Source organism: Colias eurytheme, chromosome 1 (genome assembly GCF_061535395.1).
Source record: "Colias eurytheme isolate Ceu_HAF_F1 chromosome 1, ilColEury1 Martin Lab GWU primary, whole genome shotgun sequence".
NCBI lineage: Eukaryota > Metazoa > Arthropoda > Insecta > Lepidoptera > Pieridae > Colias > Colias eurytheme.
Genome location: NC_142980.1, coordinates 8233987 through 8479009, shown reverse-complemented (window position 1 = coordinate 8479009; position 245023 = coordinate 8233987). Strand labels below are relative to the sequence as shown.

At 33.8% G+C, this 245023-nt stretch overlaps 2 protein-coding genes across 4 annotated transcripts; one reads left to right on the top strand and one right to left on the bottom strand.

The window, feature by feature from the left end:
* Nucleotides 1–5034: 5034 nt before the first annotated feature.
* On the top strand, nucleotides 5035–23331 carry ago (F-box and WD-40 domain protein 7). 2 transcript variants are annotated; one of them, XM_090103167.1, is made up of 13 exons: nucleotides 5035–5200; nucleotides 6560–6649; nucleotides 6905–6947; nucleotides 7020–7745; nucleotides 8589–8672; nucleotides 8885–8929; nucleotides 9370–9530; nucleotides 11988–12203; nucleotides 13862–14150; nucleotides 14676–14857; nucleotides 18760–18985; nucleotides 19678–19888; nucleotides 20492–23331. In XM_090103167.1, the coding sequence occupies exons 4-13, from the start codon at nucleotides 7032–7034 to the stop codon at nucleotides 20776–20778; spliced, it is 2415 nt and encodes an 804-aa protein (XP_089959293.1). In that variant the 5' UTR covers nucleotides 5035–5200; nucleotides 6560–6649; nucleotides 6905–6947; nucleotides 7020–7031; the 3' UTR covers nucleotides 20779–23331. The 2 variants fall into 2 exon arrangements, with proteins under 2 accessions (XP_089959293.1, XP_089959301.1); XM_090103175.1 differs by lacking the exon at nucleotides 6560–6649.
* A 3339-nt stretch (nucleotides 23332–26670) lies between these two features.
* Nucleotides 26671–226795, bottom strand: LOC149911131 (protein bric-a-brac 1-like). 2 transcript variants are annotated; one of them, XM_090103187.1, is made up of 5 exons: nucleotides 226014–226795; nucleotides 34647–34704; nucleotides 33931–34197; nucleotides 31532–31698; nucleotides 26671–31078 (listed from the first exon to the last, which is right to left on the bottom strand). In XM_090103187.1, exons 1-5 carry the CDS (start codon nucleotides 226680–226682, stop codon nucleotides 30587–30589), a joined length of 1653 nt encoding a protein of 550 aa, XP_089959313.1. In that variant the 5' UTR covers nucleotides 226683–226795; the 3' UTR covers nucleotides 26671–30586. The 2 variants fall into 2 exon arrangements, with proteins under 2 accessions (XP_089959313.1, XP_089959322.1); XM_090103196.1 differs by having other exon boundaries at nucleotides 33931–34194.
* Nucleotides 226796–245023: the final 18228 nt, after the last annotated feature.

The following is a 245023-nucleotide window of genomic DNA, read 5'->3' as shown; positions in this document are numbered from 1 at the left end:
TGTTCACGGGAAGTATACCTTGTAGGTTTTGATTGATGATTCCCTTGCAAGTATAGTTGCGAATTACAGAATATGCGGCTCTAATTGCTTTTTCTTCAGATTGCGTTGACTTAGAATTTGAATTAAATAACAGATTTAAGTTATTATAGACCTGAGTTCTGATGTGAATATCAATTAAATACATGTATATTTTTATTTAATTTAATTAAATAATTAGGGTTTTCGCAGTTATTACAACATCTGTGCTATAACACGATACTTTTTACTCAATTTCACGACTTTGTTTACGGGACAGGGTATTGATTCCCTTGCTAATGTCGAAATCCTACGGTCTACGGTCCCTTGATGCTGTGAAAAATTCAAACGCTGAAATTTTTCGCAAAATTCGACACTCCCTAAGAAATCAAAACCTACAGGGTAGTTCCCGAGTACACAGAGTCATGAAATTTAGTACAATCAAACGTCTTATAATGCAGACTAGCTTACCACCCGCGGCTTCGCCCGCTTACTCTAAATCCTTATAAATTATATAACAACTATTCCCCTTGAATCACTCATCTTTAAAAAAAACTGCATCGAAATTCGTTGCGTAGTTTTAAAGATTTAATCATACATAGGGACATAGGCACAGAGACAACGACTTTGTTTACTAATTGCGAAAAGCATGAATCTTTCCTTAGATTATAATATAAAAAAATATTTTTAAATTTTTTTAACTATAGTACAGATACAGGAATTATTTCAAAAAATATATTTTTTTCAAGTTTGTCCGCCTGTCAAGACCCTTTTTCTCAGGAACGCGTGGAGGTATCAATCTGAAATTCATACCGAATACTCAAATCTACGGTTAAAGCTGTGAAAAAATCAAACTTATAAGCCAACGCAATCAAAAGGTACAGACGTTTATGCTGTAAATTATCGCAAATTTCGACATTATCGCAAGGAAATCAAAATCTATAGGTATTGTACTACTTCCCGTGAACACAGAGTTCTGAAATTTGGTTAAAAGCAATGTCAGCACAGATGGAGGAAAAATTGCTAAAACATACATTTCATGCTTATCAACATTCGCAAGTGTTGCTAGGAATCAAAACCTAGAGGGTACTTCCCTTGAACACAGAATCTTGATATTTAATCTTTATTTAATAGAAACTTACGTCTTATAGCACAGATAAAGAAAAAATTGCAAAGAGCATAAATTTAATATTAAAATATATAAAAATGTTTGTACGGAACTCTTGGTTCGCGAATCCGACTCGCACTTGACCAATTTTTTTTAAATCTACGTATCAATTAAATTACCAAAATATAGCTTTTGAAAATTGCCCACGCCTATGTGACCCCCCCCTGGCACTAAGGCTGGATCCGCCCTTGGGCTAAACACCTAAAAGATTTTGTGCCAGATGCAGATTGCAGAGTCATGGAAATATGACTTAAAACGTGTAAAGTAATGAAAGGGACTTTTTGGCCAAGATTATAGGTATAAGTTATTGCAATAAGACGTATATAATAATTAATAATATTGACTGCAAGGAAAATATTATGCAATCCAATCAATACCTTAGGTATACAGGGTGTAATCGTTAAGTGTGCACAAGCGATTATTCCGTAACTATTGCAGATATCAAAAAACTTTAAACTGATATCGAAAGTACTTAACCTAATGAGTAAAATGGCCATAATAAATTTTTAAAAATAAAACGAGAAATAACCAAAAATGTTACATTAAACGCTCCCATACAATTTATTTCCCATGCATTTTGTATTCATAGTAGATTTTCGAAGTGACGTCCTTATTGTGCAATACAATGAGGAGGTCTATTTACAGTTTCTAAATGAACTTCCCTCCAAATTTGCGAAGTAATTAAAGCAGAAAACCAAAAAAACAAAAAAAAAGCTAAAATCTTTCATATTAAATGTATAGGTTGATCCAAAAGTAATGATAATTGGGTATTTCCTGTGCACATAAAAATATAAAATAAATGTTTTATGCTTGCTCATGTAATCACTAAGTTATCACAAAAAAATTATATCTACAGGCCACGTTTCCAAGTATTAACATTAATTTTAATGTGAACAGTGCGAGCCAGAATGTTTCCCGACGAAAAGAAGAAACAACGATTCGACATTTAGAGGGTGAATTTCTAAATTTTTAATGAGATCAGGATAATTTTTTGTCACGATTTGTGACCATGGGCGTTACCTGGGTTCACCATGTTTATGCTGAAACCAAGAAACAATCAATGGCCTGGATGCGAGCTTCCAAAGTGACGGTGAAGATTTTCAAAGTGAAAATTAGTGGGATAGATTAAAGCCGTAGTTTTTTGGGACGCTGAAGAAATGTGGAATATTTTAAGAAGGTAGCCACTACTACACAGGGCTCTTACTACACAGACCAAATTAAAAGATTGCGGGTAGGTTAGTAAGAAAAAGAGACATGGCAAACTTCGGTCTTGAATGTTGGTTCACCAAGACAACGCACCAGATCACAAAGCGTCAGTTGCGATGGCTGCCAATCAAAAATCGGCATTGAAAATGCTTGAACACCCACCCTGTTTGTAAGATCTAGCTCCTAGTTAATTCTATCTCTTACCTCGGCACAAGAAACACCGTCGATACAAGAAATTTTAAGACGACAGCGAAGTGATGGCCGATTTTGAGGGGTTTTTGTAGATGAAGTCGAAGTTATTTTTTCTAAGTTAAGGAAAAAAAATATCGAAGTATATTATCTAGTTAGAAGACTATCTAGAGAAATACATAATTATTTTAACTGTAATGACCTTGTTTAATATTGATTATCATTACTTTTGGATCAACCCATGTACATGGGATATTCATATCTCATACTAAATGTATGGGAGGGTTTAAAGTTAATTTTTTAGATATTTCTCGTATTATTTTTAAAAATTTATTATGGCCATTTTACTCATTAGGTTAAGTACTTTCGATATCAGTTTAAAGTTTTTTGATATCTGTAATAGTTACGGAATAATCGCCTGTGCACACTTAACGATTACACCCTGTATAGCGCAGACATAATATAAAATGCAGATTGCAGAACGACCCAGTTTGCATCAAATATAAAGTCGTTGTTCGCTCTAAAATCAATGACACACTTGGGTAGGTTAAAAAGTGTAAAAAAATAACTATCTATCATAATAAAAATGTTTTTTACGCCCGAAACATTATTTTATCTTCATTAATTATTCCTTTCCCTTCATCAAAAATTACTTACAAGTTACAAAAACCTTAAGCAAAAACCTTATGAAAAAATCGTATAGGTAACTAGTCCTCTATGATCTATCTAAAATTTAGTGTGGTTTACAAATTGAAATTACGGCACTTTATGTCGATATAAAGCTGGTACCTACTTACCTACTCCATTATCACATCCTACGCAACATCACATTATAATGAAATATATAAAGCACTTCCATTATTTATTATTTAACTTAAATAAAATGTTAACACCTACCTTACATATTACATTTATTGAAATTTCAAACTTTGCGCACTCCACTTAGTAAACGGTTAACAACGCTGCTACATTCATTTTGAATTCATTTTGGCAAATAAATAAATTTGAATTTGAATTTTTGAATTTGAAAAACTTGGCTTCTCTAACTCTTTCTGGGACCTTGTTATTCCTATAATAATCTTATATATAAAAATGAATCGCAAAATGTGTTGGTAAGCGCATAACTCGAGAACGGCTGAACCGATTTCGATAATTCTTTTTTTATTATATTTCTTGAAGTACGAGGATGGTTTTTATGTAGAGAAAACGTAAATATGTACCACGGGCGAAGCCGGGGCGGACCGCTAGTAAAATATATAAAAGCCAAATGGAAATGGCAAGGCAAGACGAGATACTTCATACTACACTATAAAATAAATAATAATTTAACCAAGCGTTTCATGGTATGGGGCGCCAAAATGCACAATACTGAAGATTAATATCCATGTTTATTGAACTACATATAACTATAGCTATGGTCAACACTGAATGAAGCTGAAGGTCATAAAATTAATTAAAAAAACTAATATTATAATATTTTTTTGTAAGTAAAGAATATTACCTATGAATGTGATAAGACGTGCGGGAAAAGAATTCTTTTTTTTTAGGTCCATGGTCATTAGGTCTCTAACGGCATTCAAATATAGAAACTAGAAAGTCTTTTGCCTAACGTTACCTAACTTGGCAAGTAGGTGTGAAAGGGATAAAAAAACATACAGGCGTCATTCCATGTCATATTTTCTTGTTTCATACTGAAATCTCCAGTGTATTAGATATAAGCAAGATATTATTATAAGCTTCTTGCTGCCGTAGATCTGTGCCATGCACATTCGAATTTCGAACACGTCACTGGACATTGTGGGCTCACCAAACCCTGGCCCGCACAAATTTTTTTTTAGTTTTAAATTATTATTATGCCATATCGTTAGTTTATGGTTGGTTTGTAATTGTTTGCTATAAACAATTGTTTGTTCGTTAATTGTTTATTAACGTTAAATAAAATAAAAATATACTGTTTGGTTGGCCCCCCCATTCAAAATTATTAATATTTTTTTCCAATATTAAGTAGTTTATAAACATTTAGTATAGTTTGTTCTTCAATAAATAACGTTTGTTCGAACATTTAATTGCGTTTTATTGTTTAATTTGCAATTTTTAAATAATGTGAATGTACATTTCAAAAAGGGTGTAAAAAATTTGCGGGGGCCAAGTTTGGTGAGCTGTCGTTGTGCTGGTCGTGTTATTATAGTATTATGTATATTATCTGTGTCGCCGGTATACAATCTACTTTTTTAGAGAATTTTTTAGTTTATTTCCCTTCTATAAAAATTGTATATATTATATATATTATGTGGAATCGGTCTTCATTCAATAAAATTTTTGGTATCGTCCATGTATCGTCAGACAAACAATGTGTTTATGGTAAAAAAGTTGCCCTCTCAGAAAATAATAGACAATATCGCAACCGGGCAATTTTAGGTTATGGCAATTAATTCACATGCTTCTATTTATTATGGCTGATGGCCGACCACGGGTGTTTGTCGTAAAAGTAGCTGATAGGTATACTACCTATAATGCTGCACACTGCACCTATTTTATAGGTTTTATTTAACAAGAAAAATGTTGCAATAACAAACACGGTATCCTCCAAATGAAGTAAACTTTGGTCTAAGTTGAGAACAGGTGAGTGATAAGGAAGTATTTGTAGCGGACGTGGTGTTAGTTTCTCATTACACTTTTTATGTTTTTACAATATATTCTTTAATATCCTTGTTATGAGCTTCTACGGTGGAAATGCTTTTCTGCGCATGCAATGAACCCTAGATTATATAGGCTCAATCGAACGGCTGCACATAAAGGCATAACTTATAACATTTCGCCACGGACTGTTTGTCTATACGACCATACGTTTTTTTTTTGTTAGCACGGATGCATGTGAATTTTGTGTTCAGTTAAAAAAAATATTCTCACGGTCGGAGTCCTTTATCACGCACTCATTTTTTTTCTCAAATAAGGACACATGGTTAGACTTCCTGTATTGGCGATGGGCAAAATACGCTTTTAAGAAATTGTAGAATGGAACGAAGCCGTTTAAGCATTGCTTTAGTTATAAGTGCTTTATTATAAAATAAGTTTGTGTTATAAACAGGGCAGGAATAGTGAACATATGATTAAATTGGCCTTGATTGTGACAGTGGTAGACTATGCATTGAGTGGTGGCCTTGTGGGACTCTTGATTGCGAAGCAATTACGTCGTCGTGATGATTTGTTGTTTATAGTGGTACCCATTTGCACCTTGCTAATAATCATTTTTACTTTTGGCTTTTCATAACTAACTTGTAGGTTATTCCTACAAATTAATTACAAATATTATCATTTTATATTTTCTATCACATCATTCATTGTATGATGTGATTGATAGCATTAAATAGTATTTTTTGCATAAAATATAAATTATCATCTACAAGACTAATTCTCTGAGTAGAAATAATTAAAAATTGTGAATATGATGTAAATACTTTTTGTAATTGTTTGGCTCTAGTTAGTATGTATCTACTAGTTGACTTTCCATATTCCTTTCATAGAAAATGTTTCAAGATAAGGTTTTACTCGCTTCATAAAAATTATATTGTAATAATTATATTTTTAGCAGTGATTTACATTGTAGTCAATTCAAAAAGAATAATTAAAGAAATTATTGCTTTAATGGTATTATGTTTATATATCTCTTTAATTTATATGTAAAGACTATTAAAAATTATTTATATAATGTGATAAATTAGTATATTATAGCATTTCGTAATTGATAATTTAACTATTTGGTTCTTGATCGAAAATGATTTGATGATGAATTATTATAAATTGTGCAGAAAGCATGCGATATAGGCTTGCTTTTATCATTTTTATGTATTGTATACTGCTTAATTTTGGCTTATTTATATCAAAATATCAAATACCATAATATGATTCAGTTTCAAAATACTATCTATGATACATATTTATATTTAACTCTATATCATTATATTTCTTTTGTTTGAATAGGTGGACATAATAATATAACAACACTCACATGATTGAGAAGTTAGTGTAGTCTCAAATTTTGTAAAAGTTGGACCAATTTGTACTTTATAGGTAACTTTTTTAATCTTTATTAAATTACTTCATGCTTTAAATAATGTTTCATGGCATAAATTTTCATATTATCATTCATTTCCTACATTTAAATTAATAACATAAAACCAGTAAACTTGTGCACATGAGTATTATTAAAGCGTGAGGTTTTGTCTACTATAATCTGTCAGTCAAATAGCAAAATATTTTGAGCGACTTGTTTTAATTATCTATGCCTCATACAGTATGCTGATATACCTGTTTGATTGTCTTTAGGTGTCATCTTATACATGCAGGGCTAATTGCAGAATCAGCAAATGTAAGTAAACTCAAATATCTGTAAAGTATTTATAATACCATTTTTAGGTACTGATAAATGAATTCTTTACAGAAAACCTCTAGAATGGAACCATCATGTTCACATTCCAAATGTGACATCTTTGAGAAAAGTTCTTTTGAAAATAATGTAGAGAATAAGACTGATACTGAAGCCAGCGTTGTAGAAAAGTCAAACAACTGTAATGGAAGACAAAAAATTGATGACATTGAGAGAGAAGATTTTGAAGAAGAAAATAGACTATTAAAGCACTGCTCTAGCATGATTGTGGATGAAGAAATGGCAGCCACAGCCCACTATTCTGGGACCCTATCCAGTGCAAACTCAAGCCTAGCGTCTAGTTCTGAAACAATTTCAACTCTCTCAAATCTTATGGCCAATGACTTCAGCTTACCTGGATGTAGTAAAGATGATTGTGAGGGTAGTAATGCAACAATAAAAAATATGATTCATTCTAGGACAACATTATATACTGCAACAAAAGAGACATCGCCAAAAGAAGACTTTATGCAAAAGTTATTGAATAGCGGGACACAAGAAAAAAAAGAATTCCCAAAAGGGAAACTGTATAAAGGTGATTTAGATGCTAATAGTACTGAAACTACAATGGAAATTGATGCCATAAGTGGTCCATCTGGAAGAACTAATTCGAACGCCTCAAGTATTGCAAGTACTAGCCCAGACAGTAAAGAGTTCACAGTGCCTTCAACGTCAAATGCTGAAAAACTATTAGGACTGGATGATAGTAGTAAAAACGGAGAACAGAGTTCCAAATCCTCAGTAAGTTAATCAATTATTGTTTTTTAAATTGACAATTTCCACATTCCACATCAAATGATTACAGCGATTGAACAAACAGCAATGCAAAGTATTTATGCCTTACGTGTTAATTTTTACAATTAAAGGTTAAATATCATATTTTGCATACATATCACCCATTATTCTAAAGTTATGATTCACTAGCAAACCGGGCGAACTCCGTTTCGCCACCAGAGACACCTTTTCTTTGCTATAAACCTCACAGAGCCCGAGACCCTTCCAATGAATGCAAAACCATGAAAAATCGCTTTGTGCATTCTGGAGTTATAGAATCAGGATGGAAAATCCGACTTATTTTTATATAGTAGATAAAAATAAGCTAAGATTTTATCTAGTTGTATTATTATATTATGATTCTTTAAATTATCTGATTAATCATATTATGAAGGTCTATAACTTAATTAAATATTGTTAATATACAATTCATATACATAACTATCATTTGCTGAACTTGTGTTGCAGATAACATTTTATTTATATAATAATGTGTATTGTCAATTGTTTATCATACATATTCAGAGATTAATCTACACAACTATTTTTCTAAATAATACTGCAAAATGGTACGATATAATGAGTTGTGATGTGGTTCAATTGCTTCAATAATGAAGAGTTAATAAAACATTGAATTAATATGATCGATCATACATTGCCTTCATGGGTTAATGTTTCGAGATAAAATGTACTCGTTCACGTTCACATTTCATTTTTATGAAATTGTTTATGTAATATATATGTTAAATGCAAGGTAAAGGCGGAATTGTTTTCATATGAATGAATACTATTTTACTGTGTTAATTTTAGAGCTATCAGTACTGCGATCCAGATGATGATTCTGAAGAGGAAATCAACGAGGAGTCGTGGTGCACTTGCCTGAGCTCCCATGAGGTAACCGCCTTTTTTTACAAACAACTGTTTATTTCCAAACCTTCAATAGTATCATCATTACTGTGTAACCCTTCTGTACAAAATTATACTTCTCACATGTTTTATTTGCAAGTTTTGTGTATTATATTTTTTTATTATTTAAATTAACTTCGCTTTTCATTTACTCATCATTTAGTGTCTTTTGTGAATGTTCTAATGTGGATTATTTTTAGGATGATGAGGATGATGATGAACCGGAGCCCGATGACAGACTATGGGTAAGTGATACATACAATAAATTGCATCTCATATTTTAATGTTTTCTTTAGCTTCGTGTTCTATGTGTAAACCGAATCTGTGTCGTATTAGTGATCTTATGACTAAGCTATTTGGAATTATATTCAAGTACCACGGTGGGCTTTAGTATGTTTATTATTATTTTCTTTAGCAAATTCGTTCCACACTGTTCTGGGTGCAACGTTATTAAACGACTGTAAATTATATTCACGCATTCATCGAGTTTAGTACTGATAATATATGTAAAGATTTGTATTGAAATCGCCTTAATAGAATTGATAACATGTCGCTTCCTTCACGCGATACTGTACCAATGAGACGGGTTCAAACCACATTCGATGTATGTGTATCTATTAAAATTGCCATGGCGTTCGATGTAATGATGTATCATGGTGTGCATTAGTTGTATTTGTTTTTGCAGAGGAAAAGACGTCTCGAGCCTCCGCCGCCGCAGTCAGCTAAGAAGTTCTGTCCCGACGGCAGCATGCTGCCCTGTACGGGGGAGTGGAGCCCGGGCCTGCAGGCTCTGCAGCAGAACAGTATGCTCCAAGGACCGCCGGAACTTAAACAGTGGCTCAATCGGTAAGAAACCGCATTATAGGTACAGACATACAGACATTTTAACAAGATAGAGCGAGTGATAAATTACACATTTTTATATAAATATTTTAAATATCTATTACGTTTCAATGTACTTAGATTGTTCTTTTCAGCGCGTATGCAAATGTTTTCCGTGAAAATGTATACATAGTGATAAGCGTAGGCTGTTTTCCCGTCATAATATGCGAATCTAGATTCATTCGTTTTATTCACGTATAACGTATGTATAAACATAGTAGTTGCGGGTCCAGTCTTCACTCCAGGTAGTTTGCCAAATTTGCTTAAGTATTTTCCCCAGGGTTTATTTAATCGGTTCACAGCATTTTTTCTTAATCGAGAACCAATTAATTTCAATACATTTCAATTAATTTCTATGAGAAGTACATTACAATGACGGAAATAATCAATCATGTATTACGCTCCTTTTAATTATCTTGTTACGAATAGTTGGAATTCCAATAAAAGTTGGCAGATACGGAGACATAGTCGCGGGGGGTCGCGAGTCGAGTTACAAAACGTAAATGTCAGGTGTGCAAATTGTTTAATGTTTGCATATTTAACACCGCATTAAGACGCCTCCGAGCTTTGTTTATTTTTAGTTAATACTCGTGTTTACTCATAGCGAGATACTAATTAATCCCTTGAAATTTTATTTCGCTAAAGAAGATAAAAATACTCTTAATACCTACAGCTTATAATACTCCTACATGTACAGTAACAATGTTTTTGTTTCAAACTCTGATAAGTTAAAATAGCTTTATTGTTTTATGAAAGACGTATTTCTATTATATAACACTTGGGCAGCAAACATGGAAAAGTTTGTGGCAAATCCCTGTTACGATGTTTATTATAAATTTAAATGGAACGCAAACTTCCCAGAAGCATTTGTTATTTAAATCGATCTGTTTAAATTTCGCATTTGGTATTCGAATACATTTGATACGCCGTGCAAATATATGACTCGTCACAAATGAATTGCAAATAATTTTTCTGGTATGGGATCGGACGTATCAATATCTCACAACTATCTCTATACGTATAAACATTATATTGAACACGACTGAAAAACGTATCTATTATTTCGAATTTATCCAAGACATTGTGTTTCTTGCAGTTGTATTCTATCGGGCCACCTTTGGACGTATATAATTGTATAATTTATTGCGCCTCCATTCAAAATCTTGAACGTTCAGCAGTTAAATGTGCAGACACAATGGCTTTGGATCTCTTTGTATTATACATAAAAGAGGACCGTTTTCCACATTTCGACTATAGAATGGAATTTAGGTTTAAATAATGATTTTAAGGCCGCGATTTTTATTTTTATTGCTTAAAAGTGTACATATTCACATGAATTATATGATACGACTTCACGTATTTAACCTTCATTAATGTGAAATAAATTCTGCATTTAAGATGAAACATGTTATTTGTGCTCATTATTTTTCTGTGCAGTCATCTTATATAAAATGACTTTCTGTGACATGCTATTAAAGCATTGCATCATTTTTTTATTATATACGTCAGTCTGATCGTATATTCGTATGATCGTTATTACGCATGATTCGCTGAAGGAATACATTTAAAAAAGATGAATGGACTTTTTTATATGATTCCTTTGTGCGTAGAATGAAGCTGTGATATCATAAAATACATATAGATATTTATTCGTATTCGGATCTATATCTATCATTCCAAAATGTAAAATTAGCATAGCAACAGACAATCTATATTGTTGACTAGGTACTCCAGTTGTTATATTGTTATACTATCCATGTCCATATAAAGCGTACTGTGACACCATGTGTAATTTTGCAACTAATAATAACGCTTAATGTCCCTAAGATTCTATTACCACCTATTACTGCGCACAGCTAAAAGTCGTTGGTATGATATGCGCAGTAATCATCTAATCTCGTGTTACATTTCTGCTAATATGATAAAGCTATCATCAACCGCAGGGTACAGCTCGTTTTGAATATAAGCATATTAAAAACTAGCTGTGCCCTGCGGTTTTACCCACAGTGCTCTGCTCCTGTTGGTCTTGGCGTGATGATATATAGCCTATAGCCTTCGTCGATAAATGGGCTATCTAACACCGAAAGACTTTTTCAAATCGGACCAGTAGTTCCTGAGATAACCGCGTTCAAACAAACAAAGATACAAACAAACAAACAAACTCTTCAGCTTAATAATATTAGTATAGATAAAAACCGAGCGAATAGTGCGCGGTATATTACACAGAATAGAGAATAGACAATAATGTAAATCCTGATGGAAAAACGATACGATCTTTATATCTACATATTGTTTGCATCTTATCAACATTGTTTTTATCCTCAATAGTTTGTATGGATGAGCTATCTTAGAATGTAGTTTTAGGTTAGTTTCAGGAATAGGATATTTTAAGGCCTTTTTTCATTTCTAATATTTTCTCAGATTCCAGTCTTGGTCGAACAGCGAAAAGATCCAAGCGATAGATGCTTTGATTAGCCGCTGCGCAGCTGGCCACGTGCGTCACATGATGAAGGCGATCGAGCCGCTGTTCCAAAGGGACTTTATATCGCTGCTGCCCAAGGAGCTGGCCCTCACGGTGCTAGGGTACTTGTCTCCGAAGGACCTGCTGAGGGCCGCGCAGACTTGCCGGTATTGGAGGTAAGTCATGTCGGTGACATTGAGATAATATTACTGACACCACGAGCAAAATCTGTGCGCCATTTTTTTGTTCTAAGTTTTAAAAATTATTATCTAGTTAGGTACTTACCGATAAAAGTTATTCCTTTGCACTTTTCCGTATTATTTGTGCAATATCGTAACACACACGAAAGCATATTTGATGCGTTTCACTTTAAAACAAATAAAAAATGAGCGTGCAGTTACGCCATATGGCGTATGTTGAGCGGAACATAAGTGATGTAGTCGGTGTCGTCTCCATATGTATATCTCAATGGTCGGTGAAATGGTATTGGATTTTGGACGATATGAATGGGGAATCCCGTTTTGATTAGAATATGCAATAAAAAAATCTTGCTTTATGCGTTGTTATTAAAGTTGTTGTGATAAGACCATTTTAGATATCAGCTACCTACTATGCTGAAAAGCAAAAAACACATAATACATAATTGTATTATATATTTGAGTAGCATTCAAAAGTAGATTTACGCAAGATTACATTTTTATTCCGGGAAGAAATATGGATTGTGAAAATGAGTAGTGGGTTGGTGTTGTGAAAGTTGGTGAAAAATGAGTATATACTAGACAATGCGTATTTTAGTACATATTTTCATTAAATACTCTTAAAACAAATGTATATGTTACGGTTCTTTAGCAGTCGTTAATTATGTATTTCTATAAACGTGTTGAATTATTTTATTTAAATAAGTCAAAGTAAATATCATGAGAGACAATACGTGACTTTGAAATTTGTACTAATTGTACTTTCCACAATATGTATTTATTTACTTGTTACCTACTTTCCACTATCTGTGTGAAACAACAAGCAGAATGATGTCTTATTTTTTCTTATTTAAAAGTTTTGCTTGCTTTACATTTATATTAAAGTGATTGTAACAATGTAACCATATCTATTTCCATTTTTAACCAACCCAACCAAAATCCTTTGTTGTGCAAATAAAAGAATTCACAAAGAACACCGATTGTGTATCTCAACAGTCAAAAGTACAATTTCAAAACAAGTATACACTTTAACCTTAAATTTGTTTATCGCAAATTGTGTTCATTCATCGATGAGTCACCATTAAAATCAATGATATTTTATGTATAGATACGTTATATACTCACAATATACCCAAAAAAAATGCTTCACATAAATACAAGTTTCATTTTACTTAATTTATTACATTGACAGACTGTATAAGAGAGATGGCTATTGGCTACAATAAAATGATATAAACAAAAAAGACAAGATAGTTTGTCACTTCCGCGCAGATATAAACATAAATAAATAGTTAACATGGCAATTGGCATAGACTAATGTCACAGAAGGTTCATGTATACATGTTTACGTTTCCTGCACTCAAAGTAACCACAACCCAAACTTGATAGTCGCTGGTCGTTCTTATATAGGAGACATGAACAGAGAAACTTTCAACTTTTCTAAAATAAGGAATGTCTGGCTGTCGTGGGCTCTCGGGTTATAAACAAATATGTGACAATTTCATTTACTATTTAATTATTATTATGAATTTATATTAAAATGATAAAAACTTTTTTGGGAATATGACTGTATTAGGTATTTATTACTAGCTGTGGTGTTCGTTTTTGGTCAGTCGATTAAAATGGTCAAATTACAGATTCCTCGCTGACGATAACCTACTATGGAAGGAGCAGTGTCGGCGCATAGGTCTCACGACCCTCAAGAAGATGCCGCGATCTTTGCCCAGATGTGCCAGCCCTTGGAAGGCGGCGTACATGCGACAGTCACTGATACAAGACAATTGGCTCCACAAACCCGTGAACAATCCCATAGTGATGAGAGGGCACGATGACCACGTGATCACATGCTTGCAGTTCTATGGAAATCGCATATTAAGCGGCAGTGACGATACCACGCTGAAGGTGTGGTCGGCTATTACGGGGAAGGTTAGTATTAAAGGCATTGTAGGAAAAAACGAAACAAAAGTTGGTTTTACGCCTTTAAAATACACATACAGATGAAATTAAACAATATATTTTAATAATTGTTCATTGTTATTAAATGTGTAAAAAATTGTATGACTTTCAAAACTTTCTCACTAGCAAAACATCTCTTATCATTTCTTATATTTTCCTTATTCATCATTACCTATATAAGTATTTCTGTCTGACGAACACCAAAACCGTTTAGACCATATTATACACCTCGATTTAATTATATTTTGTATGACCACATAATATAACTCGATTTTATTATATATTAACGTGATAACGTTTTTAAAATCGTTTTAGTCGGGTGACATGTTCAGAAACTTGTGTCACACCAAAACCTCACGAGCGCGATCGCAGGTATAACGAGAGAGAGACGGACCGATCTCCCGTCTCATCTCGAGCGCTGCCATTGCATTATGTTATCACGTAAACATCTCGATTGTAGACCTACTTTACAAACAAACTTTTTTTTATTTGTAGTGCCTCCGCACGCTGGTCGGTCACTCTGGCGGCGTGTGGTCGTCCCAAATGATCGGCGACCTCGTGATCAGTGGGTCAACGGACCGCACCCTGCGCGTTTGGAACGCGAAGACCGGCCAGTGCCTGAAGGTGCTGGCCGGGCACACGTCCACCGTGCGGTGTATGCACTTGCACCAGAATAGGTATGAATTTATTGATGAACTAGGCTTCGCCCGCGTTTTCAAAGGAAAACCCGCATAGTTCCCGTTCCCGTGGGATTTCCGGGATAAAAACTATCCTATGTGTTAATCCAAGTTACCCTCTATATGTGTGCTAAATTTCATTGTAATCGGTTCAGTGGTTTTTACGTGCAAGAGTAACAAACATCCATACATCCATACATCCTTACATCCTTACAAACTTTCGCCTTTATAATATATATTAGAATATTATATTAAGATGAGTGAAAGTATATTATTTACCAGTAACAAAATAATACCCACGCACAATACAAATGGCGTATCGCTGATACAGCGATGTAGGAATGTTATACCGAAGGCATCAGTTGCGAAATGTACCCTATGAAGGTTCCCGGAATAAGGAGGTTTGTTTTAGAAATATTCCAGAATAGGGAGGTATTGTTTGGTGGAGGGCAGATATAGATAAAATTTGGTTGACGTAGTGCAGTTCTTGCAGAGAAGTTTCGCCAGAATAAATAAACTTTGAGAATATAATGGATACTCCAGACTAGACTAGAATGGGAATAAAGGAGCTTTTTGTGTGATCTGTGGATTGTATGTATAATATTGCTGAGCGGTTTTTTTGTATGAATACAGATTTTGAATGTGTTTTTGAAAATATTGCATAAAGGCGAGATTATTAGAAAATAATTTTATATGTAGAATATAGAATATATTTGATCATAGAATGTATATTTTTAAACTGCTGTGCGATGTTAATATGCGATTTTATATATTTAGCTCTGCTGTTTTCAATGTAGCATTGCCAATTTAAAACATTATGTAATTTTACATTTTATTAACTTGTAAATAATTCTATGCTATTTTGCTGTGTATTTTTATTATTTAATATATGCAATATCTGCAATTTTCTCCGGATGCAATATCACGCAAACTGATAACCTTTTCTATGAACCAAACATTCTGATTATAACATCACATCATTGAGACATATCGGTCAATTAGGGAAAGCTGGCATGTTCACAGTACTCACACTTATGCAATTTCACTTACAGTATGTTCAAAAATAAAATAATGCGACTCTAGTTTCATTTTAGACTTGAATTGTAAAATGGGTGCGTTGTAGATATGTATATGCAAATATAATTACTTATGAAAGCTCTCATAATTTACCTGTAAAATTATAATTTAAAAGTAAATCAATTGATGAAGTTAATTATTTATTTTAATAATAATCAATTGGATAAAAGTATTAATAATCATTCAATTATCAAATAATAATTAAATTCCTGACTTTGGTCGAGTAAAGATATCTAAGAAATATTATATTTGTAGTAAGTACGTAATACCTACCAATACGCGCTAACAAATATGTGTTACATGTTTATTGCATGTTTATTGTATAATTTTCACACTATTGGTTTTAAACTCAAACTCAAACATTTATACAATTAGACTTCTTTTAGAAGCACTTTTGAATCGTCATAACAGTTTAACAGATTTAACATTTACCACCAATTCAGAAAGCAGTATCTATAGAGAAGAAAAAGAATCTATTTAATCATAATCGTAATCTTCTACTTCACTGTAACTTTCATCGCTCGAAGAACTCGATGTTTCGTTGTCGGAATTTCTTAATGTTATTATAAATGAGTAAGTGTAATTACATATCTACTTTTGGTTCTAATTGAATATATTTTTCCTCATGTTCTCGCGTCTTTCTCCAAACGTCACTAAACATATCCAGACTAATAGCATTTGCTTCCTTTCTAAATAATTCTTACACAGTTTTCAAGTTAAAGTTCACATTTTGTGATGCTACTTTCCCTTTAATTATGCCCCATAGTAACTCTATTGGGTTGAGTTCTGGATGGTATGGTGGAAGGCGCAATACACTATGTCCATGATCTTTGAGGATTGCATCAAGTAGGTAAAAATTGTGTATAGTTTGGCTTATTTTTTTTAATAATGTGATAACTCTGATTATTAATTAGTTATTTGATTTTTGAAAAAAAAAAAATGCCGATTTTAGTCAAAATTTATATTTTTCTAACAAGATCCTTATCATCCAAATTTCCACCTTGGTGAGAAAAATTGACATTTCTAATGAAAATGAACAAAAAATTAAATGATTTTATTAAATACTGTAAAATAGTCTATAATTCTTCCATTTACTGTATCACAAAATTCTTCATAGATTTTTAGATATTCGTACTACACCAATTACATCACCCTGTATTTATAAACAATTGCAAAAAATGACACATACATAGGCCGGGAGATACTGACACAAAATTTCGGGTCATTTGTAACAGAATGGCGGTTCTACAGAGGTCTTATTACGCAATGACTAAAAGAAAAATGATGGTCAGAACTCAGAACGCTGGTACCGGCGGACTAGTCGCGTGGGCGTTAGTCGAACTCGTCGGATAAATAGCGAAAGTCAAACGATTTACAAATCGTTTGACTTTTCCGCGGTATGGCTACCATTTGGAATCGTCCGAAAAGTATGGCATGGCGGTTTTAGTAAATGGCTGCACGACGATGGTTACCTGTGCAAAAGTGAGCCCGGTACAAATGGTTGAATTGTTTTTTTTAAATCAACGCATTCACGTCGGTATGGCGGACTGTAAGTCACATCGTAACTGTATGGCATGACACTACCGCCTACATCTTTTTTAAGGGCTATCGGTAAATTCTAAAATTTTTGTGTTACAAATCGTTGGACTTTCGCTTTTTATCCGACGAGTGTGACTAACGCCCACGCGACTAGTCCGCCGGTACCAGCGTTCTGACCATCATTTTTATTTTTTTCATTGCGTACTAAGACCCCTCTAGACCGCCATCCTGTTACAAATGGCCCGAAATTTTGTGTCAGTATCTCCCGGCCTAACATGTGCAATGTGTAAATGTGTTGACGTTCCAGCTCTTCTTAATATACCTATATCAAGATTCAAGGTTCTTTAGTTGTGCATTATTTCTGTTGTATATAATATTTTTATGTATTGTTAGGTCATAATAATATCAAATCAACTGTGTTTTGTTATGCATTTTATTGTTATCCTCTTTGTTATGTGTCTTTTAGTAATTTAAATAAACAGGATAGTACCAAAACGGTTATTCTGAAAAAACATCATAAAAATAATGAAGATCCTTATTGTATTGTGCAAAAATAAATATATAAATAATCAATTGCTTTTCGTTTGTCTCGGTAAATTAAATTTTGATTTTGAAATGTTTGTGGTAGTCCAGGGAAGGTTTAAGCGATGAAAAACATAAAAAGTAACGGGTGATACAAAGTTCACCCGGACCTCTAGTAATTAATAAATGTTATCTCTCTTCTATTGTATAGTTATAGAACCGAGGGATTCTGAGTTTGAACCCCGGTGGTGACAAACATAAATGAATATCGCAATGTGGCAGGAGACCTATCAGTGAAATGGATGCACAACGCATCTGCCCCATATCAAAACTGGGACACTTTATATTTTTTGATCGTATAAATTGAATAAAGTACTCCTAGACATGTAGGAGTATAGTAAAACAGGAGAAATATATAAAATTTTAAAGCGTACCCTTGGATGCCTTCACTTAAACATTTTAAGTCCTATAATTTATTCTACACTTGATTCAGTTTGAAAACATTGCTTAAAGAATATAGTTTGCTATAGTTTGCCTTTTAAATAAGACAATGAAAACATTAAGTAGGTATTTCCACATGTTTATTGTGTTCTCCGTGTGTATTTAATTTACAAATTTAAACATAATACATACATATATCTGCATGAAAGATGTACAATTCAGTTGCAGCAAAATTTTCACAAAATCGAAGCAGTTACAGCTGAGTAGTTCTAAGTTTCAGTAGTTGGCAGTTTCCTCTACATAATATAATGTTTTGTCACCAGGGTGGTATCTGGTTCACGGGACGCTACACTCCGCGTCTGGTCCATACCGGACGGGCGCTGTTTACGCGTACTTGTCGGCCACTTGGCGGCAGTGCGGTGCGTGCAGTACGACGGCAAGGTCGTGGTCTCCGGCGCGTACGATTACTTCGTGAAAGTGTGGAATCCCGAGACCGGGGAGTGCCTGCACACCCTAGCCGGACATACGAATAGGGTGTACAGCTTGCAGGTGAGATTTGGGAATGTTATCCCGTCCGACTAGGGCCCTTTCGGCCTGCTCCACTCAAGCGACAGCCCAAGCCGAGGTTCGAGATCCCCGTTAAGGGGGGATGCCCTTGCGCATGTCGCTACTAGAGTGAATCTTCAGTACACCCACGGGTCCGCGTTAAGATGTAGAAGCCCTTCTGGCTAACATCGAGAGACACCACACACAAAAAGGGACTGTTTCATACGATTTTGCGGGTGTTATCTACTATATAAAAATTAGTCGAGTTTTCCTTCCTGACGCTATAAGGCTGCGTTTCCATCTGCAAGATATGTCCGACAGTCTGTCTGACAGCAGCTTTCAAGTCTACTTGCAGGTGGAAACGGCGGCCTTAGACTTGCAAGCTGCTGTCAGACAGACTGTCGGACATTTCGGCCTAACTCCAGAACGCACTAACCGATTTCCACGGTTTTGCATTCGTTGGAAAGGTCTCTGGCTCCGTGAGGTTTGTAGCAAAGAAAATTCAGGAAACATTTTAACGGAACAGCAGGAAAACCGGGAATATCATTTTTCACATACAGCGCCCTATGTAACATTTCGTTTGGTATTTAAACTGTTGGGTACTTTTAAAGATATAATCACATGCATACACACACGAGACGCGACTTTTTATACTATGTACAGTGATAACTATACATAAATGCTCTAAATTTCAGTTTGACGGTATCCACGTGGTAAGCGGTTCGCTGGACACCTCGATACGCGTATGGGACGTGGAGTCTGGGCAGCTGAAGCACACGCTCACGGGCCACCAGTCGCTCACGTCGGGCATGGAGCTGCACTCGAACATACTCGTCTCCGGGAACGCTGATTCGACGGTCAAGGTCTGGGATATCACCACGGGCCACTGCTTGCATACGCTGTCTGGTAAGTGATAAATGCAAGCCGTACATTTAGAGCGGCCGTACACGGGCGGCTCGAGCAGTTAACGGCTGAGCGACGTACACAGACTGCTCCAGTGGTCGGTCGTTGACTGCTCGAGTTATCGCTACAAACCGCGCAGTTGACGGCTTAAGCGGTCGCGATGGCTCGAGCTGTCCGTATACGGCAGTGAATGTCCATAGTTCACCGCGCGGTCGCGGCTTCAAGCCGTCGGTCTCAACTGCGTGAAGCGGTCCGTGTAGGGCCGCCGTTATATTGCTAGTTACTTATGGCTAGTATTAAAACTGCAGATTTAGGATTGATAATTTGTTGTACATAGCTTCATTACTTAAATGTGTCAGGACAAGAAAGCAATCATAAGTTCAACGCATTCGAAAAAATCTTCATCTTCATTGCACGTCATTACGGGTATGACTGATATTGTAACCTAGCTAATTAATTACTATTACTTAGTATGGTACTGATTCAGTGTCTATATCAATATATTTAAAATTACTATCTATTTCATTGCTTCTTAGAGCACTAATTGTGTTTGTATGTGTGTTAAATTTGTATATGTTTAGTTAGTGATGTATTACAATCCCGTAGGTCCAAACAAGCACCAGTCGGCGGTGACGTGCCTGCAGTCGAGCAACCGGTTCGTGATCACGTCGTCGGACGACGGCACGGTGAAGCTGTGGGACGTGCGCACGGGCGAGTTCATCCGCAACCTCGTGGAGCTGAGCTCGGGCGGGTCGGGCGGCGTCGTGTGGCGCATCCGGGCCTCCGCCACCAAGCTCATCTGCGCCGTCGGCTCGCGCAACGGCACCGAGGAGACCAAGCTGCTCGTGCTCGACTTCGACGTGCCCGGCGCCTGCCGCAAGTGCGACGAATAGCATAGACTCAACCGGCGCCTCATGCGCCGATACGCCAACCTGTACGCGCCCTGGCACTGCTAGTAGCCGACTCGCGCGGGAGTGGACGCGCCCCTACGGTCCCGCGGCATACCGAGAATACTCACCGTTTTGTATCGTACCCTATATACGTGACCATAGTTTTCATTCGTCCACTCCCGTCTTCCAATGAAACGTACTGACAAAACTGCTATTGTCGATAAAAAAAGCGTCGATTGAGTGATTAATTAGGCCACTATATGAAAGTATCAAACGGGCGAAATGACATATTTAAAATTTTAATCTTATAATGTATCAATCTGACCACGCAATTAATTTATTTTTGTAATTTATAATTATTATCATGTTTAATTTTAACTGTAACATTTGATATATTGTTCTAAGTAATCACTAGGTCCATATCAAAGCTAGATGTAGTCGGCGAAGTGCCTCTCGGGCCGTGCAGGGCTCGACGTGCTCTGCACGATAATTCACACTATCTGATTACCTGCATACATTCAATACCAATATGATACCATTACATATTATACTTAGTTCTAAGAATTGAATTTCAGTTGGTTTAAAATGATGGCTGCCATCGTGCATTACCAAATTTAGGTTCTGAGTGGTATGCTTCATTGTTCCAAAGAGTACGAGGATATCGGATTTTAGCTTTAGTTTAGAATAATGATGTTCGCACTGGTCAGTGTAGCTGATCGACATTTTATTTTACATTGGTTTTTCATTCCGTATGCATAGCATTATTCATATCATGTGAACTTTAACAATCGGAGATATAGAAATTTCAATGTGTGCGTTTATTTAAGATTTTAATTTAATTTTTGAATTTTAAAAGTCTTGTTTTAAATTTGGATACATTTTTGTTCATCTGGAAATTTGTCCAGTGAATACATAATATTATTGTGTCATTTAATTGTAAAAAATTTTACGTAATTTAATTTTAAATTTTGTATGACCGGTTATATATTATAATTGTGAGTGTTATTTTATATGCATAATAATTTACCTTGACATGTCAATTAATTTGTTTAAGCAATATGTAACCGTATTTACCAGTGAATATAATATTATATATAATATTAGTGAGTCCAATGTAATGTCACATTTATCATATGTTAGCGAGTTGATGCAATACTGTCTCACTGGCCATGTGGTTGAATTTTAGGTTAGAATTAGTTTAAACGAATTTGTTAACTTTTAATGATTTAGTCTCATTAGTTTAGTGTTTCCATTGTGTATTGTTATTTTTTATGTTTTTTGTTTCCGTGCAATTACTTAATTGATCAATAATCTTAATAGCTGCATAATAATTCAATTGCAATATTATAATATGTTATATATAGCTGCATAATAATTCGATTGCAACATATGATTATATTCGATAATATTCGACATTTTAATTATTTTCTACTGATCAATTGATTTTTTATTCCTTGAGATCTCTCCAAATGCAAAATATTTATTGTAGTTTTATCGCTTTTAATTTGTCTGACATTATATTTTTTTATGTTAATACCCTATTTAATCTAATTTGAATCAATTTTAATTCTTGGTTACGATTTTAATTAATTATATGAATGAATGTGTAATTTATTATAAATCCACATTGTGATGTCCCTTTATATTATGTAGTAATCGATATCGTTCAAAGGCCAGCAAGTTATCTATAATATTCACTATAGTGTAAGTTTTCATTAATGCCTAATCAATATTTTATAAATATTTCAGACTTTTAATAATGAATAATACCGAATTAAATTTAACGTATTTGGTGTTTAGCGTAAACCGAATGTAACGAATAACTGTAGTGTAAGTGGCTATATATCGAGACGTGCACATAGCAATATAGCTAATAATTTCTAATAATTATGTATATAACAATATGATAACGTAAAGTTAGGGATTCAGTGCAGAGATGTGAGCCGAGGCGCGTCATCTGTTATGATATTTTGGCTGCAAGTCAAGCGACGCGGCCGATAGTGTTACTCATTTCTATGGCTGAATATTTTAAACGAAGACTGAGGTATAGGTATAGTGTAATAATTATAGTATTTAGTAATGTCGGCTGTTAAAATGTATCCAACGAGTATTTTTGGCGAACGACACGTTGTAACAGTCGGCCTCGTTCACTCCACGCTACCCACCACCACTCCTGTCTTTGTTTAATTGTAACCATTTCTTTCTTGACTTTTAAATGGTTTGCAACGCGATTGTCGTTACTAAGTTTCGTTGTAAGTGATGTTTAGGTGGTAAGAGTGGCCCAGTGTGGCCACGGCGAATAATTGGATTATCTTATCGTGTTCATTAGGTGCGTATCTACGACGATGGCGAGTCCCGCATGTGACTGCCGTATAAACTGAAGTGTCATTATATGTAATTCGTTTAATTTTATTCGTCACGGGGTTTAGTTTATGTTTGGATGATTATGTAAATATCGACGCGCGGCGATACTTCCTGTTGAAACTTTTCCTAAACTGTATTTCCTTTGCGCTTTTTATGTAATAATTACCTTTGAATAAAATCAGTTGTTTTTAAGGTTTTGTTTTATTACATCGATAGTTGGATCCTAAGTAGATACCTTTTTTTTTTTCTTTTTTTTTTCAAGTGGGGAAATCTTGCCTAAGGTACCCACGGCTCCCGGGGAAGGAGCCGTGGGTTATGTCGGATTCCTACCGACTAAAACCCCACCGTGTACCAACGCGCTGCTTTAAGTAGATACCTGAATTGATGCATTTCTATTCAGGACATGTATAAGAACATTTTAAAAATATTTTACTTTGGCCACAGAATACAAAATAGCCTAAACGCTTTGGCCACACAAGGCTGAAACCTCATACTTATCTAAAAAATTACCTAGTTATGTTATCTATGAAAGTCAGGTGTATTATGATTAACAGTTTCTGTAGTAAAAGTTCTAAGACTAGTATGTTATCTGTGCTAATATATAGAAAAAAAAAGATCTATAGTTTACTCTTAGAAGTTTACATTACGATTTTCCTGTAAAACACGACCCATTTTGGAAATCAGAATATTATGTACTGTTAGAAAAAACACCTTTACTTACATATTTATTGATATACTCAATGATATTTTATGTATAATATGTATAATATCATTGGATATACTATAATATTTATTAGATGGATTTTTCATCTATATTATCCTACAGAATAGTCAAATTATTATCTTATCGTCGCCGAGAGCATTTCTATGGGAATTTGGAAAGCGCCCCTGCCGTGAGCAATTTGAACTAATTAGTGGATACGATACAACTTTGACGATAGTTTTCACTTTTCGTGCTTGCGCTGCGCTAGCTTAAATTTTTGCAAGAGTAGGTACACAGTAGGTACTTATTGGTGGTGGTCGCGGAAAAATTCTAACAAATACCCGCGGCCCCATCATTAAAGCGGCTCGACGGAACACAGTGGGGTTTTAGTCGGTAAGAATCCGACATAACCCACGGCTCCTTCCCCGGGGCCGTGGGTATCTTTGGAAGATTTCCCCACTATAAAAAAAAGGTACTTATTGGCATTGAGATAATATTACTACGTATGGAGGAGACACCACGAACAAAATCTGTGCGCCATTTTTTTGCTCTAACTAAGTTTTAAAAATTACATATTATTTAGTTAGGTACTTAACGATGAAAGTTATTCCTTTGCACTTTTCCGTATTATTTGTATTATTTGTGCAATATCGTAACACACACGAAGGCATGTTTGATGCGTTTCACTTTAAAACCATTAAAAAATACCGCTCAACATACGTCACATGACGTATGTTGAGTGGAACACCGAACATAAGTGATGTAGGCGGTGTCGTCTCCTATTAATATTATCTCAATGCTTATTGGTGACAAAACGTAGCAATAGATGGCGCTTATAAAAAAATTATATAAGCTTGAGATATTCTAATAAAATAAATCTAAAAGAGCAGAACCAGAACAAAAGACCACACCACAGCTAGAAAAATCTCATCTTATTTTAATTCACCATTTATTTATCAACTGCTATCTTTTTTTTATTATTCATTTATTGCTGCTTTGAGCTTTCGGAATAAATTTTTAAACATTGTCCATGTTTAGTTAAACGTCTGTGGTTAAACTAATGCTAATGCGATAGTTATCGCATTAGCTTAACAACTACCGATAAATAAAATCACTTCCCTTTGCTAAACATAAATAATAATAACCTAAAAAAGAGCTCAAAAATTCAGTCACTTATAATTATTTTAAAACAGCACCATCTATGATTAAGAATACTTAAACGAACTCATGAAACTTACAGGTTACTGATAGATGGTTCTGTGGTTTCACAACAGATCGACATGATTCTTTTGAAGTGTCTGATTTCTTGCGACTTTTTTGTGGATTATCATAAACTTTCAATAAGATTATCTCAGAGAAGAGGGAGAAAAGAATATCCATGTAAGTAGTTTTTTTAGGATTAAGTAATATAATTTATAAAAAAGTTTTCAAGTAGTGAGGCTTATGCATCGACACCTTTTGTTTTTTTAATTTTTAACAGTAATATTTTAGTGACGTTATAAATAAAAAAGTCTCAAAATGTAAGTTCTAACTATTCCTTTAGTTTGTAAGAAATAAATAGCAACTAATTAAAAAATGTAAGGGTGTATAAATATAGTGATATTAAGCGTAGCTTTTTTAGTTCTTTCTCTTTAGTCTTGTATCTAAATAAATAAATATGTATATATATATAGAAAATAAATATAGGACAACCTTAGGACAACAATCGATGATCGGCTAAATAATTTATCACTTCTTTACATTAATTGTGATCTAACAAAAGACTTGCAATGTGATGACCAAATAAAAGAATTTGCAGCACAAAAATGCAGAAAGTTTGATTTCTAAATTACTTAGCTAAATTATTATTTAAATAACATAACTGTCTCATACATAATCTGTCAGATTCTTTTACTAATTTATAATCAATTAAATAACATTATTTTATTATATTTTTATTATCTCTATATTATGTATAAAAAAATACGTGTCACTTTGTTTGTCCGCGATAGACTCCTGAATTAATGAAACGATTTAAAATAAAATTTGATTATGTTAAAATAACTATGATTATGTTATAATAATACTTATGTATAATATACTTATGTACTTATGGCATGTGAAAATATGGATGTAATGATAATGCAGATCAAAACTTATTTACTATATTAAAGGATTGTTAATATTTTTTTATAAAATAAAACAATAATAAAATAAAATCATGTTTATTTTCGTAAGTATTAACACATTATAAAATTGACTTGTACACCTTGAACTTGACAAATAGCCGAATTGGAAACTCCTGTAATAAGTTTTCATAAAATTATATTTTAATCAACAAACAATATTATAGTTACCTATTTATAATATTTTTAATTTAAAGTATCAAAACGGGTAAGTCCAATTTAGCAATAAAATCTTTCACGCGCTTTAAAATTGAAAATTGTGATGTGTTTGACCCTTCTTCATCGAATATTTTTCTATGCACATTGTAAACAACACCTCTTGCTTGTGATCGTAGCGGTTTTATCGACATTTCGAAGATTTTGAAGACAAAATCCTAAAAATTAATCATCAACACAAATAATTTGACAATCAATTTGATAGTTGTCAAATAAAGTTGCCAGATGAAATCTTTTATTTTTTAAATATAAATATGCCATCAGATTCTGGTAGACCCACGGTACACCTATATATGATAAAGGTATTATTGTGTAAATCAGTAGGTAATTTTACTTCATGTGCAAGTAGAGGATCCAGTGTGATTCAATGTTTAATAAAAAACATATAATTAGGTACAACTCATCTATAATAAAGGGAATGGACTGAAGGACTCAAATAAAACGACATTATGCTCTATTTTATATATTTATTCAGACAACGGTACACTGTGACAATAACGAACTTAAATTTACTGAACCGTTATACAATACTACATAATAATAATAATAATTTATCAGGTGAACTGTTTCTAAACGAAATATTTATTTGGGTACTGTCAACTACTGGTGTCACATTAAAATTAAAAACATTCAAGAATTACATCAAATTTCAAATTGTACTTGATGACAGACGAATGTATAAGTTAATACAGGTTAAATACAATATTATTGTCCGAAAAGAAACTGATTAATTATAATCATGGATGTAAAAATATTAAAATTAATTTAAAGTTACACAATTATAATAAATCATAAATATATTGTGACTGAAGTTGTAGATTATTATTATATTGAAGTAAAGAATACATTTAATTTTATTCGGACATTGATTACAACATCTAAACATCCATATATCAGCGTACCTACTTATAGTAACTTAATATCTTTGATCTCGAAAATATGTCACATTTAGTTAGATTTAGACAAGTATGCACATTAAAATAAAAAAATAATAACAACAATAGTTGAATAAGTATAACATAATTGTTATGACTAATACGCTACACGATGATTTTAACGTATATCTAGTTACATTTATATTATATCTGATTGATGTCTTTGCCTCCTGTTCTGTTGCGTCTCCTAAAAGCACACGTACGCGAATGTAATGCAATATCAACAGTGATAAACGTCATAAACATGCATTATGACTACGAAAATGATAATAAAATAACAACACTTAGTTGAAAATGAAGAACATTAATGCTTCCTTAAAACATGCATATCAAATGGACACAACAAACAGGAGCGACACATTAAATAATATTGACATTTAAAGAATATGATAAGGAAACAAAAAATAATATATAAATATCGTTAGTTGACATCGATTGACACATTGCGCATCACTACTTACAACTAAACAGTCACATTAAATAGGTACAATACATCGACTGAAATAATATTAAAGATTTTTTGGTGAAACTATATGTAAGGTCAATCAATAAAATACTTTGAGCCCATAACGGCGGTAGGAATAATCTTTTAACTAAAAATAAATAACATCATTAAACAGGTATAGCAGTAGGTACAATAAATTGTGTAAGATTTTGTTCTTTACAATTCATCTATTTTTAATAGTAAGTATCACAAAATAATGAAATAATATTTTTAATAAGAATGTTGTCATGCTACAAGCACACCGTTCGTGTGTCAAACATTATCTACTTTAAACTCATAAATAAAATGCAGATACGAGTTCTCGGTACCGGCGGCCACAGGGCCTCAGTACACACAAATACAAGTAATCTTTCACTTAACTATCACGAAAGTTAACACATTTCACTTAGGTATATCGTATGCAATCGAATCGTATTTTTTTCACCCAGAACAATAAATAAGTTTAATTTTTATTAAATATAACTACAAAACACCGAATGTGATGTTAAACGAACAATTCAAGTTCAAACGAATGGCACTTTGCATGTCTGCATTGTAAGACTGATTTAAAATAAACATAGAATTAATTTTGATGCCGAATAGTGATCTAACGCTTGCCAGTCAGGGTATAACCACATCGGCCAAATATATAATTTTTTGTATATTTTTTACTATATAATAGTCATATGTATTTAATTTTATATAATAATTTTGAATTTTCATTATTCTAAAATTTTATAGTAACGTTCAGTACGGTCGAATGGCAGTGAGACGAGCCGCATCTACGAGATTCTTATAAAATCTTCATTTGGATCGTTGCAGATGGGCAGATGGAGGTGATTACCGCAGCGCACTCTGAGCGCACGCACTGCGCGCTCGGCAAGGCGAGTGCGCCCGTTGGCCACCGCGCTCCGCGCTCCGCGCACCGGAGACCCGCGGCCCGGCCCACTGCCACGGGCCGCTCCCTTCCGATCATCGCCGCACCCGTTCCAACACTAACTGTGGTCAAAAAATTTGGAAGGCACTTTCTACTTTTTTCAAAAATTTTAATTTAGTTTTTGAACACATTAGCCTAGACTTATACAATAGAAAATATGCGTAGTAACATTTACCAAAATTTACGCAATACACCTGAAACGTATAGGCCATTTATATAACATTTTTTAATTTAATTTTTTCCCTAGGTTAACCATTTCCAAAAGATAGCCAAAAGTTTCAACACTAAATTTGATTGTGAATGAATTCTTTTCATAATTTGGTCTTTTTTTATACCTACAAAATTTTCAAACTTAAACCGAATGAGTTACTCCAAATTCCAAACAATAGTGAGATATCAAGGCCACTTAGAGACTTACTTATACACCGTTTCGAACATTCTGCGACGAGACTCGCGCGGCCGAAGCGCCGAAGCCCGTGAGCGCCGGCGCTTCGCCCCCCCCTCCTTTCTTTATATATATTGTGTAAACGCCAACGAATACCCGCCAACAATATCTAAATCATGGTATACCCTTGCGGCAAGAAGGTCCGTATACTAATATTTTTTTCCCGCCGAAACTATTAATAAAAATAAATTTGTATCTGTGTATGAAAGGTGCTGATAAAATAAATTTGTACATATACACCTTATTATATGTTTTTAATTTATTTTCACGCTAGCAACACTGAAGGGAATGTGGGAGCCCCGAGCGGTGGACGCCATGCGCCGCGGAGGGCGCGCAGTGTCGCCGGCGCGATGCTACACCTAGTTACACAGCTATTCTAAGGAAATTGAAAATGTATATTCTAGCTACGAGATAGATTAACAGCCGTTCGAGAGATGACATTCAAACGCTCGGCGAGTGTTTAGTGCTTCTAAACCTAACGTGGGCAAGCCGATTTTCCTCCTTACATTAACGAATTATACAACGAATACAATTTTTTTTTGTATTTTTTGTAATATAATATTTTGTGATCTTTCGACATAATGTTAAACGTGTAGATAGACACAAATCCGCAGAGTCTTCTAATACGGACAAATTGGAATGGCAATTTTATTGAATAGGGAACATGCAAAGCTGTACGACACACCGAGCTAAAGTTAATGCAGAGAGGTCGGTCGAGCCCCACACATCTAATTTAGCCTAACATTTGGAACAATCACTACTGGCTAAAGATACATCTATAATACATTTGGCGATCACTAATTCTACAAATATGTATGGGTGATTGGCTGCACGACGAGTGACGAGAAGTTGGCTCGGGGGAAGCCGCAAGCAACACTCACTACTACTATAGACATCGACATCCACCTGACGACGGGCGACGACTGACGACGACATGTAAGTGATATACATTTAATTACGGGTTATATCTAGAACTAATTTATAATTTTGTCTTAGACATATGCATGCATTCTGCTGAAATATAGGTAATGATTAGGTATACCAAACAGTCTTTTGAATCGGGCCAAATGTTTAAAATTTTGATATCCTTACGTTTATAGATGGATCTAGGTTATATTCTTAAGCTTACACGTACACGATAGGTATATTCAATATAAGGGCGACGGGCGGGTCGCGAGCGGGCCACCCGTCGCCCGCGTTGTCTAACAAATAATAATAATATGATCATCCCACTGGGATACTTACATAAATGTCTATGTATAGTAAAATAATAATTATATATTATAATTAAACTAAAAATAAAGTTCCGTAGTTATACAAAATTTGTAACTAAACAACGAGCAATTTATTGCACAGTGAGTCCACTTTAAACAATTAAATATGAAAGTAATGCTGACAAATTAACGTTAAACATGGAGATAGCGTTCGTACGCTCTAGCGGTACGAGAAGCCATTTAGAAGAAACCGATGGAGTTGCGGTTCGGAACGAAATAAGGGTAAGCGGGCATCGGTGGGGGCAGGCCGACCGGCGTCTGCGATACCACCGGGCCCGCGGCCTGGCTTCAGATGTTCTCCGCGCGAGCTTCCGCTTGCGCCGCCTCCATCTTCACGGGCAGCGGCGACGACATGTCCTTGCCGTTCTTGCCGAGCGATACTGGCGTCTTGGGCGGGCCCATCTCGGTGATCTCGGCGACCACGTCGCGCTCGCCGTAGCGGCTGTCCGGGCGCGGCGAGACGAAGGGGCGGAACGGGTCGGTGGGCTTCGGCGGCTCCAGGGCGTGGCCGGGCGGCGGCGGCGAGCACAGTGGCGACTCCAGGCCGGTGGACAGAGGCGACGGCAGGCGCGGCGACTGCAGCGGCAGCGGCGGCAGGCCCAGGTGCGGCGGGTGGTCGGGCGGCCGCTGGGCGGCCACCACCATGTTGCACATCTGGCGGCGCAGGCCATGCGCCACGGCGGCCACGGCGGCGGCGGCGGCCGCGTTGGGCGATACGCCGCCCTCACGCCCGTTGCCGCAGGGGACCGGATATGGACTTTGCCCCACCGTCATTACGTCCTGAAAACGCACACGCCGACCGTATTATACACTTTTATGTACAAGATGCAGTACAAAAAAGCAATTCCTTACCGAAACCCTTGTATAATACAGTAAGAAACTACTCGACATTCATCCGTTGGGCTCATCGACATTTACATTCAGTCGGTGTAGATACAATGTATTATTATATTAAACAATAAAAAACAATAACAAAATAATTTCATGCAAACGGTTGAGAGCCGAACGGAATTCCAAGAAATCTTAATTAAATCTAACGCGATGGTAATCGCCAGCCAATTACAATAATTGAAGTTCGCAAAGGCATATTCGCATTAGCAGAGCAAAGGGAGGGTCATTGTGAGCAATGAATCAAACGCATGAACAATAAAAGGTGCAATTCTGTTTCTTTCGGACGTGTGGGTTTTATCGATGAAGAGAAATTGCCCTCATTAGTTGAGTGTGTATACTGACCGTGATCTGTGGATAGACCGGGAGCACCTCCTCCTTGATGTGGTGGGCGGTGTGCGAGGCCTGCGAGTCGCGGAACACGACCGCGCGGATCACGCCACGGATGTGGTCGTCCGGCCACACTCCTAGCAAGATGCGCTGTGGCCGGCCTCGACCTTTCGGCCTCAAATCTGCAACGACACAGAACAGTAAAGCGTGAACAGGCAACGCACAATTACTGTTTCCCTGGGTGGCGGACGACACAACAAATGATATTATGGAAATATCTTTTGTTGATTCGGTCGAAGTTTTCTTGAAAACGTCTGTGCGCTTTTCCATGAGCGACCGCGAACATCTGTCGCGGGAGTGAGATGTGGACCGCCTCTGTCATCGAGGCGATTAGACTTTATAGCAACATTTGCCCGACACATTGAGTAGCATTCGACCACAATTTTTCTATATACATTGTGCAACATTTAGCGACCCATACCTCAACATGTTGCGGAACAAATGTTGCGGCCACAACCACCTAAATTACGGTGAGTTTCGCTCTTGGGTGCAAGTGCAGAGAAAGTTTCCAGAAGAAAACTTACATACACCTTAAAATAATACGTAACTAATATAACATGCTTTTAATGAATAAAAAATATTACAGTCGCATTGGTTCGCTCACATTGATCATTTAAATAAATAGTATTACTGTCGTTCTGAGTCTTACACAACTAGACAATAAAATTGACATGAGAAAAATTCGCAACAAAACAATTCGCAACGCATAACAAATATAGTGTATACGTAATATTGTGCAACTTACAACATCTCATTAGAGCATATTGCGGTTTTATAACGTATAAATAATACTTGGAAAACTAAAAAAACGATATCCACTATGATAGTAACAAATAATAAAGAAGATAATATAGTAGTGGCAAATAAAAAGTATTCTTCGTTAAAAGCAAAGATGCAGCCTTTCATAATTATTATTAAACTAGTTTTTACGTGAAAGAGTAACAAACATCCATACATCCATACATCCATACATCCATACATCCTTACAAACTTTCGCCTTTTTTAATATATATTAGATATTAGATGAAGTTCCCTGTCCCCTAGTGGGGACATATACATCTGTATGTGATCAGCCTTCTATGTCCTGCCAGACCGTATTTTAAAAACGAAGAACCATTATGAATTTTGCTAATAGTATCTACGTATTTATGTATATGTTACCGGAAATGTATGTAATCCGTCATTGTATACAATTCCTAGGAAATGTATACAATTCCTAAAATCACACGGAAATGTGTGAAATAAATTATTTTATACACATTTCCTAGGAAATCTATACATTTCCTTAACAGCTATCGGAAATGTAAAACATTTAAGGTATTGATATGTCGCAGGCTAATTGTATATAATCTGGCCGTTTACGGCATTTTGTAGTAACTATGCCGATAATTCGTAATCAGAAATTTTTGGTTTGGATAAGTGGGTGGGTTAGGTTAGGTTCGTGTTTTTTAAAACTACACAGAAATAGGAGCCCCACGAAGTGGGGCTCCGTCGGCTCGCGACCGTCTTTTTGTAGAATTTTGGAAAAAGACGAATTTTCGGCATATTAAAACAGCTAGCCGTAGGTAATGTAATATGGCGGATTATACAATCCGACTGCGCCAAATATACGCGGGGACAGCGGGACGAGGGGACTGATTACTTGCCAAATGAAAATTTGATTTTATAAGAATAAATATAAGTTGATTTTGTGATATTTACGTTAAAAGTTAGATAGTTGATTTTTAAAATGTTAATTAGTAAGATAATAATATGAACATAATATTATTACAATTTTACGGTATGACTGTTACCCGATTGTATCAATAAGAGCTATAATAAAAAAATAACAACGTGTTTTATTACAGAAAGCATTTACTTTACACATTTCCTAATACGATATTGGAATTGTATACAATTCCTAGGAAGATTATACATTTCCTAGAATATGCATGCATTAAATAGTTTTTTAAACAATATTTTATAGATTTCCTAAATGGTATCGGAATTGTACACATTTCCTAGGAATTGTATACAATTCCTTGATTTCATACATTTCCGATAACATATATACAGAATAAACAGTTTTCTATTGGTCATTATAGTGTGTTCCGTCCACGTATCGCGTTGGTTCATAATTTCATGATGCGATATATGTAGATATAGTACATATGTCACAACATACTACGTGTGATAGAACTCAAATGAGATTCGCTAGATGGGAAGGTCGATGTTTGTGTATATTGTATTTTTATTATACAAGTAATGATTCAACTACGTTAAGTCAATTTCAACCGGGAAGTTATGACACAATAGTAGTAACTTTTGATTTGCCACTCTCATGGAAGTAAGATTAGCGGAGGTTCGTCACATACCTGTACCACCGTCGGCGCTGGGCCCGAGCATGTTGTGGACACGGTTGGCATAGAGAACAAACGTCGGGTATGGTATGTCGTATTTCCGTGCAGCTTGCGACAGAGACAGGCCCTCCTTGAGCACGGAGAATATAGCCTCTGCCATGGTCTCTGGGCGCCAGGACTTGAGCGGTCCACGCTCGCGGAACCGCAGGTTGTGTACCAGGCTCTGGTTGGTGTTCCAGCATTTCTGCCACATGGATTGCAGCTGGTACTGGTAGCTATCTACTGAAATTGAAAAATTGTTGTATTAATGCATTGGCTTCTTCGGTTGCGTTAAAGAAATGAAAAACGTAAATAACCTAAAGATTGTATTTTCTTAATATATCAGTAAACTAAGATTTGTTGGATATATAAGATTTAACAATAAACTTTTCTCTTCTAATAATTGTTACAAAACATTGCCAATATCCATTAAAAAACGGACAGGTGGCAACAGAAGCTTTATTGTTCCAATAGTTATAGCTAATTATTTGTTTTAGAGTCAATGTCAGGATGGCGGAATGCCATTATATTAAAGAAAACTATAAAGCTTTTTAATGTGTTTTTCTAGTCTAGACGTTCTAAATACATTCATGTTTTATCAGAATTCTTATTGTTCTTATGAATGCGTTTCAAATCAAAATGTCAGAATACATAGTCACTCCTTAGTACTCATGTTAAAAGCATCGACTGACCTGCCAAAGACGATGTGGATGCTCCAAGCCAGGCGTGGGAGTTTTCAAGTATCTTAGCCTGTGAACAATAGAGCAAAGTTGGTTACGTCGTTTTTAATGCTTATAAGGACTTCATGTCTATTCTATAACAACAAAATGTAATCATAAATATTGTAATGTGGCTCAATATGTTAAAGTCGTTGGTCAAATTACGTCGCGCAATTGCGCTTGCACATGTTTTCAATAATGCGCAGGTACTACTTAAATAACCACAAATGACATTTATTTGTAAAGGTAACTTTTAACTTTTACCGGAAGCTCTTATTATTTCAAATATTGCATTTTTACCATGTTAACGATACATACTTTACGGTTATCTATAGAGGTTAATCAAATATTCATACAGGAAATATAATTACAATATTTATAATTTATGCAAATTGTATGGGTGCTGAACGAAATTGTAGTCTCAAATTACAATAAGTTATAGCAGTATGTTTATAATATTCGCTGCTGAGATTTAGTCTAATAAAAGTGCATTTAGCAAACGACGAAACAAAAAAGATTCACAGCACGGCAATAATCCAGAACAATAATCCCATGAGCGGTAAACGGAAAATAAGTTATTTTATTCACATAGGTGAGGATAAAAAATGACGTAACCACTTTTAAAATACGTAATAAACAATAGCAAACGCTCCGAGCGTTCCGCGTCAGACACGTCCACAACAAAACCCGTGGACTTTTTTGAATCAAAGTATTTCACCGTGATTTTCAACGTGTAAAATACCGCAATGTTTTTTTGTTTGACATATTCGGCATGACGTGGGGTGGGTCTATAAACAGTTGTGCTCTAGGCGTCGCATTTATTGCAGATGCATGTCACTTCTGCATGTGACTTCGGCTATCTCTTTGTGATATTAAATATTAATGTGTATCTTATAGACCGGACTCTCAGTGGAGTTTCTATTTTTCTATTTTTGCAAACGAACATCTCCTTGGAGCCTGCTCTATTAATTGAATATTTACAAAATGGAGCAACCTCTTTTGATATAAAATTAGACAAATAAAGTAGCCAGCACTGCATGATATATTTTTTATAGTTATCTATTTTGCTTAATTAATAGTATCGATACTTGCTTTATTTATGAAAGGAGTGGGTACCGAGGTGAAAAGAGTTGATGAAGAAATTAATAAGCATAGATAACACTTTGTTTTTAGGCAGTCTTTACCCATTCATTAGAATTAATAATTTAGGTACCAGGCTGCTGGTTGCAGTTTGAATGGAAACATTTTTCAATAAAACAAACCGAGCACTGAAATCTATCAAATGTACACTTTCATTCACTTATGTCGTGTATATTTTCGATTTGGAACAAACACGTGTTCTACGTATACATAATATGTATAAATTGTTTTTCCGAGTGAACCTAATAATATTATGGGCAAGTCGCTCGCGCGGCGCATTCATAAATCTATTTTATCGTACGCGAGCAATAAATTTTATTTCGGGATCTTTAATTCTTTGTTATTGAATTGGATTTTAGTGTTTTATTTGGGTAAACAAACAATACATCGGAACCTTTGAAACGGTACTTAGGGCACGTGCGCGCAACGTAAATACGACTAGTGAAGCGGTGCGGCATCGCGCGCTTCATAAAATTTTTATTTGTAAAAACCTTTCTTACTAATTTACAGCTGAACATTACACGGCGCTTTTGTCTGCGTTCACAATTAAAAGTTCGATAAAGTTTTGTAGTTCGCTACAAAGAATGCCGCTCTTTGCCCGAGCGATTACTGGCCCAATGTAAATAAAGTGCAGTGTACGCGCACGGGGCGACTCCGTAGCGACCGCTCGTAAACTTCCTGCTCGAGATCGGTAGGTGTAAATTAAAACATGAATCGATTTTTTCATCTGACCGTTACAATTGCTATCGTGAATTAAAATGAAAAACAGTAGGAGCTACAACAAAAGCGAAGAGATTCCTTTGAACTGGACTAACTGTTAAATGTAACAATATATTTTGGACGTTCGGATACGTCAGCCGGATGTGAGAACCTACTAGAAGTAAACTGAATGTAAAAATGAAGGTTTGATCGCGTGGAAAGTTTAGAAGAACGGCTTAATTCTTGTGGTTGTTAGCGGCGATATGAATAGATTGCAGGACATTGACGCGCGCAGTGAAATAAAAGCTATTGACTAAGGTTAGTGCCGAAGGTTCCGGAGCTTGAAAACTGACCGGTCTTGAACTGCTTTCAACGATCTCTTGCTTGGTGGAGCGCGATCTATTGCTTCGCTTGTCTCTGTAAGCCTCACTGGTACATTTACCTATTAAGTATTTATAAAACGAGGAACATGATTATGTAATTAGTTACAAAAGAAAGCTCAGGAATATCGTGCAAGATTTTATAGAAAATAGCCTTAGGCGATGTAGAGCGCGATAGTTTTATTTTATACGAGAATAATACATTTTTAATATCGTAGTTTACAAGTCGGTTATTTAATAAAAATATAATAAGATCGCTTGGGATCGCATTATAGATTCCTGTTAATTTTCAGAATAAAAACATTCATTAAAATTATTTTTTATTTAATTTATAATAATACAACATTAAGATGGCACAGATCTATGCACAGCCTGGAAGATCGGTCTCTTTATACTTTTTATTAGGGTCAAGGGTGAGACGAGTTAGTTCAATTGATCTCAATTAGAATTATTAATATACCTTGATTACCATTAAATTGTGCGTACACTCGACCGACATTTAAATGTTCAATGACTCCTTTTGTATTTTAGGTTGTTCAAATAAATATAACTACATACTTGCCAAGGTTATTATAATTATTTTTTATGAACTCTTTCAATCAATTAGAATATTTAATAACGTTAAGCTCCAAAACTTTCTATAGTTAAATTTATCATTTAGATATCATTGAAATATTGAAATGAAACTAAAACGTTTTCATAAAATAATCATTCTCTATCAAAGTTTGTAATTTTGTTATAAACTTTTTCACTGTCAATCAACAATGAATATGTAATATGTATATCAATGTTAATGATACAATTTTAAAACAGTTATTTTCTGTATGCATATTGCATAAGCATGCATGCACTCAAAATTTTCATAAAAGTTTTTATGGTTAACTCCAGAATCCGATCCTGCAGTGGTGAAATGCTTCAAAATGAACTTCAATAACTTCAAAATAAGTCATTATTTCATCGTTATTCGGTCATAGTGGTTTATAGCTCAAGAACACTATAATGAGCTTCCGTATTACGCAATTACGCTGCACATCATGGAGAATGTGCATAATAAGTTACGCCAGCTAAATTACGCTTACATTATTCTATTAAAATAATATTCATATACGAATAGGTACAATACTGTTTCCCACATCCGCGATTGTATGGGAAAAACTCAACGGCTCCGTAGCGCATAAAATTGTATAACAAGAATTTAATACAATTTCATTATTTTTTCAAATGTATTTTAATATGGAAACATCGCGTACTGTAATGAAAAAATCAGACCTGCTTGTAACGAACATACGACGTGTTTTAAAACTTTGTTCGACATTAAGATATAATTTCCATAAACGCCGGTAACAAAGCCGGTCTGTGTAAAAAAATGTCGCATTTTAAATTCTTATTTTATACTATAACACTCGAAAGCCACACGTTGGTATAATAAGGAGCCATGAATTTGCTTTTATGAATTCAGAACTTTGTTACGTAGTTTTAATACATTGCATTTTTCTATTTAACTTTAAAAGCGAGTTTACGCTCAACTCAAAATTATATGTTTCGAAACTACGAGATGTAAAAAATTAATTAAAACTTTTCTACAATTTGTTAATGAGCGAGTACAAAATGGATCGAAAAAGTTTTCCGAATTCTATAATATCGGTTAGCGGGAAGCAGTTATGTGATAAAATAAGGAGCTGTTATTGGAGGTCGGATCGTTTGAATCTGAGTGAATTTGTGCGGCTTTTGAGCTTTGACGGATAATGCTTGGGATCGAGACAGGACGAGCGAGGCTCGTCGCGATTGAAGAGGCGCGCACGTGTGCGCCTCGTTACGACAATAATATTGGTTCCTGCTCCATACCGCCTGTCAGATGGATGGGCTGCACATCCGCCATCCGCCGGTCACGCCTGTATGGAATCTTGATAACGTCATTCAGTGGCGTCAGAAACAACGGTCGCCCAATGGCGCCGGTTACATGCTTTCACAGGTTTGTCATGTCAATCTAGCCGTGACGATAGCTTCGGCGTTTAAGATAGGTATGCTTTGTTTGGTTTACTACAATATCGTAATATTGTACACGATTACACGATCCTCGTCTTGCTTAATTGAACACAGTGACATAATTTTTATAATTAGAAGAATCCTGCCTAATACATCAGTTTATTTTCCTTTAAATTTTAATGAAATATAATACATATTTCAATAGCACCTAAACGTATTTATATCCAGCTCTATCAAAATACCTTACACTTAACCTGAACGAAGTCCTCCGCTGAAAAGAAAAAGGCTTCTAAAAATATTCTGCTCGAACGCCCTACTACAGTCGCGAGATTCCCGTGTGTGAGTTAGGTTTCAGTAAATAGGTACGTATGATTCATTTGTGATAGGAGAGTTAGCGAAGAATGGGGATGGAATCCGCCGAGAGGCGAAGGATAACTAATCACACATCCTCTCCACGGCGGTACGGGTGCGGTTACATTACTGCCAATAATATATTAACAAAAAAAAAAACCTTCTCAAAATTCTATTTTGAATCGCTCATTACAAAGCAATGAAACTGTGTTTCTATTTAATATCTCGTATGAATACAGTCAATACACGCGACTAGAAAAGAATAGGAAGAAAACTTGTCAATTTAATTAATAAATATGTAGGCTGCGACATAGATGATCGTGGCATTGTCTCTGTGGGCATTGTTCGCGAGGCAGCGAGGCCCTGACCAGGCGGGCAGCGCCGACGAACGCTCGCCCGCTGCCGCGCCGTGCGCGCTTCTCTCAGGCCGAACCATTATCCATTTTCACATTAATGTCTTTTTGTTCCCCGTTTGATTGTTTAAGCGTGCGTCGATGTGGTATCCAATGGTTATTTTTTTCTATAGAGCTTTCACTTGAAATGGCTTCAGTCAATTGTGGAATATGTTGGTCTTATTGTTTCAGAAGAACAATAACCTTCATTTTATATGTTTACAGCGTCTGAAGGCTTAATAGGCACTTTGCGTCTATTGCACGCATCTGCCGTTGTTGGTATTGTGTCTAGATCTATTCGTGTATTCGAGTTTGTCTCTATTTCATTTTTTATTGTTCTATTTTCTATTGCGGACTAGTCGAGTGATTAGACAACGGGGATTGATCATCCCATGGGAATAGTATACTACTTCACCATACAATGCAGTAATTTAACAGCTCCGCGATATTAAAATATCATGTCGGCAACCGAGTTGCAATGTTGCGATTAATTGTGATTTGCTTCGTATTATTAGTCTTGTTATTGTTTTCAAGCATCCAATGAAATGTAGCAGTAAATTTATAAGTTCGTTTCAGTTTGATGATCGGTAATTAAATTGTTACTTACGTTATTCCGTATAGCTGGTTTTATTGAATAAATATTTATGGTAGAAATAATCAAAGTAAATATTTAAGCTGCCATTATCAGAATCCTTTAAAGTTCCAACCACAATTAAACGACAAATTGGAAGTATCATGAAAGCTTTTTGATAATGTACATCTTTGCCTTTTCCCCTTTGACCGCAGTGTAAATTAAAATAAAATATAATACACAAACGCATCTGACGATGATGGCAAAGCGAAAGAGAATTTAAATGAAATACAAGTGGAACTGTCTAATCAAATAAAACGCTTGATGGACAGACATGAACTAAAACTATATTAAAAAAACCGAACATATCAAAACCTAACACACATCTTGCTACATGTCGCTACTAAATAGTTCGTATATGAGTGATATTGTCGATATAAAATAACACCCCTACTTATCACAATATTCACTAAACAATCATATACAAAATTATTCTATACAAACTATGCCAAGAAGCAACATAAATTTATAATGTTTTGCTGAACATAAACTTTTAGTAAGAATATCAGCTGGCATATCAGCTGTTGGCAAATACAGCACCTTAACAATTTTATCTCTTACTAGATCACAACAAAAATGATATTTAATATCGATATGCTTTGTACGTTTATGAAATGCTGGATTTGCACACAGCTTCTGCGCACCTTGGTTATCATTAAATATGCAAATAGTGTACATCTTATTGGTTATTTCATATTGTAATTCCTTAATAGAGCAGGCTCCAAGGAGATGTTCGTTTGCAAAAATCGCGGACCTAAATCTGACTTCTGATATATATTGTATAGATCCCAGACATCCTATAGACAGATGTTGCCAACCAGTTTTGTGGTCCCCCTGCCCGCACCCCGGTAATTAAATATGGCATACAAAGAAAAAAATAAAAATATCCAAAACATGCCGTGTGGGGTATCAAATGAAAGAGCTTATTGAGTAGATCACGAATATATAGCATACTATATACATTTCTTACACTTTCTCTAAGATTTTTTAGAAAATTTACTAAAATGGTCCATTTTTGAGTTAACTTTAAACCACTATAGATTGAAAACTCATGAATATATTTTTTAAATTATTATTTTAAATAATTAACAATAGTCCATTGTTTATGATTCAATAGTTCGTAATATAATATAAGTGAGCTATGTGGTGGATTTGATGAAAATAACTATATACTATATGAACTTGAAAATATACTCGCCATCTTTCAATGCTCCCCCCACTCCCCCATGCAACTATTTCACTGTACGAAATATTGAATCGTAAACAATGGACTATTGTTAATTATATAAAATAATAATTTAAAAAATATATTCATGAGTTTTCAATCTATAGTGGTTTAAAGTTAACTCAAAAATGGACCATTTTCGTAAATTTTCTAAAAAATCTTAGAGAATGTGTAAGAAATGTTATAGTATGCTATATATTCGTGATCTACTCAATAAGCTCTTTCATTTGATACCCCACACGGCATGTTTTGGAAATTTTTATTTTTTTCTTTGTATGCCATATTTAATTACCGGGGTGCGGGCAGGGGGACCACAAAACTGGTTGGCAACATCTGTCTATAGGATGTCTGGGATCTATACAATATATATCAGAAGTCAGATTTAGGTCCGCGATTTTTGCAAACGAAACTCCACTGAGAGTCCGGTCTATAAGATATAATGCTTCTCTACATGCTTCAGATAGACCAATATACTCTGATTCAGTGCTAGAGAGGGCTACACATTTCTGTTTTCTACACTCCCATGATATTACACCATCAGATAACAAAAAACACATTCCAGTATATGATCTCCTATCTTCAGAGTTAGAAGCCCAATCAGCATCTACATAGCCTGTTATTTCTGAATTACCTTCTTTACAATATTTTATTCCATAACATTTAGTTCGTTTTAAATACCTTAATACTCTTTTTGCATATTCCCAATGCTCTTTTGTGTGACAATTATTAAACTGACTTAAAAAACTTATAGAGTAACTAATATCTGGCCTAGTTAAGACTGACAAGTACATCAAACTACCAATTAGTTGTTGATAGGGCACATGACTATTTGCCCCTACTGGACCTTTATTTACATTTAATTTGACCTCCATCGGAGTATCAACAATCTTACAATCACTTAAATTAAATCTGCTTAAAAGTTGATCAATATAAGCTTCCTGACTCAAAGTTACATATCCTTTATCTTTATTGAAGGTTACATTCATTCCAAGACATAATTTAGCTTCACCTAAGTCCTTAATGCTGAAATTATTAGATAAAATCTGTTTCAAGTTATTAGTTTCAATTATATCATTGGAAAATATAAAGAAATCGTCGACATAGACTGTCACAATGGTCTTACAATTATTAATATTCTTTGTATACATACATGGTTCTATTTTTGACCTTTTGTAACCATTACTGATCAAACAATTATCAACCTTTTTATTCCAAGCTCTAGAGGCTTGCTTAAGTCCATAAATGGCCTTTTTAAGTTTCAATACTTTATGATCTGAACTACTACTATTATAACAATCTGGCATTTTCATGTAAATGGTTTCCTCTAAATCACCATTCAAGAAAGCAGTCTTGACATCTAAATGGTGAACATCCATACCTAACTTTACAGACAATGCAAATAATAGTCGAAGGGTTGTATGTCTCACTACAGGCGAAAATGTTTCTGTGTAATCTACACCATATTTTTGGGTGAAGCCCTTTGCGACCAAACGAGCACGATAACGCACATTGTTTTCACTGTCGTACTTTTTTCGTAACACCCACTTGCACTGCACTATAGTACCATCTTTTGGTACATCTACGAGTTCCCATGCACTATGATTCTCGAATGACTGTAGCTCATCCTGTACTGCCGCTAACCAATGTTCTTTCTCTGGACCTTCCAAAGCTTCCTGCAAGGATATCTCATCCATGAACATGTTGTCATCTTTTATACAAGCACTTGCAAATCCATATCTGTCTGGCTGCTGCCTACGCCGGGTACCAGATATTATGTTGACATTGTTCAATATAATGGAGTCTTCACTGTCTGTTGTACCAGTCTCAGAGCTATCTAATGTGTCTTCTTCACAAGGTACATATAGTTCACTGCTGTCATCTGTGTTCGAGCTCTCTGATTGTTCAAGTGAATCTTCCTGAGGTGTCAAGTCTTTTTCCTCCACTGGAACCATATTCACTTCATCTGAACAATTTTCCTGTACCTTCAGATCACTCTCTGTCTCCATCTTGACATGACCTAGACGTCGATGCCAAACTTCACTGGACACCATCACTGCAGCCGATGAACAACACTCAGGCATGTTTAGTTTATACACACCATTCAACAGACTCGCTGTAGCCACTAATACTCCTGCTTGGTTGAAAATCTGACATCCATTATTGTTGAATGAAACTATGTTTTCTTTTGATATAAGTTGACTAACAGACAACAGATTTGTAGTCAACTTCGGCACGCATAATACATCTTCCACTGTAATATCGTATTCACAGGCATGCGTCTTTGTCGTAATCTGCACATCTCCAGTACATACTACTGGTATTTTATCTTTATTTGCCACGACAATTTCTTTGATCATAACATCTCGCGACACATTTGACAACCATTCTTCGTTCGCGGTAAGATGAACACTCGCCCCGGAGTCAATATACCAGTCACTTTTACAAAATTCACCATTCAGGAACACGGCGCTAAACGCGTTACTTCTTGTGCGTTCATTTTTATTTGTATTCGACGCATTTTTGTCCGAAAATGTACACTGATTGCGATAATGTCCTGTTTGTTTACATTTGTAGCATCTAATGACTTTTGGTTTTGACTTTGACAAGTTTGACGTCTGTTCAGTGTTACCAACATTCCGTTTCATCTTATAACTCGCAAATGCTCCACTGGAATTGGAAGCGCTACTGTCTTTGCCATTTCCACTTTCTTCCATGTCCAATAATTTTGTTTTAATGGCGTCTGATGTCAATGGTATGCCGCAATGCTCAATCGCCATTATCATAGGGGAATATTTTTCTGTTAATCCCGCTAACAAAAGCGATGCGACCCACTCATCATTGATATTAAAGCCCGTACCGCTTAATTTTTGGCTTGTTTCAATGATTTGTGTCACGTACGAAGTCATTGAAGCACTATTTTCGAGTCGTATTGAAATCAAACTCCTCAGCAAACTGATTCTTCTCGTGAATCCTGAGTCATCAAATAGGTTCTTCAATTTCTTCCACAGCTCATGTGTCGTTTGTACACTTTTTATATGCACATAAAGCGACGAATCTATTGTCATGATCAGCTTAGCTCTGGTTTTCGCGTCACCTGCTGCTCCTATTTCTGCTGGTACAGTCTCCGACTTGATGCAATCAGACAATCCCTCCAGCACCAGAAAATTCTCAGCCGCAAAAGCCCATTCGCTGTAGTTTTCACGTCCTTTCAATTTAGGCACACTAACAAGATAATTCGTCGTCATTTTCAACTAAAAAATCTGGGCCCATAACCTCTAATCAAATAAAACGCTTGATGGACAGACATGAACTAAAACTATATTAAAAAAACCGAACATATCAAAACCTAACACACATCTTGCTACATGTCGCTACTAAATAGTTCGTATATGAGTGATATTGTCGATATAAAATAACAAACTGTTTAAGTCGGAAGATCACACTCGATTCACAACGTACCGTTTATGACGTTAGTACCGTTTACAAGCTTTTATTCGTTGTTACTTCAATTACACTGTCTCATTTGTGTATACAATTTTCTGCCATTCGCATTGTCCGAGACCTATTATTTCATGGATATATTATTAAATAATTTCGACACAGCGTGTGTGTTTTCGAAGTTTACGTTTAAATACGTTGTTTTACCCATTATGAGGTAGAGTAAATAACGTGACAGTAATGATATGGTGAACTAGTGTACTGTATGGAATCGTGTCGTACCTACATTATAATATTGTTAGAACCCTAATAATATCTTCGTTAGAACAGTAGTGGGTTTACCCAAGTATTGTTACCTAATACAAAATATTTATTTATAAATTCTTAAAAAGTTGTCAGAAATTTCTGACTGTTTTAAATTTATCATCCTAAAGCGATTTTAATATTGAGTTAAAATTATTAACGTGGCATGAGTCCTCATATTTAGAGTTACCAACGTATTTAAAGCCGACCGAATGAAAGCTGTCAGGTCGTGAAAATGCTGCAGAATATATTAATTTTCTTCTGTTTACTCTCTTATTTACTTTTCTTCAATTTACAGACACTTCAAATATTAAAGCGGCAGTAAAGTCGCACACGATTCATGTGAATTAAGAAGTATGCAAACGTCCTCATAACTGTAGTTCAACGCACACATTCGGAAGTTTTAATACATCGCATTAATTACAGGCACTGTCGTATCTGTAAAGTTAAATATTAGTGAGTCGGCACTTATGCAAAACGAGTAAGATTTTATTTGACTTCGGCGTAGTTTCGGCGCTGGCGACGATGTAAGCAAGACAAACATGTTAATTATCACCCCATCCCCACCCCCCGTCACCTCGCGCCCGCCTCACCCCTCTGGCTCCCAATTACGACGGCGAGCGGGAAGGCGCGATGCCTGAATTATTTAGGGCGAACTTTGACGAACATTTGTTTTTAATTTAAAACGACCTATACATCCGCTGGAATTATAACACTTATATATAATTCAGCGCCGGACGAAACAGGTAACTGGTGTAGATGGTCCTCAGTGAATAAAATACGAGTATAGTTTCGTATTACGTATCGGTTAAAATATTTAATGCGTCCGTGCTTATTTCATCGCGCTTACGAACAAACTCCGGTTAATTTATTATTTACGTCGAGAACCTTCAGTTTGGTGTTTAATTTATTTATATTTATTCATAGTGTAACAGAAGTTTTCCATGTTTCCTGCGTACTTCGTCCTGTGAATATATACAACTAAATTATAATAACGCTTTCACTAAACTTGGAAACTTAGTAAATCCATTGTTATTTAGACAATAAAGTTAAATTCAGTTCGGTATGTGCTAATCTTAATATACCTATATAAATCTCGTGTCACAATGTTTGTCCTCAATGGACTCCTAGGTAAACCACTTAACCGATTATAATAAAATTCGCACACCATGTGTAGTTCGATCCAACTTGAGGGACAGGATAGTTTAAACATGTAGGTACCACGGGCCAAGCCGGGGCGGACCGCTAGTTAATTATAAATATATAAACAAAATAGCTTGCGACATGGAAATTATATCACCAACTTCCTAAAAATAGCTATAAATGGATATGGATGGATATTGCCTAATTTAATGGATTTTTAGCTATAAATGGAATTTATAGTTTTAGAATATTTTATGTATATATTTTTATTTTTAATATCTATGCTATACAATTGTGAATTTTACTACTCGTACCTTTTTATAACTATTATTTACAGAAAAAAATATTTAAAGCAGCTCATTAAAGCACAACTTTGTGGAATTTAAACTTAGCAGGAAATCTAACAGATTATTCTTATTCGAGCTTTACGAGGAAAAGTCGAGCCGATAAAAATAAAGCTTTTTTATATTTTAATTGGCACTTTTCGTGGAAAATTATTATATTTTCATGAAAAATTATTATATTTAGATTGATTTAAATCAACAGTGAATTGAAGTTTGAATTTCTTTCTTTCTTTCTGAATTAACTAAATCTAAACTAATTGTAATCAATTACTAATTCATTTCATTCTACTGAATACCCATAACATTATCTTATACATAATATATTTATTTATATTTACTTCAGTATTTAAACAAATCTATACACTGCCATAACAAGCTTCATAGCTAACCCGTGCGTAACATTATTAAACGTCAAACGTAAGAGTAAATCTATCTTCTTTCTTATATATAAAAATGAATCGCAAAATGTGTTGGTAAGCGCATAACTCGAGAACGGCTGAACCGATTTCGATAATTCTTTTTTTATTATATTCCTTGAAGTACGAGGATGGTTCTTATGTAGAGAAAACGTAAAAATGTACCACGGGCGAAGCCGGGGCGGACCGCTAGTATAATATAAAAATGAATCGCAAAATGTGTTGGTAAGCGCATAACTCGAGAACGGCTGAACCGATTTCGATAATTCTTTTTTTATTATATTCCTTGAAGTACGAGGATGGTTTTTATGTAGAGAAAACGTAAAGATGTACCACGGGCGAAGCCGGGGCGGACCGCTAGTACTGTATAAAATTTCTTCTCCACAGTGCAGTATTGCAGTCCGTACTCCGTACGGCAACATTAACTCATAATGCATTAGATAGGGTTGTACCAAATCGCACCACCGGTTATACACGATCCCCCTGGGACCTCGGCATTAGTGATTTATGAAAACGGTCAAGTGGATTTATCTCTCTGTATGAGTTTATATATAATTCATAGGGAGAATTGATATTTTTTATGACATTAGTCAAAAGTTGTGAGCTTTGACTAAACTTATACCGGTATAGATATTTATTATAGTTGAATGTATTACGTCTTTGTATTATTAAATGAGGCAAATAATTTATTAAAAAAAAAAAAAAATATTGGTTGTCTGTAAAGTTGGTTTACTGACGATAGTTGAACGTGACAACGTCCGATTGTGATTCTTTGTCGCTAGTTCCGCGCTCTCGCTTGCACTTCAAGGATTACATGGAACGCCTCAGAGTGAGGTAACGCCGCATGAGTCATGTTTTTTCGTGCGTGCAACCGGCTCTATCGAATTATAAGACGTTGTCACGTCAAAAGAACGGCAATACTTCAATTAATAAACTCAATAAGATACGTTATGTGTTAAATCGAAACCAATAAAGGCATTTCGAGACAATTTATAAATATTATGAATATTATTTGTTTATTCTAAGAGTTTATTTTATAGAATACAACATTAGGGCCCCGGGCCTCACCATTGCTCATTATGTATCTGGTCTCCATTCACACAGACAAGGAAATTTTCGCCCGCATCTGTTTATAATTAATTTAGAACATTAATTCTGTATTGTACAAATGGATGTCTATTGTTATGTTTTCATACAAAGCGCTCGCGTCTCGCTGTGTTATGTTGTTTTAATCTAAAATCGGCGTACATCTCTTGTTTTTCTTAAGAAATGATGATGAAGTGAATATAACACAAACCTAATTAAATATTTAAGTCCAATCATAGAATGTATATTTAATCAAATTGCCAAATATTATTTTATTTGTTTAACGCAATTGTTTTTAATTAGCATGGTGGGAAATGTTATTAAAATTTATTTAAATAGGTCTCGAATTATAAGTCAAATAAAAGCCACGTACCTATATTCCAATAATAATAATTGTTTAAAAAAACTAAAAAACACGCTTTTAGTTCGGTTTTCTATAAAACGCGTGTTTTTTATTTTTTTAAACTATTATTTATTTTATCAAATTAGTGTATTGTCCTCGGTCCTAAATAAATCTACAAAGTTTGAACGAAATCTGGCCGTTTAAAGTGGTAAAAAATCGCGGAAAGAAGTCGGTTACAAACAAACATACAGGTGAAGCTAATAATATAAAGCGTGTAAAAAGAAAAATATAAATTCACTCTAGAATAAAATCGTTAAAACTTTTAATGCAGTTAACACTTAATTGAATTTTCAATTGCAGTTCAAAATGTGAGCACCTGGAATGTTTTAAAAACATTTTACAAATAGTAAAATATAATTTTTATTGCAAGCTCACTCGGGGCTTATCGGAAAAGTTCGGGAATACTTCTCAAAGTTTTCGAATGCGGATACGGCACGGATTATTTCGATGCAGTGCACGTAACATGTTCGTTTTTATATTTATATTTTAAAAAGTCACAACGGGATAGAATATTTAATTAAACACTTATCAAATTGTTTTCTAACTTCGCGTCGTCAGCTTATAACGCGAGCTGTCCTTCAGAACGTAATTGAAAGGGGTTAAAAATAAAAATAGGATTTAAAAGTGAACAACGGAACGCGAAAAAGTTTAAGCGGCAACTAATTAAAAACAAAATGAAAAAAAGAGGCTCACTTGAGCGCGCGGAAACTGGCTTTCCCGAATTAACTCGTTCTTTTTCGCGCGCTTTCCCTTTCGTCCAGCTAATGAGGGTTAAGGACCTTCGTGTGTACCCGCTGACGCCATATTGTTCTATTTACAAATTTGTCCCCGTAATGTCGCTTTTAAAGGACGTTAAGTCGACGCGAAAAATAACAACACGACACTTGCTCTTTGTAAATTTTTTATTTATGTATATTATAATGAGGTACATTGTATTTGATACGTCTATACGTTATGTATACTGATGGCCAGAGTGAGAGAATAGATTCAGATTATTATATCAAAAGTTATGAAATTTTGAATTTAAGATCTGTGGTAGAATTGTACATTTACATATGAAAAACTATATTTTGTGAAAGCTTCAAATATTTTCTAACAGCAGGTGGAAATAAATATGTATATCACAATTTTCTATAAAAAAACAGTACCACTTAAGGTCTCGAGATCGGAACGTTTTTATATTCTCAGAAGACTACCATTTCTTAGCGCGCTTTAAATTAATGTTTTAGTTATAAAAAATGTAGAATGCACATTTGCTTTTTGTCCGTTACTTTATTTTCAAAGTACACAATCGCGCCTCTCGCGTCTCAGCCGACCTAAGGGCTCATTCTCATGGACGCATTAAAATTCTTAAGATCGCGCTTAATTATTATAAAATTGAAATAATTGAAATTTCTTTGAGAAATAACAAAGTAAATATGTATAACAAATAAAAAGTTTGCAATTAAAACAATAGAAGTAAAATAACATTGTAATAATTTTTTTCATCGATACCCGTAGTTAATTGATCATAATTTTAGCAGCTGGCAGTTTTTATGAGCATATCTTGACTCTTGAGTTATGTGAACCTATTATTCCTTTTATTTTTTTATTTTTATACTATTCATATGTAAGTTTAAGAGTTACGACTAAATACACCTATGATAAACAATAATCATTATATAAGAGCATTAATTGAGCAAAAATGTGCTCTGTATGTCTCAAATATAAATAAAATTATAGAGGGTTAAATGAGAGATAATATTTTACTCCGGGTCAAAATGAAAATTATTCTTTAAAATGAAATATTCCCAACAACTCTCAATTGTATTTTAATTATTCAATAAACAATTAACCGCAGCCAAACATAATTTAAAATTAAATTAGATGTCCTTGTAGAAAAAGCATGAGCTTTGAGAGAGCTTTCCTTAAGTACAGCTCGCAATCGACATTCCTTTACCATAGATCAAAAGAGTTGATTTAATTGAATAAATAAAATAAATAGATAGCAAAAGGAAAGCAGAGTCCCGTATGAAAGCAGCCGTAGTGTCGGCACAGCACTGCGACCGTCTCGACAATACCCTCTTGTTTATAGTCCGGCCTACTTCCTTTGAACGCGCATGTGGGCCCGAGGAAACGTGCAGTAAACAGAACTTTCTCGTAATGTTTAATTAAATTAATCAGTTGGTTGATTAGTCGATGGTCCACGAGCGATAAACACGTCTCGCTTTGATCTCGCACTCTCGATTGTACCCGCGGCGCCGGCGCGCAACGCCGGACTTGTCAATTGTATTATCTTTTTATTGTTTACATTTAAACTTATTTCATTACCGTTTGAGCGGCGTGGAATGTAGACGTTTAGAGATATTTACTTAAACATTTCGCTTCTACGCTGGAAATGTGTAAAATACAGGTATAGTTGTGAATAATTTTGATTAGATTGATGTACTATGATAAAAGCTCTCCCAATGATGGTTCAATGTCAGTTTGGACGTATGGTATAAAGTAAATTTTAAATATATAAACATTTCTTAGCTTGGTTTTATTTAAAGATTCAATTTTTACTGTATTGTGCGAGTATATAATGCAGCAATGTAATCGCATCAGAAGGAGACCGTTACGATTACCTATATTTAGATTTTAGGAGCTTACACCGCAAGAATGTGTAATGAACAGGCCTGACCTGACATAAACATATTGTGCAGCTGAAATTAAAGCAATTATATTTAAAACAACGTTCGAGATAAATCTGAAACATCAACTGAGTGCTGAATAAAATATAATCAGAAGTTTTTGGTTCAGAAAGAACTTTTTACTGTGAACCTTTATGTGTGACACATATGAATATTTTTTGTTCTTACTTTTATTAATTTTCAATTATCTATATCCAGAAGAAAGTAAGACCACATCAAAGACAATCATTTAAGTAATTATTTGGCATAATTGAAAAAACATAAACTTATCAAAGCTTCTTGTAACAAAATTCTTTTAGGTCTAAAAGCTCTAAACGATCAGGTAATTTAAAACACACGTGAAACTCACAACAACGTAACGAGATAGTCCCATTTATTCCTGTTTGCTACATTTTTGCCAATCTGACAAAGGCGTAAGCGGCTTAAAGCTTATGAACTACTTTGGATGCTCACTTCATTTGCCCTCTGCTTTTAAAATGGACATCGAACAAACTCAATTTTTGTAAATAACGTTGCAATGATGCAGGTAAAGGAATTCCTGACGTATATTTCCTAGAAAATAAGGTAATTCTTAATTAATGACGCTTTCGATAGCCTAAATAAACTCGCTGTAATTTCTTTCATCGTACCTTATTAACGAAAATTCAGTTAGTTTACACTTTGACGTGAAACACAACTTTACATTTCAACTAAACTTTTAAACAGATGTATATATAGGTATATATATAAGGATTTCATTTCGTTTCATATGAAAAAGCTACAGCTAACCAAGTTGGTCAAACAACGTGGGAGGTTTATCCTTGAATGGTCAGTTTTTAAAGAGACAACAGTGTAAAGTGTTACTTAACGTCCACGGGAGCACTCACAAAGTGCAATCCATTTTCTAAGAAAATCCTTTGAAATACGTTGTCACTGGGACTTTTATGCCGTTGTGTGTTGCCACAGCGAACAATAGAATAATGTAATATACGTATAGCGTGATGCGTCGGCGGCCGTCAGACGTGGCGCCTCGGATCTTTAATGTCCGCTAATAATAAATTTTGTTTAACATATTACTGTTAGGCGGCGCAATGAAAATGTGAACACACGGGAAAATTAATTTGAGAACGTCCCACTTGGACGAATCCTTTTAACGTCATATAAACAAGATTTTATTTTTATATTGCTTTCTAATTATAATATAGAATGTTCAGCTTGTAAAATTCTAATCACATTTTGATGAATCAGTTGATTAGTGCGGTCGATGTTGCGGAGATTATGTGGTAAGTTTTATTGGAAATTTTAAACATGAAAAATGAAAATATGTGATGGAGGATTTAAAGTTCGGAAACCGTTCTGAACGCAAGCGATGGAAACAATATAATTAACCTTGACCCATTTCATAAAATACATTATTATTTATTCTGTACGCTCTAGAAACATCATGGTAATTATATTGTAGGTATAACCATGTTTGTAACATTTTTACATTTTTACATTTCCGTGTAAACAATATCGAAGGTTTAACTGCTTAGCATAATAGGTGATTACGTTCACTTATTCGTTGTATTAGCCTGTCAATTTGTCTATGAAATTGAAAAATCGATGTGTGGTATCAAGAAAATTCACCGCCTGTAATCGTAGCGGTGTTCTTTATGTACGATTCGTTTAACCGAACATAAACTAATTTAAATAAATGCATATCTTATTGTCGGCCGGTAGATATAATTCTATGATAAAATACTTGGCTCTATTGAAAAGGGAACACTAAACGACTTATGATAACATAGCAACATTAGCATTAGGTTATTACTTTTTTATTAAAAAATGTTGAAACAAAGGCAGGAAGCGCAGAATGAGAACACCAGTTGTTTCCATAGTTTGAAATTCCGCAACGCTCGTATGGGACTGTTGAATGTTAGTTATTGCAGCTGACTTGATTCGCGATATAAGATTTGTAAAAGTATCAAGTACTGGACTTTTTATGCACGAAGGTATTATTGCGGACGTTGTTTTTTGAAAACTTTAGATAAAAATGTCAACATAATCTATGTTTTGTTTAATGGAATATCACAAATTAATAGATTTTATGAATGCTGATTTGATAGACGAATTATTGATAAACGGACAATTCCAAATCGTGTATTTTATATCGTTTCTATACACGTGGCCACGCAAATAAAACAATAGAACAACGTTAGAATCATAGACCGGAGTTAGATGCGTATGAAAATAAAATTGCAGTTAGAAAAGCACTTACACCCAGCTACTAGAGTCGACCGTTCCGTTTAACAACTGCAAAATCCTCTTAAATCCCCAATTAAAACAAGTAGAGACGAGATAACATAAAATATCGACGTCGGAATCTTTTGTCATAACCACGCTGAAGCTTTCGAGCATGGCCTTAGAGGTACGTAGGTATAGCTAAAAATTCCTCGTTTATTCATACCGTTTGAATGGAGCTGCCATCCGTGGTGGTGAACACCATTATATCGTGTCTGTTAGTCTGCGTGTGAAATTGCCGTGAACGATCTCAGGGATTATGCATTTCCCCACGGGCTATCGAAAATTATACCATTTCACAATATGAACTACTACTGTCATTTCTAAAACAAAAGGTTCAAAGAAAACAAATGCGTTTGTTACGGTTAGAAAATATTTAAAAGTATTGTTTACTTCTTCCCGTTTTAATTTATTAGATACACAATGGCACTTTTATAATAATAATGCTGTTTTTGGTGTATAATGGTATAATATACATATTTTAGGTTACATATTTAACTTTTGCTTAGTATTTTTGATTAAAATCTCATTCATGTAATATTACCTACGTGTTACGTTAATATATACACAACATTTAAATCAATTTTGTTAAATATAAACCTATAGTCATATTATACATTTTTGTACATATGGGTAGTGTATTCCAACAATATTTGAAGTTTCAAAAGCCTACTACACTATAATAGAGGATAATTACCACCACCTCTAATCCTTCTTAGTCTCCCTAAGCGTGCACATGAATTACCCCTTCACACTTTTCGCGCCGCAATTAGCGCAATATAACAGCATAAAGGCACAGTAATAAAGTAAATGTAGCATAGATGCGCTTAGAGGCAGAAGTCCCACTTGAGCGTCTTTAGCGGACCTCGTCAAAGGCGGGCGCCGGTCCAAGAGAGTCGAGCCCGTGAGCTAGACGCATCGAGCATTCTCCACAACAATGACGAGCTTGTAAAATACAGATTAGCTTTTCACTTATAATAATACTTCAGTGTGGCGCCTAACGACGCGCATGTTTGGATCCACTGCTTTGAATCTCGAGTTAAAAGAAACTATATGTTCTATTTTTATATCGTCGCCGCTTAGATGCGATAGTTTCTTTGTCTTTGGCTATTTTTATATGCTTTACGTTTTACCGGCAAGTCAATTGTTTGTTCCATTTGCATGTTAAGGTGATACTGAAAAAAAATTACTTATTCAATATAATAAGTAAGTCAAGAGAAAATGGTACTAGGATAATTTATGCGTAAAATATGCATCAATAGGAAATCATGTATGCACTCAGCAAATATTGTGTTTAAGTAAATAATACTATTCCAAGTAATATATTTTATGTTGTAAATCATAGTAAAGTGTGACGAATTTTCCAATTGAGCATACTACGTAAAAGCCTACGTACTTTTGATCACAATCTGATCAATCAAAAACTTTGTAATTCGACTGGACATTAATGCACTTCAGAAAGTTTTCGGGCCATTGCAATGAGTGTTTTATTTAGACCCCGAGTTTTTATTCCTACCTTCAATTAACTATAGAGCGTTTGATTTTTATCTTTTAGTTTTACCGTCGCTGCCATCAACTTCGCACGCGCATATTTTTGCTTTTATTCAAGAATAGCATTCTAAATTCACAGAAAATGTGAGCTGTAGTTTTAAAAGTTCTGAATAAGTATTTTCTATCAGGGCACAAGGACAATATAATCCTCAAATACGGAGTCTTATTTTCAATTTAATCGTTTTTCTCCATCGAATAATCTGTTTCGGCACTCATAAATGTACCTATGTTTGCAAACCTAGGGCAATAACGGAACAGTTTTACGAACTTTCATTTGTCGAGGGTAGTTACACAATTGTTAATAAAAATAATGTCACAGTTCGGCTTGTATTCACTTCGGCGTGGCGTTAGATAGAAACAGTAGTTTTGTAAACAGATTGAATGTTTTACAATTTATTCCAATTCGATTCGTGGTGTTTGTGTTTGTTTATTGACACCAGTTTAACTTTATTTGTTAAAACAATTCTCTATGTGAATATAGAGTAAATTTGCACAATTTAAATTACTGTTAAATTTTATCTAAACAAGAACATTAGTGTATTGCAGTCATTAAATAGCATTTAAATTTGAACCTCGTCGGCGTGACTAGTTGTATATGTACAATAATGGGGAACTACGAGCTAAGAAGGCAAGACAGTGACTCAAAATATTGTAATTGTAGTGGCTCCTGCAAAAGCTTACACGACATGAAACTGCTATTTCCGAGTATTATCTATACTTTTTTATGGATACTTTTCTTCAACAGAACTACAAGGATGAATGCATTTTATTTACTTTTTAATACATATATTTAACCACTTAAAAATAGGTCGTCTTTGAAAAATCTAGTATCCAAATAATTTTGTAACCAAAATGATACAGAATATATTATATGTATAAAAATTACTCTAGAAGACTTATAATATTACTAATAGATACTATTAAAATGGGTTCAATCAATTTAATTGAAATTGATTAAACATCTTGAAGATTTATCAATTCTGAAGAAAAGTGTTAAATTAGTTAAGTCTTGAAGCTGATTGAAATAATTTTCCGCTAATAAAATGTGATTGCTTTTAAAATCAATCAGAGCCATGGAAATTCTGTACTTTTTAATAACGTCCTAGCAACAAGAAGATACATAATACAACGCATATTGCAAAATTAATTACTTCAAGAAAAATATCTCTACAATTCTGAAGTATTTTTAAGAGCAATCATCGAAGCCACATAGCATCGATTCCCAATAACAATAGACTCATAACGACCTCCTAATTCGTACCAAATAAACCACATATTAAAATATCGTCCAAAACACGAACGTGGAATCACGTCTACCATGTTACGTACACCGACCACAGACTGTATGAATAAAATAATACAGGCTATAGTGGCCCCTATATCCTGCAAGTAGATAGCAGATTCGTGTACACGAAGACAGCCCGTTGATACGTACGGATCATTGTACTAATACATCATGAGGAGACGTGAGGAAAACCTGCATTGACCGCACGGAGGTTGTTGTAAACAATTTCAATCCAATGAATGCTACTGAACAATGAACGGCCCGATCACGAAAAAATCATCTACAAGCTGATCGTGCTCCGCTCCTTCACGAATACGGTAGTCGTGTCGCTATCAGGGATGTCAAGGGCTTTCTTTATATTTTAACTGCCTTAATGCTTGTTAATTTCTCTATATTTTATGTGGCTTCCATGATATGGGGCAAATGTACAAACTACAAAGCATCATTCGTATTTTTTTTAAATGCCTCATTTTGTTTGTTTTTGATAGACGGAATGCTATTGACTCAAATGATCCAATTTCTTAGTTATTCAAATTGTGATTAGATCGAATACGGAATACCCCTCGTTTTATACATATATAGTCCCAAATACCACGTGATCGGATAATGAAGATGAAGTGCATAATTACACGTCTAGGTGCAGATACTCTTCTAGTAGACTATTCATTAAAGCCCTATCGTGTAGGTAACTAATTGTTCAAGTAATTGTATTTGTAATTAGGTTTCAGTTAATTCAGACAATTGGAAGCTTATTGGTTAAACACGAGAATGTACGTGATTCAGTCGTGTTGGTTAATTATCGGTATCTAAACTAATTCATTGAAAATGTTTTCAAAGCTATTGAATAGTTTACGCATCGAGAATTGAAAAAAATATATTAATGGCAGAAAGTTGAAGACGGCTGAAAGTTGAAACTCGTTAGTTATACCCGCCCATATCAGCAATAGGTTCTATCTGGGTGCACTAAATCGTTATATAGCTATCATTGGCCGACCAATCATTTAGCGCGAAACTTCCATCACGGGACGGGAGGCTGTCCGTAGAATCAACAGGTAGTTTAATGATTCGCTATTTTTCCCAAAAATTTCCGGTTATATAACTCTAGTGACGCGCGGCAACCAATTGATAGCCGAGCTTCAAACGCTTATTAATTCGCAGTTGACAATATCTGTGAGTGCGATCACATCATTAAAAGTTAAAACTTTATACCACCTCTTTGTTCGCATTATGCAATCTTTATAAACGACCAACAAAATTAATTGTTGAATTGGAAATCGTTTGAACTATTAAAAACTCATGTTTTAATTCCCTTTATTGAAATAAAAAATATTTTAAATGTAACGATTAAAAGTGTTAAATATTGTATTGTAAGATTAAAATATCTTATTCTTTATCGCAATACATCTAGCCCTCAAAAAGCATTTGTCACAATATTTCGTTGTTGTAGCTGCAATAAAACTTTCATGTAAGAATAAAATCATTCGCTCGTAATAAGGCAGGCTAAACGTAGCTTTGCGAACAGCTTACAACGAAACAAATTATATGGTTGCGTTACATTTCGTACCAAACACAAGGGCTGTAATATTTTATAAAATATACAACAGTTTAAATGATAATTTATACTCCATTGTTATTCATTGATGTTATTATATGTATATTTTCCCATTGTTTCAAATCAGAGCATATTTTATGCATTTAATGTTTAAGGCACGAACCCAGTGCGAGCGCGGCGCTATGAGCGGGCGCAGTATCTCAGCGGTTTGGAGAACAACGAACATCGCACGCAGCGACAGGACACGAGATCAGTCACCATAGCTCGTCTGCTCCACTTTACACCAATAGTATCGATCTACAGCCATTTCCGCCAGCGTATAATCGATCGAATGTATAAACTATATGATGTAGAATTTACTCTCTGGAATATATTTATATCTAGACATTATTGAAATTTATTGCATTAATTTGAAATTAAAATCGGGACACATGCACATCATGCATGGAACGGATGCAGTGACGTTCTGGTTGCAGTGTTTAACATTTCAAATATATTCGATGTATGGGGAAACTGACAGCACTCTCTTTGATAACTGATAGATCAAATAAATAATAGATCACACTTCGCTTTACACGATGCGCCATTGCATCGAGCCATTAGTATGTGTCACACAATAAAGCGTTAAATATTCCTTTGAAAATATATTCGTACCTTGCATTTGCAAAAATTGAAACGGTACCTACGTTTAAATTTAATTTTACGTTATAGAGTTTAGATTTCTGAGAAAATATAAATTAAAGCGAAATGTGTTTGCAAAAAATGAATGTGAATAGTGTTTAGGTATTTAATGAATTAATATTTTCTCGATTGATTATATTAGTTCTTCGATGAACGTTTTTATGAAAGGTAGCCGCAAAGCAATTTAAAAACTAATCTGCCGCAAGTCTTTGTGAGCGCAGCAGCAGAATGTCAGAGACACTTAATATTATTAAATATAAATATTGAGAATTTCTCGGGCTTCCGATGTCTGCTTGAGACTCCATTGTATAGTAATAAACTTCTTTGAAAATGTAAAGCTATAGAACTGCACGGAACTAGTACATTATATTACATTTAAAAATAGTTAAAGGTTCGCTTACAGTGAATGCCCAGATTAATATGTCCGTATTGTTCCTTAGTAGTGTTAGTGCGATTCGTGCATTGTAAACACACAAATCGGACACGCACACACTCACATCACCCGTATTTATATTTAAGACTCAGAGGTCGACCCGTGTCGTCGGCATAATATGAGGACAAATACAAAAGTGCTTAAAATCCAATAATTAAGTCACTGCACCAATTAAATAATGCTAATAATAACTAGGCCATCTGGCCTGGCTTTGTCCGAAGAAAAGTAGAAACAATACAAATTTGTTTAAAACTTTTATATCTTCAGTATTGTTCTAACTAAAGGTAGATAATCAAATTACAATCGTAAAAAATGAACTCAAACAAATGAAACGAATGATATCAATTCCATATTTATAACAATGTTATAACCAGTTATCGAAACTTCGTATGATATCGAATCAAACAGAAAATATAAAAAAATACATTACGATAGATAATTATATAGAAGAAAGTCCACAACCCTAAATGACGTTATTGTAATGCTACAAATTATTACTGTTTTCATTGAATTTAATAATATATTAAAAAGAATATTGTAAGGAATGAAAGGAATATCTCAATTACATTAAAATCGAATGAATGAAATAATGATTAGTTGAAGACGGCAGGTGGTCGTATGTTCGTTATTAGCTAAAATTAAACTTTTTCGATGGTACTCGCTATAATTATTATGGTCGGTTCTTTATTTGGAACAAGGAAGTACGAATTGAATAACACTTTTTATGTAAATAAGAATATATTATATTTTCATTGGTGGATACCACAAATAGTCCATTGAATAAAAAGTTCTAGAGTGCGTGAGTTAGTAACGTAAGATGTTTCTTCAGAAACATGTCAAGAGTCCCTAGGTAATAAACATACTAAAACCCCGGGACACTAGGAGGAGCCCCGGAGTGGGGGGAGTAGGGGAAAGGGTCCATTTCTTCATTTTTCGCATTAAATCTCAAAAACGGTACATGTTAGAGAAAAACTTTCAAGGAAAAGTTGAAAGGCCATAAAATTATCTACAAGTTGTACTAAAAAGTAATAAAAAATAGGAGCACAAGTATTATAAGGACGATGGAACTTAAAAAGATGATGGTATTGCTTCTCAAATAATACCCAGATTTTTTTACTATCTACTTATTGCACAAGAAAAACAGTACAGGAAACTAACAAGCGAACAAAAGGGAATCTTAACCGTTATAAATTAATACTACAGCAGTAATCGGATCGCGTATTAGCTCACGACTTACAACGAATCAGAGCAGATTGAATTACAGCGAACGATAAATAAAGACTCTAAAATAATGTTTTATATGTAAATACGAGGTATTGTTGCAATAACGAGGCTTGCTAAATCACAATATGAGGTTGATTTATATCTCAACGGTCCGCTTACCGACTTCATGGGAGGGCCATAAAAATTCAACCAAAAAGCAGCCGGTGTACGAAACTTTACTTCGCATATAATTTATGCGAAATAAGCAAAAACAACCGTATTTATATCGAAATTGGGAGGAGAATTACGCGAGCGCGGTGCAGCGTCTACGTGGCGGGGTGTCCATTCCTTAATTGGTCACTTACCGGCGTAAAGGAACGCGTAATTCAAGAGATTTCACTGCGTAACGCCCCAACGCGTAATCTGAGACGGAAGAAGGCCGTAAAGCTAAAAACGATTTTGACTCATTACGCATAATCGGTATTAAATCAGTTATTATTCGCGATTTTATTGCTCAGTTAAATTGAGTACGATTTATAAGAACGTGCTGGTATATGCATCGTGTTTTAAATTTATAATGTGTTATTTTTATGAGCGACCTCTTTTGTTAGTCGATCGAATATTGCTTATTTATCCGCATTAAAAGTAAATTAAACTGTAATGCACATTCAATATTTGTTTCATTCGGGAATAAGTTTATAAAGTACGTACGTAGGACTCAGTTTGGTTGACGTTAACGATTTGTAAACGTTAAGCCGCGTATAAATTAAGCGCGGCAAACCATCGAACATAGGCGCGCGCGGCGGCTGCGCACTATGTAGACGGGATCGCCGCGCGCGGCGACGCGAACATTGCCGCGCTCGAACGTGCCGCGGGGCGATCCGCTCGCTGTCGGTTTTTGAGACCGCATCAAAGGAGCTTCAGGCGTTCGCTCGCGCGCCGTGTGGACGGTTTGTAGTTTTGGTGATTCGGCTCGCGCGGCGTATACGTAAAAATGGACAACGAAAAGTGCCGTTTACTACTACAATTGTATGGCGCTAATGAATTTTTGTGGAACAGCAAATCCTCCCAATACTACAATAAATACCACAATTAAGTTTCACGCCATATAGCGATCTATTTACTAATTTTTTCATCCACCAACGCCTTTTTCTTTTATTTTTTTTTACAAATAAAATGGTGAATCACAATGAAAGCGCGTCCATACTCATGAACACTGAACTAACCGCCGCGGTCTGTTCGTGATGGATCGCCTGCCGCGCGCGGCAACTACGTTCAACTTAAAATATATCTACATATTGGCTCGCGCAGCAAATGAACGTCAACTCTGGTCGAACATAGGCTCGCGCGGCTGCCGCGCTTAATTTATACGCACCTTTATTTTATTTTATTTAAGTAGGTAACATTCGATTTTAAGCACCTTTTTTAAATAAGTACCTATGTAAAAAAACAGTTTTATCATAATGTTATATGAACTGATGAGTGATCTTTAACGCTGTATATCGAATGTGAACAAGTATACACTAGTATGTATACACTTTTATCAATCAGAAATTGTTAAGAAACGTGGATGCTTACGTAAGAAAAATAATAAATGAGAATGAATATGTGCCCATTAGCATGTACGTTCCACATTAATAACAATATAATATACATGGAAATATATTATGAGTGTGCGCGATACACATTAATTAATAACCGTCTTCTGATTTACGTGCACAATAAGCACATTTAAGCTGGCCGTTGTCTATCTCAAGCGCAATACTAATTAGTCGCACCCCGTGAGCGCGAAACTAACAAGCTTGTGACAAAATAAGCGAACAAGTTCCATCGCCGCGCGCGCATTACGCAACAATAACGCTTTAGGTTCCGGAGCAGCAAGCTAATCATATTAACGAACTAATCCCGCGCCACTACGCCGAGGAAATTCATTAATATCCTGCCTAGTGGCAAACAGATGAAAAAGTAGTGTGGGGCGGAGCAGGTCAGATAGGCCGGATGGTTCGCGCTTTTTATTTCGTGGATCCATAGATTCCTAGAGGAATTCTAAAGGCTATGAAATTTTTGTGTTGCATATCAGTATGCGCTCAAAACGCGAAACGAGAAAATTTCGAAAAATAGAACTGTATTTTAACATCCTACAAGCAACATTCCAGGCGTAAAAGTACTAGAACTATTAAGCCAAAGCCGAAAAGCCTTTAACGGTCTCACCATCTAAACGTAGGTAATGTCGCGTACAAATCGTATTTGATTGTATTACAATATAATCTTCGTTGTATCCGTAATTCAATAACGGAATGCGATACGAACAATACAATTTATGATATCTATAACACGGACTGCGAATTAAATTCCACTGCACTTAATTTTATTACGTGGTAACACGGACGCCTGTCAAATAACAGACAGCAGATACATCACTCGAATGTAATTATTATACAGTTTCGACGATTGTACACATACAAAAAATTGTAGGTATGTTAAACAATCCGAGGGAACGGATCGTTGAAAATATTTTTACATATTTATGGCACAGTTTTGCATATTTCACTCACTTAATTAGCTTTAATTACATACGTACGGTCTAGATAATATACCAAGATTAGGATAATTGAAATAAAACGAAAGTTGATTGCTATTAGCGGTAACATTACTCGTGACATATTTTATTTTATATATGAGCAAAATATACTTAACATAATATTTTTAAAAGCACCAATCATTTTGTAAGACGCAAACAAAAAACTGAAGAATAAGAAAAACAAGTCGTACAATAAAGTATATAGACGTTTTACTTGACCTACATAATAATAATTATAGGCGAAATAGATTTATTGCACAATTAATTTTAAATTTTCAATATCATCATGCTTTTCGGTGTACTTATTAAAGTTAAAATCGAGCACTTGATTTTTAGTACCAACATGATTGCATTTTCCGGGTGAAACCTAAAATTGACAGATTCTTATCGTATTTAGATATCATGTCCTAGAATAAACTACAAGACATAAATATAACTTAAATACACGTATCGCCTAAGCAAAATAATGACATTTCGCCATTGTTAAAGAATTTAGAATACCGCAAACAAGTTAATTTCGATACTGCACGCGTTGTCAGCTTATTAGTAAAATGCAAGCAAATCGAGTTTGCAGTCGGAATCGGTCGGGGATCGGACGTTCACCAAATCAGGGAAATTACGTTCATTCACATATTTTAAATATCCAACACGTTACACGTGTATTTGTTAATATTTTTTTTAAATTTGTCAGGTTATTAATATTTTGTCATATCTGTATAAAATAAATGGTCTCGGAAAATAGTAAAACACACCACTACACTAAATACATAAATTAATTAAATTATTAATGAAATGAATTGTAGAATTATGAAATTTAATACGGAACTATCTACATTGTAAAAAATATCTATACTAAACATCTTTACATCACTAAAGATAAGGACAGTCTAGTTCATGCGATTACGAATGCACACCACGTATCACATTTGATATTCTCCGAATAATTCTCTAATCACTTATATTACTATCAATTAGCCGAAGTCGGTATTGGCTATACATCCTGTAATGAATAATTAGTAAATACAATATATCCATCAGCCGCATACATTAGGGAGTGATTAAACGCATCCATAACGTTTACATTTGTTGATATTTAACTGATACTCTATTGCGTAATATCTGGAACTTTTTACATGCACTTTTTCTTACGATACTATTAGGAAATCTAATAAGATGTTCTTTTTCGTAAATCGATGATTTTTTATATCTACTTTTTTACTAATTTACTAATTAATTTTTTGTCTAATAACCGTTTACTTGCGCATTAGACCTCTAAAAAGTATCATAAGGAAAAAATTCCAACCTAAAGCACGATACGCATTACCTTGAAAAAGTATATTAAAAAAACTGATAATTCAATTATGTGCCCATTTTGTTGAAGTTACGAAGCAAAACTTAAAAAAGGTATAAGCAGTCGTGTGTTCGTACAATAATTGTAAATAATTTTTATTCCATCGCTTATTCCATACGCCATCGACGGCGCCGTTTGCAACATACCTAGCCTCGTTAGATATTCAGGAATTACAAGATATTTAACAACGTATACGCGATAAAACATCGATCGTATTATGTTGCTAATTCCTGGGGTTTTTATGGAGTGTTTGTTTAGCGAATTCTTAGTAGGAATATCGTAATAGTTGGAACACGTTAATCGCAAGTGGTTACATTCTCCACGTTTGTTTGCCATGTAGGGTTGTCTAAAGCTCGGGAATTATCCAGGTTAGAATCAAATACATGCCGGGGAAACAAAGTATTGCATGACATATGTAATAAGTTTGGACGGTTGTAAGAATTGATAGGGACGATGTATTCACGTTTGATAGTGGAACACAATGTTTGATGACCACAACCCGTTGTTTAAGTGTAGGGATGAATACTTATTATCTTTTATGAAAAAACAAACAAGCGAAATATTCTGTTACAAACACATAAAATAAGAGGTATATCTATTGACATCATAAGCTACCCTAATTCAACTTAATTCGTCAAATCTTTTGCCGAGAATATTTTTCCTTTCAAGATTCTATATTTAGATGATGATCTCAAAGTATTATGCATTAATCGTCTCTTTAAATAAACCGCATAATCTATTTATAACTCGAAATATATATTATCTGTTTTGTTAATCCCGATGATAAGACACGAGTCTTTAAGTGAAGAAAAGAAATAGAAAAAGTTAAATTGGTTTTATCTCGGAATGAGATGAAAGTCGGCTGGAGGCTCGGGTAACATCAAGATTGGGCGAAATTCGAATAGTGGATACTTTTATTTACATTACCTTGACGCTTCAACTATATTAATTATTTAATCGCAATAAAATATTTCTAATGGTATTATGAATAAAGTATAAAAACCGTGGAAATTTTATAGATAATTAATCCGAATACAGAGAATCTCAGTTAATAAATCAATCAAGCTAGATTGATAATAAATAAGAAAATGAAACAATTACATTATAATTCATTTCAATATCCAGATCTTAATTAATAGCGTAAAAACAGCGAGTAATGCAAGGACGTATTTTAATCTTCATCTAATCCTCATTATCTGCATTGGAATCGTAAAGAAAAGTATTTTATTTTATTACTATAATATAACCAATGAGTAATCATTCCGACACGCAACGTCTAGATAAAAATACGTTTTAAAATAATTAAACCAGATTAAGGTCGCTGCAATATAATTATATTAAAATATTTTATTTTATTGTTATCTACTAACTTACGTCGTTCCAAATATAATAAATGTTACAGATATGAATATTAATCACTTCTAATTCGTATAATAATATACGACGCAATTGTGTTAATCATAAAATATAACAAATTTTAATTACGAGAATTTTGTACACGAGCAATTAAGTTGTAATAGCGCTAATCGCGTTGTGTTTATACCAAAATTTATCGTAAAAAACCTTGTACCTCGCTATCGTAAAATATTTATATGATTAATGACCGTTTAAAACGGAACCGGAGGAGCGAATTTTATACAAATAAATTTGATTGTGTAAGCGAAAACGGGCAGCCCTGTGGAGGGGAATAAAAGCCGCTATCGCATACTAGAAGATATAATCATAATGATTATTAACATGTGAGGCCCGTGCCAGGTACGGTCGCGCGCCCTAGATATGTTTGACATCAGTCAGTTATTTTAATACAGGCAATTAAAGGTTCCTACTGGATCGCGTACCATCGCAAACTTTTCGATTAGTCTGTGGTTGTCTTTAAGTGGATTTTAAATTGGTAGCGAATCGAAGCGTAGGGCGGTGGATTCTGAATATGCTGCGGAATGCGCTAGGGTGAGCCGTGAGCGTGTGCACCGGCCGGCTGTTGCTCCATTTTTGTTGGTTAATTGCTTACGTGCTCCCGGCACAGCTTTGTCATGCAGATCTTATCAAAAAATAAGAAGGTCGTCAGCGCTAAATGAACCGGGAACTTCGAATATTTGAAGGATGCTGTTAAATCCAACGGTTTTATCGTTTCCTCGCAATGGGACGACATCGAATTAACAGTATTGATTTATTATTCATCCTTTATAACCGTTAACTATATTTAGAAAATGCAAGTGACGAAGGAAGTAGATGGTACAGTCAATTACGGCGTCCGCGTCCGACCGGCGCGGCGAGATATAGGTAGAATCCTGTTTACATAAAAATGTGATTCAGATTTAATAGAGATTATTTAACTTTAAATCAATGACAGCTAAAAATAAAAAATAATAATAATAAATGTGTGCGTGTAACTACTAGTGTACACACGTAAGAAGTGTGAAACTTCTTTATGACCTTATTTTTCAAAAAATAATTTACTATATGCAACTTTACAGAAATACGTCAAATCACGCGTGGTAGGGAGAAGAAAAAGTTGTTAAATATTATAAGTGTTTTGTTCATCACACTCATCTTAGCAATTACTTAATCGTCTTTGAAATTCGTTTTCCCCTACACAACTACATATTAATTTATTCTTGATTGACATATAAGTATATTTTGTTTTCTCGGCAGATTAGGCGCAGTCAGGCGGATAAGCTACGACAATATATTATAACAATGACGACTAAATAACATTGTAGAAAGTCGCCCGTCTGGTTCGATTTAGTGTAGTATTTGTTATGTGAGTAAAGCGAATCCCGCGGGGTTCCTCGTGTAGAATGAAAGCGTTGTCGACTTGCTTTCTCATATTGTACATTTTTTGCATTTAACTGGCGAATAGTGTTTTAAATCCTAACCGTATTGGAATTTTTATTGTCATTACTGTGGTTCGTGTGCTTTGAATGAATTCTTTAATGTACCTATTATTTCAAATGAATACACAACTGAAAAGGCTTTTTGTTTCCTATTGGTTCGCCGATATCTCAGTTTGTTATATAAAAGGAATTAAAACTAAGTACCAATATATTTACCTTCTCAAATCTGTATCGATAAATAATTATATTAGCATTGTTTTCATGTGAAAGGTAGGTATATTTATCTTTATGATAATTAGTATTTCATTTAATCTTTACTTTAATAAAATGTATTTATTCATTGAATTATAATAAACTCGACGATAATTGAAGCTATCGAGAAACGGGCGCGGTGTCATTATCTGCGTCTGCATTGTATTGTATTCTATTACGTTTTTAAATTAATTCTTTAACAACATAAACTTTGTAATTAATTATTATTATTTAAACGGTATTAGAACACAATTAATCTGACTTAATGCAAGGTTAAACGTTTTTACACTATCTATTATTTATGACAATCTATATAATATAAAAATGAATCCCAAAATGATTGTGTTGGTAAGCGCATAACTTGAGAACGGCTGAACCGATTTCGTTAATTCTTTTTTTATTATATTCCTTGAAGTACGAGGATGGTTCTTATGTAGAGAAAACGTAAATATGTACCACGGGCGAAGCCGGGGCGGACTGCTGGTATTAAATAAATCTCCTTAATGTTGATGGAAATTATATGAAGGTTTCCAATCAGTTACGGATAATTTTTAATTTCTTAATTATTTATGTAGAGGACTTTATTTATGCAAAATAATGAAATATATTTGTTTGGCGAAAAATTTTTACTCTACTAAATAAGAAAAAGAATAATCTTGAGCTAAATAGATATCGATCCGATGGTGGTTCTATTATTAGATGATGGGACATACCTCTGTGGTGTCACATTACATTGTCCACCCTCATGATATAAAAACACAATCAACAGGGTTATGATCAAACCCACATTCTTCTAAAAATATGAATGCACCTTGAGCCAACAACGCCTAACCAGGGAACTGGCACATTTGCAAAATAATGTTGCCTGACAACCTGGATCATGGAGTATCCATTACCCACTAAGGTGATAACAGCAAAAAACGAAACTGTTAACTTTGAATTGTTTACTCTACATTTTTTTAATCATCGTAATTAATACGGCAATCAAGCAATTATTCCAAAGTTGCACATTTCATTGAAAGTTGTTAAAGAGCGTTGACATATAAATATGTTAATTAAAAAACTATGATGTACATATTATGAGCCGTGACGAATGTTTAATGCCTTCTCAAACGCGAATTAATGCTGATGAGACAGTTCTAATAGCATTAATTGCTAAATATTCTCATATCTATAATTAATTTGTTTAATTTAAATATTGAACGGGGGCTGCAATGAATATTTCAAATGTTAATGTGCACACAAGACACAAAGGTGTAACCTAAAAGCAGCTGCAACATTGGTGGTTTTTAAGCAGTCGATGTTACACATAGAAGGCTAACAGTGGAGCTCTGTGCCGCGCTGCCGATCATGTTTGTGCAGCGTTCTGCCGGTAAGTCACTAACGCTGGGTAAGCATAAGCATGCATTTTTAAATGTCAAAGTCGCCAGCGTGTGTCGCGGGCGTGAATTTAGCTGACGTCACGGCGTTAATATTCATATAGAAAATATTAGGCGGGTGGTTGTGGAGGCGGGGGGTATCGGCCCTTCGCGCCGGTGGCCACTCCAACACGCTCACCCGCCTTTAATGAACTTTACGTTGCCGTCCCGAACAGGAGTACACTTCTTTGCCGGCTCTGCTATCGTTAGTCCGAACAAAGCCATGTGTGAAGTCGCTCGGAAAGGGTGAACGCGACTTGCCACTTTGCTTATACTTATTGTTTTCGCTTTTTGCAAAGTCAAATGGGCCGGGTTAATGTTTGACGCGTGAACGCATTTTTCTTAGCACTTTTGTACTACTGCAATGCTGAAATGGCATACGTAGAAGTATTTCACTTTTAGTACCTCCTGCGACTTGCCAGTCGAAATAAAAGTAGTGCGCGTGCCTTTGTGGAGGCTTTATATTTCGATTGAATGCTTGCTTTAGTTTTAGGGCTCGCATGTACGTGACAATAATTAAGTAACGTTAATGTGAAATTTAAAAATTTCAAGCAGAAATAAAGCCACGAAAAGAAAACATTGGTTTATCCAATAGATACCCACGTGCAAAATTTGTTTCAAACTTTCCATAACAAATAATAGACTAAAAACGGACCACGTATAGTAATATTATACTTCGTCTTTATGTGTAGGTATTCGAGCTTGAAGCTGCACGAAAAACTAACAAACTAACAGTTTCAAATTTAAAAATTTGTGTTAAAATTTTTAATGGACACCAATTTTTAGACAAAAAGTCTTGTTCGAAGTTGCTGACAGAGGCTGCCTTTGTTAACGAAATATCGAGGAGAGGAAAGGTAGGTATAAATGTGAATAAATGAACGGAGAATTTTTAAGTTCACTTCAATAATAGAGGCTGTTACTTACAAAAATGTACGTCACTAAATATAGGGGACATAAATTCGTATAAGGGAGGTCGAGGAAGTCGTTTTGGTTGCAGCACTAAGGCCCCTAATGGAAGTCGCACGGTGTGAGCGTAATTTTTGACCCAAAGGTTTTAATTACTCCAGCCGTGCGCCGTCGCAAATTTTGTTACTCATCGAAGCTTTTCGAAGCTTAGCTAATACAAATTATCGCCATTAATTCAGCACAGGATCAGGTGACCAATCCTTTTTGGAAACACGTGTTCATGCATTATCTTATATTTTCAGTTGGTTTATGTATGATTTAATAAATCAATAATAATTTGATCTCATTAGTAATTCATAGGTCGTCCTCTCAATGTATCTCGTCAGCCCGACTCAAGTTAACATAATGTAAGTAACCGAATCAATTACGATGGTACGTATGTAGTCATCCACGTAATTCGATAATTCGATTAGGTTGTAACAACAGATGCCGGAGCAACGATTATAAGCATACAACTATCAAGCAGCTAAACCACATCCTAATCGTGCTGAATTTGAATTTCCGTTTCATAATGAGTTTACTTCGCATATTATTATACTTTGACTAATCCCGGTTGAAGAAGCTTAATGCGAAGATAACAGTGCTAAACTAGTGCCCGAAGTATTAAAAACTTGAAGCGACACTATAACCACAGCACCCCAGACATCTATTTGTATTCTAAGTGTGAATCATTCCGCGTACAGCGACAATACACGCGCTCACACACACACCGGGGCCAACGGATACCGAAAATCAGTTATGGCGCAGTTGCAAAATGATGAATCAACAATTTTGTTCGCCGTTGCCTTGCACTGCGCCCGCTCGGGGTGGGGGCGCTTGTTAGATCGATTCCTACCACTAATATTATTCTCTAGTAATTAGAAATCCACGTTTGGTTCGACTTATAATTTAATGAATTTCGGCCGTGATTCCTACTCTAGAGCGGAATTGTACGCTATTTAGCAATTATATTTAAAGCGAGCGAATGAAAACGATAAGTAATCCTATTTGTCCGTGAAAGATAAACGAAATAGATTGTCAACTAAGCTCTGCAAACAGACAACTATGCAAATATACTCAATTGAATTAAAAAGGATAAATATTTAATGTCCTGTTATCGTCGGGTTTTTCTTAATAGATATTATACAATGAATTAAGTATATAACATTTTGTGTACAGATGGAACGTCCACGATTTTAACCAAAGTATTGGTTATGATGTTTGGCAAAGAGACTGTCTCTAGGATTGCTACATTGGACTGGACTTTTGTATTGAATGAATAAGAAATTATATTTGTAACGCGACCTCATTTTTCTATAGCAAATGCGTTTGTTCGAGTCAGCAGACACTTCGTCAGAAGACTTGGCATCAGTCATCTTCTGATTTTGACCATTCATGTCGTGGGTATTTCAATCCATACTAATATCACAGAATACATAATAGTAGCTAAACGCTACTATATTATGTTACTCAATCACGCCTAACTACTGAACCAATTTGCATGATATTTGGTATAGAGATATTTTGATATCCGAGAAAGGACATAGGCTACTTTTTATCCCCGGAAATAGGATAGGTTTTATCCCGGAAAATCCCACGGGAACGGGAACTATGCGGGTTTTTCTTCGACTGCGCGGGCGAAGCTGCGGGTGGAAAGCTAGTGAATAATAAGCCACTTTACGTAATATGAATGATCAGGTAGTTGGTGTTAAAATTAAACTTTGACGCGCGGACGCCGCGACACCAGGTTACACATAAAATTAACCGATATCGTTTAAAAGGGATTGAAAAGCTTAACAACCTGTCGCGCGTGTCAACAGTTTAAACGACTATTTAACATCAAAGCCTTTGAAAGTTTATATTATTAATATAAACGGTCAGTTGATTTGATTTCATCATAGCTCATTTGAGAAATGGACGTTATTTAGATAGGAATGTTTGGGATATTATAATATGATTTTGAATACGATTGATTGAAATATTTTTCACATATTTCGTTATTTATATGTGTTTACTTATGTAGTTTAAGATGGCTTATTTGCGAAATTTTAAAAGTTATGATTTATATGAAAGACAAATATTCTCTTCCTCATAGACCAATATTTTTTTTCTTAAAATAAAAAAATTAATAAAAGACAAGACCTCATAGCTATCAATAAATTTTCTCTATTATTGAATTCTGTTAATTAAAATAAATTAGATATTATAAAACCATCGCTGAATTTTCTTTTACTTGTTTAAATTCTATGATCGCGTGCTTACATAACATTTTGTTAAATATAAATATAACGGCTTCATGGTTATTTGATTCTCTAGAATAACATCGAACGAAATATTAAAGTATAATTTTTTACTATATTGAATAAAAAAAAAAATCAACAATGGAATACTTACAATTTATTTAAAATTGCTAATTATGAAAATTATAAAAACGCCCGATTAAAGATAATACTGGTTTGCGATGAAATATTTATTTAAAACTAAATGAATGTATTATAAAAACGTGTTGAAGTTACGTTATGCGTTTAATTATTCTTTCATGTGATTTTTTATAAGCCTAATGTATCTCATGAAATGTATGCTTCACAGCATAGCATGGGATAGTGGTACGTATTTATTAAACAAAACGGTATAAAATGGATTTTTTAATTAAATGTCAACAGTGCTAAACTTACCTATGTAAGTTTTTAATTGTTTCATGAGAGGTCGAATGATGAAATATCTATGCAAAGATATCTAAATTTCTAATAGCGATCAAAACTATTCGACATTTTGATTTGAAATTCCGAACCTTCTATGACATCCACTCATTGAGGCTTGTATGGAATTACCACAGAAAGACAAAGAGATTAGGATATTGCTTCAATCCTGTGACGTGTGAAACGTGATATGCCATCATTTAAGGATGATCTCTGTTGAGGACCAGCTAATTAACGCGGGCCAGGTGCAAAATTCAACCAATCTGTCGTACAAATTGTTTCATTACCTTTAGAGCGGCCGTACACGGGCGGCTCGAGCAGTTAACGGCTGAGCGACGTACACGGACTGCTCGAGCGGTCGGTCGTTGACTGCTCGAGAGGTCGCTACAAACCGCGCAGTTCACGGCTTGAAGCGGTCGTGACTGCTCGAGCAATCCGCGTACGGCAGTGAATGAATGTCTATAGATCACGCCGCGGTCGCGGCTTCAAGCCGTCGGTCTCAACTGCTTGAAGCGGTCCGTGTTCGGCCGCCCTTAAATTACAAGTGAAGTCTATTGTCTGCACAAGGTGCACACTACCTGACTGATGACTCTGACGGATTTCAGTTCTATATTGAGGGCAGGCAGCATATAGGGCTGTATAATGCTCTTTTTATCTATGAAACTTCCTGAAGCGCTTGTAAATTCATTATATTTATTTTTAATGTAATTTTTATTTAATTAAGATACTAATATATTATCTCAAGTTGTTTAATAGTAGGTATGATATAAAATAAATATCCATTAATTAAAAAAAATAAAACTGATTGAAATAATTCTTATGTTAAAGATGGAATTTTGAAAACCCTATAAGTACTTAAATCTGAGAATTTTGGCATACAATATTTTTTATATAATATATATATATATATAAATAAATATTACAGTATACATTTGTAAAAAAATATATACATTATTAGATTAAAATATAACGTAACATCACTATAGAAATAAACGATCGCGGCTTACTTTTGAAACAACGCTATTAATTGAAAAACAGACGGAGAAAATTTTTGTTTCTGCGAACTGGTGTAATCATTAGCACATTGAATAGTTAATTCATTCTTTTTTTACTTTAATTACAGTCATGCAATATTAGAAACTTATAACCCGCATCCGTGATATTATTCGTAACTGTTCATTGTTAATTTGTATTAAAAACTAATATATCTATCCTGCAATATAATTATGCGTTTGTGGGATATGTTTCCAGTTGGTAAACGTACGAGGAGAATAATATGACTGATGAAGAATATAAATAAAAGTGATTTGTTAAATTTAATACATATACTAGTATTATCAAATGTTTTCGAATTTCTTGGAATTTTGAAGTTCGTATGTTTATATTGGTCTACAATAACGACGAATGGGTCCGATTATGGAATATGAGAACTGAAAAATATGCCAAGGGTTCATCAATACAATTCGTAAGAGTTCAAATTAAAACAAACGTGATACAACACAGTAAGCCCGCTTCGCTCTTTCGTGACAAGGAGCCACTTTTGTCTAGGTTAATAATCCACACAAAGAGCGTCCACAAATCCTCGGCAAGACATTTTCCGTGCTGCACCAACTGGTCTCTTTGTACGCGCAATCAGCCGCCGGCGTGCTCGGCAATTATTCAAAATACATCAGGCAATATTAGATAGGTAGGCCGGCCGATGCGTTTTGCATTGTGAATTAGTCGGACTTTGTAGAGCAGCGGCTAGGGAGCCGTGTTTATACGCCCTCACCGGCAGATTGTGCCGGCCTTTTGCTCAACTCTCTGCACTTGGGAATTGCAATGGCCATAACGTTGTAGACACTTCTCTATCGAATTACCATTCTTTTAAAACTGGGCAATCTCCCGCTGATAATAAGATTCAACTTTAACGTTGGCTAGATATTCAATTAAGCGTACTCTTAGTATTCTTTCCGGAAAAAACTTCTTAAAAAATCATAGCTTTCTGTGGCGCGAGTCTATTCATACAATCCTTTGTGGACGCCTTGAGTAATTATTTTCAGATGTCTGTACGGTATGTAGATTAGAGATTGCGAGGTCTCCGCGAATGCCGAGATAATTAAAGGTTTTTGTTTGTTCCCAGTATTGAATAATGGAGCGATAGTGACGAAGAATATCGGTGGAAGTCACGTGAATTATTAGCGCAATAAAACGTAACCGCTAAAATAGAGGGCGTCAAAACGGTCATTACAATACGAACGATTATTGGGCGAATGTTTAAGTTGAGGCCTCTGTTCGCTCGCATTAGTATTCCCTTTGCGCAGTTTGTAGCGGTGCCGTACATTATTTGTATACACTAAGCATGAAATGTTGCCAAGCAAACGTGTACTATTTGCGTGGAGGTTTAGAAAGCAGACGCGGGGGCGCAGGGGAGCGCCCGTGGAGGCTCGCCCCTTTGTGCCTGCCCGCCCCCAATGCGTGAACGGACGAGGAAAACTCACCCACTCTGAGGTTTCAATATTCCATACCGAATTGCATTCAATTGCAACATTTTTAGACAAATGGAAAAGGAACTCGGTCCCCGCTCGTCCCTTTGACAAAAACTTAAAACGGTTCGATTTGTTTCATATTTACCTTTGTGGCTGTTTAATTTTACGTTCAAGAGTGGACCCTGTCCAATATATTTTCTTCTCGTGATTTTCGAACTAGCGTAGCGCGGAGAAAGTCTAATAAATTGCTCGTCCGCCTACGAAAATATTACTGTCACTTGGATAGGAGCGAACGAAACAGCCAATAACTATAACGTTGACCGAGAGCTTTGCAATCATATCTTAAATTCTGTAATCATAAAATGCGAATTTCTTCGAAAATAGTATTCTTCAGATATTTTATTCATTTCTTGCCACGGTCTCTCTAGTAAACTTTGTCAAGGTAAACTTTTTAAGTTAAATAAAAGAAGGAGAGTATTTATTTTATAAAAACAAAAGTAAATTTATTAACAGTGTGCATGTTGCCTTACTTTACGTTAATTATTTTTATCTTTCGTATTTGATTAGAAAATTAATAGCAAGCCATTCGTTTATTAATTATTGGGGTGAAAGAATCGGTCTATCGTTAACAATTGTGAATTCAAGCGTATCAATAGACCACCATCAATAGGACTAGCTCTTTATATTTATGGAAAGAATACTCTATAGGTAAGTGCTTCTATTTGACGAAGTCGGATGAAATAGGGAGCTGATTGAATACACCGACCAAATATAAGCTGAAAAGAAAGCACCGTTAAGAAAATATCTATCCTGCCATATGATTTTGATTCTTATTTTTAGTGAACAACATGTCTCGATAATAACTAACACATGTTTACTCTTCATTCAACTTCTGTAATAACACAACATTGATATATGTATAATCGATTCGAAATTGTAAGAAAACAGCACTAATTACCTATCATGCGAAGTGTAATTAATAATTTATTTATTAGCAAAAAATTTACCAAGTGTGTACGAAATATTCAAGAAATTTTCGTGCATATGTGTGTATTGGATATATTATCGATTATAGTAATTCTTACATTTTAGGTAATTTTTTAGTAACAGAATTTTTACTTGCGAAATTCCATTAAAATGTCTACCTATAATTCCATAATACTGTTTTCTCAGTTACATATTAATTTCTATAATAAAATAAAAATATTAAAAAAGTAAATTGCAGTTTATTCATCCCTAGGAATATTGTAGTGCATCCAGTGCAATTGTGTACACTCGTTTTTCAAAGCATGGATGACTCGCGCTCAAATCAACCGTGTGAACTCTGCCGTTTGATGCTTATAAAAATTTACCAGTTCAGTTATAAATTAATACTCGTATCAGTAACTACTATGGTGAGAATAATGAATGGTAAATAATTGATTGACGATGTTGTGAGGCATGCGGTCAGTTTGATTGACAGGATCGTCTTTAAGGGGAAGGGTATGACTGGTATCGTATTTGGCAGAGAGTGGTCGTATCTTATCCTAACCCTTCCTGTTCCTATCCAGCAATCTTGTACACAATTTCCTTATGGTAGGCGACACATCCGCAACTAATTGTGGCGGATCACAGTGGGCGGCGTTTGACGCCAGGTGAGCTCTGTGCGTCTGCCTCCTCCGGCCACCAGATAATAATACAATTATTATCAAAATACCTATTGCTACATTCAAAATTTACACCGCATAATCTCCATACAGCAGTTGGGTTCGTAATAGATGTATATACGTGATAGCACATATTTTCTGAAGTGAAGGAATTCGTAGAATATTCGTGGTATATTACGATTAGATTATTCGCAACTCCTCGAACGATTAGTGAGCTTAGAAAGCTAGTTACGTGTCATATATTTCGTTACGTAAATATTGTATTAGATAAGTCAATGTGAGGTTTTACTTCTCTAATGTAACGCAAGGCAGATGAATTTCACATTTCTTTCACTGAATATTTTGATTCGGAAGTGACAAGCATTATTAATTATAATCATCATCATTCTTCTCATCACTTTGATTATCCACTGCTGGACGAAGGCCTCTACTACTATATAGCTACTTCTACTTATTTTATTAATTATATGATGACAAAAAATTTTAATTTACAGAAACAAAATTAAATCCGCGTGCAATAACTACTAGGTCAGAAGTCAATTTAAAACGCATAAATTTCTAAAATCTTCACAGGCTCAACGTTGCTGCGGAATGTTTTCGAAGTGTTTTCAATTTTTGAGGCGCACCGGCTACGCTGACACGCCAGGTAATTGACTGAAAGGCTAAATGTAAAAGCTTCGACTGTCAGCCAATTGTTAGCAATTATTTTGTTTCAGTGTATCTCTTCTTTTGTACATTGCACTAATATTATCGTGTTTGTCGTGACAATTAACAATTATAGATGGGAAATGGCAGGCGAAATTGAATATAGAAAGAGAATGACACATTTTAAAGAATTCAGCTTAATATACCATAGTTATGAACTCATAAGTGTAAAAATATGAGTCAAAAGTAATTACATTGCAATTTAAAGCTATATCTTGCCGTAAGCGAATTATTGTTGAATATTCAACGAGAGACGAGTCGCGGATAAGCGCGTATGCATCAAATATTATATTATTAACGCCCCTATTTAAATAGCAATACGGTTTGTTCTCGTCGGAAACAGCCTCATAAAATATGAAACATTCCTCTTAAATGTTTCAACCTATAAAACGTATATAGAGCGCTACGGATACTCAAAATTAAAAGTGTAATACGTGCAGAGTTACCGACGACAGCCGGCTAAAATTTTAACGAGAAAATGGTCAAAAGTTAATATAAGTTGATATTAAAAGACTAGTTCACGCTCAGTGGCCTGTCAAACGGTAACATCTACGATTTTAATTTGCCGGTCGCTAGTTAAAAATTCATATCTTTTTTTAATATGGCGACCCTAAGTATTTCGGACGAATTATAAAATATTTTATTTTAAGCAAAATATGCAGGTAAGCTTTTGAGCTGTACGAATTCCATTCATTCTGAGTGAAGGGAAAATGGAATTATTAATGATATCAACTTTATTTTGGGAAATATAATATAATACATATGAGTAAGTACCCATGTGGGGATATTTTACGTTTTAGTCGTGTGTCCGTCCGGACGTTGTGTAGGTATGTTTTATAATGCGGTAACAATGTATTCCTTTAAATTGTTGATAATATGGTAATTATAACATAATCATATGCATTATGATTGCCAATTATCAGCAATTAATGTTTATTATGGAAAATATTTTCACAGAATTTTTAATTTAACATTGGTAATTTTAATGAAAGGTCTTTATTGTGGCTCTTTATAATGCCACAATAAAATTACTCTCTTCCATATTATACGTTTCAGGAATGGTGATGAAAATTTTGAATTTCCCGCGTCAAGTGTTTACGCGACCGGTCGTTGACATTTGAATTTTATAATAGAACAAAAGGAACAAACAATGCCTGCCGAGACAGGCAGAGTCGCAAAATAACATAAGCGAGCTTATGTTTGATTGAACGCATAAGAATGTGGGGTTCGGCTGGTAACACCACGCGTTAGAAAGAGAGCCAAGATACGCAAAAGCGAGACGCCAATATCGCTATTACCTCGTGAGATTGTTGAATAAATTTACATTCAGTTGATTGAAATAATAATGAAATTGCTACGGCACACTCCGTAGCTTCGTACGCGATATTTAAATTAATAATAAAATCATAATGTTACACAAATCATGCATGTGATACGCGCCGCCATCTCTATGATAATAAGGTTTTTCTCGAGCCGCATTTTGTTTTGAATAATTTAAAAATGATTCGGAATTTTCTTCATAAATATATTAAAGAGAAGATATCTAATGCAATCGTTTAAATGGAATCGTTTTTATTTTCAGGTCTCAGGACGGAGAGGGCGCGTAAAAGTGTTCACGGAAAATTGCAAAGTTGTTTGCCGGTTGCCTGGTTTCTTTTATTGGACAGCTGTCGATTAATTACGAAGAAATATCATCAACTAACTGAACTAATTCCACTTAATATTTTTCCGCGAATAGGGTATTTCCATTTCTATTAGATGCAGTGTCTCATAATGGAAAAATTGAGTCGATGTATCCATACTAATATTATAAATGCGAAAGTAACTTTGTCTGTCTGTCTGTTACTCAATCACGCCTAAACTAATGAACCAATTTGCATAAAATTGGAGATATTTTGATACCCGAGAAAGGACATAGGCTACCTTTTATTGCGAAATATGTACCACGGGCGAAGCCAGGGCGGACCTCTCGTTTACCATAAATATTCAAGACTTCTGTCAGACTTAAATAAATAAACTTTAAATTATGGTATTTGTAAAAGTGTACATTTCAGTATATTCCAAAGTAGAACACAATTAAATTAAAACAAAATTATGCATGTTGGCTACAATCTTCTTAATGCGACTTAACGTAAACAATTATTTTCCACAAGAAAGTATTAGCTACGACTATATGGAATGTAAAGCAAGTAGCTGTATTGGATTTCTTATGATTCTCGTACACATCTTTGTATGCTATTTTTTGCGTTTCGTTCACTTTTACAACTAATCACACAGATCGGTGGCTCGGTATTAAATGCAACAATAGCAATGCTCGATAAAATGCTTGGAAAGGCAGTTTTTTTGTTGTTCTCGCTTTAAACGAACGGAAGAGTGGCTCGGATGCTATTTATTTTGTCTTTGAAATTTTTGAAAACAATTGCGTTGGAAAGAAATGAGAGAAATATTCAGAGATATTTTAATTTTCCACGATGTTGAGGTCAGCCTGTGGTAATCATTTAAAACCTGGGGCGGCCGGGATGAAGTTTTAGTTTTTTTTTTTTTTATAATTGAATTGGATGATTTTTTAGCAATTTATTGACAAATGTCGCTTTATTTGTTAATTATAATTATTGTCTGCATGTAATACATGGAAATAAGACTGACTTAAGAGAAAAATAAAAAAACTCAACAAATAAATTTTACACTTGAAATACTGTATACATAAACTTGCTTTACACATAAAGCTAGTATGTGCAAATCCCGTGAGTGTAAAATAAATAAATAAAGAGACAATTTCGCAAAGGAAACGGAGCTCTCAAAAGCGATGACGGTGCATGTATCACAAATAAAATATGCACGCAATGCACGGCAATTCTCCTTAAATATTTGTCAAGTGTCAAATCTCTCGCAAATAGACCTTGACCTCGTTAAAGGATCAGTAGTAGGCGGACAGATCGGTAACTAGTCGAACGGAAAAATCGCTTGACGTAAGGTTAAATCCGCCCAATAAGTATGGCCCTTGAATTACATTAGACAAATAGATGGGAGAGTTCTTCGTAAGGTGGCGTGGAAGCTTCGACCCTGACCTAACCCAAGTGCTGGGCGGGTCACGCGGGGGGAGGCATGCTCAGGGCATTCACCTTGAGACGTACGATAGTATAGCGTTGGATTTGTAGGGTTAACCCGTCCCTCGCAATGTTTTGGGTCTGTCACATTAATAGGCGTCAATACAAACACTTGCTGTTTATATTTTACGTTTCTCTTATGGTCCCGCGGAAACGAAAATGGCGTCTCGTTAAGTTACTTGATGAATTAAATATTCTGTTTAATAATATTCTACTTTAATTACAAGTTGTAGTAAACACATAAATTTTATTTTGTATTTTTTTAATCTACCCATTTTAAAGATCTTTCACGGAAAAGATTCATAAAAGCGTAACCAATTGACATTGCTAGATAGAGTTTATCAATACGCTACGTCATCCGCAAACCACCAAATACTTAACAAATTAGCAACCTCCTTAACCGAATAAAATGAGTTCCTATTTTTCGAGGCAATTGCGAAATTCGTTCATTCTGGCGTAGGTGTTAAATGACCATTTACAAGTTCCAAATGGTACATCAAAGTGGTGACCGGCGCGTATGGATTAAGGCCGGGAAGTTGACAAGTAGGACGTCCTATCTAACATGATAATATCTGCATCCGTCCTTTAAATCGACCTGACGAGTTTGCCTGATCCTTATAATGTATTGCTTATAATAATTTGTACGAGTCTTAAGAGGTCCTGTTCTTAATAGGACTTATTAGACTGACTTTTGGATGTTGGTACTCAATGTATTTCTTGATGGATGAGTTTTTTAAACATCGCATTTATTTAGGTTTTTAAACGTATTGTGTTATTACTGGTTACATACTATCATTCACAAACAAGCACAATTTTTATGACACTATTTAGATGTCATACGATTTATAAATGCCTGATACTTACTTATCTCTGATACTACAAAGCTATTATATGTAGAATAAGTATCATTTATTGAATCTTTATGTAAAATACGTGTACAACATATTTTTTTTTAAATCAGCAAGTGAACCATCGCAAACATGGTTGACTGCGATTTTGTCTTTAATGGGCATTTGCTTTCAACGCCTGAGTAATCGCTACGGTACAAATAGCAACGGCACTCTTTCCTTATCGAGAACATAATGATTGATAAGGAATTTATCTCATGAAAACGTTAACTTGTTATCGATAAAGTTATTTCGGTATTACACGTCTCACGGGGTCTCGAGTCTTCAGGGGCGAATGGAAAATCTGAGGAAAAATTCGGAATAAATTAATTGGCCGCACAATGAATGCCACGTTCTTTATAACACGTTGTTTTGATCGACCTTCTCTCGCTTCTATTATCTGCTTTGCATGTGGGTTTTCTGTAACGATGATAGGTCGTTATAAAAATAACATAAGCTCTTCAGCTTTCATGTGCTTTGATGTCTTTCTTTATAATAACTACCTACGAATCGCGCAAATAAATGAATGCTTTGAATCTAAGAAACAATATTGTCCGTTAAAGTTAATGAGAAAATCAAATCTGTGTACTGAGAGCTTAAGCTGAAGACAAAGCGAGGTCGCAATTTACTGAAAAAGCTTGTCTTTAATAGTAGTGTATAAAAACGTTTCATTTTAACTTTTATTTGAACTTATATACTTTTCAGATAATAATTTTGTCTGTACTAAATAATCACCCGCATCACTAAACTAATGTTTTAGTTAATATATCCTAATTGTCATGTGATATTCCTTTGCAATTATGTAAAGTATCTGAAATCGTTTAAAAATCATCCAATGCGTTGCTACTTGCTACCTCTTGTGGAAAATATTGATATTTTCTTATGCTCTAGTTAAAAAGTTTTGTTGTTAGCAACTAATTAATTATAAATGAACTCATGAGTTTTATTAATGTGGTTACTTTGAAAAACATTATTTACGGTCTACTACACGATTTAATGCAACTATAAACAATACGATAAAATATCGTATCGCATGAATGATCATCCAATTAGTTTTCTAACTCCTTCTTTCGTGGATATGATGAGTGAGAGGTCCGAAGCAAAAACATATCATAGTATGGTGCGTGACTTGATTTTCGCACATATAATAATATGAATGGCCGCTATCGCAACTATTATACGTAAATTTTATTAAAGTAACACACGCGACTGTGATGCTAACAATTTACACTTTAGAGTATAAAATATCATACGAACTCTAAACTATGTAGGCACCGCGTGAGAAATATTTACTATATTGTTTTATGTTAGTAATATGTGAAAGTATGTGAGCAAACTTTGAAAACAAAGAGTTTATTGTTTCGATAATGATTAGATTTATCTTGACGAATTATGGTGGAAATTAAGCATTCATAAATCTAATTTAATTGTCGTTTTCAAGCATCATCGTACACATACATCTAATGTAGACTGTACATCGAATCTACTAAGATATAAAGTAGAAAACATTTTTTAAATATTTAACATCATCAAGGTAATAAAACTTCGACCAAAATGTTGCGGAATTATAGCTGGTTAAGTTAAAAATGGAAATTGTATTAACTGATGATATTCCAGCTGAGGTTATGTCACACACGCCCGCAGGACTTATAGACGGTTCGTTCTGGTTAATCCCACCCTCTGAAACTGGCTTTTTAAATCACAACTTTGCATTTTCCTTTATCATACCTATCACGTTGGGAATAGGATGCAATCAGTCTTTCAAAGCGTCGTTTTGGATGATGATAATAGTTATTGTTGAAATTTGTATCAAACAGATTGTTCTATAGTGGATCGGGAAATAACTGCTTGCGATAAGTGCGAGGTATGAATGCAGCGAGTGGCGGCGTGCGAATCTGTGTCTATTCAGCAAACGTAGCGTATAGAATAAGATTAGCGTCTGCCATCTCAATTGCGTTAAACGTTCTGCTCTCAAAGCTAATTCTCGTGGGGTAGGTACATCGTCGTTGAAGCTTTCCGTCACCCACCCAAAAAGCACTTTCAGGCGCGTCAAGCGCGCCTCTAGAACGGAAAGGGGAGGGGTTGCCACCCCGACCGAGTTCGAAAAAAGGCGATGCACTTCGAATTGTTCCTTTTATGTCCACGATCGATCGTTTCGGTGAAGGAGCGAGTTTTATCTGTCCGGCGTGAGCGGGCACTGTTACTTCACACGTGGTAGGCTAATTGGGCACCCCCAGCATTTCGATTAGAAAATAGAAAAGAAAACCGAGATTTGCGGAATTGCACGTGAAGAAGAGCCGCCCGTGTATCTGGGACGGGCGCTCATATCGAGATTAGTGTTCGTGAACATCGACAAATGTGAGCGAAATGAAATCGAATTAAAAAGTATTTGTAAACGTTCCGATGGCTAACACATCTAGTGATTTATTTTAATTTATTTTTATTCGACAAGTACATCATATTTTTTTTGTTTTTAATGTCGCCATTTTACTAAACATTTAGTAAAATCTCCACTTACTTGAGTATACTTCTTCGTCTGACAGCAACTTTTTCCCAAGCAATTCATCTGTAATTGACAACTTACCTGTAACAAATTGAAATCACAATTAATAGTTAAAAATATAAGAAAGAAAGAAAGAAGAAGAAAGAAAGAAAAAACATTTATTTCTAGAAAAAGGTACACACACTAGAAGAAAACACAAAATAGAAGAAGAAAGAAAGTACGATACATAAAAGTAGACACCATGTTTGTTGAGAATTTGGTACTGTGTGTGCACTGCATTTCCAGAAAAGGGTTTTGACTCAGCTTTCTGCCATAATCGCAGCAAGCTGCGACTACAGCGCTGGTATTCTGTCAAGACCGAATGGAGGGTGTGCTTTCGACACAAATACAAATAAGTACTTATAAAATAAGGAGCACGACAAACCCATGCAAGCATGGAACCATGTAGACTGGTCGACACTACAAAATTCCACTAAACTCATCCAACTTATAATTGAAGTGGATCAACGTTTACGCATATTTTAGCCATTAGATATAAAGTGACACGAGCCCAAGGAAATGAGTACTTCCCGGCCGATGAACAGCTTTAATAATCATCCTTTTATAAATATACAGATTGAAATACATCCCAAATTTCGCCCAATCTCAATTTCATCTCCGCGCAAACATCTGCAGTGGGTGATGGGATTCCGCCAAAAGAATCAAAAACAAAAAATACCCATATTGATATTGGATCTAAACGAATAGTAGTTTGCATCTGAGAATAAAAATCATTTACTTTTACAACTCTTGCCACAACATTCCTCAATCTGTTATAAAGCGATCGGTTCGATGTTTGTTTTGTGGTTTTATACTTGCATTTCTATTATACTTCTGTTTCTTCTATTTTTTATTTTGATTCTAACTCCGAATTTAAACCAAAATTATTTTATAGCGTACTTTGGTGGTCCTTTAGTGCGCTCTATGCTTATTAATTAATTATTGATCGAATACATGTTTGTGATTCAACTGAAATTCCTCTTAACCATTCAAATATACTAATCGAGCACCAATAGAGTGCGTGATTAATATGTTTCAAATTTAATGTTACGTCATGAATTTCCTAGATATCAAATCTAAATTTCTTCTAATACACATAATTTCGAATTATTCATAGAGCGATGCTCCAGTTCAATGCGCAGTGTAAAATTTAATATTGGCTAATACGATCGTTCTATTTGAATAAATATTAATATTGAACGCACATTTTGTAGTCAGGACATTTAATATTTTCTAAGCGACTGGAGCACATAATAAAGACGAGGTGTAAATTTTATATTGATTTTTATGGTTCAATAGAATTTCATTAAAAAATAACTTTTAAAAATTCCTATTTTTATAAACGAACGTAGTCCATGTAAGGCGGTAAAGTGTAAAAAATAATTGGTAATAAAATGTCCCCACAAGAGCTTCCTGTATGAACCCTTAATTACGGACTAGTACAAAAAAGCGAGAATTTCGACGCTGCAAAAACAATGCACGCGTGTTTAATCAGTTAGATCTTTGTAACCATTCAGTCGAAAGTTTGTGCCGAGTCTTGCCTACCGGGAGATTCTGTATTGTAATACATTTCCACAAGCATTGTTTAATACCATCTCGCAACTAATTATAGTAAAACCGTATAACATTATGGAATAGTGAATTTATCTTCGGTATTGTTCTGGCGCATTGGCGGGGAAATCATTTTTAATGTAACCTCTGTGTGGGTTCACATTTCGATCTGTGAATACTTTTTAAGTTGAGTGTTATGCGCGAGTCGCTGTTTATAGTTTGTATGAAAGGTTCAAGAAGTCTATACAAAATATACTAAGATTAGCGTTGAATTAAATCAGTTTTATAAAACATACTTATATGCTTCTAATCGTCGCTGCCTTTAGAATTATTTACTTGAATTTGACTTTATTTATTCTGTACTGCTTCGTAAATGCTTCATTATAATTATTCGTAGGAATTGAGGACGTTGGCACGATTTCTTACCAAAGAGAGCAATGTTAAGCAATTTCTTCATGTGTTATTCATTTTCCAAATATCAGCTCATGGCCGAGAAATACGAGGTTGATGTAGTGTTTTGGAATTTTATTATTTCCTATATTATTCAGTAAATTTTATTTATAGTTTGAAATATACTCGTGTTTTAATGAAATTGCCATATTTTGGCATAGGTACTTGTATGAAATTTAAAGTCAAGAAAAGTTTAAATAAACTAGATTGACCCATAAAATATCTTTAAATGTATATAAACATACATTATTTAGTTTATAACCTAAGTTCTTTGTAATTATTATCATTATTCTTAGAAATATACACATATAATTAATATCGGCCAGAACTGCTATACAATTCTTGGAGAAGGCAAGCAGTGATGGACGTAAATAGCCATCCGTGCCATTATTCACTTATGTGTGAGCCAAAGCTCTATTAAATATGAAACCGAACCGCAATTCGGCATGCTGGTCAATATCGGACCGTGTAAAATATAAGTTGGGAGGTATCAAAGTGATAGTTGATGCTCCATTTACGGCTGCTCGCCAACGCCCCGGCCGCGGTTAATTGCCAAAACAATTAAAGCATTTATCAACAATACGAATTTTAAGTGTCCGATTTTATTCGACGCTCGCCGCGTCCACACCCCTAATTATTTTAGCGAGGCACAATTTTCCATTTGTTTTCATCTTCAAATATGCGTTAACATGCCGTGATGAGTGATGGGGCGATAGTTTGGAAGTAATTTGCTAATTTAATGACTACATTCATGGTAGTAGACGGGGCTAATTTGTTTCATGTTTTCGCCGAGTGTAGCCATCTACGCGCGTAGCGATGCGCTACGGAGCGGGTGATGCGTGCGAGTGCGACTTGTCATGTAAGTGGACTTTTTATTTCATTAAACACGATATGGGTACTTTATTGTTTATGATTTTCCTTTTTCTTTACTATAGCCCGGAACAAATCTAAGATAATTGCATTGTAAGTTAAGATGTTACGCATATTAATTATGTGAACATTATTGTTTAATTTATAATACACATCTTAAGACTTCGGTACAGCGTATTTAATTTTTTTTGCAGTTTTAAAGCGATCCTTCGAATGGCCGTCCGTTAGTCAAATATAAGCAAGTTATATTTGATCGATATGAATATGGCAAAAAGGACAAGTTTGGGAGCGGCGCTGACACGTATCCCGCGATCGTACAATTGTGGCTAAAAACTGGGTTCGGATTAAAGCGACTCACCAGGCACGCGTTAATTGCTCGGAGCAATTATTACGCCAGCATCACTGTTAGTTTACTATGAACCGTGTGCCTTTTTTGGTTCGACCGAAAGCTGTCCAATGTTTGCCCTTCTCCAGTTCTATCTATCCAGTTATTAAAACGAAATTCTGAGCGTTTACGTACGGACCGGCGCGTCCAGAAATATTGGATTTTCAATTGCGGTGTATAAAGAGTTTATGGAAAAAAGAAGTGCCTCAGAAAAGATCTCGGGTGAAATTGAGTGCTTCCAGATGCTCCGTTCCGGCTCTTGAGCGGTATTGTGCTCGCTTAATTCTTTTAAAAGCTTAAACAGTCTGCAATGAAATTCCTTGTAATATTATTATTGTAGACGACGATAATGGGGTTTATTTTGCGTGTCTCAGCGCCAGCCATTGACAGACGTTCTTTATCTTTTAGCTATGAGTTACAACTAGTTATTATACCGGTCGTGTAGAAGTAATGCCAAGACAACATATTATATTCGTCACTGGTTTAAATAAAAAAAAAGACGTATGGCACTCGGGGACTGCCGCGGTAAAGCTGTTGCATGCTATGCCTTCAAGCCACACACACTTAATCCTACACCTCCGTGCCCGTCGGAGTAGGGAGCGTGAGGTTTTTTCGTTACGGAATTTCTGGATTCGGTCCCCGCGCTCAATGCCCGCGATATAAGCTATGCAATAGCTTAAAAAAACAAACAAGATAAAATCTACCCCCTTTAACTATAACGAATTTAATGTTGCGATAAACTACTATTATCATTTTAAACGCCAACAACGAAATTAATATTTACGTATAAAAATATAATTCAAAGTTATATATCTCCGAGATCCTTTACGTGAAAACTAAATAAGTTATGACTCTCTTACCATTTATTTCCATTCCAGCAGTAATAAAACTGAGCTCATAAATATATTTTTTCTTATATTTTTATAACTCACTTCACATTAAAAAGGCAAGTAAAACAGGGCACTTCGTATGTATTTAATAGCAAACAATACGCATAAAAATTCTTGTAATGGCGCTATTTTTGGCAATATTGGCATTGCCGAAAACTTGAACATAAAATATTCAGTCCTTTTATTTGCGATGTTAAGAAATTATGTACTTACCTAACGTATATTTGAAATTATTGATTTATTATGAATATTCGAAGAATAACAGTAAAGCGATAGTTCAAGTGAATCATCAACGAATTCAATGAAATCAAATCTTAAATCATTAGGTTTTGTAGTCACTGGAAAATTGTAAGTATATTAATATTACCTTGAAGACATTTCATTCTGTAAAGTACATATTATTCTACGCTATGTGTGCGGACCCACAACGGACCTAATCTGAGATAGAGCGCCGTGAATTATATGTCACTTATCTTAAGGAAGCGCCAACGTAGCCACTTCTAAAAGGCAGGACAAGAAAAGCGCAATTTAACCGCACAATTAACACATTGTTCAAGCGTTCAACAGATGTAACAACGATCGAGCGATTGAATAAATAGCTTTTATATCACAACTATCGTTCTGTTAACTTTTCGACATTTAAATGATATAATAAATTTACATTATCACCGCCTGCCGACAAAATTGTTTTCGGCCACGCGCGGCTTATTTCATTAACTCGTTGGATATAATATAGGTGTTTTGTATTGCTGTGAATTCCGTCTGCTCGCATTTTACGTCAATTTGTTACTGATGCTGTTTCTTTTTTTATGTTTGAAAAATTGTTACTTTCAAATACGATTGACCTAAATTATCTATAGTGTACAGTTAAGAACAATATTAATATAAACCATTTAACATTGCCATTATAATTTATTATTATAAAGAAACATGCTAGAACTCGTGATAATATGTGATATTCCACGAATAATACAATAAATACTTGCGTGCTATTGTCTTAATTGGAAGATCCCGTTCGGCGTATTGCATTTGTCTATAAGTCATTAAGCTAATAGGATATGAAGTTTATTTAATACACTACTAATGTTTGAATAGGTTTTTTGTTAACATTCGTGATTAATTTTAACTCTGCGTGTTTTTTACAAATGATCTATTAACGCTCGAGTGTCTTTATCAAGAAAACAAATGTTTAAAAAATGATAATGTTTGGTACACTGTGCACACTGCACAGTAAGTGACAAAATCAAATTGAAACAATAGTTCGGTGGAGAGCGGGCCGGAGTCAAGGCAACATCGGCACCAAATATTGACCGGCGTTCAACACGTTGAATTTCACCGCGAAAAACATTCACAAACAAAATAATTACGCTCCGGTCGAACCGGGACCGAAGCGCAGACAATATAGTTCACAAATTAGTTTGGCAGCGCAAAAATTTCATTGAATGATTCCGATGCCGAGCGCCGTGATGTATTAATATTTATTGCCTTACAAATTAAAGATAACACTGACATCGCCCGCGGCGTTATTTTGCACCGCGAATTTTTTACCCGAACAATATTCGTATTATTAAAACGGCCGCTAATCGGTAGCGAAACTTTTATTAATGGCCGTAGCCTTTTTTAATTTGTAATAAAAACGGTGCGTTTGCGTCCGGTACGCAGCTTGATCGATACGAAATTATTCTCGATAAATTATGCAGCGTCGAGACTTTAATTTATTGTACTTTATTTTCAGCGTATATTTGTTTCAATAAAATAAAGTGGGAATTGTCGAAGATTAACGGCTTTTACGCTTGATATGATTCCAGATATTTTCCAGAGGACGCCGTTTTTGTTACTCGATAATAATTAGGAAAATGAATTGAGTTTCCTTTATAGTGCATTTACACGAATAATATTAATGAATGGACTTTTGGAAATATTCGGATGGTACACTTATCTTTATTGAGTTAACTGTTATACTTACTTACATTTGAGTTATCGGTATTTTAACGAATAATAAGTGTAGAAAAAAGTTATTTAACTTAAATGGAAATGCTTTTTGTTTAAGATTGACGAAGGCATATAATTATATAATAAAGTTACGTTCTTATTAGCTTTTATCTTATAAGATAATGATCATGCTTATTTTATAATTATAATAATTCATAAGATGCACTTCTTTAGATATCATATACTCGAGGGCCATGTTAACAAATTAATGATGCTACAGTATCACACGACCGGTACATCCGAATGAGCCTTTATTAAAAAAAAAACAACATACATCATTAATGTTAATTACAATGCATACATTGTATATAATTTGACTCATAATTACATTTTAAGGTCGGCTGTACAAACGAAGCAAAGCGATTCGCACGATCTGATAACAAAATATACATGGCACGTGTATTTAACACGGATATTGTGGATAATAATATAATTGTAGTCGTAATTAAATGAGGCGTTTAAAGGACGCTTTAGCTGTCTAATCCTAGATAACCGACAAATGCGATTGCGTGTTCCGCGCTCCTGACCGCACACGTGGCTCCCTTTTCAACATATTTCATATTCACAATTAAGCTTGTTTTGATTTTTAAGAACGGTTTTAATGGTTTTCTTGTAAGATTATTGGCGTGATTTTTTTGTTATTGTAGAATGTGTGTGTGTATCTTTGATCGATAACGTTTTCATTTGAGTACAAAGAGCGAATCATATTTTTAATCAATTACCTAACTTAAAATATGACTCGTAAAATGTATCATGCCCAAACGATACGGGGATCATGAAGTGATATTTAAATGAGATATATAGCAATTAATATATTATGTAATGTGACAAACTTTCCACATTCTAATTAGTTTAAATAAACTTGTAGTTCCACACCAACCCGAGCTCAGAACTTACAGCAGACGTGTATCGTAGTTAATTACTATAATATATACTTGAATAACAAACAAATGCTTCTTATATCATAAACATTCGATATATCCCTCATACGATGTAAACAAATTTAAAATAAATTCCAAATCAACACATCCGACATTACTTACGATGATTAATATTCCCAACATGATTATGGAAAGCGTGAACCAATCGTACAATTTACAAACGTTATAAATTACACTTCATAAACATCGATCGGCTACTTGTATGACATCTCAATCTAGAGTCCAGTGAATAGGCGTTTGGCCTGAATTTATGCACGTCAAGTTGAAAAAAAGGCAGTTACCCCCCGATGGAGCCTCGTGTATTTTTTACGTTTGCAACGACGTAACTTTGCTATGGTACGACTTTTGCATTTTTCACAGTTTTGTACTGCAAGCACTACATGTTATGTAATTTATATGTATTCGATGTGCGTTTGAATCGAGCACTATTGTAACGTGACAAATTTTCCGAAGTACTTACCGTTTGTGAGCGCCGTGCTGTGCCGATTGGAGTACCTATCTACGCTCTGTACCATTTTTATATCTTAGGTATGAAACAAATTTGTATATGTATAGTATAAAACGTTTTAGCTATTTATTGCTAAGCAATTAGTGGTTGAATACCGTTAGATTGTAGAAAAGTAAAAAAAAAGTTCAATTTTAATACGTATTCGAACATGTCGTGATATGACATATTTTAGATTTATGAATATTATGGAACCTATATATAACATACCTTTAGTAATATATATAATTAAATAATAATTTCCACAAAGTACGGTCACAATTATATTAGCAAGACAAAAGAAAACCACCTTAACAGCCCTCGAATTAAAGACTAAAATTTAGTGAAGTTGATAATTGCGAGTTTTACAATAGCACCGAATAGTGAGCACCGTTATTGCAAAATCCATATACCATTGAGCGGGAAAACCGAAACGCAATATAAGGACTGGCTTAAAATCGTCCGCTAGGAAAAAATCTCTGTGTCAAAAGTGAATAACAGCTCTTGTAATAACGAATTTGAAATCCAACTATCGAGTGGTTCGCCTTCCTTTGATAGACATTGGATAATCGGCTTATTTCGATGCCCGTAGGCCAAACGATATGCCTTCGATACTAAATTTCTGTAAATAATAAACGTTACGCTTACTTGTTAAGAGGATTGTGCGTTTATACTGACAAGTATAGGTAGATACATGCTTTAATTACGTCGACATATTATGTTAGGAATGTTATTTGTTTGGTGAATATTGTAGCTCAAATATTTCTGGGTCATTAAACAGATTTTTATTTAAAAGCTCTGCATTTTAATTGTATGTTTGTCACTCTAGCTTCAACTATCAAATCTAGTAGTAGTGTAGGATATCTCACTAATTAATTTATATCTGACAGTCAATCATCATGCAAAGTTGAATTTCAAATAACGATAACACAGTACTTTCATACGGCGCTTTGTAGAACGTGTTATACATATAATGTAGGAAGGATATGTATCCGGAATCCAGGAGTAAATGTCGTAGATCAATTAAAACAGGTCGGACGCGTACGGGACACGAAATTAAAAGCTAAAGTTCGTTACCGCCGAGTTATCGTTTCAATTGAAAGAAACTTGTTACGTCTATGTCGCTATGATTCCAATTTCGGAGCGGAACCGTCGCCTTGATTGCCTCACAGTGCACCACTTGATAGATACGTGATTCATTTCTTTTGCCGTCTATTATTATCTTTGCGCAAATATTCGAATGCATTTTCACTTTACAATTACCTTTATTTATAGAAATGAAATCGCATCACTCGAGCTGCTGTTGTATCATGTTCCAAATTGGGTTATACAACTTTTCTTCTTTAATTCGGGGAATTTCGGATGTGGCGTGATTTCGGAAAATTGTGAATACCACTTCAGAGCATCGTTTTATTGTGAGTGTCGTGAAGGTATCGCATGAAAATAAACGGGTTTGATAATAAAAGCATTCATATTTGTTAAATCAATCACTGGATATTGACCCCGTCATTCGGAATTACCCTAATGCACCTAATTCTTTTTTCTGTGTATTCTATGGCGAGCCTGACCGATTTTTGAATACATTGACTGAGAGAATAATATTTATAGTTAGTTACGAAATATGTTCATCTAATAATGAATAGCGCTTACAGTTTATAAACACATTCACAGTAATATCACGTAATAGTTAAGCCGGGATGTATTTGCTATAGCCGCAGCAGGCTTAAAGCCCATCAAAGTATTATTTACTGGGCTAGACGTAAGACGAGCTGATCCTATGAAACTAGAAGGTTGGGAATCTAAATCAGGTCTTATGGTTTTTGTTTTAAGGTTTAAGTATTAGAATTTATATACTTATGTATGAAGGTATACGTACTTTACTGTTGTTCGAAATAGAATATTGATAATTTAAATTTTCGGTAAGTATGTAATAAATAAAATTTTAAAGTGAGGTTAAACTGAATAAATAGCAGACAATATATTAATCCGTGTGAAACTACGAACGAACACTTGCAAGTTCATTAAAATTTCACAATTTTCATAATATTTTATCCAATGTCCGTTGCATGCTCTTCTAATCCGCATTCTTATTTGGTATAATATATAAAAAAGCTAGACACTAGCACAGTTAAAATATATTGTTTAAAACTGTAATTAATTATTATTAAAAAGTTTGCATTTTAATAACTTTATTTAAAAGAAGATTCTCTTTTCTAATAACTCATTTAAGATGATTAATTTATGTTTAAACATTATAATAGTTTGAGACTATTAAAAGCGTTTTCTTTGCTGAATTGAAAAGGTTAAATACCTTTTAGTTATTGTTATTGTTCGTGCCAAAGCTAAACTATTCAGTAAAGTTTAAAAAAATAGCTACATTGCTACATTTGACGGTACATTCTGTGTTACATGGCTTGGTAGAGCAGCATTGTATTGTGAACATTTCTAATCATCGTTTCCTTATAAAATCAAAGTTTTTATTTCTACGATTGACGAAGTTGTTATGATCTATTAAGTTATTAATTATTATTATCTATTGTATTTTATGATAAGTATAATTTTTATTGAAGGTTACAAAGGGTTTACACGTGGGTTTTAAGCCCAATTAAAATTTGACTTTTCTATTATTTTGTAAATGTTTAGCAAAGAGATAATTATTGTAATCTCTCTGTTGTTTTCATTAATATTCTTTATATTATACCTATAGATAAAAAACCCTATTAGTTGTAATATGTACCTAATAGTTGCTAGAGTTTTTTATTACATTGATTTGAAAGAATAATAAACTATTTAAAAAAATGAATCGCCAAATGTGTTAATAAGGGCGAAATTGGACTGAATCGATATCGTTAATTCTTTTTTTATAATATTCCTTGTAGTACGAGGATAGTTCTTATGGAGAGAAATGTAAACATGTACTTCGGGCGAAGCCGGGGTGGACCGCTAGTATAATAAAGTGGCAGAAGATCGGATGTACATAGGACACCTTGAAGCGATTACGATCAGTGGCGGATGTGTCAGCGACCCCAAATGAGATTGCGTTTCTGGATTCAGGGTTTGGCGGTAAGTGAGAGCCCAATATTCTTCTGTTATATAACATGATAGAGAAGAGATTAGACTGCATACTTACATAAAAAAAAACTATTGTAAAATTATGTTTAAAAGTAGAGTCAGTTCATATAGAACACCTAAAAACATCTTCCTAATATAGGTATATCTATAGGTACCATATCTTGCGCACTACAAAAAATATCCTACTAATATTATAAATGCGATAGTTTCTTCGTTGGTTAGGGCTTCACGCAAAAACTGCTGAACCGATTTTCATGAAATTTGGCACACTCATAGAGAGTCACTTGGATTAACACATAGGATATTAAAATTACAATAAAACATTGTAACAGGAACAATGCGAGTTTTCTTTTGACTACGGCCTACGCGGGCGAAGCTGCTGGCGAAAAGCTAGTGTTATAAAGTTATAATGCATAAGGTTCGTTAGTTTTTCTTCAAGATCTGAGTTACGCTGATAAACATTGATAAATCCTTGCTGTTAATACATTTAGTAATAAAACCACAGCGGATGACGTGAACGAACAGACTTTAATTTTAGTAGTAATATTACACATTACATACAGTAGGAGGCGCTAGTGATACAAACTGATTTTGTTACCATATTAAAATAATACCGCCACTTAACAAAATCAAAAAATGAAGTGACAATCACTAGCTTCTTATAAGAAAACAAAACACAAAAAAAAATTTATGAGAAAGTTCTTGTGTAAAAGAGGAACAAACACACAATTGTATATAAACTTACTTTTAACTATAAGTATATAGGATAAGATACTTTAATTAACAGGTAAAATGCCAAGCTTCTTCATAAAATAATAATGTTTAACAGAATTTAAACTTTTTGTAAGTATGTCTGCTGGCATTTCAGTTGTCTGTAAATAGCTTAATTTTATATAATTATTGGCTACAGCCTCTCTTACAAAGTTGTATCTAATATCAATATGTTTTGATCTACGATGGAAAATAGGATTCAATGCTAGTTTTTGAGCACTTTGACAATCATTAAATAAAACAATTGGATCCGATTTTCCAACAATTTCAAACAATAAATTTCTTAAATAAATCCCTTCTTTACATGCTTCAGACATGGATATATACTCAGCCTCAGTGCTGGATAATGCTACATTTCTTTGTTTTCGACATTCAAAAGATATAACAGTATTTGACAACATAAAACAGAAACCAGAATATGACCTTCTGTCAGTAATATCTGAACCCCAGTCAGCATCTACAAAACCTTCTATAGAAAGATTATTTTTACAAAAGACAAGGCCATAGCTTTTAGTCTTTTTTAAATATTTTAGAATTCTCTTTGCATGCTTCCAGTGGGTTTCATTATATGCATTATTAAACTGACTTAAATAAGTAACACTAAATGCAATATCTGGCCTACTAAGAACTGCTAAATACATAAGTCCACCTATCAATTGCTGAAATGGATAATTATTATTACAAATAAAAGATTTCTCTAATTTTAAATTTGCCTCCATAGGAGTTTCTGCAGTTTTACAATGTATCATATTAAACCTTTTCAACAATTGATCAACATATTCTTCCTGATCTAATGTTATTTTAGTTTCATCAATTTTAACTCTTACACCTAAGCATTTTCTAATTTGACCAAGATTTTTAATTTTAAATTTACTACTTAATTCTTGAACCAGCTGTTCAGTAGCTTTCTTACAATTTGAAAATACAAAGAAGTCGTCAACAAATAGTGCAATTACAATTTTAACATTATCTTTAAATTTTGAAAATAAACATGGTTCATACTCTGACTTTTTGTAACCTAAACTAATCAAGTAATCATTGACTCTCTCATACCAAGCTCTAGATGATTGCTTTAGGCCATATATCGCTCTTTTCAATTTTAACACTTTATTTTCACCATCATTACACTCAAAAGTTACAGGTTTTTTCATATACACAGTTTCATTCAGAAAACCATTAAGAAAAGCGGTGGTTACATCGAGATGGGTGACATCTAAATTTAATTTAGCTGCTAATGCAAACAGTAATCTTAGTGTGGAATATCTAAGCACAGGGGAAAAAGTTTCATGATAGTCCACTCCAGCCTTTTGCGAGAAACCTTTTGCCACTAATCTAGACCTATACCGCACATTATTATCACTATCATATTTCTTTTTGAACACCCACTTGCACTGAATTACCGAACTATTTTGAGGATGGTCCACAAGCTCCCAGGCTTCATTCTGTTTGAAAGAGTCCAATCCTTCCTTCATGCTAGCTCTCCAGAAAACACTCTCCGGGCCATTCAAAGCTTCATCAAGCGTGACTTCTCTGTCAATATCTTCACATTCTGCAATACACAGATTTGTATACCAGTCTGGTTGCCTTCTTGTACGTCTTGGTAGTTTTTCTTGTTCAACCAAGGTGATATCTGAGTCTATAGTGGCATCAAAGAAGCTGTCGCTAGAATCACTTACTGAAGAAGCTTCTGCATCTGGAATATATGTCTTATCTTGATCATTATCTTCTTCTAAGATTGTACTTTCATTTTCTTTTGTGATGCTTTCCTCCACTGAAGACTTGCAGTCGACAGGTATCTGTACAGTATCTTTAACTGACTCATTTGAAGACTCCATGATAACTATGTCTCTGCTGGTAGTCACGGTATTGCTTGTTTTATCATAAACTCTGTAGCCCTTAATATTTTCAGCATAGCCAACCAATATCAGCTGTTTGGCCTTTTCATCCCATTTCAAACGTCTTTGTTTTGGAACATGTACCATTACTTTGCTGCCAAATATTCTCAAATGGCTTAAATTTGGCTTCTGGCCTGTCCAGACTTCATATGGCGTCCTGTTGTTCAGTCCCGTAACCACAGATCTATTTCTGAGATATACAGAAGTATTTACCGCCTCTGACCAGAATTTCTTGTCTAAATCAGCATCAAAAATCAAACATCTGGCCTTTTCAACGATGGACCTGTTCATTCTTTCGCATAGACCATTCTGCTCCGGGGTGTAAGCATTTGTCCTTTGGTGGACAATTCCTTGCTTTTTCAAGTATTTCTCAAATTCCTGACCACAGAATTCACCTCCGTTATCTGTCCTTAGAATTTTTATCTTTCTGTCTTTCTGTTTTTCAACCATGGACTGAAACTCAACAAAATATTTGAAAACTTCACTTTTTGCTTTCATAAAGTACACAAAAGCCATCTTACTGAAGTCGTCCACAAACAAAACATAATATCTCGATCCCCCTATCGATAAGTTTTCCAAAGGGCCTGCTACATCTGAATGTATCAATTCTAGCAAATCCTTAGTCTTGGATGAACTTAGCTGGAATGGTAATCTGGTTTGTTTGCCACTACAACATATAACACATGATGTTTTATCTATTTCTGCCATGTCTGGATATAATATTCCATCTACAGCTCCATTTCTCATTTTGTTTAAGCTGTTACTGTTAATATGTCCCATGCGCCGGTGCCAAGTCTCACTCGATGCAATCGCTGTTGCTGCTAGTATCTGTTCTGTTTGTAATGTACACAACTTATACACACCATCAATTAATTCTGCCTGGCCAACTAGTTCTCTCTGTCGATTATATATATAGCAAACATTTTCTTCGAAAATTACACTGTTGCCACTTCTAATCAACTGACTGACGGATAGCAAATTGGTGGTTAAATCTGGTATAAACAATACATCTTTCACTGTGATGTCATATTCTACATCTTTCACAACTGTGACAATGTTGACATCACCAGAACACAGCACTGGAACTCTAGTCTGGTTTGCAATAATAATTTCTTTAATTTCATGTTGATGCGACGAATTCACGAGGTTATTTTTACATGCCGTCATGTGTTTACTTGCACCACTATCAATATACCAGCTGTCTTTATTGAATTTTCCAGTCAGGAAAATAGCATTAAATGCGTTAGTTTGTTTCCTTTTCGTTGTTTCTTCTTGCGGACACTGATTTTTGTAGTAACCGGTCTTTTTACATCTGTAGCATTTAATAACCTTATTTTCAGACTTTGACATTGACTTCTCTGACAGTTTATGGCTATTTTTAGGGTTGCCATTTCTCATTTTATGCGTTCCTCTAGCAATAAATGCACTATCGCGATCGGAAGCGGAAACAGAACCAATTTCAGACGACATATCCATTAGCTTCGTTTTTATTATATCAGATTTGACCTCGCAACCTGAATGTTCAATGGCCATTATCATGGGGGCATACTTTTCAGGCAATCCCGCCAACATCAGTGCACCAACCCACTCATCTGTTATTCCAAAACCCGTTCCCTGCAATCGCTGGCTGTTTTCAATTATTTGCGTCACATACTGCGTCATTGACTCACAATTTTCAAGTCGAATGTTGATGAGATTTCGTAACAAACAAATCTTCCTTGTATAGCCGGAATCATCAAACATCTTCTTGAGTGTAGTCCATAAATCATATGTTGTGACCGCCTGCTTAATGTGAACATAAATCGATGGATCGATTGACAATATTAGCTTCGCCTTGGCTTTCGCATCTTCGACTTTTTGCTCTGCAGTAGCGGTTGATTTCAACTGGCTTTGTATGCTCGCCGCCATGCCTTCCAACACCAACAAATTTTGAGCCGCAAAACACCAATCATCATAGTTCTCGCGTCCTCGCAACTTTGGAACACTTGCTAAGTAGTTCGTTGTCATTATTATCGCAAACCTAGCAGTAACTTTAAACTTTAAACTATAAAAAACAAGAAAAATGCGTAGCTGGGCCCATAACCTAATAAAACCACAGCGGATGACGTGAACGAACAGACTTTAATTTTAGTAGTAATATTACACATTACATACAGTAGGAGGCGCTAGTGATACAAACTGATTTTGTTACCATATTAAAATAATATTTAGGACCTATGAAACCGCGAAGTGAGGTATAGCGTAAGTGAGGTTCCTGATTCCTATCGTAGGTAAATAGGTAGCTTCTGCCATGACTTCATCAATAAAATTTCTTACTAAGAAATATAGGGGTATATTAACTTAAGTATAATATGAACAATTTATTAAAGTTTTTTGTTTGTTCTTCAATTTTATTGAAAAGATATTAACGGAACATTATTAAATTTTACGTTGAACTTTATATTTGAAAGTTATAGCTATATTAAAGTCTGTTCCTGTAATAAGAAAATGTAGTACATATTTAACAAGAAAAGGGGAACTTAATACGAAACTTTATTAAAAATGCATGTTTTAATTTGCGAAAATATATATTGAATTGATATTACACATTTTAAACGTATATTGTAGGGACAATTTCATAACGCAGGGGAAATTTCTAACTAGGTTTAATTATAAAGAAAATTATCTAGTTTATTAGGTTTTTTGCTGCTCAAACGACATTTAAATATAGATTATTCATTTTATGACAGGTATTCCGTATGTAGGTATATATCGAGCAATTTTTATTGTTCATTGGAAGTAAACAAGTAATTCAAAACAAGGTGGATACTTGGCATTCATAGTTTTTGTAGGCGTGCATGTAATAATCGTTTTCCATTTATTTCAATGTTATATTTTATGATAAATATAATTGTTATTGAAGGTTACAAAGGGTGAAGATTCCACGTGGGTTTTAAGCCCAATTAAAATGGACTGAAATGGAATAAATGGATGAATCTATTATTTTGTAAATGTTTAGACTAGCGAAGGGATTATTGTAATATTTCTGTTGTTGTCTACCTACGCTGTATCCAACACCCCAACACCACTTGTAAATGTAAATTTCTTCTATTTTGTTGATAGATATCGTCTCTTCAATTGAATTTATATTGATGTTAGAACGATGCGCACCTTTATAAGATATAAGATGTTTGGTACCTAATTATGCTAGGTACTATAAGATCTAAAGATTTCCATGAAAGTTGGCACCCATAAAGTTTTACTCTTGATTATACATCCGTATATACGAAGACGGGGCGAGCGGTAATATATAAAATATAGTTAGTTTAGTCGGCGGACGCCTAGAGGTGGGCAAGTTACATAAAACCTATGCATATTTTAGTTTACGCGCCATGTCTAATGATTTATTCAGATTTACATTGCGAAGTCTCGGCTAGAGGTATTGAGTGTACATAATGTATAGAAGGCCATGTAGGTAGCACTATGCTATTCATATACCTAAGCTGAAATTTTGGTTAATATTTTCGACCCGTTTTGAGGTGAGAATGACATGTATACTTACTTTATAGTCGAAAGTGATTTTGACCGGCTTTGAGTTTTGACTATAACATACATTAGTATCTACCTAAAAAGTGCTATTTTTTGATAAAATTAAAGGCAAAATAGAATCATAATTTTCAGACCAGAGTTTAAATGTCCAGTTACCAAATAAACAGTAACAGATTTACCATATTAATATAGCAATAAAATATTTAAATTTCAATAAAAATCACAATTCTTCCACGTGGTAATTAAATATTGCATTCATGTCACATAGTTATTACAATTTTAATTAACATTTAACCTTTACAGATTTATTTTTTAATGAAATATGAATTCAATTTAAAATCAAATACTTTACTCTGTTATCGCTTTGATATTTACAATGCAGCTTGCGAGTTGCGATAATAATATTATTTATAAAATAAACAGGTGTCAATGAACAAAAAGACATGACAAGAAAAGACGTTTATTGAAGTGGAGCAAATTACACTGTTGCATATTTAATATCAATTTAAACTTTAAAATAATTTTATGTTTATAAATTATTTTATGAATACTTTACAAAAGTCATCTGTGTGAATTTTTACAACATTTTTTTTAAGATTTCCAATGACAATATTTAGTGCCTTAGCCAAGTCTAAATTTTATCAACTAAACTCAATCGCTTTTTAGTTATGTTTCCCTTCAGATAACATCAAAATTGAACATACGCAATACACAAACCATTCAAAATTATTTAAAAAAGAAGACCTACAAACATCAGTTTTATCTTTATATAATTAACTTTAATAAAAATTTGTTGAGAGTTCAAAACTATGCAATGCTCCCCGATCGAATTTATTACTTTGCACATTGTATTTTCCACAAAGTTAAACGATTCTTTCATTATAGCCTCAAGTACATGACATTTTTATACAGGCATGATTATTATAGACTTTGTCCTAAATAATATTAATTGGCAGCTTTGATAATATTAATGTAAGTTTTTAAATCCAGTACGGAACACGTTCTGCGTACATTGTACGGAATGACCTTTACGTTATCGTATAATTTATTGATGCGAGCAACTTCCTTCGTAATAAATATTGAACGAAATGTACAAATTGTATTTCAATATATCTACCAGCTTGAATTTTTAAGGTCTTTATTGTGCTTTTGTGATAAAAATAATCCTTAACTAAATGCATATATATATGAGCAAAACATAAACAGTTACGTTACCGTTATAATGGATTCATTACACGATGTAACAATGGCGCTGATAAAAACAATTAATTACATTGTTATGATATACAACTATTCATTATAAAAACTAAAAAGTTGTACAACATTCGCGTTAACCTCTCGCAGTAACCTCGTTCCATTTTAAATTCATAAAACACACCTAAGGCATTTCAGATTAGCGTTTCACGTAAAAAGTGGTCACCCATATAATATTTTCACAGAGTTCAAAGGCGAGGAGGACAGAAAGGAGGCCGTTTAGAGATCGCTCCATAATGCAAGCGCCGCGTCAAAGAGACAGAAATTAGCGCTGGAGGCCCCTCTCAGGGCTCAATCCGGTCGGGCTCGATCGCAGATTTGGCGGATCTGCGGCCGATACGTCCGATAACGACAAGGGTATTATCTTGAGAGTGAAGGAGTGTTAGTCGTGATGGCGTGCATTTTGTATGAGCCCACGCCGGTGAGCGAGAGAGAGCGCCCGAGAGGGACGCCCTGTGGATCTACATTTAAAGCGCATTGTAAGCAAGCGCATTATTAATGTATCTATTTTAGTTGTTGGGGAGTACCGGCGCGCCGGGCTGCCAGGAGCGAACCGACTTATTCATGCTTCATGCATACACCATTCATATTTGATTCCTTTTAATTCCAGCCGTCTTTCGTCTGGGTACTCGTTGGTGACGTTTCATTTAGCGAACACGTGTAGGGCACGTCGCTCTTATGAATACGTTAATGCTCCAAACTCTTTGACTTTTATGTAGTTTAAATTTCGACTACCTTTCGCTCTTTGTCTATTAGCTATTGTTTTATTCATTCGTGACGTGCCGTGAATTAAGGCCTTTTTTACCATTTTTATTCTCTATTGTGATTATATAAGCTTAACAATTCTTTTATATACGTTAAAATGTATTTTAAGGCTGATCTATTTTTTTTTTCATATTTCCATTTTACCAAAGTTAACGATTTTCTTTTTATCACAAACATTACTCATAGCTTAAGTATTTAGCTGAAATTCAATTCATGAACTCGTCATGAATATTTATTGACAACTTCTCTAAAAGCGCCAGTCCGATGATACGCGCTAAACAGATACAGAAGCGATATGAAAGCAAAACATTTAACAAACGCACAAGTCAAGGCGGCAAAGTCCTCGTTCACAAAGGCTCGTACTACACATTTCTCTAAAAAAACCGCGCGCGAGCGCAAACTGCACCCCGAGAGCAATTCAAATGGCTCGACCCGCACCTACGTACATAAGTTATTAAAAAAAGTGTGCCTTTGCCGTAGGTTTTAATAAAAATAGTCGTCTCGCGCAACCCTTTGTCAGAACATCAGAGGAGCTTGTACCATACCTCTATTAATATGAGGCCTGCCTCCAAGACGTGCAGGGACGTACTCACGCCTATTATTAACTAGCTTTCCTCTAGTGCAATTCATTATCATAAATATTCCTGATCTGTGCGGAGGTAACAGTTTAATTATTGGCGCGCATATTGAGCCAGATCACTTATTGTGTTTGATATGCTGCTGGTGGCCAGGAATGGGCACTGTTCTTATATTTTGCGGATATAAATTGGAAATGCTGCAAGTTTTTGTTTTATTTTTTTTCATATTTATAAAGGTTTTTTTTTAATAAAATGTACCTAAATGTTTTAGTTTACAAGTTCAGTTTACAGTATAATAAAAGTGTAAAACAAAAATCGAACATTAAAAAAAAATTAATATCCTAAATCCTGTAAAGTTGCAATCTTCAATGAACAAACATTTGCACGATTGGCAACAAACTCGAGCGTAACCGAAAGTTAAAACCTAAGCAATAAAAAAAGGAACTGCAAAAAGTTTTTATTTAAAATTTCGGCTCTGTGCGAACGCGTCGAGCGCACCTCGTCACTATTTCTGTGTGACACGAATGAATGGACCCAACACACACCTAAGATCCTTTCGTGGAGCCAAAGCATCGCGAATATTGCGACATTTGCACTCTCGCCTTGCGAATATTTTACTCATCCTGCAACTATTATGACAAAACTTTTCTAGATAAACAATTTTTTTGTATCGTATATTACTATAACTTCGAATTAATGTTAATTTTTGGATTGTTGGCGGAAAGATTTTTTTGTTAATTCGGTCATTATAATTTAAAAAAGTTCCCCGTTTTTCTCCCATTTTTTTGGCTACTAAACAACACACCATATTTAAATAATCAAATTTTTAAGTAAGTACCTACGTATACACTACGCAGATTCTTATAAACTTCTTAGCAAACATAATTCTTTAATGAAAACCAACAGAATTTTCTTTCATTCATACGCACTAGAATTAATACGGTGTCTTTGGCAAAGACACATTTTTATCTTATAGAGTTCATTCATGTAACTACGACTTGTTTTATACAAATTTACCGCGCCATTTTTATGAATAGATTGATTTTAAGGTCAGATAGTTTTTTATAGTAATATGTCACCGTTTTTGTAGCAGGTCTAGGAAAGAAATAACATCGCAAAATATTACGAAATATTTACAGGTTTTTATCAATATTATCACGAAATTGTAAAGCAATTTAGGATGAAGAAAAAATACTTAACACGAAAAATAAATATGTTTGATTCTTTATCGATTCGCTGGTAACAATTAAAATTCCTTGTGTTACAAGTGAATGTAAATGATTTCTCCCGAACAATAATTAAATTAAAATTTTCTTTGCAATTAACACGTTCTATATTCAAATAGATTCATTTCGTTTTTCTATTAACGTTGAGAACAATTATTATTATTTATGAGAGCACTTTCCTAGACGGAATAGCGTGTAACAAAACTAGTCGTTAATTGTGTAGTATCTGAGGGCCGGAGCGAAGCGTCCTCAAGATTTACATGCAAAACGATATCACGGATATGTAACGATAATGTTTTTTCATGGAAGGGTCATACAATTTGCAGCATTTTTCATCTACCATCTTAACCTGCGCTTTGTGAGGGCGCTCGCCACTAACGCCCCTAATGTAAACGGCGTAAAGTAGAAAATCGCGGAGTTCGTCACTACACACATCACTTAAGATATTAATGAGTGCATCCGTAATAGGCGAAACATTGATATGAAATTCAAATTTGTATCGCGGGTCGGAGCCAGCTCTTCTCCATATTTTAGTAGGCAGCAGAGTGTGAATTAGAGTCTTTTGTTAGCATTTAGAGCGTCAGTGTTGGAAAACAATGTTAAATCGGATCTTAATGTATGTTATTGTCTATGTGCGTATTTGTCCTATTGTCTCATATATTATGAGTGAAATAGACGAAATCTGACGAAATGTTCACACTGATAAATCGATGTCAGCTGTTGTGTCGGGATACAATGAAAGTTGTACTTTAACTTAGATTTAGAACTGTTTCCTGTAAAGTCTCGTTTGAATATATAACTATTAACTGCGTATGGAGATAGGGATACATTTTAATTGCAAAGGACAGGGCTCAATTCATAATAATAAGAATAGATACGGAGGAGATAGTTTGTAGTTTTAGTTTGTAAATTCGAGTTTGTAAATATGGTATTTGACATGTTAATTTTAATACTTCACCAACTTTTATTTGCATATAATATGTTACAAGTAATAATTGTGTCCAGAGGCGGCTCGTGACAAAATTTTATGGGTGTTCACTTGAAATAAAACACTGAAAATACATGGTGTAAATCAGTACAATTAATTAAAAAAAAATATATATATATAGATTCCGGGATTCAGGGATTCCGAAGACTCATCATGCCCCCATAAAGCAATTTGAAATGCACCACAAAATACGACACAATCTATTAACCTTCGTAAAATATGTCTGTTTTCATCGACACGGTCATTGAACTCGCGTATTGACTTTCGGTACGCGGAATCTAGTGCTTTACGAATGTCTTGTCGTCCGATAGACGCCAATTGCAGTTCATTCAACAAATGGTACCGAGATTGTGAATGTTTTTTCATCTTGATTGAAAGATGAGCTAAGTCGTCAACGCCCGTTTCAGTCCAAACACTCTCACCTCCGCCGGCCGCGCCCGCTTTAAATAAAAGACACGGAAAACAAAATAGTTTGTTGCTTTCATCACAACCACACAACCACGGTGTTTTCACATATTGTTCAGATTTAAACACACGCGTATATGTTTTCGTTTTTGTCGTACATTTTTGCGTAAGATCAAGTTCAGGCCGTGGCGGTCCCTTAGCTTTACATTCAAGCCGAATTTGTAACGTTTTATCACACTTTTTAAATGAACGCCACATTATAATAATTATTGTTCATTTTAGCACTCACAAGTAATACTGATAACTACAGGCTATTTCAACACGTATTTTATAATTTTAATTAGAAAATTGCATGAATCGCGCGCGTGCATTGAAGTTGACTCGAGTGTTTGTTTATATTATAGAAGTGGAAACTGGCAACATCGCGCCGCGCGCGCAATCGCTGTCCTGCCGGGCGGTAAAAACGAACCGGCAACGTTTGCGGGTGCGGCGCACCGAATTTTGCTACTTTTCCATAGAAAATCTTTTGTTTCACGCGCAGCGCCCTGGCAAAACCCTCTCTTTCACTCCTATTGGATTTCGTATTAGGAAATGTACTAAATCTTTTTTCATTGGAGCGCAATCGTGAGCGCACCGCTTCGCGCGTTACATAATATAGTAGGTATTATACAGGTTTATGTGATGATGGAATGATGGATATATTCATTGGTATTAACATTAGTTTTAAAGATTACGATTGATTTTAAATAGTAATAATTAATGTTAATAATTAAATTAAGGAGTATGATTTTATTATAATTATTTATGGGAGTTCACTGCACCAGCGCTCCTTAGGGCGAGCCGCCTCTGATTGTGTCACGTGGCTCATACGTCTAGATATTTTAAATATGTTATGTTAATATGTATATTCAAAATCAAGATATATTTAGAATATCAATATCAATCTAAAAGTCAAATCATTATTATTAATATACAAATTGATGAAGGATTTATAACTCTTATGTAATTGTTCCCAGACATAGGGGATGGAAATAGGATCACAGTAGATATAAGCTTAACGCCTTGCCTAATTTTAGCACTACTAAGTTTAACCACCTTGTGTCAACTATACCTACAGTTTTGGATGCCTGAACTTCGACAATACCTATATTATAGGTGCATTGTTAATAACTTTCTATACAAAATTAATCCGCTTAATTTATAGCAGGGACCTATACCTACTAAAAGATGATGTGTGATTTTAATGAACTTCTTTTATTCAATATTACAACAGGTAAATTTAATAAGATCTGACACTAAAAGACGATTATTGAACCACTTCGTAGAAAAGAGCTTTAATTAAAATGAACCAAACACGTTTGAAGTCATAACATCTTCTATAATTACCTGTAAGTGCAAAGTTCTAATCAGAATCATTTAATTAACAAATCGATAAGTTTTAGCCCGAAAAGATTTATAGTTAGTTGGTAGAGAAAGTAATTAGCGAAAGCGAAAGAAAGCCGGGCGTCGGAAAAGTCATTGGACATAATTCATAACAAACAGAAATAACGGGAAGTTGGTTCGGCGCGGGTAGGCAATGAATAATTCTCTAACTGCTAACACCCTGCGCCCCCTAACGCCCCAGTTGGGGCACCGCGAAAAAAGTACACGACCCGCTCGAGTTTTATAGTCCGGGGAAAAATAGGAGGTAGCCAAAAATATCTATATACGGCGCATGCAAAAAGTATAAAAAACTACAATCCCGCTCGCATGAATAAGTGAGTGGACCTTCATATAGAAAAATAAGGCAACAAAAATAAAAACGGGGCGTGTGGGGATGCAAGGGGCCGGCGGGATGCACCTCAGCCGCCCGAGCCAAATCCTGCGGTGCCTCTCTAATAACTAGCGCAAATCTATTCCATGCGACGATCTTATCCACGCTCGCACATTTTTAACTAGACGCCCGCCGCCACGGCATTCATTCACATTCAACCACCGAAACTATAACTGCTCGCAAGTTCCTACTTGTATTCACTAAATAGTTTTCAGTTTAATCAAATGCATCTTCCAAATTAAAATAAGATTCAAATTTCAACTAAGAATAAATATTCATTTGCACACTATTCGACTACAACATGTTTCAAAGTTTTGCCAATATTCAAAAGAATGAAAAAGTTATACACCATCGTAAAGAAACGCCATAGTCAATTTCCATTGTCATTTTGGCAGCGTTTCATAAATGACGTCTACTGAGAAAAAACACAACTCGACGGCGGCCGTTTTTCAACGCCCGACTGTATATAAATCAAACTTCAACCAATACAAGTGGAACAAAGTAAACGCAAACACTAGCGCTCACTACATATGCATATGCATGCCTGTAAAATTTCGTAACATCGAAATACCAATCGACTTCAGAAATCTGAAAGACTAGCGTGTTTGGGTAAAAAAAATAGCCAAAATCAGTGTGTCTGTTCTAAACAATACCTCTTTGATTTGTGCGGCCGCTTCTATGAATAAACTGTAGGTATAGGTCCTACTAAAGCTTAATTACACGAATGCATTCCCACAAATAGAAGGAAAGCACAGATCAAAATAACAATACACAAAAAACGGCGCTGGCGTAATTCAAATGCAGATAAATAAAGCGATAAAATTGATAGGGAAACTGCGGACAGAATGGAAAACATTAAAAAAGTGTTAGCGTGGCTTATACTAAACAAGTCTATTAAGGTTGTTAGGTTTAAAAAAGGCTGTCGGCGACGCTAATGCACTTAATGTTGTCCTACACGGATCGCGTGAGGCAGGCGCGAAGAGGGAAGTACACTGTGACCTAAGGGTTCGGCTCGGCTGAGAGGCGGGGCGGGGCGCGTTGGTTTGGACGGACGACGTGCTCAGACAATTACGCTCATAATTAGCAACTGCAGTCAAAGCTGAATCAATAAGTAATATCGATTTATTTACAAGTGTAATTTTCAAGACAATTATCGATGGAAACATTCACAATACGTTACAACTTACAAGAATGAAGGAAAACCTAAACTAAAAATTATAAATAAAACCAATAATCAAATTTAATCTAAAAATAAAATTACATAATTATTATCATACTGAACTTCCCACTCGTACAAATGTTATTAAGTTCTCAAGGAGAAACGATATCAAAGCGTAATATCCTTAAGCGCATTAGGTTCCTACGCTCGCGCTGCCACAACAAACGCGTTGTTAAGGCGCTAAGGAGCTGCAGGCGTGGGTATACTTTGGTTAATTTTCCGCTCCCGCTGCGGCCCACAATGTAGGCGACTCCTACACTTGTTGGCTCGAGGATTTCACGGTCTCACCGACGCCCTTTAATACTCCTCACCGGTTGTGTAATTTCCATGAAGATTACCTTTTCTCTTTAACAGACTTATACGTAAGAAAAAGCTCAACAGAAAATTGTGTGAAAAGGTAATCTGGCTCCGGAAACAATGGCTGATTAAACACTATTTTGTATAGAGTTTCTTCGTTCAATTCATAATAGAAATACTAAAAATTTTGCCGAAATTTATTCCTGATCGAAACGTTTTATTGAATAGAACGAAAAAGCTTTTCATCTGTTATTTTTAAATGCAAGAATACTATCCGTGAAATTATTGCAGAGGTTCAGCCTATTATATTTCTGAATGTTTTCTATTTTTTAAAGTTTAGTAAGAATCTAAGTGTAATTCCATTTTTTTAAACTGTATTCTTTGAATTCCTTTTCTTCGATTAATATATCACTTATATTTATATTTACTTGATCTTTCACTTATATTTATCTTCAATATTCACATCGTAAATGATAAAAAACACATGTATCATTAATTCAAAAGCCATCTTTCCAAAAAATAACGCTTAAAATAATGCAGACATCTAAAAGTAAATACGGAATATTAATCCGATAGGCGCTGTTTGAATAAATCCGACAATATGGGACAGTCATATATTGCAAGCTTCAATTTTCAACAGCGAGTAATATCGCTTAAATCTATGTACGTTCATCAAAGGACATCAAAAGAATTGCAATTCTAATATTCAACAAGGGTACGGGTACTGAATGAGACGACGCGAGATAAAAATACAGCTTTAGTTTTTTCTTTACTACTCCTCGCTACATACTCGCTACAGTTTGTCGTGGGCGAAATTTATTTGGTTCTGCTAGCTCCAAAGACCAAGCGATAGCTCGTTACGCAATAGATGGTCTTTGAAACAACAACGTTTCGTACAAAACAAATAAAGTTATTATTTTAGTGCAGAGCGCAATCGTTGAGCGAACTCTTTTACGTATTTTTAATTAAACGAAAAATATTTCTATGCAGCGAATACAAATATCAATCATTTTTTTTCCAATAAGACTTATTTTTCAGCGATAGATATAAATCTGTATGAAAATAGAAAATATTTTCGATGTGAATACATCCACGCAAACTCGTGGATTGAAGTAAACATTAATTTCGTGCAACTAAGGAGTTATTTAATACACAAACGAATCCGAACACGTTAATGTTCACATAGCCTTCGCTAAACTTCAATAAAAGTTTTAATTAAGTATTGTACTTTGGTGTGTCGGAATCAGTCGTCTCTTCGCATTAATTGTATCAGGGTTAAGATTTGTTTTCCTTCAATCGCATGTGGCCCATTGTTCTGGTCGGTATGGGTTGCCCGCTTTATGGGTTTAATAAAGTGATTAAATATCATGGCGTAACGCCAGCGGGTCGCAGCCTGAGTTAATTCCGAAATAGTCGCGTTCCTTTTTGGTATCGCGTAAGGCAATTTATGACTGGTTCGATGACTTCTATCGTATTAGCCATGAAGGAAAAAAACTGTTACGTCGGATCAATTTTGCGCAAAATTACTAGTCTGGTGAAAATATTCCCCGATATTTTCAGCATGTAAAATGTCGGTACAAATTTCTAGGAAACAGGATTTTAGAAGTTGATATACCTGTAAATACATTAAAAATACGTTTTTATGGTAACAGATACATAAAGTTAAAACTTAGTTCACGTTTCCGCCGTGCCTTTTTAGGGTTCCGTAGCCAAAATGGCAAAAACGGAACCCTTATAGTTTCGTCATGTCCGTCTGTCCGTCTGTCCGTCTGTCCGTCTGTCACAGCCGATTTACTCGGAAACTATAAGTACTACAGTGATGAAATTTGATGGGAATATGTGTTGTATGAACCGCTACAAAAATATGACACTAAATAGTAAAAAAAAGAATTGGGGGTGGGGCCCCCCATACATGTAACTGAGGGATGAAATTTTTTTTTTCGATGTACATACCCGTGTGGGGTATCAATGGAAAGGTCTTTTAAAATGATATAAAGTTTTCTAAAAAACATTTTTCTTAAAGTGAACGGTTTTTGAGATATCAGCTCTCAAAGTCGTAAAAAGTATGTCCCCCCCCCTCTATTTTTATAACTACGGGGTATAAAATTCTAAAAAAAATAGAGGTGATGCATGCTAATTAACTCTTTCAACGATTTTTGGTTTGATCAAAGTATCTCTTATAGTTTTTGAGATAGGTTGATTTAACTGTAATTTATTATATTTGCTGCTACGGAACCCTTTGTGCGCGAGCCCGACTCGCACTTGGCCGGTTTTATTTGTTTTCATATTGAATAAAATAAGTAGTACCTAGGTACATTTGTATGTTCGTTAATATTTGCCGAGCAACGTTGCGTGTTTCGGGATACCCTCAAACCTTGAACAAACTCCGACCCTTTTAATTTTTCTATTGAAAGGCCTTGATAGTTTATATTACAATCTGACAGAACACGATTTGTATAGCAAACTTTTAGACGGCCAAACTTGTCTATTGCAAAAAGGTGAAAACATACATTTGGTTGCACTTTTATTCATATTAGTAGGTCATATATTCTCTTAAAATGTATTGCGATTTACTATAATACTTAAGTACCTACGTACTAACATTAAAAATGTGTTACTAAAAGTTTCACAAGTTTCTAATATATTCGTTGTAAGGATGCCGAGAAAGTTTAACAAAACATGGTTTATAATAAGAATTGGCGTGCTAAGACGTGATAGTTTTTTAATATAGGTACCTCATAATTATTTCTTGCAGAATAATATTAACGGTCACACAATTATAATATTCATTACTTGATTTAATTACAGAACGTTATAGATAATTACATATAATCGTATTTGCATTTAAGATTTTTCTTTGTTCTCATCATACATTTTAATACATTGTTATTACTTCAAGATAATAATTGTATCGTTACTTTTGACTCATCAAATCTATTTACCTATTGATTTATTATCTATTGTGAATATAGAAATGGATTTTTTTATTAAGTTCTTATGAATTTATGAGACAGTTTGTATAAATTCAGGTAAGATAAAAAAATATTGTATTTTAAGATATTATTTGAAAACATCTTAATAGCAGAAACGAGCAAGCGTATCAGCCAATAATACACAAACATAGTTACATCACTTTTTACCGGGCACGTAGCTGACCTAGGATATTAGATTACAATTAGGGGGTGTAGCTAAAATCCCTGAAATACACGTTAAAATACACGAACATAGTTCTCAACATCACACCAAGTACCAACACATTTTGTGAATCTCCCCCGCTGCAAACAAAATCAACGGCCAGCCACGGCCCACGTGACATACATTACTCGCTTAGCTCAAATTGCTTACAGGGACGAGTGTAGGTAATCTTATTCCCAGCTTATTGGACTGTGATAAAATAACCAGTGTCACTGGATGCTGCACAACTTTGAATTACTTTTCAAGATATTGAATGCGAACAACAGATAACATTTTAATCCAACTTTCGCAATTTTATATTCAGCGAGTTTGTAAATAAATAACTTTGATATTTTATTTAAAGCTGAACAAATGAAAAGTTTGTGTGAACAGCTCTTGTTAATGTTGTAATATCTATTTATTTTATATATTGATGTGTGAATTTCATTTTTTATTTAAATTGCAATTTTTCATCATACGTATTTCGGAAAAGTTATTTACGAGAGCTTTAATAGATATAACCGTTTATAGACATCAAATCTTACGGAAAAATTGTACACGCAACGTTCTGCTAAATAACATTTATATTCCAATCTACGATAATTAACAGTACAATAATAAAAACATAAACAAATAAACCATGAAACTGAATTACAGCAGACAGTAATATAAACAACAGACAACTTATAAAACGCAAGCTTGCGCCTTGCAAGAAAGCTAAAGCAATAATGAATGATCGAACGTATCATTGTACCGGAAAGTATGCCATTGAGTGTGGAACGAAATCGAAAAGTAACAACGCCCCACGTCATTAAATCCGCCGCGACGGCAGACACCTCTAAAGAATGCGCTCTTAATAAGTCATCAGCTAAGTAAAAACCCCCGCTAGGTGCAGGGAGGCTAGGGTGGAGACAAAAATGACACAAAGTATAATCTGCATACACTAATGGGGGTAGTAGCCTCTCAGAGGCTTGCGGCGTGTAGGGATCAAAGGTGCTGGCGCGTTTTACACGCTCGCAACTTTGCTACTGTAATCTTTCGTTTGATATTGTAACGTGTCTGTTTGTTTTAATTTTTAAATAACGTTTCTGTGCGTTGTTTTAATGCACTTTTGTGATTAGGCTATTATAATTAAATGATTTTTATTTTATACATATATATATCTATTGGATAGTAAAAAATTCTAATTTTACTGATCCTGTTGAATTAGATTTGTTTTTTTTGCAGCAATATTCATTCTACAGAAAAGTTGAACTTATTTGGCATTTTTAAATACTTCTATTTTTCAGACACCTTTGCAAGGAATGAAGGATACAATTTATCCTTTAACAAATTAAATTGAATTGAAAAGGATGAATTTGATTTGCAAAAGGGTGAATGAAATTTATCAATATTGTATATTGGAGAAAAATTATGTTTTTTAATAAAATAACTATGTAAATTATATTTTAGAATATAGGAAGAAAATGTTGTTTTTTTCCGTAATGGTGATTAGAAAATATAACTTCATTTATTATGATAATTGTATTCTTATTACAAATGCTATAAAAACAAAATAAAATAAAATAAAATTTTTATTTTATTTTATTTTATGATGATAATTGTATTCTTATTTAAACAAATGCTATATTAAATATCAACTCATTTAGTCCCTAGACTATGCAATTAAAACCAACGCTACACGCTTACTCAAATCAAACTTTACAGGTAGTTAAAGCAGAGCGCACAGAGCATGCTTGAATAGAACGTTTATAACCTTTTTATATATTCGTAGACTGGCGCGTGCTTTCACCCCCGATTCTATATACATCAGTACCTTAGTTGTGATAAGGTATTGTTCACGTTACACGGAATTATGTTCCCCTCCCATACTGAGCTCCCTGCCACTTGGAGACAAAACCCGTGCCTGAGTCGCACTCATCACATCATGATACGAAATCAAGCATTTAATATGGGAAATGATTTTCTGTTTATGCTGGCTATGCGTTCTGTTGGCTAGAATTTGTTGTTGTATGTATATTAACAATATCGAACTCTCTTCGGTTTTACGATTGGTCCATTGGAGAGGATCAGGATTCAGGACGTGTGACAGAATACACAACCACCTGATCTGGACGACATACGCACAATATCAATTCGGTATGAAGTAAAAGCCAACTAAAGCCACTAGCCAAAAAAAATGAACAACTACTTTTCTATGTATCTTCTTCCTTCTTTTTCTTGTAGGTACTACCTACTACTACCGACTGTAATTTTTGCTCATTTTGTATCGTTATCACGCAAATTGCTCACAAGCGATAAAGCTGTCCATTGTACCTACTTCTAGCAAAAGTTATTTCTTCATTTCTATGTATACTGTTGAAATATTGATTTCATTTACAAAAGTTTCTCTCTTAAAAAGCAATTACGTTTCTTACACTATACGTGTGATTTATTGCAACGACCTTTTTTTCTTATCATGCACATTTGGTAAACCTATTGTGAGTCCTGTATACACTCAACGCTTGGTAACACATGTTAAACCTTGTGAATATTTATTGTATAGATTCCTAGAAGTACGGGTAAGAAATACTCGAAGAGGGTCATAAATAAAGGTATAATTTTGAGTGTTATATAGACCCTAAAATAGTTGAGTTAAATAGCTCTTTGTGTGTAGTTCACTCGTATCCTTCAGACTGTTAAGACATACCTTCGATACTCTATTTGAAGATAAATAAAGTGACTATCTTCCTACAACAAAGTGCTTGAATTATTTACTAATATTAATCACACCACTATCCATAATCCCAATAGGTTATGGGCCCAGGCTACGTTGTTGATTAATTTAAATACAAATTTTATTGAGAGGAAGAAAATTAAAATTTCAAAGTGCAATTGAAAATTAGTGAATGTATCGTAAGTAAAACATTCAGAGTGAAGATAAAGATTTTATAAACAATATGGAAACTATAAAATCTAAAAGAAACATCCAACCTTTCAACGGTGAAAATTATAATATATGGAAGTTCAGAATCCGCAGTCTCTTAAATGAACTTGAAGTGATTCATGTAATCGATAAACCAGCACCAGCGAATCCTGACAGCAAGTGGAAGAAATCGGAGTCAACCGCAAAGAATGTGTTAATTGAATATTTGTCCGATTCGTATTTAAGTTACGTGAAACCAGAATCGTCGACAAAACAAATTTTTGATGTACTAAACAATATCTTCGAAAGAAAAAGTGTAGCAAAACAAATTGGAGCTCGGAAGAAATTATTTAATTTGAAGTTGGAAGAAGACACAGATTTGTGTAAACATTTTATGATGTTCGATTCTTTGATATCGGAGTTAGCATCAGCCGGTGCGACTATCTCAGAGGTTGATAAAGTGACTCAACTATTGCTTACTTTACCACCTTCTTACAATGGTGTTATAACAGCCATCGAGACTTTGTCAGAAGACAACATCACGTTAAGTTTCGTGAAAACAAGATTATTAGATCATGAAGTTAAACTTGTTAATGAAAGTCTTGACACAAGTAAAATGGTTCTACATGTTGAACAGAAAACTAATGAAAGAAAACGAAATAATAAGGAGCTTAGAAAATCATCGAAAATACGTCGTGGAATCGTCAAGCCGAAACAAAATGGTATAAATTATAAAGGGCACATTAAGTGTCACAATTGTGGAAAAAGAGGACATTATAAAAATGAATGTCGTAACTTCTCGAAACGCTTTAAGTCCAAACCAAGTACAGAAAAACAAAGGACAATTCAAACCATTCAAGCTGAGCCAGTGATTGAAGACAGCTTTGCATTTATGGCAGGAAATTTTCAGTTAACAAATGAAGGAAGTGAAATATCCTTTTAGCAGTTAGTAAGACAGCTGACAGTGAGGTGGAATGGTAAGACGGCAATGACTGGTAAGCCGAAATACAATATATCTATTCTGGAATTTTCGGTAAGTTAAACTTTATTAATTATTAAAATAAAGATTCTAATTCCGAATAAAACTATTAGCATCAGTGACGAGGTCAAATAAGAAAAGATAAATTTTAAATTATCTATTAGAAGTTTGAAAAAGTTAAATTATCTAGTAGCTAATAGATGACATTAAATGAAAAGGTAGATTACCTGTTTGTGTGAAGCTTGTATAAACAATAAACAAGTGTAAATGTCATTTAATAAAATAATGTTGAAATCAGATGTTTATGGTTCTCATGATTAAAAGAAATGAATAAATAATAATAAAATTATTTTGTAATGTTTAATGATGAATTCACTCATAAGAGTGTAACATATTTTATGAGAAATAAATCTGATGTATTGTAAACCTATTTACTGATCATGTTAAAGAGAATTTATCTTACTACTTAAAAGGTAGATAAAGGTATCAGTTATCATCTCACATTGCCACGAACTCCATATTTAAAATACCTTTAGGTTTTCGAATCAGCCGTATGTTGAAACCAGTAAAACAAATTTGATGAAAAGTCATCAAAGGTAAAATGGGTATAGAGCGTATAAAGTGGAGAGTAATAAATATGTGGTAGAAAGAGATGTAAATTTAAATCAAAGGCAAAGGGAGACGAGGTTGATTCAGGTTTAAATACTGAAGTCCCTAACGATTCGTTAAACTCAGTTGACAACCTTATATATTCAGTTAAAAATAGCTATATGGGTTAATCTCAGTTGGTTGAAACTGAATGAATAGCTATATTATGTTAATCTCAGTTGGTGAAAACTGAATGAATAGCTATGTGTTAATCTCAGTTGGTGAAAACTGAATGAATAGCTATGTGTTAATCTCAGTTGGTGAAAACTGAATGAATAGCTATGTGTTAAGCTCAGTTAGTGAAAACTGAATGAATAGCTATGTGTTAAGCTCAGTTAGTGAAAACTGAATGAATAGCTATGTGTTAAGCTCAGTTAGTGAAAACTGAATGAATAGCTATGTGTTAATCTCAGTTGGGAAAACTGAATGAATAGCTATGTGTTAAGCTCAGTTAGTGAAAACTGAATGAATAGCTATGTGTTAATCTCAGTTGGTGAAAACTGAATGAATAGCTATGTGTTAAGCTCAGTTAGTGAAAACTGAATGAATAGCTATGTGTTAAGCTCAGTTAGTGAAAACTGAATGAATAGCTATGTGTTAAGCTCAGTTAGTGAAAACTGAATGAATAGCTATGTGTTAAGCTCAGTTGGTGAAAACTGAATGAATAGCTATGTGATAAGCTCAGTTGGTGAAAACTGAATGAATAGCTATGTGATAAGCTCAGTTGGTGAAAACTGGAAGTAAATAGCAGCTATACGTTAAACTCAGTACCTAGACGAAAAACTGTAGTCAATAACTTTGCGTTAAACTCAGTAGCTAGTCATCAATAAAATAATAAGGCAGAAGGCTATCGAAGTATTGAAAATACAAACAATACAGTGCCTAAAATTTAATGACACAGACAATTAGTATTGACAATGAAACCGATATATCAGATAGATATTAAAAGCCAAACTTCATCTAATGAAGATGATTATTAGCCGTTTCATTATTTACTGTGCGCATAATACATTGTATATTTACTCCTAATTCACATGAGATAATTGAAAATAGGAATGATGCTAAACAATGAAAAATGCAATTAATGATGAACTATATTCTTTATTTGTAAATAAAAAGCTTGGACTTTAGTATCAAAACCAAGTAGTACAAATATTGTATATAATGAAAATGGATATTATAAAGTACGATGAGTTCGGAAATCCATAAAAGTGTAAAGCCCGTTTAGTTGCTAGAGGTATTAGTAAAAATATCGGTTGCAACAATTTTGAACTTAAGTTTTTTTAACAGCAGCATGGCTTGTTAGTTTACCAGATTGATTAAACTGCATTTTAAGTGGTCAGTTAATCGTACAGTATATTAAAATACTTGAGGGTGTGAAAAGTGAATACACTTGTGAACCCCGATTGTAAATTAAACAAAGCATTAGGTAGCATATTGCTTAAAAAGTTGCCAGATGTTGGATTGAAATATTTGAAAAGACTATTAGAAAAAGGTTTTACAAATGATTTTAAGGATCGATTCATGTACATACTGAATAGATGAGATATCTCTAATAATATTTATACTGAATTAAATGTGGACGATCTAGTGATTATAGTGAGTGACTATTGTTGAAAAACGATGCAGAATTTAATGAATTAATTTAAAATGGGTGATTTAAAAGGAGGTTAAATTCTTATTAAGCTTTAGAATCACGAGACAAAATAATGTCGTAACACTAGATCAAAGCACATAAGTAAATATTAAAACCGTATGAAATAAACTTAGTACAATGGGTGATCAAAATCTTCTTACATAAAATTCAATTTAGATTTTGAGGCAATGGAATCCAATGAGAATGACGGTATTCCATTTCGAATTCTTATTGGAAATCTAATGTATTTAATTTCATGTACAATGATCTGACTTTAACTATAAGCAGACATGTGAATGAAAATAAACAAGAACTCGGTAATGTTTAAAAACAAGTAGATTAAAATTAAATATGTAAAGGAAACATATAAGAACAAATTGATAAGATACTTGATTCTAATTAGACAAATTGATAAGATAATTGATTCGAGTTAGTATTTAAAAAGAAAAGTACAACGGGTTACTTCTTCTAGTTGTATGATTGATGTACAATATGTTGGAGTACAATAAGGCAGGTTCTTCTACAGAAGCTGAATATATGGCTCTGTATGAAGCTGTTAAATGCAATATGGTTGAAAAAACTTTAGCAGCAGGTATAAACCTGAAAACTAAAGAACCTATCTTAATATATGAATAGTAAAATGGATGTACTAGCTAACAATCCAACAAGCCTTATTAGATCCAAACATATTGACATCAAATATTAATTCCTTTGGGATCAATATGAGAAATAATACTAAAATTATTAAACATATGTCAACAGGTGTTCAAATTGCAGACATGCTGACAAAGCCACTACCAGGGAGGTTCCTGGAGTTAAGAGCGAAAATGGCATCAGAAGATTGATTAGTAAATAAGTTGTATCTTGATGTAAACTTATATATTTTTAATGATCTGATAAGGTTTTCCTGGGTTTCCCTTATCGTGAAGACAAATGTCGGATCACTATGTATACGGTTAGTAACAACCGTCCCAGACAAAGAGTAAGCGGAAGGTATGTCGATCAGTATTAAGAGTATTGTATTCAACTTTAGAATTTTGGTTATCATGATGTATTAATATAATTGTATATGTATTAATATGTAATTGCAATTAAAATTGTAACTTGGAAAAGAGATTAACTTTTGAGGGGGCGTGTTGAAATATTGATTTCATTTACAAAAGTTTCTCTCTTAAAAAGCAATTACGTTTCTTACACTATACGTGTGATTTATTGCAACGACCTTTTTTTCTTATCATGCACATTTGGTAAACCTATTGTGAGTCCTGTATACACTCAACGCTTGGTAACACATGTTAAACCTTGTGAATATTTATTGTATAGATTCCTAGAAGTACGGGTAAGAAATACTCGAAGAGGGTCATAAATAAAGGTATAATTTTGAGTGTTATATAGACCCTAAAATAGTTGAGTTAAATAGCTCTTTGTGTGTAGTTCACTCGTATCCTTCAGACTGTTAAGACATACCTTCGATACTCTATTTGAAGATAAATAAAGTGACTATCTTCCTACAACAAAGTGCTTGAATTATTTACTAATATTAATCACACCACTATCCATAATCCCAATATATACCTATTGTATGTGTAGATACAATAAAGATTCGTTCATGAATTGTTTCGGATTCTATTAAGTGAAGATGGCTACCAAAAAAATAATCCAAACTATGATCTAAAAGTAATATACACGAATACGAAGCTGGGGTAATTAGGAGCGAATCTACAAATCATTTTCCAATTGCCCCTAGTTCCCACTCGAGACAAGATCGCGATAATTAACTTTAGCTCATTGACTATTTCGTTTGAAGCACTTATTAAGCCGGTAAAGGACATAAATAAATATATGCGCTGTCGATTTGCGACTGAGAGGCTTGGGTAAATTTGGATTATAAAAAAAAATATTTTTGGATGATACTGAAATATGGTACTTATCTGAGATCTTCTTGATAAATGAGTGATAAATTTAATAATATACCTAGTCGTATTTTTAGTTTTTCAATACATACCTATTGCTGATTTTAGGTAGAATAATGTCACCGTCTTATCTAAGTCACAAAAAAACGCGACTCTCCCATTGTGTTTCCCATTATTACAATTATTAGATTCGATCAAACGTTTTTTTTTAATCATTGCATATATGCAGATTTTGCTCAAAAAAAGTTCATCCAAATCAAATTGTCATACACTTTGCGCATTGGCAAGCGTATTTTTATCGACCGAATCAAGGCGTCTAAACTAGTTTAAAATCCGTAACAAACTTGAGATTGCATCTCTAACAGCACGTCCCCGCTAATTGCTAGCAGACGGTTAAAGCAAATAAATTAATTGGCTAAGCCGATAGTATGATTCTTTGACGTCAATTGATTACCAATTCTGAATCGAGGAAGCGATTGAGTCGGGACTCATTAGAAAAAAACTCATTGATCCTGGTTTTGAGATTAAGCACTACACTTGTAGTCCATTCATTTTTGACTTGTGACGTGTAAACTATTTTGTATTCATATATACCAAATGATAGTCTCAGTGGATCTATTTATTAACTGTAGTGCGGTATCAAGTGGGTTTTTATGAGGGAACTTCAAGATTTGTTCCTTATTATTGCTTTGCGCCTGAATAAATGGAATCTGGAAGTACGTACGAGCTTGCAATACAAAAACCTTTAGATAAAATACAAAGAAATTAAACTGAATACATTATCATACGTTATACTTTATAACAGTGAAATTATATTGAATTATAAATCATTACAATTACCGATAATTCTTAACGCATCATTTATTTGTGGTCCTTATATGGTATAGACGTAATTATTATTTTTTAATTAATTATCTACTTTTACAATACTTAATAAATATATATACATATAATTAATAATCTTCTTTTAAACACTGTCTATCAAATCTTTTAGGTTCTCAACTGTAAGGCAAACAGTGATTTGAAATTATTAAAAATAAAGATTATAACGTGTATATATAAACAGGGAAAGGAAGAGAGGGTGAGTGTGACCGTATCCATTGTGCCTGTTATGGGAATGTGGGTAATCGTGGCAACGAACATTTTCGGAGATAATTTGAAGAACAAACAATTTTAAAATATCAAACACTAATCGGACTAAGGCTACCGTTTTAATTGGTCACGTTCAAGTATCGATTTTGTGAAATCACCCCTCTGTAGCTCTCGCCCTGGCCGGCCATAAAAAAAATAAACGACTTTATATTTTGGACGTTCGGCAGTGAAGCGTTTGTCGCTCCCTCTCGCTTAACTTTCTTCGTCCTTTTCTTTTTAATTCGGCGTATTTTTATTTGCTATGATAAATTGTAGCTGAGGTGGGTGGTGGGGCCCGCCCGGTCCCCTTTTGTTTCGGTAATTTTTTATGTCTGCTGTTTCGCTTAATTGCGTGGTGGTTTGCGGAAACTTATTGTGGCTATATGGGTCAGACGCCTAGACGACAGGCGTGACCCGCTTACCTTGCAACCTGCAGCTCATCATAGTCACTAACAGACAGTTACAATTAATGAATGTGGAAATACTGACCCATTTCGTAATAAGGTTAACGTCGCGGAAATTGCTATATGATAGATTCTATGGTTCATTTGTCAACACGAAGTTCGCCGCTTCGATAACGTCAGGTACCTAGTTAATGTAGAAAGGTCTTCATCTCGACTCGGGTGCGACTAGTGCCTGCTGCAAGCTACCGAGACTTGCCCTTTCACTATCCCATCTAACGTGTGTAAGACAATTGTACCTAGTTCAAAGCGTAATGATGATTGAGAATGTAGATATCAGACATTTAACGTTCAACGTTTTAACGTTTAGTACCTATATAATCGATGTTTATCTTCAAAATTGGAATAATGAATAATAATAATGATAATCTGTCAACGCATCCACAACGCTACGTTACATACCCAGTACCTAATATGCCAATAAAGAGCCAACGAAGCCCGAACAAACTTTTTACGTACTAAAATGTAGTTCAAAATAAATCACATAAATATTAAACAACACTCCAAGCACCGCTCAAGTTACGGTTAATATACACAATCGAGAACACCTATTTAAAGATCGAAACTGATCAATATTATTATGAAATTAGATGTTTATTAGCTATTATTACAGAAATGTTTACATTATGCCACAGCTCAACTGTACCCGATGTTATTGTAAGTGCAACCTAACCCTGAATCGCATACAAATTGACGGAACAAGTAGCATTATGTTGTGTTTTCACTTAAAAGAAAACATAATACCAGGATATTGCGATCGCGTATCAAAACTATTTGCAGTGAATGGGACAGGCAATGTGAGACCAATAGATTGCTCGAGCTGTCTTCGTTCCGAGCAATCGCGATCGCGTCAATCATATTATTGTTATTTTAATTTTAACGAACTTCCAATGAATGGAACTATATTGACTTTCTTGTTAACTAGTAATTTGGGCACCAGATTCACATATAGACTACAAGCCGGCACAGGAAAAAAATATCGGTCAATTGAACCACCAGGGGACATATCTAGAACGATAGAAGAGCATAAAATAATAAGATTCATCACTATGCCGTCACTTGTAAGCTGTCCAACTGAGTGCAGATTCAAAAGTACAGGTAGACTCGGTAAATTTTGGTCATATATTTTTGTACGGCATTCTTAACCATCGATAGATCCATTAAAAATAATAAGAAACCGCACAGTGCCGTACAAAAATGGTAGTCCACAAAGGCGGAATTTTTATTTAATTTCCGAGAGTTACCGGGGGTAAATTTGGTCATTTGACCATGTACGGCATCTGTGTCATACTATTGCTATACTGCTTTTAATCCATTATTCCGCAACGCCGTACAAAAATCATGGGGATAAGGGGAAAAAATCGAGAATTGCAATCCCCTCTCTTTCCCCACTCCAGGGGGTCATTTGACACAACACGAAATAAATTTATTTTTAAAGTATTTTATGCATAGATAATATTTTTTCATTTGGATTATTGTTGGCGCTCGAATAATTAAGTGTGAGTGTTAAAGATTAATCTATATATATATATATATATATATATATATATATATATATATATATATATATACGGCATCAAGTGTGAACGGGTGAACCGATTTCGATAATTATTTTTTTATTATATTCCTTGAAGTACGAGGATGGTTCTTATATAGAGAAAACATAAATATGTATACCACGGGCGAAGCCGGGGCGGGCGGCTAGTTATGTATATATAATGAAATAATAATATTTTAAATAATTAACATGTTTTTAACCGTATTAATGAACAGCGAACGTACGCACATTTTGTTATTTTATAGTAAAACGACATATCGAACGGATTGGTAAAATCCGCTGCTAGTTTAGCAGTTTTTATGTTTTGCTTTGATATCGCTACAGAGTGACGTCAAAGGAGCATGGAACGCTACCTGGGCTTCCGAACCTGGCTGAATTATTTTAAGTTTAACAAAGCGATGGAACAAGAACTTGACCTTTCACCGATCTTTTTTTATGCGCAAACCATGCTGTTTTGAGCCAACCATTACATTCTACAATGTTGCAAAGCGTGGTTTGATACAATACAATTTGAATAAATAAATTATGCTTATGCGTTCATTGTATGAAACACATAAATATGTATGTATCATAAGCCGATACAGATATTTTTAATGTCTTGTTGTGCGGAATTAATATAATTCAATATATGTTTTGTGATGAACATAGGTAGGTAGATGTAGCAGAACAATATTCCTATAATAGGTTTATTATTCTTACAAATAGGTTCTATGATAAAAACTATTCGACTACCATAAATGAACTTGTTCAGCAACATTGAGTTCTGAGATCACCACGAGATCACCAATAGAAGTGACGTATGAATTTAGTTATATATTCTTTATTGCACAAAATTTTAAATTTTACAATACCAGGATATCAGAAGCAATTGGTGGCTTTATTGCTAAAAAGCAATTTCTTCCAAGCAACAAGTACCAAGCATAAAGTTTACAGTTGCTTTGGGAAGACAGTGACACAGTGTACAAATAAAAGAAAAATAAATCACTTAAAAAGCAAATAAATTGATACAAAAAACATACAAATCAAAATAAACGAAAAGAAAAAAAAACAATATACACTGGGGTAGATCCCTTTAAAAATAATAAAAAGTGCAAAAAAATCGCAGTCGGATGAAACCCATTAGAAAAGGAGAGGAATATGATGAAAATTAAAGGAAAAATAAATTACGGTCAATCCGAGTTCGGGAAAAGGGAGGGGGGAGCTTTTAAGAGAAAAAAATGGTTTCTCTTGATTTCCGACAAAACTACAAGTCCTACGGAAAAAAGTTCAATGGCAAAGTTGTAGGTAATAAAAAAATCTACAACTTTTGTATTGACAATTTTTTCACATAACCTCAAAATTTAGGTGAAAAATTCAAAAAACCAAGTTTTTGGTTTTTTATTTTTAACTACTTCAAAATTTATTTTTTTTCTACGACATTTGGTAGAAACTTGCTTTATTATGTCCTAAATACACTGTAATTTATTTGATTGAAAATATTTATTTTTTCGCCTTATTTTGAATTAATACCAAAAAACAACCTAATTTTCAATCGAAAAGTCACCCGTCAAAATATCAGCTTTTTTCAAAAACTTTGGGAGCCTTTTATTCATCAAAATCTCTACTTTTATATGGTGTAAAAAAATAAACCTTACCATGGTAAATGTTCTCAGGAAATGCTTACAAACAGTGTCATAATTAGCTTTTACTAAATCAGGCACACTTCTCGAACTCTATATCTTCTCTTGTATCGGCTTTTCGGTAATATTTCAAAAGAAAAAAAATTATCTGTTCTAAGTATAATATTTTACAGCATATTCAAAAGCAAAATGATGTCGATAAAAACATTTCAGGTAGTTTGAGAAGTGTGCCTGATTTAGTAAAAGCTCATTTTCACACTGTTTGTATGCATTTTCTGAGAACATTTACTATGGTAATGTTTATTTTTTTTTACACCATATGAAAGTAGAGATTTCAATGAATAAAAGGCTCCCCAAGTTTTTGAAAAAAGCTGATATTTTGACGGGTGACTTTTCGATTGAAAATTAGGTTGTTTTTTTTGGTATTAATTCAAAATAAGGCGAAAAAATAAATATTTTCAGTCAAATAAATTACAGTGTATTTGGGACATAATAAAGCAAGTTTCCACCAAATTTCGTAGAAAAAAAATAAATTTTGAAGTAGATAAAAATAAAAAAACAAAAACTTGGTTTTTTGAATTTTTCACCTAAATTTTGAGGTTATGTGAAAAAATTGTCAATACAAAAGTTGTAGATTTTTTTATTATCTACAACTTTGCCATTGAACTTTTTTCCGTAGGACTTGTAGTTTTGTCGGAAATCAAGAGAAACCATTTTTTTCTCTTAAAAGCTCCCCCCTCCCTTTTCCCGAACTCGGATTGACCGTATTTTATTTTTCCTTTAATTTTCATCATATTCCCCTCCTTTTCTAATGGGTTTCATCCGACTGCGATTTTTTTTTTGTTTCAAAAATTATCTACTCTAGTCTAATAACAAAACATTAAAAATAAAACACAAAAAAAGACCAACACCACAAAAAATTTGCAGGTTTGCAAATAATGATTCTTTACCATTTCATATTATTTTTAAAAGACTCAAGCGATTGAGCTTTCCTAATGCTGGTGGGTAGATCATTCCAAAGTTACACAGCTTTAACAGTAAAACAAGCGTTATAAAATTTAGTTGAGTGAACAGGAACACTTAGCATTATAGGTTATCATTAGATCGTAGGTTCAAACTCCTGGCAGATAAAAATTCAAAGATATCTTTTAAGTAGCAGGGAATACGAGGATTTTTTTTTTTTTTATTAACAATAGCCAGGCATTTGACTGCATCCCACCTGATGGTAAGTAGTGATGCAGTCTATGAATAGCCTGCCTAGAAAGAGCCTATTCACTTTTACCCTGAACAGATAAATCGTATGCCGATCAAATAGTATGCCGTACAGAAGCGAGAGGACATGAGCATTACGGCGGTGCTTCCGAAATGCTGTGACATGGTCAAATTTTCTCAAACCAAAATTAAAACGCAGGGCAAGCTTCTGCAAACGTTCGATTTTATCGAGTTGCTCCTGGGTTAGGTTGGAAAATCACACGTCAGCATAGTCCAGAATGGGCAGCATTAAGGTCTAAGAATTTATGTTTATTTAGCGTAAAAAAATTAAACAAATTACTGTAAAGCAGCGTCATACCGCGCCTTACGCAAACCGGAGCGGTCATGCTTTGTGACGTGTGTTGCGCTGTCATGCGTGCATGATCGTCTAACTCTAACTAAGTATATAAATTGACGTAAATAGCATGCAAATTCCATGCTGTTGATTGTGATGACAATTTATTCACGAAATGCACGTCCGTTTTGGGCCCTTTTAAAAGACCCGGCAGTGGAAGTTTCAATTAATTAATTTATTATTATTTGCTTACACCACGTAGATCGAGTCTTACAGTCCGCTTGATATCGAAGAAAATATATTTACGTATATTTTTATATTGACGCGACCAATTTGCATGTTTCAACTTAATTACGTGAGCGATTTCAAATGAATTAATAAAATTTTAATATACTTTATTAACTGTAGTAAAATATAATGTTTGCTATTTTTCATTCTAGTTTAATTGTTGTGTTTAATCTAAATTTATATCATGACCTGAAATGCGAGTCGATATGTAGGTACATATTTTACTGTATTAGGAATAGTGTAATCAGAAACTGTGTTTTTGTGAAATACGTATAATAAGCAGCCATGTATTTGCCACTAACAAATTAAGTTGTAAGAAATTTAAATATTTATTTGAGAAGGTTTCGCATCAAAGTACCTAGCACGCATAATATCCTAACTTTTTGCAAGAAATCGCATAAACGTTAACATTAATTTTATTGATACACGTTTTTTTTCCAATATAATAAAGTTTTTATATCCCCAAGTTTGACGAATGGTCTTCTCGCATTGCTAAGCATAACTTCCTATTGCAGAACGGTGTTCTCGAAAAACATACACAGGTATAAAAAAGCGTTGATTAAAAAAGTTGAAACGACTTATTGAAGTCTGAATTTTCATTTCAATTTCAAGTCGTGAGTTTTTAGCAATTAAAATGTTCAACCTATAATGGTTCTGAATCGAAATTGTAATATTTAGTCGTACAAATGTTTTGTTTACTTCTGCAACTGGGTCATTCATTTAAACACTTATGTTTCATAAGGTTAACCGTTGAAATATACGGGCAAGTCATATTGTGCCAAATACAGTTAAAACGTAGGTACAATTCAATAAAAATAACAACGAGAAGCAAGCTGAATAACAGTTAATTAATTAATACTAGGTATTTATATTTTCATAAGATAATGAAAATAGTCTTACGAATATTTTGAAGTAAATAAATAAAAATAAGTTATTAATATGAATACATAATAGAAATTTAACATAGTTAAATAACCGACCTTGGTTAAACGTGACACCTAAATAAAATATTTAATTCAACACGCTTTTCGAATTCACAACATTTATTTATAAATCAACAGATATTGGTACAACTAAAAAGCCTCAATACGGAGTTATTATAACATGAATATCGAACCCGAGTATCGCGTGGCGTGTCAATGTGATTAAAGTTTTTCCATAGAAATATATTCAATCAAGTCAAGTAGTGTGCTATATCAGACGTCTGTTCCGATGAACATAAAAGGATGAAAAGAAGCATGAGACTGATAAGCGGAGCGAGAGCGGGCGCGGAAGCGGGCGCGGAAGCGGGCGCGGGCGTAGGAGCGTGTGACGGAATAGAACGTCGTAACCCCATTAAAGCAGCTTCGGGCCCACCGCCCATCCCTCTTCATGAAATATTAAAAATTCAATTGCGCTTCTCTTTATTTTAACTCCCTCGCCTCCTCCGCGACACCCGCCAACCCCGTACAATATAAAATGAAAAATGTATTCGAAAAATAACGTTCGCCTATTATTTATAATTTGTGCTGAAACCCCTCCCTTCCTCGGCCCGTCCCCCGACCTTCTGTCAAAGTTATTTTACAAAGCGCAGGTTTGAAACATTCAAACAATATATTCGTTTGTACGTAGCTCAAGCCGGGAAAGTTAGTGAAAAATTCACACAACTATGGCAAATTGTCTCGCGCTTTAAAAATACAATCCCCATTTTTATAAAGTTTTGGAGGAAGTGCTTAAACAAAAATGTTTATGTGTCAACGAATCACACGTTCAAAAATGCGCGAAGCTAATCTTCAAAATACAGCTGAAAACCAACTTGTTTGTAACGCTATGGCGATCGCTATCAACTTTTGATGTTTTATTTTTCTACGAGCGAGATTTAACCTTCTGTCTAATCGAAACCAAAAGGATTTTGAAATATTTCATGAACGTGTTGAACATACAGGATGATGCAAAATTTATTTATTTTGTTATGTATAAAATTCATATATGTATTGAACTGAAATCATTCAGTATAAAGTAAACTAATCTTTCAAAATATATATAAAGCTAATAATATGACATTCGATAAAATGTTCTATAGTCCGCAAAATAAATAAAAAACACTTGCATGGAAGGATCGTCCGTGCTAACAATTAATCTGATACCGATTGGCAGCGGCATCGTTTCCTTTCGCTTCACACCGTCTAAGGACTCCCGGTAATATACAATAAAACATCTTCCGACTACCCGCGCTAATACTCAACATATTAATTTTCCATTCGCATAATTTCGAAATGAAAACCAATGCAAGAGTACCATTTCCAGCATTGGATATTGTAAGGCTTATCTCGTTAATTAATTGCGGCTCTCAGATATCTTTGCTAAGTAATTTTCTCCACACTTTTTCTTGTTTTATTCTGTTCAACTGAACGCCTGATCGTACAAATCGGTCTCAATACGTTCGCTTAATCCGATCCGCTGGTTCCGTACGATAGCCATTTAAACGTATTTTAAGGTACTGTAAATAAAAAGTCCTTAACTATTTTATTATTGTGTTTGTAACGTAATTTATTGAGCCATATTTAGTACTAGCTGTGCTCCGCAGTTTCACCCGCATTGCTCCACTCCTGTTAGTCTTAGCGTAATGATAAATAGCCTAAGCCTTCCTCGATAAATGGGCTATCTATCACTGAAACAATTTTTCTTATCGGACCAGTAGTTCCTGAGATTAGCGCGTTCAAACAAACAAACTCTTAAGCTTTATAATATTAGTATAGATCTTAATTAATAAACAGTTTATTTAACCAATTTATCACGCCGCTGAAGCTTCAAGTTTTTTACTAAGAAGACACTAAGACAATATTATGTATAATATATCATTACCTATCGTATATTATCTTAAGCGAGATACATAAGTATCTTGTTTATCAACAACAACGGATTTCGTCTCGACTCATTGCGCGCGCTCTTTCCTAACAAAACAACCACTAGCTGTGCAGTGTGAAAAGCAATTGCCACGAATTTCATGTAGAAACATTTCCAATTACAGAACTGTAGATGACAGAGGGTTAGACGTGCGAATCATTTATCCCGCACGTTGCCACTCGGAGCGACAAAGGCCCGCTTCCCTCGCTACTCGCAAGGCAGAGCCCTCTCTCGTCTCATGTACATTAGCGCCTTTCGCGCCTAAATAATAACTGCCAACTTTTTTACTGATTTAATGAGAACTAAATTATGCTAAACTTTTTGAAGCTAGTTAGAATTACTCTTTTAAAGCATTGTTTTATTATAGACTTCCTGATTATCATACTTTTGTTCGTTAAAGGAAATCTAATACCTATTGTTTGCATTATTAACAAAAATTTCGTAAATCCCTGAGTCTTAATTAATCCACCGCAATTAACAAATGTACCTAATAATTAAAAATAAGTTATCGGCATAAAAATAGAACTTTATTGTAGAATTTAATGGTAAATCAGCAAGGTGTATTTTTCTTTGACAATGTGTTTAATTGTAAGCCTTTGTGATAATTAAAATGTGTTTAATTTCATGAGAACTATTTGGAAGAAAGCAGCTGCTGCAATCATTTAATGCAATTTACTCATTACTTTTTGATTATAAATGTAATTGCAAATAATTTATACCTTTATAATACCTATATCAGTTGAAATAAATGTTTGTTGACATGCTAAATTTAAGTAGAATAAATTGCATTTAGACAATGCCTTGAAAAAAGGCACAAAACCTACCTTTTTATGGGCGCGTACAGAAACGTGTTATAACTTACCTTGTAACCTGTAGTCCAGCGTACCTCCAAATTAATTTAATGTACACTTACCTGAAACAAGAAAAAAAAAATCATTAATAATAATTAATCAGAGGAAAACTAAAACAAGCATTGCTAACATCTCGTGAGTAAATATTGCATAAACTACTTGTGAAAACTTACGGAAAGCAAAATCAATGAAGCTCTTAATTAAAGTAATAAATCTTCATGAGATCTTCCGTGTTTACATTTTCACAAAAGTTAAAGTAATTAAGAATTAAAGTGAATGGATGCAACATGAAAATATATTTTTCCCGCGCTCAAAAGCGAGGAATGTCATCGGGCAACGCACGACGCTTAGGGGAGTCGCACGGATCCATTTTGCTAAATACCTTATCGCATATTCCGATTCTCGTGCGATCTGTGGCGGAATTTTCGAGATTTTACAGCTCTCGACAGCCCGAGGCCTTGTTAAGAATCCCACTGGCCAATATGAATTTGAATTTCCGTCGGTTATCTCCGAGCGCGAGGTATGCGAGCGTCGGCGATCATTTGTGATACTTAATTAACTGACATAACGTCGATACTATTTCGTTTGTAGAGCGCTTTCAACTTGTCCGTTATCAATTTAGTTGGATACGGTTTCACGGCGCATACTTAATCTAACCGTCTGAATCCGATAGGTGTGGGCGGTGTTCGCAAAATGTACATGTGCGAAATATTCAGAAATAACAATTTGACATTCCGTTGCAAACGGCGTCAATAAAAGTACGCTCGAAATCAAAGTATGGATTAATACCGCACGCGCGAATAAAAACAGCGGACAAAAAAACTCGCATTCTTCCCTATATTCCATAACAAAAGTGGTTCGCTTTTATATCTGTACAATGGGGCGGCGGTATCTTCAGTGTGCTGATGATGTAGACCTGTTGTACGGAAATAACGTGTCTGTCACGATCTTCAGTCACAGAGAAAGCAGACGAAATGGATCGTTTTGATGCGCTCAATTCATGAATTTGCTTTCAGTTGACGGACTCATCCTATAAAGGACAAACGTGAATACGTCTCACACAGTGCATCGAATACACTTCAAAAACCCTTAAATGATATTTTAAAATAGCTTGGCCATATCGTGTATGATTTTTGTATAAAATATTTCATTTTAAACTTGTACTGTGTACAGCGCTAACGTCAATGCAGACGATTAAAATTTATTAAATCGACTTGCATTTCAATAGCCAATAGAATTATGTGGGTAATATTTTTGAGTCCAGCCAAATGCCATAAACAAGGTGCGGTAACAGAGGCCGTTCATGCGATATGACCCCCGTGCATTATTTTGCAATATGTGATACTAAAATTGTCTAAGCACGGCACCCCTACCTAAACTAATGCACACATTGACTGAGCTCACGCACACTAAAACACAATACTTGCACCCCATATCACTTGTAAACACAGCGTGTTCTTCTTTTCCAATTTTATTATTTTTTTTTAATTTGGAATAAGAATATGTAGAAGATGAAATGGGCATAATTAATTGTTTTGGTTGACATATTTAGGATTTTGTATCTGTGGTATGTTTTTTATTTGATAGTAATTTCTTATTCCCGAATGCAACGCGCATCTATCCAATATCCCATAGCGCTGTGGTAAAGCTAGTATAACACCCAAGATTTACGTTTAGTACCCGAGCTTGAGCACAGTTGTGGTTGCAATTTAATTGCACATAGGTTCGATTTGTGTGCTATTATGGTGCCAATTGAAAAGCATATTTCATCAGGACTTAGTTTTAAGGACGCAAAAATAACCATCCATAATGTAACAAATATATTTTGCTTTGTCAGCAATATAAGGTAAGTACCATATAAAAAAGATGCATAATATATACGCAATAAATGGTTATATTGTGTTGAGCAACGAAAGAGACATAGAAAATTTTCGAAGAACCGCTTGAAATTTTCGAAGCACTCGTAAATTAGCAATTCGTAAACACACTATATATCGGGGAGGCGCGGCATGCATCTATTTGTTTAGCCATAGCTTTGTCGAGCGAGGGACATGGAGGTCATTAATTGTTGTAAACGCCAGCTCCTAATCGATAGCGCAACGTTCGATTCTAGTTTATATTAATGCTATTTGTGCTAACCGTGGGCACTATCACTCTATGCTCCTCACGTTCATGCCCCGTTTTCCTTTTTCGTTCGACTTTAATTGTCCTATTTTCGACTGGGTTTGCGTTGATTCATTGAACAGGTAATGCGTTTTTGAACAGTCGATCTTTTATTGGACTTTTCAGGCGTTCTAGATTATTTATTCTTATATAAAAACCTTTTTGATTATCACCTATAAAAAAAATCAACGATATGTACATTTAGTATTATTTATAAACGGTTACAATAATTACGTACTAATTTAAATGACAATGATAAGCCGCAAATGTCACAAAGTTGTGTTAATTAACGCTAATATAAGTAAATAACTAGCACGTACCCATATCATAAATGGCGTTAATTTCGTGTGCATTACGTTCCGCTCTTAATATCGCAAATATATTAATGAGAGCTGTAACGTTCGATGTCTAATTGACAATATAATTCGCACATTTTGAACTTGGCAGAAATTCGCGTTTAAATTCTGCACGCCATTCGACTCGTGTATGGAGGTGTTGGACCGTTTTAGTTTATAGACAATGGAGGCACGCCAGTATGAATGGAACATTTAGCGTACCGTCGGTTTTTTTCACACTATCCCGCGAGAGAAGCCCTCCAGCCAATCAACCGATACGGTGCTCCAGTGATACTATTTACTGTATTTTAGATAACGTTTTGCTATAAGGCAACGCATTCAAGTGGGGCGTTTGAGTGCGTGTTGACTAACACCGATGTAGTCATTGATTTGATGTATGATGTTATTGTAACTTTTCTTATTTGAATATTAAATTAGACTTTTTTAAAGTTATTTTGTAAATTTATGATCGGCTAAAAGAATATATATATACGCCTTATACGCCTACGCCCGCTCATACGCCTAAGATCTAAATTAGTGCGATATTCAATCAACATAAGGAAATGTATAAAAAGTAACAAAATCTAATGACACATAATTCACCGCAAAATAAACAAGCTCACATCGTCCAGCTGTAAACAGCGTTCGCAAAACGACAGCAGGCTGTTTAACAGTTTTACGGTTCATTTGAAGTGATCAACTCAAGGGCCAGAATAACGAAATGAAGAGCCCAACCGCGAGCTCCAATTACTCCAATCAGACGTGAAGGCTCAATATTTCCTCACGGCTCGACATAAAACGATCCGTGAGCAATTACGCATAAAAACTGAATCCATCCGTCCGAGGTGTGAAACGGTGCAGGATTAAAACTAATGCATTTGCACGCGCACGTTTGTCCTGTAACTGTGTCGTGAGAAAACCTTTCAGGTTCTCTTTCAATATTGGACAAAGCTCGTATATTGATGCATATTCATATTACAAATGCATTTTACGACACCCAGATTTTTTTACATACAAGAAAGGAGGCAGTTCATACAAATTAGCCGTGGATATATTGTCAATCAAAGAATTAGGGTGTGATATGGTTAAGTCGGCACCCTCGCTCGTTGCATAAAAACCGATAACACATCGTTTAACTAGCAATCCACAATGACTTCCTTCCAATGCTTGACTTCTGTTCTATGTTATTAGCATGAATTATTATGAGCTAGATAATGGCTATAACATCGGCGTCGGTCATATCGCATAAATGTCCTCACGACGCACGAATTATTTATTATTTAATTTGTGTAAATACGTTTCAATGAAATGGTAATAAGTGAATAATATATTCAAACAATAATATTGGTGAATACGGCCCGCAAATGTGACTGTTTAATGTTTATTTTGCAAACGTTTTCTCTGTAGCAAGTTATTAACAACTTTTACAACGATTTACGTAGAAACAAGTGAGTGCTACAAAACAATTGTGTTCGCGTTACAGAAAATCAACAACAGAGAACAAAGAGAGTTTATACGTTTTATCAGAAAATGTCATTACATATACAACTTCGAAATCTTACAACAAACAATTTGATTTTAAAAACAACAGAGTCGCAAGTTATGTTCTCTAAATAACATTGCGTTATATTGCAAACAATCCACAGAAATTACTAGAATTCTTATATAAAATATTTTTAGGTTACTTATAATACCTGAGCAATAAACGAATGTGGTACACGAGTAATCATAAATAGAATATATTTTTAAAACAAGCTTGTAGCTACAACCAAATTTAATTAACATTTCTCATGCTCCTTAATTGAAAACTGCGTTAGAAATATAAAAATGTAAAGTCAGGGCATATTTACGTTAAACAGTGTAAAATTCAATTTATTTCCGTACGGTAAAAGTTTAATAATCTACACGGAACTCGTATTTATCGAACAGTTGGTTGAAAATATATAAATGAATACTTTACTATATTAAATATTTTTGAATAAATCATAGTTTAAAATATTAAAAGATTTATACGCTTGTTGATGTGTTAAGTTAATAGGTACTATTTTCCTTAAAATTTATATATAATATTATCTTCTTGATTCTCAGTTTTTATTTGACCATTTGGTAATTTGGTTTATGAAGGAAGGTTAGGAATATTTCCTTACTTCAGTTTTTTGTCAGGTTTTATACATACAACGGTAGTTAGAATCAATTAGGTACCTATACCTATACCACTATATAGATGAATAAACAGAATAGTGTTAATGTTCAAAAACAATAAACTCCCGCCAGTTTTAAGGTGCTTGTACCACAATGCTATTAAATTTTCGTGCAGACACGCATCGTTTAGTATGTCTGTCATGATATCAGTCAACGCGGATCGTGATTATATTATACCGAATACATGAAGCCCTCAGGAACTTTATATACAGACTGTGTAAAATGCCACATACAAAGTTTTATATATCTATGACACGAATATGTTTGAAATATAAATGCGGATGAGTGCATATCGATTTATGATTATATTAGAGGTTAAGGTTAAGTTTTCAAGAATTGTTAACGTTTTAAATAAAATTTTGTATATAGTACTTACTGTTCATTATAGTATAGTCGTATCTTTAAGGATGCGGGAGGAATTATAATTATTTATGGTCGTAAGTAATAGTAAATATTTAATTGATTTTTCTAATTTTAAAGAAAGCAAAATGCTCAATACAATATTTTACTTGTATTATTTACCAAATATAATATGAACTGTAGAAATGTCAATGAACTCGCAATCCGCGTTTATTTAAGGGTTGCAGCCCTTCGTATAAATTAAAATTCTAACTTATGATCTAGCCCAGACTATAAGCTTTCTTTCTTAAGCATAAAATATTGTATCGTGTAATAAAATCATAGAAATAAATGGAAACTATTATTAGGTTAAAACATCTTATTAATTTTGTGTTATACATTAATGTTGTAACCGAGGATTACTGTTACTCGGTGCGCTCTATACATAGACAAGACAGATGATAGACATATGGACGAAAATCCCTTTCATTGTTCCTCAGTTCCTCACCCGTGTACAGTGTCGGTGTGTATTACAGAATATCGACACATGTTACAATTCGTGCAGGTGGAGTACGACGGCGATCCGAGTATTCGTACTTAGGAATAATATCTCTTAAGCCGTGACCCTCGCTCGGAGCGCGTATTTGGACCACAAATAAACGCGATTCAATTTTCGTCCCGACCACTATCGGGCGGAAATTGTTGAAAGCTCTTGGGCCTGAGGATAGACCCATGAGTTGCATACATTGTGCTGACACGTTGGATACACTTTATTCATCTGTCACAAAATCGACACGCTTTGAATGCGAATGTTTAAATGGACTTCATTATGACGTGTTTATCGTTATTTCATTTAATCATAGTTGTGTTACAACTTTTGTTATGCACGTTCGAATCTGTTTGTGAAAGTTTAAAACTATTGAGATTACAGTTCTAGAAAGTAGTTTTCAAATCTCAATATAAGTACTGGATATCTAAAATATGTTATAGGTACTATTGCTAATAATGAAATGAAATGCGACTGTAACTATAAGTTATAATCAAATAATCCTAACATTGGAAATTTAGTAAAACCCTCAATGCGATACAGTTAATATTATTGGTGATTAATATCGTGAAATAAATTACGAGACCATTTAGATTTTGGTGTTACAGTTATTGGCAGGCAATCATGAATAAATACCTTAACAGCATTCACGGATGTGAAGCTAATACTAGGGATATTATGTAGGAAGTCTGTTATTAACCTGGGCCTACGTAACACGAGTTTAAGCCGTAAATTGCTGGTGAATTTGTTAATTATTCACATCTCCAGCTAAAATAACCGTTCATCCAATTAATATAATATGTACTTTCAATAGCGAAACAATAATTATTCTAATCACTGGGAATTAACATCGTTATGAATTGATTTCATATGGAGCGCTGTAATATCACCGACTTCAATATTGGAATTTTTGATAATAGCACTAAACTATAAGTAACTAACTATCCAATTTGTATATACGTTTTATTGTAAGAAAAGGAAATTCTGTAGAATTGTACAAGTCGACTCATCTATTAATTCAGTTGCTCGGACGTTCATTCAATGATTCAAGGTTTCTTTTTCAATTATCAGCCCTATTCACATGGAAAGATGACAATTGGAGATAAGCTGTGCTTCAATAAGACTTCACTGCAATATTTTAAAAACTATAGATACTATTCTGTCTAAAAATTATTAAATGAGTATATCGAACTCCAGATTTATTTCTTTTTAATATCTGTTTATTTAAATGTAGTTGGTTAAAATCATTCTATTTTTTTTTAATAAGTTTATAACAATGTTCAAAGAATCACCGTTAATTCTCTCAGCGGCTTGTCTACGCGTACCTCTACGGAATTGTCACCCGTCTCCGGCGTAGCATGCAGCTACGACTCTCTTTTAAGTTCAAATCAGTGTAATAAAAGCATGTTCTAATAAACAGTAAATAGTATAGACAAAGTTTCATAACACTAAGTTGTTATTTTGCTATAAACCTAATCCGTTTACAATGATTAAATCCTATGACGAAATATAGTAGATATAATTCAAAAAGTGATCAAAATTTATTAACAACGCATTATAACTTTGCCACCATTCTAATAATGGTTCAATGATATTCATTATTCACTGTTGTTTGCAAGAATCATTGTATAATGTTCAAAGGTAAGCGCAAAGCTTTGAATCCTGAATTATCATTTCCTGAATCCGTGTAAATGTTTTAAGCGAATCATATTAACGTCCACTAACGTCGATGTACAATAGCTCCAATATCATTGGAAATGGTGCTTCAACCCTTTGTCTAAAATACAAGTGTCTTTATTTAGTACATTTCGAGATTCGAATATGCGACACGGTTATTGTTTTTCTATGTTGAAATCTTTGTTGCTTTTCGTGGAAAGAAACTGAGCCAGCGGTTTCATACAATTATTTTCTCTGCCAATTATAATGAACGAGCAAAAGGCTAATTTATGTCATAAATGTCAGCAGCTAATAAATAACCTCTCGCACTAGTGAACTTTGATCTTCAGTATAGGAAAATATATTGCACAAAAAAGGGTCAACTTTGTGTTTTCCATAAAATCTAATGGACATTTTATATTATGTGTACCTACTTACTGGAAAATAAATTATTAGCTATCAGCTGTGTATCTACTTTTTAGAGTAAAATATTACTTGACTGTCAGCTAATTTAATTTAAATATAGGATGATATAATATTTAAATTTAGGACGATCGTTGGTACTTATAATTTTTATTACGAAACCGTTATAATAATCCTTCGTACCTATTTAAGTAAGGTATAATTCTGTAAAACCCAGAACATTACAGACTAGTTTATATGTTATGTAAATTCAGCGAAATTCACTTAATTAATTATAAGTTAATTGTCGCTATATGAAATAGGGCTCTGTCGACACCTGATAGTGACAGGTCGACGATACAATACCCTCACTATGGTGTTATATGTGGTGATATATAACAAAAACTACAATACAATAGTCACAGATGGGTGGCTCGATTATAAAGGAATAGATGATTGAAATGGAGACGTTTTTAATTTAATAAAAGGGTATATTGTTTGCATACAATTGTGGGAGCGAATTAAATTCAAATTGTGTTTAATACTATATTATTTATGTTGGTTTTAATAATCATTCAATGTAATTATTATATTAGTTGTAATTACCGTTATTGCATACAAATATAAATCACGTTAACATAAATTATAAACGAATATTTTACAGCTAGAATTCGTGATTAATTTAATTCTAACTTTCCGCGCGTCGGAAACGTCGGTAATTTCTCTACTTTATGAATATATAAGCTACAATACATTAAGAATTAAAACATTGTATTCGAACTCTATTAGAAAGAGCGTGAAACATCAACAATTTTAAAACTAGATTATGATTCTAGGGTTTAAACCACTTATTCATTTATTATTTAAACTGACTTCACCATGAGGGTAAATGATAATTGCAGGTGTGAAAGAAGTAAGTAATAAGTACTTTGCCTAGATCTAGAACCCTATGCTGGCATATTTGTATGTAAATTTTGCAACCATATGTGAAATGTTAGTTCATCAAATAATTTCTTAACTAACTATTAATGTGGCTGCCTCAATTCAAAGCATTCATACTAAATGTGAAACCATAACATATTGGTTGGCTGTAAACGTCCGTCAAATTAGTGCTCATGCCATGATTGTGTAATAATCTAAATAACAATATTATATTAGATACACATTAATTTATCTGCCTGTTTACACAAAATTATTCGTTTGTTTGCTCATAGCAATATATCCTATGTAATTAATAAGCGTTTATTTATACATATATCGAATACCAAGTGATAGCAAAAGAAAAAAAAGGGTGTGTGTGCCGACACACGTATCAGAAGTGAAACTTCTTTGGCAAGATCCAAAAACACGCACGCCCTAGGAAATTTCACATCAATAACAGCTGTAAGCTCATTATTGGGCTCAATTCTTTTAACAACGGTCAATGTCAATCGATTGTATGATGTATAAGCCTCCACTTAAGCTTCTTTTGATATAAAAGAAAGGAAAATGCAATACGCAAATTGAAAGCAATTATGTACACCGATATACTATTTGTGTTGCACTTAAAGTTTATTAAACGTCTTGCATGTAATAGTGGAGCATCGTTCATGTGATTGAAATTAGTGCTACTGTCCCCTAAATGGTTATTCAATATAGACTACTAGTGTTAATTAAACATTGATCAACTCGACCGGCTATTGCTCGACGCGATGGACCATATGTCTTGCTAGAATTTTCAAGGCGCTTCCGATGTATGTCGAAATTAAACATGCTCTTCTATATAAAGTGATTTAATTAACTTTTTAAAATAAAGATGTTTTATTTTAAAAAGAACGTTTATGAATCATTTTGTAAAGGTGTTAATTTCAAAGAAATTATTAAATGCAAATTTATCTTCAATATTTATATAAAAGTATCATCATAACCTACTCTGCAACAATACATAAATAATTGCTACAATTTGACATTTCACACGCACAATTCAACATTGAATCATATTATAATTTGCCGCACAAATGAATTGTTTATTATATAGATAAGTTTTCTCAAATATTACTTTAGCGGTTTTATTAAAAAAATTAATGAAATCAATCAATGTTTTAGAAATTATAATTTATTCATGAAAAGTTCAAAATTCATCGTTCAACAATCATAAACATCTACGTCGCTCCACCTAAAGCTACCTATAGTTACTAAGATGTTACGTTCGAATGATACTATTGAAACCCTTTAGTATTCAAACATTCAAATACAGCTCCGCTATAGTCTATAGCGGTGATTGGTAAAATTTCCCGCGCTTTCCAATTAACGGTCACCGAGTCTAAGCACAGACGAAATATCGCAAACAAACAGTGATGTGAACGTTATCGTGAACTCATCGATATCGATGCCCACATGCGATTGCGTTGTATGGCCGACTAAAAGTGAATTAGGAGCAAGTCAGGTGGCCTGCCCGCACCTGCTGGGGAACAATGGCGCCGCATCCGATAGCAATGATGCAGCGGTTTTGTATAGCTCGCCTTTGGTTTCGTCTGATTTAATGTGCGATTTATTTAATGGCGACCTTGCTTTTCATGTGCATTGGACTCGACCGAACTTTAGATAATACTGTGTGCCTATAATAATGAATTGCTATCAAGGTTTAAATTCATAGATATAGAGGTTGTACGAGCCCTGTCTTCACTTTTATATTTGTTTACTTGCTTCTTAATATCACTATCTTAGTTCATGTTACACTAGAACACATTTAACTACCAATTCATACAGACATCCGATACTAAGGTAAGTCAACTTCAAATCGAATCGATACACCTTCACAAAAGCAACAATACAATTTCTTTATAGAGCAAAGATCTAGAAATTGGTATCGATAGGGCTAAGGCAGTTTCACAAAGCAAGGCTAATCAGCTGCATTTGTTCGACAAACGCGCTCCTCCCACCCGCCTCCCTGACGTCCCGTTGATGCGGATAATTAACAGATACCGCTGTGGCCTCTTGCTAAAGGCTATACTAACTTTAAAGTCTTCTTATTTTGTCCAATATTCGCCCTTTGAAAGCTTTCAAGTCGTACTGCAGGTCGACTCGTCAACGCCTATTAAAAATGTTTTTAATTTCTACACTAACAGTCGCAAATGAGCATCTATAAGGCATATTTGCATTGTTCCTAAACGGTATACTTTTTAAACTCACGTTCACGATTCTCCATCTTAATATCCGAGAAAATAAGAGTGGTGGGAAGTTTTCTAAGAAATCTAAGGCATTACTTGTTTAAGGAGAGCTCGAGAGACGTAACATAAAATCCGCATAAATAATTGAGCGGCACCATTACGCATCTCGTCCGGATCGGGTGAGAAACAAGGTGCGCTCCGACACATGCGAGCTCCTCATCTCTTGTTTGATTAATACTAAGACTATTTACTTACCTAATCCTCGTATTCCGAATTAACGTTGAATGGAATTCCAGCGATAAACCCGTAGCTTTGTAATGCTTATTAGGTCTGCACAGGTCTGACACTATAGCGTCAGCATTACCGAATGCCCCGGCCGACGGAACCCGTGTTGTTGATTTATTACAAAAGGCACTTTGAGTTCCAGAAAGCGTGCAAGCATGTTGGCAGTCAGACGCCATATCCTTTGAGATTACACGGATGTATTTCGTGAGACGAAATTGGACCTGTATTTGCTCGGATGTTAGCAATGGCCGCGACGTGGTAAATGATTTCGCAATCACTTGAGTCTAAATTAATATTGCGTTTGCGGGGATCCCAACCTGGCCGTAAATATTTGATCGTGGGCGTTATATGTATTGTAATTTTCATTAATGATTAACGAATTCAGGTTCGGACAAACTTTCATACATAAGTTACGTCACCGGAGCCTCTACGGCTAATCTGGGGGGATGGGGGTTGTCGGTACGTATTGTACACGGCGGGCAGACGTTTATTGGCCTTTTACATTATGTATGATTTTCAAGGATAATACAATAGCAATTTCGCTACAATAAGAAATAAGAAATGTACCATATATCAAGCGTTCTTCCGAGCTGTTCCGATATACGTTTACATATATATTTTTGAGGAGCTTACGAGATATGCTGCCAATGCAAATTGCATTTACTTTCATAAGATCGAACGCTCAACTTATAGTTGAAGGGAGGGTGAATTTAATTCTATATTCAATGAAAAAATAAATAACAAAGCGTCTATTTATACACACATTCACATATGTATCACATAACAAACAGAGTTTTCATTGAATTAGAAAAGTCATAGAACAAAGCGATGGGTCAGACGCTCATTAAAACAAAAGCCTTGTGGTTCCGCACAATATCATTATCCATCAACGGCCATTCAAAGGTAGCGTTTTGAGGCACACATCAGATAGATGCCTTTTTACAATAGCCTCAACGAGCATTGTAGTCATTTAAGCGAAGTTCGCCATTGTGGTTTGTAAAGTTGGAGGTATCGACAGGTTGATAAAGGCAGGTTTGTTCAAAGGACCTCTATGACGATTGTATTTAATAGACGGGCCGAGTCTCGAAACGGTTGACCACGTGATAGATTGCCGTGCTACCTGTCTACACGCACAAGCTTTACTTTAGCTTGCAAATCTATACCTATTCAACATAGCTATTCGTCAGCTGTTGAACGTTTTGCGAAATTATAAATTTTACCTTTATTTCCTACACAATCTCTCACATCCGACAGTTTTATCTATTTGCTACATAAATAAAACATTAACGTGATCGAAACGCGAGGCACGCGTGTTATGACGTCATCATAAATTCTCCAGGACCATAAAGTGAGAAGGAATTTGTGTTCAATCGTAACATTAATTTGTACCGAATATTTGTATCTAATCGAGAGTAGGATCTTCATGAAGTGCAGGACAATGCGCTACATTCGGTCGACGGTCGGATGGGGCACGCGTGGTATCACACCACCGTGACTCAAAGCCCCGGGGGGATACCCCACCTCCGAATACCACCACACTCATTTACAAAATCAAATCGACTAAATGTAAAAACGCGGCAATAAAATTGAATTTAGTTTACGTGAACCAAAGCACGCTTTAAACTGCAAATGCAAAACGCTTCTTAGAAAATTGACCGGGCGAAATTAATATAAATTGGTGATTATGATAGTTCAATATGACCTTTAATGTTTTTTTTATTAGTGCTATTCGTAGCTTTTACCTACAAACAAATCGATACGATACACGTAAGGTTTTTACCTACCTTTTAACTGGATTGTTTCTTTTAAAGACAATATAATATGTTATACTAATACATTTAAAACAAATTATATATGATATAGGTATCTTATAACTTATTACTATTTAATTTCGCGAAAAATAAGATGTGTGTTCGGTCGATTATTTTTTGTTTTTTTTTTTTTTATTCGCTTTTCACCCTCAATTATCTTCTACCAAGACCAAGACTAATGCGATACGAATACAAAGCGTTTGGATTAAATCAATCCTTGTTACGTTTTCATTAACCAATTTCAAATTAGGACCGTATACACACTGGCGCACGTACGGCATCACACTCATAGAGAAGTGGACGAAAATCGGGCCGTAACTAATGTGTACTTTCGTCGGCGTACAATATCTCGCACGGGATTTCTAATCCACGCATACGTCGATCAATGGTGTTGGGGGCATTGCACATCAGGGGGACCAGACAATCCATGGTACATGACACCGCTTCACCATCTTGGTATACCTATCGGTGTCATACATTCCGCTACAGACATACAATTTGTTGTTCAGTCTTGTTTACTTTAATACACGTGTAATAACTAATTGATTCCGCTTATTGTGTTATTGTAAAAAAATATAGATTTGCTATTAAAATAAATAACTAATGACGTGTATAGTGGTTGAAATGACGCGAGCTAAGATAATTATCTTGCTACCGTTATAGCACGTGGTGTCTTTAGTGAGCTACAAAAAATAAGTACAGCTTGCATTGACTGTGGTTTTGAGTTACAAAAGGGTAAGTTAAGAACAAAGTTCGCGAGCATCCATTCAATGCGACACCGGCCCAGCGCACTCTAAACAACGGACATAGGAAGTATTATGTATATGGACACGTAAACAAAGCGGGGTGCGTTTTGCAATTCTGATCCATTATGTAGCTGCGGGCGCGGCGCACGTTGCATCTTCTGCATTTCGATTATCTCCTTATTATCGACTATTGTGATGTTTTAACTCGATTAATGAGGCGTGTTTGGTGTCGTGTTTCGGTAATGCGTTTGCTTCGGCGAATCTTTGGTATATACTATCTGCGTATTAGTTTCATATTAATGGAATATAATGGTTGAGTTGACTTAAATGTAAAAAATATGTTAATATTTAAACTATTGCATAGCTTCTATCGCAGGCCTTGAGCGCGGGGACCGAATCCAGAAATTGCGTAACGAAAAACTTCACGCTCCCCACTCCAACGGGCGCGTGGCAGGCCGGCTGAGAGATGGCTAGACGAAATTCTGAAACTAGCTGGAGAAAATTGGATGAAAAAAGCAAATGACAGACTAGAATGGAGAAAACAGGAGGAGGTCTTTACTCTTAAGAGGTCCTTAATAAAGATTAATTAGTTAAGCATTTCAATAAGAATTTAATAATAATATAAAAAACTATGTATTTACTGTTTAACTTAGAATAATTTACTTGAACACTATAAATGTAAAACTATGTAAAACTGTATATTTATTTAAGGAAATAAAAAGGCTTTTTTATTTTATTTATTTTATGAATACTTAGAAAATAACCTACAATTGAACAATTCCCTTCTAGAATCCATTCTCAGATATTTTATAATCCAGTAACTGTTTTGACAGAAACTATGAAATAATAAAAACAAAGCATAGCAACATTGTTGCTAAACATCTCATCTTGATATTTCTGACATACAGCGTATATAGGTACAAGACTTACATATAAGTAACTAATTGTTCCACGTGAAATAAAAAATGTACCAATATATTATCATGTGCAATATTGTGCGTAAACTATCTTGATACTAAAGCAGCGTACACAAGCCTGTGTCACGTCATAACGCTATAATCTAAATACTTCATATTACCTACTAATTCCAGCGTAGATTTTGATGTTCAGGCTTGACAACGCGTAATCAAATTTCGATGTAAGCTTGCCTGATCGTGTACTGAATTTCACGAATACCCCATACCTATTTAGAGTACACACTCCCAATTAAGAATCTGTTGGACCTCCGCTTTGCACTTAATCATGACATGATTGGAAGCATATTTACAGCTTTTGTGTCAGATTGCACGGAAACAATCCCAGCGATTTGATTAGCAATGGAGAATGTATGGAACACAAATTAAGGCGTGTATTGGAATGATTTCTGTAAATTTTGATCAAATTTTGAATTTAATGTCGAGGTTGTTTTAACATTGTATTGTAACGTCTTTTTATTAAGTACTTATTATGTTTTTTTTCTTTCAAGAAGAGCGCGGTGTAATAAATTCATCTGCTATAGATATATTTTCTTGAATTAAAAAGACAACACGGCACATGGCAAGGCACATGAAATAGGATATTAACCGGCAGCTCTTCACGGACTACGATCACTTTTTACAGACGTAATATTACAAGCCAAAACAAACCTGCACCAAGTTATTTGAGAGTTAATATCGTCATTGCAAGCAAAGTTGAATATGTGTTTTAATTACAATATTGCTGGCTGCGTAACATTAAACTCACAAATCAAGTAAACAGAAACATGATTGCATGTCGTATTTGAATGTTCCGAAAATCTTTCACAAACTCGTGTGCATCGGACTTTAATAAAGTATATCAGGAATTCATAATCCTGCTATAAAATTTATTTTCTAGTTATTATTAGTGTTATTAATTTAGAATCCTAAATCCTAAAGAAAAAGATGTTTAAAATTTATCTACTAGCTTTCATGTAATATCTTAAAATATATAAATCTCGTGTCACAATGTTTGTCCTCAATCTCCTAAACCACTTAACCGATTATAATAAAATTCGCACACCATGTGCAGTTCGATCCAACTTGAGAGATATAGATAGAGGATAGTTTAAACATGTAGGTACCTACCACGGGCTAAGCCGGGGCGGACCGCTAGTTAATATATTATATGTATAACACAATGTAATACAAAATGAAGCGACCAATCTACACCACAAACAAACGGCTTCACTTTGTTCAGAGTTTTGTTCAACTTCCATATTGTAGAGAAGTTTAACACAACTCTAGTTTATAGTTACTGAATACACTTTAGATTTTTTGTTGAATATCGTATGAAAATAAACGCCTAATTATTTAAACTTTTATTGAATAGCTAAGTAGTCGGTCTTGACACAAAAACTTTTGAATCAAAATGTAGCTACTGATAAAATTATGAAAAATCGTTTCAGTATATTTATAAAATATTCCTAACCGGAGAATTAAACAAATGAAGAGATAAGTTTATTTTCCGATCGCCTTGAGATATGGGGATGCGTTCCTCATCTGCTTCCCTGATCGATTTTGTTTACAAGCAAATAAGAGATTCTTTTCTTTAATCGAGCAATGGTCTCAAATATGTTTACTGTTTAGAAATAAACTCAAGAGGCTGTGTTCATATTGGCTGTTGAGAAAGAAGTATAAAAACAGCTTTTTCCTGTAGAATGGAAGTAATAAAGTATGTATAAATTGCATTTATGTTTATATTCCTAACACACGTGTAAAAGCAATGTATCTAAATTATAATTATTAATCTTAATAAATAATATAGTTGAGATCGAAGGCCAGGACATATTTATGTTGAGGGTAATCACAATTAAGTATCGGGTATAATATTAATACAATAAGAATTCTTATTATAATTCTAGTTTATAAGCAACATTGTAATACTCGTATTATAATTGCATTCATACATTATTATATACAAGTATTTATATTATTGTATAAAATGTAATGTATTAAACTTTATAAATATGTATTTATTTAATAGTCGTGTGCGTTAAATATCTATATTAAATCAATTACAATTACACAATTATCATTGTACTTTGAAAGGAAGGAATAAACACTTTTATAATTGTTTATGAAAAAAAAATCAAAATAGGTATTGTGATGTCAAGTAGAAATCGAAAAAGTGTGAAAATTAGAGGTAATTTCGAGTTTTTTTTCATCGAGTCAACATTAATCTATACCTACTAATATTATAAAGAGGAAAGGTTTGTATGTATGTATGTATGGTTTACACGCATAAACTACTGGACCGATTTTGATGAAATTTGGTACAGATAATCTTTATACCCTGAGAAAGAACATAGGCTACCTTTTATTGCAAAATATGTACCACGGGCGAAGCCGGGGCGGACCGCTAGTATTTTATATTTTTGTTCAAGCACATTTTAGATTTGGTCCTGAATATACACGTAGGTATCATCTTATTACTAATATGTAGAAGATTTGTAATTTTGATTAAAGCGAAAGAAGATTCTCGCATAAATATGTTAATACAATAATATGAAAAAAATAACAATCGACAAGAAATAAGAATATACCAAAAACCTATTTCTCAAACAAACAATTATGAATAAAATCCCTCCAAACTGTTTATTTGTCAAGTATTTAAGGCAAAGAATATTATATTTATAAGTCATAGTGTAATTACCGACAAATTATTGGAATGTGCCGTGGGCGGGAATATCGAATTACTTGCTTGCATATTACATAATTAATTATATTATTAACGAAGAATGTTCTGCATATTGATTATTATACAACTTCAGGAAATTAGATTGACCTAGACAGATAGTTGAGTTCAAGGAGTTAGTTTCTCGATATTATTTTATTATTTAGTTAAGTTTTGAGTTTGATTCAGTGTAAGTAATTATTTATAGAATTTGATTAATTCTTTTTAGAATAATTAAAGTCGGCCATTAAAATTGATGTTTAAAAACTGGATAGTCTAGAATATGAATTAGGAATATTTATCGGTTAGTAGAATACTTAGTAGTAAAAATATCGTATATAAAATTATTGTTTACGAAAGTAATAAACAGTGGAATTACCTCAAAGGAAGCAATAACAATACTATCTTCAACCTGGACATTAGAACCAATAAGGGGAAAGTTGTAGGATTAAAACTTTCCGACTACTGTATTGTCTTACAAGTCGGAGCTCGCTTCGATTGTTCCACATAGATTTAATCAATTACCAATAATAGTGTTTTACTGCATGGCGAGAGACAATTTAGACGGAATACCTTTGTGGGACAAGTTGAACACAATCAAAAGGAAGGCCGGTTCCTGAACGTTTCTATATATTAGTGTCTCTCTGAGGTCACCGTTGCTCTATTGAAGTTGGCTTTACGTCGACTCTACGTAAATCGAAATCGAGTTCTATGTGGTATGTAATCGATTAGTCAGTCGCCAGTTGAAATGTAATGCTACAGCGATATATCGTGTAGGGAATTACTGAGTGGCTAGGCTGAAATAGAGAAATGGTTTTCGAATTCGTCCCTGCGTGCGGGATACCCTAAGATACTGATACGAAAGCTGGCAACGATTTCATCAATGCCAGAGCGGGACTAGTATTGCCATAATGGAATTGGACGGAGCCTGAAGCTTGAATCGTACATGATTTAATTCATTTTAAACGGTGAAATCGGCATGATAACATTTATTTGTATTTAATTAAGGATTTTTTTAACTTAAAAGTTTATTGGTAACAAATGTTCGACAAGAGTCACTAAGATTGTATTTTATTCATACGGACACACTATTATGAGGGCTACACTACAAATATTATATTCAAAATTTGATTGATAATGAATACAATTAATTTATAGAAAACCATGCGGAAGAGATACAAAAACTTATGCATACACATCCCTCATCAGTTCAACGTACTGTACCCCGTAAATAACAAACACCTCCCCACATCTATAAAGACTTCTGCAAAGCCATTACACCCTCATATCCGATATTTTGATTTTATTAACTAGCCGACGCGATTTCCGATAGCAATAAATAGGGAATTATTAGAATGGAACCACCATAGACGGAGATAGTAATATGTGTCTCGTCCGCAGGCGGTGCGCTTGCGTGAGCAAATCAAGTTTACTGCGGTGCATCCCTTGATAATTTGTTCTAATTGAAATTCGAGTCATTGACATGGTCAACCGACTTAATCGAATATTCTGCGACAGGCTTTGTAGACAAGAGACGCGTGTTCTTATGATATGTAGGTGCGTGATGTGTTTTCTATATTTCATAATCATAAATCAATTTTTAGATATTTAAAAAAAAAGAAAGGTAAAGAAAGAGTAGGTACGTTTTTACATAGGAACATGATTTTAAAATATATTGAAATGTAATTAAACACTAAACATAACAATATTGCAACGTATAAATACACTAATACATATAAAAGTAATACACCATTTTTCAATCCATCTGATCAATAAAAGATAAGAACGTTATTAGGAATCCCAATCGCAGTGCTAACCGAGCAATAATAGCGCGAAATTTTCCCAAAGCAATCCATCATTTCTGATTAATTAATGAAAGTTAAAAGCTATCGCAAATTGAGCACCTGTACCATAACACAAAACTAAAAAGTGGGACCGCGCAAACCGCGCCGCGTGAACGCATTATGCCATTCAGATGTGCGGCCGCGTAAAAACCGTTTAATTGCCTCACCACGGATCATCGCAATCACTGACGCTCGACAGCTAGTGTTGTGACGCTTCCACGATGACTCCGATGACGTATTACATTTTAAAATGTATGCTCTTATACTATAATATGCGTAGGTACCTGATGAGCTTCCGATGAGCGTGTCAATCAGAGATAATGGCTTACTGAGTAAATACGTTAACGTCAATGTCAGGGTCATCGATGTTATTGAGCTTATTATTGGGGTAATCAACAAATACAGGCGAAGGTTTTCCAAATAGCGAAAATTTAAAGTACTCAGTAGACCGTATCTGACAACTTGACAAGTGACATTCATATTATACATCTTCTGTTTACTTGGATCTTACTCCAAAATTGCCCGTCACGTCGTGGACCATATAGGACAACACTACAATGCAATGGATCAAAAGGCTTTTTTTAATTCGACAAACAACAGGTGTTCTATCACATCACTGCTTTGGATCGCGCGGGACACGTAAAAATAGTGCAGCATTTGGCAACCTGTTAGTGCGAGCCGATGACGGGCCGGCCACGGCCGCAACTTTAGCGGACAAACTTTATTCCTACCTCACACTGAATTGTTAACACCGATCCGACTTTGCGCGCCCCATCAAAGGGTGATCCGCGTCAATATTACCCCTATTTTGCACTAGCCCGCTATTGTATGTTTCTGTCAAATTTTTCCATGCGATAGCGGCTGATTGATCTTTAGTGTAACATTTGCGTTCGCGGCATTTTGTTGCGATTTATTTAAATCAATGTAGGGATAACAGAGGGGTTACTTTTTTACTTAACGGTATTGATATTTTTTTATCATTTAAAATATTGTACTGTTATAAATGACAGTGGTATGAGAAGAAATCAAGAGAAGCGATGTTCTTTGGTAAGTATAAACTTGAGCATTAGCAATGTAGCTATTCATATATACAGGTAAGGTAATAACCACGTCGTCGTGCACCGCTCTAAACATTCTGAACACTGGAGCAGGCGACACCTCTGGAACACCGTCAATCAAAATTAAGTTAGGCAATTGGAATTTCATTAAGTCGGAAATCATGTCCGGCTGACACTTGACGTCATACGCGCACGTTACTGGATTGTCCACCAAGGAGCCATGTTACATGATCGGAACTTCAAAATGTGGATCGTATTCGATATTCCGATTGATTTTCAACTAAGGGGTAGGTATTTACAATTTTCTGTATAACCGCTTTCGAAGTATTCTCTGTTTAAAGTACAAACTGTTTTTATTTAAAGATTTAGTTAGTTGAGTACGTAATTTATTTGTTTTACATATTGATTGCTAAAAGCTTGATTAGTTGTGTGAATATTTATCTTTTTTTATTTGAATGTTATATTATACTTCACTGACAAACGATAAGGATCAGGCGAAACAAACATGTCCAATAATTCTGCACACTTATCTTGATAGAGTGATTTGTCAACAAGGACAAAAAGAGAAAGAAGCTTCATATAAAATTGAGTGTTAAACGAAGGCGGAGTAACAATTATAATATCAGCTGTTGATCGCAAGTGATCGAGCGAAGCACGCAACCCCAGGCCGGCGTCGCAAGGCGACAGGCTTATAGTGAATTCACAGCACATTCAATATAAATGCTTTCAAGTGCTTAATAATATGCAATGATACCATTGTTACAGTTTCATAGCTTCAAGAAGCTCTATTATTACACTATTTATAACAAATCGTATAGAGCTTTTTCGATAGTTTTTAGTTTCAAGTTAGATATTAAATAAATTACGTTTACAACCCTGCCATGTGTCGTAAGTAAAACATATTTACAAAGCGAACAGTTCAAAACCGAAAGTTAATTCAAAAACAGTCATTAATAGCACGCAAAGCCAACACGGAGGGGTAAATCGTCGTGCTATGTAATTCCACGGACGTAATCCCAAAAAATAATCGATCGAGCGCCCTACTGCATTAGCTCGACCTGCATGAGGGATTCATCGACCAAATTTTGATTATGCATATTTTTAATTCTATTTTGTCGAACCCCCCGCGCGTGGCGACTGTATGCCTGTATTAAATCAATACCGGCGAGCTGTTCCGTTTCTCTCTTTGGGAGCATGGGGCGAGTGGCTTCACCTTAGTACCACAGTACGTATGACTCTAATGGAAGCCGCGTTATGCAATCAGCTCGTTGCGCTCCACGTCGTCATTTTGCACTCATTTTTTAACTCGCGCTAGGTGTCTGGATTATGACACTAGACTTTTAAGGTATTAATAATCCGCTTTGAGCGTTGCTTTGACAACAGAGGTCCGAAGCTTTTCAAAAGTCGCGACGCTCAAAAATTCGCGCTCCATTCATTCAATTACAGTATTAATTTTGGAGGCATAGCTTCGCTAGAAAAACCTTTTACTCTGCGATTCATCCAAAAATGTCACGTGAAAGATTTTTAAACCGGCAATTTTATTACTCGAAATTGATTTCTATCGACGAAAGCAACAAAATAGAATAAAAGGTTTGGATATCCACATGTCAGGGTATCGTTGCGGTCGCAGTGAACTTTCCGATAAAAGCTCGGCTCTAATACGTTAAATGCCTTCTCAATTAGTAAATGTTGCTTGCGAAATCTAGCAATTGTGAAGTGAGGTAATGATCGCGAGTTCCGCACCTATATATTCAAGAATTAAGTAAGTGCCGTCATTGGTTACATCCTCTTTCCCGTCACGAATGTGTTTATAGACCTTTGTTCCCATTACAATAATCAAGGTTATCATTAAATAATACGACATCATTAGATTATTTAAAACGATAATTATTTTAATACCTATTCCCCCATTCATTTCGCCTGATCCATTACTGAGCCGTTTATAACGCTCAACATACACAAGATCTTAGTAGAAAACAACACACTTCAATGAGATGTGAAGCAGAATTAAAGTACTTATACACCGAATTTCACTTCTGTGTTCTTATTTAGTCGGATCCAAAAAAATATAAGTTTTTTGTTAATAATTTGAATGTATACAAACCATTAATACGAACAAATCAATGTAAATAGGTACTTCCATAAAACTAAAATTTAATAACAGCAAAAGCTACCCTTACTATTAAAGTACCTATTGTTACACAAAATCCACTTAAATATATTAATACTTCATTTAAAAGCATAACTATTTTACCGATAGTTTTAAAATATCGCAGTGGCATGTTATTTACGGCTCATCATAAATAAATTCTTATTAGTGTAATGTCCGATGAAGTGAAATAAATAAGAGCATCAGATAAGCCGCCAATGTTATAAAACAAGTAATATCGCAAGCTTATTATTTATTAAAGAGCACTTTAGTAATAAACAGATGGAACAAGGCGAAATGTTTTCGCGAAATATCATTTTATAGTAAATTATGAAATCGACGAGCGAGATTCATTTCATTTCTGTAATGCGAACCGATTGATTCGTTTATATTAATCCCACGGGAATGTCAAGAATTTCACAAAATATGTTTACGAACGGGAAGTTTTTTAGAATTAGCTTCGTTTGTGCCCTTATAAAAATTTAAATGAGGCGAGAATTTTAATAGATCGTTTGCATTTGTGTCTGGGGTTCCAATAATTTGTTGTTGTCGTTTCATAATAGGTACCTTATCGTTTAAAAAATGGAATGGAGTATTTAAAAATCAATACGGCTCGTTGCGATTGGCTGTTTATTTGCTAAACTAGGATATGGCACTATTATTGCAATAATACGATTACGGTATAAATAACGAAAACGGACTAGTATTCATAAATCACCGATATCGACGCTTCCCACGTCCGTGCCTAAGGTAAACTTGGCGGGCTATTAAGGGCAATTTTATAAAGATAATCACGTATGCGACTTCAAAGTCCGCTCGGTTATAAATCAATGGTGATCGTATAATGTAAATAGCGTCGCAATAATCGAAATTGCCACATGCGTTTGTTTTAGGTCCGTGAAACAAAGTTTGTTAAAACTGGGTAAAATGTATAAACGTGGTACAAAATAAGTGATCATGGAAGATGAATTTAATATTCTAATAACTATCTACTTATATATCAACAGCATGCGAGTTTTAAAACGTGTTTATACATATGTATATTTTAATCTTAAGCAAAACTTAAAATATCGAGGAACATCAAGAAACAATACAAATTTTTAAACGCAATTCAACATACAAAAATGAGCCATTACGTATATTACGTTAGTTAACTATAGTAACAATTTACGACATCACAAGCCTTTGAGTTCTAAATTGCATTATTCCCCTCACTAGCTTCATTAAATATAACATTATACTTTTCACATAATGTTAAAGCAATTTCGCAACAATCTCTCAACTACGTAGACGCTATGTTGTTACACTCTGCAGAGAGTGGTCAAGCCACGATTCAATTTTCTATGGTAATAGAATGGCTCAAATTTTAATGCTTCGCTACATCCGACCTAAACTCTACCGAAATATACTTCAGCCCCTAGACCGACGCCCGGAAAATACAGTAAATTACACCTTGAACCCTTCAAAAATATAGTCATTCCTAAATATACTGTTCACATTAATAACTAAAGGAAAACAAAATATGGAGCTTTATTTTCATCGCTGCGATGCACTTGTTCGTGAAACTAGGTTTCATACAAGGAAATAAATAAAATTTACTATGAAAGGAAACGGTTACTTGCCAAAATTTCCACAACAGAGATCCCGATATAACATCAAAGGATTAAGTCGACGTAAATTTTGAAATATCACTGCTTTGTTAAGTTATTGTCCGCTTGCGTCGTGTTTTAAACTACAAATGCGAATGAAAAAAATGTAAAGCTGTAGCGTCGGAATTGTTAATCTATTAAAAGTCAGTCAACAATCGGTGTCTCTGTAGCGACGCTTCTATATTTTTATTGCTACAGTTCTAAAATATGCTAATTTTTACTATTTGCGTGTTTAGGCGGGGACATCTATTTATAACTGCACGATCGCTCATCACGTTCCGCCCTCTTCGCGATAAACTTCAATAGAAAAATATGAATATAATTACATATAACATGATCCTGTTTTTATTATTGTTCATTTACTTGTGTATACAGTCCAGACTTTAACCTACAAGCCATAATTCTTACTGCTCATTCATAATTACATGTTTAATGTCTCATGCTGTGCTATGAATGGGTAGGAATTATCAAATGGGAATACGTGTAAAGAACATGACAAGGTTACATTTCAAAGAATAAGCAAAGCCATTAATTATGAATGTAGCTGGTTCATACATTATACATTTTCCAAATAAATTTGTTTATGGTATATATAAATGTCGCGAAATAAAAAATATCTCATATTAAATATCTTTCTGTCTTTAATTGAATTGATGAATTTTGGCAACTCAGAAAGTAGGTACTATCGATTGTTGTGGTTACAAAATATGTATTATCATTAGACATATTCCTATTGGGCTACTCTACTATTGGCATAAGTATTTTTTTTGTTAATAATACCAATATATTTTCAACATTTATCTGTCCATATTTTGCCACAAAATACTTCTTCGAGCAATAAATAAGTTGCTTCTAACGACAACAATAGGTATTATATTTAATGCAGTTCTCTTTAACTGTCTAAAGAAATTAACTGGACTCAGGACACCGACAGCCATAAATAAAATATTAGGTTTTAAAGTGTAAAGTAAAAATAGTCTGACTTCTCACTCCTGACTGCATTTTGTTCAACTCAGTTTCACGATATAAATTATTGTGTGTATTTTCTTTTCTGCCAGTGAAAACTTCAATTTATTTAATCGATATAAATTATTTAACGATTTAAGTATAATTGATTCAAGAATTTTTATTCTAAAGCTATAATTATGGAACCGAAGACGTTCAACATGATTACCGATTATTACATAAAATATTCACGTAAATATCCAGCAAATCAAACCAATTACAAAACAGCATTTCCACTTGTCATCGCCGCGTCTAAAAAATAACCGGGGTTTGAAATGACGACTTACTTAACTGGCCGAGTATAATGACAAAGTAGATTAAAAAACTCGATTAGTCAGCAATCGATACCGAAGCTTTGATGCCGTGCTTGTTATGGTAAGATAATTTATTGACAACGACAATTTATATAATAGTTTACAATCGATGTTTTCTGCAAAGTGTGTGGCAAAGCTCTGTAAGGTTAACGTAATTTTCTGTATATATCTTTAAAAATACATTGCATTCGAACGAGCGAAGCGTACACTACTCTTAATTCTATTCCGCTGATCAAATAGCAAGGTCAGCCGATGTATTGTTGACTTAAATTACTTCTCACATTGAACCGTCCTTTGCCACGCGAAGCCACTCAATCGATACTTAAAAAAATAACCCCAAAATTGTCAGCTGTGAGTTGCAGATCGGCCGAAGTCGAGGCTTGCGCAGTGCCACAAAACCAACGCTCTGCGCACCCGGGTCTCTTTTAACCAAGGGACCCTAAAACTATATTTCACATTCCACACCCCATTGTTCATTCGCACCCATTATTATAATTTGGAACGCGATAAAAACAAGTGATATGCAGATGCGCCCAATATGTTTATAAGTACAGCTATATTTGAGTTTACCATTCGCTGCATTTTGATTTACAAAAATAAAATGGCCACGATGTTACCGTACGACGTATTACGGGAGGTATTTATGTTTCAAACATAATTAGATCAGAATAATATTGAATAAACTATGTCGGTGCACAGGTTACGTAGCTGGAGTACCGTTAATAACTTATTTAAGCGTCGCATGAAAATGGCATAGTTTTCCGGTGTTAAATATTAAGGCGTTCTTAACTGCACTGTGTCAATTTGTTAGAGTTATAAACATTAATTAACAACTAAGTTCATATCAGAAAGCTATCGACTCATAAATTATATTAAAGTGCATAGATGAAGCTAATTCGCAATTTATATTTGCAGTGCACATTAAACGACGTCTGTTTTTTTGGAATAATAAAAGCAATTTGAATTGAGCGTTTTAGTTGAATTTCAGGATTAAATATTTATTAATTTAATGACATTATGCTGGTCTACCTCCTGTAGAAACAGGTTTAATTCACTTTGGTCAGTAAGTTTCAGCAAAGAGTATATTTAGTAATTATGTGAAGTTCTTTTGCTTTTTCAAGAAAATCACTGCATGGATTTGGCTGAAATTCTATTTTGAAGCAGAAAGTATCAGAAAAAAATTACATTTATTCGTTATATTCGCGAACGAATCCCAGTAAACTAAACCTTATTAAACAATAAACAAACATGATATACTGGAGACTACATCTTCTCATCTATAGGTACATCTACACGAAGTTTTTTACCAATATCATATGAGTACCATATCAAATGAATTAATAGCGTTTAAAGTAAAATTAGGTTTCCAACCGTGAAAATATTAGCACTCTTAGCATTTCTTTTATAGACGCATTATTTATCTATGACCCCACTTTTGAACTTTAACGCACGTGTGCCAGCAGAAAGCGGCAAAAATTAGCCACTGTAAAAAATACTAACAGTCTTCATTACCCCCATAGAAAGTATTCAGGTAGTGTTTCGCTAATTCATAGAAGGGGTTGAGAGCGCGAGTTTCACACTTACGTGAATCAGTGCGTGAACTAAGTAAATTCATAGTGCTCCAACCGCCGGACTAATTTAATGAGAGGGCCTTTTCACCGGGCCGCGCCTCGAGAGCACCATACACTGCATTAAAATGAGATTTAACACTGAAATGTCATAATTAAGGCACTACACCCTGCCGCCATCGTTGCCGATGAAAAGCCGTTGTGAACACCGCCTAATTATTGTCACCTTTTTAAACTGCGATGTAATGAGGGAATTTAGTAAATTACGAACCTTTTTCACTCTATCATTTGTTTTAACGTTGGAAATACTGTACTATGACTACATGCCAGATTAATTTCTATACTTGTCAATTTCTAGTTTTTGTTCATTTTCGCGACATCGTGTAGCTTCAGCTTGCAGCGTTGGTGATTTTAAAAGCGTTTCACGTCACACATAATTGTATGCAAATGTAAAAATCGGTTTGGAGCACACATCTTTGTGGATGTATTATAGCGCGTCGTTAAAGCAACATTTCCGAACAAATTATCAACATCTACCGCGACACGTCTGCGTCACATCTTCAAAGGGCCATTATCCGTTAAAAATTGAAACGCAAAGCTTTGCCGCCCTCAATCATCCACTAACATGCGACTGACGCTGCAATAGTGAAAACACGAATTAACGGACAATTCACACTGCTTCGTGAGCGTGTAATTTTTACGCTCGCGTACCGGAGTGTACATTGTCGCGCGGTGAAAGGGTTGACGCCGCCTCTATTAAACATACTGCGAATATAAAAAAAGTATCGTAGAAGCTGCTGGATAAAATAAAAGCCTTCTCACACGATGTAAATGAAAGGGGTAATTGCGGCTGCGGACACAAAAAAGCCAGTGCTGTAAACTAAAAGAAGCTGTTAGGTTTAAGTCGTGAAACAATTTGAGAGGCTTCGAGCGAAGGGAGGGATGTATTTATTCAAAGAGGGAACTGTCCACGGTGTGCGGAGGAAATTTCACGTTCATATTTTAAAGTCTGTGTTTGCATTTTCAAAACGGTTGTCTATATATTACAGCAGTGAGAAACAACGTAGTATGTTGATTTTAGCTGCCTTAGAATAGCCAAAAATTTTGAAGCTGAATATTTTTTTTAATGCACTCGAATACCTGATCCTTATCCATATCACAAATCACCATCCATCCACCTTTAATTAAATAAAAACGGTATATTGTACCTACCAGGAAATTTCAGTCATTACTTTTAAAATAATTTACTTACCTTTACTGCGTCGCGCTGGCCCGGCTTGTTCAAAAGCATTTTAAATTACTTACCTGAAAAGAAAACAAAACTTATTAAAAACTTGAATCAAATAAATCAAACACTAAATTCATAACACATCATACAGGTGCAGGGAATACTCAACTTAAATAAATTCCTATTCACGGTTAAACGTTTTGTTTGTCACTCAGTACTCTATTAGATTTTTCTCCAAAATAAAGAAAATCCAAACCATAAAAAGCATTTTAATCCGCACTAGATTCAAATTTTAATCAACGTTTGTATATTTGGCCGAGATGATCACCGCGATACAATCTCGCTGGCATCATTTTATTAGAATGACATAAATAAACCGCAATTATTATAAATCATGTGTGATAATAATGGGCTGCCACTGCTGCCAGTCACTGACCTTTTTCGTAATTTTATAAATATAATAATAACTCACTAAATTAAAAATATATCGTATTACTTTGTATATTCAAAGACTCGCCTGCTGGAAGATGGGCCGGGCTCTATGTAATTAGACCAATTTAAATCTTAATTAATATTAATTGTCCGACGTCGGAACGAATCTGTAAAAAGACAATCGCGTAAAAAAGTACTAATGGACTCGCAACATTATATTAAGTTAACAGAATTAAACGGCTGGCGAAAATTCGTGAACGTTGAATTTGGAACGGTTGACTCTCGACGAGCGGCGCCTTTGCGAACCCGAAGCGTTCTCGAGTGCACACACAACGCTCGAGCGAAAAATACTTTGTTCTCAAGACTTTTTCACGCGAGTGTACGGTGATATAATACGTGCCTCTGTACTTGCCGGGCCCATTGTTGTCGCTACAATATAAAATGATGCCCCGTAAGTTCTCTTAATACGGATGTTATCATTTATTATTCTATTACATTACTTAGTCATTTTAATGTACCGCTTATCCTTATACCACCGCCAGTATTTGTCTGTAATATAATATATGAGACGTACCTATATTGAGTACTACGACGAAATGAAATCAATTTCTATTTTCCGCGCTCGTTTAATAAAATTGGCCTACTTTTCTAGTAGCTATTACTCGATATCTCACTTTGGGCGAATGGAAAAATTTCTAATATTGATACGGTTAGTAATTAAATAATTATTCTAAATATGAAATTATCGATAGTTCATTTACCTACTTGCAATATAAAGGACACCTGCATATTGATCTTTATATAAAAACAAGAGGTTTATGTACGCAACAAAGCATACTACGAAAATTCATAAGACAAATTAGGAGATGCGATTATAATACCAACCGTGATAAAAATAAGGAATTTTTTTGGTTGAAAGTTAAGCAGGTGTCGTTCACTTGCACGACGGACGGTACACGAGGATAATTTATTTTTATTTCGTCATAAATATTAATGAGATTATTCCGCATAATGTAAATGTCCGCAGTGTCGGCAAACGAATATTATATTTATTGTAAACTTTTCGATACTATTTTATTTTTCATAAAAAGTTAACTATTTTTTTTGTTAAATACGGATAAATGCTGATCCATAGGTATGTCAATATTGCGAAGTGAGTCCGTTACTCCGTTCGATGCACTCAAGTTTTTATTCTTATGGTTATATTTATTGATGGCAATGTGTATTTTAGAATATTTCACATTATTTATTATTTGCTCATTGATAATTTATGTGCATGAAATTATAGTCTATGGTACCGATTAGAATTTATTTACGGGTTAGTTACTATTAGTAAAATTTGTGATATATGACAAAATAGGTCACGACGTGTGTTATGAATATGATTTGAATATTCATTAATTTGGCGTTAAATCGCAAACATACCTACCAAATACGGTAAAATCAATACAGTTTCCGTCTCTCGATAAATTTTCGCTAAGAATAACAACAAACCTCAATACGGATCCCTAAAATCGAAAAAATAAAAATGCTATTGAGTTTATTTTTACAGTAATAAATGAACGAAGTAATACCGCCATACAATGTATTAAAATAGTATGATCCTCTTAATTGCTTTGTTATTGTGGACAGCATTCTTTGTAGGCCAACGGGTGTGTTATTATGTACATAAATGTTATTCAAAACCCATCAACTATTTATATAATAATTTTCACCATATTTTTATGGCGCATTAAATGAGCTGACAGGCGGATTGCATCAACCTGCATCAGTGGTCAACACATTGTAAATTGCAATACTAAGATAAGTTTCAAAGCTTTAAACTTATAGCCTAACTGTATTGCTCGCTTATTGTGGATATATATGTCAATATCACACGGTCAAACTGGGTGGATTGAATCCCCTAATGTCTATCTACTATACATTGCTAAACCCCTATAGGTTATATGGGTCACTCTATGAAACTCGAAATACATTGTGCGTCCTTGGACCTTGGTGTTATTATTGCCCATAGTTATTGCCTTTCTGATTATATTTTTTTATATTTAATTGAACTTGCGTCTAATAAAATTAAATATCGTCGTCATAAAAATAAGTGTTACATTTGCTAGCACCTTTTTTTAGATTGCGTCCCTAATTAATAGAATTGTAAACAAAAGTTGATAAGTATACAAAACCCATATATAAAACCTACACATAAACGCCCATATAAACCGTAAACCAAATCAAAATTAAAAATTTAAATCTAAGCTTTATTCGAAAAAAAATTGCCGGACCTAGGACTCAAAGAGCTTTTTCGTAAATCGCAACCAACGCGAACACACAGAAAAAATACTAAGACCAATCTGTTGTAAGCAAGGTTCTACGTAAAAAATAAGTCAGTTTAAACCCGAACCCCGGATTAACAGAATATACGTGTGCAATATGAAAAAATTGAAATATCTACACGTTTTCATCTGTATTTGTAGTTCTTCCTAAAACTAGAGAGATTATCCTCCACCCTCTATCTAGGCTCCATCACAAAGTTCCTATATTGAAAATAAAATCCGTAGATACTGCAACAATGCTTTGATCCACGGTCCCACGGAGCTAGTAAATGTTTTTGAAGAATGAAGTGTATTTAAAATTGTGTTCACATACGAATACGATGAAATAAATGTGACATTTTTCATATTCCATTTTAATTTTATTTCTCGTGCCGTAAATTATTGCATTTAACTTAATTATGAACAAATTGTTTAAAGAATACGCCTCCAAATTTAGTATAAAGTAAAATTGTGCAAATTCTTAAAAATATTTACGCACATGTCATCATAAATTAGTTACAAGCAACATTTTGTAACAGAAATGGACATAAACGTCGAAATGTAAAATTCTCTACGAAGCAGGTGTTATAAATAGTATTTAAATAGGTATATAAAAAAATCTAGATTATGTATGGAGCTTAATTAGTCCATATGTTACAAAGTAAAGACTAACAGCGTTCGTAAAAACTTGTTGTAAACGACTTGTCATAGGATGACCATAAAGATTTTGCCAGCGAAAGTGTATTACCTTAAACTGCCTTTTGAAGGAAGAAATACATACTTATTGATTTATTTTGGCTATTAAATTATGCCGTCTCTAGCTCAACGTTATGTTGGCAATGTTTTACTTATTTATCTTAAATCACTGTACAGTTTAGTAAACGATTAAAAAAATATTCCGACAAGATATTAGAAAAAACATGTTACAAATTATTTACAGATAAAAACAGTCTGCATAACCATGTAATTGAAAAGTAGCTGTAATAATACATTTATTTATACAAAAAAGTTCCTCAATAGATGACAGATGTCGTTTTCATCACAACAGCACAACATAAGCAACGAGGACAATGCACGCACACACACACACACACACATGGCGGCTCAATGGCGCTAAGGGTATCCGACTAGTGTTTAAGTAAAAATATAGAAACAGCGCCCACACCAACCACCGACACGCGAGCTTTTACAAAAAACTTTTATTATACCTACTTAATTATTAGAAATAGTTATTTCAATTACTTTTTACATCAATACCGAGTATTAACAGCCCCAGCTTTTCAGCGACAATTAAATGTAACGTTTTGGTCCTGCAAAAAGTTAAAAATGCTATAACTATTTGCGCTTTAATTGTATAAGAGCCCTAACGGCGCGGCATTCACACGGCACACAGTGAAAGCTTTAATTGTAATAATTAAAAAAAGTAGTCGAGAATAAAATGTTGAGACGGGCGAAGTGGCACGCGTTCGATACGCCGTAACGAGCCGAGAAAATAGTCCGGCAGGGGAAATCAGAGAAACAGACATTATAATATTATACCGGCCTGCATCCTGACAAATATTTACATATCTGTGTCGTGGCTGTTCAGTAAATTGGCCATTCTGCCAACAATCCGGTTAAGACATCCAAAGTAATTAGTGATTAGTGATTACTAACCCACACTGATATCTATTGTAAATGCTTAGTATACTCGTTTGTTTACGTCAACCAATGTCAGATTTAAAAGTACTAGGAAAGGAAAATGTGCAAATAAGATGAAAGAATTTTCTTATTGCACATGCACCTTGTAGTGCTAAACTTCCATTTGAATTCTTACTTTATTAGAAAATAATATAATTTTGTAGTTACGTGTGTTTTAAATAAAAAGTAGTCGATTATATATTCCTGAATTACTCAAACGAAGGGACAACTAAAAACCTATTCATGTACAGGAGTTTGATTCGTATCTTTAATCGTAAAAAGCTCAAGTTCGCACAGCACGTACGTCGTACAGTCCCCGAACATCAATCATACGTTTAAAAACTGACATCTTAAAACTGCCTGCAATAGAAACCTAAAACAGTACGTTTGTTGAAATTTAAAAAGTCATGGGTTTTCACATTCATCATTTCTTATCCGGTGCGAATAGTGCTATAACTTTATATTACAAAAGCATTTAAAACAATAACATACTTTAACATTTAATAACTTCGTAATAAGTTTTAAAATCGTCTGCGCGCAAAAGTAAGTTTTGATGAGTGTACCGGGTGGTACGAAGCTGATCGAGCGTGAACCATTGTGGCCTTAGTATAAGTTATTGTTGTATTATATATTAATGAAAATATAAAATCGCTTTATTAAGCGATTTTATATGTAAAATAATGCACCTGGTAATGGCATGTTATTCTAATGATTTATAAATTATAATGCAACAGTAATTAATACAATAAGAACTTATTTCAAACATTATAAATTATATATTGCTTCTATAATACGATCACTTCTCAATACAAAATTTTCTGCTTAAAGCTCCTATTACGTGTTAAAACAATCAAAGAAATCATAACAAGAAAGTTAGAGAGCGCGAGACGCATTCAAGTTTACAACACAATAAAAATATACAGATAAATAATTATAATAACACGCTATATTAGATACATTTGATGTTAATTAGTCTATTGTTCGCGATGAATAGATATCGAGTTTTAATCACACGTGACAAAAAACGACCATAGTCTTGCGTATATATAAGGGAAACTCGTATCGGTGAAACAATGTAACGTGCCGCTATTAATAATATAGAATAAATAAAATAATAATAATTGTTTATTAGTGGGGGCGAGAGCTGGCGGCGTATCGATGGTATAAGTGAGGGGAACAATAAAATATACTTTAATTAGAAACGGTCGGTGTTCGGCGGGACGTTGACCCCTATTGTACATTAGGATACCATCTATCGATCATTTTTCGCGTAATACGCAGTGGTGATACTTTGAAATTATTAAGCCACGCTCCGCTTTTAAATACTTTAATTTTAACGTTATAATTCGATTTTAATTTTTGTGAACACCAAGCTCGTGTGTCGAATTTACGAAATTCTTGTAAAAAAATATATGAGGCGACGGATATTTTAATATTTCGTATCGGTTTTGTTATTGGAAAATATAGCGAAAAATATTAATGCGATAAATATTAAAATGATAGTACTTATATTGTGAATAATTCATCACTTGGAAATTGTATAAAAAGTTGTATCGAAATAACGACCTATTATACTACGATAAAAACTAATTATCGAAATCTATGAAGGAAAGCTCTTAAAATTTATGCGTAGTCACTTCGTCGAAAATATAATGTACAGAGTCATTGTCGTCGTTAAAAAGATATTGGATCATATACAGTAAATTGTATGTATATCTACATGATACTAATTATAGCGAAACAAGCTGATACTATAATATTAATGAAATATACTTAGTACAATGAAATATATTATTCGTGGATGTTTATTTCTAATCTTATTTTAACAATGTACCTAAGTATAAGGTACAGTTTTGTTAAGCAAATGTTTAACTATCAAACTAGCTGCTTGTCCCGGCTCTGCCCGGATTTATGTTTCATACAGCTTATAACATCATCAAGGAATACGTAGCTTTCTGCTGGAGTAAGAAGTAAGATCAAATCGGTTTAGTAATTTAGGAGCCTATTCTTTTCAAACAAATTACAAAATCATCCTCTTTACAATAAGATGTATAGTGTAACTTTAGATACATAAAATTCCTTAGAAGAAAGGGACGAAGTCGATATTCTGATGTAAAAAGCTGCATATCAGTCAGTACTCCGTCCACGCTCTCAAAAAGCTGGCAACATCTCTAAGATTAGTATACATTGCGCTATATGAAGCGAAACTCTCGTGATATGTCCAATTATGGAGCGATGTATATCGTAGTCCCAGCATTAATTAATAAATTTACTAGTTTATTGAATAAGCATCGGTGTTTCTCTTGTATGCATATGATTTTCTCATATCTACTTAAAAACAGTACAAATAAAAAATATTGAAGAGACATTTTTCTACTTAAATAAGTGGTTGGAAAGGAATTTTAATCAACAATACAATACAACGTGATGCGTAGGTAGGTATTATGAACAAAAAGGGTTGAAACAAAACCGTTAATGTTGTGATAAAAACTCAATTTGAATGGAACGTTAAATAATTACAGGAATTACGCATACATTTTAACAAATACATAATTAATATATACTGGCGACCGCCCGTGACTTTGTTCCCGTGAAACCGGCCTATAGAATCCAATATTTTCCGAAAAAATTGATACTAAATTACCAGTATTGAAACAAGTATGAGTACTGATCGCAAAACAAGTAACAAGCGTCCCGACATCGCCTTTGAAAAATATCACCCGAAGTTTCGAAGCCATATTATAGAAAAATTTTTAAAGTATTAGAGTTATCTAATTAAAATTATCGGATTTGGTTTATTAGAATTTATTTTCATTTTTTTTTTTCAATCCGACATACATAATATACTTACTAATAAGTATAAATTACCTACAGATTTTTCTACGAGAAGTTTTCTTTATTTAAGCTATAGATGCGTTTTTATAAATATTAGACCAAAATGTGTTTAGGAAAAAAATACTAAGTTAAAAATACTAGCTAATATTTCAAGTTCGTATATTTACGCAATGCTACGTCTTAAGACAGAACGCTCCCCCAAATATTCCAAGACAAAGCAGTCCGACGTCAAAAAACTTCATGAAATAAGTTAACAATATCAAGCTATTATTCGAATACGGAAAATGGCCTATGTTATAATCGTACCGATTATACGCTTGCCATAATATTGTTTTCAATTACATTATAACACCCAGTTGTTTATTATAACATTAAAGTATGTTAATCATATTAAAAAATATTCCTAAGTTCAAAACGACTCACATTTTGTACTGTTTATGCGCCACTGAGTATTTATAAATGCGAAATTATTTACGGTACAATATAATTCAAAATAACATATAAATATTACAAATAAGTGCCATAGTGTTTTTAGTTGAACTCGGCCGCGGTGCAGCGCGGCAAACTCGTTTCTGAATTAACAATTTAAAATATGTTCATTATGTTAAAAAAACTAAAAGCGAATACGTACATCGATAATTATCAGAAAATATCAAGTATATTAATATTGGATAATTTGTTTTCATTGACCTTACAATGTTTAATAAAATGTTATTCTTCATTACGACACCTGACAGCGCTGACACTTCCATATTTATAAATAATTATTTATCACCACTGTAATGAACCAATTTTGGAAAATTGCATTTATAAGTGTTATGGTGCAAGTACAGTCGGCAACGATACGTATTTATGTTACGAATATTATCGTAATAATATGAGTATTTGTTATTTTATTTTAATTACAGCTATTATTACTATACATATCTAATGGAATGCGTTTATAAATTGCTTATTTACAACAATGTTGATCACAATTTATACCATGGAATTATGCATAATATTATATGGATTATTATATAAATGTAATGTTTACATTTATATAGAACATTCTGAGTGGCTTTTTAAATATTTCCGATTTGCTTATGGAATTTTAATAACATAGGTATAATTTTTACAAGTATTATTAAATCGAAGTCTATAAATATATTGGGATTCCAAACTTTAACCTTACTGTATACCTAATCCACTACAATCATAGAATATTATTTTATTTATCAAAATATAATGTTACATTGCAACTCAGAAACATATTTAATTAAATATTTTTTTGCCATCGGTACGCGCATCCGAATACCCTAAATGACACGACCTAAGAAGCATTACAAATGAAATTATTTTTTTTGCGTTTTAAATTAAGGTTTTGATTAAATCAAAATTATTATAGTTTAAAATTAAATACCTTTACTCGCATTACATATTGAAATACCTACACAATAATGAAAGTTAATTTATTATGTACTTCAGGTTTGTTGATTCATACAAAAAATAATTTTAATTAAAATTATGCGCAAAAATATTTACGTAGGTAGAGTATACATAGTACAAAGGTACTAATAATATTTGGGCATTGCAAAGAAAATGGTACTTAAATCTATAAAAAGATTCATTAAAAATGAAAGTTTATTATTCCAAGTCTTATTCTAATTGTACACAAAAATTCAAAATGGGGTCATTGACGTTTGCGCGTTGAAACAAAAGATATTGATAGATGTACTTTTACTGAAAATAAGTATAGTATTTAGCAGGTGCACGAGTTCAATCAAAAAACATCGAATAAAAAAATGTTCGCAATGAGCTTTCGTATTATTTACGAAGTTGAACGTGAAACTTTCCAAACTAATAAAGAGAAAATTCGAAAACAATTTAACGTTAAAAATCCCCTCCGTCCGACGAGCTTTAACTATGCGATACTACGTTTATAAATACATATCTACTTACTGCGAAGGTACAAATATTCATCGTATCTACTTATAAATAAATGCAGACAATAAATATATATAAATTACTTAATGATGTTATTAAAAAGCGATTTGTTTCATAAATTATTCACCCTACGTATCGTCTAATATTTATAGTTAAAAATATTGTATGCTTTTGACTCAATGACTGTTTATAGGAAACTAGTGGTCCGCCCCGGCTTCGCCCGTGGTACATATTTCGCAATAAAGGTTATATAGTAGTAGTATATAGCTAGCCTATGTCCTTTCTCGGGTATCAAAATATCTCCATACGAAATTTCATGCAAATTGGTTCAGTAGTTTAGGCGTGATTGAATAACAGACAGACAGAGTTACTTTCGCATTTATAATATTAGTATGGATAGACGGTGGTACCTACATAACTACATAGAAACTGTACTCCAAAAAGAATAAGAGCAATGACTGTAGTGACTATTTTCTAACCGTAATAAAAGAGTAATTTTTGGATTAGGTTTAACCAAAGTCGCTATAGACATAGACTTGAACAGTTTCCTCAGCTGATTATGATTATAGCGATTTATACGTTCCCACGACTTCGATTAATAATAAATCCTATATCCAACGGTTAGAGTACAATTTTGAACAAAGTGCAATTCGCGATATTATTCATACAATGATACGCGCAATCGACAACGAAATTAAAAAATGTTTAAACGGATTCTGTGGTTGCAGGCAATAAAATACTTTAAATGTTTGCAAGAAAGTGCATTATCTGTTTCTTTTGTTCAGCAGTTCTAACCTTTCTCGATGAGAAGCAGTGCCTAAGGATGTTAATTTTCGAATGGAATCGGGACACATTAGGCACGTATTTTATATTATTTTATGGGAATGCGATATTTTTATACTTTTTAAAAGCAATCTGGACGAATCAGTGAAAAAGAGAATATTAAAGAAAATGTTTGTTGCTGACATAATGGATTGGTTTCGAATGTACATATGTAACTATATTGTTATTATAAAACGTACTTATAAGTTATTTTCCATTCACACCGATTAAATAATTTAAATTCATACATAAACAATTTTATTTGAATATACTGCCGAAGTATCGCTGACCAATTACAAAATATTATAACCATAGTGTTGTAATTACGATCGAAAATTTACACTATTATTATGATAACGTAATGATGGAAATTTACTGGCGTTAATTTATTACTGGTGATTAAAATATTATTGAATTAACTTAATTATTCGGTGGCTATTTGGATTATTCGAGAATTTCTTGCTCCGGCAACTTTATTTTCACCTTAATCTTATTTAATCCTGTGGTCAGCCACACTCAATGGACCAAAAATAGAATTCGAGAAAACTGAGCAGTAACTATCTAATATCTACTTAATATCGAAGAAATCGATCGGTTAAACACTAACTTTGAATTACCGCTACATTATATATTTTTGGATCTAGCATTGTCATTCCTATTTTTTAGATTAAATATAGGGCATAGACACACAAAGATATATAAAATACTCCACGAATAGGACAATTACCTAATAGCAATTTCAAATTCATAAAGAAACAAAAGAAAAACTAAGTATATTTTGTAGAATAATTTTGGCATTATGTGCTACAGTATTATAATCTTTATTTACTAAAAAAGCAAATGGTGAAAGATCCCAGAAGTCAGAACTGTACATAATGATGAGTAAATATCTAAACGCAAACCACCCGTGTAGAACGACCGCCACCCACATAACTCATTTATTATAAGCTACATTATAATCACGCATTGTAGACGATAATAAATAGAAAAAGCGACAATAGAAATAACTAGTCACAAATAGATGTCTAATAACGAAATTGTATTGTGTATAATAAATATACGTTTGTGCGTTGTACGCTTCGCGGTTCGCCGGACCGTTTAATCGTTGGCTTGGCTAATTTAATATGGTTCCTTCCGCGTACAATCCCGCTGACCTGACTATTGTCGTTTAAAGTAATCTTGGCCTCAGAGCAAATGAATTGCACACGTTTTTCCTATTCATTCGACAAAATGAAGCAAAACAACCTGTATAGCGTGCATGCTTAAGCATCTTTACATCGTTTATAGGGGATTGAGGATAAAGAAACGATGGAAATAAAGAGAATAAGCCGATATGTATGGCAATATGTTAATTATATTTATTATTGGTATGTTATTGAAATTGTACCATGGGAAGGGAGCTTTAAATTGATACGTTAAAATATTTATTTACTCGCACTTCATAACACGAAATTACAAAATGCGTCATTTTTTAATTTCTAGTGACATTATAGTATGAAAACCTTTACCGATCATACATACTTCAAAAGTACTAGTCTTAAAAGTTAAAACACATCACCCAAAATGGCACAACATCGACCGTACATACAAAACTCGAAAACCACAAATCGCGAGTAAACGCTTCAGGAAGCGATTATAACGCTTAAAACTCGGCCGGATTTTCGGATCAATAGTTTTGGTACAAACAAACTTGGTTACCATGCAGACGGTGCAAAGTGCTCTGGCCTCTTGTATTTTTAATATCCCCCCGCTCACCCCAGTTTTAACATAATATAAAATTATAAGCGGCATGAATCACGATAATGCGAGCGGGCTGCGCGGCCAATTCACAACTTTGCCGAGGTAGGGTCTACCCCCGCCCCCGCCAGCCTACCCCTGCACAGACTACTCAAACTTGGAGCGACTCGATTCAGATGTGGGAACTGGGAACCGTGCATTCTATTTTCACGTATATTTTTATAACTCAACCCACAAATCGACTTATTTATTAACAGTCACACGAAGCATTCGAAGCTCTAGTTCCATAATAACACTTTTTACTGAACCGATAAGTCTGCCGATTAATGATGTAACAGAGAGCTACAAAAACGATTAAGTTAATAAAAGTCAAGATATGCATCGCTGCTTATTATATTTTGTCGGTTAAAAAATAGATAGCTCTGTTATCAGTTAGTCTGTAGTCGCCCCGCGCGGCACGGGCAAAAAGAAAACTTTTATTTTTATAAGACAAGAAATTTATTATAGCTGATGCCCGTGTCGGTTTCGCGATTCTTCGGAAATAGAATGTAAACGCGCCTCGCAATAAATTTATTAAATTACAAAAATTCATTTGTTTGCGCCGCTTTTGTTGTTCCAGCGGAACGCTACATAAATATTTTATGTTTTAGTTCTAAATTAACGAGTCTATGAGGAACGGTCGGTTATTCGATTCAACGACATTGACGAATTCAAAAGTTTAGAGAGCGTTTGTTTGTATTTATGGTATTTCGTTCTAATAGACTATAATTAGTACCTATAGGTTTTATATTTGTTAGGTAATTGTGGTTTCATACTAACTTTGCCTATTGAGTAACCGTCAGCCGTGGTAGGTACATGGACTATTTATCCAATTAAGAAAATGCTTTGAATGAGTATTAAGTTATATAACTTTATTAGTTTTGATATGTGTATCACTCAGCAGCGTCTTTCCAAACTATACAAGGCCAGTACGCAACGGTGTGAAACTAATCACGTATAGTTTGGAAATAACTTTTTTACAAAGTTCTTCCAATCTATACAACAGCAGTACGCAAATACTTGCAAATACTCGCGTATACTTTGTAGTGAAGTAAGTAAGAATAGCGCTCCAAAACATACAGCGCCAGTACGCATGCGGACTAGTCGTGTATGTTTCGGAGTAAGCGCGGCGTCTCTCCATTGCTCGCGTTTATATTATTGTATTGCTGTTTTGAAATCTATTATTAAAATGCATGTGTATTGTGTATATAATGTTGCGTACTGATCGTATATTTTTTGTATCGAGGATGCTTGTGTCTTCGTTCCCGACTATACTGCACGACTTACAATTGTCAATAGTGCTAAAATGTAAGAATCTAATAAGTCCAGAAGAAGACGGTTGCGAGACGACGGAGCCCCGCTTCGCGGGGCTCCTGTTTTTGTGTAGTTAAAAAAAAACACGAACCTAACCTAACCCATAGGTAACCCTTATATCTGTTACCTATTTATTTTTCTAAGCTTACCTAATAATATTTTTATTCCATATTTTACTGAATCAATCAAGAAGAATAAAAGTAGAGATATAGCTGTACAAGTCTTTGATTGCCTATATGTTTATTATTTCGCTCAAGCGTAAGTGGTGTTAGCTATATTTAGTTATACATATTTTGCGTACTAATCGTGTACCTATAGTTTGGAAAGAAGAAGCAAGCATCCGCTTTACAAAGTATACACGATCAGTACGCAAATTTCGTGTATATATTGTAATAACAAACTTAAAAACAGCATTACAAAGTATACACGAGCAGTTTCCTATGGTTGCGTTCTGGCTATGTATAGTTTGGAAATACGCCACTCAGCAATATTACAGGCGTCATAATTATATCCAAAATTGTCGTTTCCCTCATTTACTTTACCAAACTAAGACTGTAAATTATGTAAACATATCTCCAAATGTATTGAAATACTGCCAAATGAAAAAGTAGCTTGTCCATTCTGTGAGAGCGCGTTCTGACTACATTCTGGCAAACTTGCATAATATATACTTTTAATATTCAAGATATAAGCCTTGTTTGAATGTATTAGCGATACAAAACGGGAAAATATTATGCACGTCGTATGCTCATAATATAATATGATATTTATGTTTTTATTAGTGTTGCATCTAATTACCGATAAAGTAATTATCGAACGGTATGTATGTAAGTTCGTTTGTTTACACTACAGGGTGTCCCCAGAAATCGTCGCGGAATCGACAGTCGATTGTCATTACACCCTCATTACGTCGCGTTGATATAACGCTCCGACCGGTTCGAATGGTCACCGCCATATGTCATTATACAATTATCACTCTTATTTCCAGCGTATAAGTCCGTTTTTAGATTGATGAAAGCGTGTCTCCGTGTTTTATGAAATACCCCACAATAATTTAATCTTACCGAAAATTTGAAAAGTTCTTAAAAACGCGTTTTAAGAGCTGAGCGCTTATTTTACGGCAACTTTTTATAGAAAAATAAACGGTTATAACAATGTTCGCTACCGGTCTCTCTTGAGAATTGAGATGCACCGAAGAAGTGCATTTAGAAACAAATTATGTCTTAATTATGTGTGCTTGAGGAACGTAGGTTTTTGTAGCACACAATGCATTTAAAACTAAAAGGTCACCATCGGTATTTCATAAATTAAATAAACAATAAAGTCCAACAAGCGACCTTATGATTAAAACAATTAAAACAATTTTTATATAAGCGGGCGCCTGCACTGCACAAGAAGTCGTGAAATTTAAAGAAAAATATATTTCATTCGAAAGCGGCAGCATTGAATTGAAATGCCAAGAATTACATAAAGTCAAAAACATTGTCCGTCTGTAATTACAAATGCCGTGCTTAATTACAACTAAACAGCGTAGTCGTGCCCGTTTGAAATATTCATTATTAATATTAATACGAAATAAAAACAGGTTTCGGCGATACTCTGGTGTTCGGGCCAACTCCACACCCTGTTTAAATTGCATTGCTTTACAATATAAGCCTCAGGATGCATGCAGCATGTCATATTGCATAATATGCAATGTGCCAATACTACAACACGCTTTTGATCTATAACTGCCAAAACAATAACCTTGGAAGGTCACTTCCACACAATCATACACATTCTAGAATTTCTCAAAGAAATAATACAATGACTATAGACATCAGTATAAAATACGAACTCTCACTTTTTATTTTTAATCAGCAAATATTCATGTCATGTAGTTTATTAATTTCATGAAACTTCGACAGCGAACAGGCTAAAGACAAAAGAAACAATGCAAAATATACTCCTACAGCTAGCGATACTGATAGTAATTCTACCTCACATTTATTACTTCGAAATTAATACGTTTATATCAGTATTTTTACCATTTATGTGTCCAGATGTGATTTATATGAGATAAATGCGCATGGCACGGCACGTAAAAATACTGTATATCGATTTGAAAATACTTCGTGCAGTGAGTAAGCAGACTAAGTTTAACGTCGATGCAATGTCTCCGACAATATAACTTGTAATTAATAACAATGAGGCATAACAGATGCGGCCGTTCCACACACCCATTTTTATGCCATACAAAACGAATGAGTGCGTTTATAACAGTACATATAGTTTATACTTTATAGTAGTATAGACTATAGACTATACGTACGATTAAAAGTAACTGAAGACTTTTAATTGACCTAATATCAAATAATCGCAGATTACATCCAAACACGGATTTATTACTTAATTTATCTATTCTACTATTTATCTTTGACTCCGAGGAGGAAGAAATATTAGATTAATACATGACAAGAAGGGAGAGCGGAAAACTCGGAGCCCTCCAATGCAACCACATACCTAAATGTAATATATTGTAATCTTTATAAATATTAGCTCGTTATAATCCTGAAAACCAAATTTATTTTATAGCTCACGTCTTGAAAGCGTAATCTAAGCTGCGCAATAAACATTCGACGCATGAATCAAGACAGCTAAAATCATTTATGATTATTAACCGAACGATACTAATTGACTTTTAATCAGCTGATTCGAACGCTTCAAACAAATTACATCCGTCGCACACCCACACCTAAACCGTGACAAACAAATGTAATTTGTTAATACAACACAAGCGAACGTACGCAACGAGCGTGATAAAAAATACGTACACTAAATAAAAAATTTCATACGGCAAATTTTTATTATTACAACCTTTTATATATCATCTAAATCGGCGTTTACGACGGAGAACAATGCCGGGCTCCGGACCGAACAAAAGTGGGACGCAAATAAAGAAAACAATAAAATTAGATTATATAAACACATAAAATATATCCAGATCGTTCGCTGCGGCGGCGACGCATGCGTCTCGCAGCCACCGCGCATTACATCTAATAAATTAACAGCGCCCGGCGCAACGCCGCGCGACCTTTCGTGCGCTCGCCGCGCGGCCGCCCAGCGCGCCGTTTGCTTCCCTGTACTCGCCGAAATCACATGCAAATCTACTCATTAACCATCAATAACTATTGCTCAAATTTATTAGAGCATGTTCAAAATAAAACAACGTGCACTGAACATCTATTTCTTAATATCGTAATATTTATTGCAATATGCAGAATGCACATTTCTACGCAATACATACAATTTTATACTAATTAGTTAACACGACAATAGGAAAACGAATATATATTATGCTCAATTCAACTTCGTAAATAATTTAATATATAATATCACCGTTCACTTTATTATTGGTGGAGAGTGATAAGAAAATTGTTTCAATTTAAAATTGTATCGTATGAATAATTCGGCTCACTACTTGAAGACTATAAAGGTCACAGTTTGATTTCACAGCATGTCTAAAGTATATTTTTGTAGGTCAGATTGGGTCGGCTGTATTCGCTTTATGACGCATTAATTGACATCATTCGTAAAATTGATGTAAATTATTATGGTTTGGAATTGAGCTGGGTTTAACTATGAATCTTCGTTTGTCATAGTTGGCAGATAAACTTCCATTGGCTTTAAATATAAGAAATCTAGTAAGAATTCCGAGTTGCCTTCCAAAAGCAATAAACTCAAGATATGTTAAAAATATTAAATAACTTCTCATATTTAGATGTTTTACATTACTACATCAATTCTTGTTTTTTTCTCTCTAAGATATCCACAAATACTTATACAAAGAAATCGCGGTTAATTCCTATATAAATATACTACTGTTTGCATATTAATACTCCAAAAAAGCCCAAATGACCACACCACTGCGATCTGTTACACACATGCGTAAGTCTTATAATAAAACAGTAATAAATTATGTACACACATCGAGGTACAAAACGGACACGGGAAACACAATAAAACCTGAGTACAGTTCTCAAGGTCTCCATCTATTGTAACAGTTAAATTTTTTAATCCATCTCAACTAAATGGCGACTGAGACCATTACGATCGTAACGACGTTATGTTATTCAATACTGATCTCTCTCACGGTGGAACAGAGTTGTAAATTGTTATCGAAATGGGAAATCGCGATTTTCTGATACCTTGTACAGGTTTGAAGAAAATGCCGTTTTGTTATAATGCAATTTGGAAAAGTGCAATAGTGCTTACATTGCAATGCACTTTTGTGGATCTTTATTTGTATTTTCTAAAAAGGACGATAGAAAGACTTTGCAAGCTACCGTTCTTCATTAATCAATGAATGGAAAGCGACTAAATTGTTTGTAAAAATAGCTCATAACACGATTAAATTTCAAATAAATAGTTTACTTAAATAAGAGAGCTATATAATCTGTAGCAAAATTGCTCAAAGAGCCGAGCTTTAACGAGGAAGGTGGAGTACGTAAAAGAAAAGGTGAAATACCTTCAATAATTAGGAATAAAATATATCCGTCGGTTATAAATCAGCTTACATTTTTATTCTCAGCATCGGAATAATAGATTTTATAAATGTTGGAAGGGAAAACGTTTCGCGATCGAAGTAGGTAATATTAAGCATAATCTTCTTATATATAAAATTCTCGTGTCACAATGTTAGTCTGCATACTCCTCCGAAACGGGTGGACCGATTCTCATGAAATTTTCTGTGCATATCGGGTAAGTCTGAGAATCGGCCAACATCTACTTTTCATATGTATCACGGGCGAAGCCGGGGCGGACCGCTAGTAATATATAATAATCTACACTAATATTATAAAGAGGAAAACTTTGTTTGTTTGTTTGATTGTAATGAATAGGCTAATAAACTACTGGACCGATTTTGATGAAATTTGGCACAATCTTTAGAAGTTTAGACCCTGAGAAAGAACATAGGCTACTTTTTATTGAGAAATATGTACCACGGGCGAAGCCGGGGCGGACCGCTAGTATATTATAATGTACATTTATTATTCAAAATGTCTACTGGCTGCGAGCGTACGCATCCCCGCACGGTATACTTGTATCAGATAAAATTATTCAAATGATACTATCTATTGTGTTTGTAAAACAATGATAAATAATAACATTGCATTATATTATATATCTATATGGTAAACATTTCTGGTGCTGGCCATATAATAGCGGTAAAACATTGTTTGCTTTACAACTTGAAATAACACGTTGTCATCTAGCTAAGCCTAATGTTTGGATAAAATATAATATTTTGGCACACGCTCTGTGGACCTACCGCAACCGTCATAATGAATAGGTACTTGAAATAAAATAATGATAATATATTCAATATTAAAACATAACAATTAATTTAAAATGCAAGTGTATTCATTAGAACTATACATTTTCGCGTTCATTTAATTTGCGCGTTTTCCTTGTACGGTTAACATACCTATTTTAGTGAACGAAAAAAATTTCGATTTTTGGTTTACTTTGGTTTGCTTAAATTTATGTTAATTGTTACCTAAATTATGATTGCTTGAGACATTTAAGGTTTGAAGTAATAATAATCCCGGAACATTTCCTCAACTTTTCATTAAAGTTTATGATTGCCCATCAAGCTTCAGAAAGTCCGTTAGTTTCGGTTTCCGAAAAAAATAACATTATTCAATGCTGCAAAGCTGAAAACAGGCCTTCCATTGTCCATTATTGCATATTATATTACATAGAGGAGACTGTAACCTCAGAAGCATTTATTCGATAGTATATAATATATGCCACTATAAATGATAGTAATTAATCTTTAAATAGCAAAGGTTTATTTTATTTTATAACTACCTACTTTTTTAAACTAATTAAAATTGCAACAATTTCTTAACATCATACGAACATTATGCATTCAGGAACGATTTCACCATTATTTTTTCAGTAGGTATTACATCTTTATCCATTAAGACGATACTTTTTAGAGAATTAACAAGCTTTCATAACCAGCTCATCAATTTTTATTTTTTCAAGCTAATCACAATCGTGCATGTGGATGAAAATGTTTTTCCACTCCTTCAATATTCGTTAAAAGTTAAAACTTCTGATACTTAAGATAAATCACCACAAGTTAACTATAGCAACTTAGGTAAAAGTTTTAAGGTTAAAATAAATATATTTAAAGAAAGGAAATGGAATATGTATAAGAAAATCTGGACAATATTCTAAGATTCAATCAAATGTTGACAACTGCACTGTATAATTTTCTTTCTTGAAAACAAGCTTTAATATATTTTCATTTGTACAATGTTAATAACCTGAGCGAGGCAATTTATTAAACGATATTTCCAGCAATGAATATAAAAGCAATCAAAATCGAAGTGCTTTTATTATTTAAGTTGCTGGACGCTGCGCCACAACTTAAGAAAACAGGAAACTATTTAAATGTTGATAAGGAAAAGGCATATAAAAAACTAGCGACCCGCCCCGGCTTCGCACGGGTGCAATGCTGATACTAAATACACTACAGAAAAACTGTGAACGTTGTATATAAAAACATAGCTGCCCGCTCCGGCTTCGCACGGGTATAAAATATATAGCCGGGCGGCCGGCCGGTAGCGCCACAAACGGTACGTCTCGCAATTTTTAAATCTGTAATATCTTCGAAAATATTCACTTAAATCATACGGTGTAAAGGGCCATATAGATCTATATTAAATGAACAATGTATTCAAGATATTTAATTGGTTAAGGATTAATGCTGTATTGGTTAAAATCGCTTCGAAAATTAGCCATTATTCAATAAAGTTATAGAATCAACTGATATCCCCTTGTTTATAATAGGTGACTTTAATTTAGGAAAAATTAACTGGACTTCTGATTGTGTAAGCGATTCTAACGATTGCTAAACTTAAAATGTAAACTAACTGTAATGTAAGTTCTAATTATCTGCCTTGTTAGTTTTCATAACCGTTCTGTTTTTCTTTTTTTTTTTTAAATGAAAAAGTTTTTGCATGTGGTGTTAGCCTTTAAGTAGCTGTTGCATTTATATAAGTTATTTTGTGGTCTTGTTTCTGTTTGTTTGTGTTGATGTAAACAACTGTTGGCTGACCTTAATTAAATAAATAAATAAAATTATTTGTCGTAAAAAGTAAAGGACAAAAAAAAGTTATTGTGGGTTATCCATAAGAGGTAGACATATACCATCGCGGACTTTTCTCATTTCTGTAGACCTTTTTAATGTGTATAAGACTTAGTACATTATTTTGATAAAACTCGAAGGGCCTTCAGCCTGCGTTTGCAATGTAAGCGGAAAAAATGTAATTTTTTACGACTTCATATTAGAAACCTCAAAAATAACAGTACTTCTCCACTATTTAATGGATGTTATTATACATATAAACCTTCCTCTTGAATCACTCTATCTATTAAAAAAAAACCGCATCAAAATCCGTTGCGTAGTTTCAAAGATTTAAGCGTACAAAGGGACATAGGGACATAGGGACAGTGAAAGCGACTTTGTTTTATACTATGTAGTGATGATAGTGATAGAATAACAGGCATTCGTCTTAATAAAACAATACTTTGTTGCATGCGACTATTTATACTTGATAAAAAAGTTAGTTATTACTACGTAGCGGTGCACGGGCATGTAGTGGTAATTGAGTCGCCAATCGCATTGATATCGGCGCTACTCACAGCTACTCACGGCTACTCACACACAAGCAGACGGGTAAACGTGTGATAAAATTTTAACGAAGTCGTCTGTCTCGTTCCGGCTTCGCGAGGAAAAAACCTCAAGTGAAGTGTGATGATTTTTCACATTTTGTTTATAATATATTCATCGCGCGTTAGATACGCAATTGCGGCACCCGATCATGCGTAGAGACACACTTGATTAATTTTGTGGATCAATAACTTTATTGTTATTTATTCTTAGCGCTATCAATTCGTGAACTTGTTTATTTTGGAAATCATTTAAATAAATAATAGGAAACAAGTTTTATGCAGTAACGGAAATACGTGACCGGCGATCGATCGTATTGTTTCACGGGAGGTAATTAATTATTAAACGATTTTATAAAATTACTTATACCGAATTCGTAAGAAAATGTGTCAAGCGTGAAGTTGCTGTATTAGTCGATCAACATAATATGAATTCATAGACATGTGCTTGTATGTTTTCTAGGCGTGTTCTATTTAATTAATTTGCAATAATTATGTATGCGTTATACGGGCCCCGTATCTTTTAAAGTACAAAAGTTATGCAAATATTAATAATCCCGTGTATGGCAATTGGCAACCATGTTACAAAACATAAGTATTAAGTCCTTTTGTCCGTTTTTTCTTTTACTGCAGGGGCTCAGTTTTGCCTGAAAATTCCTTGTTCATACTATATCATGTCATGTGTATAACTTATAACTACAAATTTGAGGCGTATAAAATTTATAAATAGGTACTTAATAATTATATGTAAATTGATCAATATTACTATTGCGACATCGAATGAATACAATATAACAAAGGAAATAAATTTAAATCAATTATAGAATATCTTACAGCATAATATTTTAATAATATTACGTTTGCTACCGTACCTAATGTAAGGAAATCACAAGTCATCAATAGGTACAATATGGGTACAATAGTCCATTGAATGTTACTTTTGGGGTTGCAATTTTTTTGTTGGATAGTAGGGGGGAATATGAAATGCTTAAATTAAAATTTAAGGGTCTTCTTAAGTTGTAGACAATCCGATTTGCTATAAATGATGCCTTGTAATTTTTTTTTGAAGGATTTCCAGTTTAAGTGAAACCTTTGAAACCCTTTTTCAAGTGACCCCACAAACTTTGAGTCTAATAAATCTACTAAACCCTATACATATCCATCAAATTAAATTGCGTCCTCTGAAGAAGGCACATGAAATATTTCAATGGACTAATAAGAAGTAACAAAAACAACAACATAAGAAGTGACAAAAACAACAACACATGTTTTTTTTTTTAATTTCTGTGTTAATATGTGTTTAAAAGTTGTCCTTCCATTTGTTATAAATTGGAATTAGAGTGAATTTTGTTATTTTGAACAAATACAAATGCCTATCAAAAAATCACAACGTATAGAGTTAATGAAAAAGTTAAATTAATAACCTGATTTAATTAATTGGGTCATTTTCATTTCATTTTTCATTATCCTGATAAAAACATTATAAATTAGAAATTATTAGATATTAGTTATATTTTCCAGTCCAATAAGAATCTACATATTTAGTTTTAAATATTTAGATAATGTACGTAAAAGCTCTACATTCTACAACCTACGATATAGGTATCTCGTCAAATAATACAAAGAGATTCATTTATAATTAATTTCATACTTTCACGAATAAAAATATAAGTATGTAAGACAATGGTTGCGGTTAATTAAAAAAGATCGTCAAGACAATTTCGGGATTCGAATGCGGTTTCACGTTGAAAATACAAGTGTTCAATAAATTATGAAAAATAAAGTACGTTCAATATTAAAATTATATATTCGTATTGCTTTTAACTTTTAAGTACAATCCCAGAACTTAAATATTTATCTACCTACTTCATATTTAAAATTAGATTTAAATTCTAATGAGAGATAAATCTTATAATTGTGTGTAAAATATATCACTGTTACAATGTCAGAAGCAATGAATAGTGATAACAAAATATACGCGAAATGATAATATTGCCAGTAAAAAAATTTCACGGTCTGGTGCTTCTGTTGTAAGACTTTCTCATAGATTCTTCGATCGATTATTTATTGATTTAATTATGTGTACTTCTTTGATTGCTTTTTATTAATATACGCTAATTATAACTTTAAGTTTTAATTCGAATAAATTGTTTTCATACATCTATTTAAAAGCAAATTGTTATAAAAATATTGAAGTGTAAGATAATTAATATACATAATATGTAAGAAGATATTATTTTCTTTTGCACTACACGCTCGATGCTATCCCCCTTCTACATTTTAAAGACATTGGTTAATTAGTGTTACTCAATTAAGTAATAAACATCCCCACGTCCTCAGTAATGAATGTTTATTAATAGGATATTATTTGAATATAACAAGACAAGAAATCGCGTTTCGTATTACAATTGTTATGAATTTTAAATAGTACCTACTACCTACAGGCTACAATAAAGATGTATAGGTAGACCATTATATTGCTTTTTGAAAAAAATATTAAAGTTTAAGATGACACTAATTACAAGTTATCAATAAACTATAGCGAATAATAGCGAACGAAATGCATTAATTGTCATTCACATTCCTTCCAGATAAAAAGATTTGTTCCTAATTTGTCCATTCACAGATAAAAGTATCAACGCTTTCCTCAAAGCGACGTTAAATTGAAATTAATCTGTGCTCAGTACATTTTAATACAAACGTTAAAGAAGCTCCAAGTACACGAAGAAAACTCATACATTTAATAAAACTGAGTGCAACAGACGACTGCGAATAGATATTAATATGTATGAGTGCATTGACATTTTGAGAATAAAAACTTTATATTTTTAACCTTAAGCCAATAACAATAAGGAGCATATCGCGTTCATAACAATAGGTATTATAAATATTGACAAAGGTAATAATCTTCAATCAACACCAGTGATGTGAAATGATTCATGGCTAGTAGACGCTTTTAAATCTATGGGAGGCATGTTTAGAATGGAATTGGAATGGAACTAAGGGAAAGAAAATGCGAGACTTGTTTTGCGATTTATCGTGAGACCGGTTCATCAACTGATCGCTTACTATTGGACGGTTTAATAATAATAATTAATATACTTGAAAATTATGCGTCGTGTTATAGGTAATGTTAGACTGACTTGTTAATATTTGTCTATTATAAGCTTTTAAGTATTTAAGATATAGAATATGCATACAATTAAAATAATGAATAAGTCAATTATAAAACTAACAATTTCCTTTGCAATGAAGCGAATAATATATTGTCTCCCCTTAAAAGTTTAAAACGTATAGCAGATAATGTGGTAATTTATTCATTGCCTACGCATATATGCGTGCTTAACAAAGATTAAAGTATCAGAACTCAAATGAATATTATATTCTTCTTTTTTGCTGTTTAACTTATAGAATATTCATAATACATGTTTTACACACTGGTTTGTTGTAATAAAGATAAATAGTGGCTCGATTTATTTTATAAAATTATATACTTGGGCATAGTGATTGGCCGGTTATATTTTATAAAATTGCGTTTCTAAATAAATGATCAGTAGCGTTTTATATACACAGTTGGCTCGACCTTAATTCATACGGTAAATTATATAGAACCGACTCTTCACTGCAACTTGAATATAAATTGACTAATTAATGTTAAACGCTAGAATATTAACCAAATAGAGCCGAGGGAAACAACATTGTAACTAGTTTATATTATATATTATAATGAAACGCTAATTTCATTATTATATTATAATATTATAACATTTTATTGTAATTTGTATATAGGTATTAAATTATTATAACAAAATAAAATATTGATAAAACCTGTGTTAATTAATGCATGCTTAGATAAATTTAATATGAAATATTATAACTTCACGAAAATAAATTAGTTTTTCTACATTTGGTTTAAAAATGCTACAACTACTTATTTATAAATATACTTTCAATGCATTTAAAAACTATGATAATTTCAACAAAAAATAACTTCAACATTCAAATATTTATGTATTTCATTTTAACATACCCATGCCGCATTTAGATTATAATAACTGACGGAACGTGAAAAGAACATTTTTATAGAAATATTATAATCTTACGTAAACGTTTGAGTCTCACAGTGAAATTCGTGGTCCCTAAAAGCCTAAAAAAGACAACACCAACGTTAAAAACTTTTATGAAAGCTGAGAGTGAAACCAGTGGAACTACATGCAGCCTTCTATCTCGGAGTCACTAAAACTATTACGAAATATAGGCTTAGAGTTTTCAACATTTTTTTATTCTCTTTTGCGATAGATATTGACGCTTCCGTAGTTAGAGGAGCCGAAGGTAATACGAACCACTTGAGAAAAAATCTATGTTACAATAATAACTTTATCATTCTTTCTTTGTTATTAATTATTATAATATAATTAAGCGTTTATTCATTACGTTGCCATTACATTATCACGAGAATAGCCTATAAATTACCAAGTAGATTTTTTATATTATTTAAATTGTAATAAAAATTAAAAATTAACGTTCACGTTATTGGACTAAATAATGAGTTTTGAAACATTAAACACAGGTAAGATTAATGTTAGATTGGAGGGATGATGTCTTATGCCTTAGGTATTTCTAACAGGAATCCGATCTGAATGAATCTGTTTAATCATTCGATATACACATTATATGCAAAATTTTCCGAACACACACCGCTGAGCGCACTTACCACCCACACTTTGTTATCATATTTAATTACTACTACAATGTAAAGAAATACTTACACGATAAGTCAATAGTATTATGCATTTACAATAAAATCAGTACAATTAAAAATCCGTCAATAATAATCATTCGCAACAATTAGCCACAGACGTGATTTCAATTAACAACGCAGTATGGAGTTCCATAATAGGAATAGTATAGAGATCCTATAAATAACGAAATGTACTGTCCAACTTGATGATAAATGTATTTATTAAACACATGTACGTACTCATCGAATATCCCCATATTATTATTTACATAACGTGCTGTCGCAGCTGATAAATTTGTATTTTTTTATAACACCATAAATTACATCATTGTCGATTGGAAGCGAATAATTGACATATTAGTACATATGTTAACTGATAATTTAACGAAGTGACTCGTAAAAAGAAGCAAACTATCTTTACTTTTTACCTGTGCATGTTTTCAAACGACGCAAGGAATTTATTTACAAATACGCGTGTTAATATTGTAGGACAGATGCATTAGTTGCGTATAAGTTGCATACTTATAATATTGAAAAAGCGTCCATAGGAACGTCGTTGAGTTAATTTATGTATATTAATTTAGTGGCACATAACAATTATTTCTATTTCAGCATTCCGGCAATCGCATGTGGGATCGCGCGCTAATATGTCATTAATGGCACGAAATCATTACACTCGAATGCCAGCACGGGTGTATCCTTCTGCGGACAACTCATCTACATTGTCAGTACTCGACAACCTCACAATGTAAAATCCGCTTTATTTGTCCGCCGACTGACACAATGCTCTCAATGAGTCACAATAGCGAATTAAGTATTATTTTAAATTGACGTAATTGAAAAATATGCAGTCGCTCGCGCTCACTGCTCGAATAAATTGATTCATGTATAATATTATCAGAGAACAAGGACCGCAGATGCGATACATTTTACGAGTTTCTGTTCTGTCTGGTCGCGTGCCTCACAAAGGAATACAACAAATGCATAGAAATCTTCTGATAATGAAATTTGTGTGGGAATTGAACAATACATTAACGGTGGATAAAATCTGTTTTAAATCTAGTAAAAAAAATGGAACATAGAATCAGAATTGTTTATTATAAACCACAAAAGCAAAAGTAATTGCATGTGATAAAAAATGTTATATATTTCAGATTAAATTATTGAAACAGATAATTCAACTAAAATCAAGTTTTATCCATTATAATTTATTGATCATACTCTTTGGTCCACACAGGGCCAATGTACTGACCGACAGACGCAATAACAAATAAAATATTATTAACAAATTGTTGCAAATTGTGTTATAATGCGTTCAAGAGCTTAAGACAATTTTTATTTCTTCTTATTGTCAGGTTATTACAATAAACTTCATTAACTATAGCGTTTCGAAGAAATGAAAGGATGATGGAAGTGTTTAACATCCGGTAGCTTTAAGAAAGAGTTTTCATATGGTTTTTGGGAATTTATGTACCTATTTATAATTTGCACATTGTATAAATCATTACTAGGAACTGTGTAGTTTATAATGAGGTACATACCTAATATTATGTTGGTAATAAAATTCAGTATGTAAATGTTTGTGATTTATTATAAAATATTTTCTTTTAATTTACGACAAAAAATATAAAATAGAAAGCCTTTAAAGAAGGCCAACTACAGTTAAAAAAAGAAAGAACTTCAGTTTATGAATATTTATTAAAGACAACTAATAAAAAGTATAGCTACCTAGGTACTTAAAATGCACATTGGTAACGTACAGTATTAATTGTTCTATGTCAGGTCATGTTCTTTTGATAATTAATATACTGTATACATATATATTCTTATTGTATCAACAATCCAATCTAAAGAAATTATTTCAAAGAATTACATATATTATAACAGATAGCTACAAGCAACTTATTAGGTGATTCTTCGAATCCATACTAATATTATAAATGCGAAAGTAACTCTGTCTGTCTGTCTGTTATTCAATCACGTCTAAACTACTGAACCAATTTGCATGAAATTTGGTATAGAGATATTTTGATACCCGAGAAAGGACATAGGATAGGTTTTATCCCGGAAATTCTACGGGAACGGGTTTTTCTTTGAAAACGCGGGCGAAGCCGCGGGCGGAAAGCTAGTTCCTAATAAAGGATCCTGGTCTTTTATACATATATAATCAAAAATGTACAAATTGTGTATGTTTATATTATTTGGTATAACAAGAATGTAAGTTCAAACTGTTAGAAAGATTGTTTTAAATATTGAAAGTGAGTTTAGTTTTGGCGCGAACGCACATCAAAACAACAGACGTATACCCCCTCAATGAACCCCGAGACCATCGAAGCGGAGACGAAATACTGTAATTATGATCGATATAAGCCTTTTTTGGGTGTTATTAACATATTTTTGGACTCACAAAAAAATAATAAACTTAATAACAATACCAATGTATCATTGAGGACGTGACTAGAATTGTATTATGAATTATGATATAAGTGTATACCTATGAGTTATAACTGACCGTATCGTAATGCGATGCGGTGTTTTTTATTATTTAAATTATATTGAAAAAAATTATTATTGCTCTCCTTTTCTTGTTGTGTCTTACCTAAAATGTGTTACAAAAAGTTTACAAGCAAACCATATTCAAGTATTTGATCATATTTGAATATTTGATTAAGTATGATGGTATTATAAAACCTTTTTTAGTTGACAATTTCGTAAATATGTGTCAAGGTAGTTAAGTTTATAGGAGCTTTCAGCTTTCTCTCCTAGGTAGTTTAGGAATAGGTTAAAATAGGTTTTTTTTTTAATTGGCTTTATATCTTATTTCTTAAATAAAATATCTGTATAACTGGAATTTGTTTGAAACACTTATTATTTGTACATAGTTAAAAGACAAACTCCTTACTACAAACTACTTTAAAATCGTTCCGCCTTATCCAGACGTTATTTATATAAAAATATAAGAAATAAAAATGAGCACAGAAATAATACGGTTAGTTATAGCAATAACACGATGACTGCGAGCATTACAAACATATTATTTAGCCATGATACACGCAACCAAATTACAGATATCTAAATCATGGATTGTCAACATTATTTTGTGTTCCAATTTATCATATAAGACGTTTTTTGTAAATTGTAATGTATTCATATGCAAAATATTATTATCTATATTGTAAAGAGAAATGTTACCAATTTGACACTTATGAAAACATTTGTATGAAAAAATAATAAGGTATTATTTTAATTTTAAAGTAGTTTGGTATGTAATTACTTTCCAAAGGCAGATAAATGATAATACAATATAAGCATACCTCTTTAGTTAAAAAATTTCTAACTTTTCTTATTAGACTATTATATTTTAATAAAATTCAATAAGAAAGTATTCGTTTTCCTATTTTTTTTTAATTATCAACTCCTCTTAATGTATGTTCTGTGATCAACTCTATAATTTAAGTTCCGTCCATTATACGTTTTCAAGAAATCAGTTTAAAAACCAAACTATTATTGGTAAAAATTATTGAAGCAATAAGTTGAGAACCCCTGCTCTAAATGATACCATGGTATTATAGATATTTCTCATACTTACCTGAATCAAAATACCACATTATTATATATGTACAATATGATTATAATATTAAATTATTTAAAGTATACGTTAGGGAATTTGAAATCCCACGAATTGATTTGCGAGAATTGTAACGATGAATAATATTTAGATACGTTGATTTAAATTGTAATATAGAAAATTAGGGTAATTATTTAATGTCTATAGCTAGTTTATTTTAATTTATTTAGGGCCGATTTTTCAATCCATGGATAAAACTTTTCCGCCCAATAAAGTATTACACGATAATATTAAAATGTCACCCGTAAAGGTGGCGGTTCGCGCCGCGACAGAGACAAGCGACCGAGACAGGAGACCGCGACCGAAGACTGCGACAAGTGTCTCGGTCTCTTCTGCATGTACTGTAAGGCGAGACCGAGACCGGATACCGCGACAAGTGTCTTTACCGAAAAGTTAATCAGTATCGGAGTCTGTCGATGTAGTCAGTTGTGATTGTGTCATGATGGAAAACCAAGTAGTAGAAGTTCTATTGGAGGAAGAAGAAGACGATGATTTGCTATTATATTATTATTACAAATACAAAACTAAAAGAATATTACCTATTAAAGAATTATATTTAACTAGAGGCCAAGAAGGATCATTTTCGCTATTAGTAAACAAGCACCTAATGTTTGATGACAAAAACACATGTGCTTTTTGAGCGCGACACGAGACACTACTGGTCTGGGGCAGCGACCGTCTCGCTGTCTCCCGTCTCGCGTCTCTGTCTCCTGTCTCTGTCTCGCTCGCGAACTGTCGCCTATACATTGCCGAACGTCAAGTAATGGTCGCGGTCTTCTGCCGCGGTCTCCTGTCTCGGTCGCTTGTCTCTGTCGCGGCGCGAACCGCCACCTTAAACTGTCAAAGACGGGCACAGAATACATTTTTGTAATGGTAGTGTCATACGTTATTCGACGAATATGTATTAACCAAGGATTGAAAAATCAGCCCTTAATCAACAGATGTACCAATGTTCTTTTCCTAATAAAAGATTGGTATTCAATTTTTTTTCCTTTAGTGATATGACGTCATAGTGAATTCAATATGGCGGACAATGTAATAAACTATTAGTGATCACCGCGAGTCTTAAACACTATAATTTAATTTCAAAGAGAATTGTGACGAAACATATGGCGCGCGCTTTGAAGTAGTTTTAAAATACTTTCAACAAATAAAGTTATAACATCGTGAGGCGTGTAATTTATTTGTCGTAAATGATAAAAAATTGCATATGTAAGTACAGTCTGCAAAGACGTTAAACTAAGCAAATACCATGCAGATAATGTTACGGCGCGGCCACTTTTGAGACCACAAAATAAAAACAAACTGCAAAATGCTGATGCACACAACGATATAAAAAAATACGTAGGTAGGTACCTAAATTTCTAGAAGTATTTTTGGTCACGTAAACTTTATTAATGAACTGTACGTCTTGTACTAAAGATGAAATATACTTACAGCGTGATATTTTCGTTACAATTTTTTTTTTTCATTAAATATTCATACAATTACAAAACTATAATAATTTATCAAACACGAGATAAAAATATATCGGCCACAAAAATATAGCACACAATCGCGGCTCTTTCCCGGCCATACTCGTAAAAACTGGCGTCGCTTGTATAATGTCTAGAAACGTCAAAAACATTTTATATGTATGTTTGTACGTTTGTATAAATTTAGCTGAGACATTCTGCTGGTAAATTTTTTAGTTCCCAACTAAACAAACATACGGACAGTTCAAACAAGAGAATGTTATTCTGAACAGATTTTTCATTTCGTCCTCTATTGTGTCCGATGCGTATGCGCAGTGCTATTCCATAATAGCCGCTATTATAAAGGTGATAAATGACATATTTGATTGAGCGCGATTTGTGACATTGAAATATGATTGATACGTTTTAAATTTTAATCATAATTTAAATGTAATATACCTAATTTAAGTAAGAACATTGATTTTTTGTAATTTGCAGCGTTATGAGTACAAAGCATGAATGCATGAGTATTTTAATTAATATTTACTTACTGAATTTCAGTTATAAAATAGCCATTCAATCAGCGTTACGCAGCGTGGATGAAATAATTAAATGAATATAATCTACCTCTGATTTACGCTAACCAATCCAAAGGCGAATTTAATTAGGAATCTCAAATGATTTAAGCACGATATTCGATTTTGCTAGTCGTCCCATTACAGGGCGTACAAATTCAATTTTCCTACCTATTTGGCAGCGACCTGTTTGATTTAAATCAAATAAACAACATCCAGCAAGACAATGTTTCCCTTGCACAAAAGATAATTCAATACAATACAAATAAGAAATATAGTATTATCGCTTTACGTCAGTAACATTTTGAAACAATACACTACCCACATAATTTGTAGAGCACAACACATAGGCCATTACAGCACAATGTTACTATTGATACACAAAGATTAGTAAGCTTATTACAAGCGCATTGTATGCAAAACTTTTCGAGTGTATACGCGAATATCGTTCTTATAGACTCCGTACGGCTCTTCAAACGTGTCCGTTTTCCAACATTTTATTTTTCGAATCGCCCTATAAAATGACCCTAATACTCAATACTCGGAAAGTATATTAGCGTTACTCTGAACACTTAAGAGTTAAGACCTTTCCGCACGGACTACGAGTTTGTAACAAAAGTGTTTATTTTTCTTGTATCAAAGGAAAGGTCTTTGATACACCTACAAAATCTTACAGCTTTACACTCACGGAAAACATTCCTTGAGTAGATAATAAAACATATGACAAGAAATGAGTACGATGTGTTTGTGTAAAAACTTTGGCATTTTAACAAAACAGTTATTGTACAGTGTACACTGTACACCCTTGTACGACAAAAAAAAACATAAGAGTTTACTTTTTTATTAAACTTAAGAAATCATTAAAATTTCTTTAGGAATTAGAACCATACAACAAAGGGAAGTTTTTAGTGTCAAGTGATTTAGGTACTTACATAAAAAACGAAATATGGAGTAGGTACTTAAGTAGTTTTTAGCAAAAACAGAATCTCCTGACATGGTAGCATACTGGAATATTTACGTGGCATCCTCGCATTAAAATATGCTAAACAGTCTTAAAACAGGTAATATTGTGATCTGCGAGAGCCCTGCCGTTTACAAGAAGGCGCATATATTAGGGCGTGAGGGCCGTCAGCTCCGTCGCGGCCGCTGTCATTATATAGGATCCATTACCCACTCAAAACATCTTCACTTATCTGATTAGCTAAATCAAACAGACAACTATAGGACCCTAGTCCCTGGATTATGGGGAGGACGTTATACGCATATTCGCAAACAAAAACCTTAACGATCCATATTGAACAAAAAGTAAGCAAATCTAAAAGGAGAACATTTTATAACTGTAAAGGTATTTTTCACTGTTTTATAATAAACATGTATGTACCAAAGATAATAAGTTCTATCAGAAGTCCTGTGCAGTGAAGCACGACTCGTTTTTCGAATTAAATCTTGTGTTTTTGTTATAATTGTATTTCCTATGTTACGCACAGCTTACTTGTTAAGATATTTTTATTAAATATTTATAAGTTATAAGAAGTTTTGTTACGCTATATATTAATTAATTTTATTCCAATTGTTTTTCTATAATCAATAGCATCTATAATTAATTAATATTTTATTGTAACTGTTTTCTTCTGTTTATTTTTTTAGTTTTATAAGTTTTGCTGGATTTGAATTTGAAATAATTTTTTCGTGTTTTTGAATATGTAAAATTTTGAGCTCGAGCGGCGCTCGCCGCGTACCCCATAACAATAATCCGCGAGCGAAAGGGACGGCAACATTAGTAAACGAAACGTTGCCATTACGTCGAATAAAAAGAAAAGTTATTATATTTTTTATTGGGGAGGGCCGCCACCCTCACCGCCAAGAGGGTTATTTTTATTTTATTCGAAAAGTTTATTTTCCATTTGTTTTAACTTCTATATTCGCGATGTGAGGGCTGAAAGTTGTATGGCAGGGCGCACGCACGCACTCAATGACTCACTAATGCGTGTCGCATCATTATATTTTTATATTTAAACTTTGCCAGGGAACAACATTAAAATGAGAAAAGTTGTGCCGGTATTATTATACGCCGTCGACTTCCGATCTCGATTTAATATCCCTACACTTAATGCTTTGTTACGATGCGCCTTACAGCTAACTCGATATTACTTTTCATATTAAAAACAACATCTAATTTTTTACCGAGCTTTCCATTTCGCCCCGTAACAGAAATATGAAACATCTACGGGTAATATTTTTAAAGTATTGTTTTTGTTTTTAATAAAACGCCTCATAATGCCAGCAGAACCATGGTTTTGCACTCGGTATCTTTTGATATAAGAACAAACGCGATTATGTACGGCCCGACTCGCTAATAAACAGCCGAGAACGTAAAAGGAAGCCAAAATGAAAGCGCTTAGTTAGAAGCGTGCTCTAACCCGCGCTAATGCGGCCCTTTTGGGTGTCACCGGTCACACCCGGGCTGATCAGCATCGACTTAGGACGGTAATAACAAACAAATTAGGTGTCAAACACGACCACCGCGACTGCCCACCGCAGGCATAACGTGTTAGCATTACTTCTTAACTTGAGGTAGTCTATTTGCCCCCCAAAATAAAGTAGTCCACCAAGATTTTTAACGAGTAAACCCGAAACATAACACAATAGGAACAGACGCGCATCAATGCTCAAGATACATACAATAAGGGTTAAAACGTATCTAATTGCATTGAAAACATTCGAGCGTCGAACACAGTACGATTTAAAAGTGATATTCTCAAACCATAAAGCAGTTTCACATGGGTCTGTGAAATATTTATCTTAATATTATAAGTAAACTTAAAGGCTGGCCGGCCCTTCGCCGTGTACTGCGATCCACTGCTTTTGATGCTTTATCGATTTATAAAAGCTCACATCTATCTATATTATCATTTTATACAATATACATACATATAAAATCAATCAATAATATTTTTATTGGCTTACGCTTATGCTTTGCTTTATTTATTTGTAATTTCTTAAATATATTTTTCTTTATTCCTACAAATAATAATTATCTATTCAAATCACGCAGTACAACTTAAAAAATGTCAGAGCTTTATTACGACATCAACTTAAAAAATGTATTAATAATATAATATTAAAACAACTAACAAACAAAAATCAGTGGTCCATTTACCTTCAATAAAAACATACGCACACCATTGTAATAAATAAGAATTTAAACGCAGATTAAGAAACTCGGAAACTTCACAATATCAAGAATAACCCACGAAACGGGTGAAATAGTTGGAGAAACAAAGTATCAAGTAGAAGCGTTCAAAGTAAAGTTGGTTTCAATTAGGTACATAGTAGTGAGTGAGCTCCCTTGAGCGGGTCCTGCTCGCCCTTTGTTTGTGAATACATTTAAATACTACGCCGTAGGTTCGATGCGTCCGGTTTTAAAAAATAAACACACCAACACCAATATTTGGACACACGTAATAATTTATGAGTACTGTCCTTTTTAGTTTTTGTTGCCACCCTGAAACGGCTCTAGGATATTACCACGTGGATTCGTTTCAAATGTAATCTGCATCGCATTTGCATTGTTATAAAGTTCATATGATATGTAGTCGGTCCAATATCTAATATTAGGACATGAGGCGATTCCATTCCTGCATCTGTTTCACTAATCCAATTTGCATGTACTGAGACATAATGTTCTATGTTTAAAATTACTTTTAAATATTATTCTCAATTATTTTCTCTTCAATGCCTTTGTATACAGTATAAAACATCGAGCTAAATGAGCGCAACTTTTCATGCCTAAATTGTATCATATTAAAATAACCAAGCATTATTCATACAACGAATCAGCAAAAGATTTTATATATATCAATGTTTTTGTTTGAGCGAACACAGCTATTAGCTGACGAAACAAAAAACATAAGAATGTGTTTATCGCCGTGATTGAAGGACAGAACGCCGCCGGGTCTTTTCAATGCCTAACCTTTTGTTAACTTTATTTAACAAGTAGCTTGTAAAATGGACTGGTATACATGCAACAAAAGGTTAAATATTGCTCTTATTATTGTTGGGAATCGAACTCGTGATCCTTACTGCAGACGAAGTTGGTGCTCATTATACAGGACAGGAGAGACTAAAAGAGACTACTAGAGATTCTAACAAACACGATTGTTGTTGATTTTGGTTAGTTAAATTATAAATAAGAAGAAGTGCAGAATAACCATAATGACAGTGTAAGACGATTTAGTGCCTATAGAGTAAGAAACAAGCACTTAATTTGTATCTTCAGTTAGCGTGATAACTTTACCGCTTGTGGTAAGTTTAGGTGTGAGAGTGAACCAATTCGTGACGAAGTTCGTCGAACACTTTTAAAGTTAATTTTCTAACTTTTAGATTCCGCAAGGGCATAAGACTTTCATCGTGGTATAACAGTTGCATGATCTACTATACATATATAAGATTTAGTTAATTTGAAAACGTGATTGATGAGTATTAGCATCAGGGATAGACATAGGCCACCCTTTAAAAACTTACTTAGAAGGCTATTAATTTTTTATCAGTTTAATAATACTAAATCCCTAGTTATGGACAAAGGAAAAAATTTACGCAGTATAACCTAACAAAAACAATGTTATTGTAACATAGCTAATGTGCACTCAACGAATGCGACGAATGACTAGATGACAAAAAGTCAATTTAATCCCCCTTTTACATATGTACAAAATCACTAAAGCTAATGAAAATGTTATTAAGAAATGAAACAAAGTTAGGAGCCGATTAGCCACTCTTTAAGCTTAGTACCCTTCCAAATTGATTCTGCATGATTAGCAATAATGGACAGACAGACTAGACAGGCATAGGCACCGAAATTAAAAACAGCCCTCTTTTTTCCGCAGGGCCTAAAAATAAATAGCCTAGATGATGAAACATCAATTAAATATAAACTAAGGGCATTCTATAACCTCACCATCTAACGGCACCCTCTGTTATCCTTAAATTATGGGGCAACTTACATCAGATTCGCTATTATATCCACATCGACGACTCGCTAGTTTAAATTACTTATTGAGTCTGTAATTCAGTTTCGGTTGAGAGCTCGACATGCGAACGTAAACAATAAAGTGTTCATCCATAATATTGTAACGCCATAACATCATCTCCGAGCAGATAACTGAATAGAACAGTCTGATTCGATTTCTATAAGTTATTGCGGGGAAAATTTACCAAATAACGTAGGCAAAAAGCATGACACGATAAAGAAAATTCGTCAAAACATTACTTTAAAACGTCGGCATAGAAATGTTAAAACGTCACAAACAATACGGCCACTGTAATTCACAAGTTGAATGGAAGTCTTGTACACAAAAATATTTTTGGGAGAATGGAACCGAAAAGTGTGAATGTAAATTTAAAGAATAATTGTCTAAATTTGTACACAGATGCGATGCAAAACAAACGCGACATAAACAGGAAACACGATTGAACAATTATCTCGTAGTTACTTTTTAATTTATTCCAAGTAATAAAACAATCATAATAAAGCAATTCCTAACCCGCTCAATGTAGGTTTCAATTACTTTACAATCGTTCATTTGTCGCGATAAAGTGATCAGTTATTTTATTAGCGCTCTCCAAGATCAGCGCCAGTCCGAACGAAACCTAAGTTCTTTTGTTCGGTCAAAGTCTAACAGCAAACATAGCATAAATTGTTCGTAGACAAAACATTTTTTATGAAACTTATTAGGTTTGCTCAGTTCCGTGTCAAATTCTAAAGATATAATTGTTTAGAAATAAAATAAATAGCATTCCAGTTATACACACTTATTGTTAGTAGAATACTTTAAATATGTATGAACGAGTGCGCAAACAAAATTTGTATCATTTCTCAATTTAATATTCAATGCATTTACAGTATAATTTAAAGTTCCCTGCAACGTAGCTCGATTTTACTCTTCATTCAATACGATCTCGTCGCTGATTTAATAAATTACGTCTTGAAATTCAATAAATTATCTCTCGGGTGTAGTTTTGAAATAGTTCTTATTTTATAGCGATGTCTGCGATTGTTTGATGGATTGTAATCTAATGTGGTGTGAAGGTCGCGACGCTTTGCCAAAATATTTTAAACTTATTTAAAACTTTTTGTTGTAATGAATTGCGAAAACAAATGTAATTTATGTCTTCGTGACTTCGGGTTTGTACATTTTTGGTACGTTGGTACGGGTATAATTTAACTGGATTTTTCATTTTTAAGTTAACATAAAATTTTTAGGAAAGTTTAAATTTATAAATTACTTCAGTACATGTTTTTAATATATAGTATACTTATGTATATCTAAGAAGTATCTATATATTTATGGTGTAACTGTATATGATATATGTTTCACTATATCAAATATATTTTAAGTTTTAACGAGGAGAGGAACCGATTTCCTATAGCAAAATTTTAATTTCTAATTCATGCCTGTGTCTTAGATTATCTGCGGTCTTAGTAATGTGCGTAAACATTGTACACTGATAAATACCTTTGAATTGTTTGTCTTATTAGTTCATCAAAATAAAGAGGATATCGGTAGTTAGTCGATTGAGGCGATCTCATGTAATTCAAACTCTGTTTAACTAGACCTATCATTTATCAATGTAGACTAAACCGACTGTATGCATTATCACCATACATACACACACTCATGTTCTTACATGCTTAATATATCTAGTACATATTTCTTTTTTCGTACAATAACTATCTATTCTACACGACTCTCGTATTTTGAAACTTTTCTTTAAAATATTGCACTCTTTTATACGATAATTTTGTTTTAATTTAATAAAAGATAATACGAGACAATCACAAAAATTAAAACGCAAGAAATTTTGAGGCATAATACAAAATGTACAGTTAATACCCTTGAAAGAGCATTGTTACACGGTTTTTATTTAATTAGGTTTCCTTTGAAGCAAGAACTGTTTACCAAAAAAGATAAAAAGTCTAAGCCTTTGTTAGAAGTAACCGCAACAGAGTTATTATATTGTCCATAAGATAATTAGTTATGCATAAATGCATGTTAGGAGGTTAAATTATACCATTTTAGTAACATTTGAACAAAAGGGCATGAGTATAATATACGAATGACATAATATAGCATAGAAAGTTCATTTTTATGCCTTCAATGTCTACTCGTAATATATTATATGACGGGGATATTGTATGACATTATTAATACGAAATTTATGAGCTGGTCTCGAGGCATAGAGGAATAAATAAATGGAATAAGACATGTATTACGCTATTTATAAGAAATAGAATGCATCGATTTTTTCATTTGATAGATATAATATGTATTAACTGTATGAGTAGCATGTAGGTAACATACTTTGCTGCTTTTTTAATAGACATCTAAAACACTAATCAATAGAGAGTCAAGTTATTTCTTTGTATTAACGGACTCCTAAGAACTTGTACTAAGTACTTATCGTATGAATGTCCTTGAAAAAGTATTTAAACCCAAATTAAACCTTATGTAAATCATAATTTTCATATGCAATTATTTCATTAATCCTTTTAAGATTCGTACATCAGAATGCTTTAACCTTCCTATGAAACTCGAGGCACTTACAATCAAAGTGCAATTAAAGTTATTTAGAAATACGACTAAGAATTAGCGGTCATACAAAACTTATTAACAAAAACAGTACGAAGCAGACGAAGCGTTAAATTTCAGTACATTTATAGCTACACGTACTAACTATGTATTTCATATTTACATCAGACAACGTCAATAAAAATATAATGCATATTATTTAAGAAACAGAGCGTTCCATATTTTTTATTATCGCACGCTCATTTAACTGTTATAATTAATTTGGGCCGTAATAAACAAGACGAAATTAATATATTCGTATAGACGGCCGTTAAGTTTTATGTTTTCTGTTTTAAGTGATGTGCTGACAACACAATAGTGCTATCTCTTTTGTATCTGTGACACCGAACTACGCTGCCGTGGAAGGTACAAGATACAAAGCAATACTGAAACCATAGGGCACTGAATAGGTTTTAGACTTTATTTCTCAAAATTTCAGTTTTTTTTCTAAACATAACATCGTATAACATAAGGAGAAAACAATAAATAATTTTAAATATCATTTTCTGTTTAAATACAAAATAAATGGCCTGACAGTGACAGGGCTGTACCTAAAACTAATTTATTGTATAATTTTGCATGCATCAAACAATATTGAAATCGAACGCAAAAAACACAAAACATATTGTAAATCATTATCAACATAAATATGAATAATACATATACATACTAAAAAGGCTCCTTCTACATTTATAAAAATAGAAACAATAAAAATACAATGTCCCCTCCGTAACAGTTAAGTCCGTGACGTTACCGTTTTGTTAAATATGTTTGATCCGTCCACAGATAACAGTTATTACAAGATATTCGCCGTGTTCCGACACATACATGAATAATAACATCAGATTTTACATTTTTAATGTAATTTTTTAAATAACAGTAGTAGATATAACATTATTATAAAACTCTCGAGGCGTTCTGGGGAAAACCGAATTTACATTACTTGTAAGTGAATTAAACTTAGTAATTACTCAATGAGACTAGTAATTAAGGCGCTCAATATACAATAGCAGAGGCGAATTTGCCGTAAATAATTTTCGAGTAGAAAACTTATGCCGTGTGCACTGTAACGAGATAAGGAGAACAACGAAATAAATATTAATTAGAGAACATACGTGCCGAATTAAAATGATAGATGAATATAATATGTTGGACGCGGAACAAAGTTTTTGTGCACCGCAAAAAACGTTCATTTAAATAATTTATATTCGTATATTGTTATTTCTAGAACAATATAAATAAGTTTATTTAGAGATAAAACTTGTTACAGGATCTAGTGCTTTAATATTTGACGAACTAGTTTTTTGGGTGAAATTGAGGCACTGACCTTAGTTCTTAATTAAGTTTTTACACTGAAATAGTCCATAAGCTAGTAAAACAAAAACGCTTAAATCCTGTTCAATAACATAAACAGTTTGATCTAAATTTATACGAGTTATATGAAAATTTCGATAGGAAATTATTTTAATTCGAAATTTTTAAAGGAAGTACCCTATTTGGGAGTAATAGATTGATCGAACGAACTGGGCGTGTAGTGAAATTGATGACAAATCGAAAAGGAAATTTATATCGCTTTTTATTTCCTGTAAAGTGGTGTGTGTTTTATTAGAAAATATTTTTCAGTGATATATTTTAATTGGCTTGTAATAAATCAACTTTTATATGCTAATTGTTATTACCGTTTTCTTGTTGCAGCAAAATATCAAAGGGTCCTAAATTTAAATCCTTCTACAGACAAATAAAAAAAATAATCTGGAATAGAAGATTGATGAGATGCTTTTAGTTTCTTCCAAAGAAAATCCTAGACTCTATAATATAGCATAGTTACATTTAAAGATGCCATAAGGGCACATAATTTTTGGATGTATGTATGCGATGTATAAATTATTATATTTATTTATAGCTGTTGCATCATAAGCGTAGATAGTATGATTATTGCTCATGACTTACAAACGATAAGCTAAATTGTTACAATTAGACACGGATGTGTTACTCACCTTTAGGAATTGAACAGAGAGATATGGAATTTAAATAATAATCTATACTTTTATATTACAAAGCTGAAGTGTTTGTTAGTTTGCACGCGCGAATCTCAGGTACTACTGGTCCGATATGAAAAATTATTTCGATGTTAAATAGCCCATTTTATCAAGGAAGGCTTATAGACTATATCATCACGCTAAGACCAACAGGAGCGGTGCACTGCGAGTAAACTCTAAGAGCACAGCTAGTTTCATATAAATATGCAGAACACCTCGTTATTGTGGAGGACATTATAGGTCCATCGCTCGTCTTCACATTACTTACCTGATGTTGAAGAATTTAAATAATTAGATACGTACCTATAACAAAAAATACATTTTTAATTAATATCATACAAGAAAAAACTCCACCACTTGGTTAATAACTAACATTTTCATACCAAATGTAAGACAATTAAACACCTATAGACATACCTAAGTATAATTATTGTCAATAAATAATAATAACGCGAAATGATAATGAATATTAAGAGCCGATGAAACGCTTAAATGTTACGCTTGAATGAAGAGTAAACTAACTTATTTCAAGATAATTACATTAAAAGAACTAGAACGAGCAGACAATACAGAATTATTCTCGTAATGAATACAGGCAGATTTCGTAAAAATCTAACAAACAAAGAATAGTGTTATTTTTAGATCAAATTAACGCACATTATGAGAGCGCGCGCATCTCCCGAGCGTGACTCACCGCGGCGCCGCGATCGGCTTTTTGGGAAGCTGAGCGGATCGTATCAAAACGATTCCTTGTACGTTCAATACTATTCTTAAGAGAATATTCCACGTCGTTACACGAATTTGTTGCCATGTAAGTCGTATACATTTAGTATAAATCGCGCAGTGAAATCGGCTAAAAGGTGTAATTTATACGTCACGGTCATAAATCGCTCATCGCCCCGCTCGTTGCTCCGTCGCACCGCATCTTGTGAGCCACGTCATCGTATGTACATTTTCCACTACTCCGACTGTATTTTGTTGGTTTTTCCTATTAAACTTAAATTCTTTTAGCCTACTTAGCTTAAGCCCGCGACTAACGACCGATTTAATTTATGGATAAGCAAAATAACCAGTAATTTAACTGCACTCAGCTCCGGCGGAATATATTCTAGTGTAATTACATCGATATTGTAATTATATTATTATAAATAATAAATAAATTGCGCGTGCGTCTATTACTTGGTTTGATTTAAGCTTCGATAGCGGGAGCTCGGACTTCCTTCATAAAATATAGAATCACCTTTGTGGGCTTATGATACTTCCTTTATTATTATATTGTCTGAGATTCGAATTTCTGTATAATAATAAATTTCTGTATATCTAGTATCAAACTTATTTCATCCTTTATAAGTTTAACAACTATTACGTTTGTCCTTTTCTATATGGCCAATATCTGTATCATCATCAGAAATGAAATCATCATGAATGAAAGCTTATCTAAACATGCTCCGCTGATCCTTAAGGCAGCTTAAAGCTCCAACCACCAACCGACTAACTCTCCCTTCCTCACACCGAATTAAATATAATCGTGTTAATATATCGTAAAGCATTAAACACCAAGTTTGTTCATAACTGGAATTATAGACTCGATAGTTCACCTTACGAACGAGCGAGTTGCAATCGAAAGAACAAAGTGCCATTAACGTCATTAAAAAGGTGCAAAATTATACACGTACACACAGAAACAACAACAAAAAGAGTTTTCGAAGCTATATTTTATTCCGTTAATGTTATAAAATATATGGCGGATGCGGCCATTATTTATACTTTAATACATACCTTCGAGACACGTTTGGTAGGGAATTATTTCACTACGCAACCGTACCTATACGTATAAGTCAAGTTCGCTCGGAACACTTAATTACTAAAAGGGATAAACTAAACTATAAAAATAAATGGTTATTGCCTAACTACAATGTTAAGTTTTTCATGGTTTACATATAAGTGAAACAATTATGGCTACTCAAGTAATTTTATGAAATTATTATTCAAACGGTACATGTGAACCGCATTGGCATAATAATGAAGGAGCGGATTAAACGCGCCACACTGTACTTTCCAGATCTGAAACACTCCGTGTGCTAATGTCGTAAAAACGTCTTAATTTCTAGTTTTACAAAAAGCTCTATTAAGGCGGTGTAACGGCTGGATTCGTCGAGACTTACGAAAAATAATTAACTTTGGATTTAAATATGAAGAAATAACAGGAAACTACGTCTTTGTGCCGCTTGTCGGATGAAAGAAATTTTATTATTACAATAAGAACAAGCGACGGAAATTTTCAAGGATGCGTGTTAATTAATAAATAGTCGAACGTATACACCAACTATTGTTTGTGTACTACTTAACTACATTAGAGAATGTTACACGAAAGTTGTACATGTTTACGGTATTTTATCACTGAGTTGGGAGCTTGGCTGTGATTTAGAAGCAATCTGACCATATTATAAAGGTTGTTGAGTCTTTGTCCTATTATCAATGATCCTCATCATCATCCAGTGGTTTTGCATTACAATTTTATTACATATAATATAAGAAGAGGATGTCAAGAAAATGTTTCCGTTTTTAATGATAAAAAGCTCTGTCTCTATATCCTATTAATTGGGTGCTATAGTATAACGTATCTATATGCTGCACTCTGTGACTGTAGGCCCGAGGCATGGGAAGCGCCGATGTTCCAGGTACTACGCTTTTAGGAACATGATACTAAACTCCAACACTCGCTAATGACTAATCCCTCACCTAGAACTACCATTTGATACGCTAGTGAATTCAGTCAAATATTGTACTTGTTTTGTATTCCTGACTATTCTGTGTTACATTTTCTCCGAATATCAAATACGAAAAGAATTGTTTAATTTATGATGATAGAAATGCAAGTAATACGATGGACGTGATAAAATATAATTCTAGCATTAATTACGTATTAGTATATTGCATAAACCTTTTCAACCCTGGCAATTAAGAAAAACAATAAGGAATAAAATTGATGTTTAAATGCGAGTTAATTTAATCAATTTACGTAATTCCTTCATAAATCCGTTCCACTTTTTCCCATCAAATAGTATCTTTTACTGCGGCGACGTATAAAAAGCGAGTATAGAACATGCAAGAGCAAGTTAACAATTATATTTATATTCCATCCGTGGGTTCGTCACGCACCGGCTCATCCCACATAATTGGCCAATAATTATGTCACTAAGCGAAGCCCTAGATAGGCTATTAGTCTATATAACTAGATCTCTATTACATTTAATTATTTTGTGTCACAATAATCACAGGCCACGGTGGGTCGTACTGCGTTTGTTATGGTCCAGTGATCGTTAGGCTCGACATATCATTCATCATATAAAACAATGCAAGTACAATTTATATTTTCTAACTAGCTTTGTTTGTAGCTGATTTTGTTCCGTGGAAAAAGTAGAGAACGCAAAGATAAAAACAATTCAGTGAATTTTACTGTTTTTCATGGTTTATAATATTTTCATGAAATGTTTCTCGGTTATTTGTGATCCTAACAATAAATTTGGAATGAGGAAGAATACTATAAAACTATTACTTGCTTACAAGGATTTCTATAAAAAATAATTGCGAGTTTTTTCATCTGAATAAAATTTTTACTCATAATCGAACCGTAAACTGATTTAATCAGTAGGTAAGTAGCAAAATGTTGCGTAGAACAATATCTCAACAAATTTATATCGATTTAAAACAATATAAAGACAATTGAAAACAATTCAATGAGTGTTGATTATTATTATATAGAACAACAAACATCTCTATCGGTAGCCGGTACACTATTTACATTTGAATATATAATAACAATAATTGTAGTTATACGATTCGATACTGCAAATTCTTGGAAAACTAAAAACCATTTTATTGTTGAAATAGGTGTATTCTTTCCTTTCAGTCTCGACGAAATACTTACTAATTCTTCTAATTTCTTTTTATTTAACCAATTAAAACAATCCAGTTTTTAACAGAATAGAAAAATGGATTGCTTGCGAACTGTTGAAAATAATTTTCATTGTAAACTATTGAATTTTATTTGTAAAGGGCAAGTTTTTATTACTGCAGCTTTCCAATAGGGTAAAACTTTTAAATATCAACTTTTATACAAAAGGGTTTGAAAGTTTTCACAATAATTATTATTACTTACGGTGCGATAGTTTGATAGTTTGATACTCGAATATTGTTTGTTTTCTTTATAAGGGCTTCATTATGGTCTGCTATTCTATCATAATTTCACATTTTATATCATGTTTGTATATATATATATGACGTGGGTATTTAAAGCGATAGCTATAGTGTCTATTATCATATTATCTACATTTATAAGTACTTTTATAACGTACTATCGTTATCATAATTATCATAAGTATTAGCAATAAAATATTCAAAAATCAAAAGATTAAAAATCTCCCGTTTGCAAGTTCATAGTTCGTACGAGTTGCGTAGAGCGAACAGAGCGTTTCGTGCGTCGGGTTGCGTGCCGGCGGCGCTGGCGTTCTAGCCATGATTCTATTGTAGATCTTATCAAAACACGTGTAACTTGTCTCAACTTTTTATGTAAAGCGCTTTACAGACTCGCTACCTTACTTTACTTTAATAGCGACGCCACGCTCGTACTGCGCCGATTAAAACCTTAATGCGGCGTAACCGTTGAAGGCTCGATTCGATTTTATATCTGTGATAACAACTTTATTAGATGTCTTGTCATCACACAATTATGTGATAACGCTCCTAAAATAATACGCATTATCTGCAGTGAAAACGTGATCGTTTTATATTTGCATCTCCGCAAAAAATATTGTCGAATGAATGTGGACTGTGAATAAATTAATATTTACATTGCAAGTAGGTAATGTAAATAAGAATTCCCGCGCAATTAATTTTAGCATTTTATAGCTTAAATTATCGTCGACTTAACATTTAAACATAAGATGTTAATAAAAATGGCAATGCTAAGGGTGAACCTCTTTCACGCTACAATTGTTCCGTACATTATAAATTTAAATTGAGTAATACTCGTTAAATGGTGTTTCATCAAATCAAATTAAAAAAGTGAATCAAATATTTTCCAAAGAGGTACTAATTACAAAATAGTATGTTATACATAATATACGAGTTGCATTGAACAAAGAATCTTGAAATTTGGTACAGCAAAAGGAAAAATTGTGAAAAGTTACAACATATGAAAACAGGTTTCTACGGAGAATATTATAATAATATATCGTTTATTTCTTATTCTTTTCATAGACATAAACATGGACATATTCAATATAGTTTTGTTCACAAGTAAAAGTATAAGTGGCACCCGTTTTAGGCTTAGTTCGAAGAACTAGCCTGTATATACAGGCACCAGCTTCTCCCTGAGTCATTTGAACTTAAATAAAACAAAAAAACTTGAAAAGTGAGCTAGTTATATAAATGGTATGTGCAAGCATATTATACAAATATGATTAATAAATAAATATAAAATTTTAAATTTATGAGTAATGTGTGTGTGTGTGTGTGTGTGTGTGTGTGTTGGCGTGTATATGTGTGTCAAAATAAAGTAAATATATCAAGTAAATTATAAATAAATAAGAGAATAAATAAAAATACAAAAAATAGGTAGAATAAACAAATATTGATTTATAATTTTAATAAATTTAGTATGTATGTAATTGATTAAATACTAAACAAATTATATATATTTTATAATATTTATATGTGAAACAAGATTTATAGTTTTTTCTTTAGTAAGTTTTCGGTGGATTCATAAGACAACTCCTGTAACCATTCTGTGACTGTTTTTTTACATTTATAGTTATTCATAGAATATATGTTTAAGATTTTATTTGCTTTATTGTAAATATAATCTCCTAATATAGCATAAAACTTCATAGGAAAATAGTGTTGAGAACGTTTAACCTCACATACCATGTAGGATCTACTATTATGTGTTTTAAATCATTCCATTTAGAATAAAAAGTGCAAGATAGAACCAAGTATGTAAAACAATAAATATTAAATACATCGATTTTGTTAATTCGATACGTAACCATAAAAGCTAAAGCTTAAATTGTAAGTCTCGCTATAATAACAATAAATTAATATGCGATATTTTAATTACAATAACTGGATTGGAAACATAATCCAACAATCTTCGTCCTTTTACTCTTTTCTTTGGTGCATAATATATTAATTAAGTTCTCTAACTGATAACTTATATATGCGTAGGTACTTTCCATGATGATGATTCCATGTTTATCGGAGTTAAGATCTTATTATATTAGCTGTTGTTTTTTGTGGTTATTTTGTATTGTGTTTGCTTGTAGTACCTATGGTTAAAGATGGGGCGATAGTGGGTGGCCTGCCTTAGAGCAACAGGTGGAGTCAGATTGGTGTAAGCTTCTCCAGCTATGCCGTTATATACCTATACAACAATTATCGTCCTTCCTGGTTGACACCTCTGTTTCAATTTACAAAGACGGTGTATTGGTAGTACAATAATAGTTACAAATATCGGGATAACCAAAATCCAAGTTTTAGATAAGTGTATCCCTGAATTGTTTATGAAGAATTTATTAATAGTGTAATATTCTTGATGAATTTCTTATTAAGTTCCTCAAAATTAAATAAAAGATTCACTCCTAATAAGATAAGAAATAATCTATGCACACATTCACTTTTTAGTCAGCTACACAAGTTAAGCAAATTTTCTTCAAAATTCACTATGTTTTCCTAAGAATTTAAGACAACAATTAAAAACAAGAATTTCAATAAGAATCCATACAGAGTACAAGGTAACGAATGTATGACCTAACTAATAAAGTTCGGGTAACACCTATCAAACAATGATCCCTATCACTAGCTAGCATCAAAAATGATATGATTGGCAAGTTGTGCACTCAAAACACGTATGGCCATTATGAATAGTGCATTTCAATTTGATCGCGATGATTATTTGTGATCGGCCGCACTTACCTACAATACTTTGCGGTCGATGTAACAACAACTTTGCGGATCAGCCAATTATATCGCTTTGTTGGCCGTATCGCTATTTGTATATTGGAGTTAGCGCATTAGAGGCAAATTCGGAATCGGTTAATGGGTGCCAGTGCCACTCAATGACTGATCGTGTATTACGTTATTTTAATAAAACCACGCGGTAATGATGTGATGCTTCGAGTTAATTAGATGTGCGGAACGGGCTTGATTTAGATTGTGTTGTATTTATTCAATTGTTAGTGCAGACCCGTTCCGAGTATGGATGACAGAATTGGTGAACTAGATGCTTTCGTGAGTTTCGTGTTAGATAATCTATACAGATTTTGGTTACTGACTTAAGTAAATTTATTATTTATTTATTAAGGTATTAATTTTAAAATGTTTATAGTGAATGCCAGTATCTAATGGAGTTCTCTTTACGATTCAAAAGAATTGGCAGCAGACTAAATGTTTTATCGACGCCCATGCATTGATTTATAAAATTTGTTTATTTTTATTTTACAAGTTTTCGGAACATTAATAGGATATAAACAAACATGAACACATTTTGAAAGACTAGTTGAGTAAGGTTCGATGGAGTACATTCTCATGGAAAGCAAAAGGTCTTTAAAAGTTATAAATTTTAAGATTGTTGAGGTAAATCGCTATCTACATTGAGAACAAGTTTATTTCTTTTCGACCAATCGCTTATATTAATAAGATGGTCAAGTATATGCAACTGAGTGGTAGAAAGCCCCTAATATTTTCAGTGTTATCATATTCAGAACAACATGTGAAATAAATAGGAATTTACGGATCTGATAGTTGAGACAGATGCATTTATGATTTTTTTTATTTTTACACTCTGCATACACTAAGTATAAGATTTCCTCAGATATTTAAATTGTAACGATAGTCTCTTGATATTTTACAATTTGATGGCCAGAATTCCCAGTATTTTTAACAAATATACTACACCTATCTACAGTAAATCAATACATATAATAAAATTCTAGAAAAGTGGTGTCTGTACAATGAAAATATGTAAAAAAAAATTTGCAGGGGTTATTACTAAATCGATCCCAAACCCAAAACTGTTGTTAAAAAAATTTTTGTCTGTTTGTCTGTTTGTCGGTTTGTCTGTTTGTCTGTTTGTCTGTATGTTTGAACACGCTAATCTCAGAAACGGCTTATCCGATTCAGATGCGGTTTTCACTAATATATTGTGGTAAGCTTCATTTAACATTTAGTGTTTATTTCATGTCAATCGGTTCATAAATAAAAAAGTTATGACCATTTAAGTAATCACAGCGAACATTTGCTAAGGCATTCTACACATGAATTACTTTATTACGTAAATTATACGCTAAAGTTATTCCTTGACATGTCCAGATGATCATATCGAAAGTCCCCAAGCGTGGGGGGGGGTGGTTATGCTGAGGGGGTAGTAGGGGGGGTCAAAGGACCTTTATTTAGATTTTTGCTCATAAGTCTAAAACCTGCACAAATAGCATTATGGTTACTTCTAGGTAAATTTTCTATATAAAAGGTCTTTGAAATTATGTCGTAGGTATTATATTTTTAACCCCCGACGCAAAAAGAGGGATGTTATGACCGCTATGTGTGTATTGCGTGTCTGTCTGTGCCACCGTAGCTCGCTAACGGGTAATACGAATTAGATGCGTTTTTTTGTTACATTAGTTGTTTATTATATTATATAGGGGTGAAAAAAACGCATGTTAGTTGTTAATGTAGGTTATACCCAAGTGATATATCAAATGAAAATAGACGACATGTCAGAAACAATTAGTCAAATTTTATCAAAATCGGTTCATCCATTTATTTGATATAGGGGTAAAAGTGGGAATAAATAAATGAATTTTATCAAATATACTCAAGTGACGTATCTAATGAAAGACATGACGTGTAAAGTACAATAAGACATATTTTATCAAAATTGGTTCATCCATTTATTGGATAAAAGTGGCAATAAAAGTTGTCAAATATACCTAAGTGGCATATCAAATGAAAGGGCATGACCTGACGTGAGAAGTATAATGAGGCATAGGTATTTAATCAAAATCGGTTCATCCATTTATTATATAGAGGGGTAAAAGTGGGAATGAAAAAAACGAATGTTGTCTGTTATACCAAAGTGATATATCAAATGAAAAAAGACGACCTGTCAGAAACAACAAGTCAAATTATATCAAAATTGGTTCATCAATTTATTTGATATAGGGGTTAAAGTGGGAATAAATAAATAAATTTTATCAAATATACTCAAGTGACGTATATTCTAATGAAAGACATGACGTGTAAAGTACAATAAGACATAATATCAAAATTGGTTCATCCATTTATTGGATATAATATGTATGGTTAGGGAGCCAGGTGCAAATTTGGTTAACTATTTCCTCTCAAGAGATAATTCGTCAGACGCATGAGAGTATAGTATTATAAAGCCTCGTGAACGTCAGCTGGCGCTCGGTTGTAGCCTCCCACGCACATAGGAAAAAAAATACATTCATTCATTCATTTCCTCTCAGCTAAAAATTTGTCAAATTGTAGCTAACCCAATATCTCAACGAAAAAAAATAGTCAGCTGGTTACAACATGGTGTATTATACGTCAGCTGGTGTCTCGAACATGAAAGTTAAATTTAAAGAAAAATTTATTTTCCGTTATTTCCTCTCAAACAAAAATTTACCTGATGATAGCTTATATGTAACTGTGGATAAATATATATGTCAGCTGGCTGTATCTTGGTGGAAAAACCGTCAGCTGATACGGGAGGCTACAACTGCTCTTCCCCCCAACCGAGCTCCAGCTGACGTTCACGAGGCTTCATAATACTATACTTTGATGCATTTTACTAATTACCTCTTGAGAGGAACTTGGTCATAAAATCTGCTGCTGGCTCCCGGACTAGTAGGTATAAAAGTGGGAATAAAAGTTGTCGAATATACCCAAGTGGCATATCAAATGAAAGGGCATGACCTGACGTGAGAAGTATAATGAGGCATATTTAATCAAAATCGGTTCATCCAATAATTATATGTAGGGCAAAAGTGGGAATGAGAAAAACGAATGCTGTCTGTTATACCCAAGTGATATATCAAATGAAAAAAGACGACCTGTCAGAAACAATTAAGTAGTCCAATGTTATCAAAATCGGTTCATCCATTTATTTGATATAGGGGTAAAAGTGGGAATAAATAAATAAATTTTATCAAATATACTCAAGTGACTTATCTAATGAAAGACATGACGTGTAAAGTACAATAAGACATATTTTATCAAAATTGGTTCATCCATTTATTGGATATAGGTATAAAAGTGGGAATTGATTTATAGCGGTAAAAGTGGGAATGAATAATCGAATGTGGTCAAATAATATAATCAAGCGGCATATCAAATGACGTGTGAATTACAATTAGTCATGTTTTATCAAAATTGGTTAATCTGTTTATTACATATAGGGCACCTTAGGGGTGATAGTGGGGATAAATAATCCAAATGGAGTACCAAACGAAAGGATATGACATGTACATAATATATAGGTATGATTAGACATGGTTTAGATCAAAATCGGTTCTGCCATTTACTAGGGGTGAAAGGGAAAAGTTGAAAGTCTGTGAAAGTAGAAGGAATATGGGAGCGGGAGAATAACCACATCCTGGAAATTTTAAACTCTTCTGTACCTAAGTTTTATAGCTCAGTTTAGTAATAAATTTTACTAACAGTTCTTTTGTGTTATTATTTATTTTATTTCTTAACTTTATAATAATGTGTAAGTACTTATAATTTAGTTGTATAATTATGATAGTACGTGTTTCAAGACGTGTTTACTCAATAATTGTGTGTAACTACTATGCAGTCACTATTCCACGCGGACGAAGTCGCGGGCACAGCTAGTAAGTAAATAAAAACGTTTTGCGCAGGCGATTATCTAGATCGTTAAGAAGGCGTGATCTAATTTATTTCTGCCTGCAATATGTATGTAAATAATACAATCTCATTTCATTAGTTTATTATATTTTTAAAGGCGGCGATGCGCACAAAGCGTTAAGATAAGATTAAACACCAAAATGATAATTATCTTATGTTTAACAATGATAATTCTATGCTTAATACGCTAGCCTTGGTATTCAAACAATACGGAAAATTTCAAAAGGAAATATTATTTATATGTTACAGAAGAGCATTATTTAGTTGTAATGAAATAATTGTTTCCGCTGTGGTTATTTATTTGAAATTAAAGCTTTAAACTAATTTTAATTATACGTACAACAGATCTTGATTTGCAGTTTATTACTTAATTTGGCACTACAGCATGCTCCCTTATGCTCGAATTGGGTTTGCCAGGCTAGGTACCACACCCCAACAGGACATCGCTGTGAAATTATATCCCAATGCAGCATTTTAGCAGCAAACAACAATAGCATAATATTATGACTGCTACCGCTGCTACTGTATTTGCCGTCCGAAGAGTAACAAGAAAAACGCAAACGTAACGCACGAAGTAACTCCACAAGATCAAAAAAAGTGGGCGACGAAAAACAAAGATTCAATTATAATGGTGCGATAAAATATATTAATGCTTTATTTAAATGCGTTCGAGATTTTCAATAATTCATAAATTTGTCTCGAATCAAATTGAACACTTAATTAAAAATAGTACCTACTGAAAGCACAACTCTCACATTATAAAACTGAATCAATCGAAAGTTCTTCGTTGATTCGATTCAGTAAACATCAAATATAAAATAATATAAATGGAACTATTTGCATACAAAAAACTTTTATCTATACACTCTTGAACTAAACAAGAAGTATTTGCTATCTTCCCTTCAATATAAAATTCTTCCTTTGTAAAGTATATTAAACTTGGTAGTGTTTTCTATTCTTTCGAATAAACAATAAATAATGTTATTCTGTCGGTTCTTTCACTGTTTATGTAAACAGATCCCTTGCAAAGAATGATTATATTCTCACTGAACCGTAGTTAAATATATTATAATGTTGATTTAGTTGCGGGTTAATTATGATATCATTTATTTGTAGTCGGTAATAGAAGTATGCAATACCTAAGCTTTGCTGGTTTTTATTTAATTGCACTGCATTCAATTAGATACCATATCCTTTGAGAACATAGAGGATTATGCTGCATTCTCATATTATTTTAAATTTACTTTATAGAATTGAGACGTTTACATAATACTTGTAGGAGGATATGTTTGGAACTTAGTTTAGCAAAGCTTTTGAAATTTTGGGCCTCATTTGTCCATTTTAAATCCACATTGGCGAAGCAGGAATTAATTTTATGAGCAGTAACAGAATTAACATTTGAGTGTGGGAACACGGGCTACTTGGTACCGGCCCTACGCCGTATGAAGTGCCGATTGTTGACACTGCAGCGGCCAAGAATTGACGTACAAACAACACAGCCTTAATTCATACGAAATAGCACTATCTTGTTATCTCTGTTGTTTTAAATTAAAACTATAAAGAAGATAACTTGTGTACATAAGCTTAATAACACGAAAAGCCGGTGTTTGTAATGGACAAATTGTGAAAGGCGTTAGATAACGGGCGTATCATTGTATTGTGTAATATTGACTTTGCTTCAAGCTTTTTTTTCATTTCACACACGTTTTGTTATTTTCTCTTAATTGCTTAATTGTGTCACTAGGTTTATTTTAACAATACCGGACATTGAAAGTTACTAGCGGTACCTACTATATTAATGTGTGATGGGTCGTTCCAAACTTGATACTTAATCACGATAATAATATAAAAATTGCATAGGCACCTTTCTAGTATTAATGCGTAATACATGCGTTCATATATGTATATTACTTCGATTTATATCCCTCTAAATTGCAAATATACGTCTGGATTAGATGAAAAATCACACTGAATCTAATACGACGTTCCGGTTCAACACATGTAATGCGCTCCACATAATCATATATCTTGAGGATTCCTTCTTGAATACAGTTCATCTATAAGTTTGCCATGGAAAAATGCGAGAATTATGAGAACGAGTGCAACGAAGCATAATACGGTACAGTTATAATGGCGTATTAAATAAGTGGACAATTTATATATTTTCAATCCGTTAACGGCATTTGTATCCATTAGATGAGATACCCGGTATTATACTCGAAGCAACCGCGATAGCTCATAGCTACTGGATCTACTTCGTCTCGTGAACGAATACCTTTGAACTTGAGATCAGGTAATAATCAGAGTTCCATGTTTGGTTTCACCATCAGACTTTAAATACATTAATATTGATCGAAGCAGCGCGAGCGATCATTGACCGACGGTGACACTACGGATCTAAATTTTCGAGCTCACAGATCCACCGCATTACTTACCCATTCATGCGACGCTTGCTAAAAAGTCTTCATTCGTCCAATTCTTCCAATTAGCCAGAACGACAGAATTTCAGGAGCCGCAACTCGAATCTTTAGAATTCGTTAAATATGACTGAGGTAATTGTTAAAACGTTTGTATTCGTGAAAACTGAATATAGTGGAACGCGATGTCAATCAGATTTTGTTTTGGATTTGATTTGGTAGATAGCGTGATGCATATTGAGGTCAATTATTTATATTAGTATACTTGCAGTAATAAACTTGGGTTGTTGAGGAAGTGATTATGAGGAAGAGGAGGAGGAAGAGGAATTTTCACACACAAATTTAGAGGATGCGGATGAGGAAGAGGATATTTTTTTGAGGAAGAGGATGCGGATGAGGAAGCGGAAGAGGAATAATCAAAATTAAAAAACAAAAACTTTAAAAATTAAAACAAAAGCCATTCTCCTGTCTCTACATATTGATGTTTAAAGTTAGGGGAGTTTAGCTCGCCCGATCGCGAATTTACAAAGCCTGTAAGTACTATACTATAATTTGAGCCACGAGCCGGACTCAGATGAGCTTTTGTTTATCCATATTACTCGAAAAAACCCACAGAAAAAACCTAATCTATATCAGTGCCAGAAGCGACATTAGGCGATTTCCACAAAAAAAAACTAACTGGTAGATATTATTATGTAAGCTTAAACCACTTGTTTGTTTTTAAAAATGACTTTTGACAAACATTATTTGGTAAAATATGTTTCTTCTGAGTATGAGAGAAAATGTTATAAGTATTATTATTATGTTTAGAGATAAGTGTTAGGCGCAGATATAAATATGGCGGTAAGACTCTACTCTTGTTCGTTAGTTGAGTCCGACTCGTAACTCAAATACATAGTTTTAACAGGCTTTGTAAATTTGCCGTCCGATCGGATCAGCATCCTTTTTTTTTTTTTTTTTTTTTTTTATTGCAACCCCGGCAATGGAGCAGGCGACCCACTTGATGGTAGGTGATAGTCGCCGCCCATGACGTTTCACAGCATTAGGGAACGTATTGCCGGTTTTGAGGTGGAAGAAGGCTTTTAAGGTGGGTGTAGGCTTTTTTCTTGAAGCTTCCCATGTCATATTGGTTGGGGAACACGGAAGGTGGTAGTTTGTTCCACAAGAGAGTGGTTCTAGGCAGGAAATGCCGTACAAAACGCATAGTTGTCGAACGCCATGCATCGAGATGGTGACGATGATATTTTTGTTTGTGCCGAGCAGTGCGGTGATGGAACTCTGCAGGTGGCATCAGTTCAAATAGTTCTTCAGAACACTCACCGTTGTAAATGCGATAAAATACACATAGAGACGCAACATTACGCCTCAAAGCCAATGGATCGAGCCGATCGGTGAGCTCGGGAAGGTCGACAATGCGGCAGGCACGACGCTGAAGGCGGTCAAAAGGAAGTAATTGATACTCGGGTGCTCCAGCCCACAAGTGAGAACAGTACTCCATGTGTGGCCGAACTTGTGCCTAAATAAATTTCCTCTAAATTTTGAGGAAGCGATAGCGGAAGAGGATTTTTTTATTTTCATTTTTGAGGATGCGGTAACGGTAGAGGAACCCAAAATATTGCGGAACTTCCGCATTATGAGGAAGCGGAAGAGGAATCCTCAACAACTCTATAATAAACATTGTCAATATGTCATATTAAATTAAACCAATAAGACTGTTTTCTAATTTTCATCAAAAGTGGGTTAATTTTATTATAGGTAGAAGAGGTTTTTTTTAAACTACCAACGCGTCCACTTTTCGCCCGCTCGAAACTTTGTTATATTATACCTACCTACTTATCATTGTTCCTGTCTTTTCCTTATCTCGCCTAAAAAATCGGATCATCAAGAGTCTGGAATAAGAATATATTTTATCTAATCTATAAGATAACTTCAGTTAAAATTGGAGTGTTCTTGAAGTATAGCAATGAAAATAGGTATAGAAAAGGCATCTACTATAAGTGACTACTTAGTGACTATAATAATTATTATTACTAGACATATACCAGACGTTTAGAATATTGACAATGTTACATCACATTTTGCCAATGGTCTCTTTGGGCACTGAAAATAAACAATATTTACTACCGTACTTATAACTTCTTTTTCAGAAAATAATAAACGAAATAAAAACACCTTTCATCACATGTCTACGTACAAAATAACTATTTGCATGCATTTAAAAAAGTATTATTCCCATCATATTTTTCATTAATCTGAATCCAAAGAACGCAATAAGATAGCCAATCATCTTATTTATTTATGACACTTCATTGTACATATAACAGGAATTTAAAATAAATGAATCTATACTAATATTATAAATGCGAAAGTAACTCTGTCTGTCTGTCTGTTACTCAATCACGCCTAAACTACTGAACCAATTTGCATGTGGTATGGAGATATTTTGATACCCGAGAAAGGGACATAGGCTACCTTTTATTGCGAAATATGTACCTCGGGCGAAGCCGGGGCGGACAACTAGTAGGTACATAAAATTGGAAAGTGTACAATAGGCGGCCTTATTGCTTAAAAGCATATAAGGCAAAAGCAATAAGTCTTGTTACCAAACATCGAATAAATGTCTATATTCAGGCATATTTCGTAGATTTAAATAAAAAATGTATTTTCCAACCGTTTATAATTAATATACGTTGTAGAAATATGTAAATATATCGAGCATGAACAATATTAATCTCCACATAAATTAAGTTTCTCAAGCAGCGTGAATTTAATAACACCTCGTTCCAACATATATTTTTTAATTTCATGCGCAAATAAATATTAATTGGCGAATATAATAAATTTTATGAAACAGATGCAAAACGGCGTACACATGGGTGTATTTATTGAGCGAACTTTTTACTGAGTCAACAATCAACTTTAAAATTATAATCTAAAGGTTAAATCAATTATATAACCAATTATGTTTATTTTTTGCAAATTAGGTTATGGTTTTTATTAAAATACGATTTTACATTATAGGTACCTAATTGAAACTTTTTATTCATGTATTTAATTCTGGCAAATCCTAAAGCATAATTCATATTATGGTTTCAACTAATTTTCATAAGGTGTAGGTATAAATAATTTACAAATCACAAAGAAATGACGTTATAATGCATAAATGAAACAAATAAACATGCAACTCAAAATGTACCGACCTATTTAAAATTATCGAGTGTTTGTATTTATGACGTCATAAGTTAGGTCATTAGGGCTTATTCACGAAATCGAAAAATGAATCACAGCGTAACAAATGTTATTAACGTTATCTTTACGAGCAATGATATTGTTTAGAACAAACTTCTGTTTGTTCAGCCGATAGCAGTAAGCAGGCCGCCTAGGAACCTAATTAGTAGGTATTTGTATTATTACCTCTGTAATTTCAATTACAATTTTCGCTACTTTCAAACATGGTATTGAATGAATGAAATGAAACCATATGTCCATAAGTTGAACCTTCTCCACTTCAAAGAGCCTTTTTAATTAAGTATGTATCATTTTCAAAGTCATTTTTATTTATAAATTGAGTAGGTAGGTTTACCAACACAAAATTAGTTAATTGATTTATGAAAACAATATTTGCCCTCAATATATTTTTTTGATAGCTTTGTGTTCTTTTTTGATAGATGTGCAAAACGTAGGTTACATAACTTACATATGAATTGCCCATATATAAAACTAATATTTTGGAAATTATACTCGAGCCCGAAACCAAATTTGAATTTCAACAATTCACTTGTTGAATCCAAATTATGAGTTTTTTTACTAGGTATTGTCAAGAGTGGTTACTTCACACTTCGAGAAATGTTTTCAAATTCATATTTAAAATATACGAGCATACAGGGAAAGTGGCGGAAATTATTGCGCATTTTCAATACAAATTTCATCAAATTGTAAGATTGCCGGAGATCCAACTTCATTTCGTATCCTGCAGTCCCATCTTGTTATTTAATACTTTCAGAGGTTTCCACGTCTACCGTGCACTGAACAGGATTTAATAATAATAATAATATATTGACCTATGATCTATAATCTATATTATGAAGTTTTTAAGGTCATACGGAACTACTGCATTTGAAATGACGATACCTACAATCTGAAGAAAATAACGTAGCTATGATCTAGAATATCTCTATAATATAGAGTTCCTTATAAATGTTATCATGTTTATCTGGACTATCTTTAACATTATTGGTACCTACATTGTAGAACAGTTTAGTATGACCGTAATGATATAAGAACCTAAAAAAAAACATTCCCTTATCTACTAAAAACTATAAATAAAACTATAATATTAATAACTCAGGCCCCGGAATCACAGACACAATCATTGAGGTATTATTACTAGAGAGGGCACCACGAACAAAATCTGTGCGACAAGCGCGGCAGCGCGGGGCGGCTAGTGAGTCATACACTTTGTAGATAATATTCTGCCTCTTATTACTTATAAATTAAAACCAATCAATGTAACAAATAAATATTGTTTATCTTATTAAAATATGAATAAGCTTATCAATTAAAACCAATCAATGTTACAAAAAAAATTGAGTTTGAGACGATTGACTCTAACTCGTGTTAAAAAAGTGTAGTAGCGATGTCCTCTCTAGTACGTAGTACATGTAACTCAATGGACACAATAGAAAATATATTTTGTCGTGGACCGATCGGGCCGTTCGGGGCTCAATGGGTTAAAACTATAATTGAGTTGGTAGAAACACAAGCAAGCAAACCACCATATTCCTACTATTATAATATCAGATACTATGATTCTGTCTGAGCTAACGCCAGTAAGTACATAAATAAAAACAACTCTCAAGGGGCTCTGTGATCTCAGCAAGGATTTGTTTAGTTTTCTAAGAAATTTATATTATTACGATTAAACCGTTTATAGCTCTTAGACATTGTATAATGTTATTTATTACGAATTTCTTAAACATTACAAGCTAAAATGTGTAGCAATGTATTATTGCTAAACGAATAAACCTTAATTCAAATGAGGACGTGTGAGAACGTTTTCCAGGCAAAGTTTTCTGAGGATATCATAACAAAACTTAAATTGCATATGCCTAGGGCCAGGGTTTCCATCTCAATCTAAGACTAAACGCTGCGTAAAACGTTGTAAACAAAGCTTCTAAACTCGTGTCACCTCACTACTAGGTATCTTTGTTCACTCGTAAGCTCTTTAGGGGTGTAGGTTCAACTGTATAATTATACTTAGTTATTCTTATCCTATGGAATTTTATGATTTTTTAGCAGTTATGCCTAACTGCATTCTCGGGAGACGCAGTAGTCGCATTTTGTAACGCATTTTATTTTGTACTAGCGGTCCGCCCCGGCTTCGCCCGTGGTACATATTTCGCAATAAAAGGTAGCCTATGTTCTGTCTCAGGGTCTAAAGATTATCTGTGCCAAATTTCATCAAAATCGGTCCAGTAGTTTATGCGTGACAACCATACATACATACATACAAACCTTTCCTCTTTATAATATAGGTAAACCAGAATCTGATGGCAATTAGGGAAATCAAAATTTAGAGTGTGCAACCCTAGGGAAAATGGACTGAACGATCTTGATACTGCGTATTTTTTATTTTGTCCTCAATATCATTAGTCACATTACACAAGTGGATAATACTGTATTTAATAATGAGATATCCACGTATTATTATGTAGGTACTTATTACATGTATAATATACATTACTTTTCTAAAATACATAATAATATTATGTATTTACACGTACCTATATTTGAATATATGTATGTATATACTTTGGCATGTGAAAATATGGATGTAATGATAATGCAGATCAAAACTTATTTACTAGGTATATTTAACGATTGTTTATAATTTTTTATAAAATAAAACAATAATAAAATAAAATCATGTTTATTTTCGTAAGTATTATCACATTATAAAATTGACTTGTACACCTTGGACTTGACAAATAGCCGAATTGGAAACTCCTGTAATAAGTTTTCATAAAATTATATTTTTATCAACAAACAATATTATAGTTACCTATTTATAACATTTTTAAATTAAAGTATCAAAACCGGGTAAGTCCAACTTAGCAATAAATTTTCACGCGCTTTAAAATTGAAAATTGTGATGTGTTTGACCCTTCTTCATCGAATATTTTTCTATACACATTGTAAACAACACCTCTTGCTTGTGATCGCAGCGGTTTTATCGACATTTTGAAGATTTTGAAGACAAAATCCTAAAAATTAATCATCAACACAAATAATTTGACAACCAATTTGATAGTTGTCAAATAAAGTTGCCACATGAAAATCTCGTATTTTTGAAATATAAATATGCCATCAGATTCTGGTAGACCTATATTAGTATAGATAGTATAGATTAGGTACACTTCCCTTACTCATAACATGACACATATAACACATTAACATGATATATCATTTATTCTTTGGCATGTCTCGATCTTTCTACACGGTGTTCTAGAAAAGTAAGTCTATAGATAAAAATATTAGACATTGGTTACTAAAAATTCAAAAACATCTCAGCGCGTATAGATATGAATAATTGAATTATTCAATCGCATTACGCATGCGTTCGGAAGACTTAATGTAGGTGCTCTAATTCCACCAAACAATTTCACTATTTTCTTACGTCAATACTTTTAATATAAGAGCCAGCGCTGGAATGATGAGATCTTTTTGATGTGCAAGCGAAAGTTCCACTTTGTTAGTTCTTTTATAATTTCTTCTGTGAATAAATTCATGAAAGAATTTTATGACGACTGATCTAAGTCTGTACTATATAAATTAAAATTAAATACCTATAATAATTAAAAAAAACATTTATCACTAGTTGTCATCACCATTGTCAATATGACCTACCTATACAAAGACATAGAGAAAATAAATTAGATACAATTTTAATCCTATACCTAGTCAAAAACAATAAATGTATCCAAGCCATATCACAGCAAATTAAAAATTTAATAAAGGTATTCGAAGGTAAAAAATCATACGATATTTGTTCCTTAATGAGTTTCATCATTCAATAAATGACTATATGTAGGTAGTAAGTACCTACCTACTTTAATATAACGTGTGCACTCTTTAACATAGGTTTTATCAAACACGCTTTGTAAAAAAGAGTTCCCGCTTTTAATATCGTAAATGGAGTCCTAACATATGCCATAAATGTAAGATTAGTGACCTAATGAGAATTTCAACGTGCAAAATCCGTATAATCTGCCATCAAATGCTTGATATGCTTGCTAATAAACGTTAACATTGTTTATATTTATTTGTGTACAATCCCACAAAAAGTTACGCTTATAATAATTATAAAATTATACTACTTACTTTATAATAATAAAAGTACCTAGGTATTAAGAATCAGGTAAGATGCGATCTGGATTACAACTTCAACTCTAGCTAAGCTACTTTGGCTCTTATGGTAAAAATACTTAAAGATAACAATCGCTTGTTATTCCTAACTCAGCCTCCAAATCGCAATCCCTAATAGTTTATTTCAAGTGAAGCAATATCTTGACAGACCTACCTATAGATTCAGAATTACAATGATAGAGTGGTCAATGTTAAAAATATGTAATAACGATTCAAAAGTGTTTCTAGAAGAAGTCTAATTGAATAAATAAATGTTTGAGTTTGATATTAAATAATTGAAACAAGAAACTCTGCACATGCCAATACAACTTAACCTCATTTTAATGCCTACAGATTCGAGGTAGCTATATATACGTATGTAAATCACGAGGTAAAACAACACCCTTCTCGAACCAAAAGTTCCATAATAAATCGCTCCACTCAAAATAATATTTTAATAAAAAACAATAGTTCATTAGCAAAGATTTTATATCCGTGACGCAACACGTGCGTTTCCATTAACGCGGTTAATTAAAATTGTAAGTAAAATAAAGTATTAGCTTAGATTAATTTATGCTTATCAATCTCAGTATTTAATACCGTTCTTGTTCGATTAATTCTCTCAGTTAACCCGTTACTGATAAGGTTCTTATGTTTTATTGGAAGTAATGGAAATAATAATTGTATTTATTTTATTACAATTGTATTTATTCTAATAAAATGTTGGATTTAGTTAATGAATACGTTGTAAATTGTAATATTATAGTGAGGTAACCACTGTTCTTCGTTGGCTGCTAAAAATCATATTTTAATCCAATATAAACATTTTAATCCATTCTCGAATCTTTGACATGTAAAGGTCAAAGAAGACATTTCAATATTTTATTTATTGTTCTTCGAAATATTAGTTAAATATATTAAATACTATTACTATTCAATAAAAAGCACTAGGTATTTCATGTACAAAAATTTATTAACAGAAACTGTATAAAAAATGTTTAATTGATTTAGTTCTTTTCTTAGTATGTATTGCTCATTTGTGCGTAACAAGTTATTTTTACCGATTGCAGTAGTAGTTTTTATTGATTTCAATTTTTTTCAATTAAATTAAGACTTTGTTCTTATTTAGCTATTATTCATTATTTTTGTTCTAAATACATTTCTACACACGCACCTACTAATTTAAAAATATAATCAAGAATTAAATATTTTTATTCAATATTTAATTCTTCGTTTCCTATTATTTGCAAGTTGCAACAAACAAAGAATAAGTGTTTTTTAAAACAATGGTTGAAAAATATTAAAATTACGTCACTATTTTTACGCATAGGTCTGATATGGGTCTGATTACACTATTTAATTATTTATAATTAGTAACGTTTATAATATGTATAAAAAATTTGGTTACAAGTTTACAACTATGGTCTGGTTCAATCCAGATAGATTTGGATTACTCACTGCTTTTGTCTGGTAATCACTAACCCAGTTAATTAAAATTTAATATCAAACTATTTAAAAAAATATAAATATAATTTAGTGGCGGACCCTGACCTATGACTATATTTTTGAATAAATTTTAATTTCAAATCACAATTATTATTTTGAATCAAATATTAGAAGTAATCCTAAAAATGTCTACACACACCTAATCAGAATTCTGTATGAAATTTTTTCATCACCAAATATGTATTAGCATAGGTACAATTATTGCCAATATTTGTTTATAATACAATGACGTTTTTACATGACATTGTAAAACGCGAACAATTAAATGATTTAAATGTAAATTAATTATTGCAAATAACATTCAACGTTAATTAATTATTAATTTATCATGAAATCCTAATAGATTTGCGTCGTGCGTGATGAAATGATATAAAATATTTACATTTGTCTCAGTGCGTTCGGTTCGTACCTACAACCCGTACGAATTAACTTGAGACCTGAGCCGATGACGTTAATTTCAATGTAAATTGTAATATTATAGGTATCTTTCCAAAATAAATAAAATAATGGAATGTAATTCAAACTAAGTAAGTAACAGTTTTACTTACTTTGGGTAGTAATATTTTAAGGAAAAACTAATATATCGCATATGACACACTCCAGCCGAGTCTCAAGTTAACTCGTACGGGTTATACCTACATTCTGTTACACGAAACATTACTAAGGGACCACACAAACTTTGTGCACCTGTTCAAATAAATAAATCAAACGATTAACAGCGCCTACTGAACTTACGAATTTATACACAATAATGCATATCGATTAATTACCTGCTTGCATTCAATAATGTAATGATATTTTTGACGGATAATCAAGTCAATAATATCCGAAAATAACTAGAATAATTGTTAAATGCTCAAATATGTATGTGTATTATCAAATTAGAGTTCAATATTATTAAATTTATGCATTATTTGATAATGTCTTCATATATAATATTTTTGCATTCATTCTGAACCTATGCTCAAACCCGCGCTTCTAACAGCATGGTAATAAAAAATGTTCACCACTAAAGTTAGTTAGTTGTATTATTATTGATACATTTCCGCCATTTTGAATGCCAGTTATAATTATGCAATTAATTTATTTAATTGGCGCGACGACATTATCCTGTCTAATCATTTTAATATAATAGCATAGTTCGATGCATCAGAACACAAAACAAATGCATTTATCGGGTACCTTCATAAATTGAACGCCCTAAAATTAAGTGTAGTAACAAAAGCACATTGTTCGCTACAATTAGCAATACAATCAGCATAGATAAGTTAGTGTTCGATGTACTTGCGAGTTGCGTAATAAGGATTTGTTCACACTGCTTTATATTTTTACGTGCCTTTTACTAGGTATTGAAAGAAATTTCCAACATAGGTACCTAAATCATAAATGCAACTATGTACCTACTATTGTATTATTCAAATACAAGTCTATAAAAGAACCGTTGCAATCTGACATCAATAAAAAGGTACTAATATGTATTTGATTAAATTCTTATGATTTGATAATTATCAATTTCTCATAAGCGGCAAGCTTCACAAAATGCAGTAGTTGATAAAAATAGAGATCACAAGTCAATACTCTGTTAAAACAATTCGAAGGAAGTTTCAAAGAATCGTTAGCCCCAGTTCTTAAATGTTGATTCAATGCAGAGGGCCGATTCTAAACAAATAAACGTTCAAACACAAAGATGTGTCTTTGTCACACCTGGCCGTAGCCAGGTATGCGTAAAAGTGACAGCAAATATGTGTAAGGCAAGCAGCATTCTTCAAGTTTTTTTAATACTGTTTGAATTGATATTTGAATAGTATAAAAACGTGGCATATTTAAAAACGATGGAATTATTTGATACCAGTTTATATTGCATTTCGTAACTTTTTTTTAAATAGAAATGTTAAATAATATCTCATTATAAACATGGGTTAGATTTAAATTGGCTGTATTTTATATGTGCCAGTATAAACGAATCTTTATTAAAAGTTTTTAGAACAATGGAATACATTTTTAATAATTATCGTTAAAAGGAAATTGCCTGTTTCTACTTATTTTACATGCGTATTATCCTAATTTGCAAATGCATACAATATAAATATGCAATGAACAAACATACCTACTTGTGTTATCATAAATGTTTCTAAGAAAAAATAACAATATGTAATCTAAAAAGCTCGTACCTACCTATCTATAGAAATGTAACATATGTTAATTTTTAATTTAATTATTTAAAATATTATTGTTTAAATAACTTAGGTATTTCCTTGTATTTTATAATAGGTAAATACAATTTATTTATTTTAATAATTTAAAATTTGTGTGTTTGAATCTATCTACCTAGATCTATAAGAATAACTACTACCTTATGTTAATAAATAAATCCATATTATTTTATTCCAATTTTTAAATAATTTCATTACATTTTTATTTCTTACTTTTATTATAAAAAATATTTCTTACCTACTACAAATGCACAATTAATAATTATTTTATTTAGATAATTCTTATTAGATTTTGATCCTTTTTAATAGAACACCGACTCATTTGATTCTCGTGTCTTTCATTAACCTCTGTGGCGAAGAGGAAATCATTTCTCACCGAGATTAAAAAAAACTTAAGCAAAAAATGAATTAGACGTAGGTATTTTTTTTTTAAATGTAATTAGGTAGTTTGTTTGTAAGAAGTTTTAAGATACTGTACACCAATATCTATGAGTACCGACATACATACATACATACATACATAAATAAAAGATAGGAATAAAAATAGTTAATCATATAAAAAAATATAAAACCTATCAATCGCCTAAACTACCCGTCCATTTTGTACCAAACAGCATTAAACAAACATGCCAGTAATTAATAACAAATTTTCTCTAGATTTCCTTTTATTGGTCATAATTAAACATCAATTGTTTCATATAAGGTAAAAATATTGGAAGTAATAAACAAAACTAATAATCAATCGTAATAAAGAATACGATAATTGCTTACATGTATTTACATATAATTAAGACAATTTTAAATATAACTTAAAAAATAACGTAATTGGTTCTAAAAAGGAAATCTATAAAAAATGTAGTGGAAATAAAAATGTGCTCTTTAGCATAAAGTAGCGCAACAAAGTTGAGACCCGCGGAGCTGCGAATGCCGCTGTTGTTATGGATGCGGTTAACCTAATACGGCCCGCCTGTTTTTATACGGAAACTGACAAATTACACGCGTTCGGGACACAAGTTTAAATATTATATTCGTACAATTTTATTTCTTTCTGTTATTTGTACCATTTTCTTCTGTTATCGTCCCCGGTATATATGTATGTTATTTAGGAATATACATATATACATATACCTACCTACATATTACAAATTTTAATTTTAATTTCATACCTATCGAATTTTTTCTTGTAATTTTGAGTTAGATTAAAGCATTTATCTGAAATGTAATAGATCCACGCACCAGACGAAACTGAATGAAGTAAACATGGCGTAGACTATTAACTCGCTACTGAAAACAGCAGCGCCTCCATAAAAATACGAGCGAACTTCATTTAACAGTTCCTTGACACTCAGGCCGAGACGATCCCTAGTCTTGCAACAGCTGAACTCTTCGGCACGATTTTATAACCGATATTGGACTGTAATTCTTGTGACATAAGATTCAATATGCGATAAAGTTGTTATACAATAAATATGCAAACTGAAGTAGCAGTTGCAACAATTAAACTAAGTTAACAAGTTATTACTTGCAACTTAATTTGTATTATTACGTTTACACGCGAACGAAAATAACAGATGATTGTTTTATTAATTATAAATAAATATAACGGGAACAATACATTGTTACGGTTACGAAAGCAAATTATTTATTGCAAAAAAGCAATACATGCGTAATTATAAACTAATATCATAATTACTGATCTTTTGCGTAACTATTATAAATAATTTCCAACCGATATAAATAAAAGCAGGAAAGACAAACGTGCGGGGCAGCGAAAAAATATTAAAAATCGGAAGCGAACAAGAAAAATCGGAAAAGTTTTCAGGGGTGTGTCGCGGCGGGGCGGAGCGAAAACGGCGGGAAAAAGTTGGAGTTGGAAAGCGGCACTCACCCTCTCTTCCTCGCGGATCATCTCGGCGATGCCGGGGCGGATGTCGGCGTCGTCGCCGTGGATGGGCAGCGGCACGGTGACGTCGGGCGGCGGCAGCAGGTCGGCCGGCGTGGCGGGCGAGGCGCGCGGGCTGCGCTCGCCGTCCGAGCCGCGCCGCCGCACCTTGGGCGCCGGCGCCGCGCCGTCCTCCTCCGAGCCGCGCTTCGGCGGGCCCGGCTCCTCGCGGCTCTCGCGCCCGCTCTCCGCGCGCAGCACGGCCTGCTCGCCGTTCACGTCCGTCAGCCCGCGCACCTTCAGCGTCTCGGCCACTTTCAGCAGCCCCGTGATCTGCGCTTGCGACACGTTGATCTCGCCGCGGTACATGAACTCGACCACAGCCTTCAGGTCGCTGTACATTATGTCCCGCAGGATCACGATCGGGTGCTCGCTCGGGTTGTCCATGAACAGGCTCTGGAAGTACGGGCTGCACGCCGACAACACCACCTTGTGAGCCTTCAGCTTCCTCCCGTCGCAGGCGAGCGTGACGTCCACGAGGGTCTCCGTTTGGAACAGCTGGTCGAAACAACTCGTCAAGTTCGATTGGTAATTGTTCCAGCGCAGGCAGAACTGTTGGGGCGAGCCGGGTGGGTCCCGTGTGTCCATAGCCACGGGTTCTTCCTCGGCCGGCATCGCTTCAGTTGTAACAGACTCGCATCTGCAACGGAACGCGAACGATAAGAACGTGCACTACGCAAGCGGCACCGACGACGGCTCGCGAAGCACTGAGCGGCGCGTGTTTGCGGGACGCGCGGGCGGGGGGCGGGGGCGGGGCGGCCGGCAAGCGAATGGCCGCCGCGTGCCGCCTCTCGCCACGCCCCCGCGCCCCGCTCGCCTGCCCCGCGAGCGCCCGCATCGATCGCGAGGCGCCCGCGCAACACGACCGCCGTACCAGCCGCGACCGCTGCGACCGCCGCGACCGCCGCACGACCGCCGCTTCCACGCAATGCTTTCACCAATAACATTTTATTATTCCATCTACCCTTACCATACGTCAATTCTAACGCTTGAAAATATTAAAAAATATACCAATTGTAAACTTCATATTGCACCACTACTAGGTACCTATAACATAATTTTAAATAGCGTTCACGCTCATTTACCATGAATAGTACCTTTACGTGTATATTTTTAATAGAAAAATTGAGGTAATTGGATAATAACTCTGATTGTAACAATGCAAATTAAACTCATTATTAGCATTAATACGGAAAGTAGGTTCAACCTATTCGAAATTCGAATATGCCTCGAATTATTTTATATTTAGGTATTGTTTTCAAAAATTATACTGACTTTCCAGTTATAAATTATCTACCTACTTATAAACTAAACTTCATATTTTATAAGTTATTTATACCTAGGTTATTCAAAATCTCTTTAGAGATTTATTTTATATATTAGGTATTCAGTTTATTAGGTATAGGTATGGTAATTAATTGGTTATAGGAAAAAGGTATGATTTTTATTTTTTGAGTAACAGACAGACAGACAGAGTTACTTTCGCATTTACTTATAATATTACTAGTGGTCCGCTAGATGTTTAAACTATCCTATCTCTCAAGTTGGATCGAACTACACATCGTGTGCGAATTTTATTATAATCGGTTAAGTGGTTTAGGAGTCCATTGAGGACAAACATTGTGACACGAGATTTATATACAGGGTGTCCCACTATTGGTATACTAAGCGCGAAGGGACTTGTAGTTTTGCATACACTGATCACGAAAAAAATACTTAAACAACAAAATTACGCCAAAAAATTTTTGCTTAATTTTTCCTTAAAATCCATGTTTTCGTCTCTAGCTTCGCACAGCCGGCATATACCGCTTCGCTAATGTGAGTATTTTGTCTATGAAAACATAATCTTAAACGATAGCTCACGTGCGGGTGGCAAAGTTAAGCGGGTTGCTTGTTAGGGGTGTACACATAGAGTTTTAAGAATTCATCTATTTGTCAAAAAAATTCGTCTGGAATTTTATAACTATTTTTTACGTACTCAGCGTATGCAAAACTATAACCTCCTTGGGGCTTAGTATACCGTTGCTGGGACACCCTGTATATTAAGATTAGTAGGTATATTAGTATTAGTAGGTACCTATATTAGTATGGATGTTTATTAACGTCAGATACCTAACTTATTGTTTTTAGTGTAACATCATAATATTTTTGTCTAAGTTGGCGTAATTAACTGCCCACGTTGAAAATAAGTAGGAACTAGGAAGATATTAATATCACGAATATTCAGTTCCTAGAATACTATTTGTGTAAACGAAGTACCTACCTAATTTCAATTTTCAAGTATCACTGTGTAGGAAGATGTATTTTTAAATTGGTATTGAGGAAGAAAATATTGATTTGGTGCCTCAACTACCAGATCCGCTCCTTTTATAACACGCTTTTATTAGCTTCACCAGAAGCGTAGCGTGCCTTGGCGGGGCCCCTAATAAAAATTTGCTTGGGAGGGTAAAGATTTCTCACAAAAGAAAAAAAAATGTTTGCTTAAAATTAAAAGAAATATTTATTCATCATAATTATTCCAAAATTTTTACAAACAATATGACACAATTCAAATTAAATATAGGTACACACAGGAGGCCAGAAAATTGCTTTTTTTTGTCTTTTGTCATTTCAAAATCAGCAAAACACTTTTTAAATGAAAAAAATTGGATATTCCATTCAAAATAATAGGTACCTATATAGGTACCTAACGGATTTTTAAAAGTGTCAATCTACAGAAAATAGTAGATAGGTAGACATACTGTACAATACAATGAGCAGGCCGTAGTGCAGGACGGGGTAAAGGTGATTTTCATGTGATTAAAAATTAAACCTATAGTCCGACCTATAGTAGACTTTTCACTGTCACGATATCGCTATCTATGCGGGTGAAACCGCAGGGCATTGCTAGTAAATAATAATTCTACAGAATACGCCAGTTGCCGCCGTAAGTTGTTTACCTTCCCCTTGATTAACATAATAATATTTAATTGTTTATTATTAATGCAAGTGTCTATTTTCTATTGTTTTTTTTATTGATTCATCAAAAATTACATACAAGATATATAATCACTTTAATTATTGTAATAATACCTACGTACCCTCATTGTATCACTTTTTATAAACCACGTTTAAAGAATAATAAATTCACTTCTATAAAAAGTCTAAAACTAAAACTATTGCACTAGGAATGATGAAATAATAAAGTGTTCTTTTTAATTAATATTTTATGGAAGAAACCTTCGGAACATTCAATAAGCGGTTTAAAAACTAAGTAGGTACATACTATCTCAGCGAAGTCCGACGACGTTAATAAATTGAATTTTAATTGAGTAGCAATAAGTTATCATAATTCCTCAGAGAACAAAGCTTTGCTCTGTTAATTAATAACTATAATTTTAGCAAGTTTAATTATTTTAAATTTTAACATTGCTCTCTTAGGAATTGAGTCAATTTCGCAAAGCGCGAATCTACTTATTAGCAAAACGTCCCTCATATGTGTCAAACGAATAAGGAGTGCTGGCTGCCTGTAGGTACCGTTCGTTTCGAGTGATCCATGCATTATTAATTAATATTACCTTGTTGATGATATAATTAAATGACTTCATAGAGTTATACGCATTTGTCACGGGTTATTTTTATATTATTGATTGGCATGCGGGGGATGCGATGTCTGATGGCAAACAGAATAAACACAATAGTCGTGAATGTGTTGCAAAAAATACCAGCCATAAGCTAAAGTCTGCAGGCTCTAAAAGGGATTAATGGAAAAATAAGAATAGAAGGTCGCGGCCTCTCCCATCGTCATAAGTAAAGTTTGTTTCTGCCAACAGATGTGAAAACTATGAAATAACACGTTGCGCTCGTAGCTAGAAAAATCAAAGCAATAAAAAGTTTTCATTTCAAACATTTTGAAGTACCCTACCTACCTACATTATACGTGTCTTTCATTAGCTTACTACAAATTAGCACTAATTGGTACCAAAATCTTTCAATGTGTTGATGGTTAAGTATGTACCTACTAGTAGGTACTTATTTATATGTCTAATTGACATTACCAGATAATAATATAATCTTTTTTAAACTAGAGTTTGATACAATTATTATATGTAGGTACAATGTTACACACACATGTCCATATTATTCGGTAACTTTTGCGTTTACTTTCCAAATTCCAATTAGTACAAATTTTTTCGCATCAACAATTTAAACAATTTAAACAATTTAAACAATTTATTTACAATCGTCACAATGAAGATTTCATTCAACATTGTAGATATATTAGATGCGTTAAGGCCTAATGGCTTGATTGAGTCAGTTAAAAATTAGTCAGCTAGTAAATTCACTACGTAAAAGTAAATCTTAAAAATGTACATAATATCTGATAGTTATTTTAGAAATTCAAGACTTTGTTACATATAATATTGTTTTCCATTTTCCCCATTACATTTCTTTATTACCTAATAATATATATGAATTCTGCAGAAATAGCCCGATGCAGTGGGCGTTTGCACACACAATTATAGATATTTGCGTAGGAAGCATATTGGATACAGCTTAACCTGGTTTCTACTTTCAGAAACATCCCTTTGTACCTTTTAAGGTGGGTGTCCCTATTTCTGTCCCTTTAATGTACGTGGTTACATTTTTAAAGGAAATGTGCGCTACTTTCAATAGACATCTTATATCATAGGAAAATGTGACGGTGTTGAAAGTTGATACCTTCATTGTATTCTATAGGAGTTCCAAGCTATTTTTATACCTTCAATGTATAACTTGGTTGCAATTTCAAAGAAATAGACATGCACCATTTTGAATAGAAATCTCATTCGCTATAAAATTATTTACAGAAAAATGTGTTTTGCAATGTTGCTGATACCTTGAATGAACGCAATGGTTAGGAAAATAATGTTAAGAAATAAATTTTATAAACTGATACATGTTGATAACTTGATAGGTACAAATTAACGACGTGAAATTGTTGTTGAGTTGTGAACATGACTGACATCAGATTAGTTAAGTTTGTTAAGTCAGTAAAAGTAAAAGTAAAAAGTAGTAAGTATTAGTAAGTCAGGCAATATGTGAATAATTTTACTGTTTTTATGTTATGCGCTGACAACGGCACGTGTTTTAATTGTGATGTTTCTTTTAAGTATGTTTAAGTTGTTAGAATCTTGTGGAAACGTATTGGTTATTATTTGCTTCTTTTGAGCAACGGCCCTAAAGGCGAGATATTTTTTTTTCTTGTTAGTCTCCACCAGGAGTTGAACCAAGGACCCCTCCGTTATACACTCTCGCATTAACCACTTTACTAAGGACAATCAACTCGTAGTAATCGATCCTTGGAAAGTCTAAAAGCAACATTTTTGTTTAGAATTTTAAGTCGTTCTAAATGCTCTCTCGGAACTTTTGATGCCTTCTAGTTTCTAGTCAATTTTTTATATACATACACATAATAAAACGCTGAGTGTAGTCTCCCTGGATCTGGACCATACAAACTGACGGATAAACAAACATACAGACAGACTGTAGATATTACATTCTCATTTATAAGTAGGTAATGTTACTACGGAATTTATGAACGCAACATTATACAACTTAATTATTCCAACAAAATCCCATAGCCGGGGAGGACTGTATTTGTAACAAATTTCTTGGTATCCAGTTGTGTGTGTTTGTGTAGGGTTATATAAAATACACAAGGGTGCTGAACAGCCGGCAATAGGCGCGTGCCTTATAATAGTGCCTGTTTTAGAATGAACGGGTCAATTCATACATAGTTGAATGCAATCGGTTTGACGAGTTTTTTATTAAGACGAGACAGGTGATCTTAATGCAGGTTCTTCATATGGGCAGTTGTTTTAATGGAGGAAATCTTACGAGGAATCTCTGTGTTCGGTTCTTGGCGACGTATAGTGGCCATTATTGAAGTGAAACTTCTTTATCGGGGTTGGACAAAAATTACGCCGTATGCGTGACATTTTTGCGTTACGCCGTACGCGTGACATTTCTGCGTTACGCCATACTCGTGACATTTTTAAGGTCATAAAGAAGGTCACTTCTTACGTGTGTAGGTACTCTAGTACACGCATACATTTTTTTATCTGTGGCGTAGTAAAGTAGGTACCTAAATAGTGTGGCAGGATTATGTTGTAGATTAACTCGTAGTGTAGGTAGGTACCTACTGTAACATCTACTATACAAGGCATATCAATGTGGACCGTATATCAATTAAGCATGACAATATTATATTAGACATACCTTTAAAACAACCTATGTTCTTAAAATTAAATCGTACTTATAACTAATGTGGTACCAACAGGATTCAAATGTAAACAGTGCAGTATAAACATTCTCATTTTCATTAATCAAATTTTACATGTGTATCACGCAAGATACAAATCCAATGATTACAATGCCATACACAACACCATAAACACCTAAATCAAATCCGCCGCATAAAATAGTTCGTTTGGTATTTTTCATTATTTTACATCAGTCATAAAAGTATGTGACGACATGCCAGCTCACGCGAGGGTCATCAAATTAAATTGTAGCATACCTATAAAAAGCTTTAAATCGTAACATTGTACCCACTCGCCATACGTTATTAATTAAGTTATAAAAAAGTCGTCACTGAATTAACGTGTTTATGAAACTGCACAATTTGCCTTGATTAGTTTTGTTAACAGCGCCATCTAGCGATTGACGCGCTTATAAAGTTTGCTTTTGGTTTAGGTTTTAAATTTTAATTTATTTCGTCACTTAATATTCTTAATTTTTAACAGAGAGAGAGTACCGAATAGTTGGTTTTTAAAATTCATGCAAGTTACGTTCATGTACCAGTGGCCAATTACAGATTTTCTTATAATATAAAATACTTCTGAGATACCCACAGCTGATTCAAAAAATAATCTGAACATAGAAATAAAAGTCAAATAGGTACCTATATGCCCTTAGCTTTTTAGAAAAATAACCCATCCAAAGAGCAAATAACCTTTACTTACCACATAATTATAATAATCAACTTTTCTAGGTAAAGGAATTTTCATATAGAGCAAGTAAACTTTTATAAATTATACGTACAGTTAACATGCAAAACTAATATTTGTGGAGAGCATAAAGGAGTTTTTAATTGCTCGGCCGAGTTGTTTCCTAGTATCGCGGGTACATACCCACATAAAGTGTGCCGCTAACGGACACGCTTTGGAAAATAAACATCCCACCACTTTGTCTTCGAAATCATCTTATTTAAAGAATTTTTAAGTTTCTGAAACGGAAACTGCGTTCTAGTGTCAAGGAAACATAATATATAGACATACGTATGACGGTATGTGTAAATAAAGAACACCTACTTGAAAAACATGAAAATGTTTCAACACAACAAGAATGTTAGTGAAGCTATGAGCCTGATATTGTCAAATTGATATTATTGAATTGTTCTTCAATCACACCGTTTAAAGTCCTCATAGGTAGGTACTATAGGTACCTATTTGTTGAAGCGAGAAAAACACCCACATTAGCTTGGCCATTTCGATTTTCTTGTGTTTTACACACGGTCATATGGTTAATATAATAACAAAGGTATTTATATCATACACTTTAGCTATGACATACCTACTAAGTTCTCAAGAATGTATTCCTTCTTTTTTTACAAACAAGACTGGTTATCTGAATAGATGCTTTCAAATATTCTTCCCTAAAACTTAATCTATAAGAGCTTTATCTTAATATTACTCAATTTAACTAGGTAGGTACTAGGAAGAATCGACGCTAACACCTAACAAAACAACTAATCTAAACGAAATTACTTACAAAAACAAGGAAAAATACATATTATCGTACCATAAAACTTGAAATTGCAGTTCAAAAATATGACGGCCCCGTGTAATAAATTAAATACACAGATAATGTTCATTGTTCGTGAGTCACCTGTAAAGGGATTGCCACATTGGGTTTAACATAAAACATTGTAACCAAACAAGCCACGAACGCTGTGAGAAATATGTTATAACTTTTAATTTTTTTAGATCGTACCGGATCGTGTTTTGTATGAATTTGCAAAGCACTATACTGTAATTTTGAAAGCTTGAATTATTGAATAAATGATAAAGCTTCAATGCAAGAAAAATAAAAATGAAATGTACCTAGCCTAGAACCATAATATCAGTGCCAGTAAAGAAACTATGTACCGTGTATGTAACTAAACATTAGGTACTTACGCCTATTTAAACATAATCGTAATAAGGAAAGTGTTTCCAATATGTATTCTAAAAGCATTAGTCTCATTACAAATAAATAATATTTTTAACAGACACACAACGTATAATAAAAAATATGATAGTTACCATTACATATTACAGTTTGGAATTGTGCAAACTTTTGATATTTTATAGATGGTGAACGTTACAGTGTGTCCAAACCCTAATAGCATGTCCTAAATGCATAATTGTGTGATGCGGTTGTGTTAACTATTATTTTACTTGTACGAATTAAATTTTATTTCTATTACTTCTTTTCATTATTTAACACGAATCCATGATAGCTTTTACAGAAACATGAGTATTTCTCTATGTTTTAACGACAAATTTGCTAAAGCTGGCATAGCGAGAGAATGTACCTACTGACCTCCTGCTTAGATAATAATTTTTGCTTTAAAATCGAAAATCTACAATTTATTAAATATTTCAGTCCAATATACCTGAAGGAACAATCTTATTTCTATTTGTGGAATAGCAGCCAGACAGTGGTATAAATATTATATTCGCGTTATTTCTGCACTCTTCCAAGTTCCAATGAGCCATTAAGTGAAATAATAATTAATCATAAACTACAGAAATACGCTTCTATTTTGTAATTTAATTAATTTATATTTATTTATTTATGTATTTTTTATGTCATTTTGTAATGTATCTAATTGAAATAATGTTTAATATAAATGTAGGTAGGTATATTATAGGTACCCATCTGCCAAAAAATACAAAAATATTCCCCCGTTTCCTCGGCACTTACCCCGTTACGGGAATATTTTTGATACGCAATGCATGTGCAATATAGTAAAACCGCGCGCTTTTAAATTTGAAACCATACTGAAAATTGATTTTCAATCACGCATTTGATTCAGTATAGACAAAAAGAGAAGAACTGGATTCTTTCCAAAACCTGTACAAACTGGGCTTGTATAGAGCTTTGTATATTTCATACCTACCGATTTGTGCAAGTGTCGATCTGACATGTAGTTAATTGGAAAGGGCGATGGACAGACTCGATGACGTATACACTCATCAACCATTATAAATCGTGGTCAAAAACGAGGACGGAAATATGAGCTCTAGAGTCGCGGCCGAAACGCTAAATTTGCACGCGCCAGATTTGTCGTTTGTTAGTAAGTGGTGGGTGGTATGTTGTCAATTCACTTTTCACTTCTATCTGCGTAAGACGGCGCCAAAATTGGTTGTTATTCCTGGATTTTTTTTTAACGTTTTCTGATTTTAAAATCTGATTTCATGACCATTAATTGTCCACTCTAGAGTGCTTGGATAGCTCTAGACTGCAAGTCTCTCTGGCTTTTCTTCATAAGAAAATTTTCTGATAAATTTTTATTGGTATTATATTTTTCCTACAAAAAACCATTTATTTTGATATAAGTGTGCTTTGTCATCGTCCTTTCTATTTTCTTCACCATTATAGTTGATACTAAGAAAATTCTTTACTGAAGGCACTGCATTGTTCTTTTGCCGCTCCATCAACTAAAAAATCTTCAATATAAAGTAGAAATTATTAAAGAAACAAGCACGACATTTACCATTTACTTACCTGCTCTGACTTTAACTTCACCCGAGAGGCATTAATACTTTTCTTTTAAAAATAATTTCTGGGGCATTTAATGTCATGACACTAAATGCCCCAGAAAACGGTTTAACTTTAACGGTCTATCTTACTTAGCTATTTTTGAATCTCATAAATCGATATTGCAACACAATATAATCACTATCACCAAACCGTTTTTAAATTCATTTCAAACTTCAAGCGACGTTATACTTTTATAAACCCGTCTATAATTGGTGTTCTGCAAACAGTTAATTGTATAGTCTGGGGCGAGTTTAATTAAAGTTCTATCGAACTGAAAACAGTATCTAATAAAAATATGATAACCTAAAAGTTAGGGCATAAACGCTATTAGCCATCTATCAGTTTGTCATGCGCTGGACACTAGCATGCGCCGCCACACTGAAAGCGTTTTAATTGAGTTATTTCAAATTATTGTAGTCTTTCGATCCGAGCCAAACTAGGCCGTGACCTAGTACTTCAAGCTATTCGAGATACAAAGAAAATATGGCCATTTTTTACAGAAGCTTATAATGGTTTAAAAATACATTGACCAAGTCAGATTCTAATTTCAGTCTAATTTCTGAAAATTCTTATCGATAAAGCAATTTTTCAAAGAAAAAAAAGAAAAACGGAAAAGTTCTAAAGAATATCCAGTATCCACGTTTCTAAAACTAAGGATTTTGGATTTGCTGATAAAACGATTTCCCACAGTTTCTATTCTCTGCACCTTTCTTATTCACTGTTTATTAGTTAAACACGCTTACTTAAAGAAATTTAATTGTTAACATTAATTAAAGACATTTAATTCGTAATTTTAATTGTATCACCGTGGTCACTAGCATTGCACCATCCGCAGTCGCTCCACCTCGACTTAAACATTTCATTCCATAAAGCATTTTAATGGAAAATCGATGATATAATTCAATTACTTGGCGGCACGGGAGCGCTACAAATCCATTCCTTTTTCTTTTAAACACAAAACAATGTCGTTTTCCTTGGAAATAAAGAAGCACAGTAATCATATTTCAACGAGTCATTTGCTAAAGAGGTTAACTAATATTCTTCTGTAGCCTTTTACTAAGAAAATCTTATTGATCTTGCGAAGGTAATTAAACCACTTTAATCCCTTTTTAATAATCTTTCTTCTTGGATGGTTCTTGCTCGATAATTAATTAATCTGCTGCGCTAAGTCTTTCAATATAGCACGCTTACCTATCAACTATTATTGAAAATTTATTTTATTATCATCCACTATCTCAGAGAGATTCATATGAACTTATTCCATGCCGTGCCTTACAGTCTCTTATTTCAAAGTTGTAGATAAACATAAGAAAATTGCATCTTAATTATGGTGTAAGAAGATACTTTTTTCTAGAACCCCTTTCATTGCCTTCTGTACGGCAACGACGTTATTTATTTAATTAAACCGTATTTAAACTAATAACTGCTATCACAGTGAGGTAGGTATGTATTATGTTACAAAATATAATTCTGTACTAAAGTAAATTTACTTCATTAGTCTAAAAGCTGGTATAGCTGTATAAATGGACAAATTCTAATGCAATATTGAAAGCATACCTCTATGGCAATAACGCTGAAAGTATAGCTATGATGCTATTTTCATAATAATTATATCAAAGCTGCAGTCATTGTGAAGCAAGCTTTGACGAATTACGAAGATATCGGACTTTAATTGTTTGGCATTTGTTACTGATCATATCAGATTCGTGGGTCAAATAATTCCGATACTCATATTCATTTCATGACACTAATTTGATTCATGGCTTATGCAATAGATTAGTAAACAAACGTACCTATAATTCATAACCAAACCAATAACCAAATCATCGCAATATTAGTGACCAGGATTTGTACTTCCAGTAGTAGCAGAAACGCCAATACACTTTGCACATTAGTTTAAGAAAATATCAATGTATGATAAAACTATATACAAATAAACTTCACAAAACTAAATGCTACTCAATCAGGAATTGAATCGTCTGGCAATATCGTTAAAAAGATTAATGTAGTATAATTACAACATCGAAATTTGAATATTATATATTACTAGCGGTCCGCCCCGGCTTCGCCCGTGGTACATATGAAAAATAGATGTTGGCCGATTCTCAGACTTACCCGATATGCACAGAAAATTTCATGAGAATCGGTCCACCCGTTTCGGAGGAGTATGCAGACTAACATTGTGACACGAGAATTTTATATATAAGAAGATAAAACTATTCACTCTTAAGCACTAAGATAGAAAGCTCCCACAATCTGCCATTCCATCGGTAGGTACTTATCGCCATTCCACAGGTAGATACTATCGTTACTTTTAAATGTTGAAACCACTCCTGGGACTTCCAACCTGTTGCCTATGACGACAATTTTCATAATAATAGCTGGTTGGTTATATTTTTACTTTATGTGGATTGTGTTTTTTAAAAGTATGTACACATTTATTTTATCCTATCTTAAATTAAATTTATATGTTAAAGGAATAAGTATATACTCTCCATGTTTTCAAACTGTTAATGTTCCTATTATTAATTGTGTATTTTAATAAATATTTTTACAGATTTTTATAAAGTCTAAAGATTAGTTGAAGATAGTTGCGTTGGGAAGTATTCTTGACACATTATTATGTTAAATGTCAATTACATATTGTAATGAATCGTTTATAATATTTAATTAACTGTGATATTTAGAACTATATAATAACTTACGATAATTATGTTTCTATTTCTTTATAGAACTTTTCTTTTTCATATATGTCTTGAATATATGAATATCTAATAATTCGCAACCTTTAAAACCTGCAATTATAAGTGCATATGCGATGCGTATATATTCATAGAAAGCATTTTATATTTTTTAGTCTAAAGTTTTCTATAAATTATTTCTTGCATATCGTTTTTTTTTTCATTGTATTCATATAATTATCTATAGGTATCTAACTTTTATAGACCTCACATGTTCTTTTGTTACCTACCATAAATTAAAATACCTACTATTTATTTTTAATTTTAATTTAAAAAAATGAAAAGGAATGCACGTTTTCACCTTACACGAGGATTGACCAATTTCCATAGCAATTCCATACTAAGAAAAAATTGTACGTCGAATTAGAATTCAGTGGATATTGGGTTCTTTCAACTAAACAAAAACTTCTAATTTATAAATTTCTCGTGTAACAATGCTTGAAGTTAAACTCCTCCCAATCGGCTTGACCGTTTTTTCATGAAATTTTGTGTGCATATCGGGTAGCTCTGAGAATCGGACATCATCAATCATCATACCTCTGATAATGAGAAGAACGTTTCGAACGAAGCAGAACGTTTCCCGAAACAGCTAGTATATTTATTATTATTTATACAATATTGTAAATACGCTCAAAGCCAAAATATATGAGAGGGAGAGACGTTTTCCACACATTAGTAAATATTAATACAGTTTGAGTTTAAACGGAAATCATTACAAGTGCGAATTGTGTTTGCATTCACCTCAAAATACATACAGCCATGTGTCCACAGAACAGATAAATGTAATCAGAGCAACGTTTCGTACTAATATCGAATACGTAATTAGTAATAACGTAGGCTACGTAATAGGTCAGTAATATTTGGTTACGTAAAGACCAGAGGGCTATCGCATCCATATGTTGGAATAACCTTGACTTGCACTGTACAAAAGAACAATTCGCCTTAATGTGATGTTACCCACAACACAAAACCTTAACTTCTGTTTTTAAAACTAAGCTCCATTTACGAAAATAAATTCGAATCTACAATAATACCATTCTCATATCTCTCTCATAAAAAGGAAAGTCTATCGACATGCTATCAAAAATAATATATATAAATACTAGCGGTCCGCCCCGGCTTCGCCCGTGGACCCCGTGGTACATATGAAAAATAGATGTTGGCCGATTCTCAGACTTACCCGATATGCACAGAAAATTTCATGAGAATCGGTCCACCCGTTTCGGAGGAGTATGCAGACTAACTTTGTGACACGAGAATTTTATATATAAGAAGAAGATAACATTCGTTTAAGGGCCGATTTTTCAATCCATGGTTAAAACTTATCCGCCCAATAAAGTATTACACGATAATATTAAAATGTCACCCGTAAACACAGATCTAGCCCGTACGATCAAAGACGGGCAAATAATACATTTTTGAAATGGTAGTTTAATACGTTATTCGACGAATAAGTATTAACCAAGGATGGAAAAATCAGCCCTTAATATTGTAATTATACTGGTAATTAAAATTAATATGTAATGTAATACTTAAGCAAATACGCTTCAGTATTCATATTAAATAAGTGCGGTGTTTAACAATTAGAAATCTAATCAGAAGTTTGTATTCCTTGCGATTAACCTAACTCTTATAAAAACATCTAATTAAATAAATATTAAATAAATACGATTTCACTTTGAAAAATTTATCTGAATAATTAATGTTGTAATGAAGCATGTTATTAATTTTCTGCAAAGCACAAAACCGGGCTAATAAAAATAAAAAATCTAGCCGTATAATGAAGTCTGCATAGAGTAAAGCGAGATTAAAAGGGAATATCATATTATTTATTCAAGATGCAGGTAAGCGATCACCTTTATTGGTTAAATAAACACTCTGAGACGCAAAAGATTTCAATTATATTAATATATTGACCAAGAAATGTAAGTAAAAAGTGAATGAAATAAAAGGAATGTGTTTCGATAGTCAATTGTCTCCTTTGCGTTCTCTAATCGTTCTGAGCGCTTGCGCTTTTTCGTTTTTATTAGATTTCGGTATATATATATTAAAAGGTGCATATTAAAAGGTATGTATGAGTATGCTAGATTGTGTTACAATTTTGTGGTATTGTTTTTATATTTAAGTATTAGTTAAAAAAATTGGATACAATTTGCCTGAAATTAAGATAACTTGGCGAGATAAGGCCAGATAGAATAAAAATATTGTTTGAGATCTATGCAGCATAAGTTGATAAGTACCTAATTATAAGATGACTAATAATTTAAATAAAATATTCGACCAAGCTTATCATGCTTCCTTTTAATTATTTCAATGCTCTCACATCACTTTATTCAATTTTGTATATAAAACATCCATATATTCTTATTATATAACGTAAGATGATACAAAGCCTTCCTTCCTCGATAAATTGGCTATCTAACACCGAAAGAATTTTTCAAATTGGGCCAGTAGTTCCTGAGATTAGCGCGTTCAAACAAACAAACAAACAAACTCTTCGGCCTCATAATATTAGTATAGATAATAATTATAGATTAAAATAAAAACTATATTACTGACAATGCAATCAATCAATATTTTTGTAAGCTAAAGTTCGAATAGTCTTTCATCACATAACAATGTTCTAATGAAAAAGCTCTCTCGCTTTTCAATTTTTCACAATCATAAGCCTCATCATAAGCAAAGAGAGAATCGAAAATACCGCTGCAAACTTTTCGGCTTTTTATTTATAGCTAGTCCTTATAATTTGTATTGGAAATAAGTTTTTCAATTCGGCTATAATCTGTGAAGATAACGCATCTATTGTTTACAAATCTTTGTTTATGATAATAAAAAATTCTTTGTTGTTAATGTCACTATAGAAATATCGTCACGAGAAATGCCGCGACTGATATACTTAACTAATATTTCATACAAGACGAAGTTTACATAATTTTTAATTGTGTAAACCGCAATAATAACATTATTTGAGTTAAATAAAAAGTTTCGTCACGTTCCGAGGCTTACAGCCAATACAAAACAATTTTTCAATTCTATTGTCCATATTGTATTAAATTTTTCAATCAAGACAATCAAAATTAACTTTGACATTATAATGGTGACGTCATCGTTCTGAAACGCATCTCTCCGTGCCACGCGGAAATAGCTCTTGTGCTATTAACATAGGGTATATGGTGTTCAGTTATTTGAAAGTGGTAAAGTGCGGCGTACAAATGTTAATATTGCGACCACGGACCGCTCCAGTGGGACTTCGAGCAGGTGCCACGTCGATCTGCGAACTTGCTATATTTGATTGGATATGGCAATTAGCAAACAGATGTTATGGTTCTTCTGTATGGAAATTCTAGCCATCACCTATATTTTAAGTATTGTGGAAACAGCGTTAGCGCATATTGCAATATTTCATTTCTAAATATAGCATATTATGTGAAAGTGATACTACAGAATAATAACTAGTACGGTAGCTATAGTCTTGACGTAATCCATAGAGCAAATTTTAAAGGTATAATATTATTTATTATTTTGCAATTTAATTTTTTATCATATAAACACTTTTCCTAATCATAAGAAAAAATACAGAATACACACTGATTACCTACACATCATTCGTAATTTTGATATTAAAGCAAACCATTATTCTACTCCTATGAGTACATATGTACTTATCACACAGCAAACCCTGTTACTATTAGGTTATCAAAAAAAAGACGGGTTGCACTCCGGGAGTGCCGGCAGAAGTGAAAACTTGATTATTAACGTTCAGCATGTTTGATATTTTGGAATGGTATCCGTCTTACGCATGGAATATAAGGGTTAAAAAAAAAACATCCGTCTTACGCTCTTTCGATCAGGCCTCGTGTCCTGACGCGAGTTTAAGATTTTATACCCAACGCCGCTAAAGAAGTTTTCACTTCAAAAATCTCCCTATATAGTAAGAGTAGGTTGCCACTGCTTGATGCCTGGAACCTTTTTCCAATTCAATCAACTTATGAATAATTTCTATAATACCAGGCAATCCCATTGAATTTTCTAACACTTGGCCACGTATGACATAATATGTCCTTCCATCCATCCATCTGCAATCTGCCGCTATCCAGTGCCGCATCCAAGGCACGGGCCGCGGCCCTAATCCCGGACTTCCGCGCTCCGTTCCAACGTAGACTTTTGTTCTCTTTGTGACGGCTTCACGTTATTATTAAAAACAATAAATCGCTGAGGGCGCCACCTACCACTATTGCTTTGCTTTCACTTCCCAGCCCACACCGCCACCCTCCCCGTTTGTTATTAAAGTGAAACAATTTTAAAACAGCAAATCGATGGGTCACGAGAGATTAGTTTCATACTTCAATAAACCCGCGCTTGTCTATTACAAGAATATGCTTTGTGCAACCAACGGATACGAAGTTTTGATGACTGTGTCAAAGGTCACTTGGGATATTGGGAAATATTCGGTGCGGTGCCAGCTCCTGATTTGTTATTGACTATTCAGAAGATGGTATATTCGATGATGGATCCTTTTTACAAACAATTATTTTGCAGGTTTTGTACATTTTAAGCTTTTGTAAGGCGTTGTTGATTTTTCTCGTATTGATGTTTAATAGAACTAGTCGGGTATCGGCGCTTTAAATTCGATTACCTATATTCAGAAAATTGAGATATGTTTAAAACGCAAATTAAAATTTAAGTTTACAAGAATCGATTGAATATGTAGTAAATGTATTGTTGTTTACGTGCAATTAAGAATTGTGGTCATCAATTGAATTGTAATTAATTTCTAATTACACACATTGTTTGCACGCACGTAAGGATTACAGGTTTCATGTGTGGATGGACATCATTTGTAAGAAGTCAATGAAAGTGTAATGAAACGATTTTATTATGTGGTTTGATGAACTGTAGCCATATTTGAGCTCAAAGCATGTCGCATTAAATACATGGTGATACGGATACCATGCCACCATGGCCCCGTTTATTAAAGTATATGAACGTAATCTATGGCTATGTTTTTCCTATGGAAATTCAACTATTGTCTATATTGATAGTTTTCTTTTGCTAATATCTCTGTAAAATAAAGATCATGGCATTTTGTGCATGTTTTTCTACAGCGTAAAAAATGAAGAAATAACTAGAGAAGTTTAAGAATAGAAGAGATAGCTACTAAAGCAATAAGGCTGCCATTTGTGCATTTCTCTTTTTTGTATTTGTATGTCTTTTTTATTTGTATATCTTCTTATATATAAAAATGAATCGCAAAATGTGTTGGTAAGCGCATAACTCGAGAACGGCTGAACCGATTTCGATAATTCTTTTTTTATTATATTCCTTGAAGTACGAGGATGGTTCTTATGTAGAGAAAACGTAAACATGTACCACGGGCGAAGCCGGGGCGGACCGCTAGTAATAAATACTACTGCGTTTTCATTCTTTATACTAAGGAACTGGGAAGTTTTCTCATGTTCTACGAAATGCCCTAAAAGTAGCAACAGTATTCCCAGTATTAATATCGATTCCGCTAATTAAATGTAATCACTAGTTATGGCACCTCTGCCTGTAATTCCTCCTTAGACCTCGCTGTTTAACTTAGTGTCTGCTTTATGTGACAGTGATGCGGTACCTGCATTTAGACAATAGATTACATCCAGAACGGTCATCAGTCAAAACTAATTAACAGAGTAGCTCCTAGAATTTCCTATCAAAGTTTATGCATGATAATACGTGGATAATGTACCTACATCAATTATCAATATACGGTATGGTTGACTGGTTATGTGCTGCACTAATTCAAAGATTATACGTGGTAAGAACTTTGAATATATGGGAACATTTCAAAGGTCTACTCAAGGCAGACAATCGTTCAATTGCAGTCTTCTTATTTAACTTGAGATGTCACCTAATTAATTTTTAATGTAAGTCATAATTGATATACATATTTTCAAAATCCCCAAAAAAAGAAGTCATTTATAGTTATGTTGGCAACTTGTTGGCAATACAATATAGGGAGGGTTAAATAAAACACTATAATAAACTTATAATGAACTAGCTTTCCACCCGCGGCATCGCCCGCGCAGTCAAAGAAAAACCCGCATAGTTCCCGTTCCCGTGGGATTTCCGGGATAAAACCTATCCTATGTCCTTTCTCGGGTATCAAACTATCTCCATACCAAATTTCAGGAATATTGGTTCAGTAGTTTAGGCGTGATTGAGTAACAGACAGACAGACAGACAGACTTACTTTCGCATTTATAATATTAGTATGGATATCAAAATATTAAATTAATTACAAGCTTCAGAGTTCCTACAATTAGCATCGCAAAGGATGGGTTACCTAATCTCTTGATGGTCAAACAATCTAGGGGCTAATACTTTTAGCCTCAAACATGATAC

Excerpts from the sequence above, each read along its gene's own strand:
- LOC149911131 (XM_090103187.1), bottom strand. The coding sequence starts at position 226,682 with ATGCCGGCCGAGGAAGAACCCGTGGCTATGGACACACGGGACCCACCC. Across the intron at positions 34,705-226,013 it reads TGATCCGCGAGGAAGAGAGG|GCTAAGATACTTGAAAACTC; the intron begins GTGAGTGCCGCT and ends TATTGTTCACAG. Across the intron at positions 34,198-34,646 it reads ATCCACATCGTCTTTGGCAG|TAGATAGCTACCAGTACCAG; the intron begins GTCAGTCGATGC and ends TTTCAATTTCAG.
- ago (XM_090103175.1), top strand. The coding sequence starts at position 7,032 with ATGGAACCATCATGTTCACATTCCAAATGTGACATCTTTGAGAAAAGT. Across the intron at positions 14,151-14,675 it reads GGTCGGCTATTACGGGGAAG|TGCCTCCGCACGCTGGTCGG; the intron begins GTTAGTATTAAA and ends TTTTATTTGTAG. Across the intron at positions 14,858-18,759 it reads ATGCACTTGCACCAGAATAG|GGTGGTATCTGGTTCACGGG; the intron begins GTATGAATTTAT and ends TTTTGTCACCAG.